We start from the raw sequence: 270,879 nt of genomic DNA, 5'->3' as shown, positions 1-270,879 counted from the left end.
TAGAATAAAAACTGCAAATAGAATAATCTGAAAGACCATAAAGTAATGATTAATTAGATATGAAAATAAGGAAAACATTATTTAAAAGTTAGGCAGGGCTTCCCTGGTGGCACAGTGGTTGAGAGTCCGCCTGCCGATGCAGGGAACACAGGTTCGTGCCCCGATCTGGGAAGATCCCACATGTCGCAGAGCGGCTAGGCCTGTGAGCCATGGCCGCTGTGCCTGCGCATCCAGAGCCTGTGCTCTGCAACGGGAGAGGCCACAACAGTGAGAGGCCCGCGTACTGCAAAAATAAAAAAATAAAAATAAAAAATAAAAGGCAAATTTGAAACATTCATAAATGAAAAAAGTCACAAATTGAAAACTTGATAGTCATCAATGCAGATTAGACACAGGTGAAGAGAGAATGTGAATTGGGAGACTGATCTTATAAAATCATCTATGATGGGATGCAGAGATGGATTGATAGAAACTATGAAAGGGCAGGCAAAAATGGGAGATGGAATGAGAGCACCTAATAATACAGTTCATAGGAGGGTCCAGAAGGAATGGGATATGGGAAAAGAGACGAAGTCGTCTTTGACTTAACTCTAATTATTACACACCCCTGCATCCAGTCTATCAGCAAGTTCTACCATCTCTGGCTCCAAAATATATTCCAAGTCTGTTCACCATTCTCCATCTCTACTACTACTGCTATAGTTCCCACCATCATCTTGACTCTTCAGGACTACTGTATTCTAACTGGTCTTCCCTCTTGCCAAGCCTCCCATGACTTCCTATAACACTCATACTGAATCTGAACTCCTTACCATGGTATACAAGCCCTACATGTGCTGGCCCCTGCCCATCTCTCTCACTTTCATCATATCCCACCATATTTACCCCAGTCAAGTCAGTCTGTCCCCCTGCTAATGCCTCAATGTAAAACCAAATGTGTTTCCATCTCGATTTTGGTTCTTGTACAGCTTGGTGAATGGTGTCATGAGGAGATACAGAATACTGAAAAAGGAACAGATTGGGAAGGGGGAGAGTAGGAAATCAAGAATTGTCTTTTGGTTGTTAAATTGAGATCCTTGTTATATCAAAGGAGAGATGTTGAATCTAGAGCTCAAAGGAAAGGTCAAGACTAGAGAGATAAATTTGGAAGATAGTATTTTTAAGGAATGTATGGGACTGAGTGAGGTCTCCTGTGGTGTTATTTATATAGTGAAGTAGTATACAGCAGTGAAAAATCAATGACTATGGTAAAACATGGATAAATCTCAAAAACGATGTTGAATGAAAGAAAATAATAAAATATGTATAGTTTCAGTCTATATAAAGACTGAAAACAGGTAAAAATGAAACACTGTTTAGGGATATACAAACAAATCACATATATGGTTATTTCACATTTGAAACATAAAAAACTGAGTGACAGTCACATGCACAACACTTGTTGATCACTTCCTACTCTGTACCAAACACAATGGGAGAAGCTTAAAGACCAGTGAGAAGGATACCTTAGCCAACAACTGATATGGTTACATTAATTTCAGAAGTAGTAGACCTCAAGGCAAAAAAATATTACTTACAGTAAAGAGGGGTACCTCATAATGATAAAGTGATTTCAGTTAACCAGGAAGTTATAACAACTCCAAACTGATATACACCTCAAAATCCATAAAGGAAAAATAGACAACTACATAAAATGAAATGGACAGGTCCAAGGTCATAGTTAGAGATTTTAACACACCTCTTTCAGTAGAACAAGCAGGCAAAAAAAAAAAAAAAAAAAAAAAAAAAGCAACAGGATATAGACAATTTGAATAATATGGTTGACAAATGTGAGTTAATTGACATACCTAGACATACCCAGATACCCAACAACTCCAGAATACATTCTTTAGAAGCTTATGTGGCACATTCACCACAACTGACCATATGCTGAGCCATAATGCAAGTCCTGGCAAATTTTAAGAAATTAAAATCACAAATACAGTGTCCACTTTCTCCACTCCTATTCAGGAAAGTGTAGTATTGGCATAAAGATGGATCAAAGATATACTTAAGGTCCTTCCTTGTGCAATATGACAATAAAAGGAAAACACACACATCAGAAAATAAGAGACAAAACTTCTGACTTACAATGTCTATGTAGAAAATTCCGAAGAATCTACAAAAAAGCTACTAGAATTGAGTTTAGGAAGTTCTCGGGATACAAAGTCAATATACAAAAAGTCAAATGTATTTTCATACTTGGCAATAAAAAATTGGAAACTGAAATTTTTAAACATACTTTATATAACAGCACCAAAATCCATAAAATAAATCTTAGAAAACATGTAAAAGGTTTGTGTGCTGAAAACTACAAAAATGCTGATGAAGGAAATCAAAAAGATAATAAAAAATAGAGATACATATTATGTATCAAAACTCAAAATGGTTAAGATTTCAGTTCTCTCCATACAGATCTATAGACACAAAGCAATTCCAATCAAAGTTTCCAGGAGGACATTTTGTACATATCAAACTGATGCTAAAATTTATATGGGAAGGCAAAGGAACCATAGTAATCAAAGAAAACTATGAAAAAGGAAACAGTTGTAAGACTTACACTGCCAGATTTTAAAGCTTACTATAAATGTATAGTAGTCAAGAGAGTGTAGTACTGGCATAAAGACAGATTAATGGAACAGAACAGACTGCCTACAAATATACTGACACTTAAATAGTCAATTGATTTTCTACAAAGGTGCTAAGGCAACTCAATGGACAAGATAATCTTTTCAAAAAGTGTGTGTCCATACGCTAAAAAAAAATAATAATAACCCACAACTCCAAACATACCTTATATCTTATGCAAAATTTAATTCAAAGTTAAACATGGACATACATGATAAACCTAAAGCCATTTAACTTCTATAGAAACAGAAAACATCAGAGAAAATTTTTGTGATGTTAGGTTGGGCAAAGATTTCTTAGAAATTATAAACATGATCCATAGGAGAAAAAATGTAAGTTGTACTTTGGAAAAAAGTAAGAACTTCCACTATTTGAAAGACACTAGAAAGAATGAAGAGCCACAACATGAGAGAAAATATTTCCAAATCACATATCTGATAAAAGGCTTATATCTTGAACATATCAAGAATGCATAAAGAACTAAAACTCAGTAAGCAACCCAATTTAAAAACAAGCAAAAGATTCGAACAGATACATCACCAAATAAGATATACGAAAGACAAATAAGCACATGAAAAGAGGTTCAAAATGTTCAACATCTTTTCCAATCGTGTGTAGTGGTATATCCACTACAATTACACACCTATGAAAATAATTCAAAATTTTAAAAACTGACAATATGAACTGCTGAAGAAGATGCAGAGCAAAGTGGTATGGCCACTTTGGAAAACAGTTTGGCTGCTTCTTAAAAAGTTAAGCATACACTTACCAGATGACCCACCAATCCCATTCCGAGTTATTTACCTGAGTGTAATGAAATATGTTCACACAAAAACTTGTACACAAATGTTTATAGCAGCTTTATTCATAACAGACAAAGGATGCAAACCACCCAAATGTCCATTAACTGACAAATGGATACATTTGACAAATGGCTATTTGGCCATAAAAATGAATAAAGTACTGATGTATGCTACAGTATGGATGAACCTTGAAAACATTTTGCTAAGTGTAAGCACTTTGTCACAGAAGACCACGTAGTGTATGATTACAATCATATGAAACATCCAGAATGGAGAACCATATAGAGACAGAAAGAAAACTAGTGATTACTTAAGGCTGGGAGTGTGGTATAGGTGGGTGATAGGGAAAGGGTTCAGATTTCTTTGTGAAGTGATGAAAATGTTCTAAAATTAATTGTGGTGATGGTTGCATGTATCTGTGAATATATCAAAAACCACTGAATTGTACATTGAAAATGGGTAAACTGTATATGAATTATATCTCAAGAATTTTTTTAAAAAAAGAGTTTCTAGGGATAAGCCAAAGGAAAGAGGGGAGACAAAAACAAGGACACTAGGGGAAACTGAAGCCCCCAACACCTACAATTATGGCAAACGTTAAACAGAGCCTAACTCACAGCAAAATAGACATAAAATCTCACACTAAAGGCCTATTTACCTATTTCCCAATATGTCATGCCCAGCTTTCAACAAAAAATTACAAACAAGCTAGGGCAAGAAAAGACACAATCTGAAGAGACAAAGCATGATTACCAGACTTTGGAATTATCATATTAGAAATTTAATGGCCATATTACCCAAAGCAATCTACATATTTAATGAGATTCCTATCAAATTATCCGTGACATTTTCCACAGAACTAAAATAATCCTAAAATTTATATGGAACATAAAAGACCCAGGATTGCCAAAGTAATCCTGAGGAAAACCAACAAAGCAGGAGGCATAACACTCCCAGACTTCAGACGATACTACAAAGCCACAGTAATCAAAACAGTGTGGTATTGACACAAAAACAGACATATGGATCAATGGAACAGAATAGAGAGCCCAGAAATAAAGCCACACACCTATGATCAATTAATCTTCAACAAAGGAGGCAAGAATATACAATGAAGACAAGACAGTCTCTTCAGCAAGTTGTATTGGGAAAGTTGGACAGCCACATGAAAATCAATGAAATTAGATCACACCATCACACCATACACAAAAATAAACTCAAAATGGCTTAAATGGGAGGGAGACGCAAGAGGGAAGCGATATGGTATCATATGTATAACTGATTCACTTTGTTATAAAGCAGAAGCTAACACACCATTGTAAAGCAATTATACCCCAATAAAGATGTTAAAAAAAATGGCTTAAAGACTTAAACATAAGACATGACACCATAAAACTCTTACAAGAGAACATAGGCAAAACATTATCTGACATAAATTATACCAATGTTTTCTTAGGTCAGTCTCCCAAAGCAATAGAAATAAAAGCAAAAATAAGCACATGGAACCTAATAAAACTTACAAGTCTTTATACAGCAAAGACAACCATAAGCAAAATGAAAAGACAACCTATGGACTGGGAGAAAATATTTGTAAATGATGCGACCAACAAGGGCTTATTTCCAAAATATACAAACAGTACATACAACTCAACAACAAAAACAACCCAATCGAAAAATGGGCAGAAGACCTAAATAGACATTTCTCTAAAGAAGACATACAGGGGCTTCCCTAGTGGCGCAGTGGTTGAGAGTCCGCCTGCCGATGCAGGGGACACGGGTTTGTGTCCCGGTCCGGGAAGATCCCACATGCCGTGGAGTGGCTGGGCCCGTGAGCCATGGCTGCTGAGCCTGCGCATCCGGAGCCTGTGTTCCGCAACGGGAGAAGCCACTACAGTGAGAGGCCCGCGTACCGCAAAAAAAAAAAAAAAAAGAAGACATACAGATGGCCAAAAGGCACATGAAAAGATGATCAACATTGCTAACTATTAAAGAAATGTAAATCAAAACTACAATAAGATACCACCTCACACCTGTCAGAAGGGCCATCATTAAAAAGTCTACAAATAATAAATGCTGGAGAGCATGTGGAGAAAAGGAAACCCCCTTACACGTTGGTGGGAATGTAAATTGGTGCAGTCACTACGGAAAATAGTGTGGAGGTTCCTCAAAAAACAAAAAAATAGAGTTGCCATATGATCCAGCAATCCCATTCCTGGGCATATACCCAGAGAAAACTATAATTCAAAAAGATACATGCATCCCTATGTTCACAGCAGCACTATTTACAATAGCCAAGACATGGAAACAACCTAAATGTTCACTGACACATGAATGGATAAAGAAAATGTGGTACATATAGACAGTGGAATACTACTCATCCATAAAAAGGAAAGAAATAATGCCATTTGCAGCAACATGGATGGACCTAGACATTATCATACTAAATGAAGTCAGAAGAAAAAGCCAAATACCATATGATATCAATTATATGTGTAATCTAAACTATGACACGAACTTATTTACAAAACAGAAACAGACACACAGACATAGAGAACAGAACTGTGGTTGCAAAGGGTGGGGTAGGGGAGGGATGGAGTGGGAGTTTGGGATTACTAGATGCAAACTATTACATATAGAATGGATAAACAACAAGGTCCTACTGTATAGCACAGGGAACTATATTCAATATCCTGTGATAAACCATAATGGGAAAGAATATGAGAGACTTCCCTGGTGGTCCAGTGGTTAAGAATCCACCTTCCAATGCAGGGATGCAGGTTTGATCCCTGGTCAGGGAACTAAGATCCCACAATCCATGAGGCAACTAAGCTCACGCACCACAACTACTGAGCCCGTGCACCACAACTAGAAAGCCCATGTGCTCTGGAGCCTGCCTGCCACAACTAGAGAGCCCACGTGCTGCAACTACTGAGCCCGCGTGCTCTGGAGCCTGCACACTGCAACTACTGAACACATGCACTCTGCAGCTCATGCACCACGACTAGAGAGAAGCCCACGTGCCTCAACGGAGAGTCTGTGTGCTGCAACGAAAGATCCCATGTGCTGCAACTAAGAACTGACGCAGCCAAAAATAAATATTTTTTAAAAAGAGAATATGAAAAAGAATGTGTGTATATATATATATATATATATATATACGTATGTATAACTTAGTCACTTTGCTGTACAGCAGAAATTAACACAACATTGTAAATCAACAATACTTCAATACAATTTTTTGAAAAAAGGAAATGCTAAAAGTCAAAAACACTGTAACAGAAATGAAAAATACTTTTGATGGGCTCACAGTAGACTTGACACTGAGTCAGTGGATTTGAAGATATGTCAATAAAAACTTCCCAAACTGAAATGAAAATAAAAACAATGAAAAAGACAACACTATTCAAGAATTGAGAGAAAATTACAGTGTAACATATGCATAATGGAATAGCAGAAGTAGAGAGAGAGAGGGAGCAAAAGAAATATTTTAAGTAATAATGACTGAGAATTTTCCAAAATTAATGTCACAGAGCAAACCACAGATCCAGGAAGCTCCGAAACACCAAGCAGAATAAATACCCATCCCACCAAATTTGCACCTAGGCATACCATATTTAAACTGTAGAAAATCAAAGACAAAAATTTTTGAAAGAAGCCAGAGGAAAAAAACACCTTACCTATGGAGGAACAATGATAAAACTTAAATCAGACTTGTCTTCACAAATCATGCAAGCAAAAAAGGACTGGATTAAAATATTTAAAGTAGTGAAAGAAAAAAATCCACCTACCTACAATTCTGTATCAAGCAAAACTATCCTTCAAAAAAGGAGCAATAAAGACTTTCTAAGACAAATAAAAACTGAGGGAATTTGTCACCAGTCAACCTGCCTTGCACAGAGTATTAAAAGAAATTCTTCAGAGAGAGGGAAAATGATATAGGTCAGAAATTCAGATCAACATAAAGAAAGGAAGAACATGAAAAGGAAAGAAAATAAAATAAAACCTTTTACTTTCAAAATTCTTAATCTAATAGTAACTATTCAAAATAACAGCAAGAATATATTTGCTGATTATAGCTTATATGTAAGTGAAATGAATGACAGCCATGCTATAAGGGACAAGAAGGAGGAACTGGAAATACTCTATTATAAGGTATCTGCACTACCCATGAAGCATGGAATAGTGTTATTGGAAAGTGGACAGGGCTTCCCTGGTGGCGCAGTGGTTGAGAGTCCGCCTGCTGATGCAGGGGATACGGGTTCGCGCCCCGGTCCGGGAGGATCCCACATGCCGTGGAGCGGCTGGGCCCGTGAGCCATGGCCACTGAGCCTGCGTGTCCGGAGCCTGTGCTCCGCAACGGGAGAGGTCACAACAGTGAGAGGCCTGCGGACCACAAAAAAAAAAGAAAGAAAGAAACTGGACATAGATTAGTGTAAATGCAAACTGCAAACCCTAGGGCCTCTAGTAAAAAATAATTTGTTAAAGAAGTATAATTGAAGTTCTAAGAAATGAGAGAAAAGGAACTTCCCTGGTGGCGCAGTGGTTAAGAGGCCACACTCCCAATGCAGCAGGCCCAGGTTCGATCCCCGGTCAGGGAACTAGATCTCACATATGTGCTGCAATAAGAGTTCACATGCCACAACTAAGAAGCCTGCATGCCGCAACTAAGGAGCCGGCAAGCAGCAACTAAGGAGCCCTCCTGCTGCAACTAAAGGAGTCCACATACTGCAACTAAGGAGCCGGCGCGCTGCAAATAAGGAGCCCGCCTGCTGCAACTAAGACCTGGCGCGACCAAATCAATTAATTAATTTTTAAAAAAGGAATGAGAGAAAATAGAATCTTAACAATTTGCTCAGATAAATCCAGAGAAGGCAGAAAAAGAGGGAAAATTTAAAAAGACAACAAAATGAGAGCAATGTATAATAAACAGCTATAAACAGCAATGTATAATAAATACTCACTAAATATAAATTACCTAAACACACCAATTAAAAGGCAGAGACTGAGAGAGGATATTTAAAAAATGAGACCCAATTATATGTTATCTACAGGAGACCCACTTTAAATACAAAGATATAGATTAGAAGTAAAGGAATGGAATTACCTCATACCATTAGGGTAGCTATTACTAAAACAAAACAAAAAATAGAAAATAACAAGTGTTAGCAATAATGTGAAAAAATTGGAAACTTTGTGCACCCTTGTGGTGGGAGTGTAAGATGGTACAGTCACTATGGAAAAGAGCATGGTGATCCGTCAAAAAATTAAAAATATAATTACCACTTGATCCAGCAATTTATACTTCTGAGTATCCAACAGAACTGAAAACAGGATCGTAAAGAGATATTTGCACACCCATTTTCTTTTTTTTAATTTGTGGATTTAATTTTTTTATACAGTACATTCTTATTAGTCATCAATTTTATACACATCAGTGTATACACGTCAATCCCAATTGCCCAATTCAGCACACCACCATCCCCACCCCCCAGCAGCTTTCCCCACCTTGGTGTCCATATTTGTTCTCCACATCTGTGTCTCAACTTCTGCCCTGCAAACTGGTTCATCAGTATCAATTTTCTAGGTTCCACATACATGCATTAATATACGATATTTGTTTTTCTCTTTCTGACTTACTTCACTCTGTATGACAGTCTCTAGATCCATCCATGTCTCAACAAATGACTCGATTTCGTTCCTTTTTATGGCTGAGTAATATTCCATTGTATATATGTACCACAACTTCTTTATCCATTCGTCTCTCAATGGGCATTTAGGTTGCTTCCACGACCTGGCTATTGTAAATAGTGCTGCAATGAACATTGGGGTGCATGTGTATTGCTGAATTATGGTTTTCTCTGGGTATATGCCCAGTAGTGGGATTTCTGGGTCATATGGTAGTTCTATTTTTAGTTTTTTAAGGAACCTCCATACTGTTCTCCATAGTGGCTGTATCAATTTACATTCCCACCAACAGTGCAAGAGGGTTCCCTTTTCTCCACACCCTCTCCAGCATTTGTTGTTTGTAGATTTTCTGATGATGCCCATTCTAACTGGTGTGAGGTGATACCTCATTGTAGTTTTGATTTGCATTTCTCTAATAATTAGTGATGTTGAGCAGCTTTTCATGTGCTTCTTGGCCATCTGTATGTCTTCTTTGGAGGAATGTCTATTTAGGTCTTCTGGCCATTTTTGGATTGGGTTGTTTCTTTAATATTGAGCTGCATGAGCTGTTTATATATTTTGGAGATTAATCCTTTGTCGATTCGTTTGCAAATATTTTCTCCCATTCTGAGGGTTGTCTTTTCGTCTTGTTTATGGTTTCCTTTGCTGTGCAAAAACTTTGAAGTTTCATTAGGTCCCATTTGTTTATTTTTGTTTTTATTTCCATTACTCTAGGAGGTGGATCAAAAAAGATCTTGCTGTGTTTTATATCAAAGAGTGCTCTTCCTATGTTTTCCTCTAAGAGTTTTATACTGTCCAGTCTTACATTTAGGTCTCAAATCCATTGTGAGTTTATTTTTGTGTATGGTGTTAGGGAGTGTTCTAATTTCATTCTTTTACATGTAGCTGTCCAGTTTTCCCAGCACCACTTATTGAAGAGACTGTCTTTTCTCCATCGTATATCCTTGCCTCCTTTGTCATACATTAGTTGACCATAGGTGCGTGGGTTTATCTCTGGGCTTTCTATCTTGTTCCACTGATCTATGTTTCTGTTTTTGTGCCAGTACCATATTGCCTTGATTACTGTAGCTTTGTAGTACAGTCTGAAGTCTGGGAGTCAGATTCCTCCAGCTCCGTTTTTTTCCCTCAAGACTGCTTTGGCTATTCGGGGTCTTTTGTGTCTCCATACAAATTTTAAGATTTTTTGTTCTAGTTCCATAAAAAATGCCATTGGTAATTTGATAGGGATTGCATTGAATCTGTAGGTTGCTTTGGGTAGTAGAGTCATTTTCACAATATTGATTCTTCCAATCCAAGAACATGATATATCTCTCCATCTGTTGGTATCATCTTTAATTTCTTTCATCAGTGTCTTACAGTTTTCTGCATACAGGTCTTTTGTCTCCCTAGGTAGGTTTATTCCTAGGTATTTTATTCTTTTTGTTGCAGTGGTAAATGGGAGTGTTTCCTTCATTTCTCTTTCAGAGTTTTCATCATTAGTGTATAGGAATGCCAGAGATTTCTGTGCATTAATTTTGTATCCTGCAACTTTACCAAATTCATTGATTAGCTCTAGTAGTCGTCTGGTGGCATCTTTAGGAATCTCTATGTATAGTATCATGTCATCTGCAAACAGTGACAGTTTTACTTCTTCTTTTCCAATTTGTATTCCTTTTATTTCTTTTTCTTCTCTGATTGCCGTGGCTAGGACTTCCAAAACTATGTTGAATAATAGTGGTGAGAGTGGACATCCTTGTCTTGTTCCTGATCTTAGAGGAGATGCTTTCAGTTTTTCACCATTGAGAATGATGTTTGCTGTGGGTTTGTCGTATATGGCCTTTATTATGTTGAGGTAGATTCCCTCTATGCCCACTTTCTGGAGAGTTTTTATCATACATGGGTGTTGACTTTTGTCAAAAGCTCTTTCTGTATCTATTGAGATGATCATATGGTTTTTATTCTTCAATTTGTTAATATGGTATGTCACATTGACTGATTTGTGTATATTGAAGAATCCCTGCATCCCTGGCACAAATCCCACTTGATCATGGTGTATGATCCTTTTAATGTGTTGTTGGATTGTGTTTGCTAGTATTTTGTTGAGGATTTTTGTATCTATATTCATCAGCAATATTGGTTTGTAATTTTTTTTTTTGTAGTATCTTTGTCTGGTTTTGGTATCAGGGTGATGGTGACCTCATAGAATGAGTTTGGGAGCTCATGCCAAGGAGTACTTCCCAGAACTTCTGCTGCCAGTGTCCTTGTCCCCATGGTGAACCACACTGGCCTCTGCAGGAGACCCTCCAACACTAGCAGGTAGGTCTGGTTCAGTCTCCCCAGGGGTCACTGCTCCTTCCCCTGGGTCCCGATGTGCACACTACTTTGTGTGTGCCCTCCAAGAGTGGAGTCTCTGTTTCCCCCAGTCCTGTCGAAGTCCTGCAATCAGTTCCCACTAGCCTTCAAAGTCTGATTCTCTAGGAATTCCTCCTCCTGTTGCCGGACCCCCAGGTTGGGAAGCCTGATGTGGGGCTCAGAACCTTCACTCCAGTGGGTGGACTTCTGTGGTATAAGTGTTCTCCAATCTGTAAGTCACCCACCCAGCAGTTATGGGATTTGATTTTACTGTGATTGTGCCCCTCCTACCATCTCATTGTGGCTTCTCCTTTGTCTTTGGGGTATCTTTTTTAGTGAGTTCCAGTGTCTTCCTGTCGATGACTATCCAGTAGCTAGCCGTGATTCTGGTGTTCTTGCAAGAGGGAGTGAGAGCACGTCCTTCTACTCTGCCACCTTGGTTCCTCTGCACACGCATTTTCCTAACAACCTTATTCCCAATAGCCAAGAGGTAGAAGCAATCCAAGTATTCATCAATGGATGGATGAATGGATAAACAAACTGTGGTATCGACGAACACTGGAATATTACTCAACTTTAAAAAAAGAAGGAAGCCCTGCAAAGCCCCCTCCAGGCCACATGGGTCCTGGGGGCATAGGAGGGAGGCTGGGGAAATGAGGCAGGCAGGAGGGGCCCTCCGGGTGGGGTCCCCCACCCTCTGAGGCCAGAGGCGGGAGGCAGCCTGGGCCCCTTCTGTTCTGTTGAGCCTAAGCCCTACACCCCACACCTCTCACACCTTTCCAGCCCTGTGGGTCCTAAGCATAGGCCCTGCCCACCGCCCAAACCTCACCCCTGCTTATGCCCCTCCCCCCACAGCCCAGGATTTTCCACCTTTTTTTTTTCCTCCTCCTCTTTTTGACTATTGTGGTCCTTCTGGTTGCTGTTTCATCTATATTTTTATTTTTATATTTTTTCTAACATATCTGTTAGTTTTCTAGTCTAATCTTATTTTTTACTTTGTTATTGTTCTTTTTTTTTTCCACCCCACATGGTTTGCAGGATCTTCATTAACGAGCCAGGGGTCCAGCCAAAGCTCCTGTGGTGGGAGTTCCAAGTCCGAACCACTGGACTAATAGAGAACCTCAGACCCCAGGGAATATTCATCGGAGTGAGGTCTCCCGGTGGTCCTCATCTCAGCACCAAGACCCACCTCTACTCAACAGCTTACAAACTCCAGTGTTGGAAGCCTCAGGCCAAACAACCAGTAAGACAGGACCACAATCCCACTCATTAAAAAAAGGAAAAAAAGAAAAAATGAGATGGCAAAAAAATACGTCACAGGTGAAGGAGCAAGGTAAAAACCTACAAGACCAAATAAATGAAGAGGTAATAGGCAATCTACCTGAAAAAGAATTCAGAGTAATGATAGTAAAGATGATCCAGGATCTCAGAAACAGACTGGAGACATGGACTGAGAAAATACAAGAAATGTTTAAGAAAGACCTAAAGAACAAACAGAGATGAATAACACAATAACTGAAATGAAAAATACACTAGAAGGAATCAATAACAGAGTAACTGAGGCAGAAGAATGAATAAGTGAGCTGGAAGACAAAATGGTGGAAATAACTGCTGAGGAGCAGAATAAAGAATGAAAAGAATTGAAGACAATCTCAGAGACCTCTGGGGCAACACTAAACCCACCAACATGCAAATTATAGCGGTCCCAGGAGAAAAAGAAAGGGTCTGAGAAAATATTTGAAGAGATTATAGTGCAAAACTTCCCTAACGTGGGAAAGGAAATAGACAACCCAAGTCCAGGAAGCACAGAGAGTCCCATTCAGGATAAACCCTAGGAGAAACACAGCAAGACACATATTAATCAAACTAACAAAAATTAAATTCAAAGAAAAAATATTAAAAGCAGCAAGGGAAAAACAAAAAATAACATACAAAGGAATCCCCATAAGGTTATCAGCTGATTTTTCAACAGAAACTCTGCAGGCCAGAAGGAAGCGGCAGGATATACTTAAAGTGATGAAAGAGAAAAACCTACAACCAAGATTACTCTACCCAGCAAGAATCTCATTCAGATTCAACGGAGAAATTAAAAGCTTTTCAGACAAGGAAAAGCTAAGAGAATTCAGCACCACCAAACCAGCTTTACAACAAATGCGAAAGAAACTTCTCTAGGCGGGAAACACAAAAGAAGAAAACACAAAAACAAACCTAAAACAACTAGGAATATGGTAACAGGAACATACATATCGATAATAACCTTGAATGTAAATGCATTAAATGCCCCAACCAAAAGACACAGACTGGCTGAATGGATATAAAAACAAGACCAATACATATGCTGTCTACAAGAGACCCACCTCAGACTTAGGGACTCGTACAGACTGAAAGTGAAGGGATGGAGAAAGATATTCCATGCAAATGGAAATCAAAAGAAAGCTGGAGTAGCAATACCCATATCAGATAAAATAGACTTTAAAATAAAGACTTACAAGAGATAAGGAAGGACACTATATAATGATCAAGGGATCAATCCAAGAACAAGATATAACAATTATAAATGTTTATGCCCCCAACATGGAAGCACCTTAATGCATAAGGCAAATGCTAACAATCAGGAAAGGGGAAATCGACAGTAACACAATAATAGTAGGGGACCTTAACACCCCACTTACACCAATGGACAGATCATCCAGACAGAAAATAAATAAGGAAACCCAAACTTTAAATGACACAACAGACCAGATAGATTTAATTGACATTTATAGAACATTCCACCCAGAAGTGGCAGAATACACTTTCTTTTCAAGTGCACATGGAACATTCTCTGGGATAGATCACACCTTGGGCCACAAATCAAACCTCGGAAAATTTAAGAAAAAAATTGAAATCGTATCAAGTATCTTTTCTGACCACAACGCTATGAGATTGGAAATCAATTACAGGAAAAAAATTGTAAAAACCACAAATACATGGAGACTAAACAGTGCACTACTAAATAACCAAGATATTACTGAAGAAATCAAAGAAGAAATTAAAAAATACATAGAAGCAAATGACAACAAAAACACAACGACCCAAAACCTATGGGACACGGCAAAAGCAGTTCTAAAAGGGAAGTTTATAGCAATTCAGTCTCACCTCAAGAAACAAGAAAAATCTCAAATAAATGATCTAACCCTACCAAAAGCAACTAGAGAAACAAGAACAAAGAAAACCCAAAGTCAGTAGAAGGAAAGAAATAATAAAGATCAAAGCAGAAATAAATGAAATAGAAACAAAAAAAATAGCAAAGACTAATAAAACTAAAAGCTGGTTCTTTGAGAAGATAAACAAAATTGATAAACCCTTAGCTAGACTCACCAAGAAAAAAAGGGAGAGGGCACAAATCAATAAAATTAGAAATGAAAAGGAGAAGTTACAATGGACACTGCAGAAATACAAAGGATTATAAGAGACTACTACAAACCACTATATGCCAATAAAATGGACAACCACAAAGAAATGGACAAATTCTTGGAAAGGTACAATTTTCCAAGACTGAACCAGGAAGAACTAGAAAATATAAAATAACCTATCACAAGTAATGAAATTGAAACTGTAATTAAAAATCTTCCAACAGGGGCTTCCCTGGTGGCGCAGTGGTTGAGAGTCCGCCTGCCAATGCAGGGGACACGGGTTCGTGCCCCGCTCCGGGAGGATCCCACATGCCGCGGAGTGGCTGGGCCCGTGAACCATGGCTGCTGGGCCTGCAAGTCCGGAGCCTGTGCTCTGCAATGGGAGAGGCCACAACAGTGAGAGGCCTGTGTACCACAAAAACAAACAAACAAACAAACAAAAAAACTTCCAACAAACAAAAGTCCAGGGCCAGATGGCTTCACAGGCAAATTCTATCAAACATTTAGAGAAGAGCTAACACCCATCCTTCTCAACCTCTTCCAAAAAATTGCAGAGGAAGGAACACTCCCAAATTCATTCTACGAAGCCACCATCATGCTGATACCGAAACCAGAAAAAGATATCACAAAAAAAGAAAATTACAGACCAATAACACTGATGAACATAGATGCAAAAATCCTCAACAAAATACTAGCAAACGGAATCCAACAGCATATTAAAATGATCATACACCATGATCAAGTGGGATTTATCCCAGGGATAAAAGGATTTTTCAATATATGCAAATCAATCAATGTGATACACTACATTAACAAATTAAGGAATAAACACCATATGATCATCTCAATATATGCAAAAAAAGCTTCTGACAAAATTCAACAACCATTTATGATAAAAAAAAGAACTCTCCAGAAAGTGGGCATAGAGGGAAGCTACCGCAACATAATAAAGGCCATATATGACAAACCCACAGCCAACATCATTCTCAATGGTGAATAACTGAAAGCATTTCCTCTAAGATCAGGAACAAGACAAGGATATCCACTCTCACCACTCTTATTCAACATAATTTTGGAAGGCCTAGCCATTGCAATTAGAGAAGAAAAAGAAATAAAAGGAATACAAATTGGAAAAGAAGAAATAAAACTGTCACTGTTTGCAGAGGACACGATACTATACATAGAAAATCCTAAAGATGCCGCCAGAAAACTACTAGAACTAATCAATGAATTTAGTAAGGTTGCAGGATACAAAATTCATGCACAGAAATCTCTGGCATTCCTATACATTAACAATGAAAAATCAGAAAGAGGAATTAAGGAAACAATCCCATTTACCATCGCAATAAAAAGAATAAAATACCTAGGAATAAACCTACCTAAGGAGGTGAAAGACCTGTACTCAGAAAACTATAAAACACTGATGAAAGAAATCAAAGATGACATAAAGAGATGGAGAAATAAGCCATGTTCTTGGATTGGAAGAATCAACATTGTGAAAATGACTATATTACCCAAAACAATCTACAGATTCAATGCAATCCCTATCAAACTACCAATGGCATTCTTCACAGAATGAGAACAAAAAATTTTACAATCGTATGGAAACACAAAAGACCCCGAATAGCCAAAGCAATCTTGAGAAAGAAAAACAGAGCTGGAGGAATCAGGCTTCCTGACTTCAGACTGTACTACAAAGCTACAGTAATCAAGACAGTATGGTACTGGCACCAAAACAGAAATATAGATCAGTTAGTACAGGATAGAAAGCCCAGAGATACACTCATGCACATATGGTCACCTAATTTATGATAAAGGAGGCAAGAACATACAATGGAGAAAAGACAGACTCTTCAACAAGTGGTGCTGGGCAAACTGGACAGCTACATGTAAAAGAATGAAATTAGAACACTACCTAACACCATACACAAAAATAAACTCCAAGTGGATTAAAAACCTAAATGTAAGGCCAGACACTATAAAACTCTTAGAGGAAAACATAGGAAAAACACTCTTTGACATAAACCACAGCAAGATCTTTTTTGACCCACCTCCTATTGTAACAGAAATAAAAAAAATAAACAAATGGGACCTAATTAAACTTAAAAGCTTTTGCACAGCAAAGGAAACCATAAACAAGATGAAAAGACAACCCTCAGAATGGGAGAAAATATTTGCAACTGAAACAATGGACAAAGAATTAATCTCCAAAATATACGAACAACTCATGGAGCTCAATATCAAAAAACCACACAATTCAATTAAAAAATGGGTGGAAGACCTAAATAGACATTTCACCAAAGAAGACAAACAGATGGCCAACAGGCACATGAAAAGATGCTCAACATCACAGAGAAACGCAAATCAAAACTACAATGATGTATCACCTCACACCAGTCAGAATGGCCATTATCAAACAATCTAGAAACAATAAATGCTGGGAAGGGTGTGGTGAAAAAGGAACCGCCCTGCACTGTTGGTGGGAATGTAAATTGATACAACCACTATAGAGAACAGTAGGGAGGTTCCTTAAAAAATCTAAAAAGAAAACTACCATATGACCCAGCAATCCCACTACCGGGCATATACCCTGAGAAAACCATAATTCAAAAAGAGACATGTACCACAATGTTCACTGCAGCACTATTTACAATAGCCAGGACATGGAAGCAACCTAAGTGTCCACTGACAGATGAATGGATAAAGAAGATGTGGCACATATATACAATGGAATATTACTCAGCCATAAAAAGAAACAAAACTGAGTTATTTGTAGTGAGGTGGATGGACATAGGGTCTATCATACAGAGTGAAGTAAGTCAGAAAGAGGAAAATAAATACCGTATGCTAACACATATATATGGAATCTAAAAAAAAAAAAAAAGGTACTGATGAACCTAGTGCCAGGACAGGAATAAAGATGTAGACATAGAAAATGGACTTGAGGACACGGGGGTGGAGGGGGTAGCTGGGGCAAAGTGAGAGTAGCATCAACATATATACACTACCAAATGTAAAACAGTTAGCAAGTGGGAAGCAGCGGCACAGCACAGGGAGATCAGCTCGGTGCTTTGCGATGACCTAGAGGGGTGGGACAGGGAGGGTGGGAGGGATGCTCAAGAGGGAGGGGATATGGGGATATATGTATGCATATGGCTGACTCACTTTGTTGTACAACAGAAACTAACACAGTATTGTGAAACAATTATACTGTAATAAAGATCTATTAAAAATATAAAGAAAGAAAGAAGGAAATTTTGACATATGCTACCATATGGATAAACCTTGAGGATATCATGGCAAGTGAAGCAAGCCAGTCATAAAAAGACAAATACTGTATGAGTCCACTTAAATGAAGCATCTAGAGTAGTTAACTTCATAGAAACAAAGTAGAATGGTGGTTGCCAGGGGCTGGGGAGGAAGAAGGTGGGGAGCTGTTGCTTAATGGGTATAGAGTTTCAGTTCTGCAGGAAGAAAAACTTCTGGATATCCACTGTACAACAATGAATATACTTAATACTACTGAACTGTACACTTAGAAATGGTTTAGATGGTAACTGTTGTGTTATGTGGGGTTTTTTTAACCACAACTAAAAATAAAAATTTTTTTAAAGTAGAGATGAAGAAAGATATATCATGCTAACACAAATCAAAAGAAAGCGGTAGTAGTTATATTAATTTTAAACAAGGCAGACTTCAAAACGAGGATGATTATCTAGGATAGAAAGGGGCATTATATAATGATAAAAGGATCAATTCTCCAAGAAAAACATAACAATCCTTAAGATATATGCACCTAACAAGAGAACATGCAAATACCTGAGGCAAAAACTGATAGAACTGGGGGCTTCCCTGGTGGCTCAGTGGTTGAAAGTCCGCCCGCCGATGCAGGGGACGCAGGTTCGTGCCCCAGTCCGGGAGGATCCCACATGCCGTGGAGCGGCTGGGCCCATGAGCCATGGCCGCTGAGCCTGCGCGTCCGGAGCCTGTGCTCCGCAATGGGAGAGGCCACAGCAGTGAGAGGCCCGCGTGCCGCAAAAAAAAAAAAAAAAAAAAAAAAAAACTGATAGAACTGAAAGGAGAAATAGATAAATCCACTATTATACTTGGAAGTGTCAACACATCTCTATCAGTAATTGACAGATCCAGCAGGCAAAAAATCAGTAAGGATATAGTAGAACTGAACAATACCCAACAGCAGAATATATATATTTCTCAAGCTGACATGGAACACTGACCAAGATAGACTACATTCTGGGCCATAACATACACCTCAACAAACTTAAAAGAACAGAAATCATACAAAGCATGCTCTAAGACCACAATGGAATTAAACTGGAAGTCAACAGAAGAAAGATAGCTGAAAAATTCTAAAAATATTTGGAGATTAAATGACACATTTATAAATAACACATGGACCAAAGAAAAAATCTCAAGAGAAATTAAAATAATATTTTGAACTAAATGAAAATACAACTTATCGTTTTATAATAATATTGTAATATTTTATATTATAAATGACAAAAGATACAAAATCCAAACCTAAGCTTCCACTTTAGTAGAGAAAGAAAAGTAAATAAACCAAATACAAGCAGAAGAAAAAAATAAAAATGAGAAGCCGCCATCATCTTGATACCAAAACCAGACAAAGACCACCAAAAAATAAAATTACAGGCCAATATCTTTGATGAATTTAGATGCAAAAATTCTCAACAAAATATAAGCAGACCAAATCCAACAACACATAAAAATGGTCATATACCATGACCAAGTTGGATTCATCCCAGGGTCACAAGGATGGTTCAACATATGCAAATCAATCAATGTGATACACCCCATCAACAAAAGAAAGGACAAAACCACATTATCATCTCAGTAGATGCAGAAAAAGCATATGATAAAATTCAACACCAATTCATGACAAAAACCCTTACAAAAATGGGTACAGAGGGAACATATCTCAACATAATAAAAGCTATTTATGACAAACCCACAGCCAATATAATACTCAATGGTGAAAAGCTGAAAGCCTTCCTGTTAAAATCTGGAACAAGACAAGGATGTCCACTCTTACCACTTCTCTTCAACATAGTATTGGAAGTCATAGCCACAGCAATCAGAGAAAAGAAATAAAAGGTATTCAGATTGGTAGGGAAGAGGTAAAATTGTCATTATAGGCAGATGACATGATACTATATATAGAAAAACCCTAAAGACTCCACACAAAAAGTACTAGAACTGATAAATGAATTCAGCAAGGTAGCAGGATACAAGATTAACATACAGAAATTGGTTGCATTTTTTTACGCTAACACTAAAATATCAGAAGGGGAATGTAAACAAACAATCCCTTTTAAAATTGCATCCAAAAAAATAAAATACTTAGGAATAAACCTCACCAAGGAGGTGAAAGACTTTCATACTGAAAACTATAAAACATTAATTAAGGAAACGAAACATGATTCAAAGAAATGGAGAGACATCCCATGCTCTTGGATTGGAAGAATATTGTTAAAATACTACCCAAAGCAATCTACAGACTTAATGCAATCCCTATCAAATTACCCATGATGTTTTTCACAGAACTAGAACAAATAATCCTAAAATTTATATGGAACCATAAAAGACCCAGGATTGCCAAAGCAATCCTGAGGAAAAAACAACAAAGGAGGAGGCATAACCCTCCCAGACTTCAGACAATACTACAAAGCTACAGTAATCAAAACAGTGTGGTACTGGCACAAAAACAGACATATGGATCAATGGAACAGAATAAAGAGCCCAGAAATAAACACACACACCTATGATCAATTTATCTTCGACAAAGGAGGCAAGAATATACAATGGAGAAAAGACAGTCTCTTTAGCAAGTGGTATTGGGAAAGTTGGACAGCCGCATGAAAATCAATGAAGTTAGAACATACCCTCTCACCATACGCAACAATAAACTCAAAATGGCTTAAAGACTTAAACATAAGACATGACACCATAAAACTCCTAGAAGAGAACATAGGCAAAACATTTTCTGACAAAAATTGTACCAATGTTTTCTTAGGTCAGTCTCCCAAAGCAACAGAAATAAAAGCAAAAATTTAAAAATGGGACCTAATCAAACTTACAAGCTTTTGCACAGCAAAGGAAACCAGAAACAACGCAAAAAGAAAACCTACTGTATGGGAGAAAATATTTGCAAACAATGTGACCGACAAGGGCTTAATTTCCAGAATATACAAACAGTTCATACAACTCAACAACAACAAAGACAACCCAATCGAAAAATGGGCAGAAGACCTAAATAGACATTTCTCTAAAGAAGACATACAGATGGCCAACAAACACATGAAAAGATGCTCAACATCACTAATTATTAGAGAAATGGACATCAAAACTACAATGAGATAGCACCTCACACCAGTCAGAAGGGCCATCATTAAAAGGTCTACAAATAATAAGTGCAGGAGAGGGTGTGGAGAAAAGGAAACCCCCTTACACTGCCAGTGGAAATGTAAATTGGTGCAGCCACTATGGAAAACGGCATGGAGGTTCCTCCAAAAACTAAAAATAGAGTTGCCATATTGATCCAGCAATCCCATTCCTGGGCATACCCATACCCAGACAAAACTATAATTCGAAAAGATACATGCACCCCTATGTTCACAGCAGCACTATTTACAATAGCCAAGACATGGAAACAACCTAAACGTCCACTGACAGATGAATGGATAAAGACGACGTGGTATATATACACAATGGAATATTAGTCATAAAAAAGAATGAAATAATGCTATTTGCAGCAACATGGATGGACCTAGAGATTATCATACTAAGTGAAGTAAGTCAGAAAGAGGAAGACAAATACCATATGACATCACTTATATGTGAAATCTAACATATGACACCAATGAACTTATCTACAAAACAGAAACAGACTCACAGACGTAGAGAACAGACGTGTGGTTGTCAAGGTGCACGCAGGTGGTTAGGGGAGGGAAGGACTGGGAGTTTGGGATTAGCAGAGGCAAACTATTATATATAGGATGGAGAAACAACAAGGTCCTACTGTATAGCACAGGGAACTATATTCAATATCCTGTAACAAACCATAATGGAAAAGAATATGAAAAATATATATATATATGTATAACTGGGTCATTTTGCTGTACAGAAGAAATTAACAGAACATTGTAAGTCAACTACACTTCAATAAAACTTTTAAAAAAGAAATAAAAATTACAGCAAAAAAATCAATGACATTGAAAACAGGAAAATGATAGAGAAAATGAAACCAAAAATGTTGGTTCTTTGAAAAGATCAATAAAATTGATAACCTCTAGTTAGGCTAACCAAAAGAAAAGAAGAGAAGGCACTGGTTATTAATATCACAAGTGAAGAAGAGACCACCACTACTGAGTCTACGGACATTGAAAGGTTAATAAAAGATTGTGAACAAATCTATCTCTATGCCCACAGTTTGATAATTTACATGAAACAGACCAATTCCTTGAAAGGTACAATCTACCAAAACTCACACAAGGAAAAACAGATACTCTGAATAGACCCACATCTATTAAAGAAACTGAATCAATCACTAATAACTTTCCAAAACAAAAAGCACCAGACCCAGATGGTTTCACTAATGAATTCTACCAAACACTGAATGAACAAATGATATCAATTCTCTACAAAATCTTTCAGGAAATAGAAGCAGAAGGAACACATCCCAGTTCACTCTATGAGGAGAGCATTACTCGAATACCAAACCAAATAAAGGCATTACAAGAAAGCAAAACTATAGACCAATATCTCTCATGAACACAGATGCAAAAAGTTTCAACAAAATATTAGCAAATCAAATCCACGGAGCGGCTAGGCCCGTGAGCCATGGCCGCTGAGCCTGCGCGTCCGGAGCCTCTGTTCCGCAACGGGAGAGGCCACAACAGTGAGGCCTGCGTACCGCAAAAAAAAAAAAAAAAAAAACAACTAATACTAAACTTTCTTTGGGTTATTTGTATGGAAATATGTTAATATAAATGTTTCAGACATTACATGAAATCTCTGAAAATCTTATATGTTCTGGTATAATGTTATAAGTCATAATTCTAGTTATTACTTTAAAATGTATATCTCAGAAATAACTAAATTTCCTTGTCAATTGCATTATTATGTACTTTCATCAAATCTTTAACCGTGGTCATTTTTAAGTCTTTTGTCATTTACAGACAGTTCTGGGTATACTCTGATGCTTTTGCAAGTATGTTCCTATAAAAGGGTTTCATCTTCAAGGAATTCATGGAAAAGACTGACAAGTACAGGTTTCTGGTAACTGACTATACTGCTGAACTGAATGAACAAGCATTTTCAGAACTCTAATGGAAAACTGATTAATTCATAAAAGTGCTAACAAAAGATCAAGATGAAAAAAAAATTACATGGGACTGAGTGAACTGATGAGGATGATTATAACTTTTGTGACTTTCTGTTTGAATAAAAAAAAAATCCCACAAGGACTCAGAGGCAAAAAATATACAAATCAATTTTCACTGCACAGTAAAGGAGCTGTTACAGTGGAGGATTCCTGGACTGAATGTCAATATTATGACATAGTATGAGTATGTTTCGTGTTTGGTAATTGCAATCATTGTTGCTTTTGTTGTGGTCATCCATTTACAATACTTGGTGTCAGTTTATCTATCTCTTGCAAAAATGAAATACAGTGTGTGTGTGTGTGAAAAAAAATCAATTAGTATAATCTATTACATCAACAGGCTAAAGAAGAAAAATCATGTCATTGTCTCAATAGATGCAGGAAATGCACTTGACAAAACTCAACACCTATTCATTATAAAAACCAGCAACAGAGGGGAACTTCCTCACCTCCATAATGAACAACTATGAAAAACCTACAGCTAACATCACACTTAAGGCTAATAATCTAGATGCTTTCCATGTAAGATTGGAAACAAGGCAAAGACGTCTCTTCTCACCACTCCTGTTCACTGTTATACTGGAAGTCGTAGCTAACACAGTAAGAAAAGGAAATAAAAGGTATACAGATTGGGAAGGAAGACATCAAACTGTCTTTGTTTGCAGATGACATAGGGTTTTATGTGTAGAAAATCTCAAAGAATTGACAAAACAAACAAAAAACCCTGGAATTTATAACAGATTATGTAGCAAGGTTGCAAGATATAAGGCTAAAAAATAAAAAGTTCATTGCTTTCCTATATATCAACATTAGCACCCCAAAATGAAATGCTTAGGTATAAACCTAAAATATATGTGCAAGATTTATATGAGGAAAACTACAAATTCTCATAAAAGAAAAAATAATAAATGGAGAGATATTTCATATTCATGGATAAGAAGACTTAATACTGTTAAGATGTCAGTTCTTCCCTAGCTGATCTGCAGATTTAATGCAATCCCAATCCCAATCCCAGCAAGTTACTTTGTGGACACTGACAAACTGATTCTAAAGTTTGTATATAAAAGGAAAAAACCTGCAATAGGCAACACAATACTGAAAAAGAACAAAGTTGTGAGACTGATACTACCTGACTTTAAGACAATATAAACCTACAGTAATCAAGATAGTGTTGTACTGGCAAAAGAATAGACAAATAGATCAGTGGAACAGAATATAGAGCCCCAAAACAGACCCTCACAAATGTAGTCAAACCAATCTTCGACAAAGGAGCAAAGGTAATACAATGGAGAAAAGATGATCTTTTCAAAAAATGGTGCTGGAACAACTGGACATCCACATGCAAAAAAAGTGAATCTAGACACAGACCTTACACCTTTCACAAAAATTAACTCAAAGTAGATCACAGACCTAAATATTAAATGCAAAAGTATAAAACTTCTAGAAAATAACACAGATGACCCTGGGTTTGGCAATGAATTTTAGGTACAACATGAAAAGCACGGTTCATGAAAGACAAAATTAATAAGTTGAACTTTATCTCTAAAACATATAAAGGACTTGTACCCAATGTATACAAAAAATTCTTAAAACTCAACAATAAGAAAGCAGTCAATCCAATGTAAAAAACAGGCTAAAGAACTCAACAGACTTCTCACCAACAATAATACAGACGGCAAATAAGCACACGAAAAGCAAAATTGTACAGTTGCTTTGGAAGACAGCTTGGCAGTCTCTTACAAAGCTAAACATATGTTTACCATATGATCCAGCAATCGTGCTCACAGATGTTTACCCAAATGAGTTGAATACTTATGTCCACACAAAAACCTGCACATGGACGTTTATAGCAGCCTTATTCATAATTGCCAGAAACAGGAAGCAACCAAGACGTTCTTTAGTAGGTGAATGAATAAGTAAACTATGGTACTTCCAGACAATGGAATATTATTCAGCACTAAAGAGAAATGAGCTGTGAAGCCATGAGAAGACTTCGAGGAACTTAAATGCATATTACTAAGTGAAAGAAGCCAGTCTGAAAAGTCTACATAATGTATGATTCCAACTATGACATTTTGCAAAAGGCTCAAACTATAAAGAGAGTAAAAAGAAGAGTGATTTCAAGGGGGAAGGGGGAGCACATGGGATTTTTAGGGCAGTGAAACTACTCTGTATGATACTATAATGGTGGATACATGACATTATGCATTTGTCAAAACCCATGGAAATGTACAACATAAAGAGTAAACTCTATATATATGGAATGGATAAACAACAAGGTCCTACTGCATAGCACAGAGAACTATATTCAATATCCTGTGATAAACCATAATGGAAAAGAATATGAAAAAGAATGTGTGTGTGTGTGTGTGTGTGTATATATATATGTATAACTGAGTCTCTTTGCTGTACAGCAGTAATTAACACAACACTGTAGTTCAACTATACTTCAGTAAAAAATAAATTAAAAAAAGAGTAAACCCTAATTTAAACTGTGGACTTTAGTTAATAATTTATCAATATTGGCTATCAAGTGTAACAAATGTACCACCCTAATGCAAGGCATTAATAGGGGGAACTTGAGGGGAGAGGGCTGACGGGGGTGCATGGGAACTCTGTACTATTTGATCAAATAAAGTGAATAAAAAAGAGCCACACGATTAAAAAAAAACCCAAAACCCAAACCAATTAGAAAATGGGCAACAATAGAGACATTTCACTGAAGAGGGTATAGAGATGACAAACATGAACATGATAAAATGTTCGACATTATTAGCCATTAGAGAAATGCAAATTAAAACCACAATGGGATATGACTGCACACATATCAGAGTGGGTAAGCTGAAAAGCAGTGACAAAACCAAATGCCCGAGAGGACACAGAGAAACTGGATCATGCATACATTTTGGTTAATATGTAAAAAGGTATACCAGACTCTAGAAAACATTTCGGCAGTTTCTTCAAAAACTAAACGTGAAACTATCATACGACTCTGCAATTGCACTCCTGAGCATTTATCCCAGAGAAAACGAAGACATGTTCACACAAAAACCTGTACACAAATGTTTATAGCAGCTTTATTTCTAATAGTGCCAAGCTAGAAACAATCCAGATGTCCTACAAACAAGTGGCTAAACAAACCATGGTGCATCCATGCCATGGAATAATACTTGGTAATCAAAAGGAACAAACTATTGGGCTTCCCTGGTGGCGCAGTGGTTGAGAGTCTGCCTGCCTATGCAGGGGACATGGGTTCGTGCCCTAGTCCGGGAAGATCCCACGTGCCACGGAGCGGCTGGGCCCGTGAGCCATGGCCGCTGAGCCTGCGTGTCCGGAGCCCGTGCTCCACAACGGGAGAGGCCACACCAGTGAGAGGCCCGCGTACCGCAAAAAAAAGAAAAAAAAAAAAAAACACAAACTATTGATAAACAACCAAGATGAATCTCTAGAGAATTATAATGATTGAAAAAAGCCAATCCTAGACTTCCCTGGTGGGACAGTGGTTAAGAATACGCCTGCCAATGCAGGGGACATGGGTACGATCCCTGGTCTGGGAAGATCCCACATGCTGCAGAGCAACTAAGCCCGTGCGCCACAACTACAGAGCCTGCGCTCTAGAGCCCGCTCGCCACAACTACTGAAGCCCGTGCAACTAGAGCCCGTGCTCTGCAACAAGAGAAGCCACCACAATGAGAAGCCCACGCACTGCAACGACGAGTAGCCCCCGCTCACCACAACTAGAGAAAGCCCACGCACAGCAATGGAGACCCAACACAGCCAAAAATAAACAAATAAACAAGTTTATAAAATAAAAAGAAAAAAGCCAATCCCAAAAGGTTACACACTGTATGTTTCCATTCTTCTTTTTTTCGGTTGCGGAGCATGCGGGTTATGTGATCTTAGTTCCCTGACCAGGGACTGAACCCATTCCCCCTGCAGTGGAAGCGTGGAATCTTAACCACTGGACCGCCAGGGCAGTCCCTATATTCCATTCTTGAAATGAGAAAGTTATAGAACTGGAGAACAAATTAGTCATCGTTGCCATGGCTCTAGGGAGGTGGCAAAGGGAGGGTAGCGGGTGTTCTTATGGTGACGGAAATACTTTTCATTTTGTCTGTATCAATGTCAGTATTCTGGGTGTAATATTTAACACAATTTTGCAAGATATTAGGGGGAAACTGGGTAAAGAATACATGGAATCTGTCTTATTTCTTACAACAGTATCTGCATCTACACGTTATCTAAAAATAAAAAAGGTATAATGTTAAAAAGTCAATCAGGCTATAAATGTGGAAGCGGGGGCCAACAGATCTTGTTAAATGTTAAACAAGACATCACATAAGCCAGTCAGCACATGCACATGTGAGATTAACTGGCTTTCAATGTTTGATGCTTTACCATCAACTGCAGAGACTAGTGGATGAAGGGTTTTCAAACTGTTTCTCAATTCCACCCCTCCTCCTAAATTGACTAAAACAAAACAAATCCTCCTGGATGTTGGTAAGCTTAAGGAAGAGTGGAACGGAGCCTAGACACGGGAGCAGGGAAGACGGGGAGCAGGGAGACTGAGGTTTGGGTGATTGGGAAAGCAGGCCAGTTTGGATGGGCGCCTGCTAGCAGTGACAGCCAGAAAAAGAGGTCTGGTTCAGGAATGAGAGTGAATTGCATGGCGGCTGCCTGGAAAGAACTGCATTTGTGGCAAGCATCAGCTTTTTACCTTTCACAGAGCCCCCTTTTTTTGTTGTTTTAATGCTCCATTAAAACATAGAAAAGTGCACAGACCTCAGTGTATGGCTCAGTGAATTTACACAAACCGCACACACCTTGTATGCAACACCCAGATCAAGAGTTACCCGCAGCCCAGCAGCCGCCTCCATGCCCCCTTTCAGTTACTCCTTCCCTGATTATACAAATGGAATCATACATTATGTACTCTGGCGATTTTGATCAACACTAAGTTTGTGATGGCCTTCCGTAATGTGGCATATACTTGTAGATCTTCATTCTTATTGCTATACAGTGTCCCATTTGTGGATACACTACAATGTATCCATTCTAATGGTGGAGGGCATTTGGATAGCTTCCAGATTGGGGCTATATGCTGCTGTGATCCTTCTTGTAGTATCTTTTGGGAACATGCTACGCATCTGTTGGGCTTCTGCCTGTGAGTGGAAAGGCGGAATCGTAGGATATACACATTCAGCCCTTGTAAACAGTTTTCTAGTATGGTTGCACCACCTGACACCTCTATCAGCACTTATCTAGATTCTTCCTGATACTCAGTATTTCCCACCTTCTAAATTTTAGTCCTTCTTATGGGTATGTATTAGAACTGCGTTTTTTTGTTTGTTTTTAATAATGAGTAATGAAATCGAGCAGAAGGACCCTTTTGAAAGGAGAGACCAGGCACGCAAGACAACTCCCCACCTTAGGGGCTAGAACTTGCCCAGGGAGTCTTTCTTCCATTTACAAAAAAAAGAGTCTCACTTGGCTCAGGCCTGCACTGAAGGTGACAAGTTGGAATGTTTCCCTTATACTTAACAGTTCAGCTCAAACCATCTTAACCAAAGATTTGACCAGTAACAGCAAAGAAGAAAACTCCATAACTTGGGCTGACCCTTACAGGGCCAGAATTAAATATTGAGGTGAATGTACATGGAGTTACAGACAAGTCCTTTAACTAAACACAAACAATGACCAAAGAATTTGTTCCCTCCATAATACTCCGTAACGGGACAGAATACAGATAACTTTCAGTTTTCTGTTCCAGTGATAGAGTCATTCCAGCCATTTATCTGTGGGGACCACTCGGACCTCCAAAGTTGACATTAAGATGATTTTAAACTGAAGACATTGGAAATTCAATAGATGCAAAAGAAGCTTTTTCAAAGCTTCCCTTATCTGACTAAAGGCAGAAGCTTCTGAGAGCGAGGCTGTAATCAATCAATGAACGCCCTCTCCTGGGGAGTTTCACTGGCCAAAAAAACACAGAAAACGCTCACACCTGCATAAACAAACATTATCAGAAACTTTCTTATCTCCCATTTGTTCCCCTAAAAACCCACCGTCTTTCCTAAACCTATAAAAATACTGAATCACTATGTTGTACACCTGAAATGAATAATGTAAATCAACTATACTTTAATTTTTAAAAATTTGCTAATTAAAAAAATTACATTGGAAAATTGATCTAAAAAAAAAAGAAACCATTTGATCTTCCCATAGAAGCTCCTTTCTCCCCCCTTCCTTTCCCCTATTAAATTAGGTTATAGACACCTACCTCTAATTATGGAGGGGCCACTTCTTTTGCTGGATTCATGTGCATATGAATAAGCTCCTGTTAATCTGTCTTTTGCCAGTTAACTCACAGGCTTCTAAATCACTGAGCCTAAATTAGAGCAAAGTTTTTCTTCCCAACAGGCCTTTGAATAGCAATAGGACTCCTCAATTTTGGACTCCTCTCATCTCATTAGCAATCATTAACCTATCTAGTACAACCGTTCTAGTTAAAATACATGACTTTAAGTCTTCCAATTTAAGTAAGTGTCCAAGTGACCCATGTGCCATGGGTCTTGTGAAAAACCACCCAACTACAATTTTTAAGCTGTGTTCATCAGTGTTTGTGGGTAATGAGTTTTCTTTCTGTAAAGCGGGTACCTTAGACCTAACCCCAGCCTTCTCAGCCGTCAGGGTCTGTCCTGCACATCCCCTCACAGCGAGGGCTTAGCGTCCAGCAAGGGGGCTGCTTCAGAACCGCCGCTTCCAACCTCACGCCCCAGGAACGCCAGGCCTCCCGGCTTTTACTCCCTAGAAATAACAAGCTGCTCGTCACCGCGGCACCACTCATTTACCTACGCCCCCTCCGAGTTAGGATCCCAGAACGCTTTTGCCAGGAGACAAACGTGGGGCCCAAGTCAGACCAGCATTCTGAAAACAGGGTTCCATTTGGTGCTTGGTGCATGATGCAGTTTTAGAAAATCAAACGTAAAAGGGACCTGAAACATAGTATTCCTCTCCCCATTTTGCACGAGGCATAGACACAGAGCTCCAAATGGTCGATGCCGTCCGGTGACACGGCTGCGCTGAACCCCGGGCCTCCCGCGCGAGCTTCAGGCCTCCGGACCCCGATGGCATCTCGGGAGGCTGGTGCTGCAGCGGCCGCGCCCGAAGCCCGGGAGGCGGCGGGGTGGGCGCGCGCGCACCGGTCGCGGGATAGCTTACCTGTGGGCCGCGGCCACGCGCCGGGGCCACCTGGGGCAGGGCAGACTGGGGCCGGATTTGGGGACCAGCGGCGGGAAGGGGCGCCAGGCAGGAGGGGGGCCGCGAAAGCCCGGCAGGGAGCCCAGCCGCCCCGCGCAGCCCCGCCAGCTCCCCTGCAAAGCCGAGCGGCCGGAGGGCGGAGTCGGGACCCCGAGGGGCGGAGCGCTACTCGGCGCCGGCCCCGCCCCCTCGGGCGCCAGCGGACTCTCGGGCGACGCTGGAGCCCCCGAGTGGAAAACACCTGCGCCAGACCCCGCTCCCACACCACGGAATTACCGCTCGGGGTTGGGACGCTGACACCTGCATGTTATGAAAGCTGCCAGGGGATTCTTGGGTGCGGCCGCTTGTGGTCCGTTTTCTACAAGGATTGAAGTTAGTGCCTACAAGAGAGCTTCTAGCACTCCAAAATCGCTACGGGATTGTAAAAGGACCCATTTTCCGAGAGGATCCCAGAGAGCCTAGCGTAAAAAATAAAACGAAAGGGGCGTACTTAACGTTTTCGTTGACTTTCTCGGTTTTAATTTTGAAAATTGGTTTCATGTGGCAAGTGCTGGCATGCCCACGTGCACCTTAAAATCTTGCATACACACATTGTGTCAACAAACACCTTCCTGTTTTAAATACCCTCGTGTTCTTTTTTTTAAACGAGTGTCATTCGTGTCAGAAAAAAGGTGAATGTTGCTGTATTTAACCTGCTTAAAGGAGTTTGTCCCCCCTCCGCCCAAAAGCTGATCAAGCAAGTTGGAGTGTACAAATATTCCCAGACGCAATCCATGTACTCCAAGATACTCCTTGGCAAGTGCAAAGGATGACAAGTGTCAGTACTTCATACAACTAGATTTAATAAGTTGTTATTACAGAAAAAAAAAAAGTCCAAACTACAAAGTTTAAGCAGTTGTAAGCAATAGCTGCATTGAGCTCCATGGTTAGTCACAGTACTGCAGTTCCACACAAGCAATATCAGTCCAAGCCCCAAAGGCGGAAGCTGAGTAAGGGTTACTAGCAAAAACAATCTAAGAGAACAGGTAATAAAAGATACAATACATTTAAAATTAGTTGTTAGTTGAAAAACAAATACAGAGATCTTAGCTGTGAACACTCTAAAAGTTATGTCCATTATTTTGACAGCAAAAATACAAATACCTAATACTTTATACCCCAACGGAACTATATCCAGAAAAGAAAAAGAGCAGAAGTTGTCCTGTATTAGCACCCAGGTTTTCTACTTGTTGTGATTAACTTCATTGTCATACAAATTTAAACATCCCCAAATCACATATCCATTTCTTGACCCATTTTGGGGTATAAAGTCAACAGCATTAATTATAAAATACTCTGGTAAAATGGAACACTATTGCAGCTGAGATAGAGAAGTTTGGTTATTATAAAAAAAAAAACCAACAGAAAATGTTAGCTGACATACCACACAAACTGGTGAAAAAACAACAATCCATACAAATAAGCCAGTTTTAACAAAAAGATAACTTTTTTTCACTAATCTGTGACTAATCTTTCACTCAAACCTTGCAAGTAGAGATGTCACAATACTCAAATATTTAGGTAGGAGCTTTACCCAGTTAAATGCCATTTTGTTGCTAATATAATAGATAAAATGAAAACTAGCAGTTATTTGCTAATTGCATAAATGCAGTACATTCTGCATTAGCCCATGCCTCACTAACAAGCTATAAAACACAAGATATAGGCAGAAATCTAAGCATAATCTTTATACCACTAAGCAAAAATTTTCCAATTTCTTTTCTTCTGTTCCTAATCACTTATTTGTAGTTAATGTAAAATTCCAACCAGTAATATCCAATTTGAGTTAAAATTTTACATCACAACTTGATCTAATCTATATATTATTTACAAAACTGAATACATAGAGCATACCCAAGAGCCAACTCTGGACACGTGTTTCTCTGAGTCATTGATAACCTTGCCTCCGTGGCAGGAGGCCTGGAAAAGGCCATCAAGGACTGGGAGAAACACACCATCTGTCTAGAGCGAGTCATTGGATGTTCTGTTTACGCAACACCAGTTTTGCAGTTGTATGATTTTTGTTTAATTTTAGGTGCCATGACAATGACACGCTGCCTTAACAGCACAGCTTCAAGGTGAGTTTGGGTGTTGGAAAAGAAGCAGGAGGGCAGACAGATCATGCTCGGAGTGGCCAGATGTGTTGCCACAATAAGGGACAAACAAGGGGCACCATACCAGGGAGCAGGCTGGGGGTGGAGTAAGACGAAGTCTGAGACTGTCCATTTACAGTGGTGACCTCGGAGCGTGCCGCCTTGCCAGGCCACCCATGTGCTCGGGGAGGTCACTCGGGCGAGACACTGAGGTCCAAGTCTAACCTCCCAGAGGGCTGGTCCTCTCAGAGACCTCCTTTCACTCTCAGATGTCACCACTGTAAATGCAGGGCAAAGATTCGGCCTGGCGAAAGGTACCCACTCACATGTGGACAGCAGTCGGTGGCAGATTCACACACACACACACACACACACACACACACACACACACACACACACACACACACATGACAGAATGAAGAGTTAGAGGGGAAAAGCAATAAAACACTCTGTCAACCCGGCCAGGTTCTCAACTTGGTGGTATCTCAGTAAGGGGTGACTTCATCATCAGGGCCACAGAGTTGGCTGCACCTGGTGTTGTATAAATCCACTGTGACATCCCTAGAGAACTGTACTGTGACATCCCTAGTCTTACACTAAACCACTGTAATAAAGGAAAAGGCTTGTCAAAATCTCACATGTTCTGCTCATTCTGTCATTTTATTACCCAATTATCCATTACATTTTCCAATCACTTTACATAACCAACCATTTTCATCGTTGTCACACTATTGTAAACCACATCAGCAAGTTAATACATAAAGCTTTGCATTTCAAAAAACTAGACACTTTAGTAACAATATTACAAAGGTTTTAGCTTCAAAAATAACTGAAAATGAAAAAAATAAACTTTTAAAGAATTAGCATCATAAAATTAATTTATTCCAAGTAAAAATACAAAATAATATTATGACATTGACCAGATATGAAAGTCCCTCCCAGAAACAACTCTATTAATGATTGAGAAAGCACTCCTTAAAGAAAATACGAAATAAAATGAAAAATATGTAAATATGTTTAATTTTTTTCTTAGCAAAAAATCTTTCTAAAAATAACAATGAAAATTTGTCTCAGTACAAAGGCTACATTACTATTGAAAAAATACCAGCATGAAGAAAAGGTACATATTTGACAGTAGAAAAATGATTTCAGTGAATCACAATGTCTAAAGTTTGCAATGAAAATAAATCTGCAATAAAGATTTATGCCTTTTTTCTTTTCTTTTTTTTTTCTATTTTTTATACAAACAGTACAAACAGTATTGCACATAACAACAAATAGTCGAGGTTAGGTTATAGCCTTCAAAAAATCGACTAGTTCAAGTGTCACATCAAGGAAAGGCCACAACAGGACCTGTGATACCCGGGGGCTTCCCATCAAGTTGCAGGTCAGAACACCTCTGTGTTTTAAAAAATAATTTTTTTTGAAGGACCCTCTCTTTTAATATAACATTAACAACTTGGGGGCACATTTATTTACAAAACAAAAGGGAACATGTTATAATTTAATAAACTAAAAAAGTTCTCTTTAAAAAAATACAAACAGAAGAACTCTTTCACAATCCTGGTCAGTCGTGCACAATCAACGCTTGATTATAAATATACAAATTAAGGGAAAGTAGTTTCCACCACCTATTCACAACTTTCAGCACCAAATGGAGTTTATTTTTTGAAACCTATTCTTTATGACAATGCTTTTTCACCTTCACTTCAGCTTTATGCTGTACAATATTCCAGCTTTTTTTTTTAAATCTCAGTATTATTTTAGTACATGAAAGAGGGGTGCTTCTTCAAAAAGTTTTGCTTCTTTCACATAATTAGGTAGATTTCTGTAGGTTAGATATGATCTTTAATATTATAGTTATAAAGCTCTAACTTCTTCATTTTCAAAAAACACAAATAAGCATGAAAAAAATAAAGTTACCCATCTGTTAAATCATTTTTCTTGCAGAATTAAATTAATATATATTTTTCTGAATAAACTTACTTAGAAAATATCATTTTCTTTCCTATATTTCAAAATTGAGGTATTGCAAAAGATCATGTCAGTCAGAAAGCATGCCTTTTTCCTTAAAAACAAACAAACAAAAAAATCTTCAGCCAACTTTTGAAAACTGTCTAGAATACAAAAAGTAGTAGTGCATAACAAAATCTCTTGTACAGATGAAAAAAACCACAAACATAGAAAAAAACAAACAGAAAACCACAGCTGGGCTGGAAAAAAGCAGTTATTACCAAAAAGCCCAGAGGTAACCTCAAAGGGGGAGAATTCTAATAAGCATTTTTAACCCAGTAAAAAACTATTTTGTTTTTTCCTTTTTGAAAACAAACTATAGTTTGAGAGCTGTTAATTGCAACTAAACACTGGAGAAACAAAACAAAACAAAACCAAGCGATATTAACTTAAGACAGTACAAGGACATCACAGCACATAAAACACAGCGACTTAAATCTATTCTGCAGTGTCATATCCAGTCAGATTGTCCCCATAATTCCAAAACATAGGAAGAAGATTTAAAAAAAGATTTACATAGTCTCATAATCATTGTGTGTGTTTATATATTACTATCTGCAGCCCAAGAGTGAATGCTAAAAAAATGTCCATGGTAGTACTAGCAGGTCTGAATTCTATTCAAGCTTTACAGGATAAATCCAGGGAATTAAGTAGTTAATTTCTCACCCAGACAACCAACCCTGCCCAGGCCATCTTATTTTGTACAGACATTTCTTTAGCATCACGATCACGCAACTTTCTTAAAATGTGCCTAGTTTGTCAATTGACAACTTATCTCTATATACTGTATATATTCCTAGTGTTTGTAAGCTAAGATGAGCTCTTTGGTTTTCTGGACAAGGTCTGAAGCTATGTAAAATGGTGCAAGCACTAGGAGATTGTAACTAAGAGCTCATGTGTTAGTTAATAATATACCAGTTATGAACTGTCAAGTTCGTTAATGTCTGACACAGAGGCTTTAAACAGTTAAGTTTGATCACAGTTAGACATAATCACTTTACTATATAAAATAAATTGCACAATATATAACAGAGCACCGCAAAGTACTTCATCTACCATCCACAAATTTGCTTTAAGAATATCCTACACCTAGGTTTTATATTGGTTGTAATATAGGTCATTCTGTTATGGGCTGTTCCTAATTTCAGAAGCATTCCATTTATTGAGGCATGCCTTCCTCCAGTCAATTACCATTTCTTTGAATGAAAAAAATCTTTTTTTAAAAAAGTCAGTATTTTATAGCTTATATAGATTCTTAATTTGTGCATTGTGGGAAGGTTTTATACTAGACATCAGATATAAAATTTATTGCATGCAGCAACCTGATTAAGTAAACATGCAGTCAGAAATAGTGACCTTCCGTTGAAGCTTTCTCAAGTCTATTCTGATCTCCTTTCGGCAGCTGATTCTATCCCTAAATCACAAAAGTATGTTGTTGGGTTTTTTGTAATTGATACCTTAGCCTGAATAGAGTATTATGGTATTAATAATACCACTTTAATAGCAGCAAAAGCTATTGCAGCATAAATTTACATAACACTAAAAGATCTAACCAAAATCCTCAGCAAAACAAAAATTAAACATGAAGGAAAAATAAAGATTCAGCTTATGAGGTATCCTTACATGTCAAAATAGAGAGCAACTAAAGGCTTATTTTCATTAAGGGTTTTCCTTACTCTAAATGACCCCAGCTAATGATTGCTGAATTGTTGTGAAGTTTTTGCTACATCTGCCACCTACTCACGAGTATTACCTTTGGTAAGTCTTCTCCTAGGGGCGATTCTCTAAGTTTCTGAAAATAAGTGCATGCTCCAGTTCAAAAACGATCAAAACAATAACAATACAACAACAACAAACAAAAAAATCACAGACATCAACCTGATGGCCGCTGATGAGAATGGCAGTCTACGAGTGACAAATCAGGTGTAAGAAATTAAGGTACCAAGCAGACAAAGGTGTGAATCAAAGTGCAAATCAGTACCGTTATACACTCTGCAATTCTGCATTATACTGGACACTGAGTTCAGTAATATGACTGTAAATAATAATAATAATAATAAAAGACCCATTTCTTCTTTAAAAATCGAGAACAAATGCACAGATTTCCAGAACACTGTAAGCCCTGAGGCAGTGCCCTCTCTTTTCCCTCCTTGTTATCTACTCCAGTACTTGTGGCTGGGTATACCCTGGGCTCAGCTCCAGCGGAACGGGACATGGCGAGGGCGGTCACCTCCCTCCTTCACCAGCGGTTTGTGGAACTCCCGCCCGGCGCGGGAATGTATGCTCGCCCAGCAGTATTCGCAGTAATACTGCAGACAGGTGACGTTGGCACAGAAGAATGGGGCAAACTTCCCACCACAGCGTGTGCCCTGGCACTCATCACACATCTGATCATCCAGCACATATGGCTTCACTTCCACCTGGACCCAAAGAGGAAAGACAGGAAAAAAGATTTTAGCAAAGTTTCCTCACATTTCTTCCTCTTAAGAGTTTATAATGGAGCTTAATATGTCCCAGTCAGACTCGGTGTTGAACTCAGCTGGTATCAGACAGTGGCTGAGAGTATGGGATCTGCTCCTTGACTTACTACTTACTAGTTGTGTGATGGCAGTAACCTCTCTCTGTGCTTCTGTTTGCTCTATATGTGGATCTGTAAAGTGGGTGTAACGGTGATACACGGACACACACACGTATCTGGATATCTATATGATGGGCATAGCAGGGTCTACCTCAAAGGGTGCTGGTGAGGATTAAGAGAGGCAGCACAGGTTAAAGCACATGAGCTGAATTCTGAAGGCTGGAAGCACCCGGCTATGCACGAACAGCATTTCAGGGAGAGGAACCAGCGAGGACAAAGCCCAAAAGTAGGCAAAGGCAGAGCACGTACTTGGGGAAGTTTGGCAGGAGCTGGGCCAAAGGGCAAGTCCCACTGAGGCTGGCAAGCCTAGCTGAAGGGTGACCGTGAGGCTCTGGGCTTCAATGTTTTAAGCACAAGGCTTTCAAAAGACTAACCTCCCAGTACTGTTCACAATGGATGGCAGGGAAAGGGGGACTAGGGGGATGTTAAGCTACTCTAACAATGGAGGCTTTTTTATTTTTTAGATTTTATTGCCTTAATCTCCCTCCAAGACTGGAAGCTTCAATAGAGAACTTTTTCATCACAGCCCTGCAGGCTATGTTAGAGGAAAACCAGAAGCAAGGAAGAACAAAAGTTACCACGGTTTTCCCCCATGTCCGCTTCCAAGAACCTCAGAAACGGACTATCATTAATGTTTTCATCCCAAATGTTAGAAATTAGCAGGAAGGTGGCAAGTCTCTGTGATCAGGCTCCTTCCCACGCTGACCTCTAGAGCTGTTCTGGGGAAGAGCAAGCACTGTGGCCGCTGTGGCTATGGAGATGGGGACCCACGTTTTTTTTGACATGAGCCAACTGCCTGACCAGTTTGGGCTGCCTCTGGACGCAGCCCGGAGGTTCCAGCAGGGCACGGGGCAGGGTACCGAGGGGCTGATGGGGGACAGCGTGGGGTGAGCAGGGACACAGGGAATGCCTGGGATTGGGCTCTGGCATTCCTGGACCTTCCCTTCTGAAGGCCCCTTCGCCGGCCTCCTCTGGAGTTCTGTCTCTGCTTGGAAGACCCACTGGAGATGACCTGTCCCAGCCCTTGCTTACCCAAGGGGGAAAATGTCTTTGCTCTGTGGCTCTATTTCTTCCTCCTATTTTTCCCTCCTCGATCTAACAGGTTAGAGAGTGGGCTTCAAAAAAAAAAAAAATCCCACATTCATCTCTGCATCATAATTAAAACTGTAGTGGCTCTCGGGTCATCTGCCTAGGTTCAAATCCCAGCCACATTACTAGCTGTACAACCTTAGGCAAATTTCTCAGGTACTCTGAGCCTCTGTTTCCTCATCTGTACACTGGGGGAAAAGAACAGTTCGTACTTTATAGGGTTCCTATGAGGAGCAAATGAGTTAAATCACATAAAGCACACAGAACAGTGCCTGGCACATCAGATGCCCTCATTAAGTGTAGTTATCACTCCCCCTGCTTCCTCTCTAGTCCAGGCCACCACAACGTGCATCCACACCTGGCCAATACTGATGGCCTCTGCACTGGCCACCAAGCTCCAGGCCTTCCCTGGGCCAATTCTCCTATGTCCAGGTAGATGTTTCAATCATCTGCCTTCTCAATGTTTCTTGCCTGGTCAAAAGCCCTTCAGGCTCTCCCCTACCTTCAGGAGTAAGCCCAGCTGCCTCAGTATAACGGGGTACTTACTCCCTGTCCCCTGCGACTCAAATGTAAGCCAGAGCCTTCAGGATTTGCCCCCATCTCTCTCCCATCTAGTCCCCAACTCAAACGCGACCTGGTCTCTAACTTACCCGCACTTTCTTCCCACCCTACATACTCAGCCCACCCAACAATTTCCTGTACCCGGTAAGGCCCCGTCTTTCTTTTCTCTTTCCTTCTTAGCATAAAATTAACAATCTTAAAGTGAACAATTCAGTGGCGTTGAATATATTCACAATGTTGTACAACCACTACCTCTATTTAGTTCCAAAACATTTTCTTCACCCCAAAAGGAAACCCTGTAGCCACTAAGCAGTTTTCCCTACCTTCTCTCCCTCCCCAGCCCTGGCAACAACCTATCTGCTTTCTGTCTCTATGGATCTACCTATTCTGGATATTTTACATAAATGTAGTCACCTAATTGTGACCTTTTGTGTCTGGCTTCTTTCACTTATCATAATGTTTTGGGGTTCATCCATGTCGCATATGGCAATATTTGATTCCTTTGTATGACTGAATAGTATTCCATTGTTTGTGTATGTATATGCATGTATATATATGGTATTTTGTTTATGTATTCATTCATTAATGGACATTTGGGTTATTTCGACCTTTTGGCCATTGTGAATGGTGCAGCTATGAACATGTATGTACATATGTTTGTTTGAATATTTGTTTTCAATTCTTCTCACTACATACCTAGGAGTAGACTTGCTGGGATGACAATTCTATAATTAACTTTCTGAGGAACTGCCAAATTGTTTTCACAGCGGCTGTACCATTTTGCATTCCCACCAGCAATGTAAAAAGGTTTCAATTTTTCCATATACTCACCAACACTTGTTCTCCATTTCTGTGATTATAGTCATCCCAATAGGTATGAAGAGATGTCTCATTGTGGTTCTGATTTGCAATTCCCTACTGACAACATTGAGCATCTTTTCATATACTTGTTGGCATTTGTATACCTTCTTTGGAGAAAGGTCTATTCAAGCCCTTTGCCCATTTTAAAAATTGGATTGTTTTCTGTTGTTGAGTTGTAGACTTCTTTATGTATGCTAGATACTAGACTTTTATCAGATATATGATTTGCAAATATTTTCTCTTATTTTGTAGGTTGTGTTTCACTTTCTTGAAAATGTTCTTTGATGCACAAAAGTTTTTAATTTTGAGCAAGTCCAATTTATCTATTTTTTTCTTTTGCCGTTCTTCCTTTTGATGTTATAGCTAAGAATCCACTGCCAAATTCAAGGTCAAGAAGGTTCACTCCCTGGACTTCCCTGGTGGTGCAGTGGTTAAGAATCCGCCTGCTAATGCAGGGGACACGGGTTCAAGCCCTGGTCCGGGAAGATCCCACATGCCGCGGAACAACTAAGCCCATGCGCCACAACTACTGAGCCTACGCGCCACAACTACTGAGCCCGCATGCCACAACTACTGAAGCCCACGTGCTCTAGGACTTATGCTCCACAACAAGAGAAGCCACCGCAATGAGAAGCACACACACCACAACGAAGAGTAGCCCCCGCTAGCCACAACTAGAGAAAGCCCACGTGCAGCAATGAAGACCCAACACAGCCAAAAATAAATAAATAAAATAAATAAATTTATTTTAAAAAAAAAAAGAAAAAGACTTGCCCCTATGTTTTCTTCTAAGAATTTTATGGTTTTAACTCCTATAGTTAGGTTAACTGATTTCAAGTTAATTTTGTATATAGTGTGAAACAGGGGTCCAACTTCATTCTTTAGCATGTGGATATCCAGTTGCCCCAGGACCATTTGTTGAAGAGACTATTCTTTACCCATTGAATGGTCTCACCGACCTTGTCGAAAATTAACTATAGGCCCAGCCTTTCAGTCCCACGGGGAACTATTCCTTTCTCCTTTGAACTTAATACTCCACTTTGCTCCTCTGGCATTTCCTATCTATAGTTCTGCCTTGGTCAGCATCTCTCCTTATCTTCAAGCAACTTGAGGACAGAATAGATCTGGGGAAGAATGTGATCTGCAGAGATTGTGGGCTCCTGGGAGGAGGGAGCTGTAGGCTCATGAAAGTGTATATAACCTGGCCTGAACTCCCTGTACTTGAAGGCCAAGAAGGAGCGAAGTGGTGGACTAAGTCTCCTCTGCCCTGAGGTGGGAGGACTACTGGTAGAGGCAGGGTTTGTGGGGAACTAGGAGCAGCCAGCTTTTCCACCTTCGGTCCATGAGCTGAGGACTGCTTTGCTTCTACCACCAGGTAGATGCCTATACTCAGGGTGCTCCAGCAACCAGATCTGAGTCCCAAAAAGCTCAGAAAAGGGGATCCAGCAGTGAGAGAGAGGACTGGTCTTTTACATACAGCAAAAGAAAGCTGCCAGAGGAGAAAGACAATAGCCCTTTGTAATATATACACATGTGAAAAGAGTACTTAAGGATATTCAAGCCTAGCACACAGGGCACTTTCCAGTAATATATATATATATATTTTTTAATGTCACTTTTGTTTAGGTGTAAAAGTGGCATTGTGTTTATGTGGGAGATTTTGTCCCTCAGTTTTTTTTTGAGAACTTAAATTAATTTTTTAAATTGAGGTTAAAGTCATAAAGAATTAACCATTTTAAAGTGAACAGGGACTTCCCTGGTGGCGCAGTGGTTAAGAATCTGCCTGCCAATGCAGGGGACGTGGGTTCGATCCCTTGTCTGGGAACATCTCACATGCCGTGGAGCAACTAAGCCCACGAGCCACAACTACTGAGCCCACGTGCCACAACTACTGAAGCCCACATACCTAGAGCCGGTGCTCCGCAACAAGAGAAGCCACCACAATGAGAAGCCCGCGGCCAGCAACAAAGACCCAATGCAGACAAAAATAAATAAATGTATTAAAAATAAATAAATACATTTTTAAAAGGGGAGGGGATTGAAAAGGAGCAGGATGGTGTGGGGCCCTCCTGGATACAACCCCCACCTTGGGTCCCCCATTTCTTGTTTGTAGAAAAAGACTTTAGTTTCCTGGGCTTTTCCTAAGTTCCAAAGAGCAGACTCAAGCAGTTACTAATTAGGGGAGTGAAGAAATGCAGAAACAAAGGAAAAATAGTCAAGAAACAACAGTTCAGTGATAAAACACAGTCCTAGTTCCTCCTCAAGGGAAATACATAACAATCTGACACATATCTTTGAGTTGTTCTGCAGGAACTAAGACCCTCACCCAGGTGGAGGATTGTGACTACATGCTGACCATAAGCATACAGACCCCTGACTGGTTGGAATCAGAAGGTTGATGGTTAAGATTCCTGAAACACCACCCTGTTACCTCACCACCAACCAAACAGAAGAAAGTCATGCCCCCTGCAACCCTCACCTCAAATGTCGCCTTTCAAAGCCCTTCTGTGAAGCTATCAGGGAGTTTGGGTCTTTTGAGCATTAGACTGTGAAGGACACTGGTAGTTAGGTGGTCCTTATGCTAAAGAAGGGTGATTATTTTGGCTCAAATGGATTCATTCATTTGATGGATATTTATGGAGTGCCTATTCCTTGTATGCCACTGTATTAAAAACTGAAATACAATGGAGAACAAGACATAGTTCTTCCCTAAAATAATTTATGGTCTATTTGAGAGTTTCTTAAAGGCATTCCCCACCATTTGTAGTTTTTGCCATATCCTAATGCCATCTGTACTATTACTTGATGTTTTACCTAACTATCCAGATTAATTCTATTTTTCCCAATACACATATACATAATTATTAAAATAAAAACAGAAAAAGAATAGATATATGTGTATGTATAACTGAATCACTTTGCTGTACACCTGAAACTAACACTGTAAATCAACTATACCCCCAAATAAAATAAAAATAAAATTAAAATAAAATAACATAAAATAAAAAGAGGCTTCTCTGTTAACCACCTAAAACACCTGGAGTATCATTAAGCTACAGGACTTTGGAGACACCAACCTACTGGGATCACATTAGTGATCTACATGACCATTAAAGTTCAAATGCTAGAGCCCTTCACAGAGCCAATCAAATCACCAAGCTGACCTTCTGGTTCAAAGAGATTTACAGGACCAGGAGATGAGAACTTCCTACAGAGAGAAACGCTTGAATTCATACTACACACCTAATGGTGACCATAGGTGAATGTATGGAGGTGATCATAACCAAGGATGCTGAGAACATGTGTAACTTATTGATGAGGGATAACTATTAAAGATAAGGAAGACTGATGGGGAATGCTGGATAAGTGGCTATAAAAAGAGGGAAAAGGGAATAATATAGGTAGAATGATATAGGCGAAGAAAAAACAATACTTTAATAAACTAATCTCAATGTTGACATTGTTGTGTTTCTAACAAGCTAGGGAAAATATTTTGCTTGGCAGTCATTTTGATATTGGTCAACATAATGACCTCCTAAAGTAAATAAAGCAATGACTAACAGCTCTTGGTGGCACAGAGGTGATACCTAGGGAGACCATAAACTATTCACAGGTCCAGAGTTCTCTCTCCTTGGACCCGAAAGGTTGTAGAAATGAGAAAGGAGGCATTAGCCAAGGTCAGGCTCAGCTTGAATTATGTGCTAAAGGTCATTATTAAGAACAGCTGGCCCCTGCTGCAGTCTGCCCTTTGGTGACAGGAAAAAAAACAAATTAAGTCTGTCAGATACCCAGCCGTCCCAAGGCATGTTTACTGGTGGCTGGAAGATGAGTAGCAGCAATGATTTCAGATAATGGAGCCAGAGTGGACAAACTGGAGAAAGAGGCCAAGTGAAGAGGTATAATTTAACAAGGATAACTGTCTGGAAAGGCCTGCCCAGAAGTCAGGTAGGCCATTTCTTATCATCTGGAGCAACATGCTTCCTGGAAAGACCAATCTGTTTGGTGTACTCAAAGCTTTAAACATAACGTATTCCTAATCTTCTTGGCATGTGTCACAGAGTACATCTATCCAGGCCTAAAATCCACAGTAACCTCATTACCATTCCCACTAAACACGGTGTCTTTACAGTTGCTAAAGCAAGTCCTCCACCGGCAGGCAATACTAAGAATGTTTAAACATAAATTTTTAGTTTTCCAACTATGAGCTGGAATCCTGCTGTTTAGAAAGCAGATGACAGATGCCTAGGAAATTAAAGCAGCAACGTGAAAATAGCTTTTCCTTAGCAACAAAGTTATCCACAACCTTCCAGTTATAGCAAATTCGCAGTTATTAATTTTAGAAGAAATCTGGGGTAGATTAAGATAAACACAGCGAAAATGGTTGAATTTTATTTTCTTTTTACCTTTCAAAGGATGGGATTGACCATTTTTCATATTTTCAAGTGCTAGGGGAAGAAAGGTTTTAAAATCACCCTTATGCCTTTCCCACAAGGAAACGTACTTATGTGTGCTAATGTTGACACCTTTGCTATATGTCTATAGAACAGAGAGAGATCTGTGAGTGCTCTGTTTGGTCTTAAGATTACTTTTTCATGAAACGAAGAAGGTCCAGCTGACAGAATCCTGCATACTCCATACATTCACTCTCTAATCTCGTTTCCTTCCATGCTGCTTGGGAGTGGGGCTGGAGGTGAGGGTATAAATCAGCCCCAAATCAATTTCTAGTAGTAGAAGAGTATATCATATAGAGAACAATGGGTAAGAAAGTCATTTAAAACCTATAAAATGCATGACTGCCATGGCATCATCACTCCCCAACCCCCCAGGATGCAGACGTGCAGAGCCCTCTGGCTCTATCCATTTAACTGGCTACATCATAACCTTGCAGGCCACAGCTTCCTCTACTATATTAGAGGTTTGGACCAGCTCTTCCAAGTAAAAATAAGCACTCACCAAGAAATTGCTAACTGACTGATACCCCTGCCTTCTGGGGTCAAAGAACTTGAATATCCTACTGAGATAACTACTTTAAAAAACTGTGGTTGTCTTTTTCCCATTAATAATCTCATAACCAGCATCTAAACTCAAATATGAGAAGGAAAGAAGAACACTTAATCACTCTAAAGAGTTTTCATATTAAAAATTATCACAATTCCACAGGAGAAGACATAAAAAGAGAGCAAAGGACGGAAGAGATGAGGGGTCAAGACCAGGAAGGAGAGACAAGACAAAAAGGTCCCATGCCATTCAGAGAAGAGAAATATTTTTCTCTCTTTCTTAAGATGACCCAAACTCTATTTTAAAAGCTATTTCTAGTCAAAGACTCTGAGACTCCCAGGGCTTCAAAATAAGCCCATGTGGTATTCAGAAAATATCTGAACTCACTTCTGGGTGTTGCTTCCTCTCGAAGGGTCAAACCAAACATAGCTATAGCTACAGCTGGGAAACTTTCAAGCCAGCTCAAGGCCAGGGCCAGTAACAGCAGCAAGTTAAAGGCTGGGTTGTCGGAGTCCCAGACTAAGGCTAGGAGCAGAAATAGTCTGGGAACAGGTCATCAGAACCCTCACTTCTTTTGCTATTGAGTCATCTCATATATTCTAGCTGTGGCCAGGGACAAAGAGTAGTATTATCAGCACTTCTGTTAGTATGGTTACTAGTTCATATTAATCTTCATGTAGGCTAAAAATATAAAGCCTTTGATAATCTTCAGCTAAAATTCGGGCCCAGCATGTTTTAGTGAAGAGAGAAAAAAAGATTAAATGTGTGAAGTACTTGAAGTGCTTGCAAAGAAAGGTGCAGTGGATAACATCTCACTAAATAAAAAATGGGTTATTCTAAAAAGTGCTATTCAAAGCAAATACGATGTGCTATGGCTTAACTATCACAATGTTCCTTAAATAAAAGTATCAGAAAGCTCCAAATTAGCTAACAAAGTCAGACTCTCAGGTCTTCTACACTAAGCTAAAATAGAGTCAAGAGAACATTATTTCCCAATGGTATATTGATTTCAAAACTATTTTCCCTTCTTATATAGAGACTGATGTTAGAAAGATACAATAGATAATCTCAAGAAATCAAGACATGAAGGACTACAAATACTAAAGAGAATAGCAACCACACTTTCAGTGCCCTTCCCAGCATTCTGAATATGCAGCTACCCCACCCCAACCCTTTGTAGACAGAAGACTCATGTCCAATAATTCCATTTCTGGGTAGTCAAAAGAACTGAAAGCAGGATCTTGAAGAGATATTTGCACTATTATGCTCACTGCAGCACTATTCACAATAACCAAGGTGTGGGAGCAACTTAAATGCCCACTGACAGATGAATGGACAAAGAAAATGTAGTATATACATAAAACAGTATATTATCCAGAAGTAATAAGGACGGAAATCCTGTCACATGTGACAACATGGATGAACTTTAAGGACATTATGCTAAATGAAATAAGCCATTCACAAGAGGACAATCACCACATGATTCCATATGAGGAATCTAAAGTAGTCAAACTCATAGAAAGCAGAAAGTAGAATGGTGATTGCCAGGGGTTGGGGGCAGGCGGAAGTGGGCAGTTGCTGTTCAAAGGGTATAAAGTTTTGATTACGCAAGATGAAAAAGTTCTAGCGACCTGCAGTATAACATTGGACTTACGGTTAACAATACTGTACTGTACACTTAATTTGTTAAGAGGGTAGATCTCATGTGTTTTTTTCAACACAATAAGAAAACAACAAAAAAAAGAGAGAGACTATATGGTGGGCGGGACAAACTTGGAAAAAGGACCGAGGAAGGGAAAAACAATCAACTGCTTACTAAACTTTTGATTTTGAGCATTAAAGAAGAAAAGAAGCTGAAAACACTAATTACTCAACTGGGTTCCCTGGAACACTATTCCCAAGAGATGGTACATTTTAAAAGAGTTCCATGACCAAAAAATTTGTGAAAAATTGCATATTGTTTCCTTCTTGGATGTTCACAATGAGATTAGTATATAAAAGCTTCTAAGAAGTCCTAGAATAAACTAGCCTATTTAACTTTCTTCAAGAAAGCATTTCTAAACTCATTTGACTCAGAAAAAGATTTTCTTTTATAAAATAAATATTAAAATCCCAAGGATTCATGTTTCATGGAGAACAATGTAGGAAATGATGATTTGGGGAACTAATTTTAGGGACAGATTCCTGGGCAGGGCAGACCTGCCTACTGAGAGTTCCTCCTCCTGTTTCACAAACCCAAATAACCAACCAACATTATCCCTATCTTGCCTGAAATATTTAACTCCTTTTATAATGTGAAATTCCAATTAGACTGTCTAATAAACATCTTCCAGAAGAGCTCAAATATTAGTCATTTATGATTTCATGTAAATTAATGTGTTGTCAGTGTCACTGTGTATTGACAGAGTATTTTATAGTTTTCAAAACCACTTTAACACACATACACACGTCCTTCCTTCAAGCTACACAATTAGTAGGTATAGTTAAGACTAAACCCAAGATTGGCTGATTCTAGTCTAATATCCTTTCTACTAGAACAATATCTGTGCTAAACAATAGCTGTGGGAGGGATCCCTGAGACTTTTATAAAGAAATAGTTCACATAAATCAAATCATATGGTTTTTTTTAGATTAAGGGAGACTCAACTGATTCTACCCTTACAAATTTTCTCAGGACCATGGAGAGTAGACAAAAGAGCAGAAAAATGGCCATGTTTTAAAAAGATTACCCATTTTCTAATGATCTCATTTTTCACACTACAAAAATCTTTCATATGTAAGTGACCTAGACGAGTTATAAAGAAAACTGGATTTAGCAGAGCTTTCATATCTTAAGTGTTCACTTGGCATCACTTCTAAAAATACCATTAAAACAGACAGAATGAGTACAGGTGCCCTCTTTTGCCCTTATTGTACTTAAATACTTTAAACTGTTCCAGTTTTTCACAGAAACACTGTTCAAAAGAATATAAGTAAAATTTAATCCTAACCTTTTACTCAATTTCAGGTTCAAAATTGTTTCATTATCAGAGAAGGTAATGGTAAAAACACCTCTTTCTAGACTAAAGAGAGAAACACCTTCAATCCTTTAAATAGAAATGCATCCAGGTGTTTACACCTTTAAAGGACACTTGAGTCTCTACATACATGTCTTGACTAACATCCAACTTGCATGTTGACAGATGGGCACTTATGTTAAATTTTCTTTTTTCTTTTTATTTTTTTTAGTGTCAACTTCAACTATTTCATTATCCTTATATTAAAGATTCTGAGTGAAACTGAGTAGGCACTTTAAAAGACAAAAAAAAAAAGAGAGCGAATCAACTATTAGTCTTGGACATATGGTTAGGAACCAACAGCACAGTTTAAATAGGCCAAGTTCAGCAATGATACAAATCAACATCTGTACAGCCTAATAACTTTCCAGAGCACTTCTTCACCTTCATTGTTTATCTGTGTAATAAACCTTAAGATTGTTAGGCTAGTGTTCTTATTACTCTGGGACAATAAAATCAAGCCTCAAAAGGTTAAGTAACTTGCCCAAGGTCACATCATGGCTGGGAGAAGAGCTAGGAGTATAAACTCAGATCTCTCAGTTCCTAAGCCAGGACACTTTTTTTTTTTTTTTTTTTTTTTACTACAGCCATGGTTCTGTGGGTGATGATGGCAGGAGTGGGTGTGGGACCCTTAGATACATAAACACCCCCCCCCCCGCATTAGTGTTCTAGGGAGCCTCAGTTACCCATGAGAGTGTATGCCAAGGCAGAAGAAATGCTGAGAACCCTGTGCTGGGTATCATACAACTTTGATATTGTCATCATAGGGATGAATAACCAGTTGGCCAGTAACTGTTGAACATTAGCCATAAAATATGCATAAATGTAAGCCTTAAAGGATTTATTTCAAGATGTTAATAACTTTTCTTTTGAAGTAAAAACTGAGGCATGAATTGTATTTGTCTTATTTATAATAATGTTCAATAACAAGGGTCCTTATGACAGCAAAAATGCCAGTTTCACTGAACGTTATAATCCAGTGGACTTGCATTGGCTCACACTGACTTAAAAAGGGGTTTACATGAAGACATAAAAATTAAAATCAAATGCGAAACAACTGCAAAACAAAATTTCAAATTCATTTTGTTAATATTCAAAATGACCTATAGACATACTGACAAATTCTGATATCAAACTCCAGATGTGCCCTGCTCTGTGCAGTATATGTTCACCTGAAAAGTTACATGAAATATGGAAACATGTATAAAACTAACTAAAGGACCTATAATACAACTCAGGGGTTCCTACCCAGGTCCGTGGAAAAATGACTTCATAGAAAAAGTGGGTTTAAAGAAACATTAGACCCTGGATGAGCAGCAGTGTTCGGGAAGGGAGTTCCATAAGCAGAGGCAGCTCTCATGTCAATTACAGGTGTCTTGAGAGTCTCCAAGCCTCTCCTAGATTCTTCTCTGTTGCAAATAAAGGGGGTTGGATGAGGTCATACCCAAGTTAAAGTCTAGCTTTAATGTACTATAAGTGTCAAAGAATACTTTTTGATATGCTAAACAGCAAAACCTAAACTTCTTTGTTACTCAAGTGCGTGCTTAACTAAGTAAAAAAAGAAAGCTGTGCAGAGTGCCCTCTGGTGGACAGTTGGACATGCCAAAAGGCTTCCCATCTGGAAGCTCTCAATCAGCATTCATTCAACAACTCATTCATTCATTCAAATATAATTAAATAATGTCTGTCCACTGTGTGTCAATTAGTGAGTATACAGTAGCTAACACGAGAGACACACAGTCATTGACTGCCCTCATCGACTGCAGTCTAGAAGCATAGGTGGACATTAAAGCATTGCTTCATTACAGAGGTATTTAATGCCACAAAGGAATAATAGATGGTATTATGACAATGATCTATGGGGAAGATGTAAGATCCACTGAAGAAAGGATTCCTAAAATTTTCACAATTAAGATGAGACCTGAAGGAAAAGTGAGCTTTAGGCAGGCAGAGGAAACAGTATCCATAATCACCCTGTAAAACAGAGAAAAAGGCCAGTTGTGATTGGCTCAAGATGAGGAAATGGGAGCTGAGGCAGAGGTAGTATGTAGTACACGAAGGGTCATGTAGGCAGTGTTAATTAAGGACTTTGACCTTTAACCAAAGAGCAGTAGAACATAATTAAAAGGTTTAAAGGAGGGAAAGATGTGATTCAAATCATGATTTTAAAAGATCGCTTTAGTTTTTTAATGTAAAGAATGAATTGGAGTTGGGCAAAAGTTGAAATTGGAGTTGCTTCTAGTCCTTGCTCTCCCATACACCATCCTAGTTTATTCTACACATTTACTGAGTGTCAGCCAAGTGCCAAGCACTCCCATTCAGACCTCTGGGCACAGGTGGCAGAGTCAAGATCATGGCACCTGCGTAAGGAACTACCATTAGAAGCCTCTTCCACCTCTGCTAGTCCTCCCATTGCTACACATACTATGGCGAAAAGCGTGTTGATGCGTAGATTTATCAGCCCACTCCAACAAGTCACATATTCTCAGGGGAGCCTAATTACTGCCATAGCAGGGGGCAGAAATTTGCCCCAACAGCCTGGGCTGCCTTGTTCCTGTGACTTCAAAGAGCACAAGTTAATAAGTAGGATCCCCTCCCTCTAATGAGCTGAGTAAAATTATACAGGATAAATGCACTATCCCCCAGCTCCCTGTGTCCTCACTGGGGTCATTATTCAACTGATCCTTTGATTGCAGACTTGAAGGATGCACATTCAAATACTTTTCCCTGTGTTCTAAAATTGACTGTGGTGATGATTGTACAACTATGTAAATATATTAAAAACTGAATTGAATACTTTAAATTGTTGATTTGTAGGGTATATGAATTATATCTCAATAAAGTTGTTACCAAAACGAACATTTTTTAAATCACCTCTTCTTTAAAGATGATGACACGGATGAGTGAGATGACAGCAGAGATAAAAGTGCCAAAGCCATACGTGCAGCTGTTTCTGTAACTGTTGCATATTGGCATATTTTATATTCACAGCAAGCCAGAAGTCTCTACGATGATGAGAAGAAATCAAATCTATAAAGGTTGTATTTTCCCCATAAATCACTCCATCTAAAAGCTTAGCCAAAGAGCAGCAACAACAACAACGACGACGATACATAAACATATAAACTCTCAAAAGAGATGTCTTTTTTCAAAAACGGTGGTTGGATATAAAAGAGGTTAATGAAATATACCAATCAGATCCTTCTTCATTTACCTCCCACAGTTTACCTAGGAAAGGTGCAGCCTGAGAACATACACCTTAAACAGTGCTAGAACTTCCATGATTCTAGACATTGCTGCTCTGCAGGAGGCCCTCTCCCACTCTCCGTATGGGGCAAACAGTGAAAGAGGAAAGGGCTGCAAACACGAAGCAAGTGGCCTGTAAAATGCCATCTATACTTGTTTTTGTTTTTTAAATCTGCTGATTCCACTGAATCTGCATTTATAATGATACAGAAAGCAAAAGAGATTCCTTTGACCAGGAGGATAATAAAGGTTGAAGCTATTCAAAATAGTCAAGGCCTCGGTTTAAAAGCAACTTTAGGCTAACATTAGAATGAAGGAGAAAAAGACTATAGCATCTTGGAATTTGCAATAGCAAGGAAAAGGGATTGTGGGCACAGGTAGACACCTGCCACTGACTTTCAAAGCTTCAAAACCTTAGCTATGAGATTACTGCTAAAAACCTGGAAGGCTTATTCAGGAAAGAAGGGTGTGCCCGACGACAGAAATTCTCCATGGTCAATCAAGAACAGAGCCCCTGAGAAAGAAAAAGGGCATTACCTAAGGAAATACTAATATGCTTACATATAATGGGAGCTCTCTGGAAAGCTCAAACTTAAGCTTTAGAAGAAAGACACATAAATATAAAAGTAGAATCAACCTAAAAAAGCATCTACAGCAAACGGTGCAGTTAACAGAGGCTCAGAATGCCAGAGACAACAAAATAAGGTATTGCTGGCCATGTTCAAAGCAAGAAGAAAACAAGAGGATAGAGTAACAGTTTGGGAGAGAGGAGTGTAATATTCACAGAAGACTGGTGAAAAAGGAGCCCCACTCAAGATGGAAGCTGACTTCCTTCTCTTATAATAAAGAAAATGGTCTGCACCTTGGTCAGGGCAAACAAAGAGCATGAAGATGGAGCTGGGAGACAGGGAGAGAAAGGAATCCATCACTTTCAATGATTTCCAGTTCTCCCACTTACATGACTCTCATCCTAGGGCACTGAAGGAACTGATAGGTCCGTTTTGACACCATGTGGATGGAGATGGCATTCTTTTGCCCACAACAGTCCCACTCTACATGTGTCCAGTGAGTCACACTGTATATATTACTTTCTTGCTCAGTATCTCTTCTGGGCTTCTCAACAATCTAGTCGGATACACAAAGCTATCACTACTGCCCTCATTATACACTGAAACTCAGAATGTAAAAGTGACCTCAAAATCACACAGCCCACCAGGAACAGGACCAGATCTAAACCTGGTCATCTGACTCTAGCCAGTGCCCTTTTCACTAACCAGTGTATCTTTTCACTGCATCTTCAGCAGAGCAACTGATAAAGTTCAAGCTACGTAATATTAACAACAGTGTAAGTATACTTCCAGCAAGATGAATACTGTTAACCAGCAAGTGCCAGTTAAGCATCTATTAACTGCCATATGACTCTGGCTGTTCAATCTTCAAATCTCATTTAATCTTCACACGACCCCCAGGAGGGAGTTGCAGATGAGGACCCAAGGCTCCCGGCACTGAGTAACTTGCTTGAGTCACCAGTGACTGGTGCAGCAAAGGTTTAACTGTAGTGGAATCTGTTCTAGCTTCAAACTCCATACTCCTTCCATTACAACTGACTGTTACCCTAAATGTTTATCAAGAACTACTCTAAGATATGGAGGGTATGGTTAACCCAAATACAATGAGCAGAAAACAGTCAATGGCTTTCCTGAGTCTTGAGAAGTTTGATGTGCCAAATACATTTCTATAGCATGGCCTATGATTACGCTAACAAAAGAAAACCCACTTCTTTCTTTTTTACCTACGTCAAAGTCGTATGGGAATCAATGCTGAGGGCATGAGCATAGCAGGGGTGAGAGTAGAGGTAGGCAATAAAACAAATAGTGCCTGAATTTTCTATGATGCTTAAAGGGGTTCAAAGATTACTGTAATCCCTGGGATAAGTGTGTTTCCTTCTAACTAAGGAATAGGCCAGGAGGTTGTTAGGGTGAGAGCAAAGGAAAGATATAAGCAGGAGCAAGTGGAACCTTCTTTTATCATCTCTAGGACCTACCTCCTGAGAAGTCTCATTAGTTCTGGCTTCAGAGGGGAACAAAGAAAGCTACTTTGAAAAAAAAAAAAAAAAGAAAGCTACTTTGATAGAGATGAGAACATAAGCGCTCTTCAGGTTAAGTTTATTTCCTGGGATCACCAGTGATGAGGGCAAGAGCGGTCTAAATGTAATGGAATCTGGGGCTTCAGACTCACAAATGTATAGGCACTAGCAAGTCCACCAGCAGCAGTAGTTAAGAGAACACTCCACATAACACCATTTGTCAATTCAACAAAGGTTTATCAAGCATCTACTGTGTCTGTACATCAAGCAATGGGTAAGCTCTGTGGAGCTTACAGTCTGTAGGGGAATTACTGATACAGAAGGGGTGCTGTGGGCACTTGAAAACTAGGAATGGAGCTGAATGTTTATCACCCCTGAGTTTCCACTGATTCAGAGTGTTTCAAAATTCTGTAAAACTTCATTCATTTTAATTAAAAAACAAACCACCACTACTTACTTTTAAGGATCCCAGTAGATGCAGCAAATAGACTATTTATTTTAAGCACTGGCTTTTGTAATTTGATCTATGTCTTAAAGAAAATGTAATCTTGTTGACTATAAAAAAAATTCATCACCAATTGAAACTTTCACCTCCTAAGAAACTTAGGTCTACTACGCAAAATTAGTCAGTCGACCATAGAGAGTATAGGTGAAACTTTGTAATACAACATATTTACTACTTTACTTATTCTAGTCCAGTGTATGCCCCAAGAACAGCCTTTGCTGGAAGCATTAACAACCACTGTACAATTGCATAGGGAGGTGTTTAGACTTGATGTTCTCCCACTTGATCTTTTAATCTATCAATACAGGTCCCAGATTAGCTACTAACACCTTCTATTCCCCCCAAGCTTCCAAACAGCAGCAGAGCTGGAATTTAAGGGATTTAAACCTGTGTCTGTCTCCAAACCCAACTGAACACACCAATGCCCTAGAGCTCTACTGCCCCCTGTTTAGATGAGAGTTAGCAAATCTGAGTGCCTCTACTGGTCAGGTAGGTAACACCAATGAGCAAAGAGGCAGGTAATGGATATGCATATTTGGTATGAGCAGGAGAACTATGGGAGTTGGAGAGGGGACTGGAGGGGACAGCAGCTATTTGGCTCCAATGACTGCTACCACGTATGCTCTTGCACTTTTTTTTCGCCATGCTGCGTGGCATGTAGGATCTTAGTTCCCCAACCAGGAATTGAACCCGTGCCCCCTGCAGTGGAAGCACGGAGTCTTAACCACTGGAATGCCAGGGAAGTCCCTATGTTCTTGCAATTTTAAAAGAAACCAGAACTTCAAAATTTTATGTATACTCCTGAATATTAACATTAAATGTTAGTTCAAGTTTGTTTGTTTTAAGAGTACCACATGGGTCAAGCAGATTACCAGCTCTCAATCTTCGTTAACGTGCTGTTGGCATCATATTTTGAACAGCACTGGTTTGCTTTGCTAAATTCTGCAGTGTTATTTTCGTAAGTGTAACAATCACCCTGGGGATGCGTGAGGCAGAAAGTTCATTAACGCCTTAAATACAAAGGGCACTCTCTTTTTCAGGCAGCCTAGATGGACTCATGGACTAATGTCATGTAAGGCAGAGCTGCTCACTTTGATCACAAGGTGCTTTTCTCCCCAGGGGCCCACAGAATAAATTTCATTTCTTTCCCATAGCAATTATACCCTGAGCAGTTGCTTACCCGTTTGTCAATGTCATTGTGTTGGAGCTGCACAAAGCGAGCGCTGATGGCTGCAATGTAACTCTGCTGATTGGAGAATGCCACGCGGCCAGCACCTTTGGGGTACTTCAGCTCTGGGTCCGTATCAATGCCAGCATAGCAGACACCGCCATACAAACGGTCCATGATCATTGCCAGTTCAACTGCAAGAAAATAAACACTGTTCGTTATAAATGTTTAGAAGGTACTCTTGCCCAGGAGAAGGAAGGACTATGTAAGGATCATGCAGTGTAATTAAGAAACGGAAAAGCCATGTTAAGTCTCATGAAGAGTGTCTACACCAGTCTTACAACTCAAGCAGGGGAGCTCCTCATAGGATATTTGAAAACAAAATGAAAAAAAAATTTTAAGAGTTTACATAATCAGAATTTCAGCAACAGTATAAAAGAAGTGATCTATCAGCAATCCTCCTGTTCTAATTTCTAACTGCTTAGTCCACTGGAGTGGGCCCTGGGTAGGCAAAGCATTTCAGGTACCCTAACAAGTTAATAAGAAACAGCTCTACTTACTGACCTCTAGGACTGAAAGCAATTACTAAAGTCACACTACTATATTAAGCTCAAGCTATGGAAGAATTTAATTAAAAAAAGAATTTAATTCATTTTAACTAGAGGCAATATGTTTACAGGCTTAAAGTAAATCTCTACAATTAAAAAAAATAAAGATTTTAAGAGTATATACTATCCCAATTGAGAACTCTCCATACTAACTTCTCACACTGAATTCTTAAATAATAGTACTAAAAATGATCACAGCAGCAATGGTTTATTGAGCACTTACAATGTGCCAGGAAACACTAAGCTGCTACAAAGGCAGTAAAAACATACCCATCCTACACCCTGCTATAAATCCAGAGGTCTGGTCTGCACACCTCACCATATTTCTTCTAAGTATACCTTTATATTGGTATATTTGCAAAACACCTGTACAGAAGGCACTTGGAAATTGGACCATTCCAAAGGTCTGATATTCTAAAATTGTCCTCATCAAAAGGTACCATGGAGAGACACATAGCAGTTACTTACCTGGATCCAAATTGCCTGAAGGTAATTGTTTACTTGATACTGGATGGCACCTCCTCCAGGTATGACCATTCCTTTCAGGCCACTCACACGGTTTAAGTCCAAAAGACTTAGTCCTACCCCTGGCGAACGACCCAAGAATCCACTTCCCTCAAACACCTACACATGGCATTTGGAAAGGAGCAGACAGGGAAGACAGATGATGACCTCGGACACAGCCAGTGTGCAAAGACCATCAGACAGTAGAGCTCCACAGGAATCAGTATCTGGGGAGAAGGAAAGCAGCACAACCTGGAGGGGTAGGGGAAGAACTCTGCAGCGGGTACAAGGGCTGAAGGGCTGAACGGTGTAAGATTTCTACAAACAGAAGGAAAGCCAAGTACTACTGGTTCCTGTAATAGGAAGCTGCTGAGGCAGTAAGAAAGCTGTATCGCCAGACAGAAAGGCTGTCTTTCTATTCAACTTCTTCAAAATTTATCCCCAAACCAGACTGCCTAATACTGGTAATTGTTTTCTAAGTGCCTGTTTCTAACTGGAAGAATGACTTCCAACCAACAGGTAATTTTCAGAAGGTGAGAAAATAAACTAGCAATAATTAAGCCAGAGAATAAGTGATTTTAAAGACAGAACAGCAGAAAGCTATCCCAATGATCCCATTATGATCAGAATTACTGAGTCACATCAGCCAAGGGAACACTGCTGGTTAGAGCCCAAGTGAACCCTGACTGCAGTCTTGGGGCAGGATCCAGGAATCACACTCATTCAAACAATGCAATAAGAATCATGTGTGTACCCTAAATATCAGAGTTCAGTGGGTCCTCATACTTCACCCCAACAACTTCTGATGGCTTGGGGACTTCCTCACATAGCTAACATTATTCCAGTTACAGAGAACAAGAAACTGAACGTGGGATTAATTCACTGCAGTCATTAATGAGTTTCCTTTATTAGTCAAGTGGGCTTAGTAAAATATGTAACCTCAGGGCCTGGAAATTAAACACTAATTTTCCAAAGACCTGGCTTCCTCTGGAATGGAATAAGACAGTGAAAACTCCCTCAGCCTGGTGAATGGCCAGGAAAAGAATGTTGTCAAGGGACTGAATACACTTGTCTTCCACCCTTAGGAAGGATTCAAGAAAATATCTAATTCACGAAGAAGGTATACATACCAGCTGCGAGCCTGAAGCTCCAGCTGAAGACAAGAGTTACCGTAACCACAGGTTCTTCTACTGCATCTTGGTCTCCAAAGGAACCTTAGGGATCCTCAGATGCCAGAGATGGCACCTTCCACAAGCACTTTGTGGATCTGGCTGCTGGAAAATCATCTTCACGTGCCAAAGATTAGGTCATGGCTGCTGCTGCTGGCAGTTACATACTTTTGGTAGGAAAAAGAAACCCTCATTCACTTCTGTTTTTATGAAAACTATATAAATAAATAATTTCCACTTAAAAGCTTATATACAGTCATTTTCTTGGCCACCCAAAACTCTGCAGGCATTTGAGCCAATGAAGTCTCACTCAAGTGAAGGGCAATTTGTTGAGAAGCTACAAGAAAGAAACCAAGGTGACTAAAGAAAGTTTTCTGGGGGGGGGGAAGAACATGAAGATTACCCATCTCTCTACCTTAATCTGTATTTTAACTACAAAAGTTCTAATACTGTGATGACCCTTGAAGGAAAGTACATAATGACCAAACAACTGCTGTTTGTATTTGGTCCTTTACTCAATCAGCAAGTCTTCACTTTAGTGAATACTTCTTGCAGGCTAAACTCATGCTGGGCTCAAACACAATAGGTATGTCACCTAAGTACTAAACAGAGTTTTTAATTATTGAGAAAAGTAACCAGTTGGTTAAAACAGCATTAAAAAAAAATACTAACAATTCATCCACTATACAGGTAACTAACAAACACAGAGCAAGCTCTCCTCAAATCCTACAAATTCCCAATCCGAAAATATTTTTAATATGGAAGATACAAATTCACCTACAGATGTCATAATGTACCACTACTTTTAGAGGCTAGGTTTTAAAGGGTTCTTTAGAGTGAGTATTATCAGTTAATGTAGGAAAGTCCCATATAAATTCCCTTCCTCTGATTAGGGGGGAGCTGAGCCAAGAAGAGGGCTACCATTTTGACTACTTGGGAGGAAGAGAGAAAAAAAGCAGTAAGGATCAGGTAGAAATCAACTAAAACCTTCGTGGGTCTATCTATACCTTATGATCTCAATCCTGCTCAAGAAACGTGAGTCCTTGGGCTTCCCTGGTGGCGGAGTGGTTGAGAGTCTGCCTGCCGATGCAGGGGACACGGGTTCGTGCCCCGGTCTGGGAAGATCCCACATGCCGCGGAGCGGCTGGTTCTGTGAGCCATGGCCGCTGAGCCTGCGCGTCCAGAGCCTGCGCTCCGCAACGGGAGAAGCCACAACAGTGAGAGGCCCGCGTACCGCAAAAATAAATAAATAAATAAAATTAAATTAAAAAAAGAAATGTGAGTCCTTGATCAAGGAAGTGTCTTATCTGGAAAATGTAGTCAAACCACCTACTAAACCTGTGACAGTGAATCCTCATTCTAAACCATCCTCTGCAGAGGACAACGACAGCGTAGCTCCCCAGAGCACGTTCTTAACATTTAACCTGAGGAAGATGAGGCTACCGGAGCAGGACATACAGGTAGAGGCTGAAATTCAGACAGATGGAGGTGACAGCAGGCATAGAGTCCATGAGGAAGTCAGGAAGCTCCAAACCACTTCTAGTTTTTCCTTCCCATCCAGACAGTGTTCACGGCGTCTGTCTGGTCACCACAGGGGTGGGAAATTAGGAGTTCTGATAGCTATATCCAAGGGTATTCTGTACTTTGGATAAGATGTTCTGTGCTCTTAAGACAACTCAAGTCATCTCATAAACAACTGTTCCATGGTAACAGTACACTTCTATGAGTATAACCCACACACTGGCTCTTGTGATGAGCTTCACCATGTCCCAGACTGGAGAAGGAAACAAGAATGTTGCAGTTGTAGGTAGTGTATAGCATTTCCATGAATTCCTCTGGGTTGTGGTGACTATGCCCTGAAGGTGAATCTGAACCCCAACTGTGGTTCCTTGTTTTGCTCCTAATTCTTCACAGAGATCTGAAAGGGACTTCAGTTCATCAGAAAGAAAATCATGATGACTCCCCATCCTGCCCCACCCCAGGATCCTGTTCCTGTCATTTAATTAGATTTCAAAGCTAGCCTAAGGCAATGTATAAGTCTGAGACACTATGAGAGCCAAACTGGGTAGAGCAGGAATGAGGATTCCTGAGGGAAATACTACATACAATTCTAAATTGTGAATCTAAAAGCTACATTTCTCCTCTTTGGAAATAACAAAGCAGACAGGAAAGAGGCATAAGGCACCTCAGGATTACAAGGGGTCTGGACTTCTGAAAGAAAGGAAAATTCAACTTGAAGGTGGACTTTTTGGGTTTACGATTGCTGAGTTGGTTCATGAGAGCAGTTCACACATCTTTAGTGGAGGAAATGTGCTCATTAGCTTCCACCCTGCATGAGACGTTGGGAAGTTAAGAATATTTTCAAATAAATGATATGAACAACCAACTAAGTAAGAAGGATAAGAGTTTTAACTTGATTAAATCGAGCTGGTACCAGATTGACTGTTATTGCTGTTACTGAGACAACAGATCTCAGATCTCAGCTTGATAAAGCAGCTTCCTTCTGTGCAAAGAGCCCCAAACTTGAAGTCTGGAGATCTGAGTTTGAACCTTGATTTTTTCACTTGTTGTGGTCTCGACTACACCCCCTTTGAACTCTGCTCCCTTATCTCTACAATGAAAAGTCTACCACTTATAACCTCACAGGGTTATCATGAGGATTAAACATACATGAGAGCTCTGAGCACACTGCTGGGCAAAGAGCAGTGCTCAAATGTTTAGTTTTGTCCAGCAGTTGTTTTTCCCTCTACTCATAAATCTTTGCTTAACATTTACTTGGCCTGGTTTCTGCTCCATAAGCACCAGTTCATCCCAGTCTTACTTTGGCTTTATGCTAATGTTGCTCAAACTGCCACTGATATGGCAAACTTTGACATCGGCTGTGGGTGAGAGTTTGCTCTTTTGGAGGAGGAGCAAACAAACACAGACATTATAAAATCCTTAAGCCTAAGGGCAATGCAGTTAATCAAGTCAGTATGCCAATTCTGGAGTTTATCTGAGACAACTCATTCTGAACCTGGGACTTGGTGAAAGAAAAAGATTCTACAAAAAAAAAAAAGGTGTCCACAATGTTCATTGCAGCACTATTAACAATAGCCAGGACATGGAAGCAACCTAAGTGTTCACTGACAGATGAATGGCTAAAGAAGATGTGGCACATATATACAATGGAATATTACTCAGCCACAAAAAGAAATGAAATTGAGTTATTTGTAATGAGGTGGATGGACCTAGGGTCTGTCATACAGAGTGAAATAAGTCAGAAAGAGAAAAACAAATACCGTATGCTAACACATCTAATGGAATCTTAAAAAAAAAAAAAAGGTTCTCATGAACCTAGGGGCAGGACAGGAATAAAGATGCAGACGTAGAGAATGCACTTGAGGACAAGGGAAGGGGGAAGGGTAAGCTGGGACGAAGTGAGAGAGTAGCATTGACATATATACACTACCAAATGTAAAACAGATAGCTAGTGGGAAGCAGCTGCATAGCACAGGGAGATCAGCTCTGTGCTTTGTGAGACCTAGAGGGGTGGGATAGGGAGGGTGGGAGGAAGACGCAAGAGGGAGTGGATATGGGGATAGATGTATACATATAGCTGGTTCACTTTGTTATACGGCAGAAACTAACACAACATTCTAAAGCAACTATACTCCAATAAAGATGTTAAAAAAAAAAAAAAAGGTGTTGGCAGGGGGACTTCCCTGGAGGTCCAGCGGTTAAGACTCTGTGCTTCCACCGCAGGGGGTACGAGTTCCATCCCTGGTCTGGGAACTAAGATACTACATGCTGCATGGTGCAGTCAAAAAAAAAAAGAGAGACAGAAAGAAAAAAAAAGAAAAAGCTTCTAGTGCCGACAAACTTGACATACAGATGATTTCTGCCTGCTACCACTTCACTGAACAAAAAGGCTATGGTTATAATACTCCTATTTCCTTAATCATAAATCAGGATGTGATTCCTAATACATGTGGACTACCAGGATGTTTGCAGAATGTCTGAAATAAATGCTCTTAGAAAAATTCATCATGTATGTTCTCTAGATGTATGTCATACCTTACTGAATATTTACCTCAAAAATTTTTTTCCCTAGAATTTCCATAGAAAGCCATCCTCACAACAGTGAGGTGGGGGGAGTTGGGAGGGGGGAAGGTGGAGAAGGAAATTTCAGGATCCATCACAGAATATTAGCAGGGGAGAAAAAGACAGGAAGAATCATCAGAGCAATAGTTAGGAAGATGGGAGACCCAAAGATGATGGGCAAATGGTAGGCTCTAGGAACTCAAGACTGATCTGTTCTGCAGGACCTGGTCAGATAAACTGTCAGAAGGAAGTCATAAAGTGGAGGAACAGCTCACAGATGCCTCTAATTAGAGAGGAAGACTGAGGGTTTTTCAAGCCTGATCAAAATTGGAAGTGGATGGGTCCCAAAGCTTGATCACTGAGGCAGCCCCCGAATGAGATGTCTAAGCCAAGAAGCTAGAGTCAGAGAACACTCACGTTTACAAACCAGGGAAGAACACAGGGACCAGATCCTTCATTTTCCACTTTTTCCTGGTGGTCTCCTCATAACCCCCAAGCCCTTAGCTGGCACTTAGTTGCTCTCAGAGCAAAGAGATGTGGTCTGGAGAGGTTCCAATGTCATAGGGATACGCAACAGCGATATCTCCATACTGAGATTTAGGAAGACATGCTGCTTACAATACTTGAATGAAGAGTGGCAACATGCTGTTGCACGTCCAGGTAGTAGCGGGAGGAGAGACAGACCAGACAGACAGACCACCCCTTTCCCTGTACTGACTTCTCCGAAGAATATGTACTCTTTAGCCACACGGTGGCATGGCGAGTCCACCCACGGCCTTTCCTAGCGTCGGGGTGGGGAGAAGTGGGGAGTGGAAGGAAAGCAAGATGGAGAAACACCAGGAGACTTCAGGCAAACCATCCTCGGCTTGCCACTGTCACTGACAGGAGTGATGGAAGGGAGAGACAAGAGACGTAGAAATGTGTATTATTTGACTTAGAGAAGGCAACAATCAGGCAGTCCAACTTCGGGGAAACTCATCTAGATTTTCCACTGATATTTTCCCATTTTCAGGCTAATTTTTCTAGGCCCCTGATTTTTTCCAACCTGAAGTTTTAAAAGTCACGCTTGTCAAAAGGTCAGAAGGAGCAACCTAAACTCCTCAGTCAAGACAATACCACTTAAAACAAGTTGCCTTGTTTCTTTAGAAGTGTTTCTGCACTTCTATTCGGTGGGATAACTATATTTAGAATAACTTATTAGTGATAATGGTCCCTGTCTTACAATGGGAAAATGTCAAAGATAAAAAGCCTCACAAGATCCAAAGGAATAATTCTTGAGTGATAACATTTTAGTCACTGTAAAGTGCTGAAGGACCATTTTTGGCCCAGGATAAGGTGAAAATCAATCTGGACACATAAAATGTCACCTGTTGAGTCTCATCACTGATATCTAGTCTAGGATCACCTTGTATATAGTGCCTGAAATAGTTTTAAGACTTTTCAGAATTCATAACCACGACACCCCTGGAAATAATAAAAAATGCCCTGAAGTATTTAAAAACCAAAATTTGAGAATCATTATGTTAAGGAGTATAATTTAGCATCCAATTAACTTAGTATTCTATTCATACATTTCTCATTTTCTTCTGTTCTGAAATCTTTGATTCTGTAGATGACGACTTGTTCAACATGAGAGTGGGATGTCCATTCAGTGTGGCGTGATGTGCACTTTCTCAGTGCCAGTAACCCAGTGCGTGCTCAATACGTTTATTATTCAAGTGAACTGCACTGTATTCAATTTAAGATTGTCTAGCAAAGTCAAAATGAATTCTTTTAAAAACAGTCTTCTATTCCAAGACACACACCAATCCACAAAGCTCAGTGTGTTCCAAAGAAAACTAATTCTATGCACAGGGATAAAAGCTGCAGATGTTAACTCTTTTCATCTAGATTACGTGGCCTCCAATCTGGAAGTCTTGGATGGATAGAGTAAAATTCTAAGATGCTAATGTAGATTGTTTAGCCTTCTAGAAACTAGCTACACTTATAGGAGGTGCTGGCATGGGGGAACACTGCCATTAGACCAAGTGACTGTACATTACTAGCCAATAATGGCAAAAACAAAATTTTAAAACAAAAAAATTTAGCTTACGTTAGAGAAAAAAGAACTTTGAAATTTACAAATTATGTACTATCTAGGCAGGGAACACAAAATCCCATTTCTGACTAGATAACTAAACATAATTCTTGTTTAACCGTAGAACTTGCAGCATCTTATACACACAGAATGTTAAAGAAAGAATATAATTTAGCATCTTGGGTTTCCTGTCTTGCAGTGTCAGTGCGATCATAAGAACAGTGTGAAAAACATATCATCACAAGATTTATAGAGAGAAAAAGATATAGAGGCCCACACCTATCCTTTCAAATGATTTAAACAGAAAGAATGAAGAGTGGCTAATAAAAAAGGGAATTTAGTTTATAAACTATTGTGTCTGTGACTTAAAAACAGACATAAGAGGTTAAAGCCAGTTCTGTTATCTTTACAACTGTGGGAACTTTTCTTTCAGAAATTTTTTTTTTCAGAGTCCCAGATAAGAAAAAAGGAGAGGGGCTGAGATGTTAAAACTAATTTGTGCTTGTATTTAGTTGCAGAAAAGAACAGCTAGAATACTAGCAATGAATGTCCATTTTTGTAGAATCCATTTGCAGCTAAAACACTATCAAAGGGGACTTTTCTCCCTCTCCACTCCTAAACACACCACCAGTTAGAAAAAGCCAGGAATATTACACAGTGCCCCCACCCACATTTTTTTTTTTTTAAAGCACAAGCTGTTTAGAAACAAAGGGCTGCATTGGCCCTCATCTCATAATGCTGTTCACGTGCGAGTTAGCCCTGCTTAGACTTTATTTTCTGACAGCAGATGAAGGGGGAAGCATCTCTGCTGTTTTGCTTTCCTTCTCTGGGCAGGTTTTCCATGAGAATGAGAAAAAGACCCAGTGATGCTTGACCTTCTGAAGTACCATAAGATTACAAACTCCACAGTCATGATTAATATGTTTTAAAGTCCTTCAAAATGGAATTACGAATACATCTTTATACAGACCTAAAACTTATCTTTCAGGAGTAGACTGGAGTTGAGATTTGAATAAATATGTTAGAAATGTTGAGGAACATTCAGAATTAAGAAGTCCCCAAAGTCATAGAGCCAAAGAGCTGTAGGTACATTTTACAATTCTGTTTCACAACTTGATTTTAATGACCTCTGCTTTTTCTTTTACTTTTTAAGTAGAACTAAGTCTACTTGCTTGCACTAACGTAGAGATAACACTGTCCTTTTTGCTACTACAGCGGCAACAGCTACCTTATTTTTTCATCTTATTTAAAAAAAAATAAACTCAACTATTTTAAGCATTTTGAAAACTCTGTTCTTACAAATAATTTTATTATATTCCACAGGCAATCACACTAATCCACAACCAATTAGATTTGTCTTTGGATTTAAATATTGAAGTCATCAGCACAGCATCACTTCAAATGCCCCAGTCAATAATGATTCTGCCCAACCCAGCAGGCACAATTATTTCATCGTTGGAAAGGTACTTAAAAAACAAAAAACAGGGGAGCTTTCAAGAAGTCAAAATAAAGATGCTCAAATACATACCTCACTTTTCAAAGTACATGAGAAAAAATAGGAACCTGTTTCACTTGGGAAAAGTTCAGTTTGATTCCCAGTGACACAATTTCTAGCAGTGGTTTGGTTCCTCACTGACTAAGTGGGCACACAGCTGCACTGGACAGATTTCTGATGGGATGACTTCTTTTTCCGTCATACGTAACAATGCTAACTGGCATAAGAATGCACACTGCCAAATGTATTGTTATTATTTTAAAAATAATTGGTTGAACAGGGAGGCACTAATTAGAATTCATCCCTCTGAAATAACAATTTCATGAAATTCACTCTTGTACCATAAGAAAATACAACGTCTTGGGAGAAAACATTTAAGGGTCAGCTCAGTGAAACTGACCTGACAGCCTTCTTTTTGGAGATTGTGCATAGCTGACCAGAAACCTAGAAAATATTGAAGACTAAACACATTGGGGATTCTGTTGTTGGTTTTGTTGTTGTGGTGTTACTATTTCCACTCACCAGCTCGAAGGGGTCGTGGAACTCCCCCAACAAAGATAGTTTTTCTGGGGTCCAAAGGCTGAGAACCATCCATTACAAAGTCACTGTCACTTAGGTTCCATGGTCGAATTTGCACCTGAAAAAAAGTCGTTTACTTGGTCCTTACTTCATTTCCATCAACCCCAAATGAGAATAAGGTGACTAAAGACAAACCCACTGATTTGTGCATTTTACAACATATACAACCCAAACAAAATCCAGTTATTAGTTAATGTAATCTGCATTAAGTGCCTTCCAATAGAACTCTTGGGGAATCTACTTACAGGTATTAGACTCAACACTCTAGACATATACCATGAAACCTTCAGAAACCACCTGTGGTTTAAAAAAGGGCAGTCTTTTATAGATAGAGTCTGGGTTTTGAATTTTAACACATGTTAGACTGTTTATAACCTGTCACATTACAGCACTTAGTTTTTTAAGAGCTCACCTAAAGAGGGACAGGAACATTGGCAATATTTTCTAAAAATTATCCATATGTCTGGATTTTAAATGATCACCCCCTAAAATTAAAACATTTCTCTTTCAGCAATATGATTTAACACAGTTTAACACTTATCAAGTTAGCACACAATTACCAGCAATATCAAATCCTGAAGGTCACAGATTTATCGACTTTTGGTTGATCTGATTTTCCTAAACAAGTCTGGTTAAATAAAGGTAAGCCCAGGAAATGAAGCAAATTTTCAAAGAATAGAAAAAGAAATCTCTATGACATATTTCTAACTGGTAATGTCTCTTCACTGGGACTCTGACTTCCTGCCCATAGTTTACACTGTTTTACCATTATCATATAAAATAAGGTATTCCATCAGAATCGTAACCTTAAAGCATATTCCTTTCAATCCATAACCAAACAAAACAAAACAAAAAAAGCACAAAAAACCCTCTCATACCGAAAGGCCAGTTTCAGCACTGCCTGAAAACCAACCAGTCGCTCAGCTGGCCATGCGCGCTGGGAAGTAGGCCAGGTATAGAAGCAGAGAAAATAGTGTCGGTCTTTAAGGAACACCCCTCTCCTTTCCCCTCATTGATTAGGATAGGAAACAAAACAGCTGAATTTTCATAGTATCAACAAAATTCTTCTTTTGCCCCATTACTCAATCAACAACACAATGCAAGGAAACACATACGATAATTTCTTATGTGGCCTGGCTATATCCAGGAGTACTCCTATTTGAAAGGTAGTAGATCTGTCAATTACACTTTCAAAACATCTTGGGTCATCTCTAACACTGGCATCGCTCAGTTAGAAGCAGGCTACACGTTCCTTATGATTGTTACAAAATGTACCCCCCCGCCCCGCAGCTTTTTGGGCTTTTATGACACAGTTGCCTTCACCAGTTAGCCAGAAGCCATAAAATCTCCACTTCTTCCCAAGACCCTAAAACCTTGGACCTGTTTGTAATTCTGTTAACACTCAGGCATCTGCTCTACCTTTATCACTTAAAAAAAAAATCCAGTTCTTTCCTTGTAAAATTTGGTCTGTTTGACTAAATTATTGTTCCCTTGACATTTACCACAAAGGCAGATTCACCAATACCATAAAACACCACTTTCAAATGCCTTCATGAGGGCCCATTATTAATTTTTAATTAAAAACACAATGTCCTGACACTAAGAAAAAGGATTCTAACGTCACCAAAAAAAAAAAAAAAAAAGAAGTAGGGCAAATCTTTTTCTACACAGAGCCCTCTCTTCTTCTAGTCTCATCCTTTATTAAGTAGTTAAGGCAGCTTCAGGACCAGGTAATTCCATTAACTTTATGATAACTGAGTTTGCTCATATGGCTCACAAATGAAAACAATTCCTGTGTAGTATCCATAGTGTTCTGGTTTCATTTAATCAAAAGTACAGAAAATGCAGCCTTGTACGATAGCTGGAGGTTACTGCTGCTCAAAAGAACTCTGCAGACGATCTCAAACCTGCCTGTTGAGGGTCTCCATTGCTGCCTCTTCTTCCCTCTGACACCCTCCCCACCCCCCTTCATTACATCACACACAACCCATTCCCTTACCCTATTCTTGGTAAAAATACAGGAAGAGGACTAGGGAGACAGTAATGATTAATCCTATTCACAAAACCCACATTTCCCAGCTGCCACCACAGAACAGCTCCTCAGAGCTCACACCACTGCAGATTCAGAGAAATGTCAACACAGGCCAACATCAGTACACTCTAAAAGCTAAGCAAAAAGTAATACTGTGGTACTGTTTGCACTGAGAAGTTCCATTCACACTCTGGTTTCTCTCTGAAATATAAGACCATTCTCATACAGGCATGTTCTCCATCTTCTAAGGTTTATTCTCAGGGTCTAATATCCATGTTCTATCTTTCTGACTTACTCTTCGAAAAAAATATATATACGTGTTTCTCTACTCTTTTAATCCCATACTTTATAAGCTGACTCAGATATTTTGTAGAAGGGGTAGAATATAAGTAAAAGAACTGTTTTTTTTTATTATGTTTATTTGTTTAATAATTTTTGAGAAAGGATGAAATTAGATCTCTGTCCTAACTCAACATAAACTTCCCCTGGCAAAACAGCTTTTACATACATAGGGATTACTCTGTGTGTGTGTGTGTGTGTGTGTGTGTGTGTGTAACAACTCTTGCAGGATGTTGTCAAATAGGCTATACTGGGCAGTAAAAGCCACAACATCCTAAGGACAAGGATAAGGTGAAGAATGGTGAAGATTACCTTAAATGAGCCTGACATGGTTTCAACACTGCCTCCTGAAGAAACCTGACCACATTTGATTACAAAGGTGACCCTAGGAAGAGGCTATCTGGGAGGGGGCACCCACTAGCCCTTTGGCCATGCCATGACCGGATACCCAAAAACAAATGTCTGTAGGGCCAGACAGGCAGCATAAACATGTCAAGCTACCAGGACAACTGGTTAGTAGGCAGGCAGTGACACAATGGAGTAAACCACTCCTTTTATTTATTTTTTTAAATTTTTATTTTCTATTGGAGCATAGTTGATTAACAATGTTGTGTTAGTTTCAGGTGTACAGCAAAGTGATTTAGTTACACGTATACATGTATCTATTCTTTTTCAAATTCTTTTCCCATTTAGGTTATTACAGAATACTGAGCAGAGCTCCCTGTGCTATACAGCAGGTTCTTGTTGGTTACCTATTTTAAACACAGCAGTGTTAAACCACTCTTTTTAAAGGAAGCAGACACCTCTCAGCTCCAGCTAGAAGTTATCATTTGTGAATGTGTTGTCAGACTTTTCCATTTCTCAAAAGTAGCTAGAAATTCAGATTTTTACACGAAACTTCAAGATTTTTGAATGCTGGGAACTAATTCAAATGTATAAAGTCACTTGTACACGCTAGACAAAACTATCTGCAGGCCAGATCTATCCTGTGGGCCCCAGTCTGTGATTTCTGGTTAGAAAGGTTTAGTTACCATACAGCTCCTCACAATGGAATGTTTTATTGCATAAACACTTACGAGACAAAATTAAAAAATGGTTTTTCTTTAGTTTCTTTTTTAAGCATGTATTCCTGTGGAAGTTCTGGTCAGGACCATAAACCTACTTTTAGCTGAATTATTTGTCTTCTAAATTTTTATCTCCTTAATTAATAATTGGCTTTGTATAACTGCTTATCTCCAAAGGCAAAATCTCTTTAAGGATAAAGGCAAAAACCAAACATAAAGCTTGGTAGTATAAATATACCAATTTATACCATAAAGTGACTTCAACAGCCATCAAGAAATCTAAAAGAACAGCCGTCAAGAAATCTAAAAGAACATAACATTAATATGTAATAGCAACAGTTAGTATTAAAAGCACTAATTTTCCTTTTCAAGGTTTCCCAAAGTGTGTTCTGTGAAGTGTAGATCCCTAGGGTTGTGTTTCCTAAAAGCAGTGTTTAGGAAAAAGTTATAAACTTCCTTCTTGGAGCTTCACAGCAGACACTGGTGTATATTAATTAAAGGCTCTAAGAAGTTCTACAGGAAATGAATCTATTCGAATGTTGTTTAAGCCAGCATTTCCAAAATTACTTCCATGGAACCTATTTTTTTGCGTAACACCTATTAATACCCACACTTTGGGTAATACTGCCCTATTATATCTTACTCTTAGTATGTATCAAAATATGGCAATAATAAGGTTGAACTAATTGAACAAAACATCATAGAAACTTCACTCCAATCAAGGCCTTTTCCTCACTTATTTCCTGCTATTGCTCTCAAAGAGTTAACTAAAATTTCATCCTGGTTAAAACTGAAAGTCATTGATAGGGATAGGATTAGGCTAATTTCTAGGAAAAAAATTTAAGAAATGCAATAGAGGTCACTTATTTTGACAGGATGCTACAAGATAACATCATTTCCTAAAAAGACAATTTCACTGAAAATTTGCAAAAGCCTCTAAGTTAAAATTAAATATAAAATGCATTTTTATTGTACCTTTAATAACAGCATAAGAGAAAACATACAGTTTTAGTAAGAACAGTTTTAAACACAAGCCTTAGGACTTCAAGTTTCTGAACATGACCAAATCTCCCTATAGCTCTAGCATTCTCTCAGTTTAGACCACTATTTAGAATTTAGACATTATCTACCAGTAAATAATGTTATCTTGAGCTCATTTTAAACATCTCACCCTATATGCAGTCTGGTGCTCTCCTTAGGTTACAAACATCTACCACGTGAAGGGTCTACTGCACAGTGCCTTCCTTTTCATTTGTTGGGCTCAAAGCAGCTCCAAAAAGCAACCAAACTGTTCAGAGTCAACAGTGCAATCTGGTGGCTAGCTCAGGAAATCACCTGACCAAATCCCCCTTCCCTGCCATCTGATCTCTTTCCCACAAAGTATCCATAAAGCTCATAGCTCAGCATCGTCCCAACCCCACCCCATTTCCTTTTTCCTCTTTTCAACACTCTTCAAACTCCTACTCAAGCTCTTCAGGAAAAAGTCTCCATTTTTCTCTCCCTAATCCTACAATCCTTTCAATGTACATGAATCAGAAAAACAATAGTGCAGAACCATCAGGACTGCTCTCCCCAGTAAGCAGCAGCATCCCGGCTCTTCTGACAACCAGGATGAGTCAGCTAAACCTAGGTCCGCTGATACAGCTGCAACAGCTCAGCTGCAGTGGTAATGAACTCAGACCCACCCCAGCTGTCAGCAGTTCTATTTTAAGAATCACAGACCTCACAGAATGACTGGAGTGCCCCCACAGTATCACAAATAAACTAGTTTGTGGTTTGTGAGGCATCTTTATCTCTTCCACGTGTAAGGGGTTGTTTTATTATTATAACCACCAAAACTAACAGCCGTAACAGCAATAACTGTGGTTTGGACTCTTCAAAGTATATTCACATTTGGTATCTCATGTCAACCTAATTTTCAACACATAGCTCCCGAACAAACGGCTCAGCCACCTTTGTGGAGTTTAGATGCTACCTGTGATTCTCAAATGCTGCCCTCCACCCAATAGAGAGGATAAGAAGATGCCCTCCCTGTACCTTCTGCGGTAAGTGGCCAGAAAGAAACTTAACAGCTGCTCAGAGGCACTGGCCTTGATGAGATTCTGTACCCTGGGCAGCTCTGGGGCCTCCAGGCAGAGCTCCACTGGGACTCAAAGCAAAAAGCTCTCACTGTCACACTAAGACTATTCCTCAGATACCAGTAGATCACAGGCCCCAAAGAACCTCAGCAAAATAGCCTGGATTCTTCTTAGACAGGAAGCCGAAAGTAACCCTGGGAAATTCTCTTACACTCTCCCAGGATGCTCCACACCCACCACCAGCATCAAGAAACAGTGCAGGTACAAAAAGGAAATTGCTGCCATCCGCACCAGGCTACACAGCCTGATGTATGGAAACCACAGGCTTACAGCCCCACTGGGAACTTCAGTTACTGTTGAACAATTCAAACAACACTCTGTATACTGTTTCATAAGGGCACCCAGTACAAAAACAGAGCATGCATAAACTGTACCCCGAAAATGGTGATGTACATCCTTGCTCTATGCTTGATATAATAAAGTCATTATCAATTAGATGCTATGATTAATACCCGTACTTACAACCGTAAGATTCAAAGAAACATCTTCCCTCCAAAGGCTTTCCAGACTCCCTCAGGAACACCTGACCACTTTGCTTTTGAGCCACCCCACATCAACTACCGTCTATAATGCTTCCATCATAGCACCTGTGACTCCTTACTCCACTTACTATTCACTTGGCTATTTCCCTCCATTGGACTCTGGGGGCCTCTAAGGCTGAGACCATATCTCTGTGTGGGTCCCAACTGCCCAGCACAGCACTCAACCCTTAGTGAGTGCTCTGTGCTCCTCAGCATGCTGGTGAATTAACGAAGGTTTTCCCGAGGGGCAGACAGTGTTGCTGTAAGAACTTGTCCAGCAGCTGCCCCTCTATAGCTCCCCAATCACTCTCCTCACTCCACTGAAAGCTACCTTCTAGAGGCATGGAAATACACTGTCTGGTCACCAGTGGGTACGCCAGGGCTTGGGCCTAATCAGTGCAAATTTCTGATGCCACTAGGTGACGCACGCGGTGATCAGAATCATCTAGTGCTCGTCATCACTTCTGATATTCCCGCGTCACTTAGAAAGTATAAGCGAGATAGATGATTCCCTTTTGAAAGAAAGAAGAAACTAGCAGTTTTGAGCACCTACACTGCACCACTGTGCTAGGCATTTTACATACACTGTCACATTTAAACTCACCATAACTGTTATGCTGTAAAAATTATCTCTACTTTAAAAACAAGGAAACTCAGACTCAGAAGTGTGACAGCAACTCAGGACTGAAACCCAGGTTTATCTGACCCCAAGTCTATAGACACTCTTTCCACTGCAATGATGCTGTGTGCCTGCAAGGCTCCCTGTCCTCCAGGCTACTGGCCACCAGCTCTGCTTCTCAAGAGTCTCCTGGAAAAGTCAAAATGCATTTTTATTTGTGAATGATTAACCTCTCTCTTCTTTCCAATCTCATTTGGCCCATTTTCAACACATTAAGAAATGACCCATAGACTCTTCTCAAAGCTACTAAACAAAACTAGCAGTTAGAAAAGCTCAAATATGATTTGGCAATGAAACTGGCTATTTTAACTTCTAGGTTCATAGCCTCAGGCACTCTTGCGTTGCAGCCAGACAATTTTGTCCAATGTCTACATAAATGTGTATTTTCAGTTCCATGGCGCTAGGGCAAGGATGTTGTCACTGGCATGCCGATCACTCAAACTCTTGAGAGGAATGTACACATAAAAGTTCACGTTACCTAAGTTTTTCCTGGGAAGAAGCCTATTCTTTGAGTGAGCTTCATGAAACACTAATTCTACCAGAATCTTCACAAGTATAATCCCCAAAGAGGTATATAATATGCTGGATTAAACAATATTACACACATTTATTTATTGCAAAACTCCTCAGAACTTTAATATATCAATGTTTCCCAAATGTTCTTGGCTATGGAATCTTTAATTAAAGGAGAAAGTGGATATAAAATGTACAAAGTAAGTGCTCAATAAGGGACACCTATTATTATTAAGAGCAAACGTTCTGTCAATGATCCTCTCAAGAGACCAGTGTTTGATGAGACAAGCGTTCTTCAGAACACACTTTGGAAAACACGGACTATGATCCATTAGGGGATGGTATTGGCTATTTTGCCCCCTGGTTACCATTTTGTACACTGAAACTGCAGCATCTTTTAGACCTCCCTAGAAAGGAATAACAGCTTCCAAAGACTCAAGCACTAAGAAACTCTGGACCCATTTGCAAAATCAGAGATGCATGGAGAAAAAAAAATAAGACTTATTATGAATAGGAGGTACTTTTCTCATTTTAAAGGAGGAATTCTTTCTTTGGAGAAATTCTTATGATGGGAGGTGTCCAAAGCATGAATTTAGACCAAGGAACAAATAAATAAATCAAGAAGATTAGAAGTGCTAAAGATTTCCAAGGTGGGATATGACACAAAACCAGATTTGACTGAGCCAAGATAAAATTATAGTTATTGTCTTAGGAGGTAGTAGGTGGGGAATGAAAGAGTTTGAGTAAATATAAAACAAACCCAAGGACTGAGGCCATCAATCAAGACTGCCCTACAAGCCCCTACCTGTTTTTCCCAATTTAATTTCCCTCTACTCCCTTTCATATATTTGTGTTCCATCCTAAGTGTTCTGCATTCATACCACACAATTTCTCATTTCTGTGTTCACACTGTTGCCTTTCTCCAAAATGTCTATTCCCCCACACCTCGATACTTCTCCTGGCCAATCTCCAAACTCTCTTCATCCTTCAAGACCTCGTTTAAATGACACTTCATCCAAGAAGCTTTCTTTCATCACTCCTGGTATGTATAAACTGTCCAAAGTGCTTGATCTACATCTTACCTCGCTGTATTCATTATTTTTCTTAATTTGACAAATATCTGAGAACCTCTTATGCACCAGGCTCTACAGATTTGTCTATTTATACACTTGTTTTATCTACTCATTATATTATTAAGTTTTTGAACACAGGATTTTATGTCTGATTCAAAATAAGTTCTGATTCATAGTAACCAATACTAAAGCCTTGCCCATAGTAGGCACTCAAATGTGGTTTGAAGGAAGAAAGGAAGGCACAGCATTTTTAAAAGCTGTATGTGGGCTGGAGACAGCTTAAATCCTAGGCAAAACGATCGGCCTATTTTTGTAACTAAAAAAAGTGATGAAAAATGCTAGAGATTCCTCTGATTTATAAATGGGGGTAGGAGACACTGGAATGACAGACAGATTAGACAGATTTAAAAATTAAATAATTAAACCAGCCTCTATTTCCAGCTTCCTTTTTTTTCCACCATTTTTTTTAAAAATTTTTATCTTTCTAGTTTTAAGTGGATGACCTGAGCAATAACCTAAAGAATTCACCTTACATAAGACACTTCAGTTTGGTAAGACAGTTTAAATATATATATAGCAAAGTCAATCTGTCATGTTTTAGAATATTTATAAATTGTGATTGTGCTATAAATTGTAAGGAGGAAGAATTAGGAAACTTTTCTGATACTCCTTTCAAGGTGTTTGCTATCCCACATCTCTGGCCAAAGTGTTCTAGAAGTTAAGAACCATAACATCTCCTTCCTCACCTCCTTTTCAAGGTTACTCTTTTCAGCCCCTCAATCTGTTAGACCCTCTTAGGTTTCCTCATCTATCAGTCTGCTGTCTTGAACCTTCAGGTTCAGCCTATTTCTACATTCTAAAAGTAGAGTTCCCTTAACAAGAGGGACCACTGTCACAATGGCTGCCTGCTTTACTGGAAGCATGGACAAGAACACAGCTATCCTCTGGGATGCCTGGGACATCTGAGCTATGGAACTCCTCTTGCTGGAGGAAGGGGAAAAAAAAATCACCGATCTAGAGGCTTTGCAATTACTCCTACTCTTGCCAATTTGTCTTTCATTCTTTAAGACTGAGGCGTCCTCTACTCAATACCCTGTAATGGCCTATATGGGAAAAGAATCTAAAAATGAGTGGATATATGTATATGTATAACTGATTCATTTTGTTGTACATCTGAAACCAATACAACATTGTAAATCAACTATACATCAATAAAAATTAAATTAAAAAAAAGACTCAGGGGTCAATTAATCAGGCCATAAATACAGTTTCTTTTGCCATCTTTCAGGATCAGACCTATATATAGAATAGTGGAGTCATCTAATGAAAGGTAATCACTGACCAAAAATATAACTACCTGAAATCCACTAAGTATGGATTCATTTGAGTTAAAAAACAAACATAATCTTAGAAAGGATAAGTGAGAGGGAACCTTTCTACAGGCGCTGTATTAGGAAACCCATGTGATTAACCTAATCCACACAAAGGGAGTGGGGGGTTGATTTAGGGGAAAGGGAGAGGGCAAAGGACAGAAAATCTGTGAGGTCACTTTAGAACATGGTGTATATTTCCAAGGAGGAATTCTGGGAGGACTGGAGAGAACTAAACGACAGAACGAGGGCACTAAGATCCTGAAAGGTAGCCAAGCTAAGAAGTAGAAAAAGCCAGAAAGAGCCACAGCTCAGAAGGTTTGGTGAATGAGCTCTAGAGGCTGACTTTACCTTGACCTATTGCCCAGGTCCTCATTTACTCCCAAATGTTCAACCCAGCTCTCACTGTCTGTGGGAGCATCCAAAATGAGGTGGAATGTACCGAAACCTGGTAGGTAAGTGTGACCAAATGAGGCTGGGAGTGGAAGATGTGGAGCTGAAGCCAAGAAAGAGGTTTCAAAAATGGAGCCAAAAGAGCCAGAACCCAAAATGGGATCCAGTTCATTAGAATTACAGGTATTTGGGGACTTCTATGTTTCCCATCCTAAGTTTTATTTCAATTGTTTATGCTGGAAATTCTGAGTATGCCTGGGTCAAAGAAATACGTGATCAGCAGCCACCATTCAGAATTCACCAAGCTCCAATAAAACTGCTTCACTTGAGCTCAGAAAATGGAAACTGGAATAAGGCAGAAATTTGTAGAAACACAAACAATGAAAGTTAGTTTCCCTATAAACATTTCCAAAACAGATAATTACACTAATTAATTTCAAAAGTCCTTCAAGCCAAGGGTAATACACATGTTTGGAGTGGAAACACTCAACAGTAATGGTGTTGCCTCCATACCACCTCTGCCTGCAACCACCACTGCTCATCCCCTCTCACAAGACATCCAGCCCTGGTGTGAGCTTGCCCTGACGGAACATATGACCCACCTCCTCCCACATAGCCAGTGACATGGCCCTTCCAAGGTACACAAGCCCCATGTGCTCACCTCCAGACTCCTCCCCTCAATTCAACAGCTTCTTAATCTACTCTGGGTGTAACTGTCTCAGTATGTACCTCTACCCCTCTGTCGTTTTACAGATACGAACATATTTCAAATCCTCTCCTGCAGTGCATGACCAACCCCCCCTTAACCCTTCTGAGCTCACTCCCACTCCCACTGATGTGTCAGTGGCAGAGACTCTCTGGAGGTTGACCATTTTCCTCTGACATCTGACCCTGCCAAACTGGGCTCAGTCTGTCTAATTTCATATTACTCCAAAGAGATTTAGAAGTTATTGCAGCTTTCTTATTATTTTTTCAGAGGAAACACTGTACACTCCCATTCTAGTCAGTCCCCATGTCTCCCTCTTAACACACAGCCTCTCTACATTGTTTAAATTAAGACGAAGGTTAACAAAGGCTCCTTACTCTTTTTCCCAGCCGGCTATTTTCTACTGTTTTCCTATACAGCTACCTGTATAGCTACCCTATCCAATGCTGTTAACTGTTGTTATAAAAATTGGGCAATAGCCCCAGATATTGAAAAATTATAGTGATACTTTCAAACTTGCTAAAATCCTTGCCTCTTCCTCTGCATCAATTATTGTACCACAACTCAGGATCCCCATTCTTTAGTAACTCCCTCTTCTGCTTTACATACTGTAATCTCCCACTTATGGGTGGCCAAGTCCCAGCATCATTTTTTTGCAACCAATTGTAAACCCTGTTCTAGATGTCACCATTCTTTTCAAAATATGTTACTAGGTAGATAAGCTCTAACCCTGCTCTCCTGAATCCTCTAGCACTATGTAGAACTAACAGCACCGCTTGTGCAAGTACCCGACCTCACCAAACGCTTTCACATTCATTTTGTTCTTATCTGAGCCTCTCAACATCCCAGAGAGGAACCATTTTTCTTCTCATTTTATAGGTGAGGAAGCCAAGTTGCAGCAAGGATTATGTGATTTATTCAGAGTCAAGAAGATATTTAAATGCTAGAGTCAAGACTCAAACTGGGAACTTTACATCTGACCACGACTCTTTCCGCATACACATTTCTGAGAATAAACCTGGCTGTCAAGCAAGCCCAGCACCTCTGGTGTAAGGGGATGCTTTCGGCCCCATGACAGATACCTGCCTTGGTCCCTTATTCCACACCACTATTTTTTACTCTATTTCCCACCCCTAGCACCAAGTCTTGACACACAGACTCACCCCCCTCCCAACCTCCTAAGGATCTTTACTTCTGCCATGTTAACCAAGTTTTTTCTTCTGCTCTAAACAGTCTTGCCCCTTCTCCACTGAGAGCCCCTCTGCCAGGAGAAAGGAAGCGGTCTTCCTTCTGTTACCTAGTGACTTATACTCTTTGGCTCAGAAACTACAAACTTAACCACAAATTCTGTAGAAGTGTACATTATCTATGATTTTGGGTCCATGTTCTCTGTCCTTCCCCTCCGCTGCCCTATTTGAAGCTATCCCATTTTAGATTATAAGCTCCTGGCCCAGAAGGCGCTATTTAGCCAGCTATGGGTACCACCCAGCACAATGCCTTGCATTCAAAGGCATATAAACGTTGATGATTATAATCTTTTTTTTAAAAAAATAAATAAATTACTCCTGCCCTTGATCTGAAATAATGACAGAAACCAGCTGCCAAAACCACTAAGAGCATTATTTACTTCAATTCAGAGTTTCTGAATAGGAATTAGCATAAAAGAGCCGTAAAGTGAAAGACAAGGGCACATTTGTTTACATGTGGTCCCAAAGGTATAAAGCAAAATACTGAGTAATTTGTTATGAGCTTCCCATCAACAGCAGTCCAGCTCTATTGCATAGCAAGGTCACCCCGGGTAAGAGGATCCTAGTTTCAGCATTCCCATGACAAGGAAAAGGCGATCAGCTATTCCAATTGCATACGTGCTCTGGAAAAGCAACAGCTGGCTGCATATTACTCACCGGTTTATCCTTGATGGTGGGGCTTGACACGCACAGGTACAGTTTCCCATCTTCTTCTAGGCAGGCATCTATCAAAGCTTGCACTGAGCTCTCCTCCTGGAACAGCAGAAAGGCATAGCCTTGGGGAGAACAAAAACAAAAGGGTGGGGGGAGGAATCAGTAAATTAAACTCAAAGTACCAATTAAAAATTTACCTATTGTTTCACTTTGGCAAATTCTTACTAAAATCTAAGAACTTGAAGTGGGACACAGGGAAGTAAGAGTCATTGAGACCCTCATGTGTTAGGTACTCATAGACTTTACCTTGTATTGGGTATTACAGGCACTGTATTAGGTACTCATAGACTTTACTTTGATTAATTTCCATAATTACTCAGGGGGGCAAGTTCAGAACACATCTATAGAATTTCCATTAAATAGGTTTGGTCATCTTTAATGAGAGCAGGCAGACTCACCAATGGCCTGAGCCACAGCGGCTCAGGAAACAAGCATCACCTGCCCTCCAACTTCCACCAAGCTCTAGGCTTGACACATGCTGCAACATGGATGTACCCTGAAAACATTATGCTAACTGAAAGGAGCCAGGCACAAAATACCGCATATTATATGGAATGTCCAGAATAGGCAAATCTAGAGAGACAAAAAATAGATTAGTGGTTGCCTAGGGCTGGGGGAGTGGAGGGAATAGGTACAGTGTTTCTTTTGGGGATGATGAAAATCTTCTAAAATTGATTGTGGTGGTGATTGCACAACTGTGAACATACTGGAAACCACTGAACCGTACATTTTAAATGGGTGAACTGTGAATTATATCTCAACAAAAGTTGTCAAAAAAAAAGCTCAACAATAGGCTAATGTGTCTTTATATGTTATATCTGATGGTGATGCTCTGTTTCTTCAAGGATATTCTCCTGTCTCACGGCTGAATACATGATCTGTGAATGTGGACACGAGCTGCAGGATGTCCATGGACACAGCCAGCTTTGTTCAGTTCAATTCAGTAAGATTTACCGAGCAACTGTTACAAACGAGACACAATCTATGGATTATGAGGAAAATTGAGATGAACGAGACTAGGTTCCAGCTGTCCAGAGACTTATATGATAGAAGAAACAGGCTTTTAGACAATTAACTTCTTGCTACAAAGCTGAGGGAGATAAACGGAAATAAGAAGTACTATGGGAACCCAGACAAGCAAGGAATCTGACTTGAGAGAATCAGCAAAGACGTCAAAGAGGACAATAGATGTTCAAGGGGCCAACTGTGGCACTTGCTGCTACACTGGCATTCATGAATGGCAGCTGAGCAAAGGCCCATGATGAGCTAGTCTAAACCTGAGTATTCAGCTGTTCAACCTCTCTACAATCCCTTCAGCTTTGCTAAGTCTCTCAGCTGTCACCTCCACTCCCAGTCCTGCTACTGACCTCAAAGGAAATCATCACCAATAAGACTCTCCTCTGGCGCACTGTGTGCCAGAAAGATGTGAGTGGTGAAGAAGGGTAAGAACCCCCGTGTTCAGAAGCTTCTCACACATCAAACAAAGATGCTAATCAATTGGCCTAGAAGCAAAGCTCTCTGAAGTCCTGGGCAGCAGGTGATGACAGTGGCAGTGGACAGTGAATAATGGGTACTCTTTATCCTTTTCCCCAACTCCTCATCTACTATACAGAGCATCCAAGCAAACAGAGTAGGAAAAAGATCAATCATTATGCAGCACACCAGGAGTGGCCAATGCAACAGGCAGAAGCCAATACGAAGGGGAAAGCACCGAGCCCACAGGAATGGGTATGGAGCTACAAGATGGAGGCTGCCTACATGGCAGGACCCAGAGCTGTTTTCTGGGCTTTGCTCCCAGGCTAGATGGGTCAAAGGATTCAGCAGATGGCCAGGCAAGAACAATAAAACTTAACTGCAAAACTAGAAAGGATAATACATCATTTCTTCATACCCCCTCTCTTTTCGAAATAGTATCAAACGATTACCAAGCCCCAGCGAATCTATTAAAAGTTCAATGTTTTCATTTAATGTGAGAACATTAATTACACTTGCCAAAGAGAATATTAGAGGTCAGTGAGTTAAAAAATGCAAAGATCACAAAGAGGAGGTCTCAGCATGTCCTCTCAAACCTCCTGCCTCACCAAGTTAAATCTTGGTGCAAATCTTCCACAAAGGTCCTCAGAGGCGTGCTGAATATCTTGCTCTTGGAGAGGACCCTGTCTGTGTACAGTACGCGCAGGCACATCAAAAAGGCCTGGGGACGGGGCAGCTCAGTGAGCTGGGGTTCTCTCTAGCTCCTCGCCTCTGCAAGGCCACCGAGCTGGCTGCACCTTTCCTGCACATTGCTGCCCACCTCTCACAATCTTCCACACCAAATCCCACACTGTGTTCAACTTGGGCATCAGAGGACAGGGAGGGTGTCTCCCCATAGCAGCGAGTAGCTACCACAAAATCACACAGCCTGTCTCACAGCCATAAATGACAACACTGGCAATAGACAGAGTAAAAACAACTGGGAGTCACAAGCAAAAGCCTGCTACAAATATTATTACCAAGGAAAATACCTACAACTTCTTTTCCTTTCCCAGGGAATGGGCCAATTTCTTCAGAATGGCTCTTTTACAACAAATCATCTCTCCTCCCTGATCAGCAAGCTGCTACTCTCAGTAACAACAACATTCTCTTAGCACCACAGATAAGGGGTGTAACTCATGTCCAACCATTTCCTTCAACCCTGCCTCCTACCTCAGGCCTTTCAACCAAAACAAAATTCACCAGAGACCCCAACACACCCATGAAAACAACTTCATGATACGTTCACCTACTAAAACACCTTCTGATATCTCAAGGTCAACCAAACCCAGATAACAACAGAAATCAGAGGATTAAAAAAAAAATCAGGAAGGAAGAAAACTTCAAACACATTTCCCTTTTGATCTTCAGAAATTCGAGGTCAAAGTAAACAAAGTAGAAAAAGGTCCCTTCAAGAATAACAAGGTCTGGGCTTCCCTGGTGGCGCAGTGGTTGAGAGTCCGCCTGCTGATGCAGGGGACGCAGGTTCGTGCCCCGGTCCGGGAAGATCCCACAGGCCGCGGAGCAGCTAGGCCCGTGAGCCATGGCCACTGAGCCTGCGCGTCCGGAGCCTGTGCTCCGCAGTGGGAGAGGCCACAACAGTAAGAGGCCCGCGTACCGCAAAAAAAAAAAAAAAAGAATAACAAGGTCAATGTGAGGTGGACATTAAATCAATGATTTACTAAAAGGCAAATTCCACATGGTCCTACAGAAAGAGTTCTGGACTAGGAGTCAAAATGCCTGGATTTGGGTCCTAGTCCTAACACTTATTGACTGTGTAGTAATAACAGCTAACAGGTAACATTTATTGAGCATCTACTATGCACCAGGCACTGTTTCTAAGTGCCTTATGTGTATTAACTCGTTTCATCTTCACACACACTCTGAGATAGTCACTATTTTAAATTCTGTTTTACAGTTAAAGAAACTTCAAGAGTGATTAAGCGACTTGTTTGATGGTGATTGTTCTATCACCCAGTAAGTGGTGGAATCATGGACTTGAATGTTAAAGTTTCTGAGTCTCAATGGCCTACATGGGAAAAGAATGTAAAAAGGAGTGGATATATGTATATGTATAACTGATTCACTTTTCTGTACAGCAGAAACTAACACAACATTGTAAGTCAACTCTACTCCAATAAAAATTAAAAAAAAAAAGTTTCTGAGTCTTGGCTCTTTTACCTGTAAAATGAAGATTATCCTATGGAGATGAAGGCTGTGAGATAATATACGTAAAGTGCTTTGAAAACTAGGATATCGTGCAAGTGTCAATTTTTCTTTTACTTCATTTTCAGTTATTTTTGTGATAATGTAAAATTAAATTATTTTGCATATGGTCTCATTATAAAAATTAGAGTTCAGATTAATGAGATACTTTCTTCTTTGCATTTGCGAGCATTTGGTGAATAAAGGGAAGTAATCTAGATACTAAAGGAAAACAGTTTTTGAATGACAGGCTAAATAAATATTACTGTAAACAATCAATAAAGTGACAATATTTGCTTTCATATATCATTAGCAAGTTCTATTAGGAGAGAGAATCATCCAATGTGGTACTATTTGCTGATTTTCATACACTCTTTAAAGAAAAGCCTATTATACCTATAAATCAAGCTCCTCAAACTGTCACTATGATGGCAGGTTCTTCTGTTAGTTTGAAAGGTATAAAAAAAACTTGGCCCAAAAGTTAGAACCTCCCTCTGTTTTCCCTTGCCCTCTGAGCCAGCCAAGAGATAACAGGATTATAAAAACTCAAGTTTCAGAAATGGTGACCTTCTTACCCAAGTACCTAAGAAGTGTGGTGAGCTATGGGAGGCCCTCAACTCAGAGCCAGTCTGTAGGTGGAAACAGGGGCTCTGGGGAAGCAGTAGGAACTCTTGGCATGGTCACCATCACCACCCTGGATTATGGGCAGAGCAGGAAGCTGCTTGCTTTCCCACTGGTGCCAAATTGATTGGGAAGGAAGGGTAGAACAGTGAGGGATTTTTGGACAAGCCTGAACTGACCAATGTACTTCTCTGGGGTAAAGAGGTATGGAGTGAGAGAGGGGACTTAACTGGGATAATTCCATTTTATCTGACCAAGTTTTTGAAGGATAAATTTAATTAAAGATTTTTTTCCTCTTAATACCCAAAACACATTGAGTATAACAACCTCCAAAATGTTCTTGGCTACCTTTCAAAAACAAAGCTTCCTGAGCTCTTAAATACATAAGTTTTCATGTTATAATTTTTTTATACTTGATCCCTAGTACAAAACACAGTCACCACCAACTTCACCACCACAAACACCAGTTACTAAGTGCTTACAATGTGTGACGCACTTTGCCAATAATAAACACTTTACCTCACAGTAATTCTATGAGGTAAATACAGTTGTTATTATTACCATTTTACAGATAAGGAAACTGAAGCTCTGACAGGTTAAGGGATACCTCAGATTAAAACCTAGAGATTAAATTTGGGATTGAAATTTAGGTCAGCTTCCAGAGCCCTCATTCTTTATCCACTTATACTGTCTTACCTAAAAATGATGAGATAAAGTTTTCAATATCACTAGCAAATAAATACTTGCCTATTTATTATTTATTGTCACTTTTGTGACAGTGATCATTTGACAGTGGTTTAGTGGCATGAAGTGGTCACCTGTGCTTTAGTCCTACAATTTAAGGTCTATGCAGATATATTTGCTCTAAAGCCCACCAAAACTATATTAAGAAGAGCTATAAAACCAAATAATCTCAGCTCAAAAAAAAAACCAACTATATTAAGAAGAGCTGAAATGATGAATTTCAAAATAATCAGAAGTTTAGTTTTAGTTTATTTAGGTCAATAGAATTATCATATTTAGTAAAGATGCTTATTGTTTTCAATGTATTTTTAACTTGTATATTTAGAATGAAGGCTCTTGAGGGAGTTAAAGAGCAGATCTCACTAAATTAGACTTTAATAAAATGAACATCACCATCACAGTAATCATCAGCTTAAGCAAGTATCTTCAATGGATGCTAAAACCATTGGGTAAATCTGGGAGGGGATACAAGATACTCATGCTATCTTAAGGTATCACTTTGAAGATGAATAAGTATTTGCAAAGGGAGAAAAACGTACTTTCACAGTGGAGAAATCTGGCAGACAGCACCATAACCAAATGATCGCTCCGAACATCACCAACAACAGGGCAAACTGACATCATGTGCCTCTCGTATTATGTCCTTCTCGGTGCAGCACGTCATCTGCTAAGAGTGTTTCCCCTGAATCTCATTATGAAGAAACAAACCTATCATTCCAAATTAAGTGACAGTCTATAAAACATCCGGCAGGAACTCTTCAAATGATACAAAAGACAAAAAGCCTAGGAAAGTATCTAAAGTAAAGGAGACTAAAGAGACATGACAACTAAATGTATGGCGAGACTGTGACTGGATCTTGGATTTAAAAACAAAAAAAGCTCTAAAGGACATTACTAGAATAATCTGGATACTTCTTGTTCTCAGAAGACATATGGTGAATCATTTAGGAGTGAGGGGTCTTAATGTCTACAATTTACTCTCAAACGATTCATCAAAAAATATGTATGTATATATACACATACTGACAAAAAAAAAACCAGAAAGCAAATGTGGCAAAATGCTAACAACTGGTGAACCTAGAGGAAGGCAGTATAGGCATTCACTGTACTATTCTTACAACTTTTCTGTACATCTTGAAATTTTTCAAAAGAAAAATTTGTGGAAAAAAATCGAAACCACAGGTCTCTCTGGAGAAGAGGGTAATATACTCTCTTATTCTTGAAAGAGGTGTGTGGTCTTCTGAAAGACCTAATAGTTCTTAAAATCAACTAATGCTCTTAGTGATTTATATGTTTTAAGTAGCAACAACAATGGAAAAACAATTCCAACTTGTAGAGCTGTGCCCTGAGCTATGGCTACATTCATAAAATGGTGACTGACAAGGGAGGACTGGTTTCTGATGACAGGAGGTCAGCCCCAGAAGGAAGGATCCAAGGTCTGGACAGAGAGAGAGAGATCGCTCCTTGCACAGAATCCAGGCTCCCTGATTTCCTGTGACCTTCCTAGAGAGACCTGAAGGGCACCTCTCCAGCCAGAGCTGAATGAGTTCAGACATTTTTGGCACAGGAAGTCTGTTCCAAACATTCTCCCTGACCTTGGCTTTCAGGTCAGAGGACCTACCTGGTTTGCCTCAGGAGTCTTTGCCTTTGGATTCAATTCAATAGAACCAAATATGTTTAGGAGGTACAAGGCAGGACACTAGGCACTGAAGCTACAAAGATGAATAAGTCAAGAAAGAACCCTGCCCTGGAAAAACTCAGCCTGTAAATAAGTGACTGAGAAACAACAAGAAAAGTGATAGTTGGGATTATAGCCTATAAAACACTGGTGAGAGACAAATGGAGCAGAGGTGCCCAAACATCAGGGAAAGTCATACAGTAAAGGCCACATCTGGGCTGGAGGACAACTGCTTTTCTAGGAAGCAAGGGCAATCCAAGTTCATGAAACAGCACAGGCCAAGGCTTCAAAGGGCCAAAGATTGGCTTATTTGGAAAACAGTGAGTAGTGTGCATTAGTTAAGAGTATAGGATTGGGGGTACCAGGTGGGAAGAGATGAAGCAGCTCATCAACCCCGTCTGCTGCCTGGAGAACACAGTAAGTCTCTGAACTGGATTCCTTATTCATTCTCCTCTTGGATGAGAACCTCTGATCTCCAAGACTGACTGAACACTTACTATGCACCCTAGGCAATGCAGGGGAATTCTGACATGAGCAAGTCCTTGTTCTCAAGAAATTTATAAACCAGTACATGAAGGTCATGAAGAATAAGTATAAAGAGAACTCTAATTTAGGAACAATGCATTCAGGACCCTTAGAAGTATTTTCTAAGCGTATTTTTAAAAGTTGGATTTCATAGAAGGAAGACAGATCTTTCAGTGAAGAAGACATGGATAGAGAAATCAGGGAAGACTTTCTGTTGGTAGTGGCACAGGAGCCAGATCTTAGGTGAAAAATTGGATAAGGACATTTCAAGGGAAGAATTTAGCCTAATTAAGATGTAGAGATGGCTCAGCAGGTACTGTCCATGGATGCCTAAACATTCCCCTTGGATTCAGAACCAAACATATTTCTTTGATTGTATTTACTACAAAGAGCTGAGGCTCAAACATTTTGGCTCAAGCCTGTTTCATGTTTTCTATTACACTAGTGACTGTTTCTTGGTGGGCTTGTTGCTTGGCAGGCAGGGGTGGGAGAAGGTGAGAATGGACGAGAAAACAAGTCTGATGGGTAGAACCACCCCAGAGTTGAAAACTGGCAGTCTACTTCCTGTGTTTTCAGTAAAGTCCTGCAGTCCAGGGCAGTGACCTGGGGCATTTGGGCTTAAAGTCTGCTTTGTTTACGTAACCACACATTCCCTATATAAAGAGGTCCTTGTGAAGTCTGCCAAATCTGTCAGTTCTAGTCACAGTCAGTTCTAACAAGCACCTGACCAAGAAAACTGAGATCAGACTGGGGGTGTGGGAAGGAACTGGTCAAACTAGTTGGGCAGTTTTATTTTTACTGAACAACGTATTTTCATCAGGGGGAAGGACACTAATATTATTTAACCTCTATGAAGCCTAAGTGCTGCTGCATATGTACACTGTCTCACATAACCCTTTTAATAACAATGAGCAGTATTAACTCAGATGAGTAAACTGAGGTTCAGGGATTAAATAACTTGCTTAAGGTCATCGAGCTGGTAACTGCTGGCACCCATGTCTGAGTCCACAAATATCTAGTTCTTGCCCCACTGCTTGTTGCTCTGCCTCACGCAGCATCAAACAATTGGCAAATTCTACATTTTAACCCAGTAGACGCTTCCCTGAAGATGAAGCTTTAGTCCAGCCCTGCTTGTAGATTGCCTGAACTCTGACAATCTAATTTCTCCTCCTTGCACTTCAACGCTCCTCTGATGAGTTCTTAACGCTGCTGCCAATGGGTTTTCTTGGCGTCACCATTTCTCCTCAAGATTAAGGCTATCCCGTTCTATTTTGAAAGACAACCCAAGTCTTTGCTCTCAGCTTTCAAAATGTTTCACCAGATCCTCTCAGTCAGCTTCCCATTCTGAACTCTTTCAAATGATACATCCTCTCTTGGTCTCTCTTGCTCATAGCCTTAGCCCTATCCAATTCCTGTCAGCAAGTCCTGCCCCAAGCTACGCCCTCTTCTAAAACATTCTCTCTGCCTCAGCCTACCAAATTTGCAGCTGGCATTTCAGTTCCTGAATTTTACTCTCTTCAAAAGAAAGTTCTCATCGGGGGTGGTTTTGGCTTCTCTGAACTGAACAAGCATCCCTCCCTTTCCAGTACCTCTGCCTGGGGATAGCACAACAAGTACTGCTGTGACACAGTACAAGATGTCTATGTTATTTAAGTGCTGCTCAGCTTTGTCCTGTGGCCTGTACATTCCTTCTGCCCATTCCGTTTTATACAGTCCCTCAAACTATTAATGCTTTGAAATCAAACACTAACTCTAACAGTTCCCCTTTAATATAACGCAAAAGAGAGAAATGTTTAACAGAACAGTTTAAACTGAGGGTGTTTTAAGCTTTTAAAAGCAACAATAGAATGCTGCTCCATCTGTTCAAAACAGGACAAAACAGAACAAAAAGTCCACTCTTGCTGCTCTGCAATACACTTTCCATGTTTTTATGAGAAAATCCATCCGGAGAGCAAAAACTTCAATCAGTCAAATATTAAAATACAGGATTCATAATTCACCAAAGAGTATGAGTACTATAAGCCAGGACCTGCATTAAAAAAAAAAAAAAAGGCCGAGTATTACTCAAAAGCTTACAAACTGAAAAACGTTAAGTACACGCTAAAACTCCATTAGGTTCCCAACTCGATCAGTTTATATAACTCAGAAGGTGGAAAAACTTGGAATCTGGGCCTAAAACAACACTGACTTATTTTCATCCAAGTTACGCTACAAGGGAAAAAAATGTGAAGTTTGAAAACTTTCCTTTCCAAAGCCAGATTTAGACAAACTGAAGGAAAAAGGAAAGAGATGCTGTGAATCCAGCCCACTGTAGCTTCACAATGACCTATTTTGCCCATTTCAAGTAGAGTCCTCTTTCCTGTTCTTCAAACAGCATCTCCTTAGCTGGTCAGATCAAAGTCAGTCTGAATCCCATGTGGCCCGGCTTATGCCAGGTTCACAAACCATGCTGGTATTGTATAAACTTCCATGCCTGCATGACCTTGGTCACAAGGACTGGCAGTCAAGTCAGCCTGACCAGTGTACAGGAAATACGTGATCACCAGTAGAAACAGCCACTTAAAAGTACACACTTTACTCAAGGTGGGAGGGAATCATCAGAGCGCAAGGCATGGGTCACTCTCGCATAAATATGCATGACTGTTACTGTTCGATCCACCTGGCTATGCACCTGAATTGCTAGGGCTGAAGTTGGCTTCCATATGGGCTGAGGATGCCAGCACCATCGACTTAACACAGCTTCAGAGCCATGTGGCCAATCGCCTGTCCAACATCTGCAGCTGGCTGCTGTCCCTGCCTTTGCCCCAGAGGTCTCTGCCAACAGTGGTATAGTGTAGCTGCGCTCACTGCCCAGGAGATGCCAGCTCCTCTCCCTGGCCCCAGCCCCACCACAGGAGGTAAGACTGTTTGTTGGCAGTATCAGGAGCAGCTGCTTGGTTCAGAACCAGGCAGGGGTAGAAGGCTCAGGGTAGGTAGACATTTTTTTTTGTAGCTCCAGTAACAGCAACTTTGGACATGGGCTATTCTCCCAGGAGGCAATGAAGGAGGTGATGCTAAGCACATCTACCATCATAAAAGTTTGCCCTGCCCAACTTACCTTCCTAGCTGCCACATTCCCAGTCCCATGCTCGAGGAAGCAGAGCTAAACCATTTGCTTCTTTTATTTTTTATTAAGCAGTCAGGGATTCTAAGGCCACTACCATTAGGATGGCCTATGTCACAGCAAGGGGTTAAAAGATGAACGGAACCAATCAGATTTCCTCTCTCTGGACTCCAACTAGAAATATGAAAACAATTCGCCCACTGGAAGCACAAACAGAGAGGAGCACACATGCAGAGAAGAGCTGAGTCATGATAATGTGGAACATTACAATGAAGAATTAATAGCTCCCGCTGTTCAAATCCTCGCAGCCTGCCACCCCCTAGCACAGTCTCCATGACACCTGGTTGTGTCACAGCTCCTATTTTTGGGCTTTCCTTGTCACTCATAACTACTTCCCCAATTTGAAGGAGCACAAGAGAACCCTCTGATCCTCATGTCCAGAAATGGTGTGGTATCACCCCAGAGGCAAAATCCCATGGTTAAGCTATAGCTAAAGGGCAGCTCAGACCTATAGCCTCAGCCTAAACCAGCTCTTTGGAAATACCCCAGCTATGTCAGTGTGGCCAACAGAATAGAAGAATTCAGGAAAAAGCCAAGGATCACTTTCATTTTTAAATAGCTATGAAAGTGTGCCATGGGTCATATAGCTTAAGTTGCTAATTTTTGAATAAAATCCAGCCCTGTAAATAACAGCATAATTTATCAGATTATATAGTTTAAACCTATCTTCCTTTCCCACAAATTATACACCCTAGCAAAACAAAAATTATTTTCTTGGTAATTCACCAGGTAAAATAGTATAAACTATTAGTCTTCCCAGTTCAAGTCTGTCTAATAAGAGCTGTGCGCTCCTAGGAAAAGACACATCACCTCTTTTGAGTCTTAGGTTAAAATAAAGGTTGGGGCTTCCCTGGTGGCGCAGTAGTTGAGAGTCCGCCTGCTGATGCAGGAGACATGGGTTCGTGCCCCGGTCCGGGAAGATCCCACATGCCGCAAAGCAGCTGGGCCCGTGAGCCATGGCCGCTGGGCCTGCGCGTCCGGAGCACACGCAACGGGAGAGGCCACAACAGTGAGAGGCCCGCGTACCGCAAAAAAAAAAAAAAAAAAAAAGGTTGAATTAGAATGAGACGATCTTTAGGGCAACTCTAAAATTTGATGGACTCTACAAGTAATGAGCTCATCATTTGCAAAGATAAAATTCATCCATTAACAAACATCTGAGGGCTAGCTGTTGATGCAGGTACTGAGTATAGAGCAGTGAACAAAACATAAAAATCCCTGTTCTCATAAAACTTACATTCCAATCTGGAAAGCAGAAAAACACATATAATTTTTTTCAGGTTGTGATAAAATAGGTACTTTGAGGAAAAATAAAATGAGGGTAAGAGGTACAGAGAGTAAGAGGGTAGAGGGGCTGCTATGTGAGATGAGGAAGTCAAGAAAGGTCTCCCTGTGAAGGTGTCATTTGAGCAGAGGTCTGTCTAAGGGAAGAGAGGAGTTGTCCATTCAGAAATTTGGGGGAAGATGGTTTTAGATAAAAGGAAGTACTAAGCCCCTGAGAAGCCTTAGTTTACCTCAAGGAATAGCAAAGGAGTCAGTGTGGCCAGAGAAGAAGGTAAGGCAGAGAAGGACAGAAGATGATGTCCAAGAACACCCAGGACTTGACCGATGAGACCTAAGAGGAAAAGGTTTAAATGTTTCATGTACAAGATTCATATCGATGTGGTTCCTGGCTTCTGCAGGGGTCCATTATATTCCAAACACGTAGGCAAAAAGGTAAGTCCACAACTGTAATGTACCATTTATCTGACTCGGAAAATGTGCTGCAGATGTCCAAATTAGCATAAACTTCATAAAGAAAATTGCTTTGGGAAGCCATGTGATATCAAATCCGGAGTCATTAGGATTTTCATTTCTTTTAACTCTGGTTAAGCTTCTGCTGCAAATTTATCCTAAAGAAAATACTATGAAAGGAAAACCACACACAAAAGGATATATTAACAGAAGCCTTATTTATAATAGCCTACATAACCAACAAGCAAGTAAATTATGGTGCAGCAGTAGGTTAGGCAGCCACTTAAAAACTATGAAAATTAAGCAGAAACTTGGGAGGAAGGAGAATGGAAAACTGTATCTCTGCTATTATTACACTCCCACAAAAAAAGATATATATGAATAAAGACTGGAGGGAAACAAAACTGATGATGGTTGGCTCCACTAGGGAGGCAGGATTATTCTCACTGCTTATAATATAACACTTGTTCACTGTGGCCAGATTGCTTTGTTCTGCTTCTACTACTTCATTAAAATATTAAGGCCTAGAATTAGGATAACAATAGAAATTACTATGATCATGTACTTGACAAGAGGGCCACATGCAACTTTATTCCATGAAGGACTTCTCAATAACGCTGTGATATCTGATGGTGCTGACTATTCTTTCTTGAAGCTTCTTTCCTTGCACCTCCATAGCCACAGACATACCCCCAGTCCTTCACTCACCTGCATCTCCACTGCAATGTCCTCTTTTTCTTTCTGGTTCCTGACAAAACTTACTTATTAATGGCTTTTCATTTTCTTTTCCCTCCACGCTATAAAGATGATTCGCAAGAGATGTGTACCTCCAGCTCCAGACTCTTTTCCGAAACTCCCTAGCCACAATTCCAACTGCCCATTAGGAATTTCCTCTCAGATAAGATGTGAGGACATACCAAACTCTACAGATCTTCGAACATTTCAACACTACACCAAACTGGTTTTCCCTCTGCTGACTCCCTCACATTCAATAGTGGCACGATTCTCCCATTCAGTGGAAGGAATTTTAGCACAACCCTGCCATCAAATCTATCACCATCATGATTTAATCTATCAGTAAGACCACTGGTCCCTTTCTCCCTTCATTCTAGTAATACCTCAATGCTACTATCTTAGGAGTTCATGGTCCTTATTACTTCTTATGAGCTTGATTACAGAAAACAGCTAAACGGTTTTGCTGACCCTGGCTAAAAAACCAAAACCAAATACTAAACCTAACCTCTCCCTTGCTTAAAAAAAAAAAGAAAAAAAAAGTCTTGAATGATATCTGAGCTCTAAGAAAGTATCCTATGTGCACTGTCTCATTTAATCCTCATAAACCCAGAAGTGGTATTATTGTTTCCACTTTGTAGGTTAAAAAAAAAGAGAGAGGGCTTCCCTGGTGGCGCAGTGGTTGAGAGTCCACCTGCCGATGCAGGGGACACGGGTTCGTGCCCCGGTCCGGGAAGATCCCACATGCCGCTGAGCGGCTGGGCCTGTGAGTCATGGCCGCTGAGCCTGCGCGTCTGGAGCCTGCGCTCCGCAATGGGAGAGGCCACAGCAGTGAGAGGCCCGCGTACCGCAAAAAAAAAAAAAAAAAAAAAAGAGAGAGACAGGACTTCCCTGGTGGCACAGTGGTTAGGAATCCGCCTGCCAGTGCAGGGGACACAGGTTCGAGCCCTGGTCCAGGAAGATCTCACATGCCGCGGAGCAACTAAGCCCGTGCACCACAACTACTGAGCCTGCGCTCTAGAGCCCGCGAGCCACAACTACTGAGCCCGAGTGCCACAACTACTGAAGCCCATGCGCCTAGAGCCCATGCTCTGCAACAAGAAGCCACCCAATGAGAAGCCCGCGAACCACAATAAGTGTAGCCCCTGCTCGCCGCAACTAGAGAAAGCCTGCATACAGCAACAAAGACCCAAGGCAGCCAAAAATAAAAATAAATTAATTAAAAAAATTTTTTTAAAAAAGAGACAGAGAGAGGGAGAGAGATTTAGGAAGATTAATAATCACCCCAAAGATACAGCAATGGCAAGTAGTGGAACAGGAATTCAACCCAGGCAGCTGACTCCAGAGCCTGTACTCTTTACTACCTACTATAAACATAGTGATGTTGATTAGTATTTTGTACAAATGCAGGATTTGGTTCATGCACTAACATTTGGGAGAACCTCCCTCTCCAGGACTCACAACTCCAACTCTACTATTCCAGAAGTAAAAAGCATGAGAATGCAATCTCAGGAAACTTCCTCAATATTTTGATTAGAGTTGAATTTCTTTTCATCATCAAGAACCAAAGGCAGAAAACACAAAGGAAGACTTGCTTCAGCTTTATCAATAGCTGTTTGAAAGTTTGTTTGTTTTTTTGCGGTACGCGGGCCTCACACTATTGTGGCCTCTCCAGTTGCAGAGCACAGACTCCGGACGCACAGGCTCAGCGGCCATGGTTCACGGGCCTAGCTGCTCCACGGCATGTGGGATCTTCCCAGACCGGGGCACGAACCCATGTCCCTTGCATCGGCAGGCGGACTCTCAACCACTGCGCCACCAGGGAAGCCCCAATTTGAAAGTATTTTAAACTGATATTTCTATTTGACCCAACTCTATTCTGTCTCTACCCCAAAGACAAACACCACACAAATGCCTTTGTATCTACTCTCTCTCGGGGACTAGAGCAATTCAGGGAAGGGAAAATAATCGTACTTTTTTTTCAAGACTTTCTTTTCACGTCATGTTCTCCACCCTCACAACATTCCAACCATACTTCCTTCATTTCTTCAAAGGTAATAAAGCCCTTTTCATACTCACTATTTCCCATATGGTACTCCTCTGCTTGGAACTTGCTTCCCTACGCTTTCTAGTTAACTCCTCAATTTTCAGGTCTACTTAATCGCTATTTTCTCAAAGAAGCTCTCTCCATATACCCAATGCAAATCGATTTCCCCCTTTTAGAGTCACCACACTCTCCATTTTTTCCTTTAGAGAACTATTATAGTTTATAATTGTGGTATATTGTGACTATTTGACTTCTTTTAATTTTCCCCACAGGACTCTAAGTTCAGGAGGTCTGAGAATATATCATGACACGATCTGATTTCCATGCCTTCTTTTGCCTCCAGGTTCTCAGAGGTGCTCTGGAGAACACCAAGCAATTACCTGTTTGTGGCCCACAGACAAATGATCCAGAGGGCTCTGCATATCCTCAAAGAGTTGATCAAATGCCTTAGTGGCTTTGTGCTGGAGAGAACCCCAGTCTCCATCACCTCCCACTCTGCTGGCCCAACAACACTTAAGGGGACAGCTGACGTGCTTGGTCACTGTTTCTCTACATGGATATTAAGTTCTCCACAGTCCACTGAAATGGCCATGGTTTTACAAACCGTACTCCACATCTGTACACGTATACCTGCTGGATACATGAATGGTTCTGTTTATTTCATTAGGCATACACTTTCTGAGAAATAGACAGGAGGACTCAGTAGTGAATGGTTCATATTTTCCTCTTATTTACACATAAGCCTAAAGCATACAGCCAAAGGAATGGTGCCTTATGGCCAAGCTGAGGTGACCTAAGAAAACTATAATCGGCAAGAGGGGGATTACCAAAAAAGCACTGACCTGAATTAAAACCTAAGGAATTTAAGGAAAAATAGAAACAGCATGAGGAGGTATTATTAAGAAGGCACAGAACAGTTTGGGGTGAACTACTTAGATGTTCCCAATGTTCAAAGCAATGGGCATGGATTCTCAAAGTTACTTCAATCTTGGAATAACACCAAATTTCTTTAGGTCCTTCCAAACTAGGTCAACCTTCAGACTTTAGCTGAGAGCAAAACACAACAGGAGCCAACAGTATAATTATTTCTCCTACTTGACCCCAAAATCACCAGAAAGGCAATCTGCTCTCGGAGGATGCAAGCCTGAGGACCAGAATCAGGAGATCCAGATTCTCTTCTTGGCCTGGCTCTCCCTAGTCCATCTCAACACTTAACCTCAGCTATAAAATAAGGGCACTTTCTCTAACGTTCTACAATTCTCTATTATTGTGCTGTTACATAGGAGTGGTACCAAAACCACGGAGTTCATAGAGCTGCTAAACTCTATACTGCTCATACCAACCCAAATGTTCTCTCTTCAACTCTCAGAAACAAATTTAAGTAGGATATTGTAGAGAAGACATATGCACAGAAAAGGCAAACAAGAATAATGGTGGTCCAGAATCCATTAGGCATAAGGTATGACTAGAGATGGGAAAATATGTAGCTTGGAAAAGAGAAGACTTAAAGAGAAACTGACAGTTCTTTAAGTACCGAGAAATATATGTCACAATAATGACTCAGTTTTACTTTATCGAACACAATTGACCATTGGGTAAAGACTGCATGACCATATATGTTTATCTTCATTTTTACTTTTTACAATGACCACCTTCAATAGAAGAACAAAATTTAATAATTAGTTAGGTCTGCAAATACATAGACTTCCTCTGAAATAAACTGCCTCCTTTGTCACTGGATGTCTCAGAAGCTAAATGAACAATTCTCTGGGCTGTTTTAGAACAGGAGTCAATAAACTTTTTGCAGAGGGATTTGAGGGCCACGTATAGTCTCTGTTACCTATTCTTGTGTGTGTGTGTGTGTGTGTGTGTGTGTGTGTGTGTTTCCACAACCCTTAAAAATATAAAAACCATGCTTAGCTCACAGGCCAAAGATAGTTTGCTGACTCGTGTTCTGCAGGTGTGCTGTCCAATAAATATGAGTCACATATGTAATTTAAAATTTTCCAATATCTACATTTAAAAAGTTAAAAAGAAACAGGAGAAGTTAATTTTAATATACTTTCTTTAATCCAAAATATCCAAAAAACTATCATTCTAACATGTAAACAAAATTACTAATAAAATTCTTTACCTTTTTTTAAAACTAAGTCTTTGAAATTCAGTGTAGGGAAACAGAAGAGATGATCTTCCAACCAATACTTAATTCTAATGACTCAAATCAATGAGGAAAAAATGGAACTGTCAATAAATGACTGCTGGGACAACTGGCATGATACCGGGAAAAATAAAGTTGGATCCTTTTTTGTGACTTACTCCATTATAAATTCCAGAGGGAAATGAGATGTCGATGTAAGAAAGTAAAATAATAAATTCAAATGGCCAGTAAGAGAAAAAAATGCCAAAAAAGACGTTATTTTAACCATCAGATTGGCAAAGATCAAAAAAGAGCCATATCGCTAGACCCTCATTAAAACAAAGTTTTACGAATCAGGTACTATTACTGGGAACATAAATGTGTATGACCTTTGTTAAGGGCAGCTTGGCAGTACGTATAAATATGTGCCTCACTTCTGGAAATTCACCCTAAGAGGTAATTAGAAAAAAGCAAAAAAAATGAAGGCACAAGGATATTCACTGAAGCATCATCCATGAGAAAAAACAACTGAAAGCAACTTAAATGACCATCACTAGGACTGATTAAATAAAACAAGGTCATTAAGGATAATATAGGTTTCTTACAGAAAGATGTTGACATTGCTGGGGGGGAAATGCAGGTTATTAAACAGCATATATAGTGTGATCCCATTTATGTAAAATTTTAAATTTCATATATATGTATATATTCATAAAGAGATATAAGAAGGATATTTAATAAAATGTATACAGTGATTATCTCTGACAGAGGTAGATTTGGGATAATTTTCTTTGGACATGACCATAGGTGTGCTTATCTTCATTTTTATTTTTTACAATGATCATCTGACACCTTTTATCCCAGAATCATTTTTATAACCTTCTCAGAATGATGATTTTTTTTTCAACTAGTACTCTTAGAAATATCTTTTATACATGTCATTTTACAGAGTGTGTTACATGCACCACAGTGTGGTGAATACATCCTTTCACTGAAATAACACTGCCTTCATTCATACATGCAGCTAGTACTCTCAGGAACATCTTGTTATACATGTGACTTTACAGAGTGTATTACATGCAGCACAGTGTGGTGAACTCATTCATTCACTGAAATACTACTATTCTGATTCAACAAACCATTAGCATTCTTAAAAACATGTTTTAAACATGTTTCTTTAGTGTTATACATGCACCACAAAGTGAATACATTCCTTCACTGAAATAATCAGCATGATGATCTTTATCTTTTTTGACTAACATAAAACTTAATTTTAAAAATTATTGGAGAAGATTAACAGAAGAATGTTAAAAGCAAACAAACAGCCTTATATTATTTTTCATAGGCTATAAAGAGAGTGGGGAGAAGTACAGGTGGCAAATCTAATAAACCAGACATAAAAGGAAGCTCCTGCCTTTCCTAGGTTAAGCTATAATTTGATTCCTATACAAGGCCCAGGAAGGACAAGTATTTTGACTCCATCTTCTTGTGGTGAGTACTGTTATACAATAATACACATCAAAACCCAATTCCTTAGAGATGAAGGACATCCTTGAAACATACAGAACACAAGAAGAAAACTTTCTCTTTAACTCAAAACACTCTTCAATATAAATCTAGGAACATATGTAGAATTAATATCACCAGAAAAGTTCCCTAGATTCCACAAAAATGACAAACTATAAACAAAGTGATATATTTTCATGCCCTCATAAACTAAGAAAAAAGCCTATCAAAAATAAGGGAAAGGGCTTCCCTGGTGGCGCAGTGGTTGAGAGTCCGCCTGCCGATGCAGGGTACACGGGTTCGTGTCCCGGTCCGGGAAGATCCCACATACCGTGGAGCGGCTGGGCCCGTGAGCCATGGCCGCTGAGCCTGTGTGTCCGGAGCCTGTGCTCCGCAACGGGAGAGGCCACAACAGTGAGAGGCCTGCGTACTGCAAAAAAACCCAAACAAACAAACAAAAAAATAATAAGGGAAGTTCGGGGCTCCCCTGGTGGCGCAGTGGTTGAGAGTCCGCCTGCTGATGCAGGGGACACAGGTTCGTGCCCAGGTCTGGGAAGATCCCACATGCCACGGAGCAGCTGGGCCCATGAGCCATGGCCGCTGCGCCTGCGCGTCCGGAGCCTGTGCTCCACACGAGAGGCCACAACAGTGAGAAGCCCGCGTACCGCAAAAAAAAAAAATAATAATAAGGGAAGCAAGGTCATGTAAAGAGTCCTTTGTTAGTGTGCCCTCTACCTGTTAAAAGGCTAAGTCACTTAAGATACAGACATGGATAAAAGTAATTTTATATAATGTCATTCTTCAGTCACTAGCTTTCCCAAGTCTGGGGTTTATAAGATCTATAAAACCATAGGGCTATGGGCTACTAATAAAATTTGACTCAAAACGATCTTTTCTTTTCCATTGCTGACATTCCTCAAAACCCTAGATCTCTTCTCTCAGTTAATGAAAAGTTAGCCAAGGCTCGTTCACAATAAACTCACAGGATCTCACTGTCAATAAAAGTAGATGCCTCGAAACAGTCAGTGTGCTCCTGGGAGAATAGTCTCCAAGTGGAAACAGTAAAATATGAAAAGATGATCAACATTAAAATGTTTTCTTAATTGGGGGGAAAAGTCAACAGCTGTTTTCAGAGTTAAAAGGCTGCCTTTTATTGAATTATCATGTTAGCTCTCCAACAGGCAGGCAGTGCAGACATTTTAAGCGCATTACCTTTAGGAGGAAAATACGACTTGCTTTCAGCTTTGTGAGGCCAGTCTACGACGAGAGGTCCAAACCTGCGAAAGCTGGCAGTGATCTCATCTACAAAACAAAGAAGGACTCTTAGCAGAAGAGAAAATAATACTGCAAACAGAATAGCATAAAATATGTCTTTTTATTTTAAAATGTTTTTTCTTATATATTTATTTATTTATTTTATTTTTGGCTGCGTTGGGTCTTTGTTGCTACACGCGGGCTTTCTCTATTTGCAGTGAGCGAGGGTTACTCTTCGTTGCGGTGTGCAGGCTTCCCATTGCGGTGGCTCCTCTTGTTGTGGAGCACGGGCTCTAGGGCGTGCCGGCTTCAGTAGTTGTAGCATGCGGGCTCAGTAATTGTGGCTCACAAGCTTAGTTGCTCCGTGGCATGTGGGATCTTCCCAGACCAGGGCTCGAACCCGTGTCCCCTGCATTGGCAGGCAGATTCTTAACCACTGCGCCACCAGGGAAGTCCTATTTTAAAATGTTTTGAGAGCTATATTCTAAAGCATTTTTACAGAAGTCAAACTTACTAAGTGAAACACCATTGTATTTCAACAATGCAGAATGTGTTTCTAACTATAATTCACTTCCCTTCTTCACTTCCAATAAACCTGATATAAAGAATTTGGAAGGAAAAAAATCTGACATTAGCTAAGGTGACCTCTCTGTCAAGTAAAAAGGAGATTCTAAAAATAGGAATGTTCTCTGTTTTTAGAAAAAGAGGCAAAAATACACAAAATATTTAAAATACACTTCCACTTGTGTGGTGAAATAATCTCTAAGATTATTAATCTTAGATTATTATTACGATTGTTTTAGAAATATTATACCTTTGGTGAGGAGTAGGGACAATAAGTAGGTAATTCTATTTAGGGATAAGAAAAAGCTAAAGTCAATGGTCTCTTTCTCTCATACATACCTACTACACAGCCTATAAAGAAAATGTTTCAAAAGTTATAGCTTAACAAATTTATCTTTTCCTTCTGACTTTTGACTCAAAGCAGAAGGTTATAACTGAGCTCCTAATCAGGTTTAAATTGCCACTCTCTCAGCCATGATCAAAAACTTGGTCTTAAAGAAAAATCCAATCCATGGATGAGATTAACACTAGTAGAAGAATAGTTTAGAGGAAAATGTACAACCTTAAAGCAGTAAGCCTAAAGTAAAACTATTTTTAGAGACTATTCTTCTCTCATTATGAAAAAAAGAAAATCATGATAAATCAGAGAAATAGCATAGCTTAAATAATACTGGCAAAACAATTCTGCTTTAACAATGTTTTTATAGCAGATCCAAAGCCTACTAGAATTAGAGCCACTGTTATTTCCCTTGAGGTAACTTTGTCACAATTCTATTTCATTTGTCCATTCAACAAATAGTTATTGACAACCTACTATATGTTGGCTGGCTTTAGGCATAAGTGAAACTCACTTTTGGATTGGCAGTATCTCAAAAATGTTATTAGGAAATATTCCAATAAGTCTTCATTCTTTTAAAGGCAAGAGGGGGTGTTTCATTAATAGGTATCTACATTAAAATATGAGATGGTATGGTGTGATGGATAGGAGCAAAAGCTCTGGAATCAGACTGACTTTGATTCCAGCTGCACCATTAGCTGCATAACCCTGGATAAGCTGTTTCTCTCTGATCCTTAGTTTCCTCACCCACAAAACAGAGCTGGGAGGAGACGCCTTACAGGGTAGCTATGGAGATTAAACAAGCTAATGTAAAGCACCTGGCACAACAATGGGCTTGTGGTACGAGTTTCATACATATTAGCTCTCATTATTATTTAAAATGTATCCCCAAACAAAAACTAGGAAATGGGAAGTTGTTCGAAGACTGCTATGTATGAAAAGCAGACCTAAAGTGCACAATCTCTCACTTCCCCATCTATCAAATATCCGCAACTCCTGACACCAAGATATGAACGTCCTGAAGCTGCCTTCAAGAAGAGAGGTAGGGTCAAATCACACAAATAACAAACCTGGCCTTTATAAAGTCATTATAAAGTGAGTGCATTGTACCTTCATCGATATCAGGGGGAAGGCCTCCAACAAACACCTTTCTAGAGTAGCGTTCTACTCGCTCCCCATTTTGACAGCGAGTGGGAGAACTTAAGCCGGATGACAAGGACTGATCGCCGTGACTGTCGTCCAGGAAGGCATCTTCAAAGGGAAAGAGAGAAGATCGACCTGAAACAAATGTGGGAGTTTCTATGGTTAAAATTATTTTCCTGGACAACACATGCTTTATTAGGAGTTGAAGCACAGAGTGAAGCATTCCAAAAAATATATCCTGAGCTGTGACTTTTTCAATAGAATAAGCAACTGCAGGTTACCAGGTCTAGACAAGTTTATAGTATCATTTTTGTGTAAAGGTATGTACAGCACAGAAACAACTGGATCGATATTAAGGAAGAAGCGTCAAAAATTGCAGCTGTTTTCGCTGCTAAAAAAATTACTACGTTTTACTCATACAGTCCTTATCACTGCTGCTAAAAGTATTCAGCAGTTGTTTTTCCTTTCCCCAGGGTTTTCTTAAAATAAATGGAAAAGTAATCTTTATTGACAGATTTTGATTGTTCTTTATGGTGATTTCAGAGGTTCATGTCTAAAGACTGGGTCTGATAGCTGATGGAATATTAAACTGATGACAGAGGCTGATAACTTCTCTGATAGCAGCACTAAAAATGATCAAGTTTTCCCTGCCATTCCAAGCTACTCCAATTTAGAAATAAACATCCACAATAAAAAAGGGTGGGGCAAGTAAATGAAGACATGTAAATTAAGATATGGGAGTATAGATGCAGATGTGGTTATGACATCTTTATTAATCTAAGCTGTATTTTATATCACTCAAAAAAACGATGTCTATTGTTAACTCTATAGCCAAATAAAGTCTGTAGAGTAAAGGCCCTACCCACTCCACATGACATAAGAAAGATGCCAGCAGTTAAAGTCTGTCAATAAATGTAACATAATAATGCCATCTGGCATCACAAAATAAAATCTAAGTTTAAAAAATATATATAGGTCTTCCCTGGTGGTAGAAGAGGTTAAGAATCCGCCTGCCATTGCAGGGGATATGGGTTCGGGCCCTGGTCTGGAAAGATCCCACATGCCGCGGAGCAACTAAGCCCGTGCGCCACAACTACTGAAGCCCGCACATCTAGAGCCTGAGCTCCGCAACAAGAGAAGCCACCGCAGTGAGAAGCCCACGCACCACAATGAGGAGCAGTCCCGGCTCGCCGCCAACTAGAGAAAGCCTGCATGTAGCAACGAAGACCCAACACAGCCAAAAATAAATAAAAATAAATTTATTAAAAATAAAAATATATATATATATATTTGTTTGAGTCAGTGAGTTCCTAGTAAAGGTTTCCACTAGGATCCACTCTAAAACTGAACTATCTTGAGCTCTCTAACTTCTGAAAAAAAGAAAAATTCCCCTCTAAAATAAATCATACACTCTTCAAAAACAGGACACTGTCTTCCCTATTTAGTCTCTCCTCTCTATATTTCCCTGAGACCTAGGTTCTGCATCACTACAGCCAACTCTCTAAAACAGAATATAAATAGCCCTAGAAAAATACTGAACATTAATTCTTCTGTAAAAAAGTTACTAATATAACTCTGTTTATTTTATGAACAACCCAGGTGGTATAAGAAAGGCACTGTTTTTTTTTTTTTAGAAAAGGCACTGTTTTGATGTTGAGAGTTAATAAGTAAAAGGACCAAAGAATTTTTTGTTCAGCTCTTCCCAGCTTAGCTACAAAGAAACAGAACAAAATTTGTCACCTCGTGTTACCTAGCATTTTTAGCCTGGCAAGGACAAACAATAGACAGTAAATTCTCATCCCCTGATGTCTGTTTTGTTCATTGGGTGTAAAAGAACTAGATCTGCAGCAACTATAGGCAAAACGAGCTTCCCCAAAACATCCAGAGATGTTCTCCCACGGCTGTCGGATTTGCTTTTCACATAGTCCACGCTCAGTGAATTATGTGCCTAGGCCTACTCACACACCCAAATCAGCATTTCCCACATTATGTTCCTATCCCTGCCTCTTACCCTCAACACTAGTAACATGAAATGCTCAGAAAACAAAAGCTGGTGGGGGCGGGGAGGGATTGGGAGAATTAAATAATATTGGAAAATACTGCACACCTTATGCCCTTCCCAGAGATTCACAAGCCATATTAGAATACAAAGACTGGAAAAAAAAAAAAAAAAAGAATACAAAGACTGGGAAAAGTTCTGCAGTAAAATCACTTAATCTAACATTACTTGGATTTAAGATAAAGGGAACTTTAACATACATGTATAACTCAGTGGAAAACACTTGAAGAAATGTTTATCCACATTCCAGGAACAGGATAGATAGTTATTTGGATGTCGCTGGCAAAGAAATCAAGTCTGGTGAGAGATAGGCAAGCACATAATTATAAACTAGAGAAATACTAAGAGAAGACTTTACCAAGTGACACAATGGCACAATTTACTGCTCTACAGAAAAAGAGCGAGGGGTGGGGAGGGCTTTATAGTGATTTCACAGGAGGACAATTTTGAGCAGAATCTTGTGGGAGTGGGAGTTTCTAAGGTGAAGAATAAGAATCCACAGAGAAAGAACTTTCAAAACAGCTCTTATCTTTCCCTCCAAACCTGCGCCTCTAGCAACCCCTGCAATCTCAATAAAAATGACTATTATCCACACTCAATTCAATCTCGAAATCTAGGAGTCATCCCTGACATCCCTTTCCTTCATATTCCACATCTAATCCATCTCTCACTAAGTCCTACCAACTCAAGCTACAAAATAATTCTTCAATCCATTTAGTTCTCTCCACCTTCAGTCCTAACACCCTGGTCCAGATTGCCATCATCTCTCCCCTGAACAGCCTAATGAGTCTATACAACAACCTATACAGTCTACTGATTTCTACCTTGTACCTCACAATGCTTTCTCTATAAAACAGCCAAAGTCACCAATTTCAAATATTAATCTGAACATGTAACTACACTCTTCACCCCATTCTTAAAACCCCTCACCCCTTATTTGGATAAAGTACAAAAACACTGTAAACTGTAAGGCCTCTGCCTACCTCTCCTTCATCATAGTTGCTGCCTCTCCCTCTGGTTCACTAATCTCCAATCACCCAGACCTCTTTAGAAACTTCTGATTATTCCTCCCTGCTTCAGGCCCTAAGGACAAGGTGTTCCCCCTACCCAAAACAAACACCCTCCTCTCAACTCCCCAGTTTTCTAGTTAATTCCTATTAATTCTTCAGATCTAAGCTGAAAAGTCATTGAAACTCAGGTAGAACTTTCCTGACCTTCTAGATTAGATTAGATGCCCATTTCTATCCACTCACAGCACTTTTCCTAACATTTTTCCCTCAATTACCATTATGCTATCATACGGGTTTTCATTTGGTATCTCGTTTCCCAACCCCGTGAAACTGTAAGCTCTATTAGGACAAGGACCAATTTAATCTTGTTCACCACTGTATCTTCATGTTCTAATAAGGGCACATAAAATAGGTATTCAGTAAGTGTTAAAAGCGAGGCAGTAGACAAGAAAGGAAAACAGTATGTGCAAATAAATGCTGGCACACAACATACAGGTGTGAGGACAGCAAGAGATGGGATCCTGTTCCTAGAAAATTGAGACCTTTTCTCCTCCTTCTGTTTGTTCAAGCATTCGTTTTACAGTATATATTACAAAAGCAACAGGAAATTTCCACATTTTCCAAATTTGCTATTTCATTCTAATACTAGCTTTTTTTGAAAAACCACACTCACTCCCTGAAGACTCTGATACTCCCATCTAATCCATCTTCCATCCTGTCAGAATGACTTCTCTAAGATGCCCCGGACCATGTTATTCCCTCTACCCCAAATCCTACAATAGCTACATCACCTCCACTAGCAATCTGCACCCAGGGAGAGGGAGGATGGGGTGAAATTCTGAACAAATTTGTGACTGTCCAGTTGAGAGATGAGGAAGTCTTGAACCAGATCAGTGAGGAGAAGCAGCGGATGTTCAAGACATTCTGGAACAAAGAGAACTTTCTTTCTGCATGGCCAACATAACCACAGCTTCCCCGGAGTATTTTGGCAAAGAAAATAAAAGCAAATGTTAATTGCAAAAATTTGGGCTGTTTTAAAAATTGGTTATGGGTACTTAAGAAACTTCCCAAGGTTTTAAAACCAAACTTCTGTCTTATTATTAGTATATAGAGTACCGCAGACTTTAGTAATAAATTTGCCCCTGGAAATGAAACTGCTAAGAATTCACACATACGTGATGTTTCTCTAACTGTAGGTTAAAGAACTAAGAATACAGGTCTCAGAACTCAATCCTCAGATCTACTTAAATTGAATCATGGAGGTCAAACTTGAAAATCTGCACTTTTAACAAATCTCCTCAGTGATTCCTATGCTCAAACTTAAGAACCACTGAAATGCAGATTATCTGTCTGTAGCAGACAGCCACTAAAAGAGACATTGTGTGAAGTGTATGGAGCCTTGGGAAACATCCAAGTTCAATCAAGTTAAGAACAGTATACGATGGGACTTCCCTGGCAGTCCAGTGGTTAAGACTTCGCCTTCCAATGCAGGGGGTGAGGGTTCGATCCCTGGTCGGGGAGCTAAGATCCCACATGCCTTGGGGTCAAAAAACCAAAACATAAAACAGAAGCAATATTGTAACAAATTCAATAAAGACTTAAGAAAAAAAAAAGTATATGCTCAGGAATGGAATACAAAATCTAGAATCTAGTCAACCTTACTGTAACATGACTGCCTCAAGTACTGATGGAACAAAAAGTTAGTATGCAGGAAGCATTTAAAAGACAGAAGGGTAGACTAAGAACTTGCAGCATTTACCCAGCTCATATCAACAGGAGATAGGAGGACTTTGACAATACTGTCGGGATTACTCCTATGTGGGACAGAATGGCTCATTTGATCTTTCCAAAGCCTGAAAACCATCTATTTCCCTATGCTCTAATTATAAGCTCCTGAAGGGCTGTTCTATGAATTTAGTGCCTTATTATGAAGAGGTGACTCTTGAACTAGCAGAAAAATAATCAGCCACTGAAATTATATTTCTGTTACATCCATCTCCATGATAAGATGAAACACTGGTATTCCGACCTGTCCAGTAGGCTAAAGAGGTTGGTATTCGTGCATTCATTTGGTTGGCATAAATTATCCTCCCATGACAAACAGTCCCTGGGAAGACTGGTATAATTTTAGTTCCTGGACATGCATTACTAGAAACTGAAACTGAAGAGGATGTACCCAAACTGTATCCCATGAGAGGCCCTGCTTTACTAAAGTAGTATCTCTCTGACATCTTTTCTTTAATAAAAGCATTCCCCAAGAAGCAGCCGCATAGCACAGGGAGATCCGCTCGGTATGTAGCTGATTCACTTTGTTATAAAGCAGAAACTAACACACCATTATACTCCAATAAAGATGTTAAAAAAAAAAAGGCATTCCTCAAGACCAAAATGTTTTAAGTAAGTCACGTTACTTACCAAAAATTATATTCTATGTACCTAGCATATAAATCTGCTTTAGAATCTCATGAAACTTTCACAGAAAATATTCATATTCAATATTTCAACAGAAACAGGAGAAATACTTCTCAACTGCTGCACTTTGGCCATTTGGCTTTCTCTTCCACCAATGGTCTGGTTTTCTGATATCTATTTTCAATTAATAAGCAGAATGTAGTTTTTGGTCCAGTAAATGGACAAAAAATCTCTGGATGTAGAGATGACTTAAGGCTAAAGGAGCCTTGGACTTCCCTGGTGGCACAGTGGTTAAGAATCCACCTGCCAATGCAGGGGACACGGGTTCAACCCCTGGTCCAGGAAGATCCCATATGCCGCGGAGCAACTAAGCCCATGCGCCACAACTACTGAGCCTGTGCTCTACAGCCCACGAGCCATAACTACTGAAACCCGTGCTCCTCAACAAGAGAAGCCACTGCAATGAGAAGCCCGCACACCACAACAAAGAGTAGCCCCCGCTCGCCAAAACTAGAGAAAGCCTGCGCACAGCAACAAAGACCCAACACAGCCAAAAATTAAAAATACAACTAAATAAATAAATTTATTTATTTATTAAAAAAAAAAAAAAGCTAAAGGAGACTTGGAAGACAAGGGCCAAATAAGAAACCTGCAAAGCCTAGTTAAGCATGGAAGGTTTGTCCAAGATAACTCTTCCCCAGGAGGTTCCGTTTCCTGCAGCTTACGCAGGGAAAACAAAAGCCCACTAGCCATGCTGTGCTGCTAAAACTGTTTGGACCTCACCTCTGAGCTGCCACGTCTCTGCTGTCAATCCAGCAGCTCCAGGGCACTCCTGGCCCAATACTTCCACTCCAAGCCTGACCCTTTCCATCTTAGTTTTACAAGGAGCTCAGAAATAAGTCACTCTGGGGATTTTTTTTAAAAAATGGATTATGAAGCATGTCTCCCTTAAGAAAAAAAAAACTGGCTATAAGTCAAGATAGTCAGATTCCAGCCTAGGTTGTTTTACTCTGTGACCTTGGACATTTCACTTATCTGAGTCTCATTTACATAATGAGAGATTTGAACTAGATGAAAGGTTTCAAATCTCTGGGGGCAACAGCACTCCTTTTTTTTTAAAAAAAAAAAATTATTTATTTAGGCTGCGCCAGGTCTTAGTTGCGGCAGGATCTTCGTCGTGGCTTGTGGGATCTTTAGTTGCGGGATCTCGGCATGCGGGATCGTTTTTAGTTGTGACACACGGACAGCTTAGTTGCAGCATGAGGGCTTCTTAGTTGCGGCATGCATGTGGCATCTAGTTCCCCGACCAGGGATCAAACCCAGGCCCCGTGCATTGGGAGCGTGGAGTCTTACCCACTGGACCACCAAGGAAGTCCCAGCATTCCTTTTATTACACAAAACTCTTACATAAAACTCCATTTGTTCACTTCTTTCCAATTCCACTGCCATCATCCTATCCTAAAGCACCATCATCTCTTGCCTAGACTACTACCATCATTCCAATGTAGACAACCCACTTCTCTCACTCTACTCCAAACAACAGCCAGAGTACTCTTAAAAACATAAAACTGATCACTTGACCATGCTTTAAAACATTCATAGATTTCCTCTTGTACTTGGACCAAGTGCAAAATTCTTACCAGGAGCTAAAGCCCAGCAAGATCAGATTTCCTTCCTTCCTCCAACCTCATCTTAATACACCCTCCCTTCTCTCCCACCAAGCTCAGCCATTCGGGGCTCTATATACTTCCTCAAACAAAGCCCCTTCTTGCCTCAGGTGCCTCTCCCCTCCCCCACCACTCCTTTTTAATACAGCTTTATTAAGAAATAATTTACTTATTATACAATTCATCCTTCTAACCCATTAGCAGTCACTCCCCATTTTCCTTGAACCCTCTCAGCCGTAGGCAACCACTAGTCTACTTTCTGTCTCAATAGATTTGCCTATTCTGGACATTTCATAAAAGTGAAATCATCCAACATGTGATCTTTTCTAATTACCTTCTTTCACTTAGCATAATGTTTTCAAGGTTTATCAATGTTGTAGCATTTATCAGTACTATGCTTCAAGCCTCTTAAAATAGCTGTATTATGATGTCTGGAATTTCCTTTAAAATATTCTAAGGGAAAAATGGAGGGGGAACATATGAAACACGATTGGCAAAAATGTTGATAATCATTGAAGCTAAGTGATGGGTACACAGTTCATTAAACAATTCTATTTTCGTGCATGTTTGGAAATTTCCAAAATAAAACATATATTTAAAGATAAATAAACCTTTCCATCCTTTGGGTTTGAGCTTAAATAACATCTCTTCAGAGAAAACCATCCTACCTTAAAGGGACCCTCCCATTTTTCCTGCCTAGTACTTATCACAACTTTTGAGTATAAAAATGTTTGTTAATGCTGATGTATTACCTCTCTCTCCCCCACTAGAGTGAACACTCAGTAGAGAGACAGCTAGGGTCTAGCACCTCATCCAACCCATATGGGCAAACAAACATTTAATGAATGAAATTAGGGTGGACAGCCCAGAACCCCTCCTTCATTATTAGTTTAGGCTCCTTCCAGAGCAACTTCTTGCAAAAGTGAAAAATTTTCCTATTACTATAAGCAGCAATACTTCAGACACTATAGCTATGAACACTCAGATATTTCCTCAGCTGTTCATGTTTCACTCTGGGACCATCCATTCCTTTAGACAAGAAAGCTCACATAACCCCAGTTTGAATTAGCAGGATGGCATGTTTGTACCATGGTCTCACTGATATAGCTGATCTCTCCTGCCTTGGGCAGGCTTTTGGCAGAAAGACCTAACTCCAACTTGATACACAAGTTTGTTTTATTGGATTCTTAGAACCTTTTTTATTGACTAAATCATCCATTAATTTCAATAGTTTTTATGGATTAAATATACACAGAAGTACATTTTACAATAGTAACACCAATCCACAGTAAATCCAACAGTAAAGTGACTCCAATCATTCTTTCCATTTGCTCATTCACATTACTTAAGAAGATCGTTCATATTTTCCTGGCTGCTCTTTAACTAAGAAATTCTGTTAAACATCTAAAGCACTGGCATAGCCAACATCTGTTTATGGACAAAAGTCTCCCAGAGACCATAAAAACTCATGTGAAATGAAAACACAACATTTATTTTAATCAAGTGTGCTGTTTAATGTGTAGGCAAAGATCATGTATGACACTAGTTATCAGGCTAGTTTCTAACAGAGGCTGCAGCTGCATAGGAAAACAAAGCAATCTACAGATTCAATGCAATCCCTATCAAACTACCAATGTCATTCTTCACAGAACTAGAACAAAAAATTTCACAATTTGTATGGAAACACAAAAGACCCCGAATAGCCAAAGCAGTCTTGAGAAAGAAAAATGGAGCTGGAGGAATCAAGCTCCCAGACTTCAGACTATACTACAAAGCTACAGTAATCAAGACAGTATGGTACTGGCAAAAAAACAGAAATATAGATCAATGGATCAGGATAGAAAGCCCAGAGATAAACCCACGCAAATATGGTCACCTTATCTTTGATAAAGGAGGCAAGAATATACAATGGAGAAAAGACAACCTCTTCAATAAGTGGTTCTGGGAAAACTGGACAGCTATATGTAAAAGAATGAAATTAGAACACTCCCTAACACCATACACAAAAATAAACTCAAAATGGATTGAAGACCTAAATGTAAGGCCAGACACTATAAAACTCTTAGAGGAAAACATAGGCAGAACACTCTATGACATAAATCACAGCAAGATCCTTTTTGACCCACCTCCTAGAGAAATGGAAATAAAAACAAAAATAAACAAATGGGACCTAATGAAACTTCAAAGCTTTTGCACAGCAAAGGAAACCATAAACAAGACGAAAAGACAACCCTCAGTATGGGAGAAAATATTTGCAAACGAAGCAACTGACAAAGGATTATTCTCCAAAATATACAAGCAGCTCATGCAGCTCAATATCAAAAAAACAACCAACTCAATCCAAAAATGCGCAGAAGACCTAAATAGACATTTCTCCAAAGAAGATATACAGATCACCAACAAACACATGAAAGTATGCTCAACATCACTAATCATTAGAGAAATGCAAATCAAAACTACAATGAGGTATCACCTCACACCAGTCAGAATGGCCATCATCAAAAAATCTATAAACAATAAATGCTGGAGAGGGTGTGGAGAAAAGGGAACCCTCTTGCACTGTTGGTGGGAATGTAAATTGATACAGCCACTATGGAGAACAGTATGGAGGTTCCTTAAAAAACTAAAAATAGAATTACCATACGACCCAGCAATCCCACTACTGGACATATATATACCTGGAGAAAACCATAATTCAAAAAGAGTCATGTACCACAATGTTCACTGCAGCACTACTTACACTACCCAGGACATGGAAGCAACCTAAGTGTCCAATGATAGAGGAATGGATAAAGAAGATGTGGCACATATATACAATGGACTATTACTCAGCCATAAAAAGAAATGAAATTGAGTTATTTATAGTGAGGTAGATGGACTTAGAGTCTGTTATACAGAGTGAAGTAAGTCAGAAATAGAAAAACAAATACTGTATGCTAACACATCTATATGGAATCTAAAAAAAAGAAAAAATGGTTCTGAAGAACCTAGGGGCAGGACAGGAAGAAAGATGCAAATGTAGAGAATGGACTTGAGGACACAGGGAGGGGGAAGGGTAAGCTGTGACAAAGTGAGACAGTGGCATGGACATATATACACTACCAAATGTAAAATAGATAGCTAGTGGGAAGCAGCCACATAGCACAGGGAGATCAGCTCTGTGCTTTGTGACCACCTAGAGGGGTGGGATAGGGAGGGTGGGAGGCAAACGCAAGAGGGAGGGGATATGGGGATATATGTATACGTATAGCTGATTCACTCTGTTATATAGCAGAAACTAACACAACATTGTAAAGCAATTATACTCCAATAAAGATGTTAAAAAAAAAAACTTGTGAAAGAACACTCTGCAAAGAAGAGGTTAAGATTCTTTGCTGTCATTTTGATTCCACAAGGGAAATCAACTTTTGTCTACTGAAACCCGTCTCTAAAATAAAAGTGGGTATCAATGGGAAATATAATTGAATATTTTAAAACTTTATGTACAATCAAGATTCATTTTCAAATCCTGTTCTTTCACATCTAATTCTTCTTCTTCCCAACTGCTACTGCTTCAACTGTACTACTGGAAGCGCTTGATTTGCCAAAGAGTCTACCCTCCAACACTTGATTCCCCATCCAAGCTGTCAACTGATGCCCAAGTTCTCTCCTGTTTTCATTACTTGTATCATGAAACTCTCTTTCCAAAGCCTGACATTATCCGTGTCAAAAACCATTCATCAGGGCAGCACAGACCATCTCACTGCCAACTTCTCCTCTCCAGCTGGCCCCCACTGCATCCACTCACAGACATATTCTCCAAGCATCTGGTCATGCCAATCTCACCTCAAAGCTTTCTTTCTTTTTTTTTTTTTTTTTGCTGTACGCGGGCCTCCCACTGTTGTGGCCTCTCCCGTTGTGGAGCACAGGTTTGGACGCGCAGGCTCAGCGGCCATGGCTCACGGGCCCAGCCGCTCCGCGGCACGTGGGATCCTCCCGGACCGGGGCACGAACCCGTGTCCCCTGCATCGGCAGGCGGACTCTCAACCATTGCGCCACCAGGGAAGCCCCAAAGCTTTCTTTTAAGTTGAATCAGATACCTGGCGTGCTTTGCTTCCTACTCCTCTTCCATCATCCAAATAGTTCCTAAAATTCTACCTATTCCAGGAAGCTTTTCCAGGAGAGGTGAAAGATTTCACTGCCTAATTTTTGCTGACAGATCTCAAAACTGTCACAGATAGTTCTCTTTGCCCTCTCTTCCTAAAATGTTTACCAACATGTATGTAAAGCACAGAATATGAGTTACAGTTAACACACATCAGCAGGTTCACTTTTTATGCTTTTGGAGAAAAGTCTAAATTTTGTTTGGAGGAGAGAAATCAAGCATTAATATAATCCCTGATCACACAAATAAATGGCATGAGGAAATCTGCCAGATCATCAAATTTATACTATGTAATGCTGGCCCAGATGAGTATATTTCAAGCAATGAGAGTGGATATGAGGTACATCTGCTCCATCCCATATGACTTTGTCACTACATTTTAGAAAGATGACTCTTCTTTTTCAACTTTACACACACACACACACACACACACACACACACACACACTCTCACTCTCTCTCTCTCTCTTTTTTGCCGTTATCTTCTTCATCTGCAACTATCAAATTGCAGACTTATGAAGAGCAGTGACCAGGTCATTCTAGGCAGTGTTTAGCACTTGATGCAAAGATGATCATGGCTTCTGAAAACGATTAAGTCAAACCTTACAAATAAAGATGGGGAAGGCAACACAGAAAGAGGAAGAGTAAATATTTTTTCAGGAGTTTAGAAACTACAGGTGATCTTATATTCTTGATGTCTAGTATTTAGTATACTATGATTTTTAAATATAAAATAATTTTGAAAAAATATAATGCCAAACTCTGGTCTGCATAGATATGGGGTTTTACTTCCAAACAATCCTCCTCAAAAAGCATTTAATAAGTGCTAACTATATGTAGGTCACAGTGTTAGGCACAAGAGACAACTGTCCTCAAAGAACCTATCTCCAGTTGAAGAATCAGGGCATACAGAAAAGACAGAAAGAACATAAGGCAACAGAAGCAGAGGAAAACACTGCCTGTAAGGCCACTGGGCAAGGCTTCCTGGAAGGGGTTAGGCTCGAGTTAGGCTTGAATGCATGAACTAAAGATAGGTTTTAGTTAAGTAAATGAGAGGAAAGGTGGACAGTATTTGCAATAGCTAGAGAGTTGGAAAGCACAGGGACTGGTCAGAGGAAGGTGAGGGGGGAAAAATGGAGATGATGAGGCTGGTGAAACAGGGAGAAGCCAGATGATAGGGATCCTGAATGGAGAACAAGGGTGAGAAGGACAAAGTGGTGTTTCAGAGACATGAAACAATAGAATGGAAAGGGAGGGTTAAGCCCTGAGAAACTAGAAGGAAAATACTGACAAGATCTGGTGATTGACCAGTGCCTAAGAAGAGTATAGTCCCTGCTGTCTACCCCCCAGATATGTCCTTCTCTATTCCTTCCCGAGAGCCATCAATTTCCTAGCAATAATAAAAAAATACATGTTACAAAATGATTTCTAGTAATATTATTTTCTACACTTGAAATTGTAAAATTATAAGATTAACAAATGTTAAATGGTCTTTATTTCCATGGTTAAAAAGTAATCAACTATACAAATGTTTTTCTTCACCACCACATGAGAACAAAACTGACGATATGATTCCATCATGATAGAAGGTTTCATTGGTAACTCAAACACATATTAGGTTCTGCCAATATTCACCTATTCAACAAATATTTACTGTGGAATAAATACTATGAATTTAATATTATTATCTTCAGGACTCAATTACAGAGTCAGAGACAGCCTGATGAATGATAAACATCCCCAATAAGTAGCCAAAAGACAAAGGTTCTGGACTTGGCTCTGACTTTGAGATCTCACAGTTGGGGAAATTACTTCATCTCTCCCAACTTCTGCAAATGAGCACCAAAGCAACTGACATTTATGGAATGCTTTCAGTTTTCATGGATAAGTTTTCCTCTCCCATATTTTATACCATAACTTCACTGACTAACATTCTTGAAGTTGGAAAAGACTGGTTTTATTACTTCATAATTTACAGATGAGGATACCAGATGTTAGTGATAAAGCAGTGATTCCAACCTAAGTCTTTGACCCTAAACCCCATACTCTTTCCACTACATTAGACTTACCCTACCTACTTCATAAAATTATTTGAACAAATTACAGATATGGAAATGCTTTAGAAAGGTTACAGCAATACACAAATGAAAGCAATATTATTTTGTTTGGCTGTGGCCAGGAGAGAATGCAAGTTTTATGGGGCTTAGAGCCTATACAAGTTGAGGCTCTCTCTTTAAGAAAAAGAATACAATGATATGGTAAAAATCTCAGAGGGGACCCATGAAAGTGAGGATACCTGAAAATTAACTTTCATTTAGCTTCAAGGTAGATCTGCCTCTGGATGTAACGCAAAAAATATTCACCAGCCAACCTACTAAGATAAAGAATTGCCCTCTAAAACCTAACTTCTGTCTTCTAAGTAGTGTGAAAATAATAGAACAGAACAGTGGGCACAGAACAACAACAACAAAATACGTATGCTTGGCCTTTATTCCCTCAAGATCATTCACAATAAACCATATATCAAAAACTTCCAGTTACAAATAGTCTTTGCTATGTCTTTATTAGGATTAAAAGAACAAATTACCTACTAACGAAAAATAATTATAATGAAAGTGACAAAAGAATTATTTTGCTAAAATAATTAAGCTAGAACATCATACCACACAATAATTATTGTTTTACACACACACGGGTATAAACACGCACACACTCATATTTACTCACAATTTGGCAAGCAAAAGATCTCATTAAAAAAAAATTTACCTCGTCTTCGCCCATAGCTCCTGGCTGCATGTAAACACAGAAGAAAACCATGGGTATTTGTATCAAAATGGTGAATTTAGAAATAAAAAAATATTCACACAAACCTTTTCTAAGTATTCTCAGAATCAATCTGGAGATACTGTTCAACTTGACTACAGACATATTATATTAAAAAAAACCTTTATGAAGCACAAGTTAAATCACAATCTTAAAGAGAAATTCAACTGGATGTGGCAGCCACTGGAAAAGATACAATGGGTGCTTAAGTTTCACAAGTCTTATAAGGATTTACACTGTGGCCCATTATCTATATCAGATATAGATAGAGTTCTTTAAAATTTTTTTCTGATCTATAAATCTTCATTTGAACTATATGTTACCACCAGACATCACTTTAAAGATAAAACCATTCATTCTAAATAAAATCTGCAGCGTGTGGTGGTCATTCTAAATTTCTTCACACACACACACACACACACACACACACACACACACACTTCAGAGTCCCCTGAAAACTGTATAGAAATTTTATACACAATTAGCTGTTGCTTTACAAAATGTATTTCTGTAAAATTTTCAGTGACATTTCTCTTAGCCTCCTCAGTTACTTTCCATACAGTATTACAAATGCAGGGAAAACAATATATTTTTCATCTAGAAAGTGAACTGAAAAAGTAGAAAGGGATTAGGCAATGGGTACATCCCAGGCTATGCTGAAGAAGAGAGCACTTTAAAGATTTTCTTCCCCCTCAAAACGCAAGGCCCACAGAATGCATTGTTACAATGTTTAATAAAGCTAGAGATCCTGTCATCTAAAATGACTTTCAAAGCCAAAGTTTTTCAAATTTGAAACCCCGAGTTCTGTAAAAAATAAATGAGAACTCTAATCCATTTTTTAAAGGCATGAAATGTTATAACATTAAATTTAAACCAAAAAACAAGGATAATTTGGGGTTACATTCCCAGTATAAGGTAGAACTAAATAAAACTACTTCTCTCCTAGGAAAAGAATTCAGACTTTTCAGGTAGAAAGTTGAAATACTAGTTGGCCAACCTCATCTTCTTGTAGTTTCCATTTTTCTTCAGACATCGTACTCACCCCACTGATACACCTTTGGCCTCTTCACTTTCCCATGACACAAATATTATAAAGTATTATCCAGATTAAAAAGGATTATTCAAACCCTACTTACTCCCTAACTCTGTCCCTCGGTATAACTCTCAACGAAAAACACCTTTTCTGAATTTACATAGCAATTACTGTTTGCATCACTTACAAAGGGAATGCATTCTAAAATAAAATTTTAAGGAACTTTTACACTTTTCATTATTTGGAACCTGAAATTCATCTTCCCAGAATAATAAATGGTAGTTTCCTAGCTGGGTCCCCCACAAAAGCCTACTTCACTTATAATAACATGGGTGAATTAACACTAATAGACAACACTTAAAAAAAGAGATGAAAACCAGTTTTGATGTCCCACCATTTATTTTTGTCCTTCTCCCATCCCCAATGATGTCATGCTGTCCAACACCCCCCAAGGCAAAACCTCTATTTAGAGAGAAAATCAAACATTCTGTATTTCAAAATTACTCATTTCTCTCCCAAACAACACATTCCTATTCTTTCATTATACCTGATTTCTGGCCAGATACTCAATAGAAAAGAATCTGATTACGATACTAAGGTACAAATGACTCATCAGACCTTAACATCCCTAAAGGATAAATGAAAATGCTGTTCACTCAAGTCTTCAACTGCTAACCATTCAGGTACTAGAGAACACAAAGTGCATAGACCCAGACAGGCATGGGGGCGGGGAGCAGCACCCCGAACTGGGGATGGGGTAGAGCTGCAAAACGCATACTTGGGAGTTGTTTTTTGGGTTTTTGTTTGTTTGTTTGCCTTGGAGGAGGTTTTATTTATCTCTCACATTGAAACTGCAAAAATACATCAGTATTTCACAGTTACTTGGGAGTTATAATCAAAGCTTCCTTAAAACAGTTCATGATTTTTATAGATTCTTCTCTTTTTCCCATTTCTAATCGAAGACAGAAAATTGGTTCATGTCAGTCTGCAGGCTCTGATAATATGGAGGCAAAGATGGAATATGGAATAGGCAGCCAATTTAAAGTAGTGATCTTGGGCTTCCCTGGTGGCACAGTGGTTAAGAATCTGCCTGCCAATGCAGGGGACACGGGTTTGAGCCCTGGTCCAGGAAGATCCCACATGCCACGGAGCAACTAAGCCCGTGCACCACAACTACTGAGCCTGCGCTCTAGGGCCCGCGAGCCACAACTACTGAGCCTGCGTGCTGCAACTACTGAAGCCCGTGTGCCTAGAGCCTGTGCTCTGCAACAAGAGAAGCCACTGCAATGAGAAGCCCGCACACAAGGAAGAGTAACCCTCACTCTCCACAGCTAGAGAAAGCCTGTGCACAGCAACGAAGACCCAACGCAGCCAAAAATAAAATAAATAAATAAATTTATATTAAAAAAATTTGCTCATGAGGGCCATTTGCAAATAGGCTAATTAGAATCAAACTCTTCCCTAAGGGAGAGATAATGAAGAGAACACCAAGGAGAGAAATTTGGGAGCACAAAAGTAGTGCTTTCCCCTGAGAACAAATATGACTTTTAAACAAGAAAGGCTATTGAATATATAAACTTAGCATGAGCCAGCACAAAACAATCCCACATAGAAAAAAAGGAAATAATGTGACTAATTCTGGGTATATAATATATTCTATGCTAGTACAGATTTATACCAGATATGCCAAGATACGATATACTTTCAAAGTCCAAGAACTACTTCCTCCAAGAACTTTAATTCTTTATTATCAATCATCATCATTACAGATAAAATTCTTTTTACTGTTTCATTATGTATTAAACAACTTTAGACCTCATAAAAAATTACACTCAATTTCTAGAAGTCAAGGTAGTAGTTACCCTTGGCTAGGGGTATTAACCAAAAGGGAACCTGAGGGGAGGTTCTGGGGTATTGGTAATGTTTTGATCTTGATCTAGGTACTGGTTACTTTGTGTTCAATTCCGTGATAATATATCAAGCTACAGTATATATTTATGATCTGCACACTATTTGGTATATAATTATACTTTAATAAAAAACAAAATATTACAAACATTTTAGACCGATTCACTGGGATAAAACGTTATAAGATTAACGTAGAAGGTCCAAAATGCTAACATTTTTGTAGTCTTTAAATCATAAACCTGAATAATCCCAAACTGAAAAAAATTAGACTTATTTTCAATTCATCAGAATAAATATAAAATGGTACATGTACTTTGCAGTGGGATATGCCAGTTACTCTAAAAATAAGTTTACATGATCAATGACTAGTACCTTGTGAATGACACCTCATGTTAATTGTATGGTGTTTGGTTAGGCACAGGAGGCAGCACTGTAAAATGGATCATCTGTTACTCCTTAAGACTTGGCCTGCACTCAGTTTTACATGGCTGCACTCACACATGTGATTCCCTAAGGGCAACTTACAATCTGATTTTAACATCTAAAGTAAATCTTCAGCTACATGGATTCATCTAAAGTTGCTGATGTTTCTGTAAGCCAAGTAACATCATACACAGATTCTACTACAGAGGTTCAAAAACGCTTGTGCATGGCACAACAGAGAGAGAGAGAGAGATCTCCATTCTCTTGTGGATCAAAGTAGCATGCACCCATTTCAGGAACTTAAGCATCCTGGGATGCCATACTTATGAAATCAAATGAACAAGATACAGAGATCTTAGTACATTTTACTAACTGGCTTGGAAATATCTGTCAAGGCTGTTAAAAGTTAACTGTAGTAACAAATTATTAATCACCTTCCTTGCAATAAAATCAGTTTCTTAAAAACACCTTGTAAACTTATTTTTTGAATACCATTTCAGTATACAAAATTAAATTCTATTCGAACATCTAATGGTCCCTTTCAACTTCCATCTAAGTATTAGTCATGCAAAAAATTCTACCTAAGATGGGTTAAGATCTTAAAGTTAGTACAAAAATATCCCCTTTTCCCTAGTTAGACTGTAAATTCCCAAAGCACAGGAGTGATGGAGTTTGTCCCATATATGCCCCTCCTCTATCTTTGTCTTTATAATGGTAGGTGAGATAGTTTTAGCCCAGTAATTTTCAAATCTGGCAAATTATAATTGAAAAGGTCAATTTATTCATAAGATAAACTTAGCAGGTAGAAATGATGCTTGAACGGATGGAATACATTTTCATCTACTACATTCCCATAAAGTATTTGGATGTTTTCAAATCCCTTCTTCCCACCCTCTTCTCTTTGACTCTTATCCATTTTTCTCAGAAAAATCTTTCCATTCCATTTGCAAGCTTAAAAAGTAACATTAACAAGTGGCAAGTATAATACTAGTGTTGCTTACATACTTCATAAAGGAAAAGAAATACCATAAAGTAAAATATAATAACCTGATAATTTACCATGCTCCAGGCATTATATGCTGAATGTTTAATGTTGTCTGTTCTAATTCCCAAAGCAACTACCATAATATATATTTCCAGATGGGCAAACTAAGGTCCAAAGAGAATGACTGGTCCAGGTTATTCAGCTACCTAAACAGCAGAGCTGGGATGGAATCCAGGTCCACACCGGCTCTAAAGCATTTATTCTTTTTCTCGTTTAAGTTAAGGTAGTATGTACATTCAATAAAACTCATCCATTGTAAGTTTACAGTTTGATCCATTTTGGTAATCATACACAGCCATGCAACCGGTACCATCATAAACTAGAACAGTTCATCTCCCTAAAACATTTCCTTGTGCCCTTTTGCTGTTGATCTTATCCCCCAAACCATGGCTCCCGGCAATCATTAGTCTGCTTTCTTAGTTTTGTCCGCCCTTTATACAACTTCATATAAATGGAATCAATGTGTTTGACTTCCTTTACTTAGCATAATGTTTTTGAGATTTATCCATGTTATTACATGTGTTAATATTTTGTTTCTCTTTATTGCTGAGTAGTATTCCATAGTATGAAAAAACCACAATTGATCCATTCACCAGTTATTAGGGACTAAAATGTGTTCCCCCTAAAATTCATACGTTGAAGCCCTAACCCACAATGTGACTATATTTGAAGACAGGGTCTTCTACGAGGGAATTAAGGCTGAATGAGGCCATAAGGGTAAAGCCCTAATCCAACAGGACTGGTGTCCTTATAAGAAGAGGAGATACTAGGAGTGCCCATGCACAGAGAAAAGGCCATGTGAGGTCACAACAAGAAGGCAGCCATCTGCCAGCCAAGAAGAAAGGCCTCAGGAGAAACCAACCCTGCCAACACCTTGATCTTGGACTTCCAGTCTCCAGAACTATGAGAAAACAAATTTCTTTTGTTTAAGTTATCCAGTCTATGATATTTTGTTATGGCATCCCTAGTAAAGTAATACACCAGTCAATGGACATTTGAAAAAAAAAGCCTTTATTCCTAACCACCAAGATAGAAAAGCCAGCATTTCAAACCTGTATAGTCCTTGAAAGTACCCAGAAATTCCCTTTAGGATTCCAAAAACTTATCATCCTCTAAGAGTTTGCTTTTTTTTTTTTTTCAAGAGTTTGCTTTCAGTATCATAATCCAAGATTAATAAAGAGAAACTTCTCACCCAAATTTTCTTTATTTCATTATTACTACCATAGCACTATTGTTTTCTATTAATCACTATACTTAAAGCTGTTATTTTATGAATTAAGATCAGAATTTAATAGGTGTTTTTGCGGATTGGTCAGAAAATCTAATTGTCATTAATAACATATGAAACTGCCCTACATTCTAAACAACTGAACTTTTGCAACATTCTGTTTCATTGCTTACAAAATCTTATAGGAAACCTATAGATCTTTAATCAATGTCCCAAACAAAACAGGAATTACTTCTATAACCAACACAAAGATGTTCTCCCTGGTTCTGCTAGAATATGTTAATCAAGAGTTAAGGTAAAAGAATAAGGAGGCTCACTTCAGTCTTTTCCAGTCTTTTCAAACTTTTTTCTAAGTAGCAGAACCCTCTCTCCTCCAACAAATGAACCCCAGCAAATATGAGATATTTATTCCCTGAACAAGGCTGCTCAGGTTGAAGCAGCACAGGGATTCGGAGCTCCACCTGTCAGGTATCCCTCCCCACAGTGGTCCTTAAAGTACCTCCTTGGATGCTGAGGTTCCATAGAACATGACTGGAAAACTGAAGACTCATGCTACATGGTAGGACAATTCTTTCTAGTTAGAAAGTTCTTTCTTATACTTGCCTCACTATTATCCTTCACCACAGACACCAGCCTTTTATTCGAGGGTTATTACTTTATCTCCTTTCGGTTTTCTTTTCTACAATGAAGTTATATTTAGCTATTCCTCATAAGAAATAGTTTTCCATACCTCACATCATCCTGAGTATCCTCTTTCAGATAAACCTAATTTTCCTAATTTTACTTGCCTGTCCAAGCTTCTCATAAGAACAATCAAGGCCCTTTACCATCTGATTTCTAACCACCTTTCAGATCCTCGTTCCCACTATTCCATACATCAGATCCATATATTCCAGTCACACCCATTCAACCCACTCCTCTGATAGTATCATTAAAATATAATCACCTATCCAGTTAACATAAGGATCTAGATACCCACATGTGTTTTTTCGTAGGTTTTTTTTTTTTTGCGGTATGCGGGCCTCTCACTGTTTTAGCCTCTCCCGTTGCGGAGCACAGGCTCCGGGCGCGCAGGCTCAGCAGCCATGGCTCACGGGCCCAGCCGCTCCACGGCATGTGGGATCTTCCCAGACCGGGGCACAAACCCGTGTCCCCTGCATCGGCAGGCGGACTCTCAACCACTGCACCACCAGGGAAGCCCCCACATGTTTTAACATCTGTTCTTCTCTGCTTCCTAGGAAACTCCTAATCCCCTTTTCCATTTCCATCCACTATTATTTTTCCAATCTTGTCCAAAATGGTAAATCCAAGGCTTCACTATAGCATCTTGTAGTGTCCATGCACACCTAGTATTAATTTCTGAACTACATTTACCATGTAGGTTACTAATTAAATCTCTCAATATGTGACATGTTATCAAAGTAATCACTTCAGAACTTCCAGGTCCATGTCTTAAATTTCTCATTAAAACAGAGAAAGATCATTTAAAATTTGTATGTCTGACAAGATTTCTCTGGAAATAAACCTAGGTAAAGAATCTCTGCATGGGGACTTCCCTGGTGGCGCAGTGGTTAAGAGTCCGCCTGCCAATGCAGGGGATGCGGGTCCAATCCCTGCTCTGGGAAGATCCCACATGCCAGGGAGCAACTATGCCCCTGTGCCACAACTACTGAGCCTGCACTCTAGAGACAGTGAGCCACAACTTCTGAGCCCACACACCTAGAGCCCATCCACCGCAACGAAGACACAATGCAGCCAAAAATAAATAAATTAATTAATTAAAAAAAAAAAGAATTTGCCTTCTAATGCAGGAGTCGTGGGTTCGATCCCTGGTCGGGGAACTAAACTTCCACATGCCGCAGGGCAACTAAGCTTGCGCACTCTAGAGCCCATGTGCCACAACTAGAGAGAAGCCTGCCCGCCGTAACCAAAGAGCCCGTGCACCACAACGAAACATCCCGCATACTGCAGCGAAGGCCCTGCATGCCGCAACTAAGACCCGATGCAGCCAAATAAATAAATAAATATTTTTTTAAAAAAAAGAATGTCTGCATGATACTGCTATCACTGGTTGGAGAGAGTGGGCATGCACGTGCATTTGTTTCAGCTGGTGCCTATGCACCCTCACACCTGTGCCCTAATAGTATTCCACTGAGAGTAATTAATTACCACCTTACCTTTATCTCAGTAGCACATTGCTAAATGACACACTAACTGCCCTCCTGAAAAGCAAGAAAATCAAGCAAAGTTCTACGGATCCTAATCACATACCAGAATATTTTATATTTTACACAGACCAGTCTGTCCAAACCAGGTCTGAAAATGCCTACTCCACGCACCCAGATATCTGGCATATGTTCACTATACCAAAGTCTTCACTATGCCAAGGTGTCTTGTGGTCTCTTCAAACTTTAAACACTCAATTTTTAGATTGTTCAGGACAGCCAATACTTGCTAACCCTACATGTCTGAGCCCCCAGATAATGTAGGAAATTATACAGAGGGGAGAGAGCGGGAACAAAACGGGTGCCGTTGTGCCCAGGCCCCTTAGTCAGCCTCCTCGTCTCCTCCCTACCAACAAGGCTCCTCTCATGTGGGAAGGAGGGCTCCTTCGTGGAGCAAAGTTGTGGAAAGGAACAGACCTGAGAATTTGGGATGAACTCTGGCAACACAGAGGACTGCTCATTCCCCTCACCCATCCTGACCCCTCAAAGACAACTTCCTCTAGTAACCTGGACTTGGAAAAACCTCAGGGAACAATAAAAGCAGACCAAGCCTTGAGCAGAAAGAAACAATAGGAGGGAACACACAGCACAATCCTTATACTGTTTGATTCCTTCATGCTCAGATAAAGATAGACACTAGAAAGGGGTAGGGGGGCAGCACTGAATTTCTCAAGAGGTAACTACCTCTAATTGTGGTCTTTTCCACCCACCCCCCTCAACCAGGTTCACTCCCAGACCTATTAAATTACAGTCTCTGGTATGGGGTCACAAGTATTTTCTATTTTGGTTCCTTTTTTTTCTTAATTTAATTTTTTATTTTATATTGGAGTATAGTTGATTTAGAATGTTCCGTTAGTTTCAGGTGTACAGCAAAGTGCATCAGTTACACATATACATATATCCATTCTTTTTCAGATTCTTTTCCCATATAGGTTATTTATTTTGGTTCCCATTTTGATTGTAGAGCCAGGATTAAGAATTACTGCTAACTCAAAAGGAAAAAAAGGGGGCAAATGGGTAGAAGAGGGAAGCATCAGAGACTAGCATTTGTTAGGTATGTATTTCTTACCAGGTTTGGTAGTGGAGCGTTGCACATTTAACCTTATTGTTGGTAAAGAAGGGATTAATGTGTCCATTTAAAATAAAAAATATGGGTAGCTTTCCCAAGGAAACAAACAAATGATGGGTCCAGGATTTAAGCTCAGATATGTTTTGTCCCTCCAAACTACATTATTTCCACTATATTCGGCTGGGAAAACAACAACAACAACTTTAGTCAGATAACAAAGGTATGTGTGTGTGGAGGCTAACAAAGAAAAGAAGGCAAAGTTTCAGGTACTTAACTTTCCCTCCGGATCACCGGCATACCAAGTCTTCGTCTAAGTCTCAGATTTCCAGTCTGCATATACTAGAGGCCTGAGAGGCAGTGTGTTAAAATTCCTGCCACTAATAAGGGAGACTACGTTGTAAAATTAAAACTGATCATTTTCATAAATGCACTAATTCTCTACAATCAATAAAGTATTATTTAGTTAACTGCTACTAAAGGAAACCTGAGTGATCTTTTTGGGAAAACCCAAAAGAGCAGAAATCACTGCTCTTTCGGATTAAAGGACTGGTTAGCAGACTAATCTGTGTGTCCAAGTCATAGACGATTATTTGCTGGCTGTATGACATCAGCAAGCTCCTTTACCTTTTTTAGAAAATGAGGACACTGCCATGTTTTAAACAAGGATGCAATAAAGATGAAAGGAATGACCATGATTCTCTGTTTTCTGTCAAAGTGCCCCAATAGCAGAAGGAAACAAATCACGAAGCATTCTTAAAACTTGCTGAAATCTAGAAAATCTTTTGAAGTCTCCAGCTTTATCTGAAAAACTGCATTCAGTTTCATATACTGCTCTATCACACAGCCATATTTTGTTTGGATAAGAGAATAATTCTGGGGAGAAATTGGTGCTTAAGGAAAATTCTGACCATGCACTGGCAAACCATTTTAAGCATTACAATGGCAGAGACAGGTGTGTGAAAGCACTTTGTAAACTGTTAATTGCTAGATCCATATATGTTAGTACCATCCTCCAAAAGAAAACGTTAAAACAAATCTTTAGGAAGGAACTAAGGTGGACTAGATATTCTCTAAGGCTGTTATACTGTGCTTTTCACAGTCTCTCTGAGATATCTTTTCCTTTCTTCCAGTCTTCCAGACTGAGTACCTACTCTATGGGCTGGGCATTGCACTGGAAACCAACGAACAGCTATGAAAAGAAGTTCATTCTCTGCCCTCTTGAAGCATACATGTTAAAGTGAAACACTAACATTAAAATAGTTAATTACAAGTGTGATGAGTACCATAAAAGAGAAATCCACGTTCTACTGCTGACACAAGTGGACAAAGCAAACAGGGAGGTCCACAGGAAAAAGGTAACTTTTCAGTTTCCTGCATCTTTATTATTAAGTCGAAGCACCCAAATCCTGACACTTTAGACATATTCACACACACAAAGAACTTCTTCCAAAATCCAGTAAAGTAAATCAAGAATTTCAGAGTTCGCTTCTTTACAATATTCAATGCCAGGCCATGTAGACCAGGAATATCACTCTATTTTTCAGGAAAAGAGGATTCATTAAGCATTCAGAGCATAAACAAGGTGACAAGTAATATTAGAAAAATGATTTTCCCAGAGACACTGGATTTGTGTGTGTTAAACTAGTATAAAAATAATATAACCACTCTTAACAATTAAGTATTTAAAGCAAAGGTTATCACCCTCAACCTGGAGGCAGAAGGTTCTGATCCAGAAGGTTCTGGCTCCATCATGTCACCCTAGCCAGTTCACATAGTCTCTTGAACCTCAGCTTCCCCATCTGTAAAATGAGAAGGTCAAGACAAAACAACAATGCCCTTAGGTCCCCTACCATGTTCATGTGCAGCATCTACCCAAAATAATTTGAAATTTGAGTATAGATCATTACATGTCCTTCTGATTACTATTCTGCATTTTTAAGTTAGCCATCATTTACAATATATTCATTCCACAATTATATACTAATTTTACTTCTAAATCTGTTCGGAGAGAAACAGGGATCTTGTCTTCCAAAAGTTCAAAATACTCAAAGACAAAGTCTTTAATCTGAGAATCTCAAAATAATTCCTTCCCTATCTTATTACTCTGCTAAAAAACAAAAAACAAAAAACTATTTACTTATATCCACTCATGGTGAGCAGAAATACAAGGTACTCTTCAAATTTTGGAAAATTCCATTTGAAATTCTAGCAAAACTGGCTCTATTCCCATTTTGGCATAAAAGCATCATGTGTTCAGCTCCCTCTCTGCCACTTCCTCTCAGCTGAGCCGCTCCCCAAGGAGATCACTCTCAGCAGAGAATGAAAGGGAGCGGGGAGGGGGAAGAGGAGGCTCAGCAGCCACACCAGAGTCTGCCAAACGCAAAGTTCATACCCAAACCCTTTCACATTGCCTCTGGCAGCCCTCAGTTCAAACAGAAATAGAAGTGAAGTCTTCTAACATATTTTCAACGCATTAATAAGAGGAAAAAAGTGGAAGGCAGCGTGATCTAAAGCTCCACGTTTCTTGGTGCATCAGCTGTGTACAAGGTGTTAACAACCAATGACCTTAGAGTTTCTCAAGCAGATGAATGTCTTTTGGGGTTTTTTTTTAAGATATTAAAAATTTAAGTCTTCAAACATCCAAGGTTTTATTCTAGGACTCCTCAATGTATCAGTGTTTTTAGAAGTTTGATAAGGAAGAGTGACGGCAAACAGCCATCCCTCCCTGTCAGAGCAAAAGTGGAACTTCAAATTTCTTTTTTTTTTTTTGACTTGTGGAAACACATTTTTTATTTCATAATTATCATATGGGATAGTAAGTTTAGCTGTATTAAGTTCAAATTACTGGGTTAGAGGTTGCAATTAATAAGAAGCTGTAGAAGATACCTACTGATGTATAAGGCTCTACTGGCTTTATTATAGTTCAGCTGACAAGGCATATTTGTCATATTTGTCAAGGTATAATCTAACAGCACTTCAAATTTCTTATTTGCTGCATAACTTGGAACAGGCTGTAGTTACAAGCTGAGAGATATCAAAAAATGAATTGCATGAAAATTTTTAATTTCAATAAAACTGAACCTCTGTTACATTACAAAACTACTGTTTAGACCCTCTTCTCTAAAAAGACTATGCCCCCTACTTTCCAAATGTAGCAATACTAACACCTTATTTGTACCTGTGCCTAATCTCATCTACATCTCACAAAAATAATGAGGTAGTTAGAGTATCATAACTGTCCTCCTGTAGGTTTTTTTAACTAAAGAGACACTTAGGAGATTCAGAGACTTGCTCAACCAGAAGCCATCCTTATCTAAACATGACTCCTCCAAGAATCTAAGCCCTCCTCTGAAAAAAGGGGGACAATATTACTTCAAAATATTCTTAAAGCTGTTGTATTTTCTGTCACTATAGATTAGAGTACATTTGCTAGAATTTTATATTAATGGAATCATCTAGTATGTACTCTTTCTTTGTCTAGTTTTTTAAATTCAGCATAATTATTTTGAGTCATTCATGTTGTTGCATGAATCAACAGCTCATCCCTTTTTTTAAATTAATTAATTTATTTTTGGCTGTGCGCAGGTCTTCGTTGCTGTGCGCAGGCTTTCTCTAGCTGCAGCGAGTGGGGGAAACTCTTTGACGTGGTGTGCGTGCTTCTCATTGCGGTGGCTTCTCCTGTTGCAGAGCATGGGCTCTAGGTGCGTGGGCTTCAGCAGTTGTGGCACGCGGGCTCAGCAGCTGTGGTTCACGGGCTCTAGAGCGCAGGCTGAGTAGTTGTGGCACACTGGCTTAGTTGCTCTGCGGCATGTGGGATCTTCCCAGACCAGGGCTTGAACCCTAGTCCCCTGCGTTGGCAGGTGGATTCTTAACCACTGCGCCACCAGGGAAGTCCAAAAGTTCGCTCTTCTTTATTGCAGAATAGTATTCCACTGTGCAAACGTACCACAATTTGTTTACCCGTTCTCCAGTTGAGGGACATCTGGATTATTTATAATTTTGGCTATCATGAATACTGCTGCTTTAAACATTCACATACACATCTTTGTGTGGACATTGGTAAATTCTTAAGATAGAACTGCTGCATCCTATGGTGGGTGTGTATGTTTAACTTTTTTAAGAAACTGCCAAACTGTTGTCTAAAATGACTATCCCATTTTACATTCCAAACATGACTGCAGAGCATCTTTAAAAGTGCCAAACATCATGAAAGATACAGCAACTCTAAGCCCCAAAGAAGGTGCATGTTTCAGTCAGGAGACAGAGACAGGAAGCATTTCACGCTGAAAAAAAGATTCACACAAAAAGAGATGGTAATATACTCCAGGACAGCCACTCTAGCCTATTAGTGATTTGTAGGTGTGCTGTCTTAAATTCCATCAGGAAAACCTCTATCTAAACACAAACAATGTAAGATATGTTTTGGAAGTCTAACATGCAAAGAAAAGGAAATCTTTAAAAGGCAGCACTAGGGCTTCCCTGGTGGCACAGTGGTTGGGAGTCTGCCTGCCAATGCAGGGGACATGGGTTCGAGCCCTGGTCCGGGAAGATCCCACATGCCGCGGAGCAACTAAGCCCGGGTGCCACAACTACTCAGCCTGCGCTCTAGAGCCCGCTAGCCACAACTATTGAGCCCATGTGCCACAACTACTGAAGCCCACGCGTCTAGAGCCTGTGCTCCAGAACAAGAGAAGCCACCCCAATGAGAAACCCGCACACTGCAATGAAGAGTAGCCCCCACTCGCTGCAACTAGAGAAAGTTCTCATGCAGCAACGAAGACCCAACACAGCCAAAAATAAATAAATTAAAAAAATAAATAAATAAAATAAAAGGCAGCACTAAAGCTCTGATACAAGCAATCATGACAGCAGTTCACCTGAGCATTATCTACTAGGCCACTATGCTAAACTTTACAAGATTTATATATAGCCATTTTAGGGATCATTATCTCCATTTTACAGGTGAAGAAACCAGAGACAAAGAAGTTAAGAATGTGGCCCCAAGGTCATACAGCTTCTAAGAAGTGGGACCAGATATGCTAGATTCTAAACAATGCTTTTCATGGCTATGCTAATTTATTGCTCATCTCCAGGTTTCACAAGCCTTCCAGCCTACTTGGAAGATACCTCCCTGAAGCTGAGTGATACTATCCCTTAGGCCACACTGCTCCCCCTGTTTCTAACGTTGTACTCATCAAGCAACTTCCTGATATTTCAGTGTTTCCAAGCCCATTCTCTACTTGAAAAAAGAGAAGCTGACCAGTCAAGAGGAATAAAGTGGATATACTCAGCAGTGATTCTCCTAGAGTAAATCACAAGACCAGGCATTCTGGATTTGACCATTAACTTGAGCATAAATTTGGTCACTTGACTAATGATGGAGCACCAATATCCTTTTCTGAGGATCATCATAATAGAAGAAAAAGCACCAAGTCAGGCATCAATCCCATACAAGCCCACAACTGCTAAACTCAACTCTATACCTAGAGTGCAGGTATACACACACGAGCACACATACACAAAACCCACATACAATCGAAGAAACAAAAAACACAAACTACCCTTAAGTGTTAGAAAAAATCTCGCTGATGAAACTACTACAGATATAGCTGGAAGCACTCTCATAGCCTCCTTCCTTCTCCAGCAGGAAAAATAAAAATACATTATGCAAACTTCTAGTGTCTTTGGTATAAGGGTGATGAGGATGAAAGGAGGGCATTATTAGAAAGTTAAGAAAAAATACATTAACAGTTTAAATGGAAGGGGCATATTGTTTCAGAACTAACTATATTTTGGAAATAGCAAACAAGTGGCAGATCTTACTGATGGATCAGAATTTCTTCCCATCTATATTCTTCTGTATTCTCCACTTCTGTATTCTACAATACTTGAGGACTAAAATTTTCAGTAACAGCCAAAATTTAGACGTGTCTCTTAGTTTCCTCCCCAAAGGCTGGCCTGCTAATTCTTAACTAAATTCATGGTCTTGAGTAGCAAAAATCAGGAGAGTCTTTGACTTTACACAAATTTTGCTAGTCTTTCCACACCCTAAATATCTACAGGTTTACTGTTTTCTACAGTTGGTTTCCTACCGTCTTCTCCCAAGCTCCATTTTCTGGCTTCTAGATGTCATCAGCAGTGGTGATTCTGAGAGGAAGGTATAGGTGGAAGACATGCACTAGGAACACCGAAAAATGGGAAACTGGCCCATTCAAAGTTGAGCAGTAGTGGGGCTTCCCTGGTGGCGCAGTGGTTGAGAATCTGCCTGCCAATGCAGGGGACACGGGTTCGAGTGCTGGTCTGGGAAGATCCCACATGCCGCGGAGCAACTAGGCCCATGAGCCACAACTACTGAGCGTCTGGAGCCTGTCCTCCGGAACAAAAGAGGCCGCGACAGTGAGAGGCCCGCGCACCGCGATGAAGAAACGAAGAAACGAAGACCCAACGCAGCCAGAAACAAATTAATTAATTAAAAACAAATTAATTAATTAATTAAAGTTGGGCAGTAGTAATGAGAAGTGAGAATGCTCACCCTGACACCTTTGTCTCATCAAGTCAGGAGAGCTGACAACATGGTATTTTCAGGAGAGATTTGGGTTTGGGTGAGATCAAGGAAGTGAAAGAATGGGAGATTTTTTGAAGCCATGGTGAATGGCAGCATTATGAACAGAGTTAGGAAGCATCAATTTTGCATACCAAAAACGGTTAATAAGAAAGGAACCACAACTGTCTCACATTTCCTTTTTAAAAAAATTTAACCCTTGACTCAATTCTTTTAAATTTTCTTAGCCAGTATCTTCTTGTCTGAAAATATAGTTCAACTTCAACCCAGCCCCTTTCAATAATTGCAAATTCTGAATTAATAAAGATTTAGTGATTTGTGACCTCATCTATATGAAGGTTGAGGGAAAATAAGAAGGACAGACCAGTCACAGGACAGTAACTGTTGAGCTGACAAATGGTAGGCATAAAAGGGAAGACAAAAAATACATAGGTGTGTTTGTGCATGTGTTACATATATATGTCACCAGATGGGCTGGGCCCAACTACACAAAAGGGGAAAAAAAGCTTTATCACAGCAAATCTATCAAAACCTGTAGACCTCACAAGTATCTACCAAGGAGGATATTTTGTTTATTCTGATCATTTCAAGTAGAAGTCAACTTTGAAAGAGAACTGACGTATGCAAATGTCAAACCCCAGTGGTTTTTACGGTTTACTTTGAGGAGCCTATAGGGCAGGACCCACAGAGTCATTTGAAGATAGGTGTGCTCTGGTATCTGCCATTATGTTGAAATATGCATAACTCATCAACATGATATAGATATTGGCAAAATGACCCTTTTGGTACTTTAAAAAATATTACAACATCACAGAATCTTCATTCTGAAAGCAATCATTAAGATGACCTAATTCAGTCTCCTCATCTCTTACTAAGGATGAAGAAATTTCAAGGCTGAAAGGGGGATTTAAACAACATGTACAAAGTGGAAAGAACATAAATGAAATCTCTTATTTAAAAGCAGAGATTAAAGTGAATCAAATCAAAGAGAATCAAAACCTTTTAAAAACAAAAGTGTCCTCTAGCTTCATTTTTTACACAGAAAACCATAAATTATATCTTCTCCCTCTTGCAGAAGAGGACTTACACCATGTCAAATTAGGTCTTTTCTAAAATACACACTTATTCCTGCAGGCAGACACACTATCATACTGTTCTTTTCTTTTACATTCATTTCTAAATCCCATCATCTAACTGAAGTGTTTTCACAAAGTTTCACAAAATTGCTGTGGCTCGGCAAGCTAGGCATGTTTATTAATCCTCACCTCAAAAATACCTACTTTTAGAAAAAAAGTTAGAGGTAACAGAATCTAACTGTAAAGTGATCTTTCTTCTAGAAATCAGAAAATAGAGGTGGATAGTCTGGAACTCCCATTGTTTCCAAGACCCTCAAAAAGAGGAGATACTAGCTATTTAGAACAAAATATGCATGGAGTGGATTAGGACCTGCATTATCAAACAATGCCAGCAGTGCTGGTTCTTACCAGTGCTCCTTGGAAGGTAGGCTACATGTCAGAACCAAAAGAAATATGGAATATATATTTTAGAGATAACCTAAAATATGCCCTAAGGAACACTAATGGCATTTCAACATCCTTACTCAAGCAAGAAGAAAAGGGGTAATATTGTAGACAACCGCAGATTTACCCAGCAGGTCTTCCACGTGTATTGAGAGTCAGCTTGTATGTCAGGGAGGATGAGAGGGGACAACCTGATATCACTCATTTGATAGAAGAGAAAACTTATATCCTGAGGGATTCAATGGCTTGTATGGTCCTTTAGACAAGGGACAATTTCCATTTAGAGACTGTTCTTCTGCAAAGCTATTTGGTCCACAGACACTAGGAAGGAGAGTTGATGCCAGCCAGATATTTCTTGCAGTATTATTTAATACAATGACTTTCTGGCTAATAAGGTTTTGATGCTCCAGAACCCAATCCAACAAGTATACTGACAAAACCATTTCTAAGCAGCAAAGCTATCACCACTATTCCTATGCAAACTCCACTAATGGGAAACCCCTTATGTCCAGTTTGAAGCACCTGTTGGCTATCTACCACAATGAGAAAATTCTGAGTTACAATAAGTTGATTTATTTATTCACACTCTCTAGCCCAGTCCCTCTCTATCATCTCCCTCCTTCTTCCTCCCCTCCTTCCTCCCCCCTAACACAGTGGTATACAGCAAGGGTCAGCAAAGTTCTCTGTAAAGGGCCAAACAATAAACAGTTTAGGTTTTTTTTGTCTCTGCCACTGTAGAACAAAAGTAGCCAAAGACAATCCATAAATGAATGGGTTTGGCTGTGTTTCAATAAAACTATTTACAAAAACAGGCGGTGGGCCACATATGGCTCACAGGGCTGTAGTTTGTCAACCCCTGGTTTACAGTAGCAGTTCTCAAACTTTAGCCTGCATCAGAATCACCTACAGAACTTGGTCATACACAGATTTCTGGGCCCCATGATTAAAGTTTCTGATTCAGCAGATCTGTAATGGGGCCTGAGATTTTGCATTTTTAATAAGTTCCCAAATGATGCTGATGCTGCTGGTTCAGGGTCCACACTTTGAAAACCACTGGTATAGAATAATGGTCTACACTGCACTCAGTGAAGGCTGAAATGTAATGAACAGCTGAGAAAGTGGAAATGACATGCTGTAGACTTGACTGCTAATTTTACAGAATATTTCATATGAAGACTTACTGTTAAGTGCCATAATATTATCTGTTCCTGGATGATGAAAATTTATTCCCATGCGTCCTAAAAAATAAAATAATTTTACTTTAAGCACAGAGAACGCTTAATATAATCATAAATACATTGTACAATATGAACATTACAAAAAACTAAAACAGATTAATCTATAACAATGCTGTCAAAGGCCATAGCAGTTAAAACAGTTTTAAATCAAGTCATAAAACATACACATGAAAAATCTTAAAACAAAGCTAAAGTCTCAATAACAACAAAGAAATAAAACAAAACAAAAAAGAAGCTTCCCTTATAATAGGAAAAATTAACACATCTCCCACATTCCAATTTAAACATGCCACTCCCTGGATTAAGCATTTTATTTAAACAATTCATACTGCCCTTCAAATTCAAGCAGCAAAATAATGAATTCAAAGAAGTATACAAACTTGAAGCTTAGAGGGAATTAAAAGATAAAGATTTCACGGTGGCTCAAAAATGCAACATAATGATCAGAATGGCGACCAGAAGAAAGATGTAAAATTTATATAACAGATATAGTGGGGGACAATGACTGGCCTAAAAATTTAGGGTTCTTGTGCTGCCCCTACCACTCACTAGTTATACGACCTTGGGCATAATGCCTGTGTCCAGACCTTTGTCCTTATAGTAACAGGGGGCTGGCCGCTTGTTTTGTCTGCCTCCAAACAAACAATCATTTCTACATTTTTAAAAAGTTGTAAAAACAAACACAGAAATTAAAAAACAAAGAATAATGTGCAGGGCTTCCCTGGTGGCGCAGTGGTTGAGAGTCCGCCTGCCGATGCAGGGGACGCGGGTTCGTGCCCCAGTCCAGGAAGATCCCACATGCCGTGGAGTGGCTAGGTCCATGAGCCATGGCCGCTGGGCCTGTGCGTCCGGAGCCTGTGCTCCGCAACGGGAGAGGCCACAACAGTGAGAGGCCCGCGTACCGCAAAAAAAAAAAAAAAAAAAAAAAAAGAATAATGTGCAGCAGAAACTATACAGCCCACAGGCCTAAAATATTTACTCTCTGGCCCTTTACAGATGGTGTTAGCCAGCCTCTGTTCTATAAGATGACAAGTCTGAATAAGATATTTCAACTAATAGCCTCCAGGTTTAAGAGCAGAAGATGTATTAATTACTTGGGGAAAAGGACGATGTACTAATTATTTGTGATTTACTTATCATATTCTGAGGTATTCAAACTAAACAATAAACAACCAGTCACTGGAAAGTCTGCCTAAAAAACCCAATCACTGCTGAGCAGAATTTAAGGAAATGGCACATTGAGAGGGTCTTTCAATCTCTGACCTAGGAATATTCAGATATGGGTGTTGTTCCTATAAACTAGGGATGTTCCCTAAACGTTCTCAGAATAATAACGGGTTATCAAGAAATCCAAGCAAGCCCAAATTTAGCTCATTCAACTTCTTTCATTTCCTGTGCTACAATCATTTATGGTAAAGAATTATGTAGTTTACAACCACTATATCAAATAATAGTTTTTATATGTTTCTGGAACTACTTATGTTCTCTAATGTTAAGGGATGCCCCTCTCTGCAGTCCTCTAGAAGCTGGATCCTTTTTGTACTCTTTCCATCAGGTCTTGGGACTTTTCAACCTAGTAAGATGAAACTGAAAGGAAGCTCAGTAGTTTTCTAATTATCATCCTCTATCCTACACCAATAACTTCCAATTCAGTCTTTCTAAAGATGAGGCAAAACAAGAGCCTTAGGCAATGTTTTGTAGTTGAAGGCATCACTACTTGCTGAAAAGCAGAAAATTCTTTTGCCTTTCCTGGTATCCTTCCTAATTCTGTTGGCCTCTGACTTTAATGATCTCTAGATCAAGATCATCAATCAAAGATTTTATACGAAACTCTAGTTCAATGTCAGAACCATCAGAACCAATTACTTAAATGTGATCTAATTTTTTCCCAAATTCTTTTTAGTAAACCACTTAAGGCTTCTTTAAGCTACTTTCTCTACCTCTTCAAAAATTAATATTTAGATTATAAAATACAATATATTTTCATTGGAGAAAAATTAGACAATACAGAAAAATGAAGAAAACAAGATCACCAAAGACAAGCTCTGCTAACATGCTGATTTATAGCCTGCAAGTTTAGGAAGTATATATGTATAAAGGTTTCTTTTCTAAAATTAGGTTTATTTTATAATATTTTAAAAATTTATTATATAGTATGCCTTAAGTTTTACAGTTATTATGGGATTTTGAAGGAGAGAGAAAATACCAACAGCAAAAGAAAAACTGACTCCAAATTCAGATGAGGCCATTTCTTTTTTCTTCCTTTTGTCCAACAAATACTGCTGTTTAATCAGCTGTGAAAATAGAAATCAAGTGTGTGACATCTGGTGATTTTTGTTAATGCAGTCTGGTGCTGTCAGCGTGACATTTTGTCACCTGTCCACGGTCTGCTATTTTTAAATTGTTCTTGTCAGCTAGCTATCTTTTAAGTATAGTGTAAAATATAAGGTTTCGAAAACTGGAAGGCATACTTAGTTTTACTGAGTTAAACGATGCTGTGGAAATCTGAGACCGTGTCCCACTTTCCCCACTGCACAAGGCCTGATAAATGGGGGTGGGAGAGGATGGAGGGGGAGGTTGGAGAATAGGGTTACATATGGCTATTCAGACTGTAAAAATCACAGTCTCATAAGCTCAATTCATATTTATATTTAAGATGTTAGTTATAAAAAACTGCCTCTACTGCTATTCAAAGTTTCAGAGTCAAACTAAACCCATACTTTCATATGTCCAAAATAAAAGCTGGAATTTTTATTAATTTGTAACTAATTATGAAAGTCACCTCTTCACTTCTGCAATTTCTTATGAGATAGGGAGCAACTATCTTTCTCTAATCATCCCCACATGTTCTAAAAAGTCAAGTCCTTTGGAGACCTTTACATAACAGAATGTGAGTGCTGTGTTCTAGAAAACGTTATGAGACAATGCACATTCTACTAGATTCTATTTCCTACTAATTTTCTCTATAAAGTTGAAGAGACAGTCCCTCAGAAAAAGTATCTACAAGGTACAATAATGTGATATGTAAGAATACAATAAAATGGTGCTTCAAATTCCTTTTAAGGAAAAATTATGAAAGTATGGTACTATAATATTCGAAATGTGTTCCAAAGAACCACGAAGCAAAAAAGGTGAGCTTTGACCTGAGGTCAAATCCTTGTTTCTTTGCGTACCAGTTGTGAATAATTTTTGGTATGTTATCAATTCCTTTGTGCCTACATTGCCTCATTTCAGGCTGCACTCTAGAACAATTAAATCAGAATTTCCAGAGGTAGTACCCAGGATTAAAGAATCCTTAACCTTTTTCTTACTCTCAGGTGATTATGGTGCTATACTGAAAGGATCATTGGGCAAATTAATGGGAATTACCTATAAAAACAAAATCACTCAACTTCTATCTGTTGTCTTCCCTTTTGTATAGAAGAGGAACAATGACTTCTTGCTAACTTCGAACCTGTGCCCTAACAGTTTCTGGGATCTGCAAACTTTTATACAAGCAGACTGATATGGGCCAAAGGGAGGTAGTACAAAATTACAACTGGAGTAATAATTCAAGTACGTAAAGAGACTGTATATTTTTCTGAATAAACTAAATGTAATGAAGGTGCACTTTTTCTAAAACAAGGTGACCTCAGCATTCCACAAAAGGGACCAATTTTCTGAAAGGCTCTGTAATACTAAATTTAAATTATGATGAATAAAGAAAAATGCCTCTATAATACCAAAGGGATGGCATTATTTCTTCCAAGTTTCTGTCAATTTAAATGTTTTAAAGCACTATTATCAGAGGATAGCTGCTATTTTTTCCCAGATTCAGTATACATTTGAAAAACAAACCCTTCGATATCAGTTCTCAGCTGACACCTGCTCTTTTCATTTTTCAAATTTCAGTTCCATGAATGGTGAAGGAAGAGAAAATTCAAATATACAAAAATGTTTCATCAGGCACTACCCCCAAGTGCCCAGCCAAGCCTACTCTTCTGTTATAACAGGGAGACTACACGGGATGAGAAAAAGGTGGTTCCTCCCTGTTTTTTGCCAAGGACTCTGCTATATTGTACTACCCCAGCCAGGCAATGGGACCTTGCTTCATAATGTCACCTACCCTGCCCAATGCACTGTGTTGGTTTTTCCCTATTATTCTTCTCTCTCATCACTTTGTCCTCTTTGAATAATAATCCCAAGAGAGGGTATGAATAATCAAACCTTATGTCCCTGGGTTTTCAGAGGGGTTCCCCAGTGGCTAGGTGAACCCTCATCATCGGTAGCAAGCCGGGGGACAGTTGTAAGGAGGGTGCAGGGAGGAACATTTTCCCCTTTCCTAATCCTAACTCTCCCAATGCCAGAAATCCCCCTAATCCTCATAATCATGAGGAGAGTTGGCTCTCCCTGCATCCACTAGAAAAGAGGGCAGAGGACAATTCTTCCCACCCAGGCCTCACTCATACCTCTACTGACCCAAGGATTTCTGTACTTAGAAAAGAAATAAGGGATAGTTTTTATTAGTTCATCTCCCTTCTCAAAACCCTCCTTCTCATTTCCTGGAGACATTTTCTCAAATGAAAGACAGGAGAAGTCATACCTAAGTTATGGTAAGAGACAACAGGTAATTATTAAAATGTTATTCTGCTACAATCAAGAACTGTAGTTTGAGATCTAAGAAGCCCCCCCAAAATTAGTTTTTATTTTATTTAAATTAATTTTTGTTTAAATAAGCGTTCTGTGATCTGAGCAACACTGCAGAAGACATTCCTCAGGGTTCTGTGAAAAAAGCTCAGTTTGACTTTTTCTCTACATTACTTGACATTTTTAACATGGGGAGGAGGTTTTTTTTAATTTAAAAAATTTTTAAATTTCCTACAAACATCTTTAAGGCTGATCTAGTATAGGTAGAAATATGATTGGAAAACTGTTAAAACTCTTTACTAAAACAAGTTTTATTACTTCCTAAACTTCCTATTCGGTCATTTCTCCCACTAACCCTTTTTCTGCCTGAATCAAGAGAACAGTTGAATAAAGGGATTTCTTATTGAATACATTTATACAATGAAATATCACCGTGAACTTATTTTCACCATGTTCACTTTAAGTACATCATGAAGTACTTTTATTTTTCATGAATGTGATATTCTACTTTATTATACTTTCTTTACACTATTCAGGTATAAAATTTTGTAAAGCCAACAAAACTTAGGAGGATTATTTTTCTTTCTCCTTTAGGTGGTTTTTGATAATGACAGAATGTTTATCCTTCAAGAATCACTATTTGTATCTATGGCAAATACACAATTTTGACAACTTGCATTCGAAAGCTTTCAACATTTAGCTGCAGTCTAGCTGGAAGGAAGTAAATATTGTAGGGATATAAAGGTTTACTTTATTACCCAGGCCAGGCAGTAGGCACACCACTACCACTGCTGGTAAAAAAATCACAGATAACTTTTGAGCAGTTTCTAGTGTCAGGGACTTTATCTCACCTTCACACCCACTCTATGAAGTAGGTGCTTTATTTTAATGATGAAGACACTAAGGCTTTAAAGAGGCTAATTTATCTAGATCAATAGCTAACTAAAGGCAGAACCAGAATTCAAACCCAGGTTTGAATGACTACAAAGTCAGAAAGGCTGAGTTGAAATTTCATTTCCTATACAGAGAATATAAAATGTCTGGAAGAATATTAATAAAAATAATAATCTTTGTTATCTCTAGGTAGTAAGTCTCAGGTGGTTTTTTCACTTTCCTTTTCGTCTTTTTATGTACTACTTGAATTTCTTACAATGAGCAAGAATGTATTTTTTTCTAAAGAAAACCTAAATCCATAGAAAAACACCAAAACAAATAAGCACACAAAAAAACAATGACTCTCTAACTTGAATTTTAAGACCCTCAAAATAATGTTCAAGTAAAACAAGAGGATATTAAAGCTAGGAAGAAGAACAGGATGGATAGGGGGAAGTGTTTCTGGACAGACTCATACAGAAGCCATGTGGTAGCTCCCCTATCCTACCACCTTTCTCTTAAAGCTCAATTCACCTAGACATTTACATCTTTTGAGCCAGAGACCCTCTCTATGAATTTACCTTAAGAAAAAGCTACATGTAAGAACTCATCCATGGCAGCATTACCTATAATGGAGAAAAAGCTGAAACAACCTAAGAGTCCAAAGTTAAGGTCTATCAATAAATTATAAAGACAAGGTAAAAACATAATGTTTATTATATGGAAAATATTTTAAAAGATACATCATGACAATGTTTCTTTTATTTTTAAGTTATCTTTTAGTTATTATACTTTGCTCCATTTTTTAAAATCAAATATTACTGAAAATCTTTCCCTTAAAACACTAGCATCATAATTATGTTTTTAGAAGTAATAAGGATCAAACACATGGTGCCATAAACCAAACGTAAAAGTCTCCCAGCTGGAAAAGGGAAGCCTGAAGTTCAAACACCCTAACCAGAGGACAATAACATGGCGATGTAATTGACCACGGGAAGTAGTCCATTCATAAGAAATCAATGTGGGTGGTTGTAACCATATTGAGGCTGTAAAAAAGTACATGTTAAGTGCCTTCCGACTTATTAGGACATATTATATGTATAAGTACAATTCAGAAGGCTTTTATAGATGAAACCTCACATTTGCAAGTGTAGTGGAGAAATTTATGCAGCGGTAGCTGGACATAAAATTAAAAAGGAGCCATCACAAGTAGAATAAGGTATTTACATTATCCCATAGTGAGGTACCCTCCTTACACTTTGACAGTGCCACTCTCAACAGGGCAGAACAGCTCCTGCTTAATCAATATTCAAAAAATTCTAGAAAATTATTTTACAGACTATAATCTAAGATCCTTTCATAATCTTTTATTGCTAGAAGAATACAGACCAAGATAAAACAGGTATGCATAAAGAACAAGGACTGAATATTTTAGAATAATTAGGATGGGCTTACAGCTGTTCGCGGTAGAGAAGGAAGACAAATGTAGCCTTAGAAGATACTAAAAACACAAAACAGTCTGTGAATATTGTTTTTTGAGTTTTTTTTTAAACACCATTCTCACTTCTAAGTGAAATTACCATGTACCTAATCTTTACTGAAGAAAGATGTGGTAACAGTGACTAAATATAACAATGACTAAATGAGAGGCCTTTTTTCCTACTTCTGAAGGACTTAAAATATAGCTTTTCTCAAAATCTTTTATTTTCTTCATAGCCTGTTAACTACTTCCTTTTCACTGGAAATTGAGGAAAGCAGCAGAAAATCATGAGTGTGACAAGAAAATGATGAAATAGATTTTTGGTGTGGCATGAGGAAATGACTATCAGGTTCACAGTCAGTCATACCCTATATAAAAGCCTGCAGAGAACCAGAGGGGATCAAATTCCTCACAACTCTAGAGGACATAAGGGTTCATATAAGACAGGCATCCTTGTGGCTAACGCTTCCAGTTTTCAGATAGTTAGGCTCTAAACCCAAGTACAGTGGCTATTTCCACAGAAAATTTCCATTTCAGTATTTTAAAATATCACAGGGCCCCTGAAAAGTCCTATACCGCATAATAAGAACTATCTGTAATCATGAATGTAACATCAGCCTCTATCCTGAATTTACACGGGCTCTAAATATAGGAAGTCCTAATATTGCTGACCTTGGGACTTTCTGCCTTATATTTAACCCAAAACATTTTCCTTGTGTTTAGCCTTAGAGAATGCAAAGGGTCATTGTCTGCTCTTAAGTCTGTGTAGCGTTATTTCCTACACTAGGAAAGTGATTGTATTTTAATAAAATGAAACGCTTTTCTACAAAGTTTTCTGAAGTAGTCTTTGGAGATTAAATCTCATACTTCCTTGCAGTATACTTGGACTTAAATGAATTATCCAGGTTCAGCTAAACATTTCAAATGCACAAAGCCCCAAAAATTTGGCTTCTGGTCTCATGCTATAAACCACGACCTCAGCTACCCAACACATGCTTCTGCCAGACATTATGATTAAAGCAAACAACCTTGATTATGGTAGGTAGCTGAACCCAGGTTTAAAAAAAATCAACTTTAAATACATTCCACAATGCTTTACAGAAGCAAACAAAAACAAACAAACAAAAAAGAAACAAAAACAAAACCACAATTATTAAAAAGCTGATTTTTGTTTAAAACACCAAGCAAGGAATGGACATATGAATATTCCTAACCTGCAAAATGATTCCTCCACATTATATCAGCGAAACTCATTGGTGGGCCACTGGGAGGGTAGTGTTTACCTTTCAGAGGCTCATGATCAGTCCTTATCATATCCATTAAGGAGTTCTCCAACGAGTGCAAGTTAAAAGTGTCATAGGGCCTACTCCGGTCCTAAAAATAAAAACAGAACAAGACAATACATAAAATTACTTCATAAAATTAATAACCATATCATTTGCTTCTTGCCATGGATTGATGACATGAGTCAAAATTCCAGGTAGTTTTAATAATACATTCTTTTCATTAAGAATAATGACTTGGCAACATTAAGTTTAATACAAGTTTCCATAATTAATTAAATTGTATCCTTTACCCTAATAATTATTTAATATATATGTATTTAATATATATGTATATATATGTATATATATTTCTTAAAGAACATATATTTGTGTGTGTATAATACATTTTTTTTTAAATCACATTCTGTAAAATCCTAGGTGTCTTGAATCTGGACCTGACATTTAACCAGGCATGAGGCTTGTCTTAGTTATTCTCAATGTCTTCAGTATTCTCATTGGTAAAATGGGACCTTACCTGTGAGGATTAGGGTGAAATTACTTAAGTATTCATTTTACTCACATCATGTTTGACAAAAAGCAAGTGCTCAACGTTTCTTTCTTTACTGCTGCCCTCCAACTCCTTTCTACCTCCACCCCATTTTTTTTCCTTTTTAACTAACACTCAGCAGTTACCTATCTCTACTGATGGATAAGGAAGAGACATGGAATATTTTCTTTGGTTCTCCGTTTTGGTCTCTATATAATTGAAGAAGGTCTTTTCTTTTGCCTTTAGGGTCTTGCTGCTCATCATTTGTTTTGCTTTAGGTTCAAGTTATCAGTGGAAACTCCAACTACTTATGGAGTAAAGCTGAATTTCCAGAAATGCAAGTTTGTACCCCTAAGAATGAGTATCACATTCTCTGTCCAAAGAAAAAGCCAGAGGTAAAAAAGTGTGCTGATGAGTAGTCAAAATGACAGCCTATTTCTGGCACTGACAATCCCAGAATGTGTCTAAGCGCCTTCTATCATACATATCCACACTTCTAACTAGAACCCTGCAGATGTGGGACTATTTCCAAAAAGGCTGATGAGGTGAAGGAACTATTAAAAAAAGGCTGTTTGGAACTATAAAAAAAAAACTATAGTTTTTTATAAAACTAAAAAAAAAATCTGGCTGATTTTAGTACCTTTCCAGCCAGAACAGTTTATTTTTTTCATTTAACTCTTGATATTATCCTTCAAGGTGGATAATAACATACTCCTTTTACACAAGGAAGGTAAGGTTCAGAGAAGATTCAAATGTGGATCTGACCCTCAAGCCAGTATCTAAGGAGTATAAAAATCTGTCCAAAGAAGTTAATCCAATCCATATGGAACAGTAAATGAAAGCCCTATAGAAGCATAGCATTGCACCTAATTACCAATGAAATAACCTTCCTGGCAAGGTGGTAGTGAGTTCCTGTCAGAAGACTATCAGATATTAGATGACTACCTGTCAGGAAAATTGCTGGGGGTATTTGGAGGGGATTCATGTAATTGAAGTGGTTCCCAAACCTGTCAGACTGTTAAAATCACATGTAGAATGGTTAAAATGCAGGTTCCTGGGCTCTGGCTAAAACCAACTTAACTGTAATTTTAAAAGAAATTAATGTCCTGGTGATTCCTATGACTGGCTAGATTCGAGAGCCACTGGACTGGATGATTCTTCAAGTTAAGCCTTTACATTTATGAATCTGATCACAAAAATGGGACAGTAAAGTGATGGGAGAGACTAGATAGCAGCAAGAAATAAACAAGCCCGGCCACTTTGCCAAGGGTCAGCTTTGCAGTCTTCCAACTGATTGTGGGTGAGAGAAGCAGGTGGTGGCCTAGTTTTTAAAAGGACAAACTTTGAAATCAGACAACTAATTTTCAAATTCTGGCTCTGCCACTTGCTGGCATGTCACTCTGAACAAGTTTCTAAGCCTTGATTATCTACATTTATAAAATGGGGGTGATAATTCTCTTTTTATGGTTGTTTTCAGTGCTATATGACAAACGTACAACAAGGCATCTGTACTGTGGTGGCTACTGGAATATTAGGGAAAACACCAAGAGACTTCTGTGATGCTACCTCAGGGTACTGGAACATAGATTTTAGAACCTAGAGGTTCATGGATGCTAACCTAACAGGGTTCACTAGTGCTCAACAGATGAAACACGTGAAATGCACAATAGAATTTGCGTAGGCTTCTTAACTGAACAAACTTCAATAAGTACTGAGAAACTTATTTTCTCACTAAAATTAATTCTATGTTTCATCAATTTATATTTGTATACGATTTATCCTTCTTAGTTTTGTAAGTAGTAAATGTTGCTGAAATAACTGATTAACTGGAAAGAAAAAACAAAAAAGACAGAAAAACTAAAACATCTGCAGTGAAATTGAACAGAAACTATGCATAGAGAAAACAAGCCCGCAATTTATCATTTAACAGCAAAGGTTACAAGTGGCAAATAATCATTTAAAGTCTTTCTTTTTCATAAGTTTTGTTTCCAGGTATAGGGAATAACAAATAAGGAAAACATCTTTTTAAGTGTGTTTTGAACAAGCAAACACATCAGGAAATATTAGAACGTGTATAAATAATGATTCCTTGGGCTTCCCTGGTGGTGCAGTGGTTGAGAGTCCACCAGCCGATGCAGGGGACACGGGTTCGTGCCCCGGTCCGGGAGGATCCCACATGCTGTGGAGCGGCTGGGCCCGTGAGCCATGGCCACTGAGCCTGCGCGTCCAGAGCCTGTGCTCCGCAGCGGGAGAGGCTACAACAGTGAGAGGCCCACGTACCGGAAAAAAAAAAAAAATGATTCCTATTATTGACTCTTTTATCTGGAGATAACGAAGGACAGATGTCATCAGTTAGATGTACATAGAGGCAGCCACCCCCACTATACAGTTCATTAGGCCTGCTTTCCTTCTTCCCCTAGCTTGACTTAATATTTATAAATTTATCAAGTACTTAATACGTGCCTGGCACTGTTCTAAGAATGCTAAATGTATTCCCTCACAACCCTATGAGGTAGGTAACTTTTATCCCCATTTTATAAATTAAGCAATTAAATCTTGAAGAGATAAGTAACTGGCTCAAGGTTACAAGGCTAGTAAGAGGCAGAGCCAGGACTCAGCTAAATCCAGACTGTGCTCTTAAGGACTCCCAGTGTACTGCTTCCTTGACTTCCTCCTACTCTCTTCACCTTAAATGCTTTTCACAAACACCCACTTCAGCCTAATACTGACACAATCAGAGACAGGACTCTTTTATCCCACCCTTCCACACAGGCAACCTAACCCTCACTTGCCCTTGGTCAATGACCCTTGTTCTACTGACAACCAGTTAAATTCAAGTAGTAGCTTGATCTACCCTCCAGGACAGCCCCAGGCCTGCCTCTACCAGCCCTACCCCATTCACCTGCCTTTTTCTTGGGAGAGAAATCCAGGACTCTTTTCTACCCTTTCTGGCTTATCCCCAGACATTTCCTCTCCTAGAGATATAAGGTCAAAGCTGCAAGGGGCCAAGAACATCTGAAGAAAAAAGCAGCTCTGGAACCAAATGATAAAATTAATCATGGTTATATAACTGCTCAAAGTCACAAAGCTGGTCAGAAGTCAGGATGTGAACCCAGGTCTGTGACTTTCAAGTCCACACCAGTAATGCTCCAATGCTCTACACTGATCAGTTGCCGTGTGTCCCATAAACAATGGGAGCCTGGCTGGGAACAAAGGGGCACAGACAAGATAAAAAGTCAAAAGGAGGATAGATGTTTGAAAGTGTTATTAGCAAAGGATAAATGCGGTTGTGAAATGATACAGAAAAAAAAGAGGAGGAATTCCTGAAGGAAGGTTTTTCTATTTATCATATGGCTTCAATATATGTACATATGGATAAAACATTTCAAAGTTAAGTGTATTCAACCCATAAAAGAGAATTAACCCACAAAACTAGCCATTCCTGAATTTCTACCCTACTGCTTTTATTTTCTAATTAGTTTACATTATTTGAAACTATCTCAGTTCCCCACCTACACTATAAACATTGTTTAAGGGTAATGAATATTCTTTATTTTTAAATGGATATTTAATTACATAATTAAAATATGAACGTATTCTTCTCAAACGCACACACAATGATTATTATAGAAAAAGCAAAAGTCTCCAATCCTCCTGCCTTCTTGCACTCTCTTCAGACCATTATATACATTTGGCACATATTCTTTCAGATGTTAAAATACACACACACACACACACACACACACATATACATATATATATATGGACACAGACACACATATACATAGAAAATATATATTGTTTTATGTTTTTCCTAAATGTAAAAATACGCATACTGTTCTGCAACTTGCTTTCTTTGACCAATATTGTGCTTCTGAGGTAGGTCCCTTTTAATATATGTTCTTGCCTCTTCCCCACCCAACTATACACACATGCCTCCTACAGGGTAAATGCATAGTGAGTATGTTAAAAGAACCAAGTAATCATCTCAGTGTATATTCTATAAAATAATTTCTGATTTTGAGATTTCTTTCCTATCCCTCAATTTCCTCAAAATTTCTGTTCTGCTCCTTTAATTGCATCTCATCCATGCATGGTCTATTTTGGCACAGTCGTTTCCTGATCCCTGATTTCTATGAAGGACACCACTACTAATGAAACATAAGGATCTATAGAACCTGCCAGCCCTGAGTAAAACTCAGAGGCAATATATCCAAAAGATCAACATGTAGTGAGTTCAAGCTCAGAATATGCTTAAGAGTACCAGAAAGAACAGACAGAACATTTAATAACAAACACTAGATAGGGGCAGGAAACAGTTAGATGACTAGTAATATAAAATTTCTATGTATCACAAAGTAGAAGTCTAGGAATTTATAGTTCTAAACCAATTACTGCTGTTACTTGTCAGAACCTATCAAAAGCATGAGGTTCCTGTATCAAACTGAACTTTACTATAGTACCGAGCAGCTTGACAAACATTTGCCCGAAGATTAAAACCTTTCCCAAATAAAAGAAAATCAATGTCGCTAACCTATGGGGAAGAGAAAAAAAAAAACTTTTCAAACGCAGATTTTCATCCCATCTTCAGTAGGTAGCAAGTCCTTCAGTCAATGGTAAATTTTAACCATCCCAAATGAGACTATCATATTTGCAGCTCTCTGGAAAACGTTGATTGTAGACTCTCCTTCAGTCCCTCAATAGCAAGCAAATGCTCCTTATAGCCAACCTAAAGTCCTTACAAAGTTGAACTCTCTCTTGCTTTTCGGTCTTCAGAAAAAAAAAAAAATTGATCAGCACCTGCTATGAATTTTGATATTTTTTAACATTATTGTTAAACTCAGTCTTCCATGAAAGAAATTCTCAAGAATTTAGAGGATACAGCCGTACACAAAGAAATCCTGACTCTCATCTTTTCCTTCAGGAGAATGACTTCCAATCACTTTAAACTTTTTATCAGATCATATTTTTCCTTGCTGTATAACAGCAAACGAAGCTAAGGTTCTTGAGAAGTTTTTAAGAAAGCAAAAAATGGGGCTTCCCCGGTGGCGCAGTGGTTGAGAGTCTGCCTGCCGATGCAAGGGACACAGGTCCATGGCCCAGTCCAGGAAGATCACACATGCCGTGGAGCGGCTGGGCCCATGAGCCATGGCCGCTGAGCCTGCGCGTCCAGAGCCTGTGCTCCGCAACGGGAGAGGCCACAACAGTGAGAGGCCCGCGTACCACAAAAAAAAAAAAAAAAAAAAAAAGAAAGCAAAAAATAGTTTGACCTGCTCTGAGAGATGCTCAAAAATTAGATGAGCATGACAACTTGAGGCGCGACCCAGCAATTTCATAGTCTCTTCCCGCTCCATGCCACCTCCAACCTTCCTTCACAGCTCTTCTCAACTGTTTGCCACACAGGTCCGATAAGAGGCCCAGTTTATCAAACATAGGGAAACATGGCTCTTGGAATCTTATTCACCTGAAATGACCTTCATACTGAGGCCAGATCTAGCTGGGTGAATGCTGAAGGGGTCAACTGGACAAAAAGTACAAATGCCTATTGCTACCACTTCTGACTGTGGTAAACAGTTCAGAGCTAAGTACACATGCACTTTTTTTTTTTTAACATTTATTATTTATTTATTTATTGTGGCATGCAGGCTCCAGGGCATGTGGGCTCTATAGTTGTGGCGTGCGGGTTCCAGAGCACCTGAGCTCTGTAGTTGCGGCACGTGGTTTCTCTACTTGAGGCACATGGGCTTAGTTGCCCCACAGCATGTGGATCTTAGTTACCTGACCAGGCATCGAACCTGCATCCCCTGCACTGGAAAGCAGATTCCTTACCACTTGACCACCAGGGAAGTCCCCATATGCACTTTTATTTATTTATTTATATAAATTTATTTATTTTATTTATTTATTTTTGGCTGCGGTGGGTCTTTGTTGCTGTGTGTGGGCCTTCTCTAGTTGTAGCGAGCAGGGGCTACTCTTCGTTGCAGTGTGCCGGCTTCTCATTGCGGTGGCTTCTTTTGTTGCAGAGCACGGGCTCTAGGCACATGCGCTTCAGTAGTTGTGGCACGTGGGCTCAGTAGTGGCTCACAGGCTCTAGAGTGTAGGCTCAGTAGTTGTGGTGCACGGGCTTAGTTGCTCCATGGCATGTGGGATTTTCCCAGTCCAGGGCTTGAACCCGTGTCCCCTGAATTGGCAGACGGATTCTTAACCACTGCATCACCAGGGAAGCCCCCACCATATGCACTCTTAAAAGGAGTGATTATACAGTTTAGCAGTGTGTGAGGTAAAAGGCAGAAAGCCAGACCTAGGACGGACACAGAAAGGGAAAACAGTAACTACAGGGGTCAAAAGAGCAGGTTCCAATGTCTACAAAAAATTAAAGTTCCCCTTTCCCTGGTTATTGTGCATATGTGACCAGCTGGTGTTGCCCCCAAACTGTTAAGCATCAGAATATTATCCCAAGCAGCTTATTAGGTCCTGATTATTGGACATGATAACGTAGGAAGAGCTTGACCTTCACGACCAAAACCTATCTTAGAACATTATGCAAAGGTACATAAGGTTCCTCATATTGTTTTCTTTTTACTGATCATAAATGTCAAAATCCTTCCACAAAACTGCCCACTTCTAGGTATAGTTGAACTCTACTGGTGATCCCCTCCCCAATATCTTAACCCCAGATAGTTAGCAATAATGCCTGACATCCTCAATAAACTGTAACTTCCATGGGAGCAGAGATATATCTTATTTCTCCGTATTTCCATCACTCAGTAGAGGGCCTGGCATATAACAGGCATTCAGTAAATGCTTGCTTTGCATTTAAAATCATCCTCCTGATGGTTCCATACTGTAAGATTTTCATTTAAAACTAACAACTGTGGGCTTCCCTGGTGGCGCAGTGGTTGAGAGTCCGCCTGCCGATGCAGGGGACACGGGTTCGTGCCCCGGTCCGGGAAGATCCCACATGCCGCGAAGCGGCTGGGCCCGTGAGGCATGGCCACTGAGCCTGCGTGTCCGGAGCCTGTGCTCCACAACAGGAGAGGCCACAACAGTGAGAGGCTCGCGTACCGGAAAAAACAAACAAACAAACAAAACTAACAACTGTGCACCTATTAGAATGGCTAAAATCTCAAACAAAGCAAAACAAAAAAACCCGACAATTCCAAATGCTGACTAGGATGTGGAACAACCAGAAGTCTCAAAAATTGCTGGTGGGAATGCAAAATGGTACTGCCACTTTGGAAAAACAATTTGGGAGTTAATTATAAAGTTAAACATACACTTAACAATACAACCTAGCAACCTCACTCCTAAGAACTTACCTAAGGTAAATAAAAACATACGTCCATACAAAAATCTTTGCACAAATGTTTATAAAAACTTCATAAAACAACTTTATTTATATTTTCCAAAAACTGGAAACTACGCAAATGCCCATCAACTGGTGACCAGATAAAACAAATTGTGGTATATCCATATGATTGAATATTATTCAGCAATAAAAAAAATGAACTACTGATATGCTATAACATGGATGAACCTTAAAAATACTATGATAAGTGAAAGAAGCCAGTCACAAAGAATCACATGTTGTATAATTCCAATTATATGAGATGTCCAAAACAGGCAAATTATCCAGAGACAGAAAGTAGATTGGTCATAGCCTAGGGCTAGGAAAGTCAGGAGGGAAATGGGGAGTGAAACCTAATGGGTACAGGTTTCTTTTGGGGATGAGGAAAATGTTCTAAAATTAGATAGTAATGACTGACACACACTTTGTAAATATATTAAAAGCCACTGCATTGTATACTTTAAAAGGGTGAATGAATTTCATGGTATATGCATTATATCTCAATAAAGCTATTATTTAAAGAAAGAATAAAGCTTTCCTAAGGTTTTAATAGGAACTATGATTCTACCTACAAATCATTTACTTTAGTTACAGGACAGGAGACCTAATAACTTTCTTGAGCTATAATTGAAGGAAGGCGAAGTCTTGACTCCAGCTGTTCCATTCAGGAGCCACTGAAGGATCCAGGTAATTAAACCTAAACCACATAGTAGTAAAGTTCAAAAGGCAACCGTACGGCCAGTAAATAACTGGCAAATAACTAATGCCATCTATCGTCACAATATGTATCATTTATATTTCTAAGGATGTCTGTAATATTCCCCCAGAGACCTACAAGCAGTTATTAGCTATATTAACCACAAACAGCATCTTTTCATGTCTATTGTTTCTGATGAGTTTTTTTTAATCCCAGAGGTTCCTGTCTTATAGTGATGTACTCTGTCCTTCAGAGACTCAGATCATCCCATTTATAACCTTTTAAGAATGATATGCTGGGCTTCCCTGGCGGCGCAGTGGTTGAGAGTCCGCCTGCCGATGCAGGGGACATGGGTTTGTGCCCCGATCCAGGAAGATCCCACATGCCGCGGAGCGGCTGGGCCCGTGAGCCATGGCCGCTGAGCCTGCACGTCCGGAGCCTGTGCTCCGCAACAGGAGAGGCCACAACAGTGAGAGGCCCGCGTCCCGCAAAAAAAAAAAAAAAAAGAAAGAATGATATGCTCCAGGGACTTCCCTGGTGGTCCAGTGGTTAAGAATCCACCTTCCAGTGCAGGGGAGGCAAGTTTGATCCCTGGTCAGGAAACTAAGATCCCACATGCTGCGGGGCAACTAAGCCCCATGCACCACAACTACTGACCCCGCATGCCGCAAACTACAGAGCCCACACACTCTGGAGCCCACGCACCACAAGAGAGAAACCCATGCGCCAAAATGAAAGATCCCACGTGCTACAACGAAGATCCCACAACTAAGACCCGACGCAGCCAAAAATAAAATTAAAACTTAAAAAGCTAAAAAAAAAAAAAGAATGATATGCTCCAGCATCTACCTAAAGGCACTATTAGACTATAAAAGACAGCTATATCCATAAACACCAAAGTATGCCCTGCTTCTATTCATTTCAACTGCTGTTTGGCTTCAATGGTTAGGTGAGGCAACACAGCAGAATTCGCAGATTCACCAGAATCTGACAGGGGCTGCAATGTGAACGCTTCTGCTGTAGCCCCGTTATCCTTTGATCCCTGTATTTAAAAACTGATCAGCAAAACACAGCTGCTTTTATGCAAATAGTCCTATGGCAATGAAAGCAATAAAGTAACAACTCTGCCAGTTTGGGCTAGCACCTGTTTAGGGTTCTTCCCACTTCAGAAACCAACAGATGACGCCGTGCCCAGCAGATGATGCCGTGCCCAGCATACACACAGATTAAGAGCTATGGAATATAGCTTTTCACTGTCACTCCCTGGCCACCACTGGAGAGGTCACCAATGTGCTGTGTGTTTATTTTCTAAGCAAGGAACATGATGAGTACCAAAAAAATTCACTCCACGTTGATGGACTGGAACCAGAAGAAGAGAAGTATTATTTTTTTCTCAGTTTCCAAACCCCTCTCTTCTAATGGCAGAAGGGAAAACAAACAAAAAACAAACCACAAAAAAACCTCCTTTGTATATTTTACCACAATAAAAAAAATCATCGGGCTTCCCTGGTGGTGCAGTGGTTGGGAGTCCGCCTGCCGATGCGGGGGAGGCGGGTTCGTGCCCCGGTCCGGGAGGATCCCACGTGCCGCGGAGCAGCTGGGCCCGTGAGCCAAGGCGGCTGAGCCTGCGCATCTGGAGCCTGTGCTCCACAACAGGAGAGGCCATGGCAGTGAGAGGCCCGCGTACCGCAAAAAAAAAAAAAAAAAAAAAAAAAAAATCATCAACAAATAAAATATTTACACAGAACCAGAACATTTAAAGCTACCATGCATAAGGCAACAATAAATTATATTATTAAGCTATATATTAATCTTTTCTATTATCTTCACTATATTAAAAAACAAAATAATTGTTGAATTCCCTAAATTATATAAAGCAATCTCAAAAAAGTTATTGCTAAGGCCATATCTATGTCATGTTATGTTGTTATGTTTTGCTGTTTTTCTCTATTTCAGTATGCATTTAAAGAATTCTAATACAAAATACTGGAGGGAAAAAAAAACAAACCCTGCTTCTCAAGTTTATTGTACAATCTCATCCGATTCCAGATGAGACCAATAATAAAAACAGACTGAGTAACCAAACAAATATAATAGGATAATATGGTCAAAAGCCCTGTCTTAACCATTTTCAAAGCTTTATGCTTTCTGAATTTGAACAGGCTTACTCCCCCTTTATGCCCGACTGTCTCTGACATAAGATAGTGCTGGTTTATAAAAATAGCTACCAATCTGCCTCTGTAGAAAGGGAAATGGAGGTATACTGTTTTTCATAATAAGCCTTGTAGAATGTATTCGGCCATAGCTACCATATAACAGATAATATATGCTGGACTCTGTGCTGAGTACTTTAGTGCATTATTTTATTTAATCTTTACAAGTGTCCTATGTGATAGATATTATAATCTCTATTTTACAGATGAGGAAACTAAATCTTAAATTCAGTTCTTAATACAAATCAGGTAATCCTTGAAGAAGGCTAACCACACACAAATCATTTGTTATGTAAGAATTCCAGGAAGAAAAGAACATCTATAAACCCTTAGCCTAATCTTCCATTTAAATGTTACCACATTTAAGGTGAACACATTAAAGTACCTAAAATGCAAAGCATCTACATTTATTAAAATATTTGGTATTTGGAAGGTTAAAAAAATTTAGTTCAAAATGAAGCCTGTATCATTCTAGTCACGCTAGTTTAAGGTACTTTAGAGATTATACAGTAAAATGCAATAATTTAGATTAAGGGAAGTTCAATCAGAATTTCTAAAATATCTACATCACAGAATATTTCTTAGAAGAACAGCTTTCTTTATCACTTTCAAATGTTAGTGCTAACAAGATTTTGCCAAGTGTGCTGAGGGCTGTTTTACTCTTTCTTCATTTATTCCACATATATTTATTGAAAACTTTAATATGCCAAGCATTAAAGATTAAAAGGTTAAGTGAGGCATACATAGTCTGTCCATAAGCCAGCTGTCTAGTTTACAGATACTTACTATATAATGAGGTAAATGCAGTGACAGAGCTATGCGCTTGGAATTATGGGAGCACAAATGACAGAGAGATCAAATATGCTTCCAGAAAAGGAAGGCCAGAGGCACAGAGGCTTGCACAAACACCTGGGTCCAACTTCCTCAAGAAATTTGGAAGGACCCTAGAAGAGATTCTTCAAAGGAAATATATGCTATAGGCTATAAATAGATAAGACTTGTTTGTAAATACTATTAACATTAACGATGTAGCTTAGGAAACCATTTCTCCAGGACCGTATCAGGTTAATTTGTGGGTGAATGTGCCCAATTTCAGAATAATATTCTACCACAAAAGAGTCCAAGTTTATTTTAAAGACTTTTTTTTTGTGGCCTTAAATCTTTTCCCTGGTAGTCAAATTTGGGGATCTGGAGGGGAATTTTACCATTATCTGTTAAGCTAGATCTGCAAATATTCATTCTCTAGCATACTAAGACAACAAATAATCTGATTTCCTCTTATTACCTTTTATTTATAGAGCACTTTACATCTCTGAAAGCATTTTCATACACCTTTGCTCATCTGAACTTCATTAGGGTCTTTTGGTTTTTTTTTGGGGGGGCGCTGCTTTGGGTCTTCGTTGCTGCACACGGGCTTCCTTTAGTTGCGTCGAGCGGGGGCTACTCTTCGTTGCGGTGCGTGGGCATCTCATTGTGGTGGCTTCTCTTGTTGCAGAGCACGGGCTCTAGGCGCGTGGGCTTCAGTAGTTGTGGCACACAGGCTCTAGAGAGCAGGCTCAGTAGTTGTGGCACACGGGCTTAGCTGCTCCGCGGCACGTGGGATCGCCCCAGACCAGGGCTGGAACCCGTGTCCCCTGCATTGGCAGGCAGATTCTTAACCACTGCACCACCAGGGAAGCCCTAGGGTGTTCTTTTGAGCCTTACTTAGCATGACCGATTCCACTTCAACATATCCCAGAAACTTTCTCTTCTTATTAAACCAGCAACAGGGCTAACAAAAACTCCTGTAATTAAATAATAGCAGAACTGATTGATACTGGCTATGTGCCCAGTACAGTTTTAAAAACTTTACATGTTTCAGGGCTTCCCTGGTGGCGCAGTGGTTGGGAGTCCGCCTGCCGATGCGGGGGACGCGGGTTCGTGCCCCGGTCCGGGAGGATCCCACATGCCGCGGAGCGGCTGGGCCCGTGAGCCATGGCCGCTGAGCCTGCGCGTCCGGAGCCTGTGCTCCGCAGCGGGAGAGGCCACAACAGTGAGAGGCCCGCGTACCGCAAAAAAAAAAAAAAAAAAAAAAACTTTACATGTTTCAATTCATTTCTTCCTCATAAGAGTCTGTGGTGGTAAATACTATTATTATCTCATTTTAGGAAAAAACTGAGGCAAAAAGATAACAAACAGAAAGTATCTGAGACAGGAGTCAAACCCAGGCAATTCTGGACCTTAAAACCATTGTGCTCTTCTGCATCAAGGTGGATAATCATTCCTAGTTAATAATTCTCGTTTCTGTTATTATCTAACCATTATTTTTCTACCATTCCTGGTGTGGGGTGTGTGTGTGTGTGAAAAAGAGTTGTATGGTAACTTCTTATTGATATATTACTGTTTCTTATTCATTAAGCTGAACCCCATAGGAACAAGGGGAAAGCAAAATCATGAATAATTCTAAAGTGGATTTTTTTTCTGTCTGTAATTTTAAATCTCTCTCCCACATCTAATAGAGGGCTGAAAAAACCCTAACATTTTACTTCAATTTGTGTTTCAAACACTGTTTTGAGGAAACTGTTTACTTAAGTGAAAAAATTTCACTTAATCTGCTTTTGAAAAGTAATTAAAGTAGGACCTCCTTTTAAGGTATAGCTATTTGGAGGTTCTTAAACTGGCTCAATTTACAAAAATTAATTTTATTCCCAAAATCTTGTGGGAATTTTACTTCATAAAAAGTGAGGTATCAATGTAAAAAAACTTACATATGGACATAAATATATAACCATAAATACATGTTTATGTATGAAAACATATATATTATTCTTTCCATAAACCTTTACTGTCACTGGAATATGTCATGGCTTCTAGAGACAGAAAAAAGAGCAAGCAAGTGGACTGGCTATGATCTGATTATCCTCATTCAATGAGACTATGGGGCATAAACAATATTCCAAAAGCAAAGATTCAAAAGAGGGATTTCAAGGCACAATTTGAGAAAGGAAAAAGGAGAGAAAAGCCAAGAAGAAATAAAAAGGAAAAAGCAGACAGAACTCACAATTCTTACAATGGTATACACAAGATAATCAGTCTTGGGAATTCCCTGGCAATCCAGTAGTTAGGACTCAGTGCTTTCACCGCCAAGGCCCAGGTTCAATCCCTGGTCAGGGAATTAAGATCCCGCAAGCCATGCAGTGCAGCCAAAAAAAAAAAACTCTTTTCACTGGGATGACCAGTGGCAGCCAGAATAACACTGCTGCTCTGAAGTTGGACAGAAGTAAAAATTCGTAAATCACAGCACATTGATAAGCACTCACATTTCAATAGAAATGGACAAGCTACTTAACCTCCCTGTGAATCGGTTTCCTCATATGAAAAATGGTGATAACACTAATACCCACCTTACATGGATGCTATGAAGATATTTGCAAAGCACTTAGTAGGCTGTGCAGCATAATGTAGCACCAAGTAAGTGTGAAATAAATAAAATAAACAAATGATTACCATTCGTCCCTGTCATCATGCAGGGAAGTGAAGGTGGTGATATACCACAGTATGGAAGTTCTGAATGAACCTCAATTTCTTTTTCATGAACTAATGATGAAGTAAAAGTAAGGCATGATTTACAAGTTGCAAACTACAGAATTATGAAAGAGGCAAGTGGCAAATAAATTGCATTCAAGTGGAACTGAATGCACATGAAAAATCTACAGCAATTATCTTGAAATAATAGAAGACAGGAAAGTTGTTGGAGAACAAAAGAAAGGAGGGAAAATATTATATATATGTACCCACACACACACCCTCCCTCACATATAGACTTTAAGGAGCAATACCTAAACTACTGAACAATCTGTAGTCACTTGGAAAAACTGTAGGTATGAACAAAACTTCAATAGATATACAGTGCTTTTAAAAATACTTTTCATTTCAATAATTTTATGATTTTGTTGACAACTCATCTACCCTTTATAAAAACAATTTCATTGAAAATGTAAACATAAGAGAGGGGGGACTTCCCTGGTGGCGCTGTGGTTAAGAATCCGCCTGCCAATGCAGGGGACACAGGTTCAAGCCCTGGTCCACGAAGATCCCACACGCCACGGAGCAACTAAGCCCGTGCGCCACAACTACTGAGCTTGCACTCTAGAGCCCACAAGCCACAACTACTAAGCCCACGTGCCACAACTACTGAAGGCCGCGCACCTAGAGCCCACGCTCCGCAGCAAGAGAAGCCACTGCAATGAGAAGCCCACACGTCACAAAAAAGAGTAGTGCCTGCTCGCCACAATTAGATAAAGCCTGCATGCAGCAATGAAGACCCAACACAGCCAAAAATAAATAAATTAATGAATTTAAAAAAAAAAACATAAGAGAGGGAAGACAGCAAAAGCAAGAAGAACTACAATTCTGCAGCCTGTGGAAGGAAAACCACATTCACAGAAAGACAGACAAAATGAAAAGGCAGAGGACTTTGTACCAGATGAAGGAACAAGATAAAACCCCAGAAAAACAAAGAAAAGAAGTGGAGATAGGCAAGCTTCCAAAAAAAGAATTCAGCATAATGATAGTAAAGATGATCCAGGACCTCAGAAAAAGACTGGAGGCAAAGATCGAGAAGATGCAAGAAATGTTTAACAAAGACCTAAAAGAATTAAAGAACAAACACATAGAAGAATTAAAAAACAAACAGAGACGAACAATACAATAACTGAAATGAAAAATACACTAGAAGGAATCCATAGCAGAATAACTGAGGAAGAAGAACACATAAGTGACCTGGAAGACAGAATGGTGGAATTCACTGCTGCAGAATAGAATAAAGAAAAAAGAATGAAAAGAAGTGAAGACACTCTAAGAGAGCTCTGGGACAACATTAAACACAACAACATTTGCATTACAGGGGTCCCAGAAGGAGAAGAGAGAGAGAAAGGACTCAAGAAAATATTTGAAGAGATTATAGTCGAAAACTTCCCTAACATGGGAAAGGAAATAGCCACCCAAGTCCAGGAAGCACAGAGAGTCCCAGGCAGGATAAATCCAAGGAGAAACATGCCAAGACACACAGTAATCAAATTGGCAAAAATTAAAGACAAAGAAAAATTATTGAAAGCAACAAGGGAAAAACGACAAATAACATACAAGGAAACTCCCATAACGTTAACAGCTGATTTCTCAGCAGAAACTCTACAAGCCAGAAGGGACTGGCACGATATAGTTAAACTGATGAAAGGGAAGAACCCACAACCAAGATTACTTTACCCAGCAAAGATCTCATTCAGATTCAACGGAGAAATCAACAGCTTTACAGACAAGCAAAAGCTAAGAGAATTCAGCACCACCAAACCAGCTCTACAACAAATGCTAAAGGAACTTCTCTAAGTGGGGAACACAAGAGAAGAAAAGGACCTACAAAAACAAATCCATAACAGTTAATAAAATGGTAATAGGAACATACATACCAATAATTACCTTAAATGTGAATGGATTAAATGCTCCAACCAAAAGACACAGGCTCCCTGAATGGATGCAAAAACAAAACCCATATATATGCTGTCTACAAGAGACCCACTTCAGACCTGGGGACACATACAGACTGAAAGTGAGGGGATGGAAAAAGATATTCCATGCAAATGGAAATCAAAAGAAAGCTGGAGTAGCAATACTCATATCAGATAAAATAGACTTTAAAATAAAGAATGTTACAAGAGACAAGGAACGATACTACATAATGATCAAAGGATTAATCCAAGAAGATATAACAATTATAAATATATATGCACCCAACACAGGAGCACCTCAATACAAGGCAACTGCTAACAGCTATAAAAGAGGAAACTGAGAGTAACACAATAATAGTGGGGGACTTTAACATCTCACTTACACCAATGGACATATCATCCAGATAAAATTAATAAGGAAACACAAGCTTTACATAACACAATACACCAGATGGATTTAATTCATATTTATAGGACACTCCATCCAAAAACAGCAGATTACACTTTCTTCTCAAGTGCACACAGATCACTCTCCAGTAGAGATCACATTTTGGGTCACAAACCAAGCCTCAGTAAATTTAAGAAAATTGAAATCATATCAAGCGTCTTTTCCGACCATAACGCTATGAGATTAGAAATCAATTACAGGGGAAAAAATGTAAAAAACACAAACAAATGGAGGCTAAACAATATGTTACTAAATAACCAAGAGATCACTGAAGAAATCAAAGAGGAAATCAAAAAATATCTAGAGACAAATGACAATGAAAACACGACGATCCAAAACCTATGGGATGCAGGAAAAGCAGTTCTAAAAGGGAAGTTTATAGCAATACAAGCCTACTCAAGAAACAAGAAAAATCTCAAATAAGCAACCTAACCTTACACCTAAAGGAACTAGAGAAAGAAGAACAAACAAAACCCAAAATTAGTAGAAGGAAAAAAACTCATAAAAGAGCAGAGCAGAAATAAATGAGATAGAAACAAAGAAAACAATAGCAAAGATCAATAAAACTAAAAGCTGGTTCTTTGAGAAGGTAAACAAAATTGATAAACCTTTAGCCAGACTCATCAAGAAGAAGAGGGAGAGGACTCAAACCAATAAAATTAGAAATGAAAAAGGAGAAGTTACAATGGACACCGCAGAAATACAAAGCATCCTAAGAGACTACTACAAGCAACTCTATGCCAATAAAATGGACAACCTGGAAGAAATGGACAAATTCTTAGAAAGGTATAACCTTCCAAGACTGAACCAGGAAGAAACAGAAAATACGAACAGAGCAATCACAAGTAATGAAATTGGAACTGTGATTTAAAATCTTCCAACAAACAAACGTCCAGGACCAGATGGCTTCATAGGTGAATTCTATCAAACATTTAGAGAAGAGCTAACACCCATCCCTCTCAAACTCTTCCAAAAAATTGCAGAGGAAGGAACACTCCCAAATTCATTCTATGAGGCCACCATCAACCTGATACCAAAACCAAATACTACAAAAAAAGAAAATTACAGACCAATACCACTGATGAACATAGACGCAAAAATCCTCAACAAAGTACTAGCAAACAGAATCCAACAATACATTAAAAGGATCATATACCATGATCAAGTGGGATTTATCCCAGGGATGCAAGGATTCTTCAATATACACAAATCAATCAATGTGATACACCATATTAACAAACTGAAGAAGAAAAACCATATGATCATCTTGATAGATGCAGAAAAAGCTTTTGACAAAATTCAACACCCAATTATGACAAAAACTCTCCAGAAAGTGGGCATAGAGGGAACCTACCTCAACATAATAAAGGCCATATATGACAAACCCACAGCAAACATCATTCTCAATGGTGAAAAACTGAAAGCATTTCCTCTAAGATCAGGAACAAGACAAGGATGTCCACTCTCGCCACTTATTATTCAACATAGTTTTGGAATTCCTAGCCATGGCAATGAGGGAAGAAAAAGAAATAAAAGGAATACAAATTGTAAAAGAAGAAGTAAAACTGTCACTGTTTACAGATGTCATGATACTACACATAGAGAATCCTAAAGATGCCACCGGAAAACTACTAGAGCTGATCAATGAATTTGGTAAAGTTGCGGATACAAAATTAATGCACAGAAATCTCTATACACTAACAACTGAAGATCAGAAAGAAATTAAGGAAACAATCCCATTCACCATTGCAACAAAAAGAATAAAATACCTAAGAATAAACCTACCTAAGGAGGTAAAAAACCTGTACTCAGAAAACTATAAGACACTGATGAAAAATCAAAGGTGACACAAACAGATGGAGAGATATACCATGTTCTTGGATTGGAAGAATCAATATTGTGAAAATGACTACACTACCCAAAGCAATCTACAGATTCAATGCAATCCCTATCAAATTACCAGTGGCAGTTTTTACAGAACTAGAATAAAAAAATATTAAAATTTGTATGGAGACACAAAAGACCCTGAATAGCCAATGCAGTCTTGAGGGAAAAAAAACGGAGCTGGAGGAATCAGACTCCCTGACTTCAGACTATACTACAAAGCTACAGTAATCAAGACAACATGGTACTGGCACAAAAACAAAAATATAGGTCAATGAAACAGGACATAAAGCCCAGAGATAAACCCACACACCTATGGTCAACTAATCTATGACAAAGGAGGGAAGGATATAAAATGGAGAAAAGACAGTCTCTTCAATAAGTGGTGCTGGGAAAACTGGACAGCTACATGTAAAAGAATGAAATTAGAACACTCCCTAACACTATACACAAAAATAAACTCAAAATGGATTAGAGACCTAAATGTAAGACCGGACACTATAAAACTCTTAGAGGAAAACATAGGAAGAACACTCTGACATAAATCACAGCAAGATTTTTTTTGACTCACCTCCTAGAGTAATGGAAATAAAAACAGAAATAAACAAATGGGACCTAATGAAACTTAAAAGATTTTGCAAAGCAAAGGAAACTACAAACAAGACGAAAAGACAACCCTCAGAATGGGAGAAAGTATTTGCAAACGAATCAACAGACATAGGATTAATCTCCAAAATATATAAACAGCTCATACAGCTCAGTATTAAAAAAACAAACAACCCAATCCAAAAATGGGCAGAAGAGCTAAATAGACATTTCTCCAAAGAAGACATACAGATGGCCATGAAGCACATGAAAAGCTCCTCAGCATCACTAATTATTAGAGAAATGCAAATCAAAAATACAATGAGGTATCACCTCACACCAGTTAGAATGGGCATTATCAGAAAATCTACAAATAACAAATGCTGGAGAGGGTGTGGAGAAAAAGGAACCCTCTTGCACTGTTGGTGAGAATGTAAATTGATAGAATCACTATTGAGAACTGTATGGCGGTTCCTTAAAAAACTAAATATAGTATTACCATATGACCCAGCAATCCCACTACTGGGCATATACCCAGAGAAAACCATAATTCAAAAAGACACATGCACCTCAATGTTCACTGCAGCACTATTTACAATAGCCAGGTCATGGAAACAACCTAAATGCCCACTGACAGACAAATGGATAAGAAAGATGTGGTACATATATACAATGGAATATTACTTAGCCATAAAAAGGAACGAAATTGGGTCACTTGTAGAGATGTGGATGGACCTAGAGACTGTCATACAGAGTGAAGTAAGTCAGAAAGAGAAAAACAAATATCGTATATTAACACATATATGTGGAACCTAGAAAAATTGTACAGATGAACCAGTTTGCAGGGCAGAAATAGAGACACAAATGTAGAGAACAAACGTACGGACACCAAGGTGGGAAAGTGGCGGAAGGGTAGGTGGTGGTGGGATGAATTGGGAGATTTTGATTGACATATATACACTAATATGTATAAAATAGATGACTAATAAGAACCTGCTGTATAAAAAATAAATAAAATAAAATTCAAAATGTAAACATAAAAGCTCAAAGATAATATCTAGGAATATCTTTAGTGATAACAAATGAGAATGAATGTAAAATGTTTTTGTCAACTGTAAAGAAAGCACCACATAAAATTAATAGAAACAGTGTCCGTACAATATATGCAAGATTTAGCCATTTCTGGGCAATATTTGTTGTTGTTCAAAACACTCACTAGCTTTAGAAAATTTGATGAAACATTCTACCTACTGGAAGCAAAGGCTTAGTCTAGTAGACGGTCTGTCAAGCATACAAGAAAAACCTTACATTCTCTGTGTAAATTATATATTATATCTCTCTCTCTATATATATGTTGCTTTAATGATGGCATGCTAATGGAAAACCATAGATTTATGCATAAAAATGAGAAATGAAATAGAAACCACAAGTTATAAAACTATACTATGACTTGCAGTACAGATATACTGTGCCAAATCATGACATAAAGCACAAACTATTTAAGACAAAATTGTTTTAAACATCAGTACATTCAGATCCATTTGTTCTAAGACAATATATCTGCACTGTCCAATATGGTAGCCTCTACCCACATGTGGCTATAGAGCAATTGAAACGTTGCTAGAACAAATTGAGATGTGTTGTAGGTAATACATCCTGGATTTTGAAGACATAGTATGAAAAGAACAATGTAAAATACCTCATTATTAAGTTTTATATTGATCACAGGTTGAAATATTTTGGATATAGCAGATTAAAAACAATATATTATTAAAATTAATTTTACCTGTTTCTTTTCACTTTTTAAATATGCCGCTAGAAAATTTTACATTATCCTTGCAGGATAACAGAAATAGACTGTGCTTTGCAGTCTATTTCTATTGGTCAGCGCAGCTACAGACAAATAGATTTAATGGTAACTCAGCTTGAATTCCTGTGTTCCAAAGTTAAGATCACTGACTATTCCAGCAACTAGACTAGTTTACAAACTTAACCAATCCCTGCCCAAACTGTGCTAATTTCTGACCTAAAACCACCCTACGACTAACCTCAGCCTCCAAAATTTATTTATGTACTCTAACTTCCCCACTTTTAAGGCACTCCTGAGACTGTCAAGGTGGTGCTGGCTCAGCAAGTTCAGGAAACCCAGCTTTTTATGATCAGCAGGTTTCCCTGGTGGTCTTTGTACAGGGCTTTGACAAAGTCAATGAATAAGAATTGTAAAATGCAATAAGTTGTATTGAGAAGGCATAACAAGAACGGTTAGAAAAAAGTAATTATATATAGGTTGTTCTGTCTAGTTATTTAAATTACCTAAATTAAAATCCACACTTGCAGCAATCTACCTTATTTTGGAAAAGTGAAAGAGCAAATCATATGGGCACTAAGGTTCCTGCTATGACAGAGTAGGAGTACGTAACACTAAATTAGACAACAGGAATAATATATCAGTTTCACTGAGGTTTCTGAGTGTTACAGACAGGCTGAAAACATGATCTAAATTTTTAGACTTTTTAGAATCCTTATTGTTTTTGTGATTTGTACCCAACTCCTGACTGAGTCTTTAGAGTAAAAATGGGTGGGGTTTTAAGGGAGACACAAAACAAATGTAGCCATCTTTACTACTTTCCTTTCAGTCTCAGGACTCAGTAGAATACCATTTTAAAGCCCAGGAGCCAGGGTAAACCCCCTAGTCTAGAGTTGATTATAATGTGGCAAGTTAGCTGAAGTCCACCAAGTTTTTCCAGTACAGAGTGAATTACACCCTGCCATTTTGATTCCCTTCAATGGCGACATTTAAACTCCAGAATTACAGCCACCTAAATAGGCCATATTTATGAAAAGCTAAATACATCCTCAAATCACTAAACAGAAAACCATACATAAGACTCAATTTTCAACTTTTCACCATCGTACACATATTAATCTCAAGTAATACACACTTTCGCTTACCCCAAAATAGTCACCCATCCCACCTAAGTTTATTTTAACCATTTTCTTTCAACTTTGTTAGTGTTCTCCACATCAGTAAGTTAAAAGACTTTCTTAATAGACATCAGATACACTATGACAACCTAACTATAGAACATCAGAATAAAAACCTTAACTTGAGAATCATTCATTTATGACAAAAACACACTTACTTGATTTACCAATATGATGAACCACAATCAATTTTGCAACTCTGACAGCTTTACTTTGATTTTCAGCAAGTTTCTCAAGTATTTCTCCACTCTTGATGAATACTCAATCAAGTCCATATTAACAAAATTAAGAATGATTAAGAATGACCACTGACAAAACAGTATTCCAAAATCAAAGAGACATTTTGACTTTTGTATCATTAATACCACTTCACAATTAAATGGTCTATTCAAGATGTCTCTACAGGGTGTATGTATATATGTGTGCATACATATGTAAAAGGGAGAGATGTGTTTTAATACAAAGAATTACAAGCAGAGACCCTGTTCTCCAGCCTGCCTTCAAATATACTACCCATAGTGAGCCAATATAAATCGCTGAACAGCTAAGACGACCCTTTTGTGAATTCTGTGGAGGAAGAGCAACAGAAGGTCTTACAGGGAACATTACAGCATAAAAAGACACTCTTGTTCACTGCCAGGGCCTGACCTTACATCGATTCTACATCTTCACTTTTAATTGCGTGCCTGCTGCTCATCTTTACTTGAATAGCCCTCCGGCAGCATAACACTCAACCTATTGTGGGCACAGGGATTTGAGAAGTCAAAATATCCCTATCAGTAGTTTAAGATGAAAATAGGCAACAGCAGTTTTGACTTCTTGAGCTTCAAATGATAAAATTCAGAGAGAAGGCAGAAAAATTCTGTAAGTGCCGAAGTGAGAAAGGGGAAAGACCATCCTCTTCTGCTCTCCCTCAATCCTTTTAATGGATGGGGACCTCCATGTAGAATGTTGTGGGAAACACAGTGTCACCACATTTTAGCTGGGGCAAAGCCATGTAGGGAAAGAGAAAGATGGAAAAATAAAATAAAATAAAATAAAAAAAAATATATATATATATATATATGTAGCCTTAAGTTGATACTGTTTTAAGCATAACAGCTCAGAACAATCTTGTACTCCTTCACATCCTCTACTCCCTCCATCCGCACTCACGACATACTCTCCTTTGTAAGGTTTCTCACAGGTACACCTCCCTAGATTTGTGCTAAACCCAAGATTACTATCATGCCTTCTCACCAGTCTCCTTGCCCCCAGGCTGCACTGTGGCAGGTACACACACTTCTCCAATCCACCTGCCTTGTCTTTCTAAACATATATTTTTATTGTATCACTGCTCTGATCTTAGTTCTTCAGGGAAGAACTTAGTTCTCCATTGTCTGGAGAACCCACATTCCTAAGCCAGACATTCAAGACTGTCACTATCATGATAAGTCTCATCAGTATTAGTCTAATTCTCAGCTCCATTTTGCATCCTTGTTACCTTTATCTCACCTACTTCTAATCTAAGTTCTCTTATAGTGTAGAATATACAAAGACATGTTAAATGCTTTTTAAAACCAAGTGGAATCTAGTAAATAAAATATTTGTTTGTTTGTTTGTTTGTTTTTAATCCTAAGGAACAACCAATCCATCCTCAATCTCCCAGTAAGATGAAAAATCCCCAGCTCTAGTCAGGAAAGTCTGCTCGATAACCCCACTTATGGCTCATTTTTCTTTCCTTATTTTGGATTCCCATTCTATCCAATCAAATTCTATCTATCCTTCAAAATGTAACTATGGGACACTATCACTTTTTAAATTTTTTAATTTTATTTTTTTCTTTTTTGGCCGCATCACACAGCTTGCAGGATTTTAGTTCCCAGATCAGGGTTTGAACCCGCACCCCCGGCAGTGAAAGTGCAGAGTCTCAGCCACTGGACCATGGGGAACTGCCTATCACTTTTTTCAAAAAAGCATTCTAGGACAAATTATTCTTGACCCTACTTGGCCATTCATGGCAAATAACACATCACACAATCTAGTTCTTGCTTTCTTATTATGCTCCGTTGCACGTATGTTAGTTTCTAAAGATAGGATTCAGATATTTCACAATACCTAACACCAATCCAAGAACATAGTATGTACTTTGTAAATACTGAATTCAAACTCCAGTTAACAGCATTGCCACATATACATGAATTTCTAGATTTATAATAAAGAGAAAATACATAAAAGAGTATATAAGAATTTTTCACAGTATAGATAGTTTCTACTGCTTTTTCTATAGAACACAGATCTACAGAACACATCTTTTCTACATAGGTTGTCTTTTTACAATTCTGACTATTGTGCGAAGTCATTAGACTAAATCAATAATACACACAATGCATATTATGCTAAATACACAGTCTATCTTTCTTTGATGGTTTAGAACAAACGAAGTATCTTAGAGGCATCATGAATATTATGATCATGCTACAGGAGATTAAAAGATTGGGTTTTGAACTTGCTTCTGACATTCCCTAGAAGAAACTTTTTAATATAAATCCCTGATGTCAGCTTACTTGCCTATGGCTTGCTTGCATAAAACTGGAATATAAAATGGGCAATTGCTTAACTTCCTGGATAGGATAAAGTGGCTGCCTTTTTGAATATTTAATTATTGTAACAAAAGCTGAAGCATCCTTTTACCTTGCTTTGTCCTCTTCGTTGAAATCTTCTTCACTGTCTTTCAATGTCCTTTGATGTCTCAGTATTCAATACATTCTCTATTATTTATGTCCCTCTAACAGAATGTGTCACTTCAACTCCCTTGTCTGCTTCAGCCCTCATCCCTCAAGTGTGAAGGAATATATTCACTATCAAGAGATTTTTCTCCCTTTCCTCCTCACACCAGGTCTTATATTTTTGACATTAAACTATAATTTCCTTTAAGTCTCCTTCTATGTTTCACATTTAACAGAATCTAGCCCTAAATTAGAATTAGAATATCAAATATTCCACTGTATTTTAAAATGAAAATCTTCTGTTATACCTGGATGATTCACCAACTTTAAAACAGCTGTTCAGGAATAACATTTCATATGCTAGATCACACCAAAGTTGATAGGTCAAATGGAGTCATCTACCCTGGCAAAAATGTAGGAAGTAGGCAGTAAACTCTAAAACGTTAACCGAATAATTTTGTTACCTTCGGATGAGCTCATGTCTTTGGAATATTGAGGAACTCAAGGTCAAAATGAAAAAAATCAATCTCCCCACCCAGTCCCAAATCTTCTAAGATACTAAACTTATAATGCCTTTGAAAGTAGAGTTTAAAATTTTCCATTCACCAAGTTTTGCTTTGCAGCATCCTGAAACATTAGCACAATTAGTCTGCCTTTATTCTGCTTAAAATCAACTCAAAGTTTAATTTGACAAACATTGCAAAATAATGTTTCATCAGCATTGTAAAATGATTCAAAGTATTTATTGATAGATTGTGTTTTTGCAGCTTAAGAGCCAACTATTTTAAAGCTTTTTCCCCACCCCCAGATACCTTCTGACCTTCGAATGAGCATGATGGCAATAAGGTGCCTGGTAAAGCTTCAACTTAAACTGTCATCTTAAAAAAAACCAGCCAACTCCCTCTCCAAATGAGTAAACTAACAAAAGTCTTTCTGTTTTAATTGAGGCATATACAGAATATGATGCTGCGAAAGAGTTCAGAACTGGCAAAAGTTTGGTCAATTTTTCTTACCAGGCCTTGATGTCATAACTTCTTAAAGACTCTGTATTCCAAAATGCTCTATTGTTAAAATGGCTCTTTACCAATAGAAACTAAGTAATAGACGATAGTTAGGTTTCCACACTAGCCTAGAAGTAGTTAATTGGTTACAAAGCTAAACAAAAAAAAACCCTAAATCATACAGCAACATTGTTTCTATTTGAAAAACTTAAGATCTGTTTCACTTCTCTTGGTGTGTTGCAGGTCCATCATTGAGATCTAGAACAACTGTTCCTCTACCCCCTAAACCCCCAATTTCTACCCTCTCCCCCAGTTCTACTCTCTACTCTCTTCATTAGGTTACAATAGTAGGAAAAGCAACAACAAAGACATGAATGGGAGAGTGGACATGTTCCTCTTGAGGAAAGGAGGTCACATATATCTACAATTTCTGAAAGTCAGTATTTCTAATTGTACCTCCTATACCAGAAATGGAATAACACCCCTCTCTTTAATCAAAACTTTCTAGTCCATTTATTCATTAAAATACATAAGCATCTACTATAGTTGAAGCTTTACTTAATTTACTTTCCACATTAACACATGAGTTCCATATTCCCAATAAAAAAATGCCCATAGTACATTCAACACCTGTGACTGATAAGCCTATAAATTTCTGTCCTACCAGATTAGTTACAAGTCAACCTAGAAATGATGGGTTTTTCCCTAATCTTTGTAATGCTAGTGTTATTATAAGTATGTGATTTAATATATGCAAGCCAGTGAAATGAATGCCAAAAAATTATGATGAAAAGCTAATTTGAGGACTTCCCTGGTGGCCAAGAATCCTCCTGCCAATGCAGGGGACGCAGGTTCAAGCCCTGGTCCGGGAAGATCCCACATGCCGCAGAGCAACTAAGCCCATGTGCTACAACTACTAAGCCTGTCCTCTAGAGACCACAAGCCACAACTACTGAGCCCACGTGCCAAAACTACTGAAGCCCATGAGCCTAGAGCCTGTGCTCCACAACAAGAGAAGCCACCGCAATGAGAAGCCCGCGCACTGCAACGAAGAGTAGCCCCTGCTCGCCACAACTAGAGAAGGCCCACTAGCAGCAACGAAACCCAATGCAGCAAAAAAAAAAAAAAAGGTAATTTGAATGCTCTAGAAAAAGCTAGATGAAAGAGGAGTTGGGTCCCTTCTATTTGTTTTTATTTATTTATGTATTTATTTATGTTTTGGCCGCGCCACATGGCATGCGAGATCTTAGTTCCCCCACCAGGGATTGAACCTGTGCCTTGTACATTGGGAGCACAGAGTCTTAACCACTGGACTGCCAGGGAAGTCCTGGGTCACTTCTCTTTAGAAAGCTCTCAAATTAAAGTTAGGCAAAATTCCTGTGAGTTATGAAGAGGGAGAAAGACAAATTTTATGAGATGCCTAAGTTTTAAAAATCTTTTCAAGATTTACTGGGTGCCATGTAGCAGCATCTGTAATTCTTAACCATTTTCAAGTTATGGATTCCTCAGGAAATTTAATGCAGGTTACAGCCCACTTCTCTCCCTAGAAATACAAATGAATAAACACACAGTTCTGGTGGATATTATACCCTGTCCCCATTTCTCCTTCATGCTCCATGAAAGCTCATCTCCCTGTGGCTCTACGGATCTTAAGCTTCAAAACATTTCATCCTGTTTACACCCATTAAAAAACTAAGCATTTTATTAGTACAGCAGAACTAAATTCTATAAGGTCTAATCTCAACTTTGCTAAGATCTTATTAGCGATATTTCAGACCTTCTAATAACATACACTGACCTCTCAAGTGAGTTTATTCAACTTAAATAATAAAGGATGCCAGGTCTCATTTCTCTTAATTCCTGTGATCTTCCCATATGACTGATTCCTTACAGTTCTCTGCAATGCCTAGCTGTAACCCATAAACAAGATGACTAACAAGCGAACACATACTCTGTAATTCTCAGGGTACAATAAAAAATTTTTTTAATAAATAAATAAGGCTAGAATCAGAAAAATCTCTTGACTTAGAATGGTAGTTATTTCTTCTCTCAGATTTAGTGTTTTAATAAGTAGTCCACAAAGTAATCTATCTTAATAAGGTTTTCCTTCCCACACATTAGGAGTCATATAAAAGCATGGGTGGATAAGAGATGTCAAATCACTTGCTCGAGTATTCCCAACACATAGCTTTCTCTTCTGAAGTTCCTCCAGTCTAAACCCACCCGGGCTTATGAGTCATGAAAATTCTAATCTGCCACTATTAAGCCTGTTCACCTCTAAATCATTTTTCCCAGCTGCCTAAACCAAAACTTGAACAGTCATTCTAAACTCCTCCTTCTCCTTTATTACCCACATCCAAGCAATCACTAGTCCTCCAGTTAGTTCCTTAATTCATTTCTCAAGTCTGTCCCTTCCTCTCAATCAATTTAGGTCCTTACGTGTTAACTGGTTTCCCTGTCTGTGTTTGGTTCCTGACAATCCATATCCCAGAATAATCTTTCCAGAACAAAGATGTGATCACTTCATTCACCAAATTAAAGCCTTACAATGGCTCTCAGCTTAAAAATCCTTCAATGTGGGCTTCCCTGGTGGTGCAGTGGTTAAGAATCTGCCTGCCAATGCAGGGGACATGGGTTTGAGCCCTGGTCCGGGAAGATCCCACATGCCACGGAGCAACTAAGCCCGTGCACTACAACTACTGAGCCTGCGCTCTGCAGCCTGCGAGCCACAACTACTGAGCCTGCGTGCCACAACCACGGAACCTGCATGCCACAACTACCGAGCCCACATACCACAACTACTGAAGCCCGCACGCCTAGAGCCCATGCTCCGCAACAAGAGAAGCCGCTGCAGCGAGAGGCCCGTGCACCGCAACGAAGAGTAGCTCCCGCTCACCGCAATGAGAAAGCCCACATGCAGCAACGAAGACCCAACGCAGCCAGAAATAAATTAATAAATTAATTTTTTAAAAAATCCTTCAGTGTCCCTACTGGACAAAGCTGAAGGCACAGAAATGCTGGAATGTCCTTTGTGATGTGGCCCCTACCTACATCTCTAGTCTCATCTCTCACTTGCCTCACCCCTATGCTGAATCTTCTGCTCCCTCAACACACCATGCTGTTTTTTACCTGTGCCCCTGTTTTTCCCTCTGCTTAAAATAAATATTTGCTGCAACCTCTACCCCCATGCCCTGGTCTGTCTATGGAACCCTACCCATTCACTTCTGAATAAAGATTTAAAATGCCCAAAGATGTTCATGACAGCATTATGTTTAACAGTTAAAAACTGAAAAGATAAATCCTCCAAATACAGAAATAATTTCTTAAATTACAGTGGATTCCTGTGATGGACTATTATGCAATAATAAAAAATGTTTAAAAATTAATGATATGAAAAGCTAAAAAATATGGCGATAAAATTGTTTACACAGAATCATCTCAACCATATAAAGTACACTATACATATACATAACAAAAAAGAGAGAACTGGCAGAAAATGCACCAACACATTAAGAGTACTTATCTCTGGGTAACAGAATTACGGGCAATTTTTTTTCCCTCAAGTTTTAGACAGTGAATATGCATTACTTTCAAAATCAGAAAAACTTCGAAAGTATTTTAAATTACAAAAGACTTTCCTGGAGACTTCCCAACCCTCCCTCCCCCCCACACACAAATTTAATTATTCCTTCCTCTGCAAGTACACATTCTCTTTGTTGTGCATATCACACACAAGTATAAAACTTATCATCCTGTATTTTAATTTATGTTTCTCAGGGAGCTGTCTGAGGACCAGAATGGTTCAGCTTTAATCCCTAGTGCCTGACCTCTGGTAGCAGCCAGGTAAATGTTTATAAAATGAAATTGCTCTTAGGTTGCTAGCTACATCTAAATGACCAATATGTGTCTTATCAATCATTTGTAAATGTAAATCATTAACACATTCAACAAACATTTCCCATGTGCCTAAAATATCCCAGGTACTGTCACAACCCCTGAAAACACTACAGTGAAAAAGGTCCTTGCCCTTGTGGAACTTACATTCTAGTGTGGAGAAACAAACAAACCAACCCAGCTCACTTCAGACAGTAAGGAGTGCTATAAAGACAATGGGGGATGAGGGGAATCAGGGAAGATCTGGGGAAAGAGTGCAACATCAAAGACACACTGAAAGATGATAAGTGATGAGGCAAGCGGGTATAATAAAATGAGAGAACTGGACATCGAGTCTAAAGACCTACATTTCCACTCCTCCTGTCACCTTACTAGTCAGGTGATATTCTCTGAGTCTCAAGTAGGATGATAATTCCTAATTTACAAGAACGTGTAAGGATTAAATAAGATAATTTATGTGCAAAGGGTGAGGCCAGTGCTTGACATGCAGAGTCCCATGTATTTGTTAGCTGAATCTATTTGGAGAAGACATCAAAAATAATACAATATCCAAAAGCTGGAGTACATGGATTATGACTGCGAATGACGATGCCAAAAGATACTTAATGTAAATCCTATCCCTTTGATCAGGGAATCCTGTAATAGATATGTGCTTAACAAAAATACCGCTTACACTATCCTTCTTAACTGTGTATCTGAACTCAGGATTCTACTATTGATTACAACCACTTTAAACAACAATGTGGCAAAAAGTTGACTAGCTTACCCATAAAATCAAATGCAAACACATTTAAAAAAAAGATTCATGCTCCAAAAACTGTCTCTCAGCCTTTCCCCACAAACTTTATTCATAAACCTCACTGGTCTTCACTATTTTTAATCCCCTGCATATCTAGTTTATATTTCTCTAGTCCAAAAGAGGAAAGGAAATTTTCCACGGCAGATTGCAAAAGAGAGGTGCTTCTGGGCACACTCACTTCTTGTCCTTTTTCATTGCTGCCTATCTGAAACCTAAGAACTGGGTCTCCTGGACTTTGAGTAGGGGGTTAGAGTGTCAGATCACTAAAATGTTTCCTCTGAATTATTTAAATCCCTAGCTAGTCCCAAAACTCTACCATATATTTAAGATAGAAAGTCTTTTGCCCTTTACATCTCTGCTTTCCAATCTCACAATCTTCAAACGAATGACTAGCTGAATGGGCCTACTATAGCCTACTCTTTGTCAACCTCTTAGACCAAAGAATTGTCACCTTAATATTTCTAAGTATTATTGTCAGAATTATTCTGACCCTCATTCTGATCACTTCCATTATTAATAACTTGATTTGGGAAGACAGGAATAAAATAGACCACCATGACAGGGTAAGTTAACTCCACAAGAATGAGATGATTAACAGTGAAGAGGTAAAGAAAAATTTAACTCATAGGATACAAGTTAATATTCCCATCTATTGGTTGCCAAAATCTCTAATGTCAAAGCAAGAACCCTGCTTACTTCTTAGCATACCAAAGTACAAACAGATTCACAGCCTAGAAACTATGGGATGTCCATGAAGTCTGAAAAGCCAGATATTTTCTATTTTTACAAATTGAAGATGTCCTTTATAACATTCTGTACATTCACCTATGTTTCCATATTCTGTGAACATCTTGTAAAGAAATGCTATAGTGGAGAATCTGTCTTGAAAATGTTAAATATACTGTATTGTAGAAAGGACAAAACTATAGCAACTTGTATTTAAATGTTTAGTCATTCATGTAATGAGCACCTACTAAGTGCCAAGTGCTCATGAACTTCTAGACACTGGTTCAGTTGGTAGCATTGGCCATTTAATTCGTTGCACTGAATTACTAAAGATAGGGAGTTACATTTTTTTCTCTTGAATTTGATCTTGCCTTTGAAATAAGTTTGAACACTTGAAGAATGAAGATATTTGGCTGTTCAACAGTCTTAACCACAAAACAATATCAGTACACAAAGTTTCCTTCCCTCTGTGTACATTTATTCTATGATCACTTCAAATGATACAAAGGCTGTTTGGTACCCATTTCTGTTCCTCTCCTCTGAAGACTGCCAACAAGGATTCATATCATATAGTCATTATTTTTGAGAATTATATGATAGTGCTTCTGGGGAAAGAAAAGTGGTGTTGATTCTAAGATGCTAATTTATTGAATTATTTTAATTCACTAGTACTTTTCCACATCAAGTTAAGTCAAAATATTACAATGGTTTCACATAAGTTTACATGCCTAGCACCTGTAATGAACACTGAAGGATATGAAAACTAAATGTAAAAGAACTGAAGCATAACAGAACCCCCAGAGAACAAGCCATGTACAAGGTATAAGGACCAGTTGCGGAAAATTCCTTGTTAAGGCTGGCTACTACTGCAAGCACAGCAATCTCCCCAGGAAAGCAACTTTGAAGCTGTGGCTATATTATATTCCTCAACTCTCAAGATCCAAACTTGGGCCTCTATACTGAATTCTATCTCTGACAACCATGCTGGCCTCTACAGAGAGTCAGGCATGGTCTTCAGGGAAGTGGTGAAAGGAACTTCAAATCAGAGCCTTTGGAGCTCCAGAATTATCAAAATCTCACATTTGCATTGGTGAGTCAGCCATGGCAGAAGCAGGTAGTTACAAATATACACCATCCTTGTGACTAACTCTATACTCCCTAACTTTCAGAGCACTATGACTGGCTTTCTAGGACAGGCAGTCACCATAACATACAAAGAGCCCTTCATTGCTCTTCCAACCCTGCTGGACACATCTTTCTAGGCCTTCTCCATTTCCAGATGTCATCAACTAGCATTTAATCCTGGACTACTAGCTATCAATAAATATTTCCTCTATTAAACTCGAACTGTGTCTAATTACTGGTGGTTAGGCAGGCATTTAAGAGTCATAACAGTATCTAATTTTTTGAACATTTTGTATACATTCTCAAAGCAAACCCAGAAGACAGGCTCTCTCTCTCTCCATTTTTGCAGACTTCTTGGAAAAAGAAACATGGAATAAATGACTAGACTCCAATCACCAGTGACAGAGCTGAGGCTTCAACCAGTGTCTTCCTCGTTCCAAGCTTCATGGGCTGTCCACTACTCTATACTCCCCTCCATTCCTTTCCTCAGTGAAATCCACATGGCTGCATCAGATTTTTCATATTGTAGTAACGAAGCCATAATCTTTTGACACTTGCAGATCAAAACACTCCAAAAACCACCTGAGCAATGACACCTTCCAAATGGATGAGCATTACACCTTGTGCAGCCCTTGAAAGAGAGAGCAAAATAGGCCAACCAGTGGAGAAAGCTATTTAAGCAGAAATTTGTGTCTTAGAGGATATCTAAACACATTACATTTCTGAGAGCATATTTTTATATCAACTTGCTGCAAGGTCATGAAGAGTTTAAAGCTAAGTACTTTTCAACATGCAATTTTAAAGTAAACAGTTTATATTAGATAAATGTTTTCAGTAGCATAGAAAACTTTCTAATATTTCCTAACCAATATCTCTTTTAAATAGAATATAGATAATGTGGCTTTGCGGGCATACATATTAACCACGCTACAATAAGTTCTGAAACAGTTTGTAGAGTTGGGTGGACTTTAAGTGATTTTGCATTGGAGCAGTAGTTAAGAAACCAACTACAGAAGAGTCTCTAGTTTTAAATCTAGGTCATAGTATCATTATTCAAAAGCAAGCATAAACTAGACAATTTATATTACTTCCTGAAAAGATGGTTCCAAAAGAAGTAGCCTAGGCTGGTTGAGAACACTGATGTTTCTTCAAAATTTATTATGAATAGGCATATTTATTTTTCAAAATAATTTATACTCCCATGAATTCATGTAAGGAATTTCTTTCTCTGTTATAGATAACCCACCAGCACAATCAACACTAAATTACATTTAAGCAGACTTATGCCAGAAAATATAAAATCTATACAGTGGCTTTCAATTTGGGGTAGGAAAAGAGGGGCGGGATAAAGGCAGAAATGCAGAGAGAAAGCAGAACATAATTTGAATTTTTTTCCAAAAATACAAATTCAAAAATACATAGATAAGTAAATAAATAAATAGGGGAATATATTGACTACTGTTGAATTTAGTATACGTATGGGCACTATATTTTTCTTCCTCTGTTCCTCTCAATAAAATATATTTTAACAACACAATCTCCAGGGTATATCATAAGGTCAAGTACAGATGCTGCCCAGTCTCCTCCTGTTAACTGATGTCCACTGGCTCTGGAGGCAGATCTCCTGGGTTCAAATCCCAACTCTGCCAGTTACTGGCTGTGTGATGATGAGGAAATAATGTAAATGCACTAACCCTCAATTTCTTTGTCAGGATAATGAGGGTAATAATAGTCCTGTACCTTAAAGGAGTTCCAATACATGTAAAGTGCTTAGCAAAGGGCCCAGGTCATAGGTAAATGGTGGATTATCACGTTGTTATAGTAACCAGGGGGTACCTTCAGACAGAAAAAAAAAGACTAAATAACATTACATAGAAGTTTGGGGTCTTTCAGATTGCATGGGATGAAAAAGCAGTAATCCATACTAAGATAAGATCACGCAGAGCCTCTGGCCACCATTAAAATAACAATAATCATAACTCAACATTTATATGGTACTTTACTATGGGCCAAGTACTGTGCTAAGCACTTTACATGCAGTTTCTTATCTGAACTCCTATGAAGCAAGTAATTATTATTATTCCCATTTTACAGATGACAAAATTGAGGGTCAACATATATACATAATTTGCACAAGATTACAAACCCAGGAACTGGCAGCGTTGAGATGTGAACCTAGGCAATCTGCCTCCAAAGTCTGCTTCTGATAGAAACTACCCACCTGAACTTGAGCAAGTCATTTCACATATTTGGACTTTGATTTCCTCTTCTGGAAAATGAGCAGAGTAGTGGAATAGGTGCTCTCAAAAGTCCCTTCTAAACTTCTCTGGACAACAACACTATTTAAACCGAAATTCACGACATATAGAAAACACCTCTGTTCTAGTCCTTTTACAAACCTAAATAAGCTTCTCTGTCTCAGATAAATAGAGAATGAAGCATATGTATGATACCCCAGGTGGGGTACCTCACTGATTTAAAAAAAAATTTTTTTTAATATAAATTTATTTATTTATTTATTTTTGGCTGTCTTGGGTCTTCGTTGCTGTGCGGGCTTTCTCTAGTTGCAGCGAGCGGGGGCTACTCTTCGTTGCGGTGCGCAGGCTTCTCATTGCGGTGGCTTCTCTTGCGGAGCACGACCTCTAGGCGTGCAGGCTTCAGTAGTTGTGGGGCACGGGCTCAGTAGTTGTAGCTCACGGGCTCTAGAGCGCAGGCTCAGGAGTTGTGGCGCATGGGCTTAGCTGCTCCGCAGCATGTGGGATCTTCCCGGACCAGGGCTCGAATCCGTGTCCCCTGCACTGGCAGGCAGATTCTTAACCACTGTGCCACCAGGGAAGCCCCCTCACTGCTTTTGAGTTGGTGGATGGTACATCACTAAGAGCCAGATACAGAATCTCATGAGATAATTCCATAAGTAAGCCCCTTTGAATGGAGCCCAAAGAGAACCTGACATAAATGAAGTCTACCTGACAGCACTAGAGCTACAAGGAAGTTAAGGACACACATCAACAAAACTAGCCAAAGCGCTATTACCCAAGTTATGCCATTTTCTCTCAGGACCTCAGTTTCCTTATTTATAGAAATGAGGTGGCTTTTAGATACAAGTAATCCCTAAGGAAGCAGCCACCCCAACCCAGAGAAACCAATCAACTTTGTTAGAATTAAGGGAAGGGCATAAGAAAGCACATGCAGTTTGAAAAATCACATTCAAATACAGTTATTGCTTTCACAATATAAAACCACAGAAGTAAAGCTCCAAATATTCTATTATGTGGGTTGGCAAAAGAGAATGAAGCAGCACTGCTGGGGGTGGGTAATGGATTTTTTTTTAATATTATGATACATTAGAGTAGATCACTACTACTGTTGAGAGCCCCTTTTAGCTCAAAGAGTCTGAAATAAAAAAATTAAGTCGGTATTCTATGAAATACAGTCCTAGATTTAAAGAAAAAATCTTATTTGTCAAAATAATTTTTTAAAAAGTCATTAGGAGCTACTTAAGTTATTTTCTCTTTTGTAGAAAAATGATTTAAATAAATATAAAAACATGTAAAATTCTGCACACAAGACTCAAGGTGTTTTTGTTTTTTCAAACTTAATACGCTTATCAACACAAACCACGTCTGATAATTTTCCAAGCCAAAACACAGCCAGGTTACTCCTACTCTGGTTCTAATATTGCTTCAAAACCCTGAAGCTCCATTTTAAGTAAGAAAAAGAAATGAGACATAAAAGTCCACGTAATTTTTCCTGAGGCCAAATTTATAAAGCTCAATTTTCAATTAAATCTCTCCTTCTACAAATCTTTTGGCCATCTTTCCCTACTCAATAGCACTACCAGGGATGAAAAAACAAGAATCCAAACTCAATCCAGTCCATCTGGCTCTCATTAGCATGGCTGGTAAATGGTTTGCTGAGAAACAACTGGCAATCCCCACATAACTTGTCAATATCAGTTTGGGGGAAATTTTATGGATTTAATCTCTCTCCAGTTCCCATTTCTGGAGATAATCAAAAGCTAGTTGTATTCAGATTCTACTCTTAGAAAAAGATAATTGATGTCTACACTATCAGCTTCCAGGCCCAAAACCTCCCTGTTAGCTTTTAGGTTATCCTCTAAGAATGGATTTGGGTAGAGATCATCAGAATAATAAGAGGGACTATTAGAAAAAGAGGGGCTCTCCTACCAAATGCAACCTCCCTGTCCAGCCCCCCGCCACACACACACACACACACACACACACACACACACACAAAGAAATTCGAGAAAGCAGAGTCCTCCTTTTCTCTAGGGATCTAATCCCAGCGTGCAGTCTCTTCATTTTATTAAAACAAACTTTAGAATAATGGGGAGAAATATACCTTAATATTAAACTCTTCCATTCCTGAAAGGCCCCTGTAAAAATGTGTTAAGACTGTCTCATTAAAAACTCTCATACACATAATTTACGAGTTTCAGGGACCCCCCCCCTTGAACTGTTGAGGTTAAAAATCCTTGCTTTAGTTTAGAGAATCATATGCTTCTTAATAACCCTATCTCCTCCTTCATGGATGGGAGCCATGCCAAACATCACATCTGAAATGTAAAGAGCAATAAAATGAAGCCTCCAATTGCACCTGATGCTTTAAACTAACTCTGTCAAATGTCGGTTCTGCCATTTTTCAGCAATGCTCAAAGGATTTGTTTCATTTCCTTGGATCCAAAGATCCAAACTGGGTCTTATCCAAAGCCCTCCTCTCTCCTTCCTTCTTTTCTTTTTTAACTGAGCCTCGCAGCGTATGGCCAAATCAATTCGTAAGTGAAGGGTGAATGTTTACCTGAGAACAAAGCCCTCCAGTGAACACTCCCCCTTACCACCCCTTTCCAACTCAAGATGTCCAGGACACTGCCAACCGATGTGGCCATACACTGGATCAGAAAGCGAGAACAGAATAAGGACACTCCATTCAACCTTTTTGTCTGGGGCACTTCCTGGGTTTTTCATTGGCATTTAACACCAAGACACAAGGCTCATTTTTCATTAAAGTTGCAAGACTTTCACTTTGCCCAGTTTCAGATGGTGTAATTGATCTGCATTGTCTTCTTAAATAACCCAATTGAAGGACACTGCAGCTTTAAATATTTCAGCGCTAGCTAGCAAATAGTCTCCATTGCAATATGGCTCTGAAGGTCGCGTCCTATTGTCTCTTTCCTCTGGAAAAAACAATTTCTAAGTCCTCCTTCTAGGTAACATAGGAAGGGTTACCCCTAGAATTCCCACTCTTCCATCCTGGTCCCTGATAGAGTTCCAGTGTTTATTGGAATCTCACACTCATAATTTTCCCGGCAGGGGCAATATGCTGATCGCTATTAATGATGCCAGCACCTTCGCGAGACATAAACACATGTGTTCACATTAGTTTAATTGAGCATATGCAACTGTCTGAAATAGCAACACTCAAGGGCTGTTAACCCCTTTAAGAGTGGGGCCAGAGTTGTTTGGCAGTGGACGGCTTTCAGGAGGCACCCTGAGCCCGGGATTGCATAATGTGAAATGTGTAGCCACTTAAAACGACAGAAATCTCAGCCTACTCATCCTGGGACTATGCCGGCACCCTGCCATACACTTGCAGCTTTTCTTGTCGAAGGTGAAAAGAAGAGGCACAAGCACGATGAAGGAAAAAATAAGCTAAAAGAAAAAGGCTCTTTTCTATCTTGTCAGGGTGCATATATACGACTCCTCCAGCAGTCACAGTGTTCCCCCACCCTTGTCCCCGGTCGTGGAACAGCCCCAGTGAACTGAAGGGTTTGGAAAAGGGCAGGGCAGTTGAACATCGCTGCCTTTTTTAAAGAACAAAAATCAACGGCCTATTAAATGGCAGGGAAGACAAGGCAAAGGGAGCAGAGAAGGAAGGCGTGTGCAGGTGCACTGGAGCATTACCTGAAATGGCAACAGATTGTTACCATTGTCCGTCCGGAAAGCGTTATCCTCCATCCAGGACTTGGAGGTGAGCGGGGCCGCGCGGGGGAACTTGGGCGGCGCGATCACGTTGCTGGAAAAGGGCTTTTTGAGCGGCGAGATAGGGTTGAGCGGTGAAGGTACCCCGACGCCCACGCCCACGCCCACGCCGACCGCCCGGCGAGGGTCCCGGCCCGCCTGCAGGCCGCCCCACGGGTTGGACGGCGCGCTCCAGGCCGCGTTCACGCTCTGGTGCGTGTTCCAGCTGGACGACGCGGACGAGGCGGCGGCCGCGGCGGCCGCGGCGGCAGCGGCAGCCGAGGACGAGGACGGCTTGCTAGTCATGATGGGCTGGTGACCGTACGCCGCGGCAGCGCCCCTCTGCGCATAGGGCGCCTGGCTGGGGCTGGCGGGCGACCGGCGCTGCTGCGAGGGCTGCGCCTGCTGGGGCTGCGCGGGCTGCGCGGGCTGCGGTGCGGGCGGCGGCGGCGGCTGCTGGTGGTGCTGGGTCTGCGCCAGGCTGATCTGCGGGGAGAAGGTGCCTCCGAAGACTGGGTTGACGTGGTGAGGGAAGTTCTGGAAGAGCATGGTCCCGTTGACTGGCGTGATCCCCTGGAAGAAGCTGTCCTCTACCGCGTTCGTGGTGCCCGTGGACCAGGTGCTGCCGAAGGACGGCGACAGCGACGCGCCCGGCGCCGCGGGCTCCTGCGGCGGCGGCGGCTGCTGAGGGGGCTGGTGGAAACCCAAGCCCGGCAGGAGCGGCGATTCCATCTGCATCTTGTCGGGGCCGTTGGGGGCCGGCGGGGCAGCGGCGGGGCTGAGGGCCGGCACTGCGCTGCTGTCCTCCGGCTTGGGGGTCTCTGAGGACAGGGGCGTGGACGGGGCTTCGGCTGTGCCGGGCTCGGGCTGGGGCTGCTGCTGCTGCTGCTGCTGCCGCTGCTGCTGGGTCTGGGGCTGGGTTTTGCTTTTGTCCATCAGTAAATCATCCTGCATGGTTTGCGCAGCTGAAACGGGAAAAAAGAGAGACGCGTTATTGTCAATGTGTTCGTTAATGCCCCTTGCTGAAGCGGGCGGGTGTTTTACTTGCGAAAATCCAGTGCCACCGCTATTAGCCAATTGCAATGCAAATCCATAATCTCCCATTTAGAAGAACAGGTCGGGCTGGGGGAGCGAGGGGGGGTGTGGGGGGGGGAGCTCATGCAAGGTCTCTAAAAATACTCTGAGAGCGTCTTCACCCTTTCTGATGTCTAGGTTCCTTTTCTGTATTAGTGAGAGATGTGCTTATAAGACAGAAAGACGGCAATTTCGCCACGTCTCTTTTCCCTTCACCGGAACTCAGCGCGTTCACCCTGCAATGAGAAACCGATTCTGGTTCCTGTTTTTTCCCAAGCACCACCCTCCCCTAGCTATTTGCATACGTCAATAAATACTGCTGCGTCCTTCAGCAAGGTTAAAAAGACACCGCACACGACCCTTTCTAACCCCCGCTCCGGCACTTTAAAGAAACAGAAGTCTTATCCCCCTTGATTAGCAAACTGCCTTCTTGCCTCGATAATTGTTTCATTTAGCAGCAGCGAACCACGAGGGAGGAAATCCTTGGCATTTGTTAGGAGGAGGACTCAGCTGCACAATCATTCTCTGGCCTCCCAGGAGCTGCAGCTACTCCATTTTGTTAGGAGACATTAAAACAAACACCAAAAAAAACACATTGTTTTTAAAGAGGTAAAAATCTACTGAAACATTTTCAAGTGCTTGCTTCTTGTTACTCTAAGGATTAGGGTTTTTCTGCTTATTCTCCAATTTTCTCGTCTCCAATTCTGCCTCACAAGAGATTTTTTGGCATCTCAGTGGTTCAGGTCTCAACAGGAGCCTGAGAATTTCTCCGCGGAGTGAAGAAATGTTCTGGTTGGATTTAAGGTCAGAGAGAGAGAGAGAGAGAGAAAGAGAGAGAGAGAGAGAAAGAGACGCGGAGGGAGGGAGGAGGGAGGGACGGAGGGAGGGGGCGGGGGACTGTGACTATGCGATGGGGTGGGGGCGGGGCTTTTAAAAAAATCCCTCTGAGATTTAAGTAGAAAGTCAAGATAATTCTGGGGTTGCCAGATTTTTCATTTTTGAATCCTCCTGCTACTGCCTTGGTCACAAGACTTTGGCAAATTTAGAATCCATTCTCTTATCACTAGTATTAGCAGTGAAAGATTATGGTTTGAAGACCCTGAATTACCAAATGCTAGCTAACGTGTTAAAAATAGCATAGTACAAAGTCCCCAATTCTCATACATTGTAATTATAGTGCATTGCCATCACTGCTTCATTTAGCCATATAAGGAGAGTATGGTATTTTCCATTTCGCACAGAAGGGCTATATTCACCTCTGCCATACAGCATGTTTTATCATTCAAGGATGAAAATAGTCATCGCTCAAAACCAGGAGATTTCCATATACGTAGTTATCACTGAGTTAGCTTGTCCCTTAGAGCACATTAATTGTTTTAAATATATGAATATTACAGTGCTAAGACCCTGAAAACAAGTATTTTGAAGTGTTCAAGGAGCATATGACCAAATATACAATTATTTTTAGATGATGATTCAGTATAATTGCAACAAAGTTATTAATATGTTTAATGTAGTTAATTAACTCAGATACTTGGAAAAGCATCTTTCTCAGGACACTTGTAAAGGGCATTCAGATACACACAGAAGTTCTGTCTTTGGACATTCTCACGATAATAAATGTTGTAAGATAAATGTGTTAGAAAATGTCTGTGCTTCCCCTCTCAACTATTAAGCAAAATATGTCAGACTAAGAAATGGGATTAAAAGTAGTTCTACTGTTTTATTAAAGAGTATCTTTAAAATGGTTAATCTTTCATTTCAAAGTTTAATACATAGACAAAATAGTGGGCTCGAGGAAAAGCTTCACAGCCACCTTATTCTCCTTTCTACTCCTCCCTCCCTGACCCCCACCCCCAAAAAACCCAACCCAATATAATACACATCACAAATTGCCAGCTACTGCCAATAAAACCTACTTAAGATTGACTTTGTGTTCCTCAGTTCCCTTCATCTAAAATAATGGCTTTGATCAGTATTGTAAAATATGACAAAGAAGCAAGCAGAGCTTGGATTCACAACAGCACAAAGTTCTACTGCTGCCAAAGGAAATGGACACAGAAAGAGACATTTTCATCCTTGGTTTAAGCAGTGCTGCAGTAAACCATTATAATCTGGGATTTGAGTCTCTTCCAGTGTGCTAGAATTGTCTTTACAACAGCCATATCATCATGGCTGAAATATGCGTTTGATTAGAATTTTAATATCACTCAGCTTTTCCAATGCTTGTATCAATGCTTTCTGTTAATGCCTTCAGTTTAAACTATATATCTGTGGTGGAAAAATTAATGCTGTACTATAGCAAAAAAGCCAAAAAGTAAGCTAGACTCAGAATATTTTAAGGCTATAAGTAATATTAATATATTTATTAAATTAAATTTTTTTTATCATACCAGGAACACCCATTTCTCTTTTCAACATTTCTTAAAGACATGAATTTCACTGCCTGCATAAATTCACTCTGTCAAGGTCAAGACCCATCTTTAATAAATAAGACCCTTTTAAACAAAAGATAAGCAATAGATGAAAATAACATTTACAAAGTTAATATGCAATGTCAGTAACTGCTTGTACAGTCTGTTCCTTTGGGTGGATTTTTTGTTTGTTGGGGTTTTTTTTTCTTTTTTCTTATTTACAGCAGAGTCCGAGAAATAGATACCTCCTTCCCCTCCCCCCACCCCACACACAATAGATCTTCCTCTACATGCAATCACCCAATCTCAAGTAACAAATTCTTAGCAGCAGTTACCTTTGAGGGTCCAGTTTTTAAGGATCGATAAAATTAAAAAGTGTACAGTATTTATTTTCTTCTTTCAGGTTGATTATGTGACCGCTCTGGCAAGAGCACTTTGACAACTGTAAGAAGAGAGGGCATGCGCACACAGGGAACTGTGGGGGCTGAAGTCCTTAGCTAGGTCCGCTGCCCGACTGGAGAATGTTCCGCTAGGAAAGGAGGAAGTCTCCAAAATACTGATTCCACGGGAAAGAGGTTGTGCCGATTACATTGTATCTTCCTAACCAATCTAAATCACGAGTTGTTAAGATGAACACGGGGGAAAATAAACCGATTTGTCAACTGATTTAGGAGGCCAGGTTAAAAGAGAAACTGGATTCTAGGACTCAAAATAAAGAAACCCAGCAGAGCTACCTTAAATGGTATTAGAATGGTAATGACTGGGTAGCCAGCAATAGGAACCCTACCACAGCAAAAGAGATGGGGTGGGGAGGAATAAGGAAGGGAGGAGGCAGACTACTAGGGAAAGATACTTAAAATCTGACCATACTTAAAAGACACATGCTTAATATTATAAAATGAAAAGTACCTTAATATTAAATATGATATAAACCTTGGAGGTCAGGTTAAAAATAGGTTTCAGTCACAAATTTTTGACATCTTATCTATCCACCAAGATTTCTTTGTATTTGAAATGAAGGCACAAATCACTTACTTCAAGATTCTACTTCATGTGCTCGAAATCAACTCACCTCCTTATTTTACTTGTCAAAATGAAAGTTTACCTTGCATTATTCATACAATGATCAAATAAAATTCAACTCTTTTAAGCTAAAATAGTGTTTGGTTAAACATTAAAAAAATATTTGACATGTTTAGAGTTTCACTGTATAGGGCAGTGATTTCTTTATTCAAGACAGAAAGTAGATACAGTTTCTATCTAAAATTTTTTTTTCCGGTGTACATTTTTCCTATCTTAACCTCGTAACTCCAAGGCTGGAATCTCATAACATCTTATCAACTGGTATTATCTATAGCTTCTGAGAGCAATAGTTCAATTACCAGTATGCTCACATAGGCAGAAGATATTATTTCTTGTGGGATTTGGTTCAGTGCCATTCACCCAAGAGGTTCAGAGTAAATGTCAGTTGATGATTATGCTGATTGGACTTAGAACTAAAAATGTTAAGCACCATTTAAAACTGTCTTATTTCTCTATTTCCCCCTTCACCAATTACAACTAAAGTAGTATGACCAGAGACTACCAATTTGCAGCAGTTAGTAGTCTTTGTTTCTAGTTATTTCTAAGGAAAAAACCAAAACTAACAATTTAAGAGGAAAAAATCATTTTGAATGAATCTGCCAAAAGCTCTTTTTAAAAGAACTAAATAAATTATCTTCTTATTCCTACCGTGAACTCAGCGTATATTCCCCTTTTTTCTTTTCTTCTTCTACCTTCCTAAAGAAAGCTTTACCTCTGCCAACGTGCTATACTAACAATATTCCTTACAGAGTCTGTAAAGATCAACTCATGGCTAATCTTATTCCTGAATACTTCCCTAACCTACCAAACTTCTACATTTTCAAGTACTTCAATTAAGTTTAAAAAAAAAAGTTCCCTCATAAAACTCTTATAAAGACTTGTTTTAAGAAATAGATTTTTTTTAATTATTTGAAATTAACATGTCAAGACTACTGGTAAAGTAGAAATTCTTAAGTTATGCAGGTGTGCTTGAAAATGGTTTACCTGGGCATTTATCAATCCACTTGACCCCAAGTACAGGTCTACTAATAATTCTCACAATGAAGAAAAATAAACTTTGGCCTCTGACCCTTTGATAAATGACAATAAATAATTAGCACAGCCCATACTTAACATAATTTTATTGTATTTGAAAATGAACTATCTCTGTTCTTCCGTTCCTAAAATGAGCACTCAAATTTAAAAGAAAATGACTCATACATATATACCAAGGTGTAAGTAAATACCAAGCAAACAATAAATTACAGGAGCACCCCTAACAAAGACAAAGAACTTCTCTACTGAAATCTTGTTTTTATTTAACCAAAAAGGAAGCATTTTCTGAAATTTTATCTTTAGGTCACAAAGCTTAACAATAGGCCCCTTTTGAATAGTCATGGAAGGCTGTAAAAATAGATATTGCACTTGCAAAGTTAATTCATTGAGATATACATGGGTCAAATACATTTTTCTAGGCTTCCTTCTTTCCTTTCTTTCCCTACTTACATCTCCAGCACAATGCTTATGAGTCCCAGGTAGTTGGTGGTTGCTTCCTGTACCCTTGCTGATAAGTGAATAAATGGATAAATGAATGGATGGATGAAGCATAGTTTTTGACTATCTAAAACAGCCAAGGTTTGGGACTTCCCTGGCAGTCCAATGGTTGGGACTCAGTGCTTCCACTGCAGGGGCGAGGGTTCGATCCCTGGTCAGGGAACTAAGATCCCACATGCTGCGCAGAGCGGCCAAAATAAATAAATAAATAAAGTTCATGTAAAAAATAAAAATAAATAAAACAGCCAAGGTTTGAGTATTAAATTATCCTCCATTTACAAGAGCAATTACTTTTTCATCAGCTGCCAGAATCAGAAGTGTTATAAAATAGAGCACAATTTTGGCCCTTTGTGATGCTCAGCAGTATGCAGATCACGGGATTATTATCATGAAATAACATTCATTAAGCACTAAGTGAACAAGGAACTTTGTTCCCATCTAAGAGTTTACAATCTAATAAAGACACACACCCTACCCCTCCACAAAAACTGCTTCATTAAGTTCACAATAGCCATTCAGAGCTAAGTCTAAAGGATGTTTTGTTAGTCTTATCTTGATTGACCTTGCAGCAACATTGACATAACTGACCACACTTTCTAGATATACCTTCTTCCCTCGGCTTCCTTCATGTTGTCCTTTCTTGGTTTTGTTACATTTGGGGTTTTACTCGCTTGCCCACATGTGCACACACACGCTCTCTCTCTGTCTTCTTTGCTAACTGACTTTAAATATTGAGTTCCTCAGCACTCTGTCCTAGGCCCTCTTCTCATCTCACTTCATTTGAATGGCTTTCCCAACTAAAAGGAAAGGACCAGGCCTATCTTTATTGACAGCTATATTCCCAACATCTATCACTGTACCTAGCACATAATAAATAGGTATTCAGGAAATATTTGTTGAATTAAATTTACATTTGTATGCAACAGGCAAGGATGCCAACACACTCTAGGTGGCAAAAAATAAATAAACCTAGAGGGACTTACACCACCAGATATCAAGACCTATTACAAAGCTATAATAATTAGATTGTGTGGTTATTGGCACAGGATAAGCAAATAGACAAATGGACCAAAAAGTCCAGACACAGATCCACGTATGTATAGTTGTTAAGGAACTGTGGACCAAAACCACCCACCTTGGCCAGGCACGATGATAACCGCTTGCCTGAGTTGTCTCACAACAAGAGATCCCGATAAGGAACATGGTGCTGCCTCTGAAAACTAACGGGGAGAATTCGGGAGGGGCCAAAAGAGGGAGGAGACGACCCACCTCCCAGACTCCTTCACGCTGCAATCCATCTTGGCTGAGATGCACGCGCCACCAGGAAGGGCCCTGGGTCAAACTGTGGGCCAGAGATGATTGGCCAGAGACAACCCAGAAACTAACCCCATTACCATAAAACCTAAGACTGCGAGCCACGTGGCAGAGCAGTTCTCCTAGGCTGCCTTACCCTGCTGCTCTCCGCCTTGGTCCCCCTTTCCAATAAAGTGTCTTGCTTTGTCAGCGCATGTGTTTCCTTGGACAATTCATTTCTGAGCGTTAGACAAGAGCCCACTTTTAGGCCCTGGAAGGGGTCCCCCTTCCTGTAACATGGTGACCAGATTTATAAAAACAGTAACAGGGCTTTCCTGGTGGCGCAGTGGTTGGGGGTCCGCCTGCCGATGCAGGGGACGCGGGTTCGTGCCCCGGTCTGGGAGAATCTCACATGCCGCGGAGGCGCTGGCCCCGTGAGCCATGGCCGCGGAGCCGGCGCATCCAGAGCCTGTGCTGCGCAACGGGAGAGGCCATGACAGTGAGAGGCCCGCGTACCGCAAAAAAAAAACCCCAAAAAACCCCAGTAACATTGCAGTAAAGAAAGGATGGTCTTTTCAATGAAGGATATTGGAGTAAACTGAATAACCATATGGCAAAAAAGAGACCTTCATCCTTATCCCACCATACACAAAAATCAATTCCAGATGAATTGTGAGTCTAAATGTAAAAGGTAAACAATAAAGCCTTTAAAAGAATATTTTCATGACATTGGAGCAGGCAACAATTTCTTCAACAGGTCACAAAAGCAATAACTATAAAGGAAAAATTTAATAAACTAAACTAATTAAATTAAGAACATCTGTTTAACAAAAATCAGAGTGAAAAATCACAGAATGGGAGAAATATATGCTATATATTTTTTTTCAACAAAAGACTTGTAATTCAAATATATAAAGGACCGTTACAAATTAATAACAGTGAACATCCCAAAGAAAAATGGGCAAGAGACTCTAACAAAAGATATTCAAATGGCCAAAAAGCACACGAAAAGGTGCTCTACATCACTAATAATCAAAGAAATAAAAAATACAACCAGAATGGCTAAAATTGGAAAAGGCAGACAATACCACACATTCACAAGGATGTGGGGCAACTCATTCTCAAACACTGCTAATGGAAGTATAACTATACAACCACATTGCAAAACTATTTAGCAGGATCTATTAAAGCAAACATTCACACACCTTATGACCCAGCAATACTGCATCTAGATATATACCCAATAAAGACGCAAACATATGTTCACCAAAAGACATGTTCAAAACAACATTATTGATAATAGCCCAAACTTGGAAACAACCCAAATCTCCATCTACAATAGACTGAATAAGTAAATCTGTGATAGAGTCATATAATGGAATATCATAAGGCAAAGACAATGAATAGATGCCAACTCTATAAAACAACCTAGATGAACTGCATGAATACAACACTGAGTGAAAGAAGCCTGACACCTAAGAGTATATACTATATGTTTCAATTTATATAAAGTTCTAATAAAACTAATTTATGGGGCTAGAAGGCAGCATGCTGGTAACTTCTGCAGAGCAATAATGATTGACGGGGGATATAAAAGGGGGCTGCAGGGGACAGGAATAAAGATGCAGATGTAGAGAATGGGCTTGAGGACACGGGGAAGGGGAAGAGGAAGCTGGGACAAAGTAAGAGAGTGGCATGGACATATATACACTACCAAATGTAAAACAGATAGCCAGTGGGAAGCAGCCGCACAGCACAGGGAGATCAGCTTGGTGCTTTGTGTCCACCTAGAGGGGTGGGATAGGGAGGGAGGGAGGGAGGGAGACGCAAGAGGGAGGAGATATGGGAACATATGTATATGTATAGCTGATTCCCTTTGTTATAAAGCAGAAACTACACACTATTGTAAAGCAATGATACTCCAATAAAGATGTTAAAAAAAGGGGGGGGGGCTGCAGGGATGCTGGTGATACTTTTTTTTTTTTCTTTATTTTAATTTGGCTGCACCGGGTCTTAAATTGTGGCATGAAGGTTCTTAGTTGTGGCACACGGGTTCTAGTTCCCGGATCAAGGATCGAACCCGGGCCGCCTGCATTGGGAGCGCAGAGTCTTAACCACTGGACCACCAGGGAAGTCCCTACTCTGTTTCTTGAACTGGACACTGTTACACAAGTGTATTTACTTTAAAAATTCAGAAAACGGACCACATGATTTTTGCACTTTTCTACATTTTTGTTATACTTTCTTTAAATTTATAAAACATATACATGTATTTGTAAAGGTTAACTATCTTCTCTAAAGTAAAGAGGAAAAAATAGCACAATCTGGCCAAATAGGGAGGGGAGCCTTAAGTCTGGGTCATCTAAGCTAGAGAAATAAACTGAGGCGTTCCTATGTGTCAGACTTGTATTAGAGGCACTAAGTGCAAAGATGAAAAAAAGCCTAAATCCCTTGACTTCAAAGACCTCACAGCCTAAGGAAGGAAAAGTCATTATGGTCAACCAGGGTAAATTAGATATCCCCTAAGTAATCTAGAAAGCTTTTAAGATCTTAAAGCCTAAGGCAATTTACTAGCAGGAAGTCCACCTCCTCTGAGTAAGGACCTGTTAAGCAATTCTAGATCAGACTGTTTGAGAACGGAGCAAAAGAAAGGGAGCAAAAGGGGAGCCAGGTGAGTCAGGTATGGTTTGGTGGGCACTCTGAAGAGCACCTGGGGTTCTTTATGTTTCTTTACTCTCTGTCCATTAGTTTTGATTTCATTCAGCAATTTTATGAAAAACCTCCTAGCCACAAAGTAGCAATTCCAAAACTTCACCTGCTTTTTTACTGACCTTGTCTCTAAGAGAAAACAGGATATTAGGCAGTAATTTCCTCAATTTCTCAGCTGCCCACCCTCTCTTTACAAACTTATCTGCACCCCCACCCATACTTGCTTTCCTCCTACCTCAGAGGAAGCTGAGTTCCCCTACAAGTCCACACTAATCCCTCCATCTATAGTCTAGAGTTCATTCCATCTAGTTTCCTTGAGACCTAGTTCATTAGTTAATTATGTCCAACTTTCTCCTTCCCATTCCAGCCTGGCCATTTGAAAGAAACCACTAAATCCAAGCTTTACTTCTTTCTCACTTCCAGTTGACTCCACAAACTTACTGCACCTGGCTTCTGCCCCTACAATCCTGCCAAAATTGCTCTTGCTACTGATCTTACTCAAATCACCAATGACCAACTGACACCTTTTCAATTCTTATTTTATTTGCCATTTATCCTTCATAAAACACTTGCATTAGGCAGAATTCTAAGACGGCCCTCCAAGATTCCAAGCTAGAAGGAAAACAGGAACCTTAGTCCTGTAAAGGCAATTCTGCCAACAATAAGAATGAACCTGAAAGTGGATTGGACACCCTGAACAGAGAACCCACAGTCATGCTGACTACAGAACTGTAAGTTAGTAAATGAGTGGGTTTGGTTTTTTTTTAAGCCATTAAGCTTGTGGTAATTTGTTACAGATCAGGAGAAAACTAACACAACAGTACTCCATTGTCTTTGAAGACACTGCTCTCCTGGTTCTTCACTTCTGAAGTTTCTTCTCAGTCTCTTGGTCACTAGATACAGCTTCCCCCTGGGAAGCAAAGACTTCAGAGAAGCAAACCTTACCTAGTTAATGTTTTAAGTTGTTCTTCAAATCTCCTGACACTTTCACCATTTCACTTTAAATGCTGTTCACAGGTTGCCCTCATTAAATTGGAATCAACAGGCACCTCTCAAGGAGCTGCCTTAGAAGTATCACCAGCTTCCACAATTTCAACTTCCATCCCCAAAGTTTTAGCTACAGCTTTGAGCATTTTCCCAAGAGCATTCCAACTGCCTGCTGGACAGTTCCATATTCAAGTTTTACCGTGTCACTCATCGTTCTCTATGGGACAAGAGCAAACATTTACCCTAGTATTTAGGGTTCTCTCCTTCTAATCCCAACCTATATTCTCAGATAGCATTGGCCCCACTTCTCCAGGCAAATTGGTCTACTTGTGGTCCTGAACCTCGCTAATGTTACCGATCCCATATGGCATACCCTCCTCATCCTCTCTACTTATCCTAATCTCACCTTTCCTCGGGGCCTAGTTCAAACACCAGTTCCTAAAAACAGCGTCTATCTGTACCACACATTTATAGCTTTGCATTTCTATTTACCTTTTCTGGTATAATTATGTTAATTCCCCAGCTAGAACTCTAAGCTTCTTGAGGGAAGGCACTGGAATTTATGCTTTTGTTCTTCCTCAAAGTCAGGTAGAGTATCCTGCAGGGAGCCTAGTAATTAGAGCTAACATGTATTGCGCATATACTGTGTGCCAAGTGCTTTCTACTTATTAGTTCATTTGATCCATGTAATAAACCTATGAGGTAAGTACTGTTATTGTCCCTAATTCGAGATAACAAAATGGAAACTTAGAAAGGTGATTTACCTGGCCATACAAGCAGGTCCTCTTGTCCTACTTGATCTAAACAGCCCAGCAGATAGCTTGGGCTTCAGAGGTGTGAAAAGAGGGCAAATTATGGTTCAGCAAATTTTCTTTCTCCCCTTGATGCAAAGCTTTTATACAATGACCTTTGCCTGAAAACCAAAGATAAATTCTAACCAAAGGATTCCAAATTCCACCTATGGGGAAGACCCAGTCCCACTCCAGGGTGCTCTAAAAACAACATGATTGTTTCCAAGAGGATGAATCATCAAAAGAACTGATTTTAGTCTTATATCTAGAGAGGAAGGCTGGTCCAGGCCTGAAAATGGTGGAGAAAATCTTTCCTGGCCACAATCTCTACAGACGTACACAATAGGTGTTGTACAAGTTAACGAGTCACCCGGATCATCAGAACCAAAGGGAAGGGCAATGGTCAGAATGTCTACCCAAGTCACCCTTGGATCCTGGTATTTGAAATCAGGTAGTGTTTGTGTGATATCAGTGCTTTACATTCACAGAGGGAATTAGACTTTACCAAACTCCTTCAACTTATTATCTCACTTGATATTAACAGCCCTGTGCAGTGGAAAGACGGCACAGACAGGGCCCTCGCGTTTGCTTCTGTAGTGCACCAGAAGGCTGGCCAAGGAGACTAGTAGAGACTGAAATCTACATGCTCTGGTCACCAAGCTCATGAACCTTAGTGGCAAAGCTGCTTCTGCCTGGAGGAAAAGGCATCCTTTCCTAATTTCCACAAACGGACTGTATGAATAGGTGACAGCAACAAGGATGACTATTGGGATCCCTACGGTAAATATGTGGGTATCAATTATACCTCAATAAAGCTAGAAAAATAAAGAATAAATAAAGATGTTGAAACCCAGGCTCAGAGATGTTACAAGATATAGTTAATAACTGGTGGATCCAAGATTAGAATTCAAGTCTTCCAACTTACTAGTTATAGTTTGCATGCTTTTTCAACTACACTACAAGTCTCCCATTGGTTCAGTTTAATGTAGGCTATCTCTGTCTTCTCATGTGGCAGACTGGTATCCTCAGCACTTTGCTCCAACCAGTGGAAACAAAGTCCAGAGCTTTTTGTTGTAGTTCTGTCCTGAAGCCACAGCTGTCCTCTTACTGAGGAAGCTGAGAAACAGATATGTGTGCCAACTGTACCAAAAGGGATACTTTAGACGGATCTCCTACCACTTTTGGAAAAACAAATTAGACCACCTGTCCTAATGTTATGGATCATACATCATCACAGTGGCAGAGAGTCAACATTATTAATATTATGGGAGGTGGTATGTGGAAAGGCCATAAGGTATGAAATCCAATTATCTAAATTTAGATACTAGCATTACCACTTACTAGCTGCGTGGCCCTGGGAGATGACAATAACAAATATTCATTGAACACATACTATTTGCCATACCATGTACTTTGTTTACATGAATAATTTCACACAATCCTAAGAGGTATGTATCTTCATTACTCCCATTTCACAGATGAAGATATTGAGGCTCTGGAAAGTTCAAGTAACTTACCCTAGGTTACACTGTTGGGAAGTGGAGAAGCCAGGTTTCAAACCCTAGCAATATGACTCTAAAACCCATGTTCTCAATTTCTTAGTCTTCGTTTCCTCTAGAATAAAACAGAGATAATAATAACAGCTACCCTACCCAAATAATCAGAATTATATTAGCATGTACAAGGGCATTTTCAATAAACTGTAAAGCAGCAGAGGTCAATGTATGAAATCCAAAGCTAACACTGACATGCAGATGGGTTTATCTAGAAGGTCTACACAAGTACAGATTTCCTTGTCTCCTTTCCACTTAACATTAGGAGTCAAATGAGTTGTGTTAAGACCATGCTTCTTCGAACAACAATTATCTTGCTCCCACACATTTCTTACCTCACCTCTTTCCATATCCTGTGTTCCTACTTATGGAAGCAAAATACAGTGGGACATACCCTTAAACTGCTAGAGGGTACAGATTTTATTGTTCATTAGTTTCAACATCTGTAGCTTTAGAAAATTTCTTCACCACCTGGCAATGATGATGATGATATTTATACTAACTGATCACTTATTTATGTAGGCATCTAAATAAGTATTTTACATGCCTTATCAGTTAATCCTCAAAATAATCCTAAAATATAGAAGCTATCATTCTTCTCATTTTTCAGATAAGGAAACCAAGGTTTAGAAAGGCTAAATAATTTGCCCAAGGTGACATAACCAGTGGATGAATAAGCTCAGGTCTATTTTGACTCCAAAACTCAAGCTCTATAGCTTAACTCTTATCCCTCACATCTTGCCACACCCAGAGGACAGTGCCCACATTTTCTTTACAGTCACTGCCTCCCACTGCTTTATTTTTATTTTTTTAATTAATTTATTTATTTGGTTGCACCGGTCTTAGCTGCAGCAGGCAATGCCTCCCATTGCTTTAGTAACCATATTTTTCCTACCAAAAGTCAAAACATGTAGCCTGACCATGTGAAATAATTAAACTCTAGAAAAATCCAGGACCTGTGCTTATTGGGCTTTTACCTTCCTCCCTCATACCTGACCACCTAGAACAAGCCCTATTCACATTGTTCCTGGCTTCTCTTTTGAGCTCAGGCCTGGTTCCTCTTAGTGTTAAATCCATCTCCCAAGCAGAGGCCTCCACCTAAACTCTTCACCCAAAAGCCTCAGAGCCTTGTAGAAAATGTGACCACCAAATCTTACCACCCTAAAAAATTCCTCTCGCGAAAGAAAAAGATGAAAAGAAACTTTTTTCCTCTTTTCTTTTCTTTTTTTTTTTTTATATAAGTTGTCCTTGAGACATCCCTTTGAAACATCCCACTCTTCTATCAATGGGCTCTCCCAGAGAAAGCAAGGAAAGGGAAAAGAGAAGTTTATCTGTTCTCTTAAGGGAGAGGCATTGTTTGGTGTCTCCATTCTCAGGTAGCTCTTTATTGCAGTTTGCCCTGTAGGTCCTCTCAGAGAGGACAAAAAGAAAGCAGAAGACCTAAACTTCATATGCAGAAATAATCTGGAAATTCACTCATTCAGCACATTTATTGAGCACCAACTACGCAGTAGGCTCCAAACATTTACTATTGCTCTCTTCCATCTAAATGCAAGATCAAGAATACTCAAAAGTAGTATACAAGAAAGAAAAGATCTTTCTACGTGGGGGAGAGGGGGAATGGTTATTGAAAAAATAAAAATAAGTAAATATCAGATAAATGCTGTAAAGAACAAAAAAGTTGATGTGATTGAGAGAATCTGGTAAGATAGTTACATTAGGTAGTCATTGAAGGCCTCAACGATGAAGTGACACCTGAATCAAGTTCACACCTGAATTAAAAGGACCCATCCATGTGAAGACTGGTAGTGGAGGACGCAAAGGGAACAGCTAATGTGAAGATCCTAATGCAGGAGGGATAAGCCTTTAAAGCAGAAGTTGGCAAACTTTTTCTGTAAAAGAGCCACATAGTAAATGTTTTAGGCTTTGCAAGTCACACAAGGTCTCTTGTTCCATATTCTTTTTGTTCCTGTTGTTGTAGTTGTTTCACAATCCTTTAAAAATGGCAGTATAAAAATAGGCCTCTAGCACAATTTGGCCCCTCTTAGTTTTCTGACCCCTGCTTTAGAGGAACATCTAATCTATTGTAGCTAGAGTAAACAAGGGGAAAGTGGTACAAGATGAGGTCTGAGAGGCAGTCAGGAGCCATATGGTATAGTGCCTTTTAGGTTAAATTAAGATTTTGGGGGTTTTTTCTAAGTGTGATGGGAATCCCCTGGAGAGTTTTAAGCAGGGCAGTGACATGATCTGATTTATGCTTTAAAAAGGCCATCGTGGTTCTGTGTGAAGAACAGACTGTGGTGGGGATAAAAGTGGAAAGAGAGAGATAGTTGATTAGAAGGCCAGCTATTGTATCATCCAGGCAGGAGAGAACGAGGAGGGTGATGTTAGAGACAGAAAGAATTGAACAGAGGGGAACTAAACACTCTCGATGAAAGCTCTATCACTGAGAAACAAAAACACAGAAGAATTCTTGAAATTTTACTTTAAAATCAAAAGAGTACTATAAAGAGCTTGACTAACAGAAAAATCTTGGTTACTCAAAATTTTAGCAATATTTTGACATGTTTGATTTATAGATATTTGACCTTCAGGAAGATCATCTTTTCCTCTCTCTGAATCATTTCCTCTAGTGAAATGGTTCAGTTTCTCCTCTAGTCCCTGACACTCATTGTTTTCCCCATTTCATTTACATGTATTATGAAGTATACTGAGATTGTTCCTCTCATTTCAGAGCTCACTGCAGTCAACCAAAAGAGCAAAACTGTTTGCTCTTTTAAAATCAGAGAAACTTCCAACTTCCCTTGGCAACCCGCCCTTCCCTCAAAGTTTTCACCATGAGGAAGTTGTAAATGTAGGTGGTTCTCACTCTACCCAAACTCATTTTCTTATTCTTTCTTTGATAAAAATGAAGCTGAGTTTTTGAAAATTCATCAAGGTGTACATTTAATTTGGGCACTTTTGGGGTATATTTGGGGGAGGAAACAAAAACAAAACCCAGACACACACACACAGAGGTTCCAATGATGGCAACCTTTAGAGAGTAGGCAGATTAGATGGTGTCATAGGTTAGGTTCCTTGGAGACAGATTCTGAGACCAATTTCAAGCAAGAGATGTACTGAGGCAGGACGCAACTGGCAAATACATCTGCAAGGCAATGAGGAAGACCAGGAGAGTCAGAGGGAGCCACTGACCCCAGAGTGGTTGCAACTTGGCCAACACCTGTAGTAGCTGAGACAGGTCCCTCAGACCTGTCTTCAAATAAGGCAAGGAAGCTGGGTCTTTGCATCTTAAATCAGCCAGTCACTGGCTGTGGGCCAGTGAGGCATAACCTGGGAGGATAACCTAAAGTGAGGCAGTTCCCTGCAACCTAAGGCAACACCCAGCAAAAACAAAGCTTTTCACCATCAGGAACTAAAATTTCCAGCAGCTGAGGGAGGAGTACATTACCCATGATGAGAGGATGTGGATTGGAGCACCACAGTACCCACTACAGAGGGATACTCAGGTGTTCTCACATAGTCATTTTTATTGTTTAATATGAATCAAGGCAGTATTTTACCATGGGTTTATAGTATTTTTATTAAAATACTCTAGTACTTTTTAGTATGCCAAACATACCAATCAGCATGACAATTGGTATTTACCACATAATACAGTATTTTACCACTTAAAGCATTTTTATTAAAAATAAAGAGACCATTTTCAAATGTTTAGGAACATACTCTCAAAAAACACTGCTGGAAAAGTGACTCAAGCGCCATTTCAACTGTGTACCTTTTTGCAGCTGATGATTAAACCTGAGTCATTTTTGACTCTTCCTCCTCCCTTATCAAGTCCTATGGCTCCTTCCATGATAAGACTCCTCCATCTATCCTTTTCTGTCACTGCCACCAATTCTGGTCCCTGCCTTCATCTCCTCAAACTTAAAACGTCTCCTGTGTCCAGTTTCATCCAAGTTGTGTTGGGTTTTTTTTGGCAGGGGGGATGCTCCATTGCATGACTTGCATTAATTACTCAAATAGTCATTGAAAATCTGTGCAAGGTTCCAGGGAAATAATATTGAGCAAAAAAAGACAATCCCTCCATCTTTTATGAACATTCATTTCTAGTGAATGAGAGGGACTTTAAACAGTAAACTCCATGATAATTTCATGGCAGTTGTGATACAAATGCTATGAAAAAGTACCAGATGTTATGAAACCATACAATGTTGGGACCTGCATTAGGGGGTCAGGGAGGGGTTTTCTAGAGTAAGTAAAATGAGCCTTAAAGAACAAAAGGATAAATGTCAAAGGAAGTATGCTCCATGCAAAGAGAATACCATGCTGCTTCTTACCGTCAGGATCTGAAGAGGAGGAAGCATGGTGTATTCAAGGAACTAAAGAAGAAAGCCACTAGCTAGCATGCTAGAGTTCAGGGTTCATTTGGGAAGCTGGAAGGAGGTGGGGAGTAAAGTAAAACAAGATAAAGTAAGTGAGGGCAATACAAAACCATTAAAAATGGAGTTTTACGTCTGCACACCAAGGGGGGAAAGTGGCAGGCAGGGTGGTGGTGGTGGTGGGATGAATTGGGAGAGTGGAATTGACATACATACACTAATATGTATAAAACGGATAACTAATAACCTGCTGTATAAAAAAGTAAATAAAATAAAATTCAAAAAAAAGGGGTTTTATTTTACTTTTAATGTTTCACTTTGAAATAATTTCAGAATTACAAAAATGTTACAAAGGGCTTCCCTGGTGGCGCAGTGGTTGAGAGTCCGCCTGCCGATGCAGGGCACACAGGTTCGTGCCCCGGTCCAGGAAGATCTCACATGCTGCGGAGCGGCTGGGCCCGTGAGCCATGGCCGCTGAGCCTGCGCGTCCAGAGCCTGTGCTCCGCAACGGGAGAGGCCACAACAGTGAGGGGCCCGCGTACCGCAAAAAAAAAAAGTTACAAAAAAGAATTTCCCTCCACATTTCACCCACATTCTCCAAATGTTCACATCTTAAATGACCGCAGTGCAATTATCAAAATCAGAAAATTAACATTGATTCAGTACTATTATCTAATTTACAGACCTTATTTTACCAACTGGCCAACTAATGCCCCTTCTAAGAATCCAACCAAGAATCACACATTGCATTTAGTTGTCATGTCTCCTTAGTCTCCTTTAATATGGGACAATTCCTCAGTATTTGTCTTTCATGACCCTGACACTTTATTTATTTTTTTTGGCCACGCAGCATAGCATGCAGGATATTAATTCCCCGACCAGGGATCGAACCCACACCCCTGAATTGGAAGCGTGGAGTGTTAACCACTGGACCAGCAGGGAAGTCCCCTGACCTTGAAACTTTTGAAGAACACAGCGCAGCTATCTGGTAGAATGTCCCTCAATTTTGGTGTCTCTGATGTTTCCTCATGATCAAATTCAGGTCATGCATTTTTGGCAATAATACCACAGAAGTCATGTTGTGTCCTTCTTAGTGCATCATTCCAAAAGGAACATGATGTGGATATGCCCCATTGTGGTAATGATAACTTTGATCACTTGGTTAAGGTAGTGTCTGCCAGATTTCTCCACTGTAAAGCTACTATTTTCCCCTTTCTACTTAAATATCTTTGGGAAGATACTTTCTGACTATGTGAACATCCTGTTTATCAACATACTTTCACCCACTAATTTTAGCATCCATCATTGATTCTTGCCTATATCAATTATTCCTGTGGTGTTTGCAAGTGGTGATTTGCTGTTTTCATCAATGCTTCTAATTAATTGGAATGCCACTATAAGGAAGAGTTTTTCCTTATCCCCTGATTTATTCATTTATTTTTAATAGCATAGACTCACAGATTCATATTTTATTTTATAGGTTATAATTCATTATTATTATGTTACTCAAAATGTCCCTGATTTGGCCATTGGGGTCCCTTCAAGTTGACTCCTAGGCCCTTTTGACATGGCCCCATCAGTTTTTTATCACATCCCTACTTTCTGGCACTGCAGATGTTCCAGGTTCATGTACTTGTCCTTTCCTACTAGTCTAGGATTAGCAGTTTCTCCAAAGAGCCCTTGTTCCCTCTATTGGAGATAGCACTAGGTATACTCATTGGTTCTGGGGTATAACTGCCTTAGCTCCTCTCAGCAGATAGAGCCAAAAGCATATGTATGCACACATCTGTGTGTGTTTATCTATGTATGTATATCTATAAAATCATTAGTTTGTATCGATACTTCCAATTCCAAACATCTCAGGGTTCATTCTCGCCTTAGAAGTGTCTCTCCCTTTTAAAAATTTGCTAAATATTTACTGAACACCTGCCAAGGGCCAGGCTCTGTGCAAGGCACAGGGGATACAATAGTGAACAAAACAGGTATGGTCCTGGCCTGCCCTCATGAAGCTTAGAAGGCATAATTCATGGATTATTCCCCTTTTCCCCAAATTGCTAAATTTATGCTTTCTGCTGGCTCCTTCTCACCAGGATTTAAACAGGCCACAGAAGGACTTCAAGCAGGCACCATGAGCAGTTCTACATTTCTTAACAAGTCATTCTACTCGTGAATCGAAGGAAGAAAGAGTAAACTGGAGAGGCCAATTGTCAAACCAGTTGAAGAGGGATGAAAGCAAAGGTGGGGAGACCAATTATGAGACTAGTAAGTAGTCCCAGGTAAGAGATGACAGGCAACTGGACTAGGGTGAAGGGAGGGGGCAATGGAAAAAAAATAAATGGATTTGAGAGATATTTAGGAGATAAATGGACCACACTTGGTGACTGACTGAAGGGTAGGGGGATGAGGGAGAAGGATGACTCAAGGAGGACTACTAGGTTTCAGGGAGTGTGTGCAGATATATTGGCTCAGATTTCCATATATTGTAAATATATGACAATATGTCTTTTCCATTAAATGGTAAACAACCTGATGACAAGAACAGGGTAACAATGTATTATTCATATATTTGTATCCCCAGTATTCCCACAGTGTCTGGTACATAGTTGGAGCTCAAGAACTTGTGTTGAATAAACAAATAGGTGATATTTCTCAGACTTACCGAGTTGAGATTTCAGCTGTAGGGTATCATATTAGTTATAATACCTTCATAAAAGCCTAAAACTCTTTTAGTAGAGGAAAACGACTTATACTGAATATCTCTTCTCCCAAAAGACTATATCCTGGTCTTTTAGTTTATTATATACACTTTCTCTTCTATCATTAATTCATCTTACCCAAGAGGTAAAACCCAGAAGCAATAAAATAGAGGTAAACATTTGACTATGACAATGAAATTTCACTTCACGCCTATCAGATTGCCAAAAATTAAGGCCTATTAAGAGCCTATTCCTGGCAGGGGGTGGGTGTAAGCGGAGGCCTCTGTTTCCTCACCTCCCAAATGAGGCTACGTGGATTAGGTGAAGTGTTTTTAGACTCAAGCAGGCATTTAGTAAAGATTGACACTGCCTTTCTCTTTACATATCCATATACTCCTCCTTCGAGACCCAATTCAAACCACTCCTCCACTGGGAAGCCTGCCCAGACCCAATTCAAACCACTCCTCCACTGGGAAGCCTGCCCAGACCCACCTTCAAACCACTCCTCCACTAGGAAGCCTGCCCAGACCACTCCAATATGCAGCAACTTCTCTTCCCTTCTCTGAGCTCCTGGGGTACCTATCTGTAAAATTCTTCAGAAATTAATCATGGGTAGTTCTGTGATTGCTCTTGCAATAAATCACTTTCTTCTTTACTTGTTATTTAACTATCAGATACACCTGGATTCAAAGGTCAGCTATGCCACTTATTTGCTATGACTTCATCTCTCCAGTGTTCAAGTTCTTATCTGTGATATGAGAGACACAGCCATCCATCTGATAAGGTCATTGTTAGGGTTTGAGATGATGTGTGTATAGGGCCCAGCCCATGCCACATATTAGGTGTTCAATAACTAGATGCCAACAGGCAGTCGTTAAGGGCAGCTGTCAGGTCTTTTTCAAATGTCAATCCCCTCCCAGCTACAGCACCTCACAGAGCGCCTCACACATGGCTGCTGCTTGATATTTTATTTACTTATATTCCACCTTGTCCAAAAAGGACCTAAGGCAGGTAGGTGTTCAACAAATATGTTAAATGATTACAGGCCACACTTTCCAGTCAGGTTTTCTTCTTCTTTCTTTCTTTCCATTTTTCCATAATAAGCAGAACCACCATAATGTTGTGACTTTTTTTTTTGGCCACACTGTTTGTGGGATCTCAGTTCCCGACCAGGGATTGAACCCAGGCCACGGAATTGAAAGCCCGGAATCCTAACCACTAGACCACCAGGGAACTCCCAATATTGTGACTTTTTAAAAGCCTTTAATCATCCTTCACTTGCACCAATGATTTTTTTTAATTTAATTTAAAAATTTTAACTGTGAAATACATGCTCATGGTGAAAATGAAAACATCATAAGGGAATAAAGTGAAAAGTAGGCTTCTCTCCCCATATTCAGTTTCACCATCCACATGTAATATTAAAAAAAACAACAACAAAAAACATTTCCTATGTTTCTTTCTAGAAATCTCCTTACATACACATGCTAAGTTAAAAAAAATAATAATTTGGATAACACTATAGATACTATCTACTCCCTGCTTTTTTCACTTAACATATGGGTAGTATTTATTGGTTTTAGAGTTTGGCAGCTATTCTTCTTTAAGTTATTAAAGATCTGCCCTGATTTAGCAGCATAAGAATATAAGCTCCGGGAGCTTCCCTGGTGGCACAGTGGTTGAGACTCCGCCTGCCAATGCAGGGGACACGGGTTCGTGCCCCAGTCCGGGAAGATCTCACATGCCACGGAGTGGCTAGGCCCGCGCGCCATGGCCGCTGAGCCTGCGCGTCCGAAGCCTGTGCTCCGCAGCGGGAGAGGCCACGGCAGTGAGAGGCCCGCGTACCGCAAAAAAAAAAAGAATATAAACTCCACAAGAGCATTTTTGTCTCTTTTGCTCTCCTCTATCCTCAGCACCTAGATAGTAAATGAATCATAACTATATAGTCAAAAGTGCTTGCTAATGAATGTACTTCCTTTTGAGGAACTGCCTTCATTCAAGGTACATTGCCTTCCTTTAGCCAAGTGGCAAGGAAGATTGATTAGATGCTCTCTCCTTAGATTTTGAACGGTGAGCAGAATACAAACAGTTGGAGGGAGTTTATCCATTCCAGTGCTGAACCCATATGAGAGCATGGAATGTTGCTGCAAGACGCTTCTCTGTGGTAGCCTATCTGGCTGCTTCCAGCCTGGTTCTCCTGCCTTACTTTCAATCCTGCGAGCTCACCCAATTCCTTCCAATAAATTTCCTTTTGTTTAAGTTAGCTCAGTGTTTCTCAACCTCAGCGCTATTGACATCTTGAGCTACAACATCTTTGTTGTGAGGGGCTGTTCTGTGCATTATAGTATGTTTAGCAGCATCCCTGGTCTCAACCCACCAGATGCTAGTGTAACTATCAAAAAAGTTTCCAGACATTAACAAATGTCCCCTAGTGGGACTGAATTAGCTAGAGTTGATTTCTGTGGAACAAAAAAAAAACCTAACTGATGACCACTACATCTTTAGCAACTTTTCATTATGGCCTATATAGAAATATCTCATTTGTTTCAATAGCTATTTGATATGTCATAAGTTAATACATCAGTCAATTAACAATGGATTTTAAGGCTTTATCTGGTGTTATTTTAAACAACAGCTTTATGGAGATACAAGTCAAACACCAAATAATTCACCCATTTAAAGTGTACACTTCAGTGATTTTTAGTATATTCACAGAGTTGTGCAGTCATCACTACAATCAATTTTAGAATGTTTTCATTACCTCAAAAAGAGGTGCACATCCCTGCACACCTTAGTTGTCACTCCTCAAAACTCCATCTCCCTCAACCCTAGGCAACCACTAATCTACTTTCTGTCTCTGTAGACCTACATATTCTGAACACTTCATATAAATGGAATCATAGAATATGTTCTCTTTAGTACTGGCTTACTTCACTTAGCACAAGGTTTTCAAGGTTTGGCCATGCTATAGCATTTAACAGTACTTCATCCCTTATGGTTGAATAATATTCCATTGTATGGACACATTTTATGTACCCATATATCAGTTGATAAGCATTTGGGTTGCTCCACTTTGTGGCTATTATGAATAATGCTGCTATGAACATTCATATACAAGTTTTTGTGTAGACAGGTTTTCATTTCTCTTGGGTATATATCTGGAGGTAGAACTGCTGGGTCATACGGAAACTTTATGTTTAACATTTTGAGGAAGTGCCAGACTGTTTTCCAAAATGGCCCCCCCATTTTACCTTCCCATCAGCAGTGTACTAGAGCTCTAGCTTCCTCACATTCTCACCAACACTTATTATCACTTATCATTTATTATTCATCTTTTTTATTATAGCCACCCTAGGGAGAGTGAAGTGGTATTTCATCCCGGTTTCGATTTGCATTTCCCTGATGGCTAACGTTGGTGAGCATCTCTTCAGGTGCTTACTGGCCATTTGTATATCTTTGGAGAAATGTCTATTCAGATCCTTTGTCCATTTTTTAATTGGGTTCTTTGCCTTTCTATTATTGAGTTGCAACAAATCTTTATATATTCTAGACACAGGTCATTTTTCAGATATATTATTTCCAAAAATTTTCTCCCATTCTGAAATGAGTGAAAGTCTTTTCACTTTCTTAACAGCACAAAAGTTTAAAATGTTTGTCAGTCTTTCAGGTAAAATAGTGTCAGATGAGTAGCTAGCTCAGCTTGTAGCTCAATCATGTAAAGTGTTTTGCTCTGAGACAACTATCATACTTTGGATGCAGCAGAAGTGTGCATATTTCCCATCTCATCACACAGAATATTTAAAATATGCATATCCAATGGTCAAAATTTAATAAATGAATACTTTTTACTGCTTAATCAAGGACATTCTTAAGTGAACTTTTGTTTTTATTCTATGTGTGTGGTAGTGAAGACTACATAAGCATTAGTACAGTTTGGTGTCAGTGCCTTTAATGGTGCTAAGATACAAGCAGTTACATCCACCATTGCTTGTGCTATCAGTGTAAATGCCAATGCAGTGAAAGAGGCAAATAATGTTTTAGTATTATTATAAAAATAGCTTTGACCTCACATACCTCCTGGAAAGGTTCTCAGGTAGCCCTAGGAGTCTGTTAGACGACTTTTTGAGAACTGCTGCTCTGACATCCACGCTTGTTTAAAAAAGAAAATAATTCTTTATGTATACATTTTCACATAAAATTGATACTCCTGAAACAAGATACAAGAAGGAAGATGTGGCATCTTATCCTGTGATTTTTACCTACTCTTGACACACCACTGCCTTATCCCAGGGACACCTAACCCAGAGAGAGGAATTTAACCAAGGACAATGAAAAGTAATGAGTCTTCCACAATATTTATGAGGAAAAGAAGACTAATTAGTAGATGATGATTTTTTTTTGTAAAATTATTTACCCTTTGTAAATATCTTTTCCGTTAGAGTTGACATTAGCCGTTAAAATTCTATTCTCTGCATAGCAAATGAAGATAAAGAGACAGGTTTTAGACTGTCTTCTATAAGTGGCCAGTGAAGCCTCTGTCCAGAATTAAGAAAAGGTCAATTCAAAGTAATCTTAAAGGGCTTACCTGGTGGTGCAGTGGTTAAGAATCCGCCTGCCAATGCAGGGGACAGGGGTTCAAGACCTGGTCCAGGAAGATCCCACATGCCGAGAAGCAACTAAGCCCGTGCGCCACAACTACTGAGCCTGCGCTCTAGAGCCTGCGAGCCACAACTACTGAGCCCATGTGCCACAACTACTGAAGCCCGTGCGCCTAGAGCCTGTGCTCTGCATCAAGAGAAGCCACCACAATGAGAAGCCCTCGCACGGCAATGAAGAGTAGCCCTCGCTCACTGCAACTAGAGAAAGGAACGAAGACCAATGCAGCCAAAAATAAATAAAATAAATAAACTTATATAAAAAAAAAAGTAACATTATAGATGCTAAGCCAGTAAAATGTATTCTGGGGACCAAGGTCTCCCTATAAAAGTCCTTTAAGAGACCCAGGAACATTATCTGTTTGAAAACTACTTAGCCAATCTAAGGCTCTTGAAGGACTTATAGCTGTGTTAAAGCAAACTTCTGAAATAGTTACAGACCATGGCTAAGTTACTGAGACCTAGGCCAGTCCTAACTTGTCTTTGTGCCCAACCCACCCTGCATACCACTGCGAAATTAATTCCCCTAAATCACTCTCACCTTGACTCAAGAACTTTTAGTAATAATTAAGAGCTAACACCAATGGAGCTCTTAACCATGTACCCAGCATTGTCCTGAACAATTTAAATGAATTTTCTCATTTAATCCTCCCAGTAACCCAGTGAGGTAGGTTCTGTAATTCTCCTCCTGAAGGTGAGGAAACTTTGGCTTAAAAAGATTCAATAACCCACCCCAAATTGCTGAGCCCCTGAGTGGCAATGCTAAGACTCAAATGTAGGTTTGAGTTGAAGCTCTCAACCACTGCGGTATTTCTGCAGAGATACCATTGGTCTAATAATCACTTAGGAAATTTGTTTTTTAAAAAAACAGCTAATTGGGCACAACTACAGGCACATGGATCAGAATTTCCAGGGTAATTCTCTGACTCACAGCAGGTTTGGGAACCACTACAAGTTAACACTCCATTTCCTACATAATGGAGTCCATTTCTTATGTCCTCCTCCCAGCAGGATTCTAGGATAAAGGCAAAATTCCTCAAATTGGCTTACAAAGCTCTTCAGAGTCTGTCAACTGAGTGACCTTTGTGGTCCCATTTTACCCCAAGTCCTCTCTTTGTTTCAATTTCTTCTCTTCACCAAGGGGCTTTCCTTCTCAGGGTATTTGCACATGCTGTCCTTTGGCCTGGGATGCTCTTCCCTCCTCCCTTTGTCCAATTAACTGTTGCTCTTCCTCAGTTCTCAGCATAATGGACACTTGCTGAGAAACTCTTCTGACCTCCCTGTCTAGGTAAAAACCCTAGTTATTATCTCTCATAACACCACGTACTACATTTGCAACCTAAAAAATGTATTCATGTGATTCTCTCCCACTATAAACGGTAAACTCCACAAAAGTAGGGACCATGCTTGTTTTTCTCATTATTGTGTCTCCAGTACCTAGCTTAGTGCCTGTCACATAAATATTGCTTGTTCAATAAATACTTATCAAAAGAATTAATAGCTTCAAGGCCTTTTAACTATTCCCTGCTTAACTAACCAATCATATTTTTCACTCTTACTCAACAGAGACACAGTTCCAGTTACAGAGGTTAACTCCTCTCTCTACATCTTTTCATCCTTATCCAGACCCAAGATCCTTCTCCACCTCTTTACCTACATAATTCTTATTGCTACAAGGTACAGCCTAAATTCCCCTTGTTTCACAAAGTTCTCTAACACACCAGCCCATAACAGTCTCTAAACTTCTACCTCACTTTGTATTTCTAGGCCAGTTCATTTGGCACCATATCATATGCTTCCATGTATCATTATGTAGTATTTCATATGGAAATGCCTTGTTTTAATTTTTTTTAATGTAAGTGTTGGTAGGTAGTTTGTATGTTCTTAAAGGGTAGTTATTGTTTAATTTGTGACTAGAGTACCCAGGCACATCATAAATCCTCTGGAAATGTCTGCTGAATAAATTAATGAAGAATATTCTGTGGCCTGCAATGTGGACTCAGCCTGCAGTTTATCACCAAATTTGGCAATTGACAATTCTCCTTGGAAGGCACCTGGATACTTTATATATCTCTTTGGAATATCTCCAGGGCCCCTTTTGGCAGACAGTTCAAAACAAGTGTCATGGGAGAACATAAAAGTAATATACTACTTTAAATTTCCTAACATATTTAGAACAGTTCCATACTCAGGTATTTCTAAATCCATCATAAAATTATTAATGCATAAGTGCATTTCAACTTTTTATTTGGGGGGGGTCAGCCTAAGATCTAAGTAAGTAGGAAGTTTTTTCCTTCAAAATCAGAAAGTAAATTATAATTCCAATTATTCCAAGTCTTATCTGAAAACACAAGAGCCAAGGAAAACAAAGTTGACAAACAATACTGAAATTCAAGCTATGTGTGTCACCCATTTCAAATTTATCTGAAGGAATTTATTTCATGAGTTCTATCAATCATGATTTTTGTCCATACTAATTAAAAAATATAAAAAATTAAAGTTAAAGAATTATCAGTTATCTGTTGGTCTGTTTCTCTTTAGATGTCCTTATGAACATTTTCTATGGAGCTAATTTTTTAACAGCTTTACTGAGATGTAATTTACATAGTAGAAAATTAACTCATATTAAGCATACAATTCAGTTTTTTAAGTATATTTACAGAGCTGTGCCACCATCACCAGAATCTAATTTTGTTATATCTTATTTTTTTAATTGCAATATAATTCACAAAGTTGTGTAACCATCACCACTCTAATTCTGGAAATTTTCATCAACCCCAAAAGAAACCTCATACCCGTTAGCAATCTCTCCCCATTACTCCCCAACTCTTCCAGCTCTAGGCAACCACTAATCTACTTTGTCTCTATGAATTTATTCTTAACATTTAATATAAATGGAATCATACAATATGTTGTTTTTGTAACTGGCTCCTTTCACTTAGCATAATGTTTTCAAGGTTCATCCATATTGTCACATGTATCAGAAATTCATTCCTTGTTATAACCTAATCACATTCTGTTGTATGACTATACCACACTTGGTTTATCCATTCATCAGTTGATGGGTAGTTGGGTTGTTTCCACTTTTTGGCTATTAGGAATAATGCTGCTGTGAATGTTGGCATACAAGTCTTTGTGTAGACATATGTTTTTATTTCTCCTAGGCAGATACCAAGGAGTGGAATTACTAGGTCAGGTGCTTATCGCTTTTTTTTTTTCTTTTGCTAATCACTCTTAAGATGAATAACAGAAATTCTTTTTCCTATTTCAAAGGATTTTTGACACAGCCAGGAAACAGAATTTTCATGAAAATGCTAATATAAATTCTTTTATTTTCAATATGCTAAGATCAAATTCTATTTTTTGAGCGGCATGTATGTATCAATCTCCTTGTGGCTGACAATTGCTTAAGAGAGAAATACTGCAGTAAGGGAAGACTTACCCAGTAGGAGTAGCAATAAATAGGAATTTAAAATATCAAACACCCGGATTAAATTACTTATTTCCCTCCCCTGTCAGGGGCCTGCTTCTCATTTCATGAGAAAAAGGTGAAGCATTAATTATAATTAGTCATGTAAATTCCCAAAGCTTTTCATAAAAGCATCTTTCAGAAATCGGAGGCCAAATAAACTTCTGGTCACATGTTATTTTTGTTTTTCTTCCTGGTGATGTACACTCTAGTTCAAATATATTCAGGAAGCAGACTTTGAGCAGAGAATTAGGAGCGGATTATAAAATTCTACGTAAAAAAAAATAAAGAGCTTAAGCAACACATTTTAATTTAAAGAAAAATCAAACCTCTTGCCGCAGAAATTAGGCATAATCAGGGGAAAACTACCAGACATCCTACCAATCGCTGCACTAGAGAACGTCACAGGTCATCCAAAAGACGCATTCCTGTTAGCCAACAGCTCTTTTCCTCCCGCCAAAGCTGTCCCTAGAGCGTCAGAGAATAAACCAACGAGCGATTCATGATTTTCCCCTTTTGATCCCCTCCCCTCCCCACACACACACACATCCACCTGCTTGGAGGTGTCAAGGCGACTAGAAATGGTTAACAGCGACCAGCAGCAGAGAGAGAAACAAACACCCCTGATGACCCACAGCTGAGTAAGCAAGAGCTGTTTATTCATGAACACGTTCCGTTTGGAGACTAGTGACGAGCCCTTGAAAGCCCAGGCACATTTTAGAAGGTTCCTAGAGAGGGAGGGAATAAACTCCCCCCATTACCCCGCCCCTCTCCCCCACCCCACCCCTCGTCGGGCAAACATACACCGAGAGGTTCTGGTGGGAACCACCTCGTCTAGGCAGCCACTGCCCTGCCGACCCCTCAGGAATAACCTCACGTACTAGAGCATCCGACCCCTCACGGGGGTTGCGTAACTCCCCAAAATGGGTTCAGACGCGGCAGACGCTGGCCCCAGCGCCGAGGGCTTCAGAAGGCACTTCTGCCACCCCCAAGCCCGCCACGGCCCGCCCCGACGCCGCGGCCGCGACTGGGGACCCTGCGGAGAAATGGCCCTTTAGCCCGCCCCCCCCCCCTCACCTGGCTCGGTCCCACCTGAGCACGAGAGCTGAGAGAAAAGAAACAGGCAGGGAGGGCTGACCTTGATGCTACTGACGGTGGAGCGGCACATCCCGCTGCTTCCTGGAAAGCGGCCCGCAGGACATTTTTCCCCCTGGAGGAAGGAAACGGGAGGGCGCCGGCCGGGCGGCGGCGGGCGCGACGGCGGTGGTCGGGGCGGGCTGTGCAGCCTCTTGCGGGGACGGTCCGAGGACTACATCTCCCAGGCTGCTCTGGGCCGCCTTGCGTCGTGACCGCGGCGCGCACTGAAGTGGTGACTCTTACCTCACAGAGGTAGCTCCTCCGCCGGCAGCAACTCGGCGCCCGCGGTCCATGGACCGGAACCCTGGGCCGACGGGCAGGAACCCGGGCCGCGATCGCCGCCTCCCCGCCCCAGGCTCCTCCTCCTCGCTCCCCACCGCCTCCTCCCGACGCCCGCGGGCCGCGCACAGCCACCGCCGGGCTCGCGGAGCCGCCCCGGGAGGCTGGGTGGGGGGTTCGCGGCTGCCGCCGGACTGAGGCCTACTCCGCCGCCTCTCAGTGCTATTGTCCCTGGGCCCGGCCCTGACCGGGCCCACTGGGGAGGCGAGTGCGCCGCCTCCGACGAAGATGCCGGACCAAGCCCTACAGCAGATGCTAGACAGGTACGGGCAGCCTTGGGGGAGGACGCGGGCCGGGCCTCGGGGCTCTTCGGAGCGGAGCCTAGCCTGCCGGGAGGAGTTCCACGGCCTGGGGGCCGAGTGAGGGGCAGAAAGTTTGGAGTCCGTACTTGGGGGAGGACGGAGCGGGCGGCCTGGGTGCGTAGACTTAAAGCGAAACTTAGTTACGGATTGGCGTCTGGTTTTGTCCGAACGCCGTTGCGAAGTGAGAGGGGTTCGTGTGAACCCAGAGAATTAGTTTCTTTTTCTTACTGTCCTCCTCCCCTCCCCCCAAACTGTGTTGTAACGTGTTTGTCAGCGCTGTCACTGGCAAGAAGGACCAGACTAATTCTCTGGGGAGTGATCCCCCTCCAATTTGTACACTCCTTCCAAAAACCAAGGATAAGCATTCTTCTGGAAAGCCTGATAGACTGACTTCATTCCTCCTTCCTCCCCCATCCCATCCCCACCCCAAACTATAAGGTCACGAGTACCCGCAAGGGACTTTAACGGTCAGACCAGAGTAGAGGTTATGAAAACAGCCGTAAGTCCAACCCTGAACACTTAGCGTATTTTACCATTCGTTGAGTTCACTGATAAAGTTTCATCTTATCATGGGGCAAGTTCCTGGGGGGGGCTTGTCAGTAAAACTCTTTCTGTGAAATCGGCTGCACCGCCCTCTGCTGTTGAAATTCTAGGCCATGGGTTCTACCATGAGTTTTTGGAGACCCTTACTCCACATTTTCCCCTAAGCCACGACATAGCTTCCTGGCCTAGCCAGTGCTACAGGCTAATGCATGTTTGGTTGCCTACAACTCTCAGTAGACCATTTGCCACCCAGTTCAGCGTGTGGTACAGGTTTTCCTACTGAGGAAAAGTCCAACTTTAAGGTTGGCAATGAAAGGCCAACCTTAAATGAGATTATACCCAGTTAAATGCTGTTTGGATCACACCCAGAACAGAAGTCACTCAAGAGTACATCTTCTTCCACAGTGACAGACATTTCCTTTGGAGCTTAGAATTTTGAGACATCTAAGTTGATAGAAATCATGTACTGACTTTTTCCAGTTGGGGTGTCCCAGTGATTAATCCAGCCCTTGTTTGAGGGGAGCATTCAGGTCAAGTTGTATTGACTAACCCCTTTTTATGTAAGTAGTTTACAAGCTCCTGGAAGGCAGAAACTTACACATCATTATTTATTTTGAAACCTACAGCAGAGCCTGGCACTAAGCAGGTCATCAGTAAATATTTCTTTAATGAATAAATGCATGAACTTCTTTGTCATTTTCCCCAGTGGTCTAGGGCTTTGATAATTTACCAGGTTTTACGAGGTAAATTATAATTTACCATACTGACAAATTATATAGGACTACTGAAATATGCCCACAGGAGACCACTTTCTGCCACTGCCAATTCCAATCAAATGAGACCCTATTCTGGTGCTGGGTATTTTGTAATTAATTTTTTTTTCCCCCTCTGAGGGCCTGCTGCTTTCACTTTTATGTAGGTGACTTTTAGAAAAGTTTTTGTGTCCAAAAGCTGATCTGGCTTTCATACACTCTTTGGAGATTTCCATAAAAGTAAAAAAGCCAAGGAGTGCTAGCCAGGCATTTAAAACATCTAATAGAAACATGGAAATTCTGGCTGCATGTACTGAAACAGGTGACTATAATACTGGCTTCCCTCATCTTCGGCACCTTTTTGACATACCTCAAGGTAGATTCTTAAGATGACATTCAAAGATCTTTATTATCTAAGTCAGTGTTTTGCACCGTGGCCCCACGTTGGAATCAACCGGGGGAACATTTTAAAATATGGATGGATGCCTGGCTCTGCCCACAACCAATTAATTCACAGATTTCTGGAGAATGGGGCCTGAGCATGTATATTTTCAAAAGTTTTCCAGATGTTTATTGTAGTTGAAAATCACTTTTTTTTTTGGTCACGCGGCACAGCTTGCTGGGGGATCTTAGTTCCCCAGCCAGGACCAGGGATTGAATACGGGCCCCCTGCAGTGGAAGTGTGGAGTCCTAACCACTGGACCTCCAGGGAATTCCCACTACCCTAAATCCCAAGGGATTATTTCATGATAAGAGATAGTACATTTTAGTGATGTAAGCTTGGCCAGAAATCTTAAAATTCTCATTTTGCCACATCCTAGCTATGTGACTTTGGACTTATATTCTGAGGTTCTACATCCTCATTTATGAAATGGCAATATCCTACCTCACAGGATTGTATAAATGAGAACACGTGTAAGCACTTTATAAAACAATAAAATGCTATTCATATGTTAGGCACACAGAAGGTATTTAAGATTCTAGTGTAACCAACTAATGTAGCAATTCTCTCCCCACCACACACACACCCATCTCCATATTTACAGTATCATCTTAATCTGGGCTGGCCCTACATGCAAATTGAACACAAAGATACTTGATGGGTTGAATGCTGACAGGCCCAACAGACTAAAATATGTCAACCTGTTAGGACCTAGAATTCTTGCTTTGAATTTGGCTTCCCCCCAGCTTGGTCTTTGGGTGGCAATTTTTGAGGGATAGAATTTAGCTCAGAAACTTGCCCTTATTTTTATTTCTTCAGTGCAAGTTCTGTCCTTGAGAAGATTAGGAAATGCGTATAACATATATTGTTCTTCTGCTTCTAGGTTAAAATTAGGTATATTTTAGTGCTTATTAAACATTTGTATTTAATGAATTGACTTAATAAATATCGATGCATTTGCCTGGTACCATTCTAGGTCCTCGATATATGGTGGTAGTGAACATAAGCAAAAATGCTCATATGGAGCTTTAATTCTAGTGAGGTTTGTGTTCCATAAACTGTCAAATAAAATGAAGATTATATTTACATAACATGGATGGTATGTTCAGTTTATACACTTAGTCTTTCAAGGTTTTTTAATTAATAGCAACTTATTAATAGCTGAAGTTCAATTGCCTTGTCCTTTGTGAATAATTAAATTTAGTTTAGCAATTGTTTATCTTGATAAATTTTATTATTGCAGTATTTGTAGATAGAAAGAGTATATATAGATATATATTTTGATTGCCTTTCATTTTTATAAACAGTAAGCAACTGTTTTATATAAATTTATCATTTGAACCTTTTAAATTGTTTGAGAAAGGGGGTGGGAAAGTGGGTGGTTTTCTAGTGTCATGAATGATTTGGGATCACAAATCATTGCCCTGAAATTATAACCATTCATAAACTCAAACCTTTTACGTCAGGCTCTCTGAATCTCGGTCAGTTTCTCTTCCTTCCCTTCATTGCCATACTTTTTTAAGGAGAGGTCTGTTATATATTATTCTATCACCATTAAACTTTCTCGTTTTCTCTTTTATTTCTCAAAATTAGGATTAAATGTATAGAGAATACAAAGAATACTGTAACAAACTGCAGGAATGAACCTCAGGTTTAAAGCCTGGTGAGAGATGCTTCTGGAAACTTGACTTTTGTGTACCCCTTTCACATTAAACAGTCAGGAATTTGTTGAGGTTGTTTGCATCACTTACTTGCACCTGGTGAGTAGGCAAGGCATGTAGCCAGTGTCCCCAGAACAGTCAAATGGGAAGAAAAGCAGGGAGAATCATCTGCTCCCCACGAGCCTCCTGCAGTGGCAAAGTGAATTAGAATCCCCACTCTCAGGGTGTTGTCAGCCACACATGTACATCCTTTTAGAGGCTGTAGAGTGTTCTGATAGGAACGTACTATATTATCTTCTTATTTATATAACCATCTCTAGTTTCCATTAAAGCGACTTCTCATTCTCTGAAGCATATTTACTCCAATCATATCACTATACCATTTTGACATTTACAGAACAATACCTAGAATTAAAAAAATTAGCAATTAGTTGTATTTGCTTCCATCTCTATGTAAAAAGTGGAAACATTACAGATAAAGTCCCCTTTGGCCACTATCCCCAGTCCCATATCTTCTCCCCATCCCCACTCCACTATCATAAATGGGTTTATGTTCTTCCAGTCTTTGTTTAATGCTTTTATATATACCATATGTAATTCATAGTTTTGTTCTTGTTTCTAAAATTTAAATATATCAATCTACAATTGACTTTTTAAAATACTGAGTTCTGTGATATACAGCAATTAAAGAGAATATATATATAATCCATTGTATTCACTTATCACTCTTTTTCTTTCTAAATCCGTTTCCCTGTTTGTGACATTTATATTCTTATTTTCTCCTTATCATCTCTTGTTGTAATTTGATTTTCATCCACCTTTCTTGTCCGTAGCTCTACTAAAAGTATACTGAAGGTTACCAATAATTTCTTAATTGGTAAACCTAATGACTTCTTTTCTTGGTCCTCATGTCCTTGACATATATGTAGTGGAGATGAAACTGGTGACCACCACCCCCTAACTTCTTGAAACTGTGTTCTAGTCTACCACACTATTTGTCTTTTACTTTTTTCGCCTCTTATATATCACCTTACCCTTACTCTCTTCAGTCAGTATGGTTCAGTCCTCAGCACTTATCATTCTTCTCTGAAAAGTATCCCTGCTTACTATCTCACTATCACCTTTATTTGAGTGACTCCCAGATTTATGTCTTTATTCCTGACCTCTTTCCCACATTTTAGTGTCTGCATTCTAGCTGCCCAGTAGACATTTCCATTTGTGTATACAGAGCATTACGAGCGCCTTAACGTATCTAAAACTAAACTACTGCTATTTCCCTGGTGTTTACTTATCTTGACTTCCCAATTTTGGCCTTTGATAGGACCATTCTTCTAGTCTACCAGCCATAAGACCTACATCTTTTTTTTCTTTTTTGCTTTTTTCCTCCAAATCCATTTGCTTATCAGATACTATAGATTCTTCTTTCTCTGACTCTAGTTTTTCTCTACCAGTTTGACTTGCAGAGTGGTACCAGAATTTCCCAGTTTGACTTAATAGAGTGGTACCAGAATTGGCCAAGGCACAATTATCATGGCGTTTCCATACTTTAAAAGCTGTCAGTCTCTACATCACCTACAGGATAAATTCTAAACTTTCAAGGCCCTGGTGAAGAGGTTTAGCTCTATTAATTATCCAATCCAGCCCCAACCTTCCTTAACCATACTCTTCTGCACTGCACTTCATTGTCCTCTGGATATACCCTGCTGTACATCTTCTTATTTTTGCTTTAGATGACTTCCTCCCTTTTGACACCTGGCTAACTCTGACCCATCTTAGAATTCAGCTCAAGTATCACCTTGAAGCATTACACAGCTCCTTCAGGCAGAGTGAGTTACTTCTTCCTGTTTTTCCATAGAACCTTTATGCATTCATTTTAGTACATCACACCGTATGGTAATTTTTTTTTTTTGTGGTTTGTGAGCCTCTCACCATTTTGGCCTCTCCTGTTGCGGAGCACAGGCTCCGGACGCGCAGACCCAGTGGCCATGGCTCACGGACCCAGCCGCTCCACGGCATGTGGGATCTTCCTGCACCGGGGCACGAACCCGTGTCCCCTGCATCGGCAGGTAGACTCTCAACCACTGCGCCACCAGGGAAGCCCTGGTAATTTTTTTTTTTAATGCACCTATCCCAGGTCTCAGAGCCTTCCACACATACCCTTTACCACCACCACCATGCACATTCAAGTGGAAGTTCACTGAGATCAGAAACTGTTCCCTATCCCATTTCCCCAGAAGGGGAAAGTACATTGGAGACACTGTTGAATCATGGTGTCTGTCTTTTCACTATTTATGACATATCAGTGCCTAGAATAATCTTACTGAAGCACCAAATATTTATTTGCTCAAAACCTTCTGTATTTTCTTAATTGCTTATTAAGCTTAAGTTCAAATTCTTTAACCTGGCCTTCAAGACCCTCCATAATCATATTTATTGTGCTCTCTATTATGTTTAAGACAGTGAGTATATGGCTGGCACCAGCTACCTTTTTAAAGCTTTGCTTCTGTTTAAGAATGAGTTCAGGGCTTCCCTGGTGGCGCAGTGGTTGAGAGTTTGCCTGCCGATGCAGGGGACACGGGTTCGTGTCCCGGTCCGGGAAGATCCCACATGCCGCGGAGCGGCTGGGCCCATGAGCCATGGCCGCTGAGCCTGCGCATCCAGAGCCTGTGCTCCACAACGAGAGAGGCCACAACAGTGAGAGGCCCGCATACCGCAAAAAAAAAAAAAAAAAATAGAATGAGTTCATAAAGTATATATGTTTTGCCCAGGCCAAACTGATTCACTCACTGTCCTGTGTTCTTTTCACTATCTTGTCTTTCAAAATTCTACCCACTCTTCAAGACCCAGTTTAGTTTCTGCCTCATTTATAAAGCTTTTCTGACCATTTCGCCAGAAATATTTCCCCCCTTCTCCAGATTCATGTAGCAGTTCTTTACAGGCCACGTGTACATACATGCCTCCCAACTCTTTACATGCGATAGTTCATAAGATGAGAGATGGTAACATTTATATGACACCTTGGAATACACTGGCAGGGGTTTAGATCTCTAGTGAAAGCTCCTTATGGCTGCTTAAAAGTACCCTAGCAAAAACGAAACACATAGCTCTTTTTTGTGGCGCCCCGGAGACGGTCAGCCGCTTCAGAATAAAGCTGAACATTTCTTTCCCGGCCACTGGCTGCCAGAAACTCATTGAAGTGGACGATGAACGAAAACTTCGTACCTTTTATGAGAAGCGTATGGCCACAGAAGTTGCTGCTGACACTCTGGGTGAAGAATGGAAGGGTTATGTGGTCCAAATCAGTGGTGGGAACGACAAACAGCGTTTCCCCATGAAGCAGGGTGTCTTGACCCATGGCCGAGTCTACCTGCTACTGAGTAAGGGGCATTCCTGTGACAGACCAAGGAGGACTGGAGAAAGAAAGCGCAAATCTGTACGGGGTTGCATTGTGGATGCCAATCTGAGCGTTCTCAATTTGGTCATTGTAAAAGGGAGAAGGATATTCCTGGACTCACTGATACTACTGTGCCTCATCGCCTGGGGCCCAAAAGAGCTAGCAGAATCCACAAACTTTTCAATCTCTCTAAAGAAGATGATGTCCATCAGTATGTTGTGAGAAAGCCCCTAAACAAAGAAGGTAAGAAACCTAGGACCAAAGCACCCAAGATTCAGCGTCTTGTTACTCCACGTGTTCTGCAACACAAACGTCGGCGAATTGCTCTGAAGAAACAGTGTACTAAGAAAAATAAGGAAGAGGCTGCAGAATATGCTAAACTTTTGGCCAAGAGAATGAAGGAGGCCGAAGAAAAACGCCATGAACAGATTGCCAAGAGACGGAGGCTGTCCTCTCTGAGAGCTTCTACTTCTAAGTCTGAGTCCAGTCAAAAATGAGATGTTCTAAGAGTAACAAATAAATAAGATCAGACATTAAAAAAAAAAATGAAACACATAATAACTTGTACTGGCTATAATTTCCTTAGAAATGAGAAATGGAAAATTTTCTCAGAATACACTATCCATATGGCAGCATGGTATAGTGATAAAAGCTGATGTTTTTGGTGTTTTTTTTAAATTTTTTAACTTAATTTTTTTTTTATTGGGATATAATTTACAAAAAAGCTCATATTTTAGAGTTGAGGCGTAGGTTGCATCCATGCCTTTCTACTTAACCATGAGGCCTTGGGCAGACTGTTTAACCATTCTGGGCTTTTGTTTCCTTATTTATTTAAGACAGAAATAATTATGTTTGCAGAGTTTGTGAAGATCAGAGACAAAGCGCATGGCATGAATATATGCTTAGTAAATGATCGCTTTCATTGTGGGGTATTTCCCTTTCCCTTTTTTGTAATGTGTCATAATTGTGGTAGCTCTTTGATAAATCCAAATACTTTAACTTCTATTCCACTTGGCTGGACAGACATATAAAGGGATATTTAGTCTTTTTTTTTTAATTTTTAAAATTTATTTATTATTTTTATTTTTGGCTGCCTTGGGTCTTTGTTGCTGTGCGCAGGCTTTTCTCTAGTTGCGGCGAGTGGGGACTACTCTTCATTACAGTTCCCGGGCTGCTCATTGGATGGCTTCTCTTGTTGCAGAGCATGGGCTCTAGGCACGTGGGCTTCAGTAGTTGTGGCACTTGGGCTCAGTATTTGTGGCTCGTGGGCTCTAGAGCGCAGGCTCAGTAGTTGTGGCACACGGGCTTCGTTGCTCCGTGGCATGTGGGATCTTCCCGAACCAGGGCTGGAACCCGTGTCCCCTGCACTGGCAGGCAGATTCTTAACCACTGCGCCACCAGGGAAATCCCGGATTTTTAGTCTTCTTGATGGTATAGTTCCTGTTTAAGAATATATGGGATGTGACACTTTTAATCCTGAGACAAAGCAAGCAGTTTGCAGTTTTTTCCATTGTTAAATTTAGGCGTTCCTTGGATTAACCAGAGCATGGTTCTCTAAGCATCTTCTTTTTTTTTTATTTTATTTTTGGCTGTGTTGGGTCTTCGTTTCTGTGCGAGGGCTTTCTCTAGTTGTGGCGAGCGGGGGCCACTCTTCATCGCAGTGCGCAGGCCTCTCTTGTTGCGGAGCGCAAGCTCCAGACGCGCAGGCTCAGTAGTTGTGGCTCACGGGCTTAGTTGCTCCGCGGCATGCGGGATCTTCCCAGACCAGGGCCCGAACCCGTGTCCCTGCATTGGCAGGCAGATTCTCAACCACTGCGCCACCAGGGAAGCCCCCTCTAAGCATCTTCTGAATTAAGGACATGTTCTCTTTCCTTAAAACAGTCATGGAAATACATTGGTAAGGCACTATATATAACAACAACAGCAATATAAAGCTTGTTTCATTGCTCTCACTCCTGTATTCTGGAACTCTTCTATTCTGTTTCCCTCCAGTTTTCACCAAAGTGATCATAGGCAGGAGCCTATGATTTTCCAGATCTTTCTAATAATCCACTATAAACACCTACAGTCTGAGTCTACAAAGGTGGACTTTACTGCCAACTGTTTTATTAGATAACCATACCTATCTTGCTTCGTTAATTTATGTGCCAGTGAGAAACTATTCTATTGATGTTTCCTCCCCTTTTTTCCCCATGTACTTTTAAAATAATTAACTTAATCATATAAACTAGTTTAGTCACAAATGAACCCTGTGAAGTGAGGTTACCTTTGTCATCCATCCTTTGCCAACTGGTTTGTAATACCTAGCTTTATTTTAAAACCTTTCTGCTCCAACCACATTGGTTTTATCATTGTCCATAATCATATGCTCATGTCTATGTCTAAGGTTGTTTATGCTGTTTTTTTACTTCAGATACCCTTATTCTTTTCATTCCCCAATTGTCATCTCATTTGTAGTTCTTCCTTTTCATGAAACTTTCTCAGCTATTTCATCCTGTGTTTCTTACGGTCATCATCACATTTCTATATTACCTTTGGTCACCAGCATCATTTCTTAGCACTCAGTGTTTTGTGTGGTTTTTTTTTATGTGATCCTTCTATGCATATATTTGTTCCTTAACTAGATTGTAAGTTCCTTAAATGTATTTCTTCTGGCATCAAATAGTGAGCATACTAAGTACGTTCAAGTTAATTTAGGGGGAGATCTTGAATACTCTTTGATTTAAGGTGAATTAGATGTATATTCCTATAACTTTATAAATTTTACTGTTGAGAAGGATTTATATCAATAATTGGAAAAAAGTTATAATTTTAATTTAAAATTACATAGAAGTAAATGATTTTTTTTTATAAAGAGTGACATGTCATACATACAGATTAGTGACATTACCAGTACCAGTAAGGCCATACATTTATTTTAAGGAATAAGTAATATTCTTTAGAATTGTCTAGTTCTTTTTTCATGTCTTCATATTATAATAGTGATTTGTTCTTTGATCTCTGAACCAATCATGATAATTCCCAGATCTCCCTTTACTCTGTAACCTAATGAGCACTAACTTGGCTGGTGGAAAGGTGTGGAAGTAAATTGTGAGTGTGTATTATCAGCAAGCAGGCGGCATTTAGACAACCTAGTGGAAGGAAAAGAGGGGTGGGAGAAAATGAATTGAGGATTTGAATAAATATCTTAAGCAGTGGTGTTGGCCTATTCAACAATTGGGGATGATCAAGAATCCAGGACCTTTTCCACTGAATACCAGGGTGCCAGGCAGAACTGCTGTATGTGCTAATTTAGGTAAGAAAATGCATCCATAAAAATCTAGGCATAGATGTAAAGTTGACACCATCTTTCTCATCTCTATTGGTGTCATTATTGCTACTGTTCATTTGGTGGTTATGTATGTGCCAGACAGTTCTTAAGCAGTTTCATGATCACTTGTTTAATCCTTTACAATAGAGAATCTTTTTTTTTAAATTTATTTTACTGAAGTATAGTTGATTTACAATGTTGTGTTAATTTCTGCTGTACAGCAAAGTGACTCAGCCACACACCTACATACATTCTCCTTCGTATTCTTCTTCTCTGTGGCTTATCACAGGACACTGAACATAGTTCCCTGTGGTATACAGTAGGACCTTGTTGTTTATCCATTCTATATATATTTGTTTGCATCTGCTCATCCCAAACTCCCAATCCATCCCTCCCTCTTGGCAACCACAAGTCTGTTCTCTTTGTCTGTGAGTCTGTTTCTGTTTCATAGATAAGTTCATTTGTGTCCTATTTGATTGATTGATTGATTTGTGGTACGTGGGCCTCTCACTGTTGTGGCCTCTCCCGTTGCGGAGCACAGGCTCCGGACGCGCAGGCTCAGCGGCCATGGCTCACGGGCCCAGCTGCTCCGCGGCATGTGGGATCTTCCCAGACCGGGGCACGAACCTGCGTCCCCTGCATCGGCAGGCGGACTCTCAACCACTGCGCCACCAGGGAAGCCCTGTGTTCTATTTTAGGTTCCACATGTAGGTGATATCATATGGTATTTGTCTTTCACTTTCTGACTTACTTCACTAAGTATGATAATCTCTAGGTCCATCCATGTTGCTGCAAATGGCATTATTTCATTTTTTTATGGCTGAGGAGTATTTCTGTGTGTGTGTGTGTGTGTGTGTGTGTGTGTGTGTGGACACACCACATCTTCTTTATCCATTCATCTGTCGGTAGACATTTAGGTTGTTTCCATGTCTTGGCTATGGTGAATAGTGCTGCTGTGAACTCAGGGGTGCATGCATCTGTTTGAATTATGGTTTTGTCTGGATATGTGCCCAGGAGTGGGATTGCTGGATAATATGACAACTCTATTTTTAGTTTTTTGAGGAACCCCTATACTGTTTTCCATAGTGGCTGTACCAATTTACAATTCCACCAACAGTGTAGGAGGGTTCTACCATAGGGAATTTTAACATAAAACCTTTTTTATGCTGAGAACTCCTTTGGAAGTTTAGTTAAGCTCATGGGTTCCTTCTCAGAATGTTTTGAAAGAATAAAACAAAATATACAGGTCAGAAATGGACAAATTATGTTGAAATACAGCTACCAAAATATTAAAAATCTGACATGGTAATATGAGCTTTAAAACAAATACAAGGTCTATTACTGGTGGGTCTGATAATTAATTTCAAATTAGCAGTGGGTTAAATGTTATTTTGAGATCTGCACAGCTGTAATAGGAAAATTTCTGGTCACTGTACTAATTTCTAATTGCTGTATGCTAATATTACTATGAGTTGTTTATTCATCATTGAAGGAAAACTGAATTTTATTTAGAGTTTAGTGAAAATAAAGGTATAATTACTTTTTTTCCCATCCAAATTTACCAATCCCGTAAATTTTTCATGAACCTCAGGTTAAGAACCGCTGCATTACAAAAACTCTGAAAGAGATTGTCATTAAACCTAAAATAAGTGGTAAGCAGGAATTTGAACTCAGGCATCCCAAGTTCTTTAACCAGTTAGAATATCCTGAACTCACAAAATCTTTTCCCCAAATTTAGCTAGCTTTTTTCCTTAGAAAAAAGGATCTCAAGCATTTTGCTTACTATTTAAATTAAAAACCAAATAGCTTAAAAATGTTTACATTGAATGTAAAATAAAATTTCATTTTTGTATTATGGTGAGTTGAGGAAACTTACAAAGGGAAAAAGGAAAGAAGAATGGCCAGAGCAGAGGTTCTCAAACTTCGGTATCACGATCACCTGAAGGGTTTGTTGAAATACCATGTTGGTGATTCCTCAAAAAAGTTAAAAACAGAATTACCATGTGACCCAGCAATTTCACTTCTGGGTATATATCCAAAAAGAATTGAAAACAGGATCTCAAAGAGATATTTGTACACCCATGTTCATAACAGTATTATTCACAATAGCTAAAACTTGGAAGCAACCTTAGTATCTAAGACCAATGAATGGATAAGCAAAATGTGGTATATATACATACAATGGAATACTATTCAGCCTCGTAAAAAGGAAGGATATTCTGCAATATGCTACAATGTGGATGAACCTTGAAGACATAGAAAGACAAATACTGGATGATTCCACTTATATGAGGTACTTAGAGTAGTCAAAATTACAAAGACAGAAGGTATAAGGGTGGCTGTCAGGGGCTTGGGAGAGAGGACATTGGAGAGTTGTTTAATAAGTATAGAGTTTGTTTTATAAGATGAAGAGTTATGGGGATGGATGGTGGTGATGGTAGCACAACAGTGTAAATGTATTTAATACCACTGAACTATACACTTAAAAATGGTTAAGATGGCAAATTTTATGTTATATATTTTACTGCAATAAAAAAAGAAGAATTTTTAAAGAAATTTAAAATAAATATATTTTTTAAATGTACTGTTGGGTCCCATCCTCAGAGTTTCTGATTCTGCCGGTCTGGGGTGGGACCTGAAACTGCATTTCTAGCAAGTTCTCAGATGATGCTTCTGCATCACACTGAACACTGCTTAGAGATTGGAGGATTGAAGAGAAGAAGGGGAGGAAATGACTCAAAGAGAAACTCTTAATTAGAATTTTGTCAGAAATTACAACCTCTTCTTAGGTGTGGACTTGAAAGGTTTTTGGCTTTGTCCTTTGAAATGGCAAATAGCCAGTTCTCACCTTTTAAGGGTATTAAAATTGCCATCCTATAAACTGTAACATTAAAATATATAATAAAGTAGAATTATAGTTAAATTGATCCTGCAATGCAAATATTATAGCATTGTCAGTAAGAATTTTTAATTTCAAAATGTTTGGTTTTATCTTTGTTGGCTGTTTTTATCTAAGAAATGACCTGATCCAGTAGCCAGAATCAGGAGCATATTTTTGCCCTGTGTGAGAAATTGAAAAACTTGCAAGACTCAAAGTACTTGCAGTGGAAATTAGATTTATTTAAGCCTTTTCAGTTCAAGTTGCGGTCAGTAGGAAACAAAGCCATTGACAAAAAATAGTGTCCTTTTAAAAGCTGTTTAAGAGTCTACATTATATGATTGTTCAGGGCTATCCCTTATATCCAGTTTCTCACAATCTATAACAAGATTGTTTGGGTTGTGTCTGATAGGAATCTGCCCCAAACTGGTTAAACCAAAAAAAAAAAAAAATCTGTGGGTTTATGTAAGTGAACAGTGCAAGGGTATATTTAGCTTTAAGCACAGCTTGATCCATGTCTCAAACGAAGTCATCAGTATCTTTCAGCTTCCTCTGGGTTCTTTAGGCTCCACATTGTGGCTCTCCTGGCAGCAGAGCCTCACACCCTCATTTAGGTTCACACTTTTCCTGCCTTCAGGCTCAGTGGAAAAGAAAGTCTTTGTACCAACTTTCCCAGCAAAAATTCTGAAGTTCACTCTAGTGAAACTAGCTTTATGGGCCCAGCCTCCCAATAACTGTAATCTAGGACATGGGATACTCCCTTAAACCAATCTAGGGATTACTCTTCCTGGAGCTGGGGATGTGGGACTAACTGCCTAAATAAACCACATACATGGCTGATGTTGGAGAGAAGAGTGGTTTTCCTTAAAAAGTATGGTATACTTTTTGTCCCTAAAAAAGAGAAATTGTGCTGTACATTAAACCACAAGCTTCTGCTCTCTCCTCTATTCTAAGATCTTGAGAAACTCTAAACCCATCATTTTCAAACAACCTCTTTTCTCCTTAAATGGAAGGAGGTGGGGAATTGGGGAATAAATAGCTGAAATAGATTGCATCAAGGAGGGAGTAGGGTATGGGGAAGCAAAGGGGGAAGGCATAATTTTAAGACCTTCTTAGGTGATATTCCTGGTCAGCCTATTAGAAGTTTTTTTTTTAAATGAGGGAAGAGAAGATTCCTATACAAACTTTGTTCCCTCCCCTCATTTCCAGCCCTGAAGACTAATAACTGTCTTACAGGCTGTCTGCCTAAAAACATTTATGTGAACATTTTTATATGCTTTAATTTCCCATGTACCTGGCCCTTATTTCACAGACTAATATTCTTTCCATATTATGTAGATTAAACTCATATACCTAGTAAGGTAGTAAATCAGTTAATAAATTCTTTAGAACCTAACATTTTCTGTACTGTTATTTATATTAAAAATATTTAGTCATCAGAAGCAATTATTTCTACCTTAAGTAAATCCAGTAATTATCCCTTTCACACAGTCTGCTTTCTCCAATATGTTTGCTTTTTTTTACCTGCCATTTTTCTACACCAGCAGTTCCCAAACTTTACTGAATATTGGGATCACCTTGAGAGCTTGTTAAATCACAGATTTGTAGGCCCTCTTCCTCTAGAGTTTCTTATTTACTAGATCTGGAGTAGAGCCAGAGAATCTGCAAGTTCCCTAGTGATCCTGAACTACCGATCCTGAGACCTTTGTTTTGACAATCCCTGCAATAAAATCACTTGCCCCTGCTAATTTCTGCTATCACTCCTCCCTGAAACCTTTCCTGATCTATCCAAATTGATCCTTCCTTCTTAAAATGGATGTACCTATGGTAATTTCACTGGAACCTTAAATCTCTTGTATCTACTGGATGTAGCCCCAATTAAATTATAGGGTTTTCTAGATAGGTACAATCTTCCATTTATTTTGTTTGTGCAACCACATGGAATCAGTGAATGCTCAGTAAATGTTGCTGGCAATTTCTATAATTTTCAGTTGCTTGTTTGTTTTGTGCTATTAAGTTAGAAGTCTTCATTTTATATAACATTTACTTGTATCTAAATTATAATTTTTAGGTGAAGTAATTTGGTGGTGTTATCAGAAGCTTACGTATTGTGGGCAATACTATTTGATCTCAGATGACCATTATCAGATGTAGTTTAGCGATTAGAATAAATAGAAAATGGATGTGGTACGTTGGTAGATGTTGAATATCAGACTTTGTGAGAGTATTATTATCAATAAGTTTTTTTTTAAATATCTATAGGATAATTTCAGTTAATCTCTAATGAGCATTAGCTTCAAAATCCAAATTTGTAAGCTGTATACTCACTGTCACTATGAATCAAACAATAAAAACAAGGTTATGGGTATTAACACTTCCAATTAGGTTTAACACCTAATAAGTTTTCACTGTAAATCATCGTTCAGCTATCTTATCTACCATAGTTGTGAAATTAGAAAAAAAATCCGGAAAGTGCCTCTTTTAAATGTTAGTTGAGTACCTTCTAAAAAGTAAAACTGTGGAAGTGTTTATTTAGGGGCGAAGTACACTAATGTCTGAAACTTTGAAATGCATCAAAAAATAAGATTGATGAAAGAATATGTAGTAAAGTACATATGTAGCAAAATGATAAGAATTGTAGAATCTAGGTGTTAAGAATATGGATGTTCACCAGTTTTTCAACTTTTTTCGAAAGTTTGAAATTTTTCCTATTAAATGTTGGGGAAAAATAAACTTATCCGGAATTTATGGGGATTATAGCTATACAAATATTCCCATTATATTGGTATATGAAGCTGCCATTTATGTAAATTAAAAACAGATAAATATAGGCAATTTCATTTGGTTCAACTTAGTATTAAGGTTCTTTACATTTTATTTTGTTTTTTCCTGATGACTGGAAATTGGCTTAATTTAAGATTCAGTTCACCTTAATACTGATTAATTATGCTGGTCTAGATGTACTTAGCTACATATATGTTCCATTGTTGATATGAAAAACTTACAAGAACCTAGAAATCTAGTTTCTAGATATTCTGCCTATATTTTGTTACCAGAATATGGTTTTCATTTCCCAGAGGTATACAATTATATTTACAAAATTACCTTGGTTAAATGGGGAAAACATATACTAACACCTCAAATAACTGGTTTATTTGCTGTATACTTGTCAATTGAAATTTTATGGAAAAAACTAGGTTGAAACCCACTCAAATCATGGATATTGATGATGGTTGCCAGTGTGAATGACTTAGTGCTACTGAATTGCAATCTTAAAAATGGTTAAAGTAGTAAATTTTATGTTATGTATATTTTACCACAATAAAATTTTAAAGAATAAGGAGGTGGAGGAGGAGGCATTTCTGGATAACCGTAAGATGGCACGAGGGCCCAGACAGCTTGGCTGAGGTCGGTCAGAGAGTCAGGCGTGCTCAAACAAATGCTCCCTACCTCGTTTTTACCTAGGTAGGTCAAATGGAATCTGACTGAATTTGAAAGCTGAGTAAAAGCACAATTTTGGATATTGTTGCCACGTATTCACTTCAGTTTTTTTTTCCCTATTCTAATTGCGAAGTTTTTAATTGGAGCACACAATTAAAATTCATATTGTTCTACAGACTGGAGACCTCACCGGTATATAGTACCTGACTATATAGTCTTTCCCACTGAGCATAGTTAAGTTCTGACAGAGCCACTTATCTAATTAAGTGAAATGTGCACAGTAAGTGACAAGCTTTAATTAGCAGTTTCCTATTGTGCAGTCAAACTTTAAGGTAGTAAAGGCAAGTGAATGGTGTCATTGAGTTAAATTGTATTTGCCCTAATGGAAATCGGTGTCAAAACTTGTGTTAATTGACAGGAAAAAAATAAGGAATTGCAACCTAATTCCACAAGAACAAATTAGAGTTCATGTATCCTCAAAAGCAAAATGGGGAAGTGTTTAAAAATTAACCATCTCAATAGAATTTTTTAAAATATAAGCATCCCAGACTTGACTTTTAGATTTTGAATATAATAAATATAATTTAATTCCCACAAAAAAGGAAAACCAATCATACCTATAATGGAAACATGTAGGCCCAAATTTTTTTTTTTTTTTTTTTTTTGCAGTACGCGGGCCTCTCACTGCTGTGGCCCCTCCCACCGTGGAGCATAGGCTCCGGCCGCGCAGGCTCAGCAGCCATGGCTCACGGGCCCAGCAGCATGTGGGATCATCCCGGACCGGGGCACGAGCCCGTGTCCCCTGCATCAGCAGGCAGACTCTCAACCACTGCGCCACCAGGGAAGCCCTTTGGCCCAAATTTATCATATCACTATCCTAAAACAATTTATCCTGATATCTTCATCTCTTCTTTCCTTTGTGCTTTTTAATTTAATCATCTTTCTCTCTTAGAGTCATACTTTACCAGAAAGAGAAATGAGTGGGGTTTTTTCCTGTCTCAGTTGAAAACTGAATGAGACCATATGTGAAATCATTTATGTAATGCTTTAGTTTTACAGGTTCAAGAGGTTAAGAGGTTAATGTTGTTGAAATGGCAGATACACTGAATTTCACATATTCCTATATTTATCACTCCTCGAAGAATTATTAGGTCTTATAAAAGCAGCTTGAGGATTGTCTCTTTGCGTTCTGGTTCATTAGAGAAGATGAAGAATTACAAGAAAGATGGACTTCCTCGGTGGCGCAGTGGTTAAGAATCTGCCTGCCAATTCAGGGGACATGGGTTCAAGCCCTGGTCCAGGAAGATCCCACATGCCATGGAGCAACTAAAGCCTATGCGCTACAACTACTGAGCCTGTGCTCTAGAGCCCACGAGCCACAACTACTGAAGCCCGCACACCTAGAGCCCATGCTTTGCAACAAGAGAAGCCACTGCAGTGAGAAGCCCATGCACCGCAATGAAGAGTAGCCTCGCTCACCGCAACTAGAGAAAGCCCACATGCAGAAACAAAGACCAGTGCAGCCAAAAATAAATAAATTAATTTTTTTAAAAAACCTTAATTTACTAGAAAGATGGAGGAAGTTACATAAAAACAAAATTCAGAAAACACAAGATTCTGCAGAAGAATACAAGGAAAAACAGAAAAAGAAGAAACTACCCTACTGGAAATGTGTTGGTTGTTTTTCTCCTCAGTCTTTTAGTATAGAATTAAAAGTTCCTATAATATAACATAGTAGGCTAATCCCATTAAGTGAGAGCTGCAGTGAAGAGGAGGCTGGGGTGTTAATGATAATGTCATTATTTTCTCTTTTAATTTACAGAAGTTGCTGGGTGTGTTTTGCCACTGATGAAGATGATAGAACAGCTGAATGGGTGAGACCATGCAGATGCAGAGGATCTACAAAATGGGTTCACCAGGCTTGTCTGCAGCGCTGGGTGGATGAAAAACAAAGAGGAAACAGTACAGCCAGAGTGGCATGTCCCCAGTGCAATGCTGAATACTTAATAGTTTTTCCAAAGTTGGGTAAGAAGACCCTTAAAACCAACACAGATATATATATATATAATGTTATAATATATGACTATGATCCTAGGTTTATTTTTAAGTGACTCATGTCTTTGCTTTTTTGTGAATTTCTCTTTTCCATTTCTGTTGTTTTCTCTCTAAATGTCAGATATTTGTTTTGCTAACAGTTTACATTATCCTTAATATATCCCCAGATCTATCCATTTGTCTGTGTATTCAATGTTTTCATTTGGTTGAGTGGATAAAGAACTTGGATATCTAATTGTGTGGGTAAAATCAAGTTAACAAAACTATAATAAAAGGCTGACTAGAGAGCCTCATTCTCTGGAAACCATTGGTGTGGGGGAAAGAAAACAATAGTGTGTTCTTTCTAATACTTATTTTTATTAATTCTTCTATCAAGGAATAAAAGGGAAATTAAATATTTAATAAAAGACAGTGTTTGGAATCCAATTTATATGTCTGTTTTTCATGAAAACTACTTTCCTTTTTCTGTGAATTGGCAGACAAGGAATAACCAATGGTCTTTGAGAATGAGGCTAGTGTTGAAACAAGTGTAGCAGATTGCTTAAAGGAAGCTATAACTAAGGCTGATATTTAGTTAGCATGTTCCATTACATCCATGTGATTATGAACTGGTGTCATTCTCTTTGTTTGGTGTTTATGCCATGCCAGTTGTTCAACATTTTTAATATGACACTTGTCTATAATCAAGAGGTATATGAAAGCAGTTTGGGTTTTGGGAAGGTCGAGGAAAAAATGACTTTGTGGAGGAATAGAGTTCAAGGAGAAACTGGAAATAATTATTAGATTATTTTTTTCTAGGTGCTATACATATTGAAATCAGACCTTTCTTTAAACAAATAAGGCAACATAAGTGCAGATGATGAAGTGCTTTTCTAATGTGAGAAGATTAATAATAAAGGCAAACAGAATTTCCATACCTGTCTATATTTCTCTAACATAATGCATAGGAAGAAGTGATAGCTTTCTATGAAAGAAAAATAGTGTAGTAGAGAAAGTATCATTTCTCAGACATTTAGAATTTGTGGACCACACTGACAGATCTTTTTTGTTTTTGTTGTTGTTTTTAATTTATTTATTTATTTTTGCCTGTGTTGGGTCTTTGTTGATGCGCGCGGGCTTTCTCTAGTTGCGGCGAGCAGGCTTCTCATTGTGGTGGCTTCTCTTGTTGTGGAGCACGGGCTCTAGGCGCGAGGGCTTCAGTAGCTGCGGCACACGCAGTCAGTAGTGTTTAACTGTTTCTTTTCCTACTTCTTAGTTCTGCTAAATCAGATAATCCCACTTTTCAACTATAGGTTGTTGGGAATAGCAGCAAGTATAGGATGATTCTTTTAGATGTTTTAGATATTCAAATGGATGGGTACAAAAATTATTGCAAGAATTCTCATTGAAAACTACCTACAATATCTGATGAAGCACTGAGTGGACAAATGTGTGGCACTCAGCAATGAAGTTGAATATTGCAGTTTGGAAGATAGCAGTGGATAAATCTGTCCTTCTGGTTGTATTTCAGTTCTAGGAAACATGTTTTTAGGTCTAGTGTGGTAATTGAATACATTTTTTAAGTATACTAATAATAAGACACTGATTTCATTCTACAACAAGGAAAGAAAATGGCTACATGTTGGAAAAGTCAAACTCTTTGCTTAAGCTATGTGTATCATGATTTGGTCTTCATATTTTATCATTAAGAATTGTTATTTCACCCTCATGTGATAGGTTCACGCTATTCACAATACTGAATATCACAGAGATCTGCCACTTGAGTAAGCCACAGATAATCATAGACATTTTTTACTGACCTTACTGGTGTCATGGGGGAAAAAATGTACATACTTCATTTAAATAGTTTTTGTTAGCATCTTTCTTCCTGACAAGATAGGAAAGCAGAGTGTTGTATTTGCTTCTTTTTTCCTGACATAACATTCTGAAGATACCTGCTCAGGGACTGCAGTTTGAATATTATATTCACAATTTTCCATGCAATCTTTAACAGACTCAGTAGAAGACTTACTGTCCAATGTCAGGTGTTGTCTGTAAATGAAGCCATGTGTGAATTGACTTTCAGGTGCTATACTCTTTCTTGCTACACACATGACTAGTACTTTTGGCCATATTGATCCTAGTGTACATTTTCAAGTCAAAGTTCAAAGATAATTGTTGGTTAAAGGAAAATCCCTTCTCTAAAGCATGTTTTCATTGATAATCAGAACTGTTTGTATTTCATAATTTACATATTATGTACATACCAAGAGTTGATTCATATTCTGAATACTAGTGGTTTCTTGTAGCCATGAAACAAAATATTTAAGAGCAACATCTGTGAAAGTAACTGTTTTTACTCACTGAATACCACACCTAACATTATGTAATTAATGTCCAGTAGTGTCATCTGATACAGAAACATACCAGTAAATTGTTTTCTTTCTGAGCATATTTATCATTAATTTTGCAGCTGACCATAGTTATACCTGTTTTTGTTAAAATAACTTAAAGTTCCTTCACAGTTTTTAATCTTGGCTTTCAGTGACAAAATTCATAATGCAGGTATTGATTGGTTTACTAGAGTGGTTGAAAATTATATGAATGCTTCAGTGGCTTCTTATCCCTGTTATATAATGTTTCAGTCCCTGTTTAAAAATGTATTATACTTTGGGCTTCCCTGGTGGCGCAGTGGTTGAGAGTCCACCTGTCGATGCAGGGGACACGGGTACGTGCCCCGGTCCGGGAAGATCCCACATGCCGCGGAGCGGCTGGGCCCGTGAGCCATGGCCGCTGAGCCTACGTGTCCAGAGCCTGTGCTCCGCAACAGGAGAGGCCACAACAGTGAGAGGCCTGCGTACCGCAAAAAAAAAAAAGTTTTCATATGGATTTAGACTCAGTCTGTCTGGCTAGCTGGCCAAAGTCTGCATCTTTTCTGGTACTTAGTGGCAGCCAGAATGGAAGGATGGTGGCAAGTGTGTGTTCTTAATTGTCAATAGGGAATATATTGTGAATATATCCTCCTAGTCATCCCATCCTCCTCCCTAAACCCTGGCAACCAATGATCTTTTTACTGTCTTCATAGTCTTGCCTTTTTCAGAATGTCATATAGCTGGAATCATACAGTATGTAGCCTTTTCAGATTGGTTTCCTTCACTTAGTAAATATATTTAAAGTTTCTCCGTGTCTTTCATGGCTTGATAGTTCATTTCTTGTTAATACTGAATCATATCCCATTGTCTGGACATACCACAGCTTATTTATCCATTCGCCTACTGAAGGACATCTTGTTGCTTCCAGGTTTTGGCAATTACAAATAAAGCTGCAGTACACATCTGTGTGCAAGTTTTTGTGCGGACATATATTTTCAACTTATTTAGGTAAATAACAAGGAGCGTAATTGCTGGATCATATGGTAAGAGTATGTTTAGTTTTGTAAGAAACTACCAAATTGTCTTTCAGAGTGGCTGTACATTTTGCATTCTTACCAGCAATAAGTTCCTGTTGCTCTGTATCCTTGCAGCACTTGCTTTTGTCAGTGTTTTGGATTTAGCCATTTATATCTCATTGGTTTTTTTTTTTAATAAATTTATTTATTAATTTTTGGCTGCATTGGGTCTTTGTTGCTGCACGTGTGTTTTCTCTAGTTGCGGCAAGCGGGGGCTACTCTTCATTGCAGTGCGAGGGCTTCAGTAGTTGTGGCATGCGGTCTCAGTAGTTGTGGCTCACAGGCTTTACAGCTCAGGCTCAGTAGTTGTGGCAGACGTGCTTAGTTGCTCTGTGGCATGTGGGATCTTCCCAGACCAGGGCTCAAACCCGTGTCCCCTGCCTTGGCAGGTGGATTCTTAACCACTGCGCCACCAGTTTTAATTTGCTATTCCCTAATGACATAGATGTTGAGTGTCTTTTCATGTGCTTATTGAGTCTTATGTCCTTCTCACACCTGTCAGAATGGCCATCATCAAAAAATCTACGAACACCCAGGAATGCAAGGATTCTTCAATATACGCAAATCAATCAATGTGATACACCATATTAACAAACTGAAGGAGAAAAACCATATGATCATCTCAATAGATGCAGAGAAAGCTTTCAACAAAATTCAATACCCATTTATGATAAAAAACCCTGCAGAAAATAGGCATAGAGGGAACTTTCCTCAACATAATAAAGGCCATATATGACAAACCCACAGCCAACATCATTCTCAATGGTGAAAAACTGAAACCATTTCCACTAAGATCAGGAACAAGACAAGGTTGCCCACTTTCACCACTCTTATCATAGTTTTGGAACTTTTAGCCACAGCAATCAGAGAAGAAAAAGAAATAAAAGGAATCCAAATCGGAAAAGAAGAAGTAAAGCTGTCACTGTTTGCAGATGACATGATACTATACATAGAGAATCCTAAAGATGCTACCAGAAAACTACTAGAGCTAATCAATGAATTTGGTAAAGTAGCAGGATACAGAATTAATGCACAGAAATCTCTGGCATTCCTATACACTAATGATAAAAAATCTGCAAATGAAATTAAGAAAACACTCCCATTTACCACTGCAACAAAAAGAATAAAATATCTAGGAATAAACCTGCCTAAGGAGACAAAAGACCTGTATGGAGAAAATAACAAGACACTGATGAAAGAAATTAAAAATGATACAAATAGATGGAGAGATATACCATGTTCTTGGATTGGAAGAATCAACATTGTGAAAATGACTCTACTACCCAAAGCAATCTACAGATTCAATGCAATCCCTATCAAACTACCACTGGCATTTTTCACAGAACTGGAACAAAAAATTTCACAATTTGTATGGAAACAAAAAAGACCCCGAATAGCCAAAGCAATCTTAAGAAAGAAAAACAGAGCTGGAGGAGTCAGGCTCCCTGACTTCAGACTATACTACAAAGCTGCAGTAATCAAGACAGTATGGTACTGGCACAAAAACAGAAAGATAGATCAATGGAACAGGATAGAAAGCCCAGAGATGAACCCACGTACATATGGTCACCTTATCTTTGATAAAGGAGGCAAGAATATACAGTGGAGAAAAGACAGCCTCTTCCATAAGTGGTGCTGGGAAAACTGGACAGGTACATGTAATAGTATGAGATTAGAACACTCCCTAACACCATACACAAAAATAAACTCAAAATGGATTAAAGACCGAAATGTAAGGCCAGAAACTATCAAACTCTTAGAGGAAAACATAGGCAGAACACTCTGTGACATAAATCACAGCAAGATCCTTTTTGACCCACCTCCTAGAGAAATGGAAATAAATACAAAAATAAATGGGACCTAATGAAACTTCAAAGCTTTTGCACAGCAAAGGAAACCATAAACAAGACCAAAAGACAACCCTCAGAATGGGAGAAAACATTTGCAACTGACAAAGGATTAATCTCCAAAATTTACAAGCAGCACATGCAGCTCAGTAACAAAAAAACAAACAACCCAATCCAAAAACGGCAGAAGACCTAAATAGACATTTCTCCAAAGACATACAGATTGCCAACAGACACATGAAAGAATGCTCAACATAATTAATCGTTAGAGAAATGCAAATCAAAACTACAATGAGGTATCACCTCACACCGGTCAGAATGGCCATCATCAAAAAGTCTACAAACAATAAATGCTGGAGAGGGTGTGGAGAAAAGGGAACCCTCTGGCACTGTTGGTGGGAATGTAAATTGATACAGCCACTATGGAGAACAGTATGGAGGTTCCTTAAATAACTAAAAATAGAACTACCATATGACCCAGCAATCCCACTACTGGACATATATATACCCAGAGAAAACCCTAATTCAAAAAGAGTCATGTACCACAATGTTCATTGAAGCTCTATTTACAACAGCCAAGACATGGAAGCAACCTAAGTGTCCATCAACAGATGAATGGATAAAGAAGATGTGGCACATATATACAATGGAATATTACTCAGCCATAAAAAGAAACGAAATTGAGTTATTTGTAGTGAGGTGGATGGACCTAGAGTCTGTCATACAGAGTGAAGTAAGTCAGAAATAGAAAAACAAATACCGTATGCTAACACATATATATGGAATCTAAGGGAAAAAAAAGGTCATGAAGAACCTAGAGGCAAGACAGAAATAAAGACACAGACCTACTAGAGAATGGACTTGAGGATATGGGGAGGGGGAAGGGTAAGCTGTGACAAAGTGAGAGAGTAGCATGGACATATATACACTACGAAATGTAAAATAGGTAGCTAGTGGGAAGCAGCCACATAGCACAGGAAGATCAGCTCAGAGCTTTGTGATCACCTAGAGGGGTGGGATAGGGAGGGTGGGAGGGAGGGAGACGCAAGAGTGAAGAGATATGGGAACATACGTATATGTATAACTGATTCACTTTGTTATAAAGCAGAAACTAACACACCATTATAAAGCAATTATACTCCGATAAAGATGTTAAAAATAAAAAATCTACAAACGGGGTTTCCCTGGTGGCGCAGTGGTTAAGAATCCGTCTGCCAATGCAGGGGACATGGGTTCGAGCCCTGGTCTGGGAAGATCCCACATGACGCAGAGCAACTAAGCCTGTGTGCCACAACTACTGAGACCACGTGCCTAGAGCCCACGCTCCACAACAAGAGAAACCACCGCAATGAGAAGCTTGTGCACCACAATGAAGACTAGCCCCTGCTCGCTGCAACTAGAAGCCTGCACGCAGCAATGAGGACCCAACACAGCCAAAATTAAATTAATTAATTTTTTAAAAAAATCTACGAACAGGAAATGCTGGAGAGGGTGTGGAGAAAAGGGAACACTCTTGCACTGTTGGTGGGAATGTAAATTGATACAGCCACTATGGAGAACAGTATGGAGGTTCCTTAAATAACTACAAATAGAACTACCATATGACCCAGCAATCCCACTACTGGGCATATACCCTGAGAAAACCAAAATTCAAAGAGTCATGTACCACAGTGTTCATTGCAGCTCTATTTACAATAGCCAGGACATGGAAGCAACCTAAGTGTCCATCAACAGATGAATGGATAAAGAAGATGTGGCACATATATACAATGGAATATTACTCAGCCATAAAAAGAAGCGAAATTGAGTTATTTGTAGTGAGGTGGATGGACCTAGAGTCTGTCATACAGAGTGAAGTAAGTCAGAAAGAGAAAAACAAATATTGTATGCTAACACATATATGGAATCTAAAAAATGGAATGGAATCTAAAAAACAACCAAAAAATGGAATCTAAAAAACAACCAAAAAAATGGTCATGAAGAACCTAGGGGCAAGACGGGAATAAAGACGCAGACCTACTAGAGAATGGACTTGAGGATACGGGGAGGGGGAAGGGTGAGATGGGACAACGTGAGAGAGTGGCATGGATATATATACACTACCAAATGTAAAATAGCTCGTGGGAAGCAGCCGCATAGCACAGGGAAATCAGCTCGGTGCTTTGTGACCACCTAGATGGGTGGGATAGGGAGGGTGGGAGGGAGGGAGACTCAAGAGGGAAGAGATATGCAGATATATGTATATGTATAACTGATTCACTTTGTTATAAAGCAGAAACTAACACACTGTTGTAAAGCAGTTATACTCCAATAAAGATGTTAAAAAAAAAAAAGGAAGAAAAAAGAGTCTTATGTCTTCTTTGATGAGGTGTCTGTTAAGTCTTTTGATTGTTTTTTTTTTTTTGCTGTATGCGGGCCTGTCACTGTTTTGGCCTCTCCCATTGCGGAGCACAGGCTCCAGACACGCAGGCTCAGCGGCCATGGCTTACAGGCCCAGCCGCTCTGCAGCATGTGGGAATTTCCCGGACCGGGGCACGAACCCGTGTCCCCTGCATCGGTAGGCGGACTCTCAACCACTGCGCCACCAGGGAAGCCCTTGACTGTTTTTAACATCAGTTTTCTTATTGTTGAGTTTTAAATGTTCTTTGTGTATTTTGGATAACAGTTCTTTATCAGGTATATCGTTTGCAAATATTTTTTCCCAGTCTGTGGCTTGTCTTCTCATTCTCTTGATCTTTCTTCTTTTTTAATGTAGTAGTTTACAGCTATAAATTTCTAAGCTCTGCTTGGATTTCTACTTTGACCTGTTGATTATTCAGGAGTGTGTTGTTTAATTTTCACATATTTGTAAATTTCCCAAATGCCCTTCTCTTATTGATTTCTAATTTCATTCCATTGTGATCAAAGAACATACTTTGCTATCCGTTCTTTTAAATGATTAAAGCTTGTTTTATAGCCTAGCAAGCTTTATACTTGCAAATTTTCCATGTGTACTTGGGAAGATGTGTGTTCTGTTGGTAGTGGTGGTGGTGGTAGAATGTGATATAAATATCTAGCTGACTCATAGAATTTTGAAGTCTTCTATTTCCTTGTCGTTCTTTCACCTATTCTTCATTGAAAGTGGGCTATTGAAGTCTACAGCTATTGTTGAATTGTCTGTTTCTCCAGTTCTGCCCATTTTTGCTTCGTTTATTTTAGACTGTTGTTAGGTGCATAAATGTTCCTAATTGTTATGTCTTTCTGATGGATTGTCCCTTTTACCATCATAAAATGTTCTTCTTTGTTTCTAGTAACACTTTTTGTCTTAAAGCTGATTTTAACTGATATCAATGTTGCCACTTCCACTCTTTATGTAAATTCTTAGATTATTTTCAAGTTAAATTTTATTACAGCTTTGTTTTTTCTTTTTTTGTTCTCAACTAAGCATTAATTCAAACTTCTGTGTAGAGACAAGATAACTAACAATTACCCTCAAAAACTGGTTGTCAAATGTTACGTGCAGTGTAAAGCTTAGAAGGAAAAGATACTCACTAGGGATGATGAGGAATGATTCCTGGGAGAAACCTTTCCTATAAAATCTAGCAAATAAAATTAATAGTTGTTACTATTTTATTTTATAATATTTTCTTTTAATATTAACAGTGATATCAGTAGCTATCACTTCCTAACAGGCACTGACTCTTTGCCAGGCACTATGTCAGTCAGTTTGCCTATATTATTTTAAGCTTCTCAAAAGCTTTACACAATAGGTAGCGTCCTTATTCTACAGGTAAGGAAACAGACTTGGCAAATTTATTTAATGGAATTCCATGGGTTTCTAGCAAGTAAGGAGCCAGGATTTTAAATTGCCAAAGCACATCAGAAGCTAGAGGGGAAGGTTACCTAGAGGGTGCAGTTTTGTTTGGTCAGCCTTCCAGTGCACAAAGCAGGGTGGAGAAAGAGGAGTAAATTTGGAGAGGCAAACAGAATATTGAGCACAATTAGTTTATATGTTAATATATTCTAGACTAGTATACATCATGTTCTATGCTTGCTTTTTTTTCCTTAGCAATATATGGTAGATACCATTTTATATTAGTGTATAAAGAGCTTTCTTTTTCTTTGTAGTTGTATAGTATTCTGTTACATAAATGTGTGGTTATATAACCAGTCTCCTAATGATGGACATACAGGCTGTTTGTAATCTTTTACTGCTACAAAGAGTGCTGTCATAAACAACTGTGTAAAATAATTTTACACATGTGCAAAATGACTAGAGTGGAATTGCTATAAGTGAAAGGGTATGTGCAGTTATAACATTAGTAGACATCATCAAATTGGCTTTTGTAGAGATTATGTCTGTTTAATCTTCCCAACAGTGTATTGGAGTGCCTGCTTTTCCATTGCCTTTACCAACATGCTGCTATCAATATACAGAACTAATTATATCTGCTGCCTTAGCATTGATCAAAGCTCAGCAGAATGTTCACTAAGGTTTTTTTCTTTTATTATGAAATTTCATTTGTTGAGAAAGAATATATAACTACATATGAGGAATAATGACTAATAAACCGTCATCCATTTACTTATCCCTCAGGTTTAGAAATAAAATATCCTGGTGATTTCAACTTTTTATCATTAAGTAATGACTATTTTATCTATAAGAATTTTTTTTGTGTGTCTTAAACTTCTATATAATATAGACATAGACATGATAATATAGAATACAGTTGCCCCTCGGTATCTGCAGGAGGTTGGTTCCAGGACCTCTGCAGATACCAAAATCCATGGATGCTCAACTCCCTTATATAAAATGGCATAGTATTTTCATATAATTTATGCACATACTACTATATACTTTATTTTATTTTATTTATTTATTTTTGGCCGCGTTGGGTCTTCATTGCTGCACGCAGGCTTTCTCTAGTTGTGGCGAGCGGGGGCTACTCTTCGTTGTGGTGCGCAGCCTTCTTGCGGTGGCTTCTCTTCTTGCAGAACATGGGCTCTAGGGGGGCAGGCTTCAGTAGTTGTGGCACATGGGCTTAGTTGCTCCGCAGCATGTGAGATCTTCCTGGACCAGGGATCGAAACTGTGTCCCCTGCGTTGGCAGGTGGATTCTTAACCACTGCGCCACCAGGGAAGTCCCCCTACTATACACTTTAAATCATCTCTAGATTACTCATAATATTCTAATACAGTGTAAATGGTAAGTTGTTGCTGGTGTGCAGCAACTTTGAGTTTTGCTTTGGGGAACTTTCTGGAATTTTTTTCCCCTAGATATTTTCATTCTGCAGTTGGTTGAATATGCAGATGCAGAACCCAAAGATTTGGAGGGCCAACTGTAGAATGAAAATATAGCTATACCAGCTTTTTTAAAATAGATTTGTTATTTTAGGACAATTTTTAATTTACAGAAAAATTTCAAAGATAGTACAGAGAGTTCCCAAATATCCCATATCCAGTTTCCTCTGTTATTAATACCTTATGTAGTATGGTACATTTGTTATAGTTGTTGTACCAGTACTGATATTATTATTAACTGAAGTCCATACTCTACTCAGGTTTTCTTAATTTTTCCCTAATGTCCTTATTCTGTTCCAGGATCCTGTTCAGGATATTATATTACATTTAGTCATGTCTCCTTAATGCTCCTCTTGGCTGTAACAGCTTCTCACTTTCCTTGTTTTTGTTGACCTTGACGGTTTTGAGGAATACTGGTTAGATGTTTTACAGAATGTCTCACAATTCGGATCTATCTGATGTTTTTCCCATTATCTCCTGGGGTTATGAGTTTTGGGGTACAAGACCACAGAGATGAAGTGCCATTTTCATCACAAAACATCACAGGCACATACTATGAATATTACTTACCACTCATGATACTGACCTTGATCATCTCAGTAAGGTTATGTTTGTCAGGTTTTTTCACTGTAAAGTTACTCTTTTCCCCCCTTTCGTACCAGCTTTTTTTTGATGTTGTTACATTTGCTTATCTTTTCTCACCCTTTTATTTTCAGTTCTTCTGAATTCTTTTGTAAATAAGTGTAAACTTATTGTGATACTCATATAGTTGGGTTTTTACTGTCAAATTTTATTCATTCTATTTGTCCTTTTTTCTCTTTTTTTTCCCCTTTAGTTGATCATCTTCTGGATTGAAATGCTTTTTCCTCTGATACTATATTTTCCCCTGTACTTTTTTTTTTTTTTTTTTTTTTTTGGCTGCATTGAGTCTTCGTTGCTGCGTGCGGGATTTCTCTATTCACGGCAAGCAGGGGCTACTCTTTGTTTCAGTGCACAGGCTTCTTATTGCCGTGGCTTCTCTTGTTGCGGAGCACGGGCTCTAGGCACACGGGCTTCAGTAGCTGTGGCACATGGGCTCAGTAGTTGTGGCTTGCGGGCTCTAGAGCACAGGCTCAGTAGTTGTGGCACACAGGTTTAGTTGCTCTGCAACATGTGGGATCTTCCCGGACCAGGGCTCGAACACGTGTCGAACCCGTGTCCCCTGCATTGGCAGGTGGATTCTTAACCACTGCGCCACCGGGGAAGTCCCAGAAATACAAAGGATCTTAAGAAAATACTGTGAGCAGTTGTATGCCAACAAATTGCATAACCTAGAAGTAAAGGATAAATTCCTAGAAACATAAAACCTACAAAGACTGAATCATGAAGAAATAAAAAATGTGAACAGACCAATAACAACGAAGGACATCATAAAGCTCCCAACAAAGAAAAACCCAGGACCAGATGGTTTCACTGGTGAATTCTGCCAAACACTTAAGGAAGAATTAATGCCAGTCCTTCTCAGATTCTTTAAAGTTAAAGAAGAGGGAACATTCCCAAACACATTTTATGAGGGCAGCATTACCCCGATACCAAAGCCAGATATGGACACTATAAGAAAACTACAAGCCAATATCCCTGATGAATATAGATGAAAAAATTCTCAACAAAATATTAGCAAAACAAATCCAACAGCATATTAAAGCATTGTACACCATGATCGAGTGGGATTTATCCCTGGGATGCAAGGATGGTTCAATATCTACATATCAATCAGTGTGATATATACCACATTAATAGAATGAAAGATAAAAATCTTATCTCTGCATCTCATTATCTGCAGGATGCAGAAAAGCATTTGACAGAATTCAACATCCTTTCATGATAAAAACTCTCAACAAATTGGGTATAGAAGGATGTACCTCAACGTAATAAAGGCTGTATATGACAGACTCACAGCTAACATCATACGCAGTGTACCCACTAAGATCAAGAACAAGACAAAGGTGTCTGTTCTCACCACTCCCATCCTACCCAGAGCAATTAGTCAAGAAAAAGAAATAAAAGACATCTGAATCCAAAAGAAAGAGTAAAATTGTCTTTGCTTGGAGATGATATGATCTTATATAGAGAAAATCCTAAAGACTCCACCAAAAGCCTGTTAGAACTAATAAATAAATTCAGTAAAGCTGCAGGATACAAAATCAACATAAAAATCAGTTGTGTTTCTATATATACACTAAGCTATCTGAAAAAGAAATAAAATAATCCCATTTATAATACCAAAAACAATAAAATACTTAGGAGTAAAACAAAATTTCAACACATTGATGCAAGAAATTAAAGAAGACACAAATAAATGAAAAGTATCTCATATTCATGGATTGGCAGAATTAATACTGTTAAAATGTCCATACTACCCAAAGCCATCTATATATTCAATGTAATCCCTGGAAGTCCAATGGCATTTTTTACAGAATTAGGAAAAATAATCCTAAAATTGTATGGAGCTATAAAAGACCCCAAATAGCCAAAGCAATCCTGAGAAAGAAGAACAAAGCAGGTGGCATCACATTTACTGATTTAAACTTTATTACAAAGCTATAATAATCAAAGCAATATGGTACTAGTGTAAAAGGACACGTAGGCCAATGGAACAGAGTTGAGAGCCCAGAATTGAACCAACACATATATGTTCACCTAATATTTGACAAGGGAGCCAAGAATACTCAGGGAAGTCTCTTCAATAAGTGATGTTGGGAAAACTGAATTGTTACATGCAAAAGACTGAAATTGGCCCCTGTCTTTCTTATTCCACTCACAAAAATTAACTCAAAATGGATTAGAGATTTAAATTTAGGACCAGAAACTATAAACATTCTAGAGTAAAACATAGGAAAGTCTCCTTGACATTGATCTTGGCAATGATTTTTTGGATATGACACCAAAAGCACAAGCAACAAAAGCAGAAATAAGTTGGACTATATCAAACTAAAGCGCTTTTGCACAGCAAAAGAAACCATTAGCAAAATGAAAAGGTAACCTATGGAATGAGAAAATACTTGTAAATCATCTGTCTGATAGGGGATTAATATCCAAAATATAAGGAATTTATACAACTCAATATCCAAGAACAAAAACCATACACAATCTGATTTAAAAATGGGTTAAGCTCTTGAATAGAAAATTTTCTGTAGAAGGCATACAGATTGTCAACTGATGCATGAAAAGATGCTCAACATCACTAATCATTGGGGAAATGGAAATCAAAACCACAATGAGATGTTACCTCACATCTGTTAGAATAGCTATTAACAAAAAGACAATAGACAGCAAGAGTGTTAACAAGGCTGTGGAGAAAAGGGTACTGTGTGTACTGTTTGTGGGGATGTTAATTGGTACAGCCACTATGAAAAACTGTATGGAGATTACTCAAAAAAAGTTTTTTAACTATCATGTGATCCAGCGATCCCACTTCTGAGTAGATATCCAAAGGAATGAAATCACTGTCTGGAAGAGATACCTACACCCCCATGTTCACTGCAGCATTAATCACAATAGCCAAGACATAGAAACAACCTAAGTGTCCATCGACGGATGAATGGATAAAGAAAATGTGTGTATATATACAGTAGAATATTCAGCCTTTTTTTAAAAAAATAAAAGGAAACCCTGCCTTTTGCAAGAACATGGGTAGATCTTAAGGGCATTGTGCTAAGCGAAATAAGTCAGAGAAAGACAAATACTGTATGTTCTCGAAAGACAAATACTGTATGTTCTCACTTATATGTGGACTCTAAAATATCTAAACTCAAATAGTAGAATGTTTGGGGCTGAGGGTTGGAGAATATTGGGAAATGTTGGTCAAGGGCTACAAACTTCCATTTAAAAGATGAATCAGTTCTAGAGATCAATGTACAATATGGTGACCATAATTAGCATTGTATTATATAAATGAAGGTTAAGAGAGTAGATCTTAAGTGTTAGCACCACAAAGATGGTAATTATGTAAGAGGATTGAAGTGTTAACTAACCTTATTGTGATCATTTCTCAATATATATTGTCAAATTATCACATTCTACACCTTAAACATATATGTTATATGTCAGTAATAATAAAGCTGGAAAAATGTATAGTTATCGTTTTTTATGATAAGACTGATCAGTGGATACAGGTGTTATCAACCTGATACATCCAATAGAATTCCCTGTCAGTTTCCACCTACTGGTTTTAGCAGAGATTGATAATTTTTTTATTCATTGCCTCTAGATCTATTATTTCATTAGATGGTACAGAAGAATGACATTGTAATTCTTTCTCTTTTTTTTGAGTTTGTTAGCTTAGAATACTTATTAAATATGAACCAAGAAGGGATTGCTAAATTGGGGTGAATAGCACATATAATTTTGCTGGATTAGGTACTATACCATTTTATATGCACCTGCAATGGATGAGTTTGCCTGTTTACTTACAGCTTTGCCAGTAGATTGGCTAACATTTTAGTTTGTCAGTATAATCTGTTAGGTAAGAAAAGGTACCTCAGAGTCTTAATTTCCATTTGTTTATGAGTGAGGTGGCTAACCATTGGAAAGCAAGAAAGAATGCTGTTGTGGTATTTTTTTTTTAACATTTTTATTGGAGTGTAATTGCTTTACAATGATGCGTTAGTTTCTGCTGTATCACAAAGTGAATCAGCTATACATATACATATATCCCCATATCCCCTCCCTCTTGCATCTCCGTCACACCCTCCCTATCCCACCCCTCTAGGTGGTCACAAAGCACCGCGCTGATCTCCCTGTGCTATGCGGTGCTTCCCACTAGCTATCTATTTTACATTTGGTAGTGTATATACGTCCATGCTACTCTGTCACTTCGTCCCAGCTTACCCTTCCCCATCCCTGTGTCCTCAAGTCCATTCTCTACGTCTGCATCTTTATTCCTGTCCTGCCCCTAGGTTCTTCAGAACCTTTTTTTTTTAAGATTCCATATATGTGTTAGCATACATTATTCGTTTTTCTCTTACTTACTTCACTCTGTATGACAGACTCTAGGTCCAACCACCTCATTACAAATAACTCAATTTCATTTCTCTTTATGCTGAGTAATATTCCATTGAATATATGTGCCACATCTTCTTTATCCATTCATCTGTTGATGGACATTTAGGTTGCTTCCATGTCTTGTCTGTTGTAAATAGAGCTTCAATGAACATTGTGGTACATGACTCTTTTTGAATTAGGGTTTTCTCTGGGTATATATATATGCCCAGTGGTGGGATTGCTGGGTCATATGGTAGTTCTATTTTTAGTTATTTAAGGAACCTCCATACTGTTCTCCATAGTGGCTGTATCAATTTACATTCCCACCAACAGTGCCAGAGGGTTCCCTTTTCTCCACACCCTCTCCAGCATTTATTGTTTGTAGACTTTTTGATGATGGCCATTCTGACTGGTGTGAGGTGATACCTCATTGTAGTTTTTTTTTTTTTTTTTTTTTTTTATTTTTATTTTTTTAACATCTTTATTGGGGTATAATTGCTTTACAATGGTGTGTTAGTTTCTGCTTTATAACAAAGTGAATCAGTCATACATAAACATATGTTCCCATATGTCTTCCCTGTTGCGTCTCCCTCCCTCCCACCCTCCCCATCCCACCCCTCCAGGCTGTCACAAAGCACCGAGCCAATATCCCTGTGCCATGCGGCTGCTTCCCACTAGCTATCTACCTTACTGCGTTTGTTAGTGTGTATATGCCCATGACTCTCTCTCGCCCTGTCACAGCTCACCCTTCCCCCTCCCCATAACCTCAAGTCCGTTCTCTAAGAGGTCTGCGTCTTTATTCCTGCTTTACCCCTAGGTTCTTCATGACATTTTTTCCTTAAATTCCATATATATGTGTTAGCATACGGTATTTGTCTTTTTCTTTCTGACTTACTTCACTCTGTATGACAGACTCTAGGTCTATCCACCTCATTACAAATAGCTCAATTTCGTTTCTTTTTATGGCTGAGTAATATTCCATTGTATATATGTGCCACATCTTCTTTATCCATTCATCCGATGACGGGCACTTAGGTTGTTTCCATCTCCGGGCTATTGTAAATAGAGCTGCAATGAACATTTTGGTACATGACTCTTTTTGAATTTTGGTTTTCTCAGGGTATATGCCCAGTAGTGGGATTGCTGGGTCATATGGTAGTTCTATTTGTAGTTTTTTAAGGAACCTCCATACTGTTCTCCATAGTGGCTGAACCAATTCACATTCCCACCAGCAGTGCAAGAGTGTTCCCTTTTCTCCACACCCTCTCCAGCATTTATTGTTTCTAGATTTTTTGATGATGGCCATTCTGACTGGTGTGAGATGATATCTCATTGTAGTTTTGATTTGCATTTCTCTAATGATTAGTGATGTTGAGCATCCTTTTGTTTGAAAAAGGGTACTAAATATATATTAAATATATTTTCCCCAAATTTAAAAAAGTTTTTCATGGCTTCAATTTAATGAGAATTTTACATTTTTAATGTTTTCTAAGCTATCAGTTACTTTCTAAGAATAGTCTGCATTGTTTCCTCTAAGCACATGGCCCTCTGTTACTCATCGTAAATCCAAGCGGTTACTTGCCTGACTGCTGTCATAAAATATATTGTTGGCTTATTTCATTACTTGAAAACCAGTACAGACTTAAGAATTCAGGTACTTTCTTCATATAATTAAGAGTTTCTAGTAATATTTACACTTGGCCATCAGAGAAGTGTTTATTTTTGCTTTGCATTATATCTAAACGTCTATGGATGATCAAAAGAAAGGAATTGAAAAACCAAAATCTCCATAATGATTCAGTCTTTGAGTACCCTCTGATGGTTTTTTTTGTTTTAATTTTTATTTATTTATTTATTTAAGCTGTGTTGGGTCTTCGTTTCTGTGCGAGGGCTTTCTCTAGTTGCGGCGAGCGGCGGCTACTCTTCATCACGGTGCGCAGGCCTCTCACTGTCGTGGCCTCTCGTCGCGGAGCACAGGCTCCAGACGCGCAGGCTCAGTAGTTGTGGCTCACGGGCCCAGTTGCTCCGTGGCATGTGGGATCCTCCCAGACCAGGGCTCGAACCCGTGTCCCCTGCATTGGCAGGCGGATTCTCAACCACTGTGCCACCAGGGAAGCCCTACCCTCTGATGTTAAAGTTTGTAGGTAGGCATCTCATTAGATCTTCTTTGGCCCTCCTTTATATACCCTCTTATGAGGCAGATGACTAGAATACCTTCAAAGTAAGGATTTCTTGTGTTTATTGCTGGATCACATCTAGCCTTGTTCCCTAAGATTTAAATATAAATTTGTTTTAATAAGTATCTTCAATGTATCTTCAATAGGGTGAGGCTTTATGGGTGCACACTATATATAAATACTGGTAGCTGAATTATAGGTCCAAAACACAATTCAGAATCTTACATTTTTTAAAAAGTAATTACTAATTATAGTCTGGTGTCTTCTCCCTCTTCATTCCCAGATTCCCTGGCACCATGAATTTTCCTCTTCCTCCTTGTCCCAGACCTTTAGGCAAAAAAGATCTGTCCTTTATTTCTTACCTCAGATTTTCCTGAAACAGTCTTATTTTTATGCCAGAGCCTTATACCATAAATTTTTCCTCAAACATCTGTCTTGGATTATACCTCCTATTCCAGAGTTCTATTCTACTTAACTTAGTATGCCATTTTTGAAAGAACTAATATCTGACGTTGGTACAGTGTAACACTTGGTACAGTGTAACACTAAGTACTGTATTAAGAGCTTCATATACATTACTTTTCACAAAAACTCTGAGATAGATATTATCTTCATTATCATTATAGATGTAGAAATTGAGGTCTGGAGATAGCATTTTGTCCAAATTCACACGGTAGACCCTACCTAATCCTTACTCCCCTTGTTATTTTGCCTCCTAAGGAGCCTACTGTGGGTTTCTTATATAAAGGGGAAAAGAAAATGAAACAGTAATGTCAGGTTGACTTTCCTTAGGGTATGGTTACCTGAATTTTATGATAACTCTTTGTTATTCTCTAAAAAGTAGTTTTTCTTATTAATAAAAGTAACTATATTCTCATCATGGAAAATTTGAAAAATATAGGTATGTTTAAAGAAGAAAAAAGAATATGTAATAACAATTCCTTGGCATATATGTAGTAAGTGCATAATTAATATTGCCATCTATTTTTATGTATTAATGATAATTGATGGTGGTGTTTCTTTTATCACAGCTTAACTTTTTCAACTTTTAATTTGGAAATTCAAAGAATTTCCTACCTTAGGCATGGTTTCTCCTAAAAGCAGACAAAACATTTTTTCTCTAATAAGGTTTAATATTTCTTTATCCTTTCTAACAACTCTCTTTTATATTAAACTACTCTCGACTGATGCTGCTTTCTCTTTTTTTTACTCACTTTAGATACAAAATCTTGTGGATTCTATTCTAGTTTATTCTGACTTTAAATATTCTTAGTTTTCCTAAAATATCATATTCATTTTAGGAAGTTTGTAGGTAGGCAAACTGTCACCAGGAGCTTCCTTCCTGCCTATTGTGTCATGTTCTTCAGAGATCTGGCTAACGGTTTTTATCAATTAACCCCCACCTTACTGGTATACTAGCTTTTTAAAAATATATAAACCCTTTGAATAAAGTCTTTTGCCTCTAGTTAGAAGGTCTTCTAGCATGCCCCCCTTTTCAGATCATAGATTTCAAGGTCAAGATTCACTTCTGTTAATTAGTAAATACATACAGACAGACAGTAATATTAAAACTCTTGGGCTTCCCTGGTGGCGCAGTGGTTGAGAGTCCGCCTGCCGATGCAGGGGACACAGGTTCGTCCCCTGGTCCGGGAAAATCCCACATGCCGCGGAGCGGCTAGGCCCATGAGCCATGGTCGCTGAGCCTGCGCATCCGGAGCCTGTGCTCCGCAACAGGAGAGACCGCAACAGTGAGAGGCCCACGTACAGCAAAAGAAAAAAAAAAGAAAACTCTTTGCATCCTTACCCCCTCTATAATCTTTACTTAAAATTTGTTGACATGTATCTGTGTAGTTTGTATGATACTATCATATATTTGTCAGTTTTGCCATAAAGTTTTCCAGTTGTTTAATGTGTATTTATTGTTTGTCCCTAACTAGATTGTAGGCTCCTTGGAGGCAGAGGCTAGTGTGTTAAATTTTATTTACGTTTATTTTAATGCATAGTAAAATGCTATGTGTACAATAGGTGCTTAATAAGTACTTAGTAGTTGATGTTATAGCCCTCAAATATTCTATGGGCTAATCTATTCTAATGAGGAAAAATTTAAGCTTTCCCTTGGCACAAGCTATGTACTCATAAAGAACTACTTTGATGATCTTTAGTTACTTTTCTTGGTAATACACTATATATATACACCAAGACATAATATTCATCTGCTTTGACTCTGAATCTTTTATTTATCATTAGTTTTGTTTTGAGAGGTTTTTGGTCAGTTATTATTAGTTTGGTTAAATAAAAAATTGTCCAAGAACATATCCTTTCTTCTGTTGACAATCTAATGACTAACTTCCATCATTAAGCAAAGTAAATTAAAGCCTGAGTTTGCAGGATGTTTGTTTTTACATAAAAAATGGTAAAATCTCAACCTACAAGCAGAGCAATTAAAGATGAACTTACATGAGCTTGTCTGGGGCTCTTAGACCTAGCCTCTGGCATCTTAGTATTTAAAACAGTGATGAATGCTAGAGAAAGAGTTAAAAGTTAAAATTCTTTACTATCCCATCAAAATTCCCACGTGTTTTTAAAATTGAATTGGTGGTTGTGATATTCATGTTTTCAGTAAAATCCACATTTGTTGTTGGACCATATAATTAATACTTTTTTTAAGTTGTTTTTTAAACAATGAATTGAGTCAAATACTTGCCACAGAGTGCTGCAGCTAGGTCCTGTGCCATTATATTCTAATGCCCTGTGGAACAGGCCAAAGTGCCCTGATATAATGCCAAGTACCATGTGCTGAAGATAGCTGTCTCTTAGTCCCTGAAAGTGATAGATACCAATCATCATTAAAAAGCATTTTTTAAGCACCTATCTGTACATGGTTCTATCCTAGGCACTGTACAAAACGAGTTAAACAGACATGGCCCCTGCCCCCTGGCAGTTTTCAATCTCAGATGATGCTGACATGGACAGACTTAAAGGATATTGAGACAACTGAACAAACATTGAACAAGAACATAAAGTACTAACATTATGCACAAGCAAAGGGGTAAGTGCATTTTGTGGGATAGTATGTAAAGGAAGCCTCGTGGAACAGGCTTACAGGGTGGGGTAGAACAATTAGTCAGCCTCAATCAGGTTAGGTTAGTTTTCATTGGGAATTTGGGTGTTCATACAGATTTAATCAAAGTAGGGACAGGACATTCCAGAAATAGTGTGCAACAAAAAGAAGACTTGGAGCAAGGAAAGAAGTTTAGAACTGTATTGTGAGACTCTTGGTGACCTCGAAAATCTGCAATTCTCAGCAGTCCTGAACCTGAAAGTGGGGTTGATGTTTTGGATTAGCAAGTTGGCATTTGAGTTGGGTCTGGCAATCTCTTTTATAAATTTGGCCACTTAACAGAAACCTTGGAGTTCATGGGAGCTGTTATCATCACAGGGACTTATACAAGGTTATCTTGTGAAGCATTAAATTATGTTTTGTGTTAGAAACTTTAGCACCGTGGCAGTGTTTAGAAATTATTTTTCAAGAATTGGTCAGAGGTGTGTTTTTTGTTTTGTTTTGTTTTTTTTTGCGGTACGCGGGCCTCTCACCGCTGCGGCCTCTCCCGCCGCGGAGCACAGGCCTTCGGACGCGCTGGCTCAGCGGCCATGGCTCACGGGCCCAGCCGCTCCGCGGCATGTGGGATCCTCCCGGACCGGGGCACGAACCCGTGTCCCCTGCATCGGCAGGCGGACTCCCAACCACTGCGCCACCAGGGAAGCCTCAGAGGTGTTTTTGAGGATACCTTTCTGTCCCCAAGAAAGGTCCTGGGAATTCTGGGTATGATTGTATGCAGTGCCAGGAGATTTTGAACACTAAGTATTACCTGCCCTTCAGTCATTAATTCTTAATTGCCAAAATATACCTTTAACACCATGCATACAGAGACTTGAATTTAAATCACAACATAACAATCACAACAAATCTACCTTTGCAGTGTCTGCCAGATAAAACTGATTACTTCTTTTCAGTAGACGTGGACTTAGAGTTTCCCTAATAGTTCTCAGCTCACTGTTTGATGTCATTCAAATCTGAAATGCGAAGATTTGAATTTACCCAAAACATTACGTGTAGTTATTTTCTTTACAAAAGCTTTATTGTGCAAAAGAATTCACAATAGATTTCCTTTTAATTGCAAGTTTCCCTAGTGCTCTTTAAATTATTGAATTTTCAAAACTTGTATTTGTACAAAGCTTCTCCAATCACCATTCATTGTGTAAATACAGTACTGTTGGAAGTATAAGTGATGAAGCCCACTGAGGCATTAAAAATTCAATAATACCTTTTTAAAATACTAAATAAAACCTTTTTATGCCCTTGCATATTTAACTTGTGAAGTACATTTATTCATACTTCTTCCTCCCCATTAGAATTGAGATTTTCAAGGGCTAGAGTCTTGCCTTTCCTCATTTCCCGTAACTGTTTGTACTTTAATCTGACAATAAGAAGAGGCTAGTGACTGTTGCTGTTTTCCTTTTATGACTTCAAGTCATAGGATAGTACATGATAAGCTTCCTAATAAGAAAAATATGATTGAGGGACTGCATCCAGATGATTTGAGTGATTGTTCTTATTCATCAAATAGCTTGCCTAGGTAATCTTTAGCTCTCAGAAATACCTCCCTTGGGTGGCAGTTTATAATTCTAATGGTATGTTTACCACTAGGCATTTATCCTTCCTTTTAAATATTAAACTAATCTTGGACTAGTCTATCTGGAAAAGACTTGAGAGGTTTAGGCAAAATAAACTTAAGACAAAAGCCTAGACAGAATTTTGCCAGAAAAACTGGAAATAGGGATTATAAAATGCAGCCAGTGACTTCATTTAATCCAGCACATCTGTTGCATATGACCCAAGGGATAAGTAAAAAATTTCCAGAAGGAAGTATGAGGACTTATTTGTTTTTGTTTGTACAGAAGGAATTCATACCCAGTGATTCAGAAGAAAATTGAAAATTGAGCTTATTCTGTTGGAACCTTCTGAGATCTTTAAAGGAAAGACAATTCAAACATATATCTATTGTCCATGTTCATAATAGATAAAATCGGTAGTGACTGATTACTTTTTAGGAACTATGTTTTCATCTAAATGATCTGTTACTTTTTTTAGGAATTACATTGCTTTGCTCCATCAGTAGATCTTTCCAAGCACCCTTTTGAAGAGGTGGGGGATGGGGGGGGCGAAGGTCAGCTGGAAGCAGGTAAAATACCTTCTCTCCTAATACATTCTGATTCTGACTGGGTAGAAAATAGTCTCATAATTTGGGCTTCATACAGAATAATGAAAAAGGAAGACCTAGAGATTTTCATATCATAGTTTTTCATAAGTACCTCAGTAGAGAATTAAGCAAATTTTTGAGAATCAAAGGAATTGGGATTCGTCAATAAGCAAAATAAAAAGGGTACTTTCGCTTTGGAGCTCATATTCTAGTTCAGGAGCCAACAAACTTTTTCTGTAAAAAAAATATATATATATATTATATATATATATATAGTAAATACAGTTGACCCTTGAACAGTGCAGGCTTGGAGGGGGGAAGGGGTGCCAACCCTCTGTGCAGTCAAAAACCCACATATAACTTATAGTTGGCCCTCTGTATCCACAGCTCCTCTGTTTCCCTCCATATCCATGGATTCAACCAACAGAGGATTGTGTAGAACTGTGGTATTTACTATTGAAAAAAATCCTAGTGTAAGTGGATCCATGTAGTTCAAACCCGTGTTGTTCAAGGGTCAGCTAACTTTGCATGTGGCCATGTTTCTCGAAAACTTTATTTACAGTAACAGTGAGGTGTTACTATGGGCCATAGTTTTTCAACCCCTATTCTAGTAGGTGGAAACAGTAAGTAAATTAGAGTATGTTAGGTGGTAAGTGCTTTAGGAAAAAGAAAAATAGAGCAGAGTAATCAAATAGGGAGTATGATGAAGTAGAAGTTGACAGGGTGGGCCTCACTGAGGTCAAGAGAAAGAGGAGGAACCAGCAAAGGAGACTGAAAAGTTAGTGACTGGAAAGAAAACCAAGAGATGGTGATGTCCTGGAGATGCAATGATTATTGGGAAGAAGAAGGGAACATCTATCAGATGTTGGTGGTAGGCCAAATAAGTGGAAGGCTGAGATTAGACCATTGGATTTAGCTATGTGTGGGTTGTTAGTGACCTTGATGAGCAGTTTTGGTGGAGTGGATTTAAGAGAGAATTGGAGAGAGAGAGTGAAAACAGAAAAATCTTCTGAGTGATTTTGTTGTAAAGGGAGCAAAGAAATGGAGCAGTGGGAAAAGAAGGATCAAGAGAAGGGGTTTCTTTTTTTTTTTAAGATAGAATAAATAATGACATGTTTGATGAAAATAATCCAATAAAGGGTAGGGGGAAATGATGTAGGAGGGCAGAAGTGAATTGCTAGACCTGTGTCTTTGAGTTGGTGACGGAATGGGATCTGGTGTATTAAGTGGGGATTGACTTCAGATAGGTGTGATGTTGGTAGGTGGAAACGTGCTGTAAAGAGTCTGTAGTTGTTGTTTTGTGGCTTCAATTTTCTGATTAAAGAACTATTGATCGAGAATATGAAAGCTTAAGTTTTGAGGTTTTATATATACCTATTGGCTTTAACTTTTAGTACCAGCATTTCAGGGATCTTTGGTGACTTAGTAAAATGCTTCTTACTATGCCTTCTGAGAGGGTTATAAACTTAAACCTGCAAATTTGTGTATTTTAAGGATTAAACCCTACATTATGAGATTAAATAATGATACATGTAATGTGTGGCACAGCACCTGCTATCATGTAGAATGTAGAGTCAGTATACATTGAACTAGGCTTACTTTAGCGATATCTTTGGTCCCAAAAGATGCCTTGTCATAGTTTTAAATGTTATGTAAGTTAGATTTTGACAATAATAAGTTTATATGCTAAATTTAAATCATAGGTCCCTTTGACACCTCTCCTAATGTTCTTCCTTCTTCACAGTATGGTCTGTCTTTATACAGCGACTAGTAACATTACTGGCTCCAGCAATCAGGGGGAACTATTGATCAGGGCTCCACAGATGGATGCTTGTTCTTTTAATGATTTTATCAACATATTGCTATTTGAATTTCTTCGTACAATGAAAATAAGTTGGTTTTGTATACAGCATCCTCCTATAGATTGTAAGCCCCCAGAGGTAGGTAATACCTCTTATACATTTCTAAGAAAATGTCCTAAGTAATAGTTTGTACGTAGAGGGCATTCAACAAATATGATGATTACTAACCAAGTCAAGGTTGCATGTTCCTTTATTTCAACTTAGATATTCAATTCTTTATTTAGGCCTTGCTCTAATTCAGGTCTAAGACTTTTCCACTATTCTGGAAAATTCTGGAGCTAAATTATATCGGGCTTAATTGCAATTATTATAATTCCTCCTAGTATAGTTATTCCAAATAACTACCAGAGGAGGTAATAACCAAATTTTACTTTGTAAGCACATAATAATAGAAGCATAATTGGCATATACAGCTGTTGGAATGCCATAAAAACTGGCATGATCATTAAAAGTAGCTTGTTAGAGAATAGTACTCAACTAAATATAGTATATTGGATATCAAAGTAAGATAGGTTGACTGTGTAACTACAAAAAAATAGCCTAGGTTACCTTCACACACTATCAAGGAAGTAATAAGTGAAGTCAAAGAAGTGATAGTCTTACCAAGTACTATAGAAACTAATTGTGGCCAGGAACTGTTTGTGAAGAGCAAGTTGAAATGGCCATGGCATTCTGCAGTAGCCAGTGTCATTAAGAGAAGTAAGAGAACTATTTTCCTTTATAAGAAGCAGCTGTGTTAAGGCTTTACTCTTAGGTTTACTGATAAAGATAAAAATTTGAAGAGGCTATTTCCTAGGATTTAGGAAGTAAAACTCAGCTATTCATGCAAATGACTGAGAAATTCTAAATCTGTTCAAATCTAGGTTCCCATTACATTTATAAGTTATTTCTAAAGCATCAGGGCATCCAACTTCATAAAAATATTTTAGATCTGGTCTTTTTTTTTTTTTAATCTGTCTTGTGTTGAAACTTTGTTTTCTTTATATTATAGGTCCAGTTGTTTACGTCTTGGATCTTGCAGATAGACTGATCTCAAAAGCCTGTCCATTTGCTGCAGCAGGAATAATGGTTGGCTCTATCTATTGGACAGCTGTGACTTATGGAGCAGTGACAGTGATGCAGGTTCACTATTTTATTCTATTTGATGATGTTACTTTTGATATGAAGATCAAACAGATTAAACAGATTTTTGTTAGGAGTTTTTAAAATTATTATTTGAACAAGTGATAACATTCTCATGGCTTAAAAATAAGAAAATATGTAAAAGCTCTCTAGGGGGAAGTCTTCTTACTCCTGTCCTTCATTTGCCCAGGTTCCCCTCTGCTCAGGTAGCCAGATATATTCTTCCAGACTTTGTTTGTGCATATGCAAGATAAAATAAATATGTTCTCCCACACACATTATAGTTATCCCCCCAAAAGGAAACGTATTAGAGCTGAACCCCCCTTTTTCCGAAAACAATGAATCTTACAGATCTTTTCACAGAGTATGGAGAAATCTGCATAGCATTCTTTGTATAGAATTTCAACAGTTTACTAACCAGTCTCTTATTGATTAGACAGTTAGTTACTTCTAGTTTTTTGCTATTACAAAACAATGCTACATTTAGTAACTGTTGATGAAAATTAGAATGACTTAAATTTCAAGATTTAGTCCCAGGCCCTTGACTCTTCTCTCTGTATACCTCTTCTTTGAAGATTTCCAGCCATCTTAACTGTGCGTTTTGATGTCTTTCACCCTAATCTTTTCCCAAAATCAGTCCTATAAGAACAGCATGGCCCTTCTCCTTAAATGACCTCTTATGACTTCACACTCAATATTATTGAAATCAAACTTGTCTTTTCCTCAGTTTGAAACCTAAATTTATTCTGTTATCATTTCTTTATATCTTTGATTCCTACAATTATTTTCCCATCTACTCGATATATAGCCTACATTCTGAGGATTACCTTTAACTCTTTCTACTTCATAGCGCTATATCCAGTCCGCTAAGTCCAATCAATTTCCATCTAGATATGTCTTAACATCTGTGGCTTCCTTTCCACAGTCTTTAATACTTGACTTATTGTCTTTCTCCCATCATACCTGGATGGCTAAAGGAGCCTCTTGATTGTTTTCTTTAACTTCATTCTTTTCTGTTGATCCATCCTTCCAAATGAATCTTCCTAAAATAATACCTTTCAACATTTTACTTCAAAGCTTAACGTCTCCTCTAACTTAAGTGATCATTTTCAAAAGCAGCACCTAGATTGGTTAAATGTTTCTTTTTTTTTTTTAATAAATTTATTTATATTTTTGGCTATGTTGGGTCTTTGTTGCTGCACGCAGGCTTTCTCTAGTTGCGATGAGCGGGGGGCTACTCTTCGTTGTGGTGCGCGGGCTTCTCATAGCAGTGGCTTCTCTTGTTGCTGAGCACGGGCTCTAGGCTCACGGGCTTCAGTAGTTGTGGCATGTGGGCTCAGTGGTTGTGGCTCGTGGGCTCTGTAGTTGTGGCTCACGGGCTCTAGAGCGCAGGCTTGGTAGTTGTGGCGCACGGGCTTAGTTGCTCCACGGCATGTGGGATCCTCCCAGACCAGGGCTCAAACCTGTGTCTCCTGCGTTGGCAGGCAGATTCTTAACCACTGCACCACCAGGGAAGCCCGGTTAAATGTTTCATAACTAACTCAGTAATAGTTAACACACTTTGGTTTGTAGATGATATAACTTGCTTTTCTTTAATATAAATTAAAGAGTACATGAAAGAAAAAGGGATTGAAGGGATTATATGTAATATTCTAGAAGTTGCACATAACCTGCCTAATCATAGTGAGACAGAATATTGCAATGCTTCTTTATAAAATGTTGATGACACCCCAGAAATCTGGATGTAGTCACTGGAATGAATCACAAATCATTTGTCATAGGATAGTGGATAAAGGTTGAGAATCACTGACTTGAAAAAGATTCCATTTCCTTAACCTGGTTTGTTATGCAGTGTTCTCCACAATCTTAACTTCATTCTACTTTGAGGCCTATGGGGCTGTCTCCTCCAACCCATCCTTATGTTGTTTAGTTTTTTTACCTCTGTCCTTTGGCTTATGTCACCCTCCCTGCCTAATACCTGTCCTTTCAGGCCTTTCTCTCCGAATTTAAACCCTCCTTCCAGGCTTAGTTCAGCCACTTTCCCTCCATGAAAGTTATCAGGCAACTCCTGCCCAGTGTGATTTCTTCTTCCTCTGCATTCATGACATTTTTATTCCTCAAATGGCAGCCAATCCTGTGTTGACCAAGTGCTATTTCTTATATAGATTACCTAAGTTATTTAACTTCTGCTGTATTCAGGCCTTACTCCTCCTATTGGCAGGTAATTTCCTTGAGAAAGTAGAGACTATCTTATACGTAGGTGTCCCCTGTATAGCATATACACAGATGTTAACTTTAAAAGGCTTTCATAAATAGTGATTTTTTTAATATGACCAATTCTATCAGGTAGTAACAGGTTTGTTTAACTGACTATATGTTCTGTAATAATTTGTTAAGCCCCAGTAATGAGTATTAGTATATCATTAGATCCAGGAAGTTCAGGACCATTCACTAGGACTGACAAAGACCTGAAAACTTAGAGATTATACATTGTTTAATGTACAACTACATTATACAAAAGTATGTTTTTGCAGATGGGGAAACTAAGGCCCTTTGAGATTAAGTGATTTCTCTTTAAGACCTAATTGACCATAAGAAATAGGATGCCTCTTTTTGAAAAGATATTAGGCTAGCACAGTCTTAAAAGAATTCTCGTAATTAATGAGACACTTCAACAACAGGAGCCAATTAAGGAAAGACTACATTAACAGTATTTTAATTCAGTAAAAGTGAAAGATCATTTGAAGTTATGAAAAAAATAAGTCTTGAGCTGACCCTTGAAGAGAATGATTTGGATTGGCAGAGAGGAGGAAATGATATGAGCAAGGAGACAAAAATAAACATGTTAATGGTGACAGTAAAGAAGGTTAATGGTGACAGAAAAGAACTAAAATGATGATAATGCATATATACATTATGTGTTACCATTTAGATATAACCTTCACATGTACTGTCTCACTTGAAAAGATTTTTTTTTTTAGCCCAGAAATGGGAGCGATTAGCTGTGACAGTAGATAGCTCCTGTTGTGTGATTTAAGAGTATTCGGAAGACTTTTATCTTTCTGAATATTTGATAGCAGTCGTGCCCCCTACTCCATCAGCAGAATTTAGGATTTTGTTTTTCACACTTAACTTTTTTTTCCTTTTGTTCTCTGACTACTCTGAAGTTCAGGTAAATCAGATTAAGGAATCAGATCACTGTTTTTTCCCATTTATTTCTTCATGAACCAGTCTTAGGTTCAATCCCTTTTCATTGTAAAGAACTTGAATGGTCCCTTTGATTTAAATTTCTGTTGAAAAGACAACGTGATAGTTAACTTTTTCTTCCCCTAGCACCTGGCTGAACACCTTTCAAGCACTGATGCATATAATTCTTGCAACAATCTTGTGACATAGATACTATCAATTATTCCTAGTTTACAGGTTCAGAGAGCTTACATGTCCAATACCAGTACCACCTTCCAGCAAGGAAGAAGCATTAGGACTCCTGTCCCTAATCTAGGGCTCCTGAAATAATAGCTGGTCCCAGAGGCAGCTGGAGCATTGTATCCAGGAACAGTGGAACACTGACACCCGGCCCAGCTCTGCTTCTGCCTCTGCTGTAAAGCAGCCCCCACACGCATTGTCCCTTCTTAATTGTGTTGCATCTAATTACCCTGAATTCTAAGGAAACCTTTTAGTTCATTGCTGTTCCATCCTCCCATTTAAAAGTAGGGTTCTATAGGCAGTGCTTTAAAAGATCAAAACTTAATTAAAACTAACTCTTAGCATTTTAGCATTGATGAACCGCAGGCCTAGCTGACTATGGAGATTTAGCTTTTAGCTCTTAAGCAGAAAAACAAACAAACCTTTCTCTAAACCTGCAATTCCATAGGCCTTGATTTTGTACATGGATAAAAAATTCTTAGAGAAGGGCTTCCCTGGTGGCGCAGTGGTTGAGAGTCCACCTGCCAATGCAGGGGACACGGGTTCGCGCCCCGGTCCGGGAAGATCCCACATGCCGCGGAGCAGCTGGGCCCGTGAGCCATGGCTGCTGAGCCTGCGCATCCGGAGCCTGTGCTCCGCAACAGGAAAGGCCATAACAGTGAGAGGCCTGCATACCGCAAAAAAAAAAAAAATCTTAGAGAAGACATTCTATAGTTCCTGAATCTAACCTCAAAATTTAAGTCTTGAAAGTTATCTCTTTTTCAGTCTTAGGGCATAACATCAGAATGTACATGATCTTACACAAGATTTGCTGGTTTTATATTGACCAAAGTTAAATCAGACCCATTGATTAATTCAGCTTTCATTTATTACCCTTGAGTCTGACTGTAGCGGTATGTAGTATGACACTACAGGTGTTACACTGTCCTAGTTCCTTAACATTATATTTGCACACTTGTTTGATTTGATTGCCTCTTACCTCCAAAAGACGTCTATTTAGCTCACCTTTTAATTCCCAGCACCTAGGCCTGTGTCTGGCACGTAATCATTATTCAGTTGAATGAATGCATGCAGGTATGCATGTAATGGTCAGCCTCAGCTTAAGCACAAAGCATGACTCTTGATCACAGGTGGGGAAAATGGGCTTTTGCTCACTGTTTGCCCTATTTTCTTTTTTATTTCCTCATTCTTAGACACCTGGTTGGAAAGTTTTTACTGCTACCCATGAGGAATAAATTTTCCCTTAACTATAGTCCATACCTGAATATTCACTTTGCTTTATATATATATATATTTTTTTTTTCTGTACACGGGCCTCTCACTGTTGTGGCCTCTCCCATTGCGGAGCACAGGCTCCGGATGCGCAGGCTCAGTGGCCATGGCTCACGGGCCCAGCCCCTCCACAGCACGTGGGATCTTCCCGGACCAGGGCACGAACCCATGTCCCCGGCATTGGCAGGCGGACTCTCAACCACTGCGCCACCAGGGAAGCCCTGCTTTATATTTTTAAACCCTAAATTCTAAAAAGAAAACATAACCCAACAAAGGAATTTTTCAAATTTCTGAATTTATTTGCTAACACTTTGGGAGTATTTAAATCACATTTAGTTATAACTTTAAAGTGATCATAATATTGAAAATAATAAAATGATACAAAAAAATAGAGTGTCATGTGACAAGCATTATAGGTAAAGACAGTTTCTGGGCTAATCCACTTTTGCCACCAGGGTGGGATATGTGTTTATGAAATATGGTGAACCAGACTATTTCACTTTAGGGCAGCTCAAAACAACCACCCTTTACATGCAAGATATGAGGTTGTTAATTTCTACCTGGAAACACAGAAGAATATCAGATACTGATACCATGGGTTTTGACCATTTGGAAGAGGCTAGTCCTCTGTTCTTTAATGTTACGTCTTGGTTAGATAAATTAGTCATGCACAAAAGTCTGGGCTATATCCTTAGCTGAAATTTTAAAAGCACCCATTTTGGTCCTCTCCACATGCTTTTTCTTTTTTTTTTTTTGTGGTTGGCCACGCCACACAGCATGGCATGTGGGCTCTTAGTTCCCCGACCAGGGATTGAACCCGTGCCCCCTGTGTTGGAAGTGCAGAGTTTAACCACTGGACTGCCAGGGAAGTCCCTCCACATAATTTTATAAACTATTTCTACCTGGATCAAGTCTGTTGTCTAGAATTTGAATTTGCCGTGACCATTGTCAGCTTCCTTATTTCACATCTCCTTGAAGTCCACCTAAAAAAATCTGCTATAATAGCTGACGTAAAGGGCATCTCATTTTTGAAAAAAAATCCTGTTTACTTTTTCATGAGTTTGCTTTCCTGAGTAGATATTGTCCCTGGAGCTTTTAGTCTTCCCTACCTTCTTTTCTCCCTTCCCTTCCTTTCTTTTCCCTCGTCCCTCTCAGAGATATAGACAAAGGCAAAGACATAAATTGTCTATATCAACAATCCTTTCTTCATAGTTTAATCCTCAAGTGTGTACAGAAAAACTATATAGAAACCTTTATAGTAGTCTCCTCATATCAAGCTGTGATACCTGGATGGGCTAAAACCCCAAGATTCTGAAATAGTCTCCACTGTCATAACTGCCAAGAATAATCCCTCAGAGAAATATATTTAATTTGCCAGCATTTGAGACTTTTGGCTAAAGGGAGGTCATTTGAGACCTGTGAAAGAATTTTTAGGGAAATTTTCTAGTTAAAAGTAAGATGCTCACCAACAAAGTGGCCATGTTGAGAGACATGTAAGACCAAGATTGATCAGCAAGTGAAAGAATTTTGCCAGGAGGGGAAGTATGGAGATTCACAAATGCAAATTAATCATGTCCTTCTTGCCCTCTCAGATCTAAACCAATTGAGAAATAACCCCAATACCCAGATGAGAGGGGAAGGATTGTTTTAGCTTTATTACCCCATAGATAGGCACCCTTGGGTTCCTGGATTAGAAAAAGTGACTGGAACCTGTAACCAGAACTGGACTTCCTATTGCATTCCCTCAAATATAGACCTTGGAATTGCATTTTAGGAGAGTTAAGTCTGTAGAGCAGGCATTTAGCCAGCCAGAGAAATCACACGCAATCCCAGACACCACTGAGCAGGGAGAAAGCCAAAGAGAAATGAGATTTCAGACCATCTCCTGAAGGCCGGTCCTGCCTCTTGGCTGGCTGTGCTTACCTCCTAGTAGGAAGAGCAGGAAAACAGTTGCTCTTCTCGAAGACACGTGAGACCTAAAATTATAGCCCAATCTAACCAAATTAAATAGAGGAATGGAAGCAAGAACCAGAAGTCCTCTCCCCTCTATTGAAATGTAATCAATTAAAGCTTTTATTCCAATGTAATATGAAACAGCTTGGGAGCTTTTCTTTTTCCCCTTGAATGAGAGACATTTCTTATAAATAAATCAGGATTGATAGCTTTCCAGCTTATTTTTAAAACTTTCTGTATTCTTTTGAAATTTAGCATTTCCTCTAAAATGAATTGCACTCAAGCATGGAACCCTTTATTAGATAAGGAAATGATTGGAGCAAATGCTATCTGTTTCACAGGTTGTAGGCCATAAAGAAGGTCTGGATGTTATGGAGAGAGCTGATCCTTTATTCCTTTTAATTGGACTTCCTACTATTCCTGTCATGCTGATATTAGGCAAGATGATTCGCTGGGAGGACTATGTGCTTAGACTATGGCGCAAATACTCAAATAAACTACAAATTTTGAACAGTATATTTCCAGGTAAGGCCCTGAATTGTGGTGGTAATGAACATACCAAATTAATCTTGTGGACGAATCCTAGCATGCAAAGATATTTTAGATATTCTGATTTATTAGCACTAATACCCTACATTTTTTTCTTTAGGGATTGGTTGTCCTGTTCCTCGAATTCCAGCCGAGGCTAATCCTTTAGCAGATCATGTCTCTGCAACCCGAATTTTGTGTGGAGCCCTTGTTTTTCCTACTATTGCAACAATAGTTGGTAAACTAATGTTCAGTAGTGTTAACTCTAATTTACAAAGGACAATCTTGGTAAGGTGGCTTTAATATTACTTTTTTCAAGTGACTATGCAAAAGAGAAAGAACTGTATATTTGTTTTAAAAAAAAAAGAATGGGACTATATAAATATTTATACTATGGCTCCTGTGCCTTAAGTCTCTATTTGATCCCCGCTGTCATCCAATAGCAATAAAAAGACGAGGATCCACTGCAGTAGTTCTGGTCTTCTGGAACTATGCTTTGGGAGTTCTCTCCTGGGATATGCGTGAATCATTACTCCCAAAAGATAGTGTTGAAAAGTTTCTGCTCTAGGGTCAGACTGCCCAGGTCAAATCCTATCACAGACATTGCCTTTCTGAGAAACCTAAATAAAATTTCTTAATTTCTCTATGCTTGTAGAATGGAGATAGTAATGGTAGCTACCTCAGGATTATTGTGAGGGTTAAATCAGATAATTCATTTGAAGTGCTAGCACATAGTAAGCCCTTATGTTGTTTGATGTCATTATTATTGTTCCCACTTCTCCCCTCTGGTAGCAGCCTGCATATAATGCCTGGGCATTCTCTCTACTATATGAGAATGGATTTAGAGCTAAGTGGAAGGAAGATTACTCAGAGTGGATAAAGGCTTTCTGACCTCTAATAGTCTATTCCTATCTTACCCCCTAGTAAAAAAAAAAAAGAGAGAACTATTTCATTTGCGGTCATCTGAATTAGCAACAATGCTTGTGTCTTTTGTGATTTAAGTAAAATGATTTTTATTATGTTCCTCTAAATCTGCATTATAAAAAGCTAATTTTTCTCTTTTTTTAGGGTGGAATTGCTTTTGTTGCCATTAAAGGAGCATTCAAGGTTTACTTCAAACAGCAGCAATATTTACGTCAGGCACACCGCAAAATTCTAAATTATCCAGAGCAAGAAGAAGCATAAAACTGTGACTTCTCATTGTTCTGCAGTCCTCTCATTCTTATGAGTCTGTTGTGTTGTTTTGATTCCATCATTAATGCACAGTAGTGGAGACTTGCGATAAGCTGCTGCTCTCATATTTTTAAGAAGTAAAATAAAGCACTTAGGGAAGGGGAAACCCTCTCAGTAATCACGGAACCTAAGGATGTGATTTGTTTTCATTGTTTTGTATGTACTTCTTTTATGGCAGTCATCTGAACCATTATCTTAGCATGGTGAACCTGAGTTTTGTTCATATTTTCTTCAGACAGAAATGTAAAGATCAAACTGTGCAAATATTTAAAAATGCACAGGCTGTTTTATTCAAAGGCCTCTTTTGTACATGTTCATGTTCAGTGTTTTCTTAGAATCAGCAATTCAATGAAGGTACTATGAGGATTTTTCTCACTGGCATAATTTGATTACAAGCTAAACAGGAGTATATGTTAATATGAGGAAATGTAAATTAGTTATACATAATTAACAAACCAAAAATGTATGTAAACATTCAAATGATTATCTGAACAAATGCAATTTTGCTGTGTTTTTCTTAACCCATGTGATATCCTCCAAAACGTGTAGGGTAAAAATTCACAGGGCTTCCAGATCACTTTTTCACTATTAAATTTTATTTATATAATGTTGACATCTCATAGTTCATATTGTAATTTTGACTTATGCAGTCTTAATTACTGTGTGTGTGTGTGTGTGTGTGTGAGTGAGAGAGAGAGAAAGAGAAAGGCAGAGACAGAGACAGCGACATCAGGTCCTTCCATCACCAGAGTAAGGTTTTTAAATTCGTGTTTCTAGAAATTAGAACTGCCAGTTTATAGTAGTTTGAGCACAGAGAACGATTTGCAAAAAATAAAGTTATTTTCCTCTCCTTTCTCATCGATTCAGTTATTCAGGTGTTTGTTGATCACCTCCTACTTCCCCAGGCACTATGCAAAGTGTTGTGGGGATACAGTGGTGAACAAGACAGACTTGGTTCCTGCTTTTATGTAGTTTACAGTCTAGTTTCAACAGGTAGAAAACCAGCAGTGAGTAAACCAAGGTGAGGCCTTGAGCTCTTTGTTTTTATACCAGTCAGTGAGGAAATAATTATGAAAACAAGTCTTGAGTAAATATTAAGGTCATTGTTTTTGTCAAATTATAAGAAAAAAAACCAATACTAATATTTTAAATTTAAATTGCTTGTCATACTGAGGAGGCTAGCACCTTAATAGTCACTGTTTAACTAGTTTTATATTCATTTTTCAAAAGCAATTATTTATTTTAAGCTCTTCAGTAGTGACCCTTTTAATGTTCAGCGATCTGGTCTTGGAGTGATTTTCATCAATTAGTATTAAGTTTTTTAAAGATAGTTCCAAAAACCCTATTTATTTTCTTGTTCACAGCATCTAATGCATGGCAATATGAATGTTCCCCCTTACTGATAAGTGGCCACTTCTCTTTAGGATTGTAGCAAGTATAGATTGAGCTATGTTAGATTACAGTAGTATATGTTAACTTCAGTAATTTAAGACTGGTACCTTTCTATAGTATGAATGTCTTAATTTTGAGTTATAACATGAAATTTATGTGAATGGCTATTGAACATTCAAAGTTGTAATTACTTGGGGAGGAAGGGAATATTTGACTGACAGTGAGCCTTATATTAAGATCACTGCTACAGTTCTGAAGGGGAGATATAAAACTATGATTATATATAAAAATAACAGATTATATAGCTGTGCTTATAAAATATATTGGCTTTCTTAAATTTTCAATATGAAAAGACATACTGGATATTTCCTGCATAATTCTGTTATGTAGAACAGCTTTTAGCAGCCTTTACTAAAGTTACACAAGCACACAGTTCCCCATTTATTACTTTATGCCCAAAATGGGGGAATGACTGCTTGGATTTGTTTGGCATCAGGGCTTGTGAGGGCCAGAGAAACAACTCTAATCCTTTAGGGGCAGGGAGAAGGAGTTTTGAGGGCTGTGGGGAGGGAACTGCAAGTGCCTGGGGACCAGAGTAGCCTCAGCCCTGGAATTGAACACATTTAAATCTAAAGAGCCTTAGCTCAAGAAGTACCAGGTACCAGCCTCTTCAGAAAGTGTCCTGCACCACCCTGAATCAACAAAAGCATGGGCTGACTAAAGTTGGGTGGACCTAGGTTCAGATCCTAATTCTGCTTTTAATAACTATGTATGACTTTCATCAAGTGACACCTTGCTCTCAGCTACAGTTTTCTTCATCTCTGAAATACAAATAATACTTAGAAGACTGTTTCTAGGATTAACTGAGAAATGAAAGAAACAGAGAGAGGCACTTTAGCTAAGCTCAAAATAGCCTCTACAGAGCAGTAGTGTCTTAATTGCTGAACACTAGGAAAAGGGAACGAGGCAGTAAACGAGAAACATTAGGGGACAGATTAAGACTTTTGGGATGGGCAGGTATATTTGTGTTTTCCAGTTTATTTTCACGTTTCTTTACTGTGTTATTTCTATAATGTTTTAAACCTCTTTTATAAAATTCAATGACAACTAGTAGAATTCTCTTCTTTGCAGAATTTAACTTATCTCCAAAGTGGCAGAAAATATTGTTCATCATTAAATGATTATCAAATGACTGTGAAGAATATAAAATTAAACTGAGTGACTTAATTAGTCACTGCCTTGCTAACTGTGCTGTAATTTTTTTAAACGTCTTGTTTTTAACATAGCAGACTATCTCAACACTGGCTGGATTAGGTTAAATAAAGAATTTTTATGTCCTCTAGGTGTACTTTGTCTGTTGAACAACTTCCAAAACATAATTTGTTTATTCTGTACCTACTTAATTCTTTTTAAATCATAGTAATCGAGATACTAGTGAGATTTTCTCTTAGTACAAGTAATCTGAATTTTTTAAGAACTGTAAAGAAATTTGTCTTAATTTCATAAGCAGGCAAACCTAAATTCCAAGTATGTTCTAATTTTTAAAATGAATCCCCCCTCACCTACCCTCAGAGCCACTTGGACTATGATTAGACGAGATCTGTGGATGGTCTTATGCCACAGGTATCAAAGTATACTCAGGTGGGTTGGGAACACAGAAAAAGTTGCTTCCTCCAAGATCCTAAGAACTTTAGTTTCTGAAGCAGATTAGAATCTTCCAGAATGAGTACATCAAATAAAGGCCTTTCCATCCATGGGGATAGTATTGTATCTAAATCATTTCACTGTCACCGTCTGAGACTAGCAGAGAAACAGCCATAGAGTCAGTCCTGGATGCATATTCTAGCTGATGTTTAATGGTTGTAGGGCAAGTTACTTTACCTTTCAGATAGACCCTCAACTTCCTTATCAATAAGATGAAGATTATAAAACCAATCCCCTGGGTTATTGTGCAGATTAAGTGAGATAACATGCTGGGACAGTTTGATATACAGAGAAACTAAATATATCTGTGCCAACTTGGAGGTTTGTTTGCCCATAACCTTTCTTTGGTCCCCTGGGATCTCAAGTTTGCTGCTTCTCTGCTACCTGCCACCCACGCACCCTCTAATGGGTATAGTGATGAAATGTTTAATTGCCTTCCTGGAACAAAGATCCTGAGCAAAGGGAAAAGAAGAAGGATTTGCAGCTCAGTGTAGAAGACTTGGACAAGTAACAGAGGCTCGGCTGTTCTGGTCAAGCCCATGTGGATTTATCGTACTGCTAACAGCTTGCCAAGGTTACTGTAGGCCAACAACGTATCCTACTTTACCAGATGTTTGTTGAGCACCTGTATGAGCCAAGCACTGTGCTAATAAATCCTTTGGTAGATGGGAAATAAACCTGCTTTGAGATGTTTAGAGTCTTCAAAGTACACAACAGATCTTAGTCTTATTATGATATTACCCCCCCAAGAATGTAAGATCCATAAGGGTGTGGGGGGGGCGGTGTTTTACTTTTGTTTACTACTCTACTCCACAAATTAGCAGCGTTCATGGGCTGCTGTTGAATACTTTGAAATCTTAGAAGATGTGCCCTCCTTAAATACAGACTGTCTCTAGTTTAAAATTAGCAAGAAACAATCTGTAACAGGAACTGAGAGGTAATACGTTCATGACCTTTTAATAATTCACATCGAACAACGTATTCTTAGGTATCAGTGTATTTACCAATTCAGATAATTGTACACCAAAATTAAGACACATAAAGTACACGATTGGGACTTACCTGGTGGTCTAGTGGTTAAGACTCCGCACTCCCAATGCAGGGGTCCGGGTTCGGTCCCTGGTCAGGGAACTAGATCCCACGTGCCGCATCTAAAAAAAGATCCCACATGCCACAGGGAAGATCTTGCACGAGGCAACGAAGATCCCTTGTGCTGTAACTAAGACCCGGCGCAGCCAAATTAATTAAAAGTGCACAATCTTTAAGTATAAATCTTGATACATTTTTGCCTTGCAGTGTCACTCCAGTGCCCTCTGTTGTTCCAAAGGAAAATGGTATACAGAATCCAGTTCCATATCACAAAGTTGGGCAAGGAAGAGTGAACTTAGAGCTGAGAGAAAATAATTTGGCACAGGTAAGTAATGCCCTTTTTTATGGCCTTTCCTAGTCGATCTCTGACCTCCTCCACTCCACCCACCCCACAAGGAAATATAATCTTGACCTCTTTTCAGTTAATAACTTAGAAAGTGTTTTGCATAGTCATTTAATTCTGATGTACTTGATTCACAGAAAGGGCCGTAAGTGATTAAATACCATATCATCCAGGATAATAAATGGGCCATTTTTTTATATTATGGTTTGGGGTGTAAACTGGTATGGAGGGTAATTAGTATCTTTCTAAATTACAAATACATGTACCCATGGACTCAGCAGTTCGAATTCTAGGAATTTTTCTTGAAATATATTTGCTCTATATATTCCTTGCAGCAATATATGTAATAACAAGAAATTTGAATCAACCTAAATGTCAGTAGGGAATTGGTTAAATAAATTATGGTATATCCATATTGAATACTATATAGCTCTAAAAAAAAAACAATGAAAGAGCTGTTTACATAATGATATGAAAATATTTCTAATGAATATTTAAAAAAATAAAGGGACTTCCCTGGTGGTGCAGTGGTTAAGAATCCACCTGCCAATGCAGGGGACATGGGTTCGAGCCCTGGTCCAGGAAGATCCCACATGCCTTGGAGCAACTAAGCCCGTGTGCCACAACTACTGAAGCCTGCGCACCTAGTGCCTGCGCTCTGCAACATGAGAAGCCACCGCAATAAGAAGCCCATGCACCGCAACAAAGAGTAGCCCCCGCTCTCCACAACTAGAGAAAGCCCGCGCACAACAATGAAGACCAACACAGCAAAAAAAAAAGTGTACAATCATTGATTTATACTGAAGTATAGTATAGTATAGTATTTTCAGAGTTGTGTAACCATTACCCCTATCTAGTTCCAGAACATTTCTATTCCCCCCAAAAGAAACCCTATACCAATCAGCAGTCTCAAAGTCCCCCTCCACCCGGCCCTGGAAACCCCAAATTTACTTCCTGTCCAGATTTGCCTATTCTGGACATTTCCTTTAAATGGGGTCATATATTATGTAGCCATTTGTGTCTGGTTTCTGTCACTTAGCATGTTTTCTTGGTTCATCCATGTTGTAGATGTTTCAGTACTTCATTCCCTTTTACAACTGAATGTAATCTATTGTTTGGATAAAACCACATTTGGTTTATCCATTCATCCACTGATAGACATTTGGGCCCTTTCTCTTTTAAACCTACTCCAATCATGCCTTTACCCCCTACATCCCACACTTCACCAAAACTACTCTAAACAAGGTCATGAGTTACCATATTGCTAAATCCAATGGTCAATCCAATCTAATGGTCACCTCATTTAACTTTATATAAAGTATTTGACAAAGTCATAGCTTCATTCTTGAAATAGTTTCATTTGGCTTTTGGAGTACCACCCTCCCGATTCTCTTCCTACCTCACTGGCTGATCATTTCCAGTCTCCTTCATTAAATCTGATTTACCTCTCCAACGTCTAAGTGTTGAAGAGCCCCAGGGCTCAGTCCCTGGACTTTTCTCATTTACACTACCTAAGTGAACTCATCCAGACTTCTGACCATCCATCAGATGATCTACCTTCTATAATATGATAATAATTCCCAGATTTATATCTCCAGCCCAAATTATACCCGTGAATTCCCGATGAGCATTTCCTATTCAACATCTTTATATATATATACACACACACACACACATATATGTATATCATCTCAAATTATCCCAAGCCATGTGCAGACTGGTGCACGGAGGGTGAGATGCTACATGGAGAGAGAGGGGGTGAGGGAGACATGTGAGTGATGGAGCCATCTTGGAAATGAATCCTCCAGCCCCAGCCTGCCCCAGCTAATGCCATGTGGATCAAATACAAATTACTTGGCTAAACCCTTTCTGAATTCCTGACACACACAATTGCCAACAAAATTAAACGAAGTGGTTTGTTATGCAGCAATAAATAACTGAGACACGCAGTGACAACCATTAGTTACTGGTGTGAGACATCTTAGGGGGTGGAATTCAAGTATTTCTGGCTCAGGTGTTAAGGGCATCCCTGTGGTGAAGGAGGCATGAAGATCCTTCCCCCTGAAGCCAATACACTTTGAAGCTATCCAGCTCTTCTTGCTCTGATGCTATGTACACCAGACAGTTCTCAGAGGCCCACAGAGACCAATCTAAAGAAGACGCTGCCTGAATCTTGTGTCCCGTCCTGGCCTTGATGGTACCCAGGATGAATTAGTAAAATGGTCTCTTTGTCTTTCCCTGCAGCTTAATCACTAGGCAAGAATGTGCTGATTGTGAGGTCACAAGTATGCTAGTATGTCCATATGAGAACTATAATTCTCACCATAACTAAATAAATGGGCATTCTAGAATCTGCCTCCTCATGAAAGCTTTTCAGTTAGTTGGTCTTCAAGGACAGAGGAGAGCAAGTGTTTGAGTCTTCAGAGCAGAAGAGGGACAATTTCAACTGGTTTTTATTTAGATGATTCACCTATGAGCCAATTCCTGATGTACTTGTTTTCTGTTCATCTACACTCTTTCTTATACCCATTTAGCATGTGAGAACGTGGAGGTTAAGTGCCCTAAATGCTCCCCTCTCCTTTCTCTGCCTATTCTATTTTCTCATTCTCCAAGACTGTGATGTCTCCCACATTTCAATGATTTTAAATGTGAGGTCTTTTTTTATTGTTTTAATTTTATACAGTAAAATAAACAATTTTTAAAGGTAACGACTCAATGGATCTTTATACACATACATATTTTTATTGAAAAAAATCCACATATAAGTGGACCCACACAGTTCAAACCCATGTTGTTCAAGGATCAACTGTATACCCCTGTGTGACAACAATCTACACCATATAGAATATTTATTTCCATCTCCCTAGAAAATGCCCTCTTCCCAGTTAATACATCCCTCCCAAGACACAATCCTATTCTGACATCTATCAACAATCTTTTTAATTTTAGCCATACTGGTGGGTATATAGTAATAGTATCTCATTACCATGATGTAATTCTTAACAAAGGTTGTTAAGGTTACAACCAATGTGCTACCTCAGCCCTCAGGCTGCTACAAAAGAGAGTTAGTAACTGGCAAGGGTTTGATGGCTTTGGCTGAATAATCAAGCAACCCCAATTTTTAGTTATTAGAATAGTGATAATTCAAATCATAACTCGTGTATATATAGAAAGAGATCTATTGCTATACATATGAATGAGCCAAGACGTGAGTCCTGCCCTCATGGAGCTTGCAGTCTACTTTTATAAGAAAGCTCTTACTTCTAGTTCATACAGCCACTAACATAGCGTAGTTTACCTATTTGACAGATTTCTAAGAGGCTTTGAAGGCTTTGCTGTGCCCTGTTCTTCACTAACAGCTGCTTGTCCTGATTTTGTTGGTTGTTCTCACCAGTGTAATTATACATCAGTTAATGGTCCTTTCCTTCTTACAGTAATTAACCAAAACCATAAACTTTCTGCAAAATTTTATTTAACCAGTTCGACATCCCTCTTTTTCTGAGGTATTGATGATTATATTTCTTTTCAAAGCTTTTCACCAAACTACTCTCTAGAGCTCAAAAAAAAGTCTTATTTTCTTATGTTCTTATGTTGTCCCTTTGATGATTCAGCTGTCTTTCAAGAGTTACTTGACTTTAACTTCCAGCCCTTCTCTTGCAATTTTCATTTTGACTATCCTATTTTGAATTTCTAAGAGCTCTTACTTATTCTCTGAATTTTCCATCTTTTATTTTTCCATATAGCAATAGGACCCTGTCCTTGACCTTGGCTTGTGGATGTAATATCTTCTCTTATCTCCTCAGATTATTATTAGTTTTTTAAAAATATTTTGTTCTACTCTCTGCATTGCCTATTTCCTCTGAACTCTTTTCCTTGAGAGCCTGGTGATCCTT

General features: G+C 39.1%; 3 protein-coding genes across 10 annotated transcripts; 2 read left to right on the top strand and 1 right to left on the bottom strand.

Annotated features, from left to right (window-relative positions):
- Positions 1 to 33,337: 33,337 nt before the first annotated feature.
- Positions 33,338 to 209,248, bottom strand: CPEB3 (cytoplasmic polyadenylation element binding protein 3). Of its 8 annotated transcripts, none has more exons than XM_060286761.1 (11): positions 209,175 to 209,248; positions 179,099 to 180,120; positions 140,684 to 140,843; positions 132,434 to 132,490; positions 114,183 to 114,206; positions 100,093 to 100,260; positions 98,040 to 98,129; positions 78,167 to 78,285; positions 65,378 to 65,492; positions 54,932 to 55,113; positions 33,338 to 37,131 (listed from the first exon to the last, which is right to left on the bottom strand). In XM_060286761.1, exons 2-11 carry the CDS (start codon positions 180,107 to 180,109, stop codon positions 36,904 to 36,906), a joined length of 2,154 nt encoding a protein of 717 aa, XP_060142744.1. In that variant the 5' UTR covers positions 180,110 to 180,120; positions 209,175 to 209,248; the 3' UTR covers positions 33,338 to 36,903. The 8 variants fall into 8 exon arrangements, with proteins under 8 accessions (XP_060142744.1, XP_060142741.1, XP_060142742.1 ...); XM_060286758.1 differs by lacking the exon at positions 209,175 to 209,248 and adding an exon at positions 208,933 to 209,087; XM_060286759.1 differs by lacking the exon at positions 209,175 to 209,248 and adding an exon at positions 182,979 to 183,137.
- MARCHF5 (membrane associated ring-CH-type finger 5) lies at positions 208,900 to 265,192 on the top strand. Its single transcript, XM_030865083.3, has 6 exons — positions 208,900 to 209,533; positions 227,816 to 228,018; positions 253,916 to 254,046; positions 261,039 to 261,222; positions 261,347 to 261,513; positions 262,294 to 265,192. The coding sequence occupies exons 1-6, from the start codon at positions 209,499 to 209,501 to the stop codon at positions 262,408 to 262,410; spliced, it is 837 nt and encodes a 278-aa protein (XP_030720943.1). The 5' UTR covers positions 208,900 to 209,498; the 3' UTR covers positions 262,411 to 265,192.
- LOC115857986 (small ribosomal subunit protein eS6-like) lies at positions 212,402 to 216,861 on the top strand. The gene is given in 4 exon segments (XM_060286729.1): positions 212,402 to 212,408; positions 214,701 to 214,796; positions 216,075 to 216,458; positions 216,461 to 216,861. Coding segments are annotated over 4 exon segments (888 nt in total).
- Positions 265,193 to 270,879: the final 5,687 nt, after the last annotated feature.

The sequence above is a fragment of the Globicephala melas genome, chromosome 16 (genome assembly GCF_963455315.2).
Source record: "Globicephala melas chromosome 16, mGloMel1.2, whole genome shotgun sequence".
Classification (NCBI taxonomy): Eukaryota; Metazoa; Chordata; class Mammalia; order Artiodactyla; family Delphinidae; genus Globicephala; species Globicephala melas.
Note: the sequence above shows the minus strand (reverse complement) of the source record. Positions and strands in the feature narration are given on the sequence as shown.

Excerpts from the sequence above, each read along its gene's own strand:
- CPEB3 (XM_060286761.1), bottom strand. The coding sequence starts at position 180,109 with ATGCAGGATGATTTACTGATGGACAAAAGCAAAACCCAGCCCCAGACC. Across the intron at positions 65,493-78,166 it reads CCACCATCAAGGATAAACCG|GTGCAAATTCGACCATGGAA; the intron begins GTGAGTAATATG and ends ACTTTTTTTCAG. Across the intron at positions 37,132-54,931 it reads ACAATGACATTGACAAACGG|GTGGAAGTGAAGCCATATGT; the intron begins GTAAGCAACTGC and ends CTTTGGGTCCAG.
- MARCHF5 (XM_030865083.3), top strand. The coding sequence starts at position 209,499 with ATGCCGGACCAAGCCCTACAGCAGATGCTAGACAG. Across the intron at positions 254,047-261,038 it reads GAGCAGTGACAGTGATGCAG|GTTGTAGGCCATAAAGAAGG; the intron begins GTTCACTATTTT and ends TCTGTTTCACAG. Across the intron at positions 261,223-261,346 it reads TTTGAACAGTATATTTCCAG|GGATTGGTTGTCCTGTTCCT; the intron begins GTAAGGCCCTGA and ends TTTTTTCTTTAG.